This window comes from Schistocerca piceifrons, chromosome 3, assembly GCF_021461385.2.
Source record: "Schistocerca piceifrons isolate TAMUIC-IGC-003096 chromosome 3, iqSchPice1.1, whole genome shotgun sequence".
Lineage (NCBI taxonomy): Eukaryota > Metazoa > Arthropoda > Insecta > Orthoptera > Acrididae > Schistocerca > Schistocerca piceifrons.
This window is the reverse complement of record NC_060140.1, coordinates 726,501,077-726,789,434: the sequence shown is the minus strand read 5'-3', so window position 1 is coordinate 726,789,434 and position 288,358 is coordinate 726,501,077. Positions and strand designations below refer to the sequence as shown.

At 42.3% G+C, this 288,358-nt stretch overlaps 2 protein-coding genes across 2 annotated transcripts; both read right to left on the bottom strand.

Moving 5' to 3' along the window:
* Positions 1–87,599: 87,599 nt before the first annotated feature.
* On the bottom strand, positions 87,600–150,915 carry LOC124790006 (protein yellow-like). The gene is made up of 6 exons (XM_047257550.1): positions 150,831–150,915; positions 136,212–136,582; positions 128,083–128,282; positions 114,939–115,118; positions 110,082–110,399; positions 87,600–87,961 (listed from the first exon to the last, which is right to left on the bottom strand). Exons 2-6 carry the CDS (start codon positions 136,552–136,554, stop codon positions 87,641–87,643), a joined length of 1,362 nt encoding a protein of 453 aa, XP_047113506.1. The 5' UTR covers positions 136,555–136,582; positions 150,831–150,915; the 3' UTR covers positions 87,600–87,640.
* Positions 150,916–153,259: 2,344 nt separating this feature from the next.
* On the bottom strand, positions 153,260–226,127 carry LOC124789005 (protein yellow-like). Its single transcript, XM_047256291.1, has 7 exons — positions 225,812–226,127; positions 216,527–216,726; positions 211,994–212,173; positions 206,625–206,939; positions 189,223–189,534; positions 153,692–153,928; positions 153,260–153,301 (listed from the first exon to the last, which is right to left on the bottom strand). The coding sequence occupies exons 1-7, from the start codon at positions 226,125–226,127 to the stop codon at positions 153,260–153,262; spliced, it is 1,602 nt and encodes a 533-aa protein (XP_047112247.1).
* Between the last annotated feature and the right edge of the window lie 62,231 nt (positions 226,128–288,358).

Here is a 288,358-nt window from a genome sequence, read left to right as displayed (position 1 = left end):
CTGATAACAGTGTTTCACACGAGTACGTGCAACCTCCGTATCTTTCACAGTAATCACTCAACATCTGTTGCTCTTCACGCCCCTGATATAACCTAGCGGGGCCAGTAACAACACCAAACATGAATAAATTAATGCATTTTGGTGGCACCTCTACTTGTTACGGAGAACTGCAAGTCTAATCATTTACATACAAGCCGACGTGTATGTGTATGAAGCTACAGTGGCATCCAAAAATGTTTTCAGGCTGTTTCACATTTTTGCCGGGTAGTGTACGTTTCATTCCCAACTCCAAAATGTAGAGTAGGCTTTTCAAGTTCTAACCCACTGTGCAGTCAGCGCATCTTATTATTCTAATACCAAGCGAGCTGGTAGTGGTGAACAGGGATTCCCAATTTGCAATAGTTGGTAAGGAATTTCCATTTCCGGCATTTTTCTTACAGCCTCTCGAAAACCGCAGTGAGAATCGAGGAATGGCACCTATGTGTCATTTATATCTGAATCAGCATAGCCATCAATGACATATGAAAGAAATTTATAATATGCTTATTTGAACCATCAGCTGTTTTTATTTTAAACCTAGATCTCAATCAATTTCGGTCTTGGACCATCATCACGGACGAAGGGTTAAAATGGTTTAAGCCAACATATTGTATTAGTCATTACTTAACATGTGTTGGGCACGTCATGAGCGTAAATATATGACACAGGACTTTAAAAGCAAACGAACGGAACACTGGATGTATACAGAACAGTTCCCTGTTGTATAAAATATTTTACAGCACACTGTGATGATCTCAGTTATAATGACACAGTGTTGTCATGCTGTTACATGCCCACATATAATTATGATAATTAATGAGAAGCTTAATCAGTGATTAACAGAACTTATGTAGACAAAAGTGGTTTGCATATACGCAACTGCATTTCATTTTGTATTTCTTCGATCGTTTTCTGACTTTCTTTCTCTTCAGGAAAAAGCTGGGGGAATGTGGGGCACATGTAACACCGAAAATGCCGATAAAATACCTTCTGCACCATTCAAAATTTATCGGCGTTTAATATCCGTTGATAACGTGTACTGCAATTCTGATTCAGAATCTGTAAGGTTTATTACAGAAAGTATATATAATACGCAATCGATGTAATAGTGTATTTATTTCTGGCTGTATATAATTGATTGTAAAAATAATGAAAATATTGCAAATTGCTAGGTAATAGACAAGGAATCTTTGTTTAATGGTACAGATAGTAACGAAGGAATGGCAGTAGCTGTGCAATTGTTTATTTTCGCATGTGGAGAGTGTCTGACGCGTTGCAAGCAGAGTGGAGGCAGAGCAACTTGAGTCATCGAAGAGTGCGGAAGTGTTTGTTCGGCGCTCGCGCAGACGCGGGGTGCAGCTATGGTCGCCTCAGTGTAAGCGCGCCTAATTCGTTAACCCGCGCGTATTGAGAGCACGGTAGGAGTGGACAGGCGGAAGAATTCTAACTTCTGCCAGTCCCATAATTATCCGTGGCTCTGGAGACGACTGGGGGCTGTCATCCAGGAACAGCACCGCCAGAGGCAGCTCAGCGTTGTCGTCGGCTACATTTCCGTCTTATGAACATCTAAAACACTGGAGACTGATAAGGGTAAAATTAGAAACTCACGTAGGTATTACCCAGTGACATTTCTTTCACGAAGTATGACGTGCTTCAATAATAACCTGCTATAGTTAAAACTTGTAAGGCATCTGTATTGTCATTGTCCTCAGACGTCATTACCGGGCAGGAACCCTTTCCTTTCCATGCAATCACCGAGTGCCGTAAGAATATGAAAACTGATTGACTATTTACTACCTGTTTTGTGTGTTTGCCAATGACCAGTTTCAGTGTAAATTTTTAGCTTTAGTAACTGTTCACTCTTGTGTTGTATAACAGAGGCTCAACAAATTTGCAATTTTGAGTGTAAACTTCATTCACTTAAAGTAACGTAAAATTTCACTGGAAAAACTAATAACTAAATATACAACACAAATTAAGAGTACACATTTCATTCATTCTGTATTTAGCATAGCGAGTGACTGCTGGCTTGATATGTATCTTATTGCTGTTATATTAAAAGTAAAATCAGTTGCTTATTGGCTTAAAGTAAACTTAATTCAATCTTTCAATAGTCAAAAGTAAATTGCTTGCCTTTTTCTAAATTTTGGATTACTTTACACTCAGGTTACTGAAGGTATTTTTTTTTTTTTTACATAAACAAAGCTTTAGTTACATTTTCGTAACTAGAAACTCCATTTAATTTTACTTTCAAAATTTAGTGTGTCAGAACATGTAGCTGCTAATTCAGTGCTTTCTGATTCACTTATTTTCTCGGGAACTGTTGTGCTGTGGAAAAGTGTGGCAACCTTCTGTTGCCACACCAATGATTATTTGCTTAAATTTATTTGCCGTTACCTTTCTTAAGATTCTAGAGATTCACTGCCCTAGCGGGCTGACGACCGTTTAATTATTCCCATTTTAGCTAATCAGGGTTTTCTATGTACTATCAGTAATTTTTGCAGTAAATTGTACGTGGTACCCTTTTCTTCCCTGTGTGGTCCGTGAGCGAATACAGTGTATTCCACACGTTTCAAAATTATCATCAGTATTTGGATTACGTTTTTAACAGAGTTTTTCCTCAGAAGGATCTGTTGTACACTTTCCTCCAACTAACCGGTGTTATTTTCCATCGGCCACGATAGACATATTCACTGTAAAATTTTATGAAGCATATACGATCACGGTCAGTTATATGGAAATCCAGTAGGCCTATTAGGAAGGGGGAGGTTACAATTCATTAGACTTTTTGCGCCCATCATGAGGTAACATAGTTAGTAGCCTGCATGTCACTTTACACAAGAGATCACAAAATTCTCAGTTCACTGGAGCGTCAACAGCACTGGCCTTAATGTGGAGCAATTATAGGTGGCTGATGGCCTACTGACATTCAGATTATTTTGGTACGGAATGCCACGGGATCCTATTGGTCCCATCGCACTTGTGGACTAGTAATCCCACATGCACATTATTGACAGGAATACAGATACTTCTTTGAATGCAACGTCGCTAAACACACTGGCGTCAAAGGTAGAGCAGAATCTATACACTCCATACATTAACAGTTTCCTACGTCAAGAGAAAGTGAGAGTATCTCACGCAGCAGCAGATGTGTTTGCTTGTAGAAACAATAGTAACACTAAGGTTCCGCAACTTATAACTACTACCATCTCTTGTTATTGAGTAGAAGATAGCCAGTCCATCGAATGTTAACCAGTAATGCACGCACCCATCTATACCATCGCACAGATGAGGCGATATTCAAGACCACGGGTTCAATGACGGGGTGAAGGTTAGATTTAATTGTCGGCCATATGGACCATAAACTTGTAATGAACAAATAAGGTGAGGGTAATTTGTTGAAGTAACTTAGGAAAGCTAAATCACTATGATCATCTATGAACCTATATCCTGTTCTCGCCAAAATACAAGTCCAGTAACATCTCTTCGCGGTGTTAGGTTGTTAGAGTACTGTTAGTCTATACATCTCTGTTCATGTTAATCGATGACTTTGCGTTAAAAATGTAGAAACCAAATGCTTTCGTAGAACTGAAGGAATACATGGTTCCTAAAATCGAGTTTTCACCGAAATTAATTGAGACTGGAAATTAATAGTTGCTGATAGTGACTGCCTAACAGGAAAAGGTTTGGAGCAACAAATCTTAAAGCAATATTTTGTAACGCCAGTCCTATGATGATCAAATTAAAGCTTGTAAGCAGGAGGCGTAATTAGATATCTGCAAGATAGTGCAAACGTCGTGGAAATCCTGCTAAAATTGTGCTGCATGTACAATGGATATTTAAAATGCTACAATCGGAAATGATGTTCCTCATAAAAAATAACAGCTTCTAATCGCCACATAAACAATTGTGTTTCGAAGAGAATCGAGAGAACAGCTGGTGATCCCTTGCTACTTTCTAATGCACAGCTATTCTATTTAAATATTTGTAAACATCTGTATACTTGCGCTATCTGAGTGTAGTGTAGGCAGAAATTTTCATAGGCACAAGAACACCATGAGCGTATTTTAGAGTAATAATGGATGGTCATTTGGACTGATGGAATGAGACCACATGTTATATCTTTTTTATAGTCAAGAGATGCGGTTACGACCAGTTATTCTCTTTTCGTGAATTCTAGCACTGAATTGAAAGAGGTGCCTTGTAGTGCTAATATCGTCTCTGAAAACAATTGAATGCATTTGTTGTCCTGGAGTAACCCAAAAGTAAATGAATTATTCATAAAAAAGCACATTAACCCATCACCAAATGAATAGCTCACAGACGTCAGGTCACCTGATTTTTATACAGCACTATTATAACGCTATCGACAATCATGTGAGGGTTTAGGTCGGTGATTGGTGAGTTTCTAGAGTGTCGCTGAATTGTCGAAAATAAAGATGGCTTCCTGTAATAACGTCTCATTTGCTTATGAGGGAGAACAGAAATGATATCTGCTACGATAGATATTTCTCCGTCTCATCTACTCAAATATGTATGAGAGAGTTTTGTAGTAGTTGTGTCTAGCAGCAGATTGATTTACTGTATTTCAAATATGTTCTAACAAGTACGGTAGTTCTTATAGTATGTTTAAATGAAAATGTACATAATACTGACGCCACCGAAATTAATCGGTGCCATCTATCCAAAATATGCTTCAGCTCTTTCATCTCAAATTTCAAAATACTTCCGTTCGCCTTCGCTCAACAGTGTTACAAAAATGTCGAACTTCCTTCAGAAGTTCGCCAGGAGTGATCTGCGATAGCTAGATTTCCAAGACAATCTTTTGAACACACATATGAGATGATTACACAATGATTCGACACAACACAATAGATGATAAAAATACAAAACGTATTCAATTACTGTAAAATTAAGACCTGGTTATCGACCTGTACGTTACAGTCTGTACGAATGAAGTTATTTGTGCAGAGGGAGCAGAGGGTAATGAAAGAGAATATGGTAAAATTACAGATCATTTGAAGCAGCGCGAGCATGTTACCTGTTGGCTAGAAGTGCCAGCACTTCTTCGAAAACATATTTACACGTAGTCGACTGTTATCAGCATGACTGGGCACACAGCCTTCGCTAACTTGTGTTAGCCCCTACTCTTTAGAGTAAGCTACAATTGCTTATCAGGAAAACATGGTAAAATAAACGCCGCTTTTGTGCTGCTTTTGAGGCGCAAGTAACTCAGGTGATAGTGTGTGCTGCTCAGCTCTTGTGAGAGCCAGTGGCACTTCTGTGCGAAGGACGGTGATTTTCTGGTAATAACATTTATTTGTCACACGTATGAGCACACACCTAAAATCTAGAAAATTTTAGCACTGTGAGGGACCAGTATTGTCTGATAACTTTTATTTTCATTTGTATATTTATTTATATAATTTTTGTTGTTTACTTGCCCACAAGACAAAGTCTCGATACGTGAATATTCTCTCCTATCTTTAATGAACTGTGTGATTCGAGCAGGCTAAATGAACACCATGTAATCTGATGGCGATTTTTAATGGGGCTGTGATAGTAAGTTTGGAGACCCAAGTGCAATCTTTGGCCATCATATGACATTATGTTATAAGTAGCGATAACCAGAGATATACACTACTGACCATTAAAATTGCTACACCACGAATATGACATGCTACAGACGCGAAATTTAACCGACAGGAAGAAGACGCTGTGATATGCAAATGATTAGCTTTTCAGAGCATTCACACAAGGGTGGCACTGGTAGCGAAACCTACAACGTGCTGACATGAGGGAAGTTTCCAACCGATTTCTCATACACAAAACAGCAATTGACCGGCGTTGCCTGGTGAAACGTTGTTGTGATGCCTCGTGTAAGGAGGAGAAATGGATACCATCACGTTTCCGACTTTGATAAGGGTCGAATTGTTGCCTATCGTGATTGCGGTTTATCGTATCGTGACATTGCTGCTCGAGTTGGTCGAGATCCAATGACTGTTAGCAGAATATGGAATCGGTGGGTTCAGGAGGGTAATACGGAACGCCGTGCTGGATCCCAACGACCTCGCATCATTAGCAATCGAGATGACAGGCATCTTATCCACATGGCTGTAACGGATAGTGCAGCCACGTCTCGATCCTTGCGTAAACAGATGGGGACGTTTGCAGCAGCATGGAGTATCAGCTCGGAGACCATGGCTGCGGTTACCCGTGACGCTGAATCACAGACAGGAGGGCCTGCGATGGTGTACTCAACGACGAACCTGGGTGCACGAATGGCAAAACGTCATTTTTTCGGATGAATCCGGGTTCTGTTTACAGCATCATAATGGTCGCATCCGTGTTTGGCGACATCGCGGTGAACGCACATTGGAAGCGTGTATTCGTCATCGCCATACTGTCGTACCACCTGGCGTGATGGTATGGGGTGCGATTGGTTACACGTCTCGGTCACCTGTTGTTCGCATTGACGGCTCTTTGAACAGTGGACGTTACATTACAGATGTGTCACGATCCGTAGCTCTACCCTTCATTCGATCCCTGCGAAACCCTACATTTCAGCAGGATAATGCACGACTGAATGTTGCAGGTCCTGTACGGACCTTTCTGATTACAGAAAATGTTCAACTGTTGCCCTGGCCAGCGCATTCTCCAGATCTCTCACCAACTGAAAACGTCTGGTCAATGGTGGCCGAGCAACTGGTTCGTCACAATACGCCAGTCACTACTCTTGATGAACTGTGGTATCGTGTTGAAGCTGCATGGGCAGCTGTACCTGTACACGCCATCGAAGCTCTGATTCAATGCCCACGCGTATCAAGGCCGTTATTACGACCAGAGGTGGTTGTTCTGGCTACTGATTTCTCAGGATCTATGCACCCAAATTGCGTGAAAATGTAATTACATGACAGTTCTAGTATAATATATTTCACCAATGAATACCCGTTTATCATCTGCATTTCTTCTTAGAGTGTAGCAATTTTAATGGCCAGTAGTGTAAATAACAAGACGTGAAAAGAATATCTACATCTACATCTACATCTATACTCCGCGAGCCACCTTACGGTGTGTGGCGGAGGGTACTTATTGTACCACTATCTGATCCCCCCTTCCCTGTTCCATTCACGAATTGTGCGTGGGAAGAACGACTGCTTGTAAGTCTCCGTATTTGCTCTAATTTCTCGGATCTTTTCGTTGTGATCATTACGCGAGATATATGTGGGCGGTAGTAATATGTTGCCCATCTCTTCCCGGAATGTGCTCTCTCGTAATTTCGATAATAAACCTCTCCGTATTGCGTAACGCCTTTCTTGAAGTGTCTGCCACTGGAGCTTGTTCAGCATCTCCGTAACGCTCTCGCGCTGACTAAATGTCCCCATGACGAATCGCGCTGCTTTTCGCTGGATCATGTCTATCTCTTCTATTAATCCAACCTGGTAAGGGTCCCATACTGATGAGCAATACTCAAGAATCGGACGAACAAGCGTTTTGTAAGCTACTTCTTTCGTCGATGAGTCACATTTTCTTAGAATTCTTCCTATGAATCTCAACCTGGCGCCTGCTTTTCCCACTATTTGTTTTATGTGATCATTCCACTTCAGATCGCTCCGGATAGTAACTCCTAAGTATTTTACGGTCGTTACCGCTTCCAATGATTTACCACCTATGGCATAATCGTACTGGAATGGATTTTTGCCCCTATGTATGCGCATTATATTACATTTATCTACGTTTAGGGAAAGCTGCCAGCTGTCGCACCATGCATTAATCCTCTGCAGGTCCTCCTGGAGTACGTACGAGTCTTCTGATGTTGCTACTTTCTTGTAGACAACCGTGTCATCTGCAAATAGCCTCACGGAGCTACCGATGTTGTCAACTAAGTCATTTATGTATATTGTAAACAATAAAGGTCCTATCACGCTTCCCTGCGGTACTCTCGAAATTACCTCTACATCTGCAGATTTTGAACCGTTAAGAATGACATGTTGTGTTCTTTCTTCTAGGAAATCCTGAATCCAATCACAAACCTGGTCCGATATTCCGTAAGCTCGTATTTTTTTCACTAAACGTAAGTGCGGAACCGTATCAAATGCCTCCCTGAAGTCCAGGAATACGGCATCAATCTGCTCGCCAGTGTCTACGGCACTGTGAATTTCTTGGGCAAATAGGGCGAGCTGAGTTTCACATGATCTCTGTTTGCGGAATCCATGTTGGTTATGATGAAGGAGATTTGTTTTATCTAAGAACGTCATAATACGAGAACACAAAACATGTTCCATTATTCTACAACAGATTGACGTAAGCGAAATAGGCCTATAATTATTCGCATCTGATTTATGACCCTTCTTGAAAATGGGAACGACCTGCGCTTTCTTCCAGTCGCTAGGTAATTTACGTCTTTCCAGCGATCTACGATAAATTGCTGATAGAAAGGGGGCAAGTTCTTTAGCATAATCACTGTAGAATCTTAAGGGTATCTCGTCTGGTCCGGATGCTTTTCCGCTACTAAGTGATAGCAGTTGTTTTTCAATTCCGATATCGTTTATTTCAATATTTTCCATTTTGGCGTCCGTGCGACGGCTGAAGTCAGGGACCGTGTTACGATTTTCCGCAGTGAAACAGTTTCGGAACACTGAATTCAGTATTTCTGCCTTTCTTCGGTCGTCCTCTGTTTCGGTGCCATCGTGGTCAACGATACAAAGAATAATGGTTTAGAGGATGTGGATAAAAGATATTTTTGTAAAATATCGGAGATACAGCTTTTGAGCGACTGTTAACGTAAAAGAAGAAACTGTTTAGAGTAACTGATTAGAGTTTTACGAACAGATCGACGGGGTGGCGATGGGAAGCCCTCTCAGCCCAGCTGTTGCCAATTTATTTACGGAGATCTTCGAACAGCGAGCGGTGCAGACTGCCAGTAAAAAGCCTGCTAAATGATACCGCTATGTTGATGACACATTTGTAGTGTGGACTCATGGTGAAGAAGAGTTGGATGTCTTGTTGGTGCATCTGAACGGCATTATCCCGAAGAAACAGTTTACGATGGAGGAAGGGGGCAACGGTCAACTCAATTTCCTGGATGTGTGAGTAATTAAACGGATGGATGGGACGCTGGGCCACAAGGTATATAGAAAGAACACTCACACTGATCGATACCTCCACAAGGAATCTAACCATCATCCTAGAGAAAAGAGAGGTGTCAGGAAAACCTTGGTGGACAGAGCCAATAAAATCTGCAAGCCGGCTCACTTACAAGATGAACTGGATCACCTACGGACAGCCTTTATGAGAGACGGATGTACCAGCAAGGAAATTGATCGAGCCCTCCATCAAAGAAGATATCAAGCCAGAAGTCCAGAGCAACAACAGTGACCTACTGGAAAATTTTTCCTACCGTTCGTTATTAAGGTCACGGACCGTATCGGGCAAGTTCTGTCCAAGTATGGGACCAAAACAATCTTCAGACCCATCAAGAAGATTAAGGAATATTTAAGAACTGCAAAAGACGCCCGACATCCCCTAGCAACACCTGGGATATACAAAATCCCATGCAGTTGTGGACAAGTATATGTTGGAACAACGAAACGAAGTGTAAACACCCGCTTAGCCGAACATAAAAGGAAGTGTCGTTTAGGACACATCGAAAAATATGCCGTAGCTGAGCGTGTTTTTCGAGATGGGAATCACGAAATTAAATTTTATGGGACAAGCGTTCTAGCACGAACATCCCATTATCATGCGCTCATGTGCAGAGAAGCAATAGAAATTCACAAACACCACAACACTTTTAATAGAAAAGAGGAAATTTTAAAGTTGGACAAAATATGGATGTCGACGTTGCGCCAGCAGAATGACAATCGATTACTCTTAATCGAGAATGATGACACCTTCCAAAGAAATGCATACCGTCGGCATCACGTGACGAATGGTGGTGCACTCTATGCGCTCTATAAATGCGAGAGTACCTGGAGCTTCAGTGGCAGTAGCCGGATGACCTCAGAGGATGTTTGCCTCAGATGGAAATGAAACGTCAGGTAGAAATTTTATACATCGACCAAGGCCTCTCAGCTCGGAAGTTTCAACTGAAGACAACACCAGCCGTGGAAGCCTACATTGTATGACTACTGAGAAAACTTAGAGACCCGGTATCTGCAACTGACTGCAGAACGATCCTACTCCAGGCAATATACATTCCGCGTAGGGACCATGAAAATAAGATACGAGAAACAGGGCTCATACGGAGGCATACAGACATCAGTTTCTTCCTCGCTCTATCTGAGAGCGGAACAGGAAAGGATACGACATGCCTCTCCATACCGTAACCCCAAGACGCCGTTGGCAGGGTGGTGGGAGGTGAGGGCGGGCACGGATGAAGAACTTCATACTAACTTGACGTTCTGTCCTGGAGCCGAGTAACAAATATGAAAATGCAGACGACGGAAATAGCTGTTACTCTCTCCATTCCACGGATTGTAGTTACAACTGGGCCGTTTAGATTCAAAGTATATCTTTGCGTATGATTTTTGCAACGTTATTATTAAACACACACACAAAAGTGAATAATTTAGAAATCTTTACCGGAGTATTCGTTTGCATCATTTACAAAAATTGCAACACTAAGAAGCTTGCTAGTGTCTGATACGAACTACATACAGGTTGTTACAAAAAGGTACTGCCAAACTTTCAGGAAACATTCCTCACACACAAAGAAAGAAAGTATGTTATGTGGACATGTGTCCGGAAACGCTTACTTTCCATGTTAGAGCTCCTTTTATTACTTCTCTTCAAATCACATTAATCATGCAATAGAAACACACAGTAACAGAACGTACCAGCGTGACTTCAAACACTTTGTTACAGGAAATGTTCAAAATGTCCTCCGTTAGCGAGGATACATGCATCCTTCCTCCGTCACATGGAATCCCTGATGCGCTGATGCAGCTCTGGAGAATGGCGTATTGCATCACAGCCGTCCACAATACGAGCACGAAGAGTCTCTACATTTGGTACCGGGGTTGCGTAGATAAGTGCTTTCAAATGCCCCCATAAATGAAAGTCAAGAGGGTTGTGGTCAGGAGAGCGTGGAGGCCATGGAACTGGTCCGCCTCTACCAATCCATCGGTCACCGAATCTGTTGTTGAGAAGCGTACGAACACTTCGACTGAAATGTGCAGGAGCTCCATCGTGCATGAACCACATGTTGTGTAGTACTTGTAAAGGTACATGTTCTAGCATCGTGCATGAACCACATGTTGTGTCGTACTTGTAAAGACACATGTTCTAGCAGCACAGATAGAGTATCCCGTATGAAATCATGATAACGTGCTCCATTGAGCGTAGGTGGAAGAACATGGGGCCCAATCAAGACATCACCAACAATGCCTGCCCAAACGTTCACAGAAAATCTGTGTTGATGACGTGATTGCACAATTGCGTGCGGATTATCGTCAGCCCACTCATGTTGATTGTGAAAATTAACAATTTGATCACGTTGGATTGATGCCTCATCCGTAAAGAGAAAATTTGCACTGAAATGAGGATTGACACTTTGTTGGATGAACCATTCGCAGAAGTGTACCCGTGAAGGCCAATCACCTGCCGATACTGCCTCCACACGCTGTACATGGTACGGAAACAACTGGTTCTTCCGTAGCACTCTCCATACAGTGACGTGGTCAACGTTATCTTGTACAGCAGCAACTTCTCTGACGCTGACATTAGGGTTATCGTCAACTGCACGAAGAATTGCCTCGTCCATTGCAGTTGTCCGCATCGTTCTAGGTCTTCCGCAGTCGCGAGTCATAGGCTGGAATGTTCCATGCTCCCTAAGATGCCGATCAATTGCTTCGAATGTCTTCCTGTCTGGACACCTTCGTTCTGGAAATCTGTCTCGATACAAATGTACCGCGCCACGGCTATTGTCCCGTGCTAATCCATACATCAAATGGGCATTTGCCAACTCCGCATTTGTAAACATTGCACTGACTGCAAAACCACGTTCGTGATGAACACTAACCTGTTGATGCTACGTACTGATGTGCTTGACGCGAGTACTGTAGAGCAATGAGTCGCATGTTAACACAAGCACCGAAATCAACATTACCTTGCTTCAATTGGGCCAACTGGCGGTGAATCGAGGAAGTACAGTACATACTGACGAAACTAAAATGAGCTCTAACATGGAAATTAAGCGTTTCCGGACACATGTCCACATAACATCTTTTCTTTATTTGTGTGTGAGGAATGTTTCCTGAAAGTTTGGCCGTACCTTTTTGTAACGCCCTGTATATGACAAATTATAGATAGGTGTGCAGTGTGAGTTGGTTGGCTAAATCGCTGTAGCTATGTTCTGGGGTCTATGTCATTTCTTCTCTCAAGAGTTGTAATTAATCCCATAGTGGAAACGGGGAATTACTTCGGAGATGTATCAACTGTAATTGTATCCGAGCAGCTCACTTACTGATTTTCTGCCCTACGTGTCGGACTTCGTTGCTTATAGCAGGTGCTTCGTCGCTTAGTAAACAATTTATGAAAGAGGCAGCAGCTGAGCTACAGACCAATGAAACTCATTGTGGTCTGGCATTGAATCTATTCAGAAAAGAACGCATAAATGAGAGGTTGCTCTGTAGCAACTTTCCTAACGTTTCAATCACAGTAAATAAGACGCTAGACGACCGATGGACTTGCTGTGCGACAAGTAAAAAGGAAAAAAAAGGGTCACACAAACGATAATGTCTTCTGCATAAAGAACAGTCCCCAGAGGAAGCATAGAACGAATTAATATGAATCACCATAGAAAAGGAGTTAATCTTGACCGAGAATGTGGACACAGCAACAGGGGTCGGACGACAGAACTACGAGTCTGTTTGCAGCACCGGTATCTTGCGGTCCAAACGTAACGACAGCAGAATAACAACCATCGTAGTCGTAGCGTGCTTCCTGATTCTAAACATCACGAGCAAGTAGCGGATGGTTAAGACAGGGCTCCTGCCAACGTAATGGAAGGTAACACTTGCCACAAGATGTTGGCAACTGCGGTACGATGAATTTCGCAATGTCGACACAATTAGTAACAGCAACGGAATCGGCTGGAGAGCTGCTTTCCGGACTGTTTCAGGACTAAGTCGACCAACTGCTGTGCACCTCCGCGGTGTACGAAAAGGACTTTGCAGCCAACTTAACAGAAGTCCAAGACGTAACCGTTCCCGTTGCTCCGGTCCACCGGCACGGCCGAGTTCTTGCCTTTAAATAGGATGGCTCGAAGTGGCGCGGATTCTGAGAACGCGGGGCCTTTTTATGTCTGCGCCACCGCGTTGCTTCAACGACGTTTCGAAATAACGGCCAGGAAACGAAAGTAAATTTCATGATTTTGAGCGTTTTCTGTCTTAAATAAACGGGGAATGCCAAAATTATCCAGATGCCACCAACCGACGGTCCTCTATGTAGACTATATACCTTGATAGTGTCTACAGATCTGGGAGGATTAGTTTAGTGGTATTGACTGAATAATTAAGATTAACAAAATGTTAATTAATTATCCGCCCCATGTGAGCTTCGTATCAATTTACCTGGAATTGTATTGGGCGTCCGAATCTGTGATCGCGATTAATTGGCTAATTTTTATAATTGTCTTTTCCTTTGCGGTGTGGACTTGTCTGGACAGACGCTGTGGCCTCGCCTCGTGCGTTAAGTGCTTGTTACAGGTATACGAATGGCAATGGGTACACAACTTTGTACGATACCTGTCGTTAAGGTTGCCGCGTGGCTTTAAGTCCATACTTTGTGTAGAACCCTTTCAAAGCGCTGACGGAGGAACTAGAGAGAGGCAGAAAGCCAGAATGTGTTTCTGACGAGTTTACTACGCCACGAAGAGTGAACAGCTTGGTCGACCAGCAGTACCCAAGACATGTTAAGTGGCACTTGTGTTACGAAAATTTGCAAACCAAGAAAAAAAGAAAAGGCACACGCTGAAATTCGAAGTCGTATTGCACAGTCTTCGGCTCAATTTGACTGTGCGTTACTCTGCTGAAATATGGAGTTGCACGGAGAAATACTCGTGTCTAAACGCTGCTTAACTGCACTAATATTAGTGTTCATATTAGGCTTAATACGCATTATCCTGTTGCTTGTAGGATCCAGTGGCACGCCAACCATAATACCTGCTACGTCACTCAGAAACAATTACTGCCACGATGCAGTAATCACACTAGCGTCTAAATTTATACGAACATCAAGGTAGGCCAGCCTAAAGCGGTACTCGCCATGTAGCATGCCAATGAGGCGTCCGTAGGCTCATTGGTTTAAATGGCGTTGAGCACTATGGGACTTAGCTTCAGAGGTCATCAGTCCCCTAGAACTTATAGCTACTTAAACCTAACTAACCTAAGGACATCACACATATCCATGCTCAAGGCAGGATTCGAACCTGCGACCGTAGCGGTCACGCGGTTCCAGGCTGTAGCGCCTAGAACCGCTCGGCCACTCCGGCCGGCGGGCTCATTACACAATGATACGTTTTAGGCTTCTGAACGCTGCAGACAGACGCAATGGCATACACGCCACCAGCGAAACTCTCAGCATCTGTGCGTCTGCGTAAAGAGGGCCGCACGCATTACTGCACCGATGAGGTTTCTGTGGGATCTGATGCTGCCACGCGCACAATCGCGCTAATTCTGTGATGTGGTCAGAATGCGGTTTCAAGTGCTCACTGTCGCTCCCTACAATCGCTCCCTACAACAGCTTTCTGTCTGCTAGATCCATATGGCTATCAGTGTTTGCAACAACGGCCAAGCTAATTTTCAGAGACGCATCACTGTGCACTGATAACGCTTACCAACAAACTCATGCAACACGTCTTTACGTCAACCACGGATTTGCTTTCATGTTTGCATATCGTTTGATGACTGTCCTCTGACACTTCATGTCACAAAAGACAGAACTCCTCAAAGTATACGCGTGTAGCTTCCTTCTGCAACCTTAAATCAGTTATTGGTAGAAGACTGCTCCACACATCATCCTAGTTCTGATTGATACATTTGATTCGTTCTGGGCTGTAAACAGTAAAAGCAATTCAAAATAAAATAAAAGAACGAATCAGTAAAATACCAATAGACTCCATATACTCTTTGAAATACAGCATCGTCGCCTGTGGCTGCTAAAATTGAATGTACATACGGAATTAAATCGTATCATTTACATAGCTCTAAGCATATAGCAGATGTATTACAAAACGAAGCATTAGTGACACCCTCGGCTTCAGCGCGCAAACGTGAGTAATGTGTCGTACTGAGCTAATTTCAAGATATAGGATGCTGGTGAATTGGCAGGATGAGCTGAAATGTAACATGTAATTTTACTTAGTTTAAGGCATAAAATAAAATAGTTGTAGGCAAAGTAATTAATGGTATTGGACAGGTACGAAATGAATCTGTTAGTCTGTATAAACAGCCGCTGCGTCGCTGGCTCTGTCTTCAAGCTCCTGACATATTACATGGGTTCTTCGTCTTGAGGGATCATCCGGAAGTTTTTGCCATGGTGCGACTTGCTAGTGTTGCAACAGTATATGGCCTTCTCGTCTTCGGTTGGAAAGAACAGCAGCTGGCGTGTGGGGTCCATCGCCAGTGGACAGCTAGGTTCCTGAAGTTCTCCTGCTAGTGCCACCTGAAACAGGCAAACTGTTGTGCAGTCCATAACAAACATTTTATGGTATTGGGGTATCGGAAAATATGCTACGAACAGACAATTGACGAAGTTCTCTATCAGTTGTTGCAATACTCACAGAAAAATCGGCCACTTCCACATCGTTTACTGCTGGAATCGTTCACCAGATACAGCTACAGATTTAGCTACATATTACCCCGAGCAAAGAAGGAGCATTATGATGAATAGGAGTATTATGACCACAAGGTCGCCGCAGATACCGGTATTAGCGAGACTGAATACCGTAACACCAAAACCCACCAAAATAAACGTAAATATATATATACAGGCACATAAAAACTGACTTCTCGCCTTCGTAAGACACAGACGCTATTCCTTCCAAAGTAATTATGAAAGTGTATGCGAACTGTGGCTTAAAGTCAAAGGAATAATATGGACTACCATGGAAAGATCATGGGGCAAATGACACGGAGGAATATGGTTCTGGTGGCGGCGCTAGAAGCCATCGGGACCTGCAATCAAATACATGAAAGAACCAGTGCGGTCTAGGATCACGCCTCTTTCCCAGCGCCCACGTTCGCCACAAATCCCAAAAAGAATAAGATCGTGCGGCGCAAAGCTATACTTGCTGACCATTGGCGGCGCCGGATGCTGCAGTGGGTGTAACAAGGGTAGCAGCGACCGATGGAGGCGGCCATTCAGAAGTTCCGCGGGTGATGGACCGCCTCGTTAGTGGGAGCGATTGTCTTCGATTATTCTGAACTAGAATCACATCCTGCTGAACTAAAATGTTATGCAGACGTTCAAAATATCGGCGCTTAACTGAGTTCTGAATGCTGTTCAGTGAGCAAGACCAAGACGTGCGAATTTAGTGTAAGAAAATCTTGAGATATGGGTCTGCTTTCGTGCCCTATGCAATTTTTCCGTAATCCAAGGGAGAAGATTCGAGCAATGCAGAGTTCTACGCATCGATTTGGAGACGAGATGCGGCAGATGCACCAAAGGCAGAGTCTGGACCAATACGAAGGCGAGATAGGGCATTTGCATTGCCATGCTTTGCGTAGGTCTGTACACAATTTCATACTGATACTGCGAGAGCAACAATGTCAATCGTTGCAATTTTTCAGCAGTGCGTGTAGGAACCGGCTTTGACGGAAGAAACAGGGACAGCAAAGGCTTGTGATCTGTCACTAAAAAGAACTTGCGACCATACTGATAGTGATGGAAGTTTGTCACTCAATACACAACAGCGAGAGCTTCCTTTTCTATTTGAGAATAATTGCACTGAGTTTGAGTGAGCAACTTTGAAGCCAAAGCAATCGGTCTGTCTTTTGCACCAATTCTGTGGGAAAGCTCAGCCCCGATTCCGTAGGAAGAAGCGTCAACTTGCAAACCTACTAGCTTGGCAGGGTCAAAATGCACTATACATCTGTCTCCAAGCAAAGCATTTTGGAGTTTCTGAAATGCATCTTGACACTCTTCACTCCACACAAAATGTACATTTTTGCAACGCAAGTGATGCAACGCAGCCGCGATCTGAGCGGCATTCGGTATGGCTGGCTCTGAGCACTACGGGACTTAACATCTGTGGTCATCAGTCCCCTAGAACTTAGAACTACTTAAACCTAACTAACCTAAGGACATCACACACATCCATGCCCGAGGCAGGATTCGAACCTGCGACCGCAGCAGTCGCGCGGTTCCGGACTGAGCGCCTAGAACCGCTCGGCCACCGTGGCCGGCCATTCGGTATGAGCCGAATGTAATATGTCATCTTGCCTAGTACTGACTGCAGTTCAGACATATTCCGAGGAACAGGCAAGTCACGGAATGCAAGTAAATGAGACTGAAGTGGGTGCACGCCTTGACTTTTTAACATGTGACCTAAGTACAGTAGTTCAGTTTGAAAAAAGTCATACGTCTCGAGACGACATTCCAGTCCTTCTTCTGACAATACACTTAAAAGAGTACGCAAATCGGCAATGTGTTCCTCTGGTGTACTATCTGAGACGAGAAGATCGTCAAGGTAGTTTGAACAAAATGGCACTTTCGCAGTCAGCCGTTCAAAGTAACGTTGAAAAATGGCGGGTGCGGAACCACTGCCGAAGGGCACACGCAAATACTTCAACAGTCGTATGAGCGTATTTATAACAAACACTTCTTGTGATTCTTCATCCAATGGAATTTGCAAGTAGGCATCACACAAATCTCGCTTAGTAAAGTAACGTCCCGTACCAAGCCTGTCGATGACTCACTCAGGGCGAGGTAAGAGATAAGTGGTAACTACAGTCTGTGGATCGACTGTAGTCTTGAAGTCAACACAAATGCCAATGTGACCAGTGTGATATTTGTAAGTGGCAGGCAAACTACACTGTCCACTTTTCTTTCTTTCTTTCTTTTTTTTGGTAAGCCTTACCTATATAAAGATGGTATCTGTTCTTTCGGACATATCCGAAAGAACAGATACTCTTGGTGATCTTGCAACTCTCAAGGAATCGAATTACAATGGAATGCAGAACATTAGCTGCCTACAGGCACTGATAAATTTCAACGGGGACAGTTGAAAGTGTGTGCCCCTGCCGGGACTGGGACCAAGGATCTCCTGAAAAATGATTATTGCGTTTCTTCTACCTCTACGAAACAGCAAATTAAAAACAAATGGATCGCCTAGGAATCGAACCTAAGCAGCCTATCCAGGTTAATTTTTTTTTTCTTTGAGGAGCACAGTCAACGGCAGGCTGGAGGAGGCAAGGCGGGCAGTGGTTGAAGTCGGAGGCCTGACCGCGACGTCTCCCCCCTCCCACCACCGAAGCTCACGATCACATTTTTTTCTGCTATATAGTAAGCAACAAAAACAAGGGAGTCATACGCCAAAAATTATGACGTCAGTGTGAGCTAAAAAGGGCCATGTCGCCCTCTGTGATCACCTTGAAGCGGGCGGCCAGTAAGAGGCGGTCGTCATTGCAATGGACATCACCAGTCAATCGTCGGAGCGTCCGGGGCTGCTACACACTGTCAGAGACCGTTTGTGTTCCCGTAGGGGAATCATAGAAACATGAAGTCTGCAAGTCAACTTCTTCTCACCCCCGGCACACCCCAGCTGGGTGGTGGGTCCATAAATGAGGATCCCGAATAATTAGCAAAAAATCTCTGGTATTGCGTTCTGTTCGATAAGACCAGGAACTCATCGATCGTGTAGTTAGGGAGCTACTGCGAAAGCAAAGAGAGCTTCACTACAAGTTTAAAATGGTTCAAATGGCTCTGAGCACTATGGGACTTAACTTCTGAGTTCATCAGTCCCCTAGAACTTAGAACTATTTAAACCTAACTAACCTAAGGACATCACACACATCCATGCCCGAGGCAGGATTCGAACCTGCGACCGTAGCAGTCGCGCACTACAAGTTTAAACTCAGCCAAAACCTCTCAGACAAAAGGAAGCTAAACGATGTCAAAGTTAGCGTAACGAGGGCTATGCGTGAAGCGTTCAGTGAATTCGAAAGTAAAATTATATGTACCGACTTGACATAAAATCCTAGGAAGTTCCGGTCTTGCGCTAAATCAGTAAGTGGCTCGAAACAGCGTATCCAGACACTCTGGGATGATGATGGCATTGAAATATGATGACAGGCGTAAAGCTGAAATACTTAACACCTTTTTACAAAGTTGTTTCAGAGAGGAAGACCGCACTCCAGTTCCTTCTCTAAATCCTCGCACAAACGAAAATATGCCTGACATCGAAATAAGTATCCAAGGAACAGAAAAGCAATTGAAATCACTCAACAGAGGAAAGTCCACTGGACCTGACGGGATACCAATTCGATTCTACACAGAGTACGCCAAAGAACTAGCCCTCCTTCTACCAGCCGTGTACCGCAAGTCTCTAGAGGAACGGAAGGTTCCAAATGATTAGAAAAGAGCGCAGGTAGTCCCAGTCTTCAAGAAGGGTCGTCGAGCAGATGCGCCAAACTATAGACCTATATCTCTGACGTCGATCTGTTGTAGAATTTAGAACATGTTTTTTGCTCGTGTATCATGTCGTTTCTGGAAACCCAGAATCTATTCTGTAGGAATCAACATGGATTTCGGAAACAGCGATCGTGTGAGACCTCGAAAATAATAGATACGGGCTCCCAGGTATATGCGATTTTCCTTGACTTCCGGAAGGCGTTCGATACAGTTCCGCACTGTCGCCTAATAAACAAAGAAGAGCCTACGGAATATAAGACCAGCTGTGTGGCTGGATCGAAGAGTTTTTAGCAAACAGAATACAGCATGTTGTTCTCAATGGAGAGACGTCTACAGACAAAGTAACCTCTGGCGTGCCACAGGGGTGTTATGGGACCATTGCTTTTCACAATATATACAAGGTGTTACAAAAAGGTACGGTCAAACTTTCAGGAAACATTCCTCACACACAAATAAAGAAAAGGTGTTATGTGGACATGTGTCCGGAAACGCTTAGTTTCCATGTTAGAGCTCATTTTGTTTTCGTCAGTATGTACTGTACTTCCTCGATTCACCGCCATGATTTCATACGGGATGATCTACCTGTGCTGCTAGAACATGTGCCTTTACAAGTACGACACAGCATGTCGTTCCTGCACGATGGAGCTCGTGCATATTTCAGTCGAAGTGTTCGTACGCTTCTCAACAACAGATTCGGTGACCGATGGATTGGTAGAGACGGACCAATTCCATGGCCTCCACGCTTTCCTGACCTCAACCATCTTGACTTTCATTTATGGGGGCATTTGAAAAGCTCCTGTCTACGCAACCCCGGTACCAAATGTAGAGACTCTTCGTGCTCCTATTGTGGACGGCTGTGATACAATGCGCCATTCTCCAGGGCTGCATCAGCGCATCAGGGATTCCAGGGATTCCATGCGACGGAGGTTGGATGCATGTATCCTCGCTAACGGAGGACATTTTGAACATTTCCTGTAACAAAGTGTTTGAAGTCACGCTGGTACGTTCTGTTGCTGTGTGTTTCCATTCCATGATTAATGTGATTTGAAGAGAAGTAATAAAAAGAGCTCTAACATGGCAAGTAAGCGTTTCTAGACACATGTCCACATAACATATTTTCTTTCTTTGTATGTGAGGAATGTTTCCTGAAAGTTTGGCCGTACCTTTTTGTAACACCCTGTATAAATGACCTAGTAGATAGTGTTGGAAGTTTTTCGCGGACGATGCTGTAGTATACAGAGAAGCTACAGCATTAGAAAATTGCTGCGAAATGCAGGAAGATCTGCAGCGGATAGGCACTTGTTGCAGGGAGTGGCAACTGATCCTTAACATAGACAACTGTAATGTATTGCGAATACATAGAAAGAAGGATCCTTTATTGTATGATTATATGATGACGGAACAAACACTGGTAGCAGTTACTTCGGTAAAATAACTGGGAGTATGCGTGCGGAACGATTTGAAGTGGAATGATCATATAAAATTTAGTGTAGTCCGTCAACAAAGGAGGTGGCTCACAAAACACTCGTTCGACATATACTTGAGTATTGCTCATCAGTGTGGGATCCGTACCAAGTCGGGTTGACGGAGGAGACAGATAAGATCCAAAGAAGAGCGGCGCGTTTGGTCACAGGGTTATTTAGTAAGCGTGATAGTGTTACGGAGATGTTTAGCAAACTCAAGTGGCAGACTCTGCAAGAGAGGCGTTCTGCATCGCGGAGTAGGTTTCGAGAGAGTGCGTTTGAGGATGAGATATCGAATATATTGCTTCCCCCACTTATACCTCCCGAGGAGATCACGAATGTAAAATTAGAGAGATTCGAGCATAGGAGAAAAGCCAGTACCTGGCCGATCAGTTTCCAGCTCTCGCGTGCGGCGCCACAGTTCAGTCTGTGTTCGTCCGTATCTACCGTCACGCAAAGGGAGCACCTGCGGTCGTCAGTTAGGTGAATGGCATTTAGCCTTCGTAGAATCGGAAATTCCTCGTTAGTGAGCACTTACCACGTCGACAGCACTAAAGTGGACAGAAAGGGCGAGTCGATGTGGGGTGGCGTCGTACCACGTCGTTAGCTGGATTCCAGCGCTGGAGAACACAATAAAAAATCTTTGCTGTCGGATTCCATGTCTCCGGAACAACTTCCAACATATGGCTGTGCTCCACGAAAAATTTCCTAATATGTGATAGCGAGGGCGATAAATGTCCAACAGGTATCGGTGGGCACAGCGTGTGTGGGGCCACCTCTGCTATCAGGATGCCAGGAAGATTGTCTATTGGTGAAAGCCAGCGTCGGAGCATTAAGCGAAGGTACAGCGCCAACACTCTGTGCTTCACTTCAGTGAGTCCAACACGTCCTCCGTGGAAGGGTAAAGTAAGAATGACAAAACAGATCTTGGAAACAGCACCAGCGTTCTCCACGTGTTCAAACACTGCATGTATCCTAGGAGCCATCGTGCCTATCATCGGTAATACATGGGAATAATGGTCACGTTGAGAAGCCATGTACACATTTACGTACTGGGCGTGTTGTAAAATGTTCGAAGATCTAAATCTGTTGAGGCTAGCCACTTTGCGGAGTCATCGTAAGACCTTACGATACGTAAAGGTCGCAGTACGTTGTAATTGTCGATGGAGCTGTATCCCTAAACATTTGAGCATCGGGACCTTTATCAGGGGTAAATCCAGTTCTGCAGGTGTGCCTCGTCCCACCTCCATGTAGAGTGATTTCCGTAGGTTGGTCACACTGCCTTCCACCGCCCCGTACTGTTGGAGCCAGGAAGCGCCGTTCGTATTTCGTCACCAGTCACGCGCGTGATACCGAAGTGTTCCTTAACTGCACGCAGAAAACCATGTTCGACGCGATCGAAAGCGTGGTCAAAATCCAGCGCAACAAGAGCGCCGTGGAGACGGCGTGTTTGCATCAGCGCCACCACGTCTCTATAGGTGCTCAGAGTCGTGAACACATTAGTGTTGCATCCGAGGCAGGTTTGATCAGTGTGAATGGCCGCCATTACCGTGGATTTGAGCCTCTCACAGAGGATGAGTACCAACAGTTTGTAGTCGGTGTTTAGCATTGTCAATGGTCGGAAATCAAGTGGGTGACAGCCTACTCCGAGTTTGGGCACCGGAACCAAAAGGCCCTCAGTGAATTCACATGGTACTTGATAATCGGGGTTCAGCAGTTCTTTGTACATCCTGACCGACACTGGACCCATAAGATCAAATAACCTTTTGTAAAATTTTAGAGGGAGTCAGTCAGTGCCTGGCGATTTGTTGGGAGCACCGCCCAACATAGACTCTCGTGGTTCTTCCAAAGTCACATCCGACAAGAGCGTAGCATCTTGTGGGTTCCGAAAGACGGGTCGGTCGGATAGGACTTCCATGACTGCTACATTCATGTTGGACTTTCGCTCGTAGAGAAGTGTACATGACTGTGTGAACGCTCAGACAATGCCCATTTGCGTTTCAGCTCGTCGCCCGTCCGCCATCTCGACCTCCCTCTTGCATCTTCTCCTGTCTTGAATGATATGGTGGAGGGAAGATCGTTCACTACTAACACCATATGCCTTCGCCCGCACCCACACACCCGCGAGACGTTCGACGGAGATACGTAGCAATTGTGCTTTGACGTGGTGTTCAGCCGATTGTCGTTCCAGCGACGGCGGTTCCAAATCCAGTTCGCGGAGCGCAGTGTAGTAGAAATCAATGGTCGCGGTATACCAGCGCGCTCTGTCTCGTCCATAGCTGGCTACTGTTCGGCACAAGGCGGGTCTGACACGGCATAAGCACCACTGAACTATTGAACCGTAGGCGGGTAATTTCCGGTGGCATCTGCTCCATGTGGACTCGGCGTCTGCAATTGACCTCATCGGGAAGGGCCACATTGAGGCCCCACAGACCTCTACTTGGTCGGACGCGTTGGCGGGGGAGGATGAGAGTACACATATGCTAGGTGGTTCGTAAACGCTGCCGGCCACATCACAGCGCAAACAACTCCTGAACGCAGGCCGCGTGTGACGTAAACTCGATCCAAATGGCTCGCGGAATGACTAGTAAAGTAGGTATACGCCTTTCGGTCGTCGTGTTGTGCGACCCCTGTGTCCGGCAAAACTAAGTCCTTTACAAGCGCCTGAAGCGCTGGGCAGGTTGTATAGTGCGGCATCTGGTCAGATGGCCTGAGCACACAATTGAAATCTCCGCCTACTACTAAGTTGTCGGCATTGCCCTGGAAGAGCAGTGCTATGTCTTCGGAAAGAAAGGTGCGGCGTTATCTACTTCTGTCGGTGCCGGAAGGAGCATACAGGTTCACCAGACGAACTGTACCAACAGTGAGCGCGACCCCCTGGCTGCCGTTAAATAAGATACAAGCGTAGCGTAGGAGTCATATTCGTAGGTATCGATACAGAGTCCTGATCAGAATTCCTGAAGGAAACCAACATCCATATCCGCAGCTCGTAATGTGGTATGCCTGTTCCATCAAGACGCTGGGGCTGTCCTTGGTATCGCATGTGGGCAGTAGTTGCGGTGTGGAGCGTCTTTAGGGTGAAGAGATAGTCAGCGACGCGTGTGGGTTATGCCGGCCTAGGCGTCTGTCGCCGTCAACGTAGACGCTGCCAATGACATCGGTGCATCGTTAGGGTCCTGAAACGTATCCTGCAACTCAATCTCCTGCGCCCAGTCTCCCAGGGAGGTCAATACCACTCGATATCGAGAGGCAGACGTGGTCGTGGGTGCAACCCCAGGGGCGGGGCTACGGGCATCTCCCACATCCCCGCAGTGCGCAGACTCACTGGTGGCGAGAGAAGTCATGTAACCGTGTGGTGCTTAGTTTCGGCCGTGTCGGATCGGTTTATCGGCTGACGCATTTCATCATCCATCGTCTCCTCCTCAGGCTGGTCCACTGCCTCGGTCGTTATGCGCCGTTTCTTATAGCGCTTCGGCAATTTCTGTTTACGTTGTCGCACTTCTGTGTCCGGTCATGCTGTTCTTCAACTTCCGTCACACCCTCAGCTTGTCGTTGTAGCAGTCGGCCTGGGCTTAACGAGACGGCAACATCGGCGCCGAAAGACGCTGGGGGCTCCTCAGGAACTATTTCAGTGGCCTCCAGGGCTTGCACCAATATAGAAGGGTCGTGATGGACAGCTGGCGTCTCCCGTCTCGCCGCCGCAACAATCATAATCGGCACAGAGGTCGCTATCGAAGTTCGAATCTGATCGGATGAGGGCGTCTGCATAAGACGGCGTTGCTGGAATTAGGTGGGCAAGTGTCCTAACTGTCCACATCCGGTGCAGCTGTGAACGTCGTAAATAATTATAGCCCGGCAACCGGCGATAGTGCGATACGACCGCGTATGGCGGTGCAAGTCAATACGGACTTGTCGCACTCCGTTAAGGACAGGGTAAGTTCCGAAGTTCTTCCATTTTTCGGCTGTGTGGCTGAGGACTGTGCCACAGGGTCAAAGAGCAAGGCTGACCAAATCCGCTGGAACTTCAAATGGTAGTTCAAACACGCGCACACTTCGTACTCCCAGTCCAGAGCGTTCAAGCGTTACCACACCGACGTTTCTCTCAGAGTGGCAGAATCTATAACCTTCCGTCGAGCGTCTGAGAAGTTTGTTACAGATCTCATCGTCAATGAACTTAAGATATACAACGCAGGAGACAACAGATAAGCGGATACCTAGCAGCTCTTTCGGGTCAACATTTATGACGTCAAGTAAAAAGTCTGTCTACTTCGTGGGCCTTGAGTCTGGAATACGTAGCATCAAACTGCAGCTTTACCTTGGCTTTCCTATACGAAAGAGCTAGTGGATGTCAGGAATGAAACTACAAAACTCAACACTAGCGCGGCGGAGCGGTAAACAACACATCCGGAAACGCGACACGGAGCGGCCGGGACGCACCGCACTTCCCACCAGCTGAAGGCCGACTGCCCACTCAGCTATCGAGGCGGGCTCGATATCAACTGACATTGCAGGATATTGTGATTTGTTTTCAGCTGTTTTAATCAATCGGGTTACCATTCTCGTGATGATCTGTTGGTTGTATAGAATCATCACCAGATGGTGATAAAGTTAATATACAGAAAGAGTTGAGACTACGTTATAGGTCGGACCTGTTTTCTGACTTTAACCACAGGGAAACAATGAGTTGAGAAGCGAAATATACCACCGCTCATTAATTTGAATGAGCCTAATTACTGATATCTGTTTCCTTGTACATACCATACATTACCATGACTACGGTTGAGTAAGTAAAGGCACAATACAACATAACTAAACATGTCAGGTTTCTGTGTTTCTTTTCATCCACATGCAATATTATCCAGAAGAGTTTTGTTCACATACGAAATAGTTATCTTACCTGGTATGTCTGTTAAATTGTGTCATGTATGGATTTACATTCCATATTTCGAATGAAATGATCCGCGCTAGTTGTAAAATACTTCTAATGAAAGTCGCGACTGGTATCGCGTCAATTCAAGAGGCATTTTCAGCTGATAGAACTTCCTTTTAGCAAGTCACAGTGGAAAGCTGACTGTCATAGGGCCACTCCCCATCATTCACGCCAGGTTACGAAAGCATAGCGCTCTAAAAGTGGCAGTCTATAGTTAAAATGAAAGGGCTAGCAGAACTGGTAGTGATTATTAATAGAAGTCTTGTACAGCCAATGCGAATCATTTTGTTCAAAATGTGGAAACTTGGCTGCGATTTCTCACAGTTAAAAATACCATTCAGTACCGTCCTGTTGTTCCCTGTAGCCTTGTGATGTCCGCAGTGTACTTCTAGCAGTGGTACGATACACATCACATGATTAATGGACTTAACTTCCTTAAGGAAATTCGACAGTGTGCACATAATTAATATGGCTCCAGGAGTGGAGATATCCGTAGACAAACGTGCTGCAATTGTAGCAAGTTTATCTATGTCCCAGACTGCTAAACAATGTGGCGCTTATATAGTGGAGTGCAATACAACCCTCATCGTCACAAGAAAACAGGTTGTGGTAGGGATCTACCACGATCAGGATGATATCGTAAAGCAACTAAAAAGTGTGACAAATTTATCGGAATTAGTATTAAGAGAAATAGTTTCAAAACAGCAGCACAAATTCGCGCAAAACTGACAGAAACGAACAAGAAAAATGTATCTTTGGTGCGGTAAAAAGGAGGTACTTGATTCCGTGTTGAAAGGACGTGTGGCAGCGAGAAAACCCCTTACGAAACCCTTAACTAAAAAGAAGAGACTCGAATAGGCTAGCCGGCCGGAGTGGCCGTGCGGTTCTAAGCGCTACAGTCTGGAACCGGGCGATCGCTACGGTCGCTGGTTCGAATCCGGCCCCGGGCATGGATGTGTGTCATGTTCTTAGGTTAGTTAGGTTTAATTAGTTCTAAGTTCTAGGCGACTGATGACCTCAGAAGTTAAGTCGCATAGTGCTCAGAGCCATTCGAATAGGCTAGAAAATATAAGGAGTTTGCACATGAAGAGTTAAAGAAAGTATTATTCACAGATTAATCGAAATAACAGAATTTTGGTACCATGATAATATTCGTTCGTCGATCTGGGGAGAGGGCGGTCCAGTAATGCTTTTCCCCCCACAGCTAAACACGGTGGGGGTTCTATTACAGTTTGGGGATGTTTTGCAGGAGATAGAATTGGCCACATTGTTAAAATAGAAGTGTGTCTGGACCAGAAGTATTATCACCGCATACTTCCGTATCACACGATACCATGTCGATTGCGCTCGACAGGGAAAGTGCCCACACTGCAACACGATAAGGACTCAAAACATCGATCGGCGTTCTTAAGTCCTGATTGTAATCCTGTTGAAATCGTCTGTGATGAAGTGGACAGACGTATCCAGAAAGTTCACCTAACATGCAAGGAACATTTCTGGAATGTAGTTAAGGACGTGTGGAATCACAGAGTTTCGCAATACCTATAAAAACTTACTGACCACATGCCCCCTGTTTTTGAGGCAGCCATTAAATCAAAGTAAGGATACAGTGGTGAAACTAAAGTATAATTATTCTGTAATTATTCTATGTATATTATATGTGTTTAAGAGTATACAACTATATTTTTGGAGAAATAGAAGTTTTGTTCTTGTTCATATTTGATTTATCATACAAAAGTCACGATTTATTGAAGTTATTGGGTGGTACTGTGTTTTTCACTGATAACCTTTACGTCTGTGAACTACACCTAGGGCTCCGCCGCCGACAGTTTACTGGAGGCATCAAATGTTTCTCCATATTATGTTAAGCATTTAACGATATCGATTGCATACTACGTCACCTGTGTAGTGGTATCCAATACGTCGCCACCACTCGCGTCTGGGAGGACGGCCTTGTCGAGGCCGCCTTGGATGTTTGTGGCCTGAGGTTGCCGGTAAAGCTTTCCATCGCAGCTGCTGTCGGCCGATATGGCACATAAACCAAACGCTAGATAGTAATCAGGACCGCCCGCCTTAGTGAAGAGGTAGCCAGGCTTGGGGTGGAAGTACTGGCTCTGCATGTGTTTGGAAGCTCCATTGGAGAGGCTGGTAATCGCCAGACGGAAGCCAAACGCGTCAACACTGTAGGCGACCTGGTTATCTGCCGGGCACACTTCCACCTGTCATCCACAGACGTAGAATTAATTGAATGTTTGCCATTATAAAGTATGATAACTTTGACGCAGTTCATATTAGTATAATTCCACCTTAAATCCCCAACATATCACACATTACATGCAATGTAACATCTTGACAGAATTTGTAATTTGAATCATTCTTCGATTGGAAGAATTTGCTTTAAGTTTCATATAGTGAAAACTACGCATATTTGTGAATTTTATTAAAATTGTGTTTCTTGTTCCGGTAAACCTCCATTTCTTGCAAGGCACTCCGTAAACGGTTCTTCGGTGAAATGTGTTTGCCGTGTCTTTAACCGCATGTCTCATTACCGCAACTGATAGAACTTTGTAGTCACATAAACTATAAAAAAATTCTTGAGGTCAAAGAGTCATGCAGATTCTACAAATTTAAATAGTGGACCTCTGTAGCTTTCATTCTGACACTGTCATACTTCATCTTGCAACAAAATATCAATTAGGCGCACATATGTATTTACACATAACTCTTACTTTACTGTAAATTAAGCTTTATATTAATTCGGTGTGATTAGAGTTGAGCATAAAAAGGGCGTGAGGACATGAAATGTTAAGGTTACACGCACACCAATGCATTTGGTAGGGTAATGGGAAATCGCTACTTCTCTTCGACACAATGTGCTCAAAAACATAACATTTGACTGTGTTGTAATACTGTATTGGGATACTGCTCGTGTAAGATCCTTGTATCATTAACATAAGAGCAGTCATAGAACATGCAAGAAGTAGAGCAATGTGAGTGCCACATGCGCGTTAGAACCACGAAATACGATACTGAAATATCGCGACATCTGGGCAAACATGCGATATCCTCCTAGAAGAGTAGACGTATCACTATATAGTGCAGAAACTACAGATATTTTTTGTAGATCCCGTGTTGCTAACATTAGGCAACGCTGTGCTGAAGCCGAGGACTGGACAAAACACTACTTAGCTTTCTTTGGCAGCACTCTGTTGTAAGTGGTGCGTCTTCGTCGGACCTTGATCTCTCTTACCTTAGTAGATATAGGGTAGCCTAAATTTGAACGTGGATCTGATCAACGGTGCAATTCGGCATTGTTTCACAAACAGAGTCTACAAATCTTTGCCAGAGTTGTAAGAAGCGATATGTGGCGGATGAAACTCTAGAACTTACCGAGGATCGATGTTCAGACAGTTGGATTTACAGTCTGCCACCTATCCAATTTGACATTGAGTCATACGTTACTAAATTAGGAACCCTGAAGCAGATTTATACAAACAACGTCTGGAATAGAGTGCCACAGACAATCTCGTTTCATAAGCTCCATCCTCTGCTGCACAATTTGCTGCAGTTTCCATAGATGTGGTAGTCCGTATGTCGGTGACATAGGTAGATCCGTGTATCCACTAATGAACGGCCGTCTTTTATCTGAATGACGTGGTCGGTTTGGGAGAGGATACGGTAAGAAAATATTTGTCACTACGCTAGCTGTCACCTGAAATGTTTAAAAAATCTAATTCTAGATTACAGGCCGGAGGTCATACTCCTCTTGAATGTGAACCTGGTTTCCCGTCCCACCGCTGGTTCAGAACTGTTCAGGATTTAGTGCCCACTTCCTGTACTGCTTGTTGAATTTTGTTTGGGGATCTGCAGCCGATGTTCTTTTAACGATTTTTCAGATGCTTCGAGAGTGTATTGTCAAAGGTTCACCCTCCAATCCTTGTAGCGGTTTGGAGTCGATCCCGCAGCCCGATAATGTATCTGTTGAGCAGCGTCTGAAAGCTTTTTCGACGTCATTACCGATGTGGTTCTCCCCTGATTACATGTAATGGTCTTTCGCTGCAGGGCGGGAATACAGGATCCCTTTAACTCGAGGATTTCTTGTTTCTTGTTAAAACTAGTGTCATGTTGGTGAATCTCTATGGCTTCTCTGAACAGGCGGGAATGGTCAATCTTCTTCACAGTGAAAACCTGCGTGTCGATGAAATTCAGTAGTCTGTGCGGTTGGTCCCATACAGCATGTTCTCCACTATGGTTGATTTCTCCACTAGTCGCAACCTTATGTTCAATGAGCCTATTGTTGATGGATTCTTCGGTCATTCCAATACAAATATTTACACTTGCAGACAGTATGAGGAATATATTCGAGACATTGCGAGTGGATCCATTTGTCCTCTGACAATCTGAGACACTCTTTGATATTCTTGGTTGGTTTTTAAATTGTCTGTTTGGCATGTTTGTGCGATATTTGGGCGATTCTCTCTGTCATCTTGGGGCTGTGTGGCAGAAAGGCTGAACCAGACATTTCTTTCATTACGACGAGCCGCTGCGCCAGATGTTAGGTTTCGTGACACTTTTCATGTAATTATTGCAGTGCCCATTGTTCCTCACAACGCATTGCAGGTGTTGCATTTCGTGTTCAAGATGCTCCGCTCGTATGTTTGTCTTGCGCGCTGTACGATCGTACTAACCATTCCTGTTTTATGACGTGGTTGATGATTTGAAAGATTTTTGCAAGTATCGGTCAATGTGAGTCAGTTTTCGATGCACACTGTGGTTCAGCTTCTCACCATTCCACGTAACCAGCTAATCTAGAATGGGTAGCTGTTGATCGTTTCCACAGGTCTGTTCCTCACGATGGATGCACACAGGGAAGGTGTTGTCGACGTAGCTGCGCCACATCCTGTTTACAAGGTGTTTACAGGACACCATCGGACAAAGTGAACTAGCCAAGTTGAAGCCTTCCTGTCAGTAGAAATAGCTGTTTTGCATAACGTAGCTAGTAGTAACACATGCATGTAACGGGTTGGTGCTATACTGAGGGAAAATGGAACCGATGTGCTCGAAAAATTCGCTGGATGGCACTTAGGAAAACCAAACAACATCAGAGCTGACCAGAACGTCAGTATATTCCAAGTATTAGTTTCTTCACCTTCTCTCTGGAACGTTCCGAAGCTTTTACGTATTTGTCGGAGTTCCTCACATACGGCTGCAGCAGAGAGAAGAAGTATTTTGCCATTTTAGATGTCGGTGTGCCTGGCGCAGAAATCGGCTGTGACGGAGCACCTGCTGCGTGAGACAGACCACGAAATAAAATTCGCCACAGGCAGCTTTTTCGTTGCGGAGCAGAGCTACAGCGCTCGTTTGTCAGGGAAACCTAAGAAATTCATAAATATGACAACAGTTTTGATATGAAAGGAGAAACAGAACTAAGACAAAAACATAGCGTTTACTGTATAAGCCACAATGATGCAAATGAAGAACTTTTAGAAGTGGAATTGGACCAACCACTTACAAAGAACGGAAAATGACTTTCCGAAGCGCCACTTAATTTCATCTGCAGGAGACGAGGAGAACGAGGGCGAACTAGGAAACACTGGAGACAGCTGCGAAGCCGGAACGGGCAAGAATGTCTAAACCAAGAAGTGAAGAAGAAGAAGGAGGAGGAGAAGAAGAGGAAGAGGATAACGGAGAGGGAACACGGTAAGTGATTCTTGGATTCATGTGCGCAGCGAACGACCATTCCAGATAATAAGGGGAGAACCAAACTGGTAATTAGCACAGTATATACACTGTTCGGTGAAAAGTAACTCAGCGCCTATTAGTACACAATATCTCTATATTGACCAGCTTTCGATATTACGGCGCCTGGAATTCTGCGGGAGACGGTCTCAAAACAGTCTCTGTGTACCTGTGGAGGAATGGCAGCCCGTTCATCCTCAAGAGCTGAAACCAGAGAAGTTAGTGATGCTGGGCACTGGGGTTTGCAGCGAAATAGGCTTTTTACCCAATCCAAATGCGTTACATTGGGTTCAGGCCAAGACTCCTGGTAGGTCTGTCCATTTCAGGAATTTTACTGTCCACGAAGCTTACACCCACAGTCATTGTGTTAACTGGACTGCTGTCAGCACTTCAGATGGCAAGAGTTATTACTTCCCTCCGCAATAATCGCCGGACTCTGTATGTCAGTACTTGAGAGCTGCCTGGTCTTTGATTAGCTGTGATTGCTCCACCGCATTTCCACTTCGGTATCACATCACCAGCAACTGACTTCACCAAAAATTTTGAAATGACCCTACGGATTTCTTACTCAGGTGACACCCAGTGACTCGTCCACGTAAGAAGTACTGAGCTCCTCAGACCGATTCATTCTCCTGTAACTATTTCTGTGCCAACAGCAATGCGGGGTGAACCTTTCACAATGTTGAAGCTTCCTGGCAGATTAAAAGTGTGTGCCGGACCGAGACTCGAACTCGGGACCTTTGCCTTTTGCGTGCAAGTTCTCTACCAACTGAGCTACCCAAGCACGACTCTCGCCCCGTCCTCACATCTTACTTCCGCCACTACCTCGTCTCCCACCCTCCAAACTTCATAGAAGCTCTCCTGCGAACCTTGCAGAACTAGCACCCCTGGAAGAAAGGATATTGCGGAGACATGGCTTAGCCACTGCATGGGGGGATGTTTCCAGAATTCTGTTTCACAATATTAGCCAGCAGACTCTCGGGCTAAAGTGACAAAAAAGGGATATAAACAGAGAGGGAAGGAGGGACCGAGAGAAAAAAGAGACAAAGAGAGAGAGAGAGAGCGAAGGAGAGGGGGCAGAGGGGTGGAGATTGCCTTATGAGTAGCATGACGGATACAAGTTACGTTGGGGTTCAAGATTATCCCTTAGACAGGCGATGTAAGAGTGCCATTCAATAAGTAATGCAACACATTCTTTTCTCAGCCAATTTCGGTTTAAAAAAATGCGTAATTTGTTGTGAGACATAGTGGAGTATTCCCGTTACAGCACCTATAATTTCTTGGACTTCCGACACATGGCGGCACAATACGTCTGTAACAGAGGTGCGTTCAAGCAAAGAGCTGCGTCATTGAGTGTCTTTTGGTGGAAAACAAGAGCAGCGCAGATAGTCATAGGTACTTGCAGAATGTCTACATAGACTTGGCAGTAAACGAAAGCTCCATGAGTCATTGGTCGAGGCGTTCGCAGTCATCACAACACGGTGGCGAAAATCGTTCTCTCTCTCCCGCGTACCGGCCGGCCGCACACAGCTGTGACATCTGTAATGTTGGAACGTGTGGACACTCTCATTCGAGATGATCGACACATCACAATAAAACAGCTCGCTGCTTAAATGGAAGTCTCTGTTCGTACTGCTGACACAATCGTCCACCATTTGGGGTACTTAAAGACGTGTACCCGCTGGGATACTCGCTGTCTGTCAGAAAACCATAAAGAGCAACGAAGGGTCATCTGCTCAGAACTTTCTGCTCATTGTGTGGCCGATAGTAATAATTTTCGTCGGACATCGTCGCAGGCGATGAAACATGGGTCATCACTTCGAACCGGAAACAAAACGGCAGTGCATGGAGTGGAACCACACCTACTCTCCTCCTCTGCCGATAAACTCATGGCGACGTTCTTCTGGGTCTCTGAAGGGATTTTCTGATTGATTTCATCCCTTGGTTGAAACGATCAACTCTCAGATGTATTGTTCTCCCCCTCAGCAAATTGAGGAAACAGCTGTAGCATGCTCGTTAGCCAAAACTGCAAACGAACTTCTTCTCCATGACAATGCAAGGCGTAACACAAGTCTGTGCATCCGGGAGGATTCACAAAGCTTCATTGCACTGTTGTTCCTCATCCACCTCACAGCGAAAATCCCGCACCTTCGGACTTCCATTTGTTTGGCCCAATGAAAGACGGGATTTTCGGAAAACAGTACGTGGATGATGGGGAGCTTGTTGATACAGCAGGACGTTAGCTCTGACGTCGACCAGTCGAGTGGTACCATGCGCAGACACAAGCCTTCCCAGTAAGGCGACGTTAGCTCTGACGTCGACCAGCAGAGTGGTACCATGTGCAGACACAAGCCTTCCCAGTAAGGCGACGTTAGCTCTGACGTCGACCAGTAGAGTGGTACCATGCGCAGACACAAGCCTTCCCAGTAAGGCGACGTTAGCTCTGACGTCGACCAGTAGAGTGGTACCATGTGCAGACACATGCCTTCCCAGTAAGGCGACGTTAGCTCCGACGTCGTCCAGTAGAGTGGTACCATGCGCTGACACAAGCCTTCCCAGTAAGGCGACTTAGCTCCGACGTCGATCAGCAGAGTGGTACCATGTGCAGACACAAGCCTTCCCAGTAAGGCGACGTTAGCTCTGACGTCGACCAGTAGAGTGGTACCATGCACTGACACAAGCCTTCCCAGTAAGTCGACGTTAGCTCTGACGTCGACCAGTAGAGTGGTACCATGCGCAGACACAAGCCTTCCCAGTAAGGCGACGTTAGCTCTGACGTCGACCAGTAGAGTGGTACCATGCACAGACACAAGCCTTCCCAGTAAGGCGACGTTAGCTCTGACGTCGACCAGCAGAGTGGTACCACGTGCAGACACAAGCCTTCCCAGTAAGGCGACGTTAGCTCTGACGTCGACCAGTAGAGTGGTACCATGCGCAGACACAAGCCTTCCCAGCAAGGCGACGTTAGCTCTGACGTCGACCAGTAGAGTGGTACCATGCGCAGACACATGCCTTCCCAGTAAGGCGACGTTAGCTCCGACGTCGTCCAGTAGAGTGGTACCATGCGCAGACACAAGCCTTCCCAGTAAGGCGACGTTAGCTCCGACGTCGACCAGTAGAGTGGTACTATGCGCTGACACAAGCCTTCCCAGTAAGGCGACGTTAGCTCCGACGTCGACCAGTAGAGTGGTACCATGCGCTGACACAAGCCTTCCCAGTAAGTCGACGTTAGCTCTGACGTCGACCAGTAGAGTGGTACCATGCACAGACACAAGCCTTCCCAGTAAGGCGACGTTAGCTCTGACGTCGACCAGTAGAGTGGTACCATGCACAGACACAAGCCTTCCCAGTAAGGCGACGTTAGCTCTGACGTCGACCAGTAGAGTGGTACCATGCGCAGACACAAGCCTTCCCAGTAAGGCGACGTTAACTCCGTCGTCGACCAGTAGGGTGGTACCATGTGCAGACACAAGCCTTCCCAGTAAGGCGACGTTAACTCCGACGTCGACCAGTAGAGTGGTACCATGCGCAGACACAAGCCTTCCCAGTAAGGCGACTTTAGCTCTGACGTCGACCAGTAGAGTGGCACCATGCGCAGACACTAGCCTTCCCAGTAAGGCGACGTTAGCTCCGACGTCGACCAGTAGAGTGGTACCATGCACAGACATAAGCCTTCCCAGTAAGGCGACGTTAGCTCTGACGTCGACCAGTAGAGTAGTATCATGCGCAGACACAAGCCTTCCCAGTAAGGCGACATAAGGCAGTCTCGTTAAAAGGAGATTACGTTGAAAGATAGAAGTTTTTAGCGAAAAGAGTGGGAAATAATAAGGTGTATTGTAATTTTGAATAAAACCAACCAGCATTCAGAAGAAAAAGCATTGCATTATTTACTGAACGCCCCTCCCACTGTCTACAGCTTGACATATTAATGGTATTTGGAATGATTGCTTCCAATGAAAAAGGGCTGTAAACCTGGTAGTGACCAACAATAAAAGAATTTTATAGCTGAAGCGGTTTTATTTCTCAGCCTGCTATTTCGCCAGTATCTTTTGCAGGAAAATGACAGGAGAAGCCTCCAGAAGGAGACTGCACCGTTTGCTATGGCAGTAGTAAACAGCTCAGACCCGTACGATCAGCAAAGCAATGGATTATCTATTCATACCGACAACATTGAGCTTCGATAAACAGAACAGGAAATTCCTTGTTCAGATCTCAGTTGAGGATACATGGATACCGCTGGTAGTATATGTGCATCGTAGACGGTGTAAGACACTTCTATTTCTCCATCGCCTCGTATTGTGAAATTAATAACGCTAAGAGTAGTCGTGGTTATGAAAGTGGAATGTGTGGTTCACATTTATCAACAGATACTATAAATAATGTGATTTCAGTTAGATACTCACAACAATTCCAGTGTACCGTGAGTTACATGCAGCGTTGGTAATTTCTGTCGAGTTTATGATTTCATCGGTGTGGAGGTAAAAGATGATAATTTTCGGTGGACACACATGTCTCCGATTCGTCGTGATTTCCAGAACGCCGCTGTCAATAGCGGATAGTATGTCATCATTCGTCCACGTTTTCTGAAACAAATAACTTCATCATAGCATCCATGGGCGTGGCCTCTATCAAGTCTAAGAAGCCTTGACAGCTGCATGCATCAGTATTTAAAACTGTGACCACATCGAAATGTAACTAGGTCTCACAAAAGGAATCTTACCTGACATGTTTCAGCAACTTACGGGGCTAGAATGCTGAGGGTTTGACATCCGTGTCCAGTGCTGCACCATGTGTGCGATTTGAGTTAATATTTATAAGTGGAGCTGGATCGTCACCGATTAGCTTTACTATGAGAACTGTCAAAACAAGTGTGTGGTTCATGTCTCAATCTGACTCTTAGCTGTAACCTGTTCCGAAGAGTGGAGTTACGATTATTTGGTAATTTTTGAAGTGTAAAATTAGGTGTCACATTACTTTGCAATTCCTCTATTCCCTCTGACTTTCTCTTTCATCCTTCCGTGCACTTCTTTTCGTGTTTAATTATTAATTTTACCAGATCCATCTAAATTCAAGAGTCTCTGATAGTTAATTAAATTCACTGTATTCTACATGATGTATTTCCTAATCTTAAATTTTATCGTTTTTTTCAAATTTTCTGTTACTTTACTTATGTCGTTGGTATTATTTTACTATCCGTGTTTCGCTTCTCAAATGAATTTACGGTCACAGTTATGTTGGTTTCTTACTGTCCAAACACATCCCATCATTTTAATTTTAGATTGCATCCGTTAGTTTCTGTTCGCGTCCAATCACCAGTATCGATTATTGATAAATGAATTAGATATTCCACTACTTTCACTACTGCTAAGACTACTACTGGTGTACTACAACTAAAAATTAGGATAATACAATTAATAGAGATGTGACTAGATAGTATAGGAGTAACAAATACCACTAATATTTATTCCAAACTTCCGTTACCAAAATTATTATTTATGGTTGCAGTAGTTAGAGAAAATAATGAAAATCATATTTACATGTCCGAATGTAATTTCCCGACTTTTTTTATCTTTATGACATGTGTGGATTACAAAAACAAGTACTCTCAGTGAAGCTTTGCGTGTGTGAGATATCATGTGTACTAGAGGACGTAGAATACTTTATAATCTCCAAAATTCTACTACAGTAAAAACTGCTACATCGCGAGACAGGCAGAAAATCACGGATTTGTTTCTAATTTTATTTCCATAAAATCTTTCATATAATTTTTAGACAGTACTTTTATTTCTAAAATCCCATACTCCGCAGAAATCTAAAATTACATAATCGATTTCTATAGCCAACTTTACTTCATCAGTGACCCAAGTTCCAATAAAATTTCTTTCTTCATCATTGTTGTTATATTTATATATTTTGTCTTCTGCATTTGGCTCACAAAAACAAAGTTTCTCATTTATTTTTACAGCCAAAACAGGATTAAACAATTCTCTAGGAGCCAATACTTTACATTTCATAAATGTATACTAAATTTTAGAGTACCTGGATAGGTTCCATAAAATTTTGGGTAGGCAGCCGCAAAAATTCAGCTTCTTCTTCTAATATGTCGGGTGAATGCCATCCAGCCATCTTCAGAGTGAGCTGAGGTCACTAACACTCCACCACTTCTTGGTTCAGTCCGTGGGTATAAAAGGACAGAACAAGTGCTGGACTATTAGTCACCTCAGCTCACTCTGAAGATGGCTGGACAGTATTCAGCCGAAATATTAGAAGAAGCTGAATTTATGCGGCTCCACACCTGAAATTTTATAGAACCATCGAAGATATTGTTCTAAATATCTTGTGGAACAGTCTTTACGTCACAAAAACATGAAGATGAATATCATGGTCAATACATCTTCGTTTCATGTCATTTTGGATAATAATCATTATGCTGTACAGTTGGATAAATACTCCACACATAATCAGATCTCTTTTTTGGGCTAACACCATCTGCTTCAGCTCTTAATTTTATTGCATTTCTATGGTTGTCATAAAAAGCGACACTTCGATAGAATGGTTCAACAATTTCAGGTAACTGTTTGAATTTCTTAAGGTTATTATAATCCAATGAGTTAAGCCAAGCACATTCACATGTTTCCACTAAATTATATTCAGCATTTCGTATTTCCAAACTACTTGTTACAGTTTTTAGATAAAGATCTTCATATTGAATACAGAATTTTCTTTAACTTTTCAGCTATGACACTTGAGAAATACTTCTCTACCTTTTGGTTTCATAGTGCCAACACAATAATATTGAGTATGTGAAATTGGTTCTACATAATTTTCGTTTCGCTGTGTATTGAAAAAATGTGAAAAACATCAATTCTTCAGTTCCTTCAAATTAAACTGTTTTGGAAAACCACTAAGAGAACCTTATACAGAATGACTGCTATCTATGTTTTTTAGACCTCACTGTTTGATCTGCAATAATATTTATTTAGTTCCTCTATACAAAGTACTTCAAAATGAATTGTAAATCATACCCTTTACTACAGTGAGCTATAAGTGGCAATACTTGCTTTCTTCAGATATCTTCCAATTACAGAATTCTTCATTTGTGTTAAATTATTAACAGTATCCTCTTTACAATTGTTAACCATCATGAGATTCGGAATATGTCTACCTGTTTCTTGTTGAGCTTCATAATCAAATCACATGTATGTTTCTGTAACGGTAATCCATCTTGACAACACTCAAACTGTTTACCAGCAACTATTTTCTTACATTCCCAGAACTGGTAAACATAAAACCCTTCGAATTCTCCATTAATATAATAGCCACCTTCATTAGAATTAGGACAACCTTGGACTATAAAATTCTTACCAAATTTTCTTTCACAAATACCACTCTTTTGCAATGTGTATTGCATGTAACATTTATAATTTCCTATTTTCACTACTTGATTAAAATTTCTGCAAAGTTCAAAGCCACATTTATGTTCCTTAGATCTCAAGCAAATCTGTCTAGATCCTTGAAATTTATAGTCAGTATCACTAACTACTTGGTGATTTTTTTCATAATTTTTTATAATTGGATCTATTGCAGTTTTTCAGTGTGTCTTGTCTTCCACAGTTTTGTTTTCTGAGGTATTGCATGGCATACAGATTTTTGTTTCTATTTTGCGTTTTTGTTTACATGATTTTTTAAATTTATCACAGAAATGCACTTGTCCTAAGAAGCACGCTATGCTGCTAATGACATCAAAATGGTCACGATTTTCGTACAGATATATCTTTACTGCTTTCTACAGAACATGACAGATAACTGAATTAGAAGTCTCAGCATGTACAACATTTATTTGGATACCCAACAGTTTTTCAACATTTTAATGTTTATCTATAGTAAATCCTTCTCCCTTGTATTCTTCTAGTTGGTTGCACAATATTTAGGTTAATTGTTTCTGTAATTTGTCTTATCTCCTTCTCTAATTTTGTTAATTTTGACTGTAGTTAGTTCTCTACCTAAAATAACGTTTGTATGATATATTAAAGCTACTCTTATTGCACTAGGTCAATGGAGATCAACATTTTTATTTCTTGTGATACATCTCTTAGTTATTTTCTCTTCAGTTAAATCAATTATTTTTCTGTGTCTACTATCTCTAGGAGTTGTTATCATTTGAATATTAAATAACGTATTTCCTATGTCAATAGTATCATCAGATATTAATATATCTCTGATTTTATTGTACAAAACTTGAACAGATTCTCGTGTATTATCTAATATTTTATGAATTTTTTCATATGTTCAACTTATCTCCTTATCTAAAATTAATTATTTGTATTGGTACTTCAAACATAGAATTGAGGGTTGTTATTATATAATCCGCTTCCTCTCTAACAATATCCAGTTTAGCAACATTAATATCAATAAAAATAATTTTATAGTGAAGAGACCATGCTTGAAATTTTTCATTACATTTAGATCTTATTTCTTTAATCTTGAATAAATCCTGTTTCAATGGTATGGCATATTTCTCTTGCTCAGATACTTTGCTACTAAATTGATAACTTTGCTCTGGTCTTTATTTTCTTCCCTAAGTGGTCGAGTTTCTTAATAACATCATCATCAAATCTGTAAGAATATTTTACATTAGGTACATGTGGTGGTATTGACCGATTCTTTTGAAATAATTTTTTGATGAAATTAATCTCGTGTAACCCAATTATATTAGATATGGAATTTACTGTATCGTCTGTTACCAAGTTTCTTACCTCTAGCTTTGAGTTACCTTACTTTCAAAATATCAAGTCCTCCTGAAGGAGGAAGTAAACTGTTTGAAACGAATAAATTACTTAAATCATGCTTTCTAAATCTGCTATATACTCTTAAATTATGCCTCCTGAAATAATTACAAAGTTGAACGACTGTTAACTTTCTTAATAATGCTTCCTTTTTATAGTTGTTATTGACAGAGATAAAAAGCATTAGATTTGCAAACATTAAGTTTCGATTGCAGCTAATTTTTCATTATTGTTTGACAATAAATGTCTTTTGAGACGAATTTGAGTTATTTCTTTTCAACATTTACACACCACACTTCTTTTTAGCTTATTATCTAATTGGCTAATCTTATATTTACTTGAGAGCTTGTCCCTAGATAAATGGTTAAAATAAAAACAACTAAAATCTCTGATTTCTTGGCAGCCTGTTTTTTACAGTCTGTTGGTTGCTATTCACTCGAAATACTATAAACTTAATGTCATTGTATATTATAATTCCAAAGACAAGTATTACATCTACTAGATAGTTTGCTTTTAGCTGTAGGATTCGAGTAAAAACAATCAAAATTTTTAAATTCATACATTTTATACATTTCTTGGTTGAATTATCACATATATAATTTTTCATAGATAACAGTAGTTCAGAGTGTTCATCTGTGGAAACGCTTTTTTAAGTGCTTCTTGTAATAGTTGGATGAAATATATTTTCCATGCACGCAAACAATATGTTTACAAGCAAATTTATTTCCATAATGATTTTTGTAACATTCATTGAAAATGGGAGTACGCTTTCCTGTTGTTTATTTATGTGAGTAAAAATTGTCTATCGACAAATCCACTTGACAATTCTTACACTTCATAACTTCCATTCATAAAGACAATTTTCCATTAGATTAATTAAAGTTATTCCTTAATAAATGAATCATGTTTCATTTTTCTATGACCTAAATAGTTTTATAGACAGATTATTTATGATGAAATTTTGAATGTACCCACAATAGAATTTTAATTTACATAATATATTTTTGTTGTTGTTGTTGTGGTCCTCGGTCCAGAGACTGGTTTGATGCAGCACTCAGTGCTACCCTATCCTATGCAAGCTTCTTCATCTCCAAAAATCTACTGCAAACTACATCCTTCAGAAATTGCTTAGTGTGCCCACTCTTGGTCTCTCTGTACGATTTTTGTCATCCAGTACTAAATTGTGTCCCTTGACACCCCAGAATATATCCTACCAACTTATCCCTCCTTCTACTCAAGTTGTGCAACAAATTCCTCTTCTTCCCAATTCTATTCAGTACCTCCTCATTAGTTATATAATTTACCCATCTAATCTTCAGCATTCTTCTGTAGCACCACATTTCGAAACCATCTATTCCCCTCTGGTATACACTTTTTATTGCCCATGTTCCACTTGCACACAGGGCAACAAATACTTTCAGGGAAGAATAGCGAAACTCATCTGCTATTTTAAGTGTATCGTTTCCTAATCTAATTTACTCAGCATCACTTGATTTAATTCGATTACATTCCATTACCCTCGTTAAGCTTTTGTTGATGTTCATCTTCAACCCACATTCCAAGACACTGTCCATTCAATTCAACTGCTCCTCCAGGCCCTTCGCTGTCTCTGATAGAATTGCAATGTTGTTGGCAAACCAAAAAGCTGTTATTTCTACATCATGGGTCTTAAATCTTACTCCAATTTTTTTTTGTTTCCTTTACTGCTTGCTCAATTTACAGATTGAATAACATTGGGGATAGGTTAAAACACTGTCTCACTCCCTTCCCACACACTGCTTCCCTTTCATGCCCCTCAACTCTTATAACTGCCATCTGGTTTTTGTACAAATTGTAAATAGCCCTTCACTCGCTGTATTTTATCCCTGACACCTTCATAATTCGAAAGAGAGTATTCCAGTCAACATTGTCAAAAGCTTTATCTAAGTTTACAAATGCTAGAAAGGTAGATTTGCGTTCTCTTAATTTCTCTTCTAAGATAAGTCATAGAGTCAGTATTGCCTGAGGCCTTACATCATTTCTTTTTTTTTTTGGTCATCTGTCTGCTGACTGGTTTGATGCAGCCCGCCACGAATTCCTTTCCTGTGCTAACCTTTCTCAGAGTAGCACTTGCAACCTACGTCCTCAATTATTTGATTGACGTATTCCAATCTCTGTCTTCCTCTACAGTTTTTGCCCTCTACAGCTCCCTCTAGTACCATGGAAGTCATTCCCTCATGTCTTAGCAGATGTCCTATCATCTTGTCCCTTCTCCTTGTTTTCCACATATTCCTTTCCTCTCTGAGTCTGCGTAGAACCTCCTCATTCCTTACCTTATCAGTCCACCTAATTTTCAATATTCGTCTATAGCACCACATCTCAAATGCTTCGATTCTCTTCTGTTCCGGTTTTCCCACAGTCCATGTTTCACTACCATACAATGCTGTACTCCAGACGGACATCCTCAGAAATTTCTTCCTCAAATTACGGCCGGTATTTGATATTAGTAGACTTCTCTTGGCCAGAAATGCCATTTTTGCCATAGCGAGTCTGCTTTTGATGTCGTCCCTGCTCCGTCCGTCATTGGTTATTTTACTGCCTAGGTAGCAGAATTCCTTGACTTCATTGACTTCGTGACCATCAATCCTGATGCAAACTGATGTTCCCTGAGGTTGGTGTCTACCACTTTCAACATTTGTCTATATGAATTCGCATTAGAATTTTGCAACCATGACTTATTAAACAGATATTCTGAAATTTTCACCACTGACAATACCTTTTTCCTTTGGGATTGGAATTATTAATCCTTGTTGAAGTCTGAGGGTATTTCACATGATTCATACATCTTCCTCACAAGATAGTAGAGTTTTATTATGACTGGGTCTCCCAAGGCTGTCACTAAATCTAATGGAATGATGTCTACTCCCAGGGTCCCGTTTCGACTTAGGTCTTTCAATGCTCTGTCAACCTCTTCACTGAGTATCATTACCCACATTTTTTTCTTGTTCTATGCACCCTTCCATTTCCATACTATTGCTGTCAACTACATCGCCCTTGTACAGACCCTCTAAATACTCCTTCAACATTTCTTCTTTCCTTTCTTTGCTTAAAACTGGTTTTCGATCAGAGCTCTTGATATTCATACAAGTAGTTCTATTTTCTCTAAAGGCCTCTTTAATTTGCCTGTAGACAGTATCTATCTTACCTTTAGTGACATAAACCTCTACAGCCTAACATTTGTCCTCTAGTCATCCCAGCTTAGCCATTTTGCACATACCTGACTGTCTCATTTTTGACATGTTTTTATTCCTTTTTCTCTGATGCATATATTGTATTTTTATATTTTCTCCTTTCATCAATTAAATTCAATATCTCTTCTGCTACTGAACGATTTCTATTAGCCCTCATCTTTTGTCTACTGGTCCTCTGCTGCCTTAACTATTTGATCTCCAAAGCTACCCATTCTTCTTCTACTGTATTTATTTCCCCTGTTCTTGTCAATCGTTCCATAATGCTTTCACTGGAACTTTCTACAAGCACTGGTTTTTTCAGCATATCCAGGCCCCATCTCCTTAAGTTCCCATGTTTTTGCATTTTCTTCAGTTCTAATCTACAGTTCATAACCAATAGATTGTGGGCACAGTCCGCATATCCCCCTGGAAATGTCTTACAGTTTAGAAAATGGTTCCTAAACCTCTGTCTTAACATTATACAATTTATCTGAAACCTTCCAGTGTCTCCAGACCTCTTCCATTTATATAACTTTCTGTCATGATTATTGAACCAAGTGTTAGCTGTGCTTAAGTTGTGCTCTGTGCAAAATTCTACCATGTGGCTTCCTCTTTCATTCCTTACCCCACATCCATATTCACCTACTACTTACCCCTCTCTTCCTTCTTCTACTATCGAATTCCAGTCCCCCATGACTATTAAATTTTAGTCTCCCTTCATTACCTTAATAATTTCTTTTTTCTCGTCATACATTTCTTCCATCTCTTTGTCATCTATGGAGCTGCTTGGGATAGAACTTGTACGACTGTGGTAGGTGTGGGCTTCATGTCTATTTTGCCTACAATAATGCATTCACTATGCTGTTCATAGCAGCTTACCCATGCTCCTACTTTTTCACTCATTAATAAACCTACTCTTGCATTACCCCTATTTGATTTTGTATTTATAGACCTGTATTCACCTGACCATTAGTCTTGTTCCTCCTACCACTGAACTTCACTAATTCCCACTATGTGTAACTTAAACATATCCATTTCCCCTATTAAATTTTCTAACTTACTTGCCTGATTAAGGTATCTGACATTCCATGCTCCGATTTGTAGAACGCTAGTTTTGTTGCTCCTAATAACGATGTCCTCCTGAATAGTCCCCACCCAGAAATCCGAATGGTGGGCTATTTTACCTGTGGAATTTTTACTCAAGAGGACGCCATCATCATTTAACCATACAGTAAAACTGCATGCCTTTTGGAATAATTACAGCTGCCCTTGCTATGAATCATTTGCAGTACCAGCACATCAAGGCCATTTTGGTTCATGTTACAAGGCCAGATCAGTCAATGACCCAGACTGTTGCCCTTGTAACTGTTGAATAGTCTGCTTCCCCTCTTCACTAACCACACATTTATCTTGTCTGTCAACAGATGCCCACCCATTTGCTTGCACATACAGTATGGCTGTGTGTATCACTGAGGCACACCAGCCTCCCCACAAATGACAAGGTCCATTGTTCATGGGGAGAGATAAATAAATGGTATATAAATGGCGTGTAAATGGAGTAGACCATCAACTTTGCTAATAACAAGCTACTATACAATAGTAAGCAAGCATTTGTGATAATTGATGAAAATAATAATCCTTGATCTAAGGCTAAAGAACTCACTTAAATATTAAAATATGAAGACACTGAATATGTGACTAGACAACATATTAATAAAGAACATAAAATTATATCTGAAAATTAAAAAATCTTGCAGACACCTTGGTATTAGGAGGTATTGAAAAATCATCAATATCTATCAATGAACCTGGTATGTATTTTTAAATTTTTAAATTGCAAAAGCAAGAAGTAAAAGCATTCTGAAAATCGGTTGCACAGAAATCTTACCCACAATTTGCAAACATGTTAAATATGTAGTACAGTCAACAATTGGAAATTTACAAGAACAAACAGAATATTCAGAAACTGATAAAGAAGTAACTATACATGTTCTGATGAAAAGAAGACACTCAAAACTTAAGAGAACAAATTAACAAGAAAGATGAAGTAATTAGAGAAATTCAACTACATGTAGGTACATTAACTCAAAGAACTAATTTGAGACATATGTTTGTTCGTTCAAATTTATTAGATGTTGAATGTGATGATACCTACTATGTCATTAGAATATAAAGAAGAAATTTGCAAAAACAGTTATATGAAATTATGGATAGACATCCAAACTGTGTAGAAATGTTGAGGCTTGAATACGATCCTAACTCAATGAAGAGATACCAAAAAATGAAAGAGAATTTGAGGATTCTCTTCCATCTGAACTGTTTTAATATTATGGATCAGTATACACAGGAAGAATTGATTAATGATACAATACATCTTCCCTTGTTTTAAACCTGTCTGCTCATCTCCCTTACCAAAGATCAACTTTTTATATGAATATAAGGTACTCAGTTCCCATCAGGTTCATAAAAATTCAACTTTTTAATGAAAATAAGAGGACACCTGCGTTTCATCCACGTCACAAAAATGCAACTTTTAATAAAAATTTAGGATTGTCTGTAGTAATCAGAAAAACCGACAGCTAAAAAGGTTAACAAAATTAGATTGACCAAACTGAGGCTAAACTAAGGTCAAAGGTCCAACAGAATTTATGATTATTTTATTTAAAAAACTTGACCACCTTGAGAAAAAATAGTGAGACAAGAACAAATTTATCCAATTAGTTGCAAACTATTTGTGTGACAAAGGGAGGCCAAACCATTGAGAAAGAATTTATTGAAGATTAGAGAAATTGTCTTTAATGTTGTTAATATTGCTAAACTCGATACTGATAGCGAGAAAACAGATTTCATAACAGAAGCCCTCAATTATATGTATGAAGCGCAGAAAAAAGAAGTAATCTTGAAAAAGGAGATAATTTGAATACTTCAAAAAATCCTAAATTTAAACAATTTCAACAGGATATAAAACATCAGATAATACTTGAGAATCTGTCCACGTTTTATGCAACAAAATCAGAGCAATATTAACATCTGATGAGACTAAGGAACATAAATGTGGCCTTGAACGTTGCAGAAATTGTAATCACATAGTGAATATGGGAAATCATAAGTCTTAAATACAATAGAGATTGCAGAAAGGTGGTATTTGTGAAAGAAAATTTGGAGAGGATTTTATGATCCAAGGTTCCCCAAACTGTACTAAATATGTCAGTTACATTAATGGGGATGAGTTTTATATTTACCAATGCTGGGAATGTGGAAAATAGTTGCTGGTAAACAGTGTGAGTGTTGTGAAGAGGGATTCCCTTAACAGAAACATACTTGTGATTTGATTATGAAGCTCAACAAGAAACAGGTATGCATGTTCCGAATCTCAAGATAGTTCACATTTATAAATGATATACTGTTTATAAGTTTAAGACAAATGATGAATTCTGTAGTTGGATGATATCTGAAGAAAGCAGGTATTGTACATTTAGAGCTCATGATGCTAAAGGATGTGGTTTACAATTCATTTTGAAGTACTTTTTTGAGAATACAATTAAACCACTTTCTATCTACACATGAACTAAATTAATGTTATTGGAGATCAAACAGAATTATAGATATCACTCATTATGCTGTTCGGCCCCCAGTGGGCTCCCCCGGGAAAGTCTCAGTCCAGACGAGTGTAGCCCCAATGTTTGCATGGTAGAGTAATGATGGTGCATGCTTATGTGGAGACACTGTTTGTGCAGCAATCGCCGACATAGTGTAACTGAGGCGGAATAAGGGGAACCAGCCCGCATTCGTCGAGACAGATGGAAAACCGCCTTAAAAACCATTTGCAGGCTGGCCGGCACACTGGACCTCGACACTAATCCACCGGACGGATTCATGCCGGAGGTTAGTGAAAGCAAGTAAGGAGAAACCAAGGGTCCATTTCTCTAGAAAAGCATCAAGGTACCCGCAAATTACTAACCAGTAAAAAATTTGCCTGCAATCACTTCTTTAGGCACTAGAGAGAGGTTTCACATTTAACCTATGACAGTGACTGAAGGTCTAGCGATGACAAACAACTCCCCCTGACTGCCAGATAGTCAATATTTATCCCAATACTACAAAGGAATAGTTGCTTAGAATTGAACAAAACTTAATGAGAATGTGTTAGTAACTTTGCACACGATGTCTAATATTGTCTCAGTATAATACTTTATTTTACGATTGTCTTTTCGATAAGAGTAAGTCAAATGGTTGTAGAACCAACTCTCTGGAAATAAAAAACGAAACAATTGGTTGTGTATGAGCAAGAAGTTCCTACTAGAAGTAAAAGCAAAGAATCCTAAAAAGATTTTTCACCACTACTTTTCCACCGAATCCACGTCTTAGACAGGGGGGTTCCATGGGGCCTCTGAAGCAGATATCTGAGCACATTAAGCTATTACACGTCTAATGAATATATCTTCATATGTCCACATAGGGGCGTTTCACAATAGATTCCATAAACAATTTATTGAGTGCGTGAAGAATTCAATTTAAGACACGTAAGAGATGTTTCCATTTATAGAGACACTGTACATTTACAATGGAATTCTGACTATGGTCTTTTGATACAGGGAGACTTATACAGTTAGGAAATAATGCGTTATCAACATTATGCAAGTTGACAAAAAACAATAAAACAAGTGGACATGAGTTTGTATCAAGCGAAGCTGGATGTAACAACTATGTGGACAGAAAATGAAATAGAAATGACATATAAAGTAGTACACATATAGTTTTCAAAACTTAAGTTCTGATGTGTCTGAAGCGAAAGCTTACGATCTACTTGTATTATCAATTTTGAAATGTGACTGTGCCTTAGAGAAGAAAGTATTGTTTCCAAGAATTAGCCTAATTACAGTGAAAGTCTGAATTTCTTTTCTTTTCGAGATGTGACGCTCTTACAATGAAACAAACAAATCTTGAAATTTCGTGAAAGATTAAAAGTGTGTGCCGAACCAAGACTCTAACAAAAGACCCATGCTTTTTGCGGGAAAATGATCTACTGACTGAGTCACTTTCTTTTCTTTCCCATATCGAAACCATTTATTTACATTATAGCTACCACACCACAAACATTCATATCAACATAGAATTTGTCACGTTTAATAGGAAAAGTGGACCAGTAATTCACATATTCACTCATGTTCACTCTTCTTTTTATAATTAAATCACTTTTTTAAATTTTACAATAGACATACAGCTAGTAATACATACAACGTTTAGATACATAAGCATACCCTACAGTGACAGCTAAGTGCGTACGTATAGGCCTCTGATGGAAACAGGACCACAAAAATGTAGCATGCGTCTCTGATCAATCATTTGGACATCTCGCAGCATATCTGTTTGGCTACTAATAAAATAAATATTACTAAGGCAAATCGTTAATGGCGTCACTTATTCCTTAAAGTACGTTCGTGCCATTATCTGGAAGCACATTTAAACAATGAAGCAACCTCAGATTGTACTCTACAACAAACGGAATAGGGACAAGAGAATGCTTAATTCATTTTAGAACAAAAAGAAAAATTCTGGCCACTGTAATTGTTAAGTCCTCTTTTAGCATAATACAGAACGTTAAGAGCTGAAATGAAAATCAGGTTTAACACAACAAAGTTTGTTTCCACTTAGTCCAAAGGGGCCCCTTAAATTCAGTATGATGTTTTTGAAACAGTCCATTACCCATCCTCACAATCAGCATTGTTCACGTTCATTAGAAGAGGTGTGCCCACGTTTCACATAGCCACCTGAATTCCATTTCTCTCGTTGCACACCACGAGACCTTTCAATATGATCCATTTCAGTCTGCATGCCAAGGTTTGCGTATGTAATTTGTGCTAGAACCATATCATTACGCTTAAATTTTGCGCTACCATTGGTGGTCCTGACTATTCGTTCATGGACATAGTCATTTTTATACATTTTCACATACAATATTCAAACAGAGTCTCATTAATTTTTATTCTGCGGTTGAAGTTAGGCTTCATCCGCTGTGTCCGGTGGTTGGTCTGCCCAGAATACATTATTTTGCTCGCCAGTCTTTTCCTGCAGCTCATGAAATTGCTTCTCCTGTTACACACATACTGGCGCGATATCGGTGCCCTTCTTTTCCCTTTAATGTTTCTTGATAGTAAATACTGGAGTCTTGTAAAGATTGTCGCTGTGTAGAAGAGGTTTTTGTAGTGTGTTCGTTTTCCACGGACTTTTCCAAAGTCGTTCCTTCATTGGACATAGATTCATCATTTCATCTGTTATCAATGTAATCACAATACTTAATTTCAGTGTTTTTAGAGTCACCAACGCCAGGTGGCTTCTCCTCATTCCCGTCTACTTCCAGAGGCGCACTTTCGTGTTTCTATCGCAGCATGTTGGCACTGACAATTATAACAGTTTCGCCTATTAATTTACTTCGGTAGTTTGCTATATCGTTCTCCATTGCGTTCCCTTACTTTGCGGCGGTAGTCTGATTAACGCTTGCTGCCATCTGCGCATTCTCTTGCCCTTCCATGGGCGCATTCCTGTGTTCCTCATTGGTTCAGTTACTTGTGTTACCACATTAACTGATCTCTGTTTGGTTCTCTTGCTGGTCGAAGAAGGAGTCTGTATCTACATTCACAACTATTCCACCGCCAGCACCTGAAGTATGTAACGATACAGGTGTCATCACAACACCAAACAATAACTTTATAAACAGAACTTCTGAATTACAATCAGGTAAATTGTTCGCCCTTATATATCACACTTTTTAAAAGTAACAGTTGGCACCACCGAAGTTGTGGTCCGCTAGAAAGAGGCGGGGCATGAGACATGCCTACTATAGACGCTCGTGCCATCTAGCTGTTGCAATGACGCAATCTCATTGTGAAAATGGGTCCATTACGAATCACAGCAACGTGCTCCCATCTATTGGCAGAAATGGCAAACATCCAAACTTACACTAATATTGTACCATATTAAGAAAAATTGTTCCATTTCTTTTGTTGAAAACCTTAATATTTTAAAACGACTGTAAAATTATGTGCTGTGTATTATAAACAACCGTGGCTTTAGATCTAAGTAATAATTGTTAAGAGAACTGCCGCATATTAATCTGAGCGGCGGAAACCCGCCATTTTTGAGAAGAGATAGCTCTTGAACAAAGATTGTATCAGTAGCCAGTAGGACTGTGAGCAAAGTACACATATATGGTGTTTGCTTGGCGAAAATGGAGCACTGGTGGAGTTAGCATCGGGTGACTCGTGAATGATGTAACTATTTTATAAAAACAAAAAAAGTACAACCAAACCGTATGTTACGGAAGAGGAGGTTTGTTCTGACATTCTGCTGAGTAGAAAGCCAGTTTAATTGTGGATCATGGGGCTCTGCAAGCTGCAAGAGACATACTGATGGCTATATGTACAACAGAAAAGCCTACAGCATGCAGAGCACAGACAGTAAGCTGTCACTTCACATTTCAGTAGCATATGTTAAAGAGATTTGGCAACTGCTCGTCACCACGTGAAATACAAGAGTCTTATTTGGTCTGTGCTACAACATGTAAAAGTATTATTTTGTATGTGCTACAACGTAAAGTGGACTTCGAGTAGGGAAGGCATAATAGCAAAACGTGTAAAAGCCATTACAAGTTGAGTAATAATACAGTAGTTATTTATTAAGCAAATGCTTATCTCGTGTGTTTATTTGTGTATAACATCCCTATAGTTTCATTGTTTTAAGCCAACGATTTTTAAAGTGACAAAAGCCGATATTTATTTGCATACAAAATCGATCGCTGGCTTACACTGAGATTTCACATAAGAGTATAAACTAGCCAAATTTTGTAATGGCTGTCGTGTGTCACTGTTTTTGTTGCGAAGAAAGCACCACAAATTAAAGTGAAACTTCTACTTCTTTTCTTCAGAAAACTTTGGCATGTGACGAATCTGAACTTGTGTTTATTAAAGTCAGTTACAGACAGCAGTTGAGACCAATTACTAAATTTCTGAATATCCGTAGATGTTACTGAGTTGCACATTTTCATATCTTCATTGAAATATTTTCATATTACTGTATTAACGTCAAACATTTTACCGCCACAGTAGATAAGTATCTTCAATGCTCATGAGGTTACTCATTAAATTTTCTTACGTTAATTTTGATAAAATTTGCTGTGATATTGAAAGTAATTACATTTTTGTGACTACAGGCGCGTCAATCCTAGGCATCCCTGCAAATTTAAGTGCTCCATGCTGAATTAACAGCCTGTATGTGCGTCACCTCAAGGGCAGTTAATATAAAAATTACTAGGTTTCCTCTATGATTATTTGCTGTTAACGTCTGTTTACTGCCATCTCAACTAATTCGTGTGGTAGACTCCAAACTCTCACAAAAAAAAGAAAGTGATCAGCCATCACCTATCTTAGTATCTGCTGCACGCGACTGTCTCCCGTAATTTACGAGTTCGATTTCTACACAGGCTTAATGAAGCAGTTATTACATCCTAATTAGGATAAAATTAATTGAACCTGACGGGGACATCGCAAATACCAATAGAGTGGTCTTTCCGCCTTCTCAGAACAGTTGCTTATTCCATCGCTCCAGGTGGACTTCTCTCAATATGCAGTTGTACAGGACCCCTACAATCGCAATTTCCACTCACGTTGCAGTAGAGTTACATACGGAGCATGTGCGTGGCTTGTTTTCGAACACAACATACACCAAATGACCGCATACAGTAACATAAGAGGGCATGTGCTTCTGTAATTCTGCTTTAGCTATTCTGTTGGTATTAAGCTTGCGATGCCAGAGATTTTCTGACCACATTTCTTCGGTGGTGCCGTAAAATGTCCCTTATAAACTAAGCACTTCTCTGATCTTTTCCAGGGGCACATCAAACGGTAAATTACAACATTATACAGGTTGCAAGTCAAAAACTGCGTACGTTATTGATACTGTTCTGTTAGATTTGAATTTTATGCTACAATTGGAGGTCCTGACTATTCGTTCACAAGCGTCGCTATTTACACACTTTTTATAGCACTGGCAATTTGAACACCTAACACCTCCACATCAAGCGACTTTACATAATTAATCATTCACCTGCAATAAAGAGAGTAGTAAGCCTTCCAGTGTTCCATTCAAAACTAAATTTTAATGTATATGTTCTCGAGGAAGATATGTCACTCTCAGTTCAGTTAAACTTACCTAATGCACAAAAGACACTGGTGGGAAATGCGTGACGTACGCGTAGATATCTGGTACCTCATAATTCAGCAAGTCTGTCAAGGCTTTGTCAAATTCATGCCAAAGAGAATCGCTACTGTGCTGCGTTCAATAGGTGGACCAATACGCTGTTAAGTAGATGGTTATAATGTTCTCGGTCATCAGTAAATAAAGTCACTGAAATGTACAAAAAAAAAAACAGTATATTATAATACAGTTAACAGTAAAAGAAAGAAATGTAGTGATTGTCACGAATGTTAAATTGATTAGATAACTTCCAGGACATCTAAATACACTCATGCTCATAAATTAAGGATAATTGCAGAATATGGTGCCACACAACGTGGCACTACACAAAACTGGCGCTAATGTCGTAGGCACATAGGGAACACACGCGACACAGATTTGTAAGTCCACGGTATTGGTGATAAGTTGAGAAAACCGTCCAGAAATACATGTGCTACAAAACGCCACAGTTTCCTGCGCATGTATCCCGACATCAATATGGGATATGAGCACCATGCACACGTACACAGGCCGCACAACGGGTTGGCATATTCTGGGTCAGGTGGTCGAGCAGCTGCTGGGGTATAGCCTCCAATTCTTGCACCAGTCCCGTCGGAGCTCCTGAAGTGCCCTAGGGGTTTGAAGACGTGCAGCGATACGTCGACCGACAGCGTCCCAGACGTGCGCGATGGGGTTTAGGTCTGGAGAACAGTCAGGCCACTCCATTCGCATGATATCTTCTGTTTCAAGGTACTCCTCCACGATGGCAGCTCGATTAGTCCGTGCGTTATTATCCATCAGGAGGAAGGTGGGACCCACCGCACCCCTGAAAAAGCGGACATGCTGGAGCAAAATGATGTCCCGATACACCTGACCTGTTACAGTTCCTCTGTCAAAGACGTGCAAGGGTGTACGTGCAACAATCATAATCTCACCCCACACTATCAAACCACGACCTCCATACAGGTCACATTCTAAGACATTAAGGGGATGGTATCTGGTTCCTGGTTCACACCAGATGAAAACCCGGCGAGAACCACTGTTGAGACTATGCCTGGAATCGTCCGTGAACATAACCTGGGACCACTGTTCCAATGACCACGTACTGTGTTCTTGACACCAGACTTTATGGGCTGTTCTGTGACCAGGGTTCAGTGGAATGCACCTTGCACGTCCCCAGGTGAATAAAGCATGTCTGTTCAGTCGTCTGTAGACTGTGTCTGGAGACAACTGTTCCAGTGCCTGCGGTAAAGCCCCGAGCAAGGCTACCTGCAGTACTCCGTGGCCGTCTGCGGGCACTGATGGTGAGATATCAGTCTTCTTGTGGTGTTGTTAACCGTGGACGTTCCGTACTGTAGCGCCTTGACACGTTTCCTGTCTGTTGGAATCATTGCCATAATCTTGAGGTCACACTTTGTGGCACGCGGATGGCCCGTGCTACGACCTGCTGTGTTTCACTGGCCTGCAGTCGCCCTAGTATTCTACCCCTCATAACGTTATCAATATGTGTTCTTTGAGCCATTTTCAGCACTCAGTCACCATTAGCTCGTCTGAAAACGACTGCACACTTACTCGCTGCACCGTACTCTGACGTGCACCAACACACCTCTGTGTATGTGGACCGCTGCCAGCGCGACCGTGCGACGACCGCAGGTCAGAAGCACTGCATGGTCATACCCCGAAGTGATTTAAACCCGCAAACCACCCACCAGAGCTTTGTTTCGCCATGTATCAGCATTATCCTTAATTTATGAGCATGATTGTAGGTTGTATGCGAAGAACAGGAATGCTTCTGAATTATTTCCGTTATAAATCCACTGTTTAAGACATATACCCTTCCTCGTAATGAACATCACTTGAATTAATATAGTTAATAACGCTATCAATTATAAACTATAAATTAAGAAAGTAAATGGGATGTCCTAACTTTACTTTATTACTGCCAGCTGACAGTCTTAACCATTGCTTCGTGAAAAACCGATGTTGAGGTAATAGCTGCAGAATTTCGCTTCCTTGTCGTCTTGCTCAAGGCCTTCATACCTAAAGTCAGTTGGGGAATATACGACGGTGTGGCGGCTGTTTAGTGTACGCACGTCGACTGTAGTTATCACGGGCTTGTTCTGACATATATCTGTAACTGGTTAATGACCCTTGGTTGAAAGCCGAAATCATTCAGCATCAGAGTTTTGCGTCAATCTTATCAGCAACAGCTTTTGCGAGGATCCAAAACACAAGAAAAGATGAAGAAAAAGCACTTAGATGCTACTGTACGATGACTCGATCATTATTCGGGAGAGTTTTATAATTCTTCAACACAGCTACTCACTGTGTTCAAAACTGAACATATGTAAAACAGTGAGGACGATAAATTAGTATCTTGAACGAGTTACAAAGTGTAATTCGTACAGTTGATATAGGGAAAAGTTGGGAATATTAGCGATCCAATCCATAATGTCCCCCCCATGAACCATGGACCTTGCCGTTGGTGGGGAGGCTTGCGTGCCTCACCGATACAGATGGCCGTACCGTAGGTGCAACCACAACGGAGGGGTATCTGTTGAGAGGCCAGACAAACATGTGGTTCCTGAAGAGGGGCAGCAGCCTTTTCAGTAGTTGCAGGGGCAACAGTCTGGATGATTGACTGATCTGGCCTTGTAACATTAACCAAAACGGCCTTGCTGTGCTGGTACTGCGAACGGTTGAAAGCAAGGAGAAACTACAGCCGTAATTTTTCCCGAGGACATGCAGCTTTACTGTATGATTAAATGATGATGGCGTCCTCTTGGGTAAAATATTCCGGAGGTAAAATAGTCCCCCATTCGGATCTCCGGGCGGGGATTACTCAAGAGGACGTCGTTATCAGGAGAAAGAAAACTGGCATTCTACGGATCGGAGCGTGGAATGTCAGATCCCTTAATCGGGCAGGTAGGTTAGAAAATTTAAAAAGGGAAATGGATAGGTTAAAGTTAGATATAGTGGGACTTAGTGAAGTTCGGTGGCAGGAGGAACAAGACTTTTGGTCAGGTGATTACAGGGTTATAAATACAAAATCAAAAAGGGGTAATGCAGGAGTAAGTTTAATAATGAATAAAAAAATAGGAGTGCGGGTTAGCTACTACAAACAGCATAGTGAACGCATTATTGTGGCCAAGATAGACACAAAGCCCATGCCTACTACAGTAGTACAAGTTTATATGCCAACTAGCTCTGCAGATGATGAAGAAATTGATGAAATGTATGACGAGATAAAAGAAATTATTCAGATAGTGAGGGGAGGCGAAAATTTAATAGTCACGGGTGACTGGAATTCGTCAGTAGCAAAAGGGAGAGAAGGAAACGTAGTAGGTGAATATGGATTGGGGGGAAGAAATGAAAGAGGAAGCCGCCTTGTTGAATTTTGCACAGAGCATAACTTAATCATAGCTAACACTTGGTTCAAGAATCATGAAAGAAGGTTGTATACCTGGAAGAATCCTGGAGATACTAGAAGGTATCAGATAGATTATATAATGGTAAGACAGAGATTTAGGAACCAGGTTTTAAATTGTAAGACATTTCCAGGGGCAGATGTGGATTCTGACCACAATCTATTGGTTATGAACTGCAGATTGAAACTGAAGAAACTGCAAAAAGGTGGGAATTTAAGGAGATGGGACCTGGATAAACTGAAAGAACCAGAGGTTGTAGAGAGTTTAAGGGTAAGACATTTCCAGGGGCAGATGTGGATTCTGACCACAATCTATTGGTTATGAACTGCAGATTGAAACTGAAGAAACTGCAAAAAGGTGGGAATTTAAGGACATGGGACCTGGATAAACTGAAAGAACCAGAGGTTGTAGAGAGTTTCAGGGAGAGCATAAGGGAACAATTGACAGAAATGGGGGAAAGAAATACAGTAGAACAAGAATGGGTAGCTCTGAGGGAGGAAGTAGTGAAGGCAGCAGAGGATCAAGTAGGTAAAAAGACGAGGGATAATAGAAATCCTTGGGTAACAGAAGAAATATTGAATTTAATTGATGAAAGGAGAAAATATAAAAATGCAGTAAATGAACCAGGCAAAAAGGAATACAAACGTCTCACAAATGAGATCGACAGGAAGTGTAAAATGGCTAAGCAGTGATGGCTAGAGGACAAATGTAAGGTTGTAGAGGCTTGTCTCACTAGGGGTAAGATAGATACTGCCTACAGGAAAATTAAAGAGACCTTTGGAGGGAAGAGAACCACTTGTATGAATATCAAGAGCTCTGATGGAAACCCAGTTCTAAGCAAAGAAGGGAAGGCAGAAATGTGGAAGGAGTATATAGAGGGTTTATACAAGGGCGATGTACTTGAGGACAATATTATGGAAATGGAAGAGGATGTAGATGAAGATGAAATGGGAGATAAGATACTGCATGAAGAGTTTGACAGAGCACTGAAAGACCTGAGTCGAAACAAGGCCCCGGGAGTAGACAACATTCCATTAGAACTACTGATGGCCTTGGGAGAGCCAGTCATGACAAAACTCTACCATCTGGTGAGCAAGATGTATGAGACAGGCGAAATACCCACAGACTTCAAGAAGAATATAATAATTCCAATCCCAAAGAAAGCAGGTGTTGACATATGTGAAAATTACCGAACTCTCAGTTTAATAAGTCACAGCTGCAAAATACTAACGCGAATTCTTTACAGACGAATGGAAAAACTGGTAGAAGCGGACCTCGGGGAAGATCAGTTTGGATTCCGTAGAAATGTTGGAACACGTGAAGCAATACTAACCTTACGACTTATCTTAGAAGAAAGATTAAGAAAAGGCAAACCTACGTTTATAGCATTTGTAGACGTAGAGAAAGCTTTTGACAACGTTAACTGGAATACTCTCTTTCAAATTCTGAAGGTGGCAGGGGTAAAATACAGGGAGCGAAAGGCTATTTACAATTTGTACAGAAACCAGATGGCAGTTATAAGAGTCGAGGGGCATGAAAGGGAAGCAGTGGTTGGGAAAGGAGTGAGACAGGGTTGTAGCCTCTCCCCGATGTTATTCAATCTGTATATTGAGCAAGCAGTAGAGGAAACAAAAGAAAAATTCGGAGTAGGTATTAAAATTCATGGAGAAGAAGTAAAAACTTTGAGGTTCGCCGATGACATTGTAATTCTATCACAGACAGCAAAGGACTTGGAAGAGCAGTTGAACGGAATGGACAGTGTCTTGAAAGGAGGATATAAGGTGAACATCAACAAAAGCAAAACGAGGATAATGGAATGTAGTCAAATTAAATCGGGTGATGCTGAGGGGATCAGATTAGGAAATGAGACACTTAAAGTAGTAAAGGAGTTTGCTATTTAGGGAGTAAAATAACTGATGATGGTCGAAGTAGAGAGGATATAAAATGTAGACTGGCAATGGCAAGGAAATCGTTTCTGAAGAAGAGAAATTTGTTAACATGGAGTATAGATTTAAGTGTCAGGAAATTGTTTCTGAAAGTATTTGTATGGAGTGTAATAATCTATAGTGATTGATAAATAAAAGTAATTAATTTTTCCATACAGCGATGGTTTGCACTTACAAGCAGGAAGTACACTGGTAATTATTAAAGCTATGTGACATAGGGAGTGTAACACAGGCAGTGAAGGCCAGCATGGCTTTCGCTTTGGAAATAGTGGCAACCGCCTATCAAGCTGCAAAGAATTTACTGAAGAAACTACTGAAATAATTCTGCATGTTACCGACAAACAGAAATTATTTAGAGGGTTTTAGTCTGTTTTTACCACAAATCTAGAAAAGAAAATTAACGACCATCTTCTATTACTGGAGAAAGATTTTCCAACTTGACGGTTATGGTTCCGCGATGTGCAGTGTTTGAACCGACCGAGACAAGTAATCTTCCTCACAGTTTTAATAGGGAAACCAGAATGGCTGGAGTGCTGGATTCCTGAAAAGATTTCCGTCATTGAGAATGAGGTCAAGTGCCTGCGATGTGGAACACTGCGCTACTAGTGGTGAGGACAAAAATGACTGTGCGAAAACTGTGCACAAAATGTTTCGAATGACTTTAAATTACAGTTTCTCGGTAGGAATAATGAATTTTTTCTTAAAAATACGGTAGTTTTATTATGTACACGCAGGTACAGGAAAAACAGAGCACCTTTAACGACTGGAAATAGAACGTTCACATTCACAGGACATGTACATTGCTATGTTCTGCAGAAATGATTAGCATTTTACCCATGTCGGTCTGCGGATTCAAGCTCAACGTTGAAGTCACGACGTAACACCACCTACCTGTTTCATGTGTGTGCAGCTCTCGTGGATGAGTGTCGCTTGAGCGGACGTGGAGGATGCCTCGCAGACGTATGCGCCAACAGGATCGACGAATCAGTGAGTTGGAAAGAGGGCGCGTTATTGGCATGACAGAATGTGACGCATACATCCGAAAAATTGCTGCTCGTGTAGGAAGACGTGTTTCGGCAGTGCTACGGGTGTGTGCAGTATGGTTCAAGCAAGGCCTTAGAACACGACGACAGGTCAGGTCGCACCAAGCAGACCACTCCACGAGAAACTCGATACCTAATCTGAATGACATTGCGAGACAGATCTGCGTCCTCCTCCGCTCTGACGGAACAGAACAGTGTAACACATCGTGCATTATCGTGGGTGACAGTCTGCCGTCATTTATTACAGCATGGGTTACGTGCGCGTCGTCCACTTTTCCCCATACCCTTGACGGGTGTGCAGAAACATGCTAGACGGCAATGGTGTATGGAACGACGTCACTAGGAACAATAATGGCATCAGATAGTGTTTTCGGACGAATTCAGGTTCTGTCTCATAATGATGGCCTCATTTTGGTTCTCAGCAGACAGTGGGAGCGGCATCACAGTGACTGCATTCGCAAAAGCGCCAAATCAAGGTCTTATTGTGTGGGGTGCTATTGGGTGCAACCATAAACCACAGTTGGTGTGTATCCAGGGGACTGTGACCAACGTGACCGACGTGAATGGCAGACTGCGGCCCGCAGTCATACCCTCTCTGCACAACACCCCAGACGTCATTTTTCAGCAAGACAATGCACTACCATATCTTGTTGCACGAACACGTGCCTCTTGGTGTCACAGGATGTCAACCGTTTGCTCTGGCCCGCCAGGTCACCAGACTTGTCACCAATCGAAAATGTGTGGGATGTGGTGAAACGATGGGTGCAGCACTATAATCCAGTGCCAACCGCCATGAGGAGCTTTGGAACCAGGCGAATGCAGGATGGATGGCTATACCACAAGTCCGTATTCCCACCTTATGGGTCGATGACATCACGTATGGAGCAAGTCAACAGGGCCCATGGTGGACCCTGTGCCTACTAGACAAAAGGACACATGCTAAACAGAGGTCACCGAAATGCTTATCATTTATGAAAAACATCCTAACGTACATGTTCTGTGAATATGAAAGTCGTATCCCTAGTCTTTCGAGGTGTTCAATTTTTTGTGAATGCTAGTGTAATTAATTTTTCTCTCAACACGTAATTTATACGTTAAGTATGTCGCGTTTCTCTCAATATACTTTCTCAAAGTTAAAACAGCCTCAGTTTGTTTAATCGTTTTTAGCTATGCGGCCATTATGTTATATCCCCTTAGAGCCGACGACCACTTGCGCATTTTTCAGGTCGCTGATTATTTAGGAAACTTCCTTTCATCCAACGAAAATAAAGAAAAATCATGCAGTTAGGAGGATAGGCTTACTGTACACACTATGACTTTGTACGTTTAAACTCATTCCAACTTAGTAAAAAAAGACGCCAAACCGTATGATGGCAGGTATGTCTACCCTTCCCCTAGAGCACCAAGTATGACGCTATTTTAAGTGGTGTATCTTTGCTTTCCTCTGACATAATGATGATCATAACGGGTTGAAAGGTTATCTGGAATTGAAACGGAGTCAGGACTACGATGCAGTTTTAGTTTTCCATGTACATAAAGCTGAGAGTCGCACTAACTGCCACTGATAGTATGCGTATCAAGCTGAATCGAACAAGACCTAGTCTAGTGTGTTGCTACTACAGAAAATGGAGCCGGAAGTAGGAGAGATTACCTTTATTCCATACGCCATGTCTTGAAGGATTGGTAGTGCGCATTCTGCAATCCTGAAAAAATTAAATCTCTCTTAGTCAACGCCAAGTCGATTATAGGTCCCAATATAAGCTTATATAAGAAGACTCTGCCGGAAGGCTATCCCACTGGTTTTCTGTGTTGAGGTACTATGGCTAAGCTGTAGTGTTCAATCTGTAGCTTTCTTGTATTTTTCAAGAAAAAGTTTCTTCTACTATTTTACTCCTTGAGCGTTTGAATTTCCAAAGAACGCCAAACACTTTTTTTGTTTCCTTTTTGTGTGTTCTTTTTTTCTGATTACGACACCGAACACCAATTTTCGTAGTTCTAGCTTCGACATTGCCCTAATATTGGCATATTTTCAAAAAGCCTTTCACCCTCTTATAAATGGAATTTCGAACAATACCTTCGTAAAAGATACCTACAATATAAGTTCCACACCCTCTTGATATTTCAAGTTTCTATCCTTACCTGTCTGGGCCGGCCGATGACGAGTCATTGAATCAGTCTGACCCTATTTTACCTTTCAACGGTTGAATTTCCAACAACGGCGAAACAATATTTTTCCGTTTCTAGCCAAGAAGCCAAATACCAGTTTTCAACGATTTTGTTTTAAAAATGCTGTCACAATAAATATTTTCATAAAACATTTCGTACCCTATTTCACGCTGTAAGGGATGAGTTCCCAAAAGCAGAGAATCGCCTACTTTTTTATTTCTGACAGTAAATCCAAATACAAATTTTCATAGATTTAGCTTCCGAAATGCTTCCATATTGAAATATTACCATAAATATTTTCATGCAATATTTAACTTTCAGGGTTCAATTTCCAGTAACACTGAGACATGTATTTTTTTTATTTCCAGCCAGGAAGTAAAATATAAATTTTCATAGATATAGCCCTAAGAGTACTATAGCTGTTATGTGAGGATGATTTTTTTCAAAAAATCTTTCACCCACTATTGGACCTCCAAACACATTAAATTTCCAGCAATACTGTACCCATATTTCTTTATTTCTGACCGAGAAATCACGTACCAACAGTAGTAGGGCAACAGGGGCACCACCCCACTCTGCATTGTTGCCATATTTATTCAAGATGGTGGACGCAAGATGGCGGTAATAGACGTGGCAATGTCGCAATGATGTCATGGCGGTAAGTTCAAATTTGAATATGTGGCTGCAGGTGAATGGATGCATTCGAGTACATTGCTATACTATGCCTGCTGTGCCACCCGACCAGAAATGTCGTGCATTTGCGTTAGGTGTTAGCAGCTGTACTACGTTTATATGCAATTTTTTAGCGTGGAATGAGAAGTGATGTCGTGATTGTATGGCTAGAAGCGACACAAAATCGATACAATTACGGGAAATACGTATACAATGAGGGAAAATACACCGAAATTCAATGAAATTGAAGGAGTACTTGTGTGTCTTCTGGTTGACGCGGAACAATCCTTGAACATGGGAACGAGTATGCGATTGCAAGAGGAAAACGAGAAAACATTGACATGGTAACATAGGGAACCGGGAAAACAGTCATTTTTTAGTTCACGAAACATTTTACTCTAAGTATGTTGAGGTAATAATGATACACACGAGTGGACTGCTGTATTTGACACTTTCCTGGGAAAACAGGGAACCATCTACATATAAACTTACTTGCACCTGCATTAAAGGATGACAGAGAGCGGATGGAATGATCGATTGAGATGGAGTTGTAACGAGGTACCATTTAATGGTAGACTGGTGAGGCATTCTAGAGAGAGAGAGGGAAATGTTGCTGCATGTTATTTGACCATTTTTCCGTTGTTCTGTCAATATTCATGAGTTGTGTGACATAGCCTGCGTTCAACTCGTGTACAACCATGTGTTCTGTGTGTGACACAGATCACTGTCTACTTGCGATCGTTAACAGCAAACCTCTCGGTCGTCAGAAGACTTCCATTATTTAAAAAAAAGAGATAAAAATTCACTTGACGCCTTCCTGAGATACAATCTCCACTCATTCCAAATTAATAATATAAGTATAGACCAGATGTAGCTTATATTCACAGAATTACTATCGGCAGAAATTAAGAGATTTATACCAAATAAATTAACAAACGACGGAGCTGATCCTCATTAGTACACAAAACGAGTTTGAACACTGTTATAGAAACAACGAAACAAACATGCCAAATTCAAACAGACGCAAAATCCCCAAGATTGGCGATCTTTTACAGAAGTTCGAAATTAAGCGCGGACTTCAATGCGAGATGCATATAACAGATTCCACAACGAAACTTTGTCTCGAAACCTGCCAGAAAATCCAAAGAGATTCTGGTGGTATGTGAAGTATGTTAGCGGCAAGAAACAATCAATGCCTTCTCTGCGCGATAACAATGGGGATACCATCGAAGACACTGCTGCCAAAGCAGATTTACTAAACACAGCCTTCCGAAATGCCTTCACAAAAGAAGACGAAGTAAATATTCCAGAATGCGATTCGAGAACAGCTGCCACCTTGACTAACGTAGAAGTAAATATCGTCGCAGTAGTGAATCAACTTCAGTCACTTAATAAAAGCAAGTTTTCTGGTCCAAACTGTATACCAATTAGGTACCTTTCGAAGTATGCTGATGCTTTAGCTCCATTCTTAATAATAATATACAACCGTTCGCTCGACGAAAGATCCGTACCCAAAGACTGGAAAGTTGCACAGGACACACCAATATTTAAGAAAGGTAGTAGGAGTGATCCACTAAATAACAGGCCCATATCGTTAACGTCGATATGCTGCAAGGTTTTGGAACATATATTGTGTTCGAACATTATGGATTACCTCAAATAAAACGGTCTATTGACACACAGTGAACATGGGTTTAGAAAACATCGTTCCTGTGAAACACAACTATCTCTTTATTCACATGAAGCGTTGTGTGCTATTGACAAAAGATTTCAGATCGAATCCGTATTTCTGAATTTCCGGAAGGCTTTTAACACTGTGCCACACAAACGGCTCGTAGTGGACTTGCGTGCTTACGGAATAACGTCTCAGTTATGTGATTGGATTTGTGATTTCCTGTCAGAGAGGTCACAGTTCCTAGTAACTGACGGAAAGTCATCGAGTAAAACAGAAGTGATTTGTGGCGTTCCCCAAGGTAGTGTTAGAGGCCCTTTGCTGTTCCTTATCTATATAAACGATTTAGGAGATACTATGAGCAGCCATCTTCGGTTGTTCGCAGATGACGCTGTCATTTATCGATTAATAAAGTCATCAGAAGATCAAAATAGACTGCAGAACGATTTAGAAAAGATATCTCAATAGTGCGAAAAGTGGTAGCTGACCCTAAATAACGAAAAGTGTGAGGTCGTCCACATGAGTGCTAAAAGGAACTCGTTCCACGGTTACACGATAAATCAGTGTAATCTAAAAGCCGTAAATTCAACTAAATCCCTAGGTATTACAATTACGAGCAACTTAAATTGGAAGGAACATATAGAAAATGTTGTGGGGAAGGCTAACCCAAGACTGCGTTTTATTTGCAGGACACTTAGAAAGTGTAACAGACCTACTAAGGATACTGCCGACACTACGCTTTTCCGTCCTCTTTTAGAATACTGCTGCGTGGTGTGGGATCGTTACCAGATAGGACTGACGGAGTACATCGAAAAAGTTCAAAGAAAGGCAGCACGTTTTGCATTATCGCGAAATATGGGATAGAGTGTCACCGACATAATACAGAATTTGGGTTGGACATCATTAAAAGAAAAGCGTTTTTCGTTGCGACGGAATCTTCTCACGAAATTTCAATCACCAACTTTCTCCTGCGAATGCGAAAATATTTTGTTGACACCGACCTACATAGGGAGGAACGATCATCACGATAAAATAAGGGAAATCAGAGCTCGTACGGAAAGGTACAGGTGTTCATTCTTTCCGCGCGCTATACGATATTAGAATAACAGAGAATTGTGTAGGTGGGTCGATGAGCCCTCTGCCAGGTATTTGTATGTGATTTGCAGAGTATCCATGTCGATGTAGATGTAGATCTCATGTGTCTCAGTTTCGACATATTTCTCTAAACTAACGGAGATTTATGCGACGTACTCCATTCCCCTGTCGTATCTTGGGGATAAAATCGAGGCTTCAGTTTCATAAATAAGGAGATTCTAAGTTAGCGACTGGTGTCAGTTGTTTCTGAGGTACTGCAATTCCCGTGTACACAATTTCTTGATACATATCCTGGTCATATAACTAGTGTTGAGATAACATGCATTTTCACATGTCAAACGCCGCTGCTATGCGTTTATCCGCCTCCATGTAAAAGTTACTTTTCGTTACTAACGATCATTTTATGTTAGTGAAGCGAGCATAGTTGTTGTTGTTGTTGTGGTCTTCAGTCCAGAGACTGGTTTGATGCAGCTCTCCATGCTACTCTATCCTGTGCAAGCCTCTTCATCTCCCAGTACCTACTGCAACCTACATCCTTCTGAATCTGCTTAGTGTATTCATCTCTTGGTCTACCTCTACGATTTTTACCCTCCAAGCTGCCCTCCAATGCTAAATTTGTGATCCCTTGATGCCTCAAAACATGTCCTACCAACCGATCCCTTCTTCTAGTTAAGTTGTGCCATAAACTTCTCTACTCCCCAATCCTATTCAATACCTCCTCATTAGTTACGTGATCTACCCACCTTATCTTCAGCATTCTTCTGTAGCACCACATTTCGAAAGCTTCTATTCTCTTCTTGTCCAAACTGGTTATCGTCCATGTTTCACTTCCATACATGGCTACACTCCATATAAATACTTTCAGAAACGACTTCCTGACAATTAAATCTATACTCGATGTTAACAAATTTCTCTTCTTCAGAAATGATTTCCTTGCCATTGCCAGTCTACATTTTATATCCTCGCTACTTCGACCATCATCAGTTATTTTACTCCCTAAATAGCAAAACTCCTTTACTACTTTAAGTGTCTCATTACCTAATCTATTCCCCTCAGCATCACCCGATTTAATTTGACTACATTCCATTATCCTCGTTTTGCTTTTGTTGATGTTCATCTTATATCCTCCTTTCAAGACACTGTCCATTCCGTTCAACTGCTCTTCCAAGTCCTTTGCTGTCTCTGACAGAATTACAATGTCATCGGCGAACCTCAAAGTTTTTATTTCTTCTCCATGAATTATAATACCTACTCCGAATTTTTCTTTTGTTTCCTTTACTGCTTGCTCAATATACAGATTGAATAACATCGGGGAGAGGCTACAACCCTGTCTCACTCCTTTCCCAACCACTGCTTCCCTTTCATGCCCCTCGAATCTTATAACTGCCATCTGGTTTCTGTACAAATTGTAAATAGCCTTTCGCTCCCTGTATTTACCCCTGCCACCTTCAGAATTTGAAAGAGAGTATTCCAGTTAACGTTGTCAAAAGCTTTCTCTAAGTCTACAAATGCTAGAAACGTAGGTTTGCCTTTTCTTAATCTTTCTTCTAAGATAAGTCGTAAGGTTAGTATTGCCTCACGTGTTCCAACATTTCTACGGAATCCAAACTGATCTTCCCCGAGGTCCGCTTCTACTAGTTTTTCCATTCGTCTGTAAAGAATTCGCGTTAGTATTTTGCAGCTGTGACTTATTAAACTGATACACTCCTGGAAATGGAAAAAAGAACACATTGACACCGGTGTGTCAGACCCACCATACTTGCTCCGGACACTGCGAGAGGGCTGTACAAGCAATGATCACACGCACGGCACAGCGGACACACGAAGAACCGCGGTGTTGGCCGTCGAATGGCGCTAGCTGCGCAGCATTTGTGCACCGCCGCCGTCAGTGTCAGCCAGTTTGCCGTGGCATACGGAGCTCCATCGCAGTCTTTAACACTGGTAGCATGCCGCGACAGCGTGGACGTGAACCGTATGTGCAGTTGACGGACTTTGAGCGAGGGCGTGTAGTGGGCATGCGGGAGGCCGGGTGGACGTACCGCCGAATTGCTCAACACGTGGGGCGTGAGGTCTCCACAGTACATCGATGTTGTCGCCAGTGGTCGGCGGAAGGTGCACGTGCCCGTCGACCTGGGACCGGACCGCAGCGACGCACGGATGCACGCCAAGACCGTAGGATCCTACGCAGTGCCGTAGGGGACCGCACCGCCACTTCCCAGCAAATTAGGGACACTGTTGCTCCTGGGGAATCGGCGAGGACCATTCGCAACCGTCTCCATGAAGCTGGGCTACGGTCCCGCACACCGTTAGGCCGTCTTCCGCTCACTCCCCAACATCGTGCAGCCCGCCTCCAGTGGTGTTGCGACAGGCGTGAATGGAGGGACGAATGGAGGCGTGTCGTCTTCAGCGATGAGAGTCGCTTCTGCCTTGGTGCCAATGATGGTCGTATGCGTGTTTGGCGCCGTGCAGGTGAGCGCCACAATCAGGAATGCATACGACCGAGGCACACAGGGCCAACACCCGGCATCATGGTGTGGGGAGCGATCTCCTACACTGGCCGTACACCACTGGTGATCGTCGAGGGGACACTGAATAGTGCACGGTACATCCAAACCGTCATCGAACCCATCGTTCTACCATTCCTAGACCGGCAAGGGAACTTGCTGTTCCAACAGGACAATGCACGTCCGCATGTATCCCGTGCCACCCAACGTGCTCTAGAAGGTGTAAGTCAACTACCCTGGCCAGCAAGATCTCCGGATCTGTCCCCCATTGAGCATGTTTGGGACTGGATGAAGCGTCGTCTCACGCGGTCTGCACGTCCAGCACGAACGCTGGTCCAACTGAGGCGCCAGGTGGAAATGGCATGGCAAGCCGTTCCACAGGACTACATCCAGCATCTCTACGATCGTCTCCATGGGAGAATAGCAGCCTGCATTGCTGCGAAAGGTGGATATACACTGTACTAGTGCCGACATTGTGCATGCTCTGTTGCCTGTGTCTATGTGCCTGTGGTTCTGTCAGTGTGATCATGTGATGTATCTGACCCCAGGAATGTGTCAATAAAGTTTCCCCTTCCTGGGACAATGAATTCACGGTGTTCTTATTTCAATTTCCAGGAGTGTAGTTCGGTAATTTTCACATATGTCAACACCTGCTTTCTTTGGGATTGGAATTATTATATTCTTCTTGAAGTCTGTGGGTATTTCGCCTGTCTCATACATCTTGCTCACCAGATGGTAGAGTTTTGTCATGACTGGCTCTCCCAAGGCCATCAGTAGTTCTAATGGAATGTTGTCTACTCCCGGGGCCTTGTTCCGACTCAGGTCTTTCAGTGCTCTGTCAAACTCTTCACGCAGCATCTTATCTCCTCCTTCCACCTTTCTGCCTTCCCTTCTTTGCTTAGAACTGGGTTGCCATCTGAGCTCTTGATATTCATACAAGTGGTTCTCTTCTCTCCAAAGGTCTCTTTAATTTTCCTGTAGGCAGTATCTATCTTACTTCTAGTGAGATAAGCCTCTACATCCTTACATTTGTCCTCTAGCCATCCCTGCTTAGCCATTTTAGTATAATTTCTGAACTTTGGATGTTAACAGTGGTCGCTATACACCTCCGGAAAGCTGTATTTGCATGTATCATACAGAATCGATGTTTTGAGTATGTAGTTTTTCCATTCTACAGTTTGTCACCTCAGTTTGTCGTAGAGAAATCTTGAAGAAGATGGTATGTCACGAGCTGGAAATATGTTAATGACATTAGAATATTAACAGAAGTGCATTCCACTCGACTAAGAGGTCGTCAACTGGGACAATGTAACATTATACTGCAGAACTGTGTAGCCTTAGTCATGCTTGTGTTTATATTCTCTCTTACTAATACATTCTTGGTACTGATCGCAGACACTAAAAAAATACCTTAGAATTAATAGTGTAGTTGATTTATATAATATGCTTCGAAGTCCATCTGGCTGAAGCTCCATTATGCATGAAAACCATGTAGTTCTGGTTCTGTTTAACTGTCTGCTATTACATCACACCACTTTCATACCCACTACTATACATGGTAAGGGGTGCTAACCTCCTCGGCATGCCCTCAACTGGAGCAATCTCGTGCTGCAGTATGGGTGCAAGACAGTAGTTACGGACTTGGCATGCACCAGTCCTTCACGAGATGCGGAGAGTAGCAGTCTACTTCTGGTCAGTTGTATACATTCTATATGAAATCGGGGACACTGCTACAGGGCGGGCTGGTCAAAGACAATGCAAGTAGGTCTTTCAATATCTGGCCTTATCCTAACAATGCGAGAATGTCATAGAAAAAGATCGTAAACTACGCACTATGCTCGAAGTGCTAGAAACATGTAGATCGCTATCTGGTAAACTTTGATGTATATACTCGAGAATTGACAATGAATCGACCTACTGCACAGTCATATATCTTCATTCGCAACGGTACTCGGAAAGTACAGGAGGGGTGGTTTAGCGGTGATACATAATTGGGAAGCATGCTGTCATGTTATTAGTTGGTGATGAAATTACTGTAAAATTGCTAAAATTGTTCGCCCTAGCAGCTGCGATGCTTACTGTTATGGTATATCGACGGTGTCTTTTCCTTCCCATCCATCCACTGGTATGCTGTTGATTATCACATAATGACTGAATTCTTTGATATGGAGAAAGAGTCTTGGTGGAGGAGTAACAACTTCTGGGGATGGGTAGCACTGAAACAGTGATCATGTACATGACTGCAATATTAGGAATCAATTGAAGTGGAACACACAGCCATCAGCTATCCTGTCACTGTGAGAGATCAAATTTAGAGGCTGCCAATTACCTTCAGAAATCAGTTTGGAAACGCTCCAAAAAGCCACAAAATTCTTCCAGTGACCTTATGCTATGACTGTTCAAAAATGGCTCTGAGCACTATGGGACTTAACAGCTATGGTCATCAGTCCCCTAGAACTTATAACTACTTAAACCTAACTAACCTAAAGACGGCACACAACACCCAGCCATCACGAGGCAGAGAAAATCCCTGACCCCGCCGGGAATCGAACCCGGGAACCCGGGCGTGGGAAGCGAGAACGCTACCGCACGACCACGAGATGCGGCCATGCTATGACTGTCTTTTATTTCAGTTAACCAGTATGTGTGTGTGTGTGTGTGTGTGTGTGTGTGTGTGTGTGTGTGTGTGTGTGTGCGTGCGTGCGTGTGTGTATTTGTGTGTGCGTGTTGTGGGAGCAGCAACAGCAACATGATTTACACTGTGCAATGTCTAGATTTCTGCAATGGAATGAAACGTGTTAATGTCGGTTCAGAACCTGACACAGGCCTCAAAGTTGTGGTGGAAAAAATGTGTGGCAGTGTACAAAGCGTGTTACAGCAGAAGAAAAAGTAATGGTTGTAACAATGACACACGATCACTGGGAGCCTCTCTTGCGACTGATGGAGAGGGATATGGCTCTCCTCCACCTACAGTGTGGGCGTTGACACTTTACACTGGTCTGCACAATGGATCAATGCTTGTATATTTAATAGGATCGGGGCGCATGCTCGATGCTGGCACGCATATTGTTGTGGCGTAAAGTCAAGTGGAAGCACGACAATCGGAAACGACAGGGAAGAGAATACTGTTAGAAGAAGTCAGCCAATTGCACGCAGACCAGCCTTCCTTCCAGGAAGAAACGCGACAGCAGCAGCCTCTAGGTGAAGGCAACATAAGATACACCCCGAATTGGTGGGAGCTCAGTTCAATGGCACCTTCAAGATTAGCTACTTCGATAGAAATTCAGGAAATGCTTTTGTTAGCTAGACATCAGCAATCACTGCAAAGACTGACTATTTCGTGTCTCACTCTTTGCTTGCGATACATCTGTGTGATTGCCAAAGTTAAGTTTTATATTTGATTAATTGTAATAAAACTCATTAATACGAGTTGTTTTATTGTTGTCAAGTGAACCAAGTATGCAGACTTCCTAGGCACTGTACATACAGTACTTGCACTGTACATACATCGGAAGAGAAAGATGCGGTAAAAATCTTATCAAGTTCTCTGCTGAATGAAGATAGCCTTATAGTTCGTAATTTTTCTCTGTTGGATGGCACAGAATAACGATAATAGAACATTGGGGTAATGTGAGTGGACCCTGAGGGATGGTGATCTGCTTCGGACTGCAGTACCTGTATGGTTCTGAATCTTCCTAATTTTCCTGACAAGGCAAACCACTGTAGTCGTTTGTACTGTCTTTTATTCTGCCTCGTATTGCAGGAGCAGGCTTCATTTGGCGTTGACCTTACACATTTTACCTTGTGTGAGCTACAACATGTTCCCATTTCCATCAAACGGTCAAAACATCGTCCTGTCGCACTAACTCAACTTAGACTGTTTCCACAGGGGTTACAGCATGTGGTAGATAGAGTTCTCTCCGGCTTATCATCAGAACCGACTTAAATCGGAACGAACAGATGCGTGAAGCGCCGGGGATGGCAGGGGAGAGGCTGAGGAGCAGTTACAAGATGCATGTGCACTATTTAAAACCATGTTGGAATTTTACTGTAACAGAGAGGTTCGAAAAAGGTGACTCGTTTTGAGGTAAGAGAGTGTCACGAATATGATTCACTAGTGGCTATAATCATTTAAAGACTTCTTAATGGATCCAACGCAGGTTTTTGGTTGAGTGGAAATACTTGATTCCAAATCTCAAACAGGATTTCTACCAGAAAGCGTAGCACTACATATTTGAAAAGCCTGTCTACATTTCTTACTACCTAAATGAGCACACCATCTACTGTATGTAATCAGTCTCAAACAATCATCGCTTATAACCCAGTGGATATATCGCAGAACCTCTGACGTGGCATCAAGACAAAAAGCGTTATAAATACTGGAGAAACATATAACGGCGACGTGAGGGAGTTGCAAATACTGGCATCATACCACATTTCTTCGCTGAATGAGTTTCAAAAATCGGTGATTTTATTACGAGCTCACACCATCGGCAACGTGTAACCGCACTGTTGGTCTTTTAATCTACACTCAGGCGATATCCATCTATATTCATTGTCGTGGGCTACACCTCAATTTATAAGGCATTTATCGTTTTGAACATCAATATCCTTAGCGATGCTTCTGAGAACCTGTAGAACCAAGACCAATTGTGACAGTAACATAGTCATTGCGATCGTGTTTCTGACATTTGGCGGCTTGTAAGACGATTACATTTCCTTTCTAAGACACTCGTAAGAACAACTAATCAGACATGTCCATCCGTCGCTAATTTTCGCTCAGTATTGTTTTGTATCGCCAGCATTGAGTTATTGGCGAAGTATTAGTATTAGGGGATGCTTGATAGATTTACCTTGAGCATCAGGATATTAAGTGTATGTGTGTGTGTGTGTGTGTGTGTGTGTGTGTGTGTGTGTGTGTGTGTGTGTGTATGTGTGTTACGATATGCGCAAAGAAAATGGGTTTGATATGGAAAACTGCGATACCAACAAAGGGAATGAAAGATTTTTTTTTTGTTACATGCTTTAGGAAGGGGTATTTCCAATACTTTGCTCATTGTCGCATGTTGTCCGAATGAGATTGCAATTGTAATATTCAATTGTAATTACAGCGATCCTGTGGGGGGGGGGGGGAACGCGTGGCGCACGGGGCGGTGGCCTATGGCGAGAACGATTCACGTTTCTGGGTTATGGAAGGAGCTGCCCGAATGGAAATGGCGTTTGGGGTACAGGAATATAGCTGACCTAATCGTGTCGTCCTCGAGATGGCTGAATAGCGAACTAATACTCTCCATATGTAGGACACCTTTCGTGATCACGTGTATTCTCTGTGTAAATTTGAGATGATTCAATATGGACATGTGTTTGCGCTGGAGTATTATTCCCTCCCATGCAAATTGTCTAGTTGACTGCTTCTGCACATTTCCCGTCTTTATTTGGTTGAGAGAACATCGATTGTGTTGTGTGTGGTGTGCATCTAGCAGGTGCGACAGGTGGAAGACACGTTTTCTGGTTCTCTAGACATGAGAAACTCATTAGCTGACTTTCTAAATTATAAGGATGACTTGGAATCTGTTACATGACCGACATCGGTACTCGCGAGTGGAATTTTGAGTTTTCTTTTTTTATTCTTTTTTTTTAGTTTGATTTAAAGGTCTTCACAGACGTGATAAGTTTCTCCTTCTCCTTGGTTTACAGCACGTTCCGCCTCGCTGCACCTCGTTCAAGTTTCGGGTTTCTAGAGAAATAATTTCAGTCTGTAGCTTCGGAATTATACTGTGCAACCGTTACTGCTATGAAAGCGATATTGCCATGAGCTTGATATCCAGAATTATGTCGTAAATGGTATGATAGTCAGATAAAGCACGTGAAATTACATATGTTCTTGTAATCCTAGACTTGGGTGTAGACAGCAAGCAAGCAAGTAGGTCGGGGTCAGAAACAGTAACCCCTTTGTGCCGAGGGGAACCGACGCAGCTTTTGTACAACTGTTTGGAGTGTGCCCTCGGTCCGCTGAGGGTGCTCCGGTCACGCTATGGGTCAGTGTGTGTGCAGGGACATACGTCTTGTGAAGGTCGGCAGCAGTAGATGACCACCCAGCTTTGTGGGAAATACCTAGTGCAGCGAGGATTATATGGTGCATGTGCTTATGCTGCCTCTCTTCATGGTATATGTACGAGTCTCTGGTGGTCGATAACTATATGCGTTGGTGATTTTGTATGGGGCAGGTTAAAAATTGTGTGTTTACTGAATGGATATGGTATATGGTGATAAGCCAGGTTGGAGATCGGTTTCACGCTGAAATATTCAAGCGTTCGACAGTAGCAGAGCAGTGTAATTGAGGTAGTGTCTTTCCATATTTCATGATCTGTAAATTACGTTTACAAGATTTAACTGTCAGTGCAATACGCCAGTCTGTGCAAAATAGTTTTGCAGCTGAAAGTCTTGTATGCAGAAAATGGCGGACAGTGCTCCAACATCAGCAGCAGTCGTTTGGCGGCTTTCACATCAAAAAATTAAAGCTTTACTATGCGATAGCAGAGCACTGTAATTGAGAAAGTGTCTTTCTATATTTGAAGATCTGTAGACCACTTTTGCAGATTTTAACTGCCATTGCAATATGGTGATCTGCACAAAATAGTTTTACCACTGAAAGTCTTGTTTGCAGAAAAAAATGGCGAACAGTACTCCCGCACCAGCAGCAGCAGCAGCAGTTTGATAGGTAAATTCAATAAGAGCCCATCAGAATTTTCCATTTATTCACAAGACGTCCTTTGTGCTGGGGCATAGGAGCCTCTACACACCGATTCGAACATGATGGGGCAACGCATCTACAGAAAGTTCTGAGAATAACGTGATGTCTTCTTTGTTCAAGTGTTCAAAGACAAGTTAAAGCAGACCAACCACCTTTGGTGGGATACTGTCCCTCATCGGTCATTGTGGCATTAGGACATTTCCAGTAGCAGTTTTAGAACACTGCAAATTCCAGCCATTTTTCTCTGCTGTAGGACAGTGCTTTGAATTTTGTTTGTGTAATTGTTCGATGTTCCTGTCTGTGCTAAGACAGTGCTCTCTTTCCAAACAACAAAAATGCTTATATGATTAATGGTGTTTTCGCAAGAATGCACAGACATGATGAAGGTTTTTACTGGTGAGAACATGAGTGAACGTTTACTGTTTCTTGGACAAATGTTGAAAGCAGGATGTTATGATTTCTGGAAAGGGTAGCACGTGATGGACTGGGTGTTTCATTAGGACCATCAAGAAGAATGCATTCGGTGTTATTCCGGGATATTTTCGTAAACAGGGCCTGTTAGGACAAGAATTTCAATGCAGACAAGGTGAAACATCACGAAATTTCCTACAACAACATTAACTGTTAACTATTTCTTTGGCACTTTACGATTTCCGGAAGGGTTGATATATAATGGATGGGCTGTCCCATTTCTATAGCGCATGCAGAGGGACACTTGGCTGCTATTTAAATGGACATGAGGCATCACTATAGCACTTATAACCATTTGGCTATGCCTGTGAGTGTGAGTTACTAGGCAAACATCTCGCTCGGCAATTAGGCCGGCGCTGGACCTGCAGGTACGAAGGCAGTGCGTCAATTCACCAGTCACACTGGACGGGTAAACACTTGCATTTGTCTAGACGCATCTCTCATATGTGAGAGACTGGATCAGCGTGCGCGCCCGACACATCCGGTGATCATTCAGCCTTGGACCTCTGTAGGGAACTGTTCGCAGATACATCGTGGTCGAATTTCTTAACGATGGTTTGAAACCGTTTTTACGTGCAACGAGTGTTTGTGCTGTTTAAGCGTTGTGAGCGTGTTTTCAGAGCGTTATACATGCATTATTTTACGAATTTTACGCGTAGTGCACGTGCCTGTACCTCAGTGTACTGCATTATTTTCTGAACATATCTGTGGGCTGTGAAGTGCGTTATTTAGACAGTTTACAATTAGTGAGCGTGTGTTGCAGAGCGTTTAACACGCATTATTTTGTCAGTTTACGAGTTGTTTGCCTGTCTGTACATCAATGTACTGCAGAATTTCTGTAATTTACGAGTAGTTACCAGTCTGTAGGCCAATTGTTGTGATCCCAAGCACGTCAGGACGAGTGGTTTGTATCAGTGTAATTAATAAATTACGTGACATCCATTCTTAAATGAACTTTTCCAACTTCCCACTGAAAATAAGTAAAGTACACTCCTTCCTCTCCAGCAGTTGGACACAGACTGAATCCTTTTCCCACCATTTTTCCCCAGACCGCCATCTTGGATTACATCTCGGTAGGGACAACAGTGCCATCTGGTTGTGGTACTGCGTACTAGGTCAGTTGGACTCCGGACCTCAAGGTGAATATACCGGATGGAGCTACTGACAATGAAAACTTAAACTGTTGCAAACGAAATAAAGACATACATACATCCTATCCAGCAACCCAGCACAGATTCAGTCCTTTTCCCACCAAGGAAAAGGTGGTGCTTGGATGACTTAGGTTAGTGGAGGTAGCCCAATTGACCTATTTTCCCGCAAAAATTTGAATTTCCCGTCATGATGTCATTACAACTTCACCACATGTATGGCCGCCATCTTGAATAAATCTGTAAATTGTGCGAAGTGGGGTGATGTCCCTGTTGCCCTACTACTACCAATTTTCATAGATCTAGCTTTAAAATTGCCGTAACAGCGTCATATTTTTCATAAAGCCTTTCATCCCCTATTTCATCCTCTTAGGGCTGGCATAGTGAAAATAGCTTCTTAAACGGCGCTTACAGTATAAGATCAACCGCCTCTGTAAATCTGAAGTCTCTGCCCTTAGTGGTTTGGGCTGGGCGATGATGAATCTGTGAATGAATCAATCAGTCAGGGTATTGCCTTTTATGTATAGCGATTAATAAAAACGAGCATTCTTAAACAGATGCGGTACACCAAGAGTCTGGCCCCACACTATGAAACGTTTCAGTTAGCCACCTTCTGCTAATGACACCAGTCCTTTGTGGCAGCATGTCATGCGTATATTTGTGAAGAGTGGATAGGGAGGGTTTCAACATGTCTTAGGTCTGCAATTTTGTGCATCCAAAAGGAACTCTAGTGTTACAGGCCTAAATAAATGTGTCTATGTTGTTGGCCTTTGATTGAGGAATGAAACTGGCTCCCCGTATATCCTGCCAGATTGCATTTATAAAATGTGATACCACAGGTCATTATCCTCTCCACTGACGAAATGTAGTTGGGTTCAGAACTTTTCCAAAATATTCATAAGGAATATAAATTTTTCCATCGTAGATCACTGCAAAATCTATTTATGCGGACAACCAAATGCGGCGTAAATACGGTGTGCGGAGAGTTAGAAACAAATTACCTAAGTTTACAGAAAATTCAACGAGTTTACTGGGTAGAAATTCCTGCCATCATCAACACCAAAGGATATCCGTCTCTATCCCTCGCCATCTTCACGATCTGTAGCATATGGTTGCAGTTGCAGCGTTACATTCCACTGATAACACTTTGCAATATGGATGTTGTAGGTCTAAGTCTTGAGTTTTTTGTCTGGCCATTTCCTTCTAAGAAGTTTGTTTTGAATCTACTACGTCGATATAGGTGCCAATTAATTTAGCTTTCTGTTCCCTGTACAATGTTAATCAGTGTCCTTCTCCCTTCCCTGTCTTCAGTATTTGCTAATTAGATTTTCTTTCAGTCGAGGATGCTTATGTATCTGTTCTCCACATCCATATCTCTATTGCTTCTAATTTTTCCTTTCCTTGTTTCCCCAGACTCCACCCTCCACAACCATAGATTAGAGTATTCTAAGTATATGTCTTGCTGAATTTTTTTCTTGTTTCTGTACTGAGGTGATCGTTTGTTAATAAATTACCCTTGGATCTTTAAATTCGTAAAACACTGAAATTCTTCGTTCAGTGGTCGCTGTACACTAATCTGCCAGAACGTTATGACCACCTACCTAATAGCTGGTATGTCCACCTATGGCACGGATAACAGCGGCGCTGCGGCGTGGTATTGAGGCTAGAGCCCTTCGTAGGTCGCTAGAGTGAGTGGGCACCACATCCGCCCACACGTCACCTAATGCCCGTAGATTCCGGAAAGGGCACGAAGAGCTCTGACGCCACGTTCAATCACATCCCAGCTTGCCAGTGACAGTGTGGCAGCTTTGTATAGGGAATGCCGCATTAAGTCTACGTTCTAATCTCACTAGAAGCCTAAATATTTTATTTGATAATAATTATTTTTCTTATCGAGCTATAAGCTTCCACATAGAAAACCGTAAAAGAACTCTTAACTTCACTATCTGAATCTCATCGCTGTTTTGAATTTTTTTGTGAATACTTAATTAGTTGATCATGCGTAGCATTGAATAGTTTGTTGACTGGATTTTGTTTCGAGTCTGGTGTCACAGCGAGGTTCATATATTTTCATGGTAATTCCTAAATGTATCTTGGATAGGACAAGGGACTTCAGGAGACACAGATTACGTCGAGCTCAAAAGTATATAATATTTTGTTAATGTATAATCTCTCGGGCACGCTCGTATTACAGACAGACTTGTTTTACTGACTTTGGGCGTAAGGGTATCCTGATAAATTGTAATTCATTTGTATTGGAACAGAGCATATATTTACAGGGTTTCTCGTAAGTTTATTAAATGTAACTGACAAACTTACAGAGAGAAATTAATTACCAGCAATACCTCCTTCCCCCTCCCCATTATCTGACACAAAGTTTATCTGATACAAAGTTTTTGGATTCCACGCTTTAGAGATACAGAAGTCAATGAAAGTTTAAAGTATATTTTCGTACACTACAAAATTTTGTTTATGTTTGCTCGCTAAGGAGCGAGAAAGAGCGCTGGAAAGGAAGAAGGAAGGCTATAGGGACCGCTTTCCAACCAAGCTCCTGGGGAGGTTCTATTGTGAAATCATTGGAGCGTAGAGAGACGTCCTCGTACAATAGCAATACTAGCTGCATTGTCCTTGGTCGTGTTTCGTATGTTGCGACGGCAAAGCGCCTCAGATGCTGAAAGAGATGCCAACTAGAACTGCGATGAAGACACTGCTGGGATGCCCTTCTTGTCATTGGATGCAAATCGCTACTTTCTGTTTATTCAGTTAATACCGTGGTTCAAAACCCCGCCTAACAATCCTGATTAAGGTTTTTCTTTGTTTTCTGAAGTAAAATATCTGATAATTGTTGGTCTTCTGTTTATCCGTTTGTCAGCATCTTTTTTTCTAAGTAACGGGTGGAGGTGTCGAGTTCAAATGTATGTCGGATACTAGTGCCTTTGGTCCCCTGAGAGCGTAAAAATACTTAGGGTTGTGAGTAAATGCAGTCAAAATATACGGCTGTCTTTCGACACACCTTTGTATAAAAAACGGGAAGAGGTATGAAGTTGAAGTTCATGTCAAATACGAAAGTCTGGGGTCTCTAGGACGTGTAAATAATCTAAGACTGTAAGTCCATGCAGACAAAAGGTACGTCTATGTATGATATACGTTTTGATACTCACAGACTCACTAATCAGATCCTATACATGAAGAATCAATGTAAGTGAAGGTCCTTCCGGTCCAGCGTTAAGCTTCGTCTTCGCTCAGAGTGCGGTCAGCCATCTGTAATATGAAAATTGAGTGACGTAGTCAACCGTGAACTTGAAAGGATGTCATGTGACGTCGGCCGAGACCAAATGCCAAGAAAGATGACGAACAAACTGAAGGAAAGAAAGAAAGAAAAGCGGCAAAGTGTATCGATGAAAAACAAGAGTTCGCCAGATCGTATTTGACACGAACTTCAACTTCATACCTCTACCCGTTCTTGATAAAAAGGGTTCACAGATTTCTGAGTCATCCTTTTAAACCTAGCCTCTCAAAGATGTGAGTAGTCGGCAGAAAAACACATGGTTCGGATTCCACGTTAAACTATAGATCCCCCTTTTCCGAATTGGTAACTGGAGTAGGTGTGGGAGAGACAAGTCACTGGGCATCCAGTAGAAGCTAGGACAGTGCACCACATGAAATTATTATATTATTATTATTATTATCTGCAAACGTAATTATGTCTGATAAAACTCTCAGAGCGCGAGTTATACATTTGTCGCGCTTCCTTAAGTACACTTTGCCCAGGTGGATTACCTACATCAGTACCCTTTACATAGTTTGCTGGGTGAGAAAGGATTGCTACGCCCTAATCAACGTAGTCATATGAGACGAAATGCAGTTTAAAAATGTGAAGATGAGAGAGCTCCCAATATCTGGCCACTGCGTTCAAACTGTTCTATGAGTTGACCATAAATACATGTATCAGCATAGAATCACAAATGGAAACCAACACTTCCAGCAGAATTTTTGCGTATCCTACTGTGTTGACAGTTCGTGCACCTTACTCTTATGTGATTTTGTTTCTGTGATTACAAATCAAATCAAAAGCACTCATTGGGTAGACAAGAGAGCTAGTGCCAAACAAGTAAATGAACATATCTAAACTCATGTTTAAATATTCAAGTAATAATTCCAGTAGCGGAAAAAAATGCTCCTTGAAGCACTAAAAAAAACCACGTTTAAAAGTCTCTGAGTGTACCTTCCTTAGCAGATTTAAAATTTTTCCCAAACTTTTTGGCATGCGAACATATTCATCTCACCTCGCACTCCCACAAGCTCCGCCAACTGCAGTTCACTTGCACGCTCCAGTGCCAGTACTCATCAAATTTTTATGCCTGGGGGTCAATACTGACGTCCTAGGAAGGCACCTCGAGCCACTTAGCTACCGATCTTATTATTAACTGCTAATCTACATAAATTACTTAGCAGCTATAGTAACGGTGAAATAATCGGGCGGCATTCCATCAAGTACTGATCGTTAAAAGGGGGCATCATTCATATCACATCATATCGACTTTTCTATGTTTCAGATTGCTGCCACCCTCAAGGACTCCAAATCTGTTATACTATAACTGAATGACGAAATATTCTGCTGCTCTCTGTTTGAGCGAACGAGTGATTGACTAACAATACCTGTCCTATGTACCATCAAAGAGTACTGCCGAAGGGTCGCTAAAGCACTAGCTATCCCAGTTAATTGTCCAAAATAGGCTGCAGAACATTTTCGACATATCTGTCATTGTTAACAGTTTTTTTGGAAAAATCAGGGTGTATTGTTCTTTCGCCAGCTAACAGGCAACCACTCTCCTGTTTCTTTATGATGCCGGTGTGCCTCGTGTATTGAGTTGGACTTTTCAGAACTCCAACAAAGATTAGTTTGTGAATTACTATATCCACTTAGACGTAACCACGATTTTTCAGAAGACAAATCATGAAACCTGTACAAAATCTATTCATAAAACCGCAATCTTTTCGCAGGGTCACACCGTTCAGGTTCTTACATTGCAGTTATTTTACAGGGCCGTAACTTCAGTAACTTTGTAGCCGTTTGAACAAATCCGTAGGAAATCCCCATTTGCTGAGAAAGATGACGCATTTAATTTCCTGGAGACCTTTCAGAGCATACCCAAGATTATAAAGAGTTTCTTCTGTATGTACTGTACATGGTTCTCTTTGCTTCTGGTCAAGAACACTTCCTGTTTTGCGAAATTTATTTATCAGTTATTCTCTGATTAGGAACTCGAACATAAAGAAATTCGTCTTTAAATAATTTCTGTATGTTCGAGCTGATACTGTACGTACATATGAATCATCTATGAACACTTTTTGGGGAATGGAATGCCGGTGTTTCGCCATTTTACTTGAAACATTTTCACACAAAACACTTTGTACTGTGTACCCTAACAAACACATTATACTTGTGCAAACAAAATCTTCAGAGAAAGGGTAAATGCACTCCCCGCCAGCGTCGCTGCTGGTCGGCCGGCAAACAAAATCTGCACCAGGTGGTTGCATTATGCATTGATCATTGTGTATTTAAATGCATTATGTAGCATGACACACTATTACGAATGTTCATTAAGTGTTTTGAATGTCATTTTTCTTCTTATTGCTTGCTGCAAATATGCACCACATTTTGAAGATATACGTCTCTATAAACCGCATATTTGTTACTTTCATTTTAAATTTATACCATCCAAATTATTACAAGTTCCACAGATCCTTTAATCGATTCTTTTATTGAAATGATACGGAATGAGGCACTTCATATGGTATATGTACATGATTAATTTCACAATAAATGAGCACACTATCTTTTGTAGTCCTACTCGTGTAACTACTCGTATCTGAGCAGAAATATGTCAGTTGAGTAGAAGGGGTTGTCCAGGAGAAATGATTTTAAATTTCTTAGAACAAATTTTTCGCTACTTGTCAGACATTTCATGTTAGTGACATAAAAGGTACTTTCTCCCTCTATTGTAGGTATGCACATCGCTCTTCTTCCCAGATTGTGAGTGGTTATTTATGACGAATTTCATTAACGAATATATGTATTTTGATGGCGCAGTTAAAATGCCTAGTTCCTTGAAGAGGTACCTACGTGACATCCACGGGTGAACACTACATCTAATTCATACTGCACTCTTATGTGCAATAAATACAGTATTATTAGGTGATGAGTTATCCTCAGAAATTTATAGACATCATTGAGAGGATACATGCAAAATATATCAGGAAAGTGATACTTTTGTTTCCAAGATCAGCAATTATACGAAGAGCAAAAGTACCTGAACTTAATTGCGTGAGTAGATAAGTACTATCCTTCTTCCATTTCAAGTTTTCATCAGTATGTACACCCCAAAAATTTGGAGCTTTGTACCGTATTTACTGACTCCTGCTCATGTGCTACATCAATTGCAGGTATCACTCTGTTATACAGAATTCAATGTAGGGAGAGACCATTTTCAGAAAACCAGTAAGTAATTTTCTGGAAAGTATCGTTTACCATCTTTTCTCTTGCTTTCTCTCTAAAGGGATTTATTATAACACTAGTATCATTTCGCAAAAGTACCAGTTCTGTTGTTAAACGTTAAGTGAAAGACCATTCAGATATACCGGGTGATCAAAAAGTTAGTATAAATTTTAAAACTGAATAAATCACGGAATAATGTAGATAGAGAGGTACAAATTGACACACATGCTTGGAAGTACAAGGGGTTTTATTAGAACCAGAAATATACAAAACTTCAAAAAATGTCCGACAGATGGCGCTTCATCTGATCAGAATAGCAATAATTAGCATAACAAAGTAAGACAAAGCAAAGATGATGTTCTTTACAGGAAATGCTCAATATGTCCACCATCATTCCTCAACAATAGCTGTAGTCGACGAATAATGTTGTGAACAGCATTGTAAAGCATGTCCGAAGTTATGGTGAGGCATTGGCGTCGGATATTGTCTTTCAGCATCCCTAGAGATGTCGGTCGATCACGATACACTTGCGACTTCAGGAAACCCCAAAGCCAATAATCGTACGGACTGAGGTCTAGGGACCTAGGAGGCCAAGCATGGTGAAAGTGGCGGCTGAGCACACGATCATCACCAAACGAAGCGCACAAGAGATCTTTCAAGCGTCTAGCATTATTGGGTGGAGCGCCATCCTGCATAAACATCGTACGTTCCAGCAGGTGTTTATCAGCCAGGCTGCGGATGATGCGATTCTGTAACATATCGGGGTACCTCTCACCCGTCATGGTAGCAGTTACGAAACCAGAATCACGCATTTACAGGAAGAAAAAAGGCCCGATAACGGTAGATGTGGTAAATCCAACACATACCACCACTTTCTCGTCGTTTAAAGGAGTTTCCACGACAGTTCTAGGATTTTCGGTAGCCCAAATTCTGCAGTTGTGGGCGTTGACAGACCCTCAACCAATCGTCATCTTCCGCCGTCTTTTAACCGTCCACACCGTCATTGCCCTCCGCTTCACTAAATCGCCAGGTAACAGTTCATGGTGCCGATGGATTTTGTACGGATAGCATCGGAGGGTACGCCTAAGTGCCAACCAAACAGTAGTGTATGAAATGCCGGTGCGACGTGCGACTGCACGAGCGCTGACTTCCCCGTGCATAGACGAACCCGCTACAGTCTCCATTTCTTCCTGAACTGTCTCAGCAGCATTACGCCTTGTGGTCGGTCGGCCACTACGGAGTCTATCGTCTAAACAACCCGTGGCATTCTCGCCACTGCTGCATTTGTCAACGGATCTTTACCCGTTCGAATTCCCTTCCTATGACGATTTTTTTTTTGGTTCTAATAAAACCCCATGTCATTCCAAACATGTGTGTCAATTTTTACTTCCCTGTCTACATTTTTCAGTGGGTATTAAGTTTACAAATTTATACTGACTTTTTGATCACCCGGTATAAGGAATAGGATTGGACCCACAACTGAACACTAAGGAGACTCCCTGTGTGATTTTTTTGTTCTGCATCACTAAAATTTTCTACTTTTCCGACTTTCTCTGCGTTATTCAGCACAACCTTTCGCCTTCTGTTTGTTAAGTATAATTCAAGCCAGCTGTGCAAAAGGCATGAATCCCACAGAACTTGAGGTTTTCTAAGAGAGTAACACGATTTACATAATCAAGTGGTTTGGAATCATCGAAAAAATACCAGCTGGCGATATACTATTTTTTAAGTCTTGTACTATTCCTTAAGTGATTATAAAATAACATTCTCATTTGAGCAACCCTTCTGGAATCCAAAGTGTGATATGCGAAGTTAACTTTTTCCACTTAACTATGCGATTACTCTTGAATACATTACTTTTTCGGCTACTATGGAAAAGGATATCAATAAGAAATTAACGATAGTTGTTTAAGTTTGTCTTATAGCTTTGTTATGAAGTGGTTCAACAATTTCATATTTTAACATGTCAGAAAAAATTGCATGTGCCAGTGATGCATTGCATGTTCCACTTTGGATATTACTTATTAAGTTGGAGCAACCTTCCATAATTATGTCTGAATTTCCATCAACCCGACAAGAGCTTTTGGGTTTTAGATTTCTTTGTAATTGTATTAATTTCAGCTTAGGGTGTTGGTGCTACTTCTAATTGCTTAAAGTTTTGAGGAATAACAATTTCAGTACATCCTCTTGGTTAAACTGAACTACTTAGTGCTATATTTGCTGCTATGTTTGGAAAGTACTTGCAACATTGTCATTTACTTTAATTCTTATGGAAGCTTGTAAACTAACTGGCTATCATGTCTCCCATTTCACAATGTCCCACACAGTCTTCAGCTTGTTTTTTACATTACTTATTTCCGTCAGGATATGCATTCTTCTGGACGTTTCAGTGACTTACCTTAAAATGCCACGGTATTTCTTTCCATAGTAAGTAGTTAACGTTACATATTGAATTACTCTGGCCTTTACATATATTTCCCTATTTTGTCTTACATCAGATTTTAATTCGCCCACTCACCCATAGCATATTTGTTGCTTTTTAATGGATCTCTTGGATATTCTTTTAGAAAACCAGCTTTCAAATATTGGTACAACTTTATTATAAAGTAAATTGCATTTGACATTCACATTTCTTTCCACACAAACCTCATCCAATACCATCCCTGTTAACTTACTCTTAAAACATTCTATCCCATTCGCATTAATAAGCCTCATTCCTCTGGACGAATCTGCCTCAGGGTTGTAAGGTGCCATATTTTTTATTTCTATTAATTGTGCATCATGGTGAGATACCTGATAAGACGTTAGGTACACATTAATTGTTTCAGCTTGAGTGTTGTCTATAAAAATGTTATTAATCAGTGTCCCACAGTTTTTCTGCTCATGAGGTGAATAACTGACTACTGAAATTAGATTAAACACCAAAATAATAATTTCAGTTCATTTTTACTGTCCGTATCTTTCAATAAATCTACACTGAAATCTCCACAAAGTCGTAACTGTTTCTTCTTGTCTGACAGGTAGCTCAGTAGGATCTGTAGATTGTTACAATTGTCAGAGAAGTATTCTGCAGTAACAACTCACAAGCACATGCTTCTAGGTTCCGATAAATACGATACCTATTTTTGTAGTATTTTTTAGTTGATGGTGGCACTTTCTCCTGATTCGGCGTTAAGTCTACAACCAAATGAAGCACGTCTATAGTCCCTGATATTTAAATTGTCATCACTGTGGTTACATGTTATTCAGAGAGGCACAGAACATCTATCAGTTAATTCTCCACATATTCTACGCATGCAATAAGCTCACATGTTTTGGTTCTCAGCCCCCTAATGTTCTGATGAAACAAATTAATTTTATTTTTCTGAAACTGCAATACAAATAATTATCTTATACTGCTCAATTTCTTTCAGTGCCCTCTTTCTGTAACCTGACTCTAACCTAAAATATGTGCTCCTTTACTTCCAGTGATCAAGATACTATGGAAAAGGATATCAATAAGAAATTAACGATAGTTGTTTAAGTTTGTCTTATAGCTTTGTTATGAAGTGGTTCAACAATTTCATATTTTAACTTTCAGCGATGTGCTCAGCTAATCTCTCCTACCTTCTCTTATTCAGGTGATTTGTCGGAGGCACATATGCCTTTGGGTTGTCAGCTCTGGGAGACGAACAATAAAACATCCCCCCCCCCCCCCCTATGATGCCTCCCCATCCCACAGTGGCGGCGCTACTTATTGCTCTGCCCCTGATGTTAGTAGCCATCGTTACAATATTCACGCACCCAATTCACAAACGCCAATTGAAACCAAGGAAATCTTAAAATATTACGATCTTTGTAAGTATTTTTGTCAGCTAATGGCAAAAAACCCGCACTCTTAAGTATGTCATAACTTTAGCTGACGTTTTTGGATACGGCTGTCAGTTATTAGATGCATATTGTTATAAAATATGTAAGGGAAACGGGGGGCACGAGTATTTAATTCGGGTCACATGCGGTTCGCGGGAGGCGGTTTGACGACCGTGGCATTAGTCCATCGCTATAAGTCGCTCATACCCATTCTCTCCCACTTGTCCATTCTCACTCACTCACTCACTCACTCACCCACTCATTCAACTCAACTCATCGACATTATCTCTGTTACTCTTCAATTGTCACTGTCTCCCGTCTCACAGCCACAGTCTCCTACGTTCTATCTTACTACGTGTGTCTCTTCTAACTGTCACTATCTCCCTCTTGCTTTTTGTTACTGCTCCTGTATCATTCATCCTTTCCACTTCTGCTGTTTCTTATCACTGTCATTATATCTCTCTTCCTCGCTGCCGTTGTAATAGACTCTCTTTGTCGTTATCACTGGCTCTCACCCCCTTCCACTTTGTTCCTATCCCTGCCTCACTGGTGATGTCCCCCTCACTCTTATCCTAGCACTGATCTCTCACTGTCAAATATATTTTCCTCTACCACTGTGTCCCTCTCTGTCTCTCACAATGCAATTGTCTCCTTGGCTGTTTCTATACAACAACCATTGTCTAGTATATTCCAGTATTTACTAATTTTCCTCGACTTTCCCGCTACCACTGTCTACTCCTCTCTCAGGATAAAAGGTGCGAAATTTTCGCAAGCCAACATTTTTGGAAAAAGTTTAAAGGTGCTGAGGAAGGTAGAATGAGGCAGCTGGTACCCCACTATTCAGTCAGCATTTTTAAACAGTAACATAGCCGCCTTTTTGTGCTCCTATAAGTGCACTTAGCCGCTGGTTTCTTTATTTTCCCTGCCACAGCATATCATGCCAGCATGGGGCAGTAAAACGTTGGTAAATAAGTTACATGAAACAGAAATAACACAAAACTTACCTTACACCCCACACCGGATTTTACTTGCACAAAAATTTTGCATGTGTTTCAGCTTACAACATGGATGATAATGGAAACACGTTAAAGCATATTTCTCCATTCTACTTCACTTTATAAACTACGTTTTCGCCGCACACCGAACTTTACGTGCGTATTTTACGTTTAGAAGCAGTGTAAATGTAAACTTCTGTACCTCGGAAACGGATAAAGATATGAAGAAAAGTTTCAAGCTTTTTCAAAATCTTTATCTTAGAAATATATGGTAAAAATTGAAAGCATTTACTTTCGTAGCGTGTAGAATATTGTCGATGTGCAAATTTCCATTGTTTTCTGTTATCCGTTTTGCAGTAACCATATTTAGCACTGAACTCCAGTTATGTTGATGTACAAAACATAGTAGTTGTCCTCAGAATAGTCGGTGACGTTCCACACGTACGAAGTGAATTTGTTGGTCAGGATATACAGCAGCTGACTGGTGGGATCTATTTTCATGTTGCCGACAAACTGCAAGCGTTTGCTATCTTGGGCGATTAGACGGAAGTTCTGTGGACGATGCGGCTTGCTGGTGTTCCAGCAGTAGATGGCTAGCTCGTCTTGGATGGGAAAGAACAGCAGCTCGCCCTTGGCATCCACCGCCAGTGGACCACTGATACCAGACAGCTTTCCTGGGAGCGCCACCTGCAACATGATACCCTCCCTGCTCAGCTACTGTCACAGCTGGTGAACAGTAACAAACATCCAGATCGTGAAATCATGATCTACACAGACGCATAGCGTTTGTTTCTATATCTGTATCTATACTCAGCAAGAGAGTTTTAGGGTGTGTGGCTGGAGGTAGTTCTATACCAATGTCACTTTTCCTTTTTCCCTGTTCCAGTCGCGAATGGTGCACGGAAAGAATGACTGTTGGTTAAGCCTTCGTATCTGATCGAACCTTTAATTTTACGTTTATGGTCTTTGCGAAAAATATAGGAGGAAGCTATAAATTAATTGACTCTTCCGGGAACGTGCGATCTCGGAATTTTAACAATAAACCACAACGTGCGGGATACATCTCTTCGTTAGTGCCTTGACGCCTTGGTGCTAACTAAATCGACGTGTTTCAAAATCCTCTGCTCTTATACAATCATTCTCTGTTTCCTCTCTCAGTTGCACCAATTTAGAGTTCCAGGATGGCGAGCAAGTTTCGGTCGAACGAGGGTTTCGGGGGTTACCTCCAGTCATGAGTGGACTGCACTTCCTGAGGATTCTTTCAATCACATTCATTCCTGCATCTGCCTTCCCTACGATTGGTTTTACGCGGTCGTTCCGCTTCAGATCGCTCCGTAGACAAACTTCGTGATGTTTAAGGGATGTGACTCCTTCCAGTGACTACTCGATGATCGAGCAATGATACAATAGAGGGTCACTACGTCTATTTATGCACAGTGCGTGATATTTGTCTAAATTAAAAACAACTGATAATTCCTCCAAGAGGCGTCGATCTTCCACAGATCGACCTTCATTTTGCTCAAATTCTTCCGTCCTGACTTCTCTACTGTGCATTCGGAAATTCCCGTTACAAACTTCTAGGACTTGTAGAGGGGCGTAGGTACATGATATTTTGAAAATAATCTCCAGAAAGATACAGTTTTCATTTTACAATGGTTTCAGTTCAGATGTTTCACTCATCCACTTCTGTTTGAAGACCTGCATTAGACGTGACGCAGCACAGTTATTAGGTAACAATTCGAAAAGGGACATAACTAAACATTGAATGTAACTTAAGCACATTTGTTTGTATTAAAGCTTAAACAATACGTGTTTAAATGATTTCAAAACACCTAAGAACCCAGAATACTGTGCGTAGAGAACAGTACTAAAGCATTACAACAGCGGCTCGAAGCGGCGACCACCAGCTTTATTAGACATTTTCCCTACGAACCATGTTCTAGTATACACTCTCAATCCTACCCGGTTCTCTTCAGTTTCCAGTGCAGCAGCCAGAACTCGCGCCAGCAGTTCTTCCTCTGTCCCTTCAGAAGTCTCGTACATTAAACTTTGCATACGACCCTACGGTAAGTGGCCGACAGGAGTTAAATCAGGCGACCACGGCGGCCACGAGGTTGGACCACCTCGGCCTATCTATCCCCATGGTGAAGGTACCTGTTTCTCTGAGCCACTGCGTAACTTTTGCAAAAGTTTGTGTGATGGCGTGGTACACCGCGGAAAACGCCCGTGATACAGCCGACTAGCAGCTCTTCCGTTACCTCGAGCTTCCCCACATACACGAAGCATATATGTGTATTCCGAGAACGTGAACCGAACCATGTTTATGGTATCGGAGATGCACAGGCATTGAACATGTCTTGCAGCAAGGCAGACGTTCAGTGACATCAGGTGACCATCTGACATCTGATGTAATACACGTCATGCTGTCTACCCTATCGCATACCAGGACAAGCAACTCTGAAACGGGGCGTGAGTCGTGCTTGGGTAGCTCAGATGGTAGAACACTTGCCCGCGAAAGGCCAAGGTCCCGAGTTCGAGTCTCGGTCCAGCACACAGTTTTAATCTGCCAGGAAGTTTCAACTCTGAAACCTTTATATTTGCCACAGGAGACGCAGATGTGTTACACACCTGAACTAAAACCGTCATAGAACGGAAACGGTACGTTTACAGACGTGGGTTCCTATCCAAAATATTATGTAGTCGCTCCCCTCTACGAGTCCTAGAAGTCTGTTGGGGGTTTCTGAACATCCTGTATACACAACAGTATGCCAGAAGCTACTTTTACGTCTTAATATCTCTCTCTGCTAAGAAGGAAATGTTATGTTCAGTTTTATAGGAACTCTTCAATTCAGTCATGTGATTCACTAGGTGACAACGCGTAAACATACCTATTTCCATCGGGAAGTTAGGGAAAACGGCAGCAACCTGGACATGCGTATCTGCCGCCTTCTAGATCTCGTGCACAAACAGAACTAGCTGGTTTTCACACCACCATTATTTGCGAAATGCATGTTGATTCCTTTTCGGTCTGCAGAAAGATCGTAAAAATATGTTTCAAATTTTGAGAATGCCTGGCTTCCGCGTTACAGGCCGACAACTGTGTGGGTCTGTCCAGAGATCCTTCTTGAAATCGGGAACGACGTGCTCTCTTTGCAGTCACTATGAATGCTTCGTTTCCCCAGCGACCGTGGTAGACTGTTGATAGAAGAGGAGCAAGTTCTTTTGTGTAGTGTGAAATCATATTGACATCCTATAAGGTATAGGTATCTTTAGTCTGTTGAGCGATTTTACTTGATTAAGTATTCCACTATCACTTATTTTGATATGTCATTCTGGCATTCATGTTACGATTTCAAAGAGCTGTCACAGCGCAATTGTCCTTAGTTAAACAATAAAGTAGAAAGGTATTTGCTATTTCGATCTTCTCTCTGTGATCCGGCGTTTCGTTGGTATTATATCCACTTGTGTCTGAAAGCATGGCTTTGATTCGTCTACTGGTCAGACGTAGGACCAAAACTTCTTGACATTTGCTCTCAGAACGGTAGATAGAACTTTACTGTCGAATTTGTGGAACGTTTCCAGTATTACTCTCATTGCGCTGATTTTGGTTTCGTTTCTTTTTTTGCTTACCTACGACTAATTGGCTACGTTTAAATCTGGGTCGATGCTCTTTGCATTCCCAGCAGCTTTTTGAGACGGTTGTCGAGTTACGGCGGATCTTTCACAATCCTCATAACTTCTATTGGAAGACTATTTTCACAAATCACTGTGATGACACAAGCGTCCATACCGGGAATGTCTAATATGGCCTCATCGTCTTCATGGTCGGTGTACACACTCCGCAGCTTCCTCCCTCATCGGTCTACCAAAATCTTCCAATACATGCATCGTTAACCCTTCCGCTTAGAAGCGGTGGTTATTCTATACAGGGTGATTCTTGTCAACGTTTAAAAAGCCACGAAGCGAGATACTTGACGCTGAGACAACCACTTTAGACTCGTGGGTTCACCGATGTCGGGAAATACTATAAAAGTGGGTGACAAATGTGGAATATGTGACGTCACCAGATGACGTTCGTCGCCGCACGTGCAGCGGTGGATTCCATCGGCCTGTCGCACCTGATCATCCTAACCAAATTCAAGTATTCACATCGGTACTGCTCTAGGCCTACGTGCGCGACTTTAGCGCGTGGGAGCCGGCCGCGGTGGCCGTGCGGTTCTAGGCGCTCCAGTCCGGAGCCGCGCTGTTGCTACGGTCGCAGGTTCGAATCCTGCCTCGGGCATGGGTGTATGTGATGTCCTTAGGTTAGTTAGGTTTAAGTAGTTCTAAGTTCTAGGGGACTGATGACCACAGCAGTTGAGTCCCATAGTGCTCAGAGCCATTTGAACAATTTTAGCGCGTGGGGCAAATTTGGCGTCTTGCGTCTGGCGAGCAGTCTTATTTAGCATTGCGTTGCACAGTTATGTGTGTAAATTGAGGTAAGATATGTGACTTTATTTACCGGTCTTGTGGTCTTCGCTGGTTATCTGTATAGTACAGTACAACAAAATCCTGCTGTATTGCGTCACAAGTAAGTAGGTTTAAGCTTCCGAATTGCGCCGCTTCCAGTAACTGACATTAGTGTCCTTTATTAAATGAAGTAGATAAACAAAATAGAAAAACAAGGGAGAAAAGGACGGAAACATAATATAATGGTAGCTTTTGATTGCTGGCAGCGAGGACAATAGTTTCGTAACTTCTAAGATTACAACAGATCACATTTAGAAAAGGTCTTCGAAAACAGAGTAGCGTAGTGGAGAAACGTACAGCTTTTACCCTACCGACGAAGGTAGGATCGACAAGTCCAATCGCTCCATCGACGTTCAATACTTGTGATCCACTCTTCGGATGTTTCCCGACGTCTGTGGCCCCATGTGTTTTATATTAAATTACTTATCTCTGCGTGATATATGTCACTTCGGGAGTTTCTAAACTTCGGTAAGAAACACCCTGTATATGTTCCAACATAACTGCCAGTAACGTACCAAATTATTACGGTATTATAATGAAGTATGACTTAAGATACACCTTAAACGTTCATGATATATGTCGACCTAGAGAAAGCATTCTAAAGTGTAAAATTGTGCAGGGTGTGCCAAATTCTGAAAAAATAGTTTTCACCATTAGGGAAAGGCGTAAAACACAATAAGAAGAAGATGATAGGTAATAAGACAGAATTACATGGAAGCACGCCACTGAGATCTTCATCACCGTTAATGAACTCTAGGGAGCTGAATGTAGTTAACAGTATAATAATAGGCAACGAATGCTGTACAATATCAATAAAATCATGAGATGTTCAATTGACTCTTTTATTACAACATGTTACGTGTTTCGGGATTACACCCATCTTCAGACATCACAAGCAGTCTGGAAGCAGAGTATACGATCTGCGCCAAGGCTGCTTGTGTCGCAGTTGTAGTCATATGTTGTTGTACACTTTCTTTCAGATGTCAAGGCTGTACGCCTGGTTGATTACGAAGGAGTTAAAGTTTATGGTGTCTGAAGATGGGTGTAATCCCGAAACGCGTAACATGTTCTAATAAAAGAGTCAGTTGAATATCTCATGACATTATTGCGATTGTACAGCATTGATTGCCAATTATTAACATAAAAATGATCGCAGGCCTCAGACGGGACTCTATGTCCTGTATAACGTAGTTAAAGTGAGTGAAACTATTAAAACGTGTGAAATAAAACGATAAAATATTTCTTAAGACTTCTCTCGTGAAACAGACACGCGTAAGCAATTATATTACAAAACCTTGTCATATGTCAGTTGTAGAAGATTCCTTAAAGAGAAGATAGAGCTCAAGAAAAAGGTGTTAAAACACTACAGCAGAATTCAATAGGTGGCTGATCATTAAACAAGAAAGATGCGACAGCCGTTCGGCAATACACTAAAATCTCCAACCTAACAGTGGAGGTTACAGTACTGACAATCCACGAAATTTTAACATTTTTATTGTTCGCTTCGTCGTCGGCTACAACAGGTTTGAGGTCTCCAGACGAGTTTACTGCTGCCTTCTTGACTCTGTGACCAGGAGGAGGAAGAGGACCGGCAGAGCACGACAGTTGGTTTCACAGACCACAGCTTATTTTCCGATACAACCAGCCACCCTGCCTAACAATGGCTTATCACTTTCTCACACAACAGCGAGGACGTGGCTCGTGAGAACAGCACGTATTACTACACTGCTTCCGGGACAAGGTTCCATGGCAGTACCAATGTGCTCATTCCCCGCACTTCCTGCCCTGGTGCCCAACAGAACCATTCTTTCTTTCCGCGGTCACTGAGATTAATTTATTAATCCTGAATCAGCTGGAGCATTTTGCTCAGCCAGGTACACGTGCAGCTCGCCTATATGGCACCAAGGGAATGGGAGAAAACTGGAAAATTCTTCCCTCTCATACACCTCACAAGCTACAGTATCTTCAGTGTCGCATACAGCGTTGCAGTGTGGACCAAAAATTCGTCTGGTCGGCGAATCCTGAGAACACGGCCAAGAAAAACTATCGAACAGTTTAGTGAATCCCCCAGCTTTGACTAACCAGCGTAGACAGGGACAGAATTGAGGGGCATGTCTAAAATTTACAGAAAAGGATTTAAAAACTTAAAAGACAAACATTAATTTATGGCACTTCGGTCTTGAAGAAGTGGCTGTTTGTACGAATCCAAAAGTGCCTCGTACTCTAATACGATTATCTAGAAGTTGAAACTTCCTGGCAGATTAAAACTGTGTGCCCGACCGAGACTCGAACACGGGACCTTTGCCTTTCGCGGACAAGTGCTCTACCATCTGAGCTACCGAAGCACGACTCACGCCCGGTCCTCACAGCTTTACTTCTGCCAGTATCTCGTCTCCTACCTTCCAACTAGAAGTTGTTGTATGAGCGGGCAGACAATGGTATTGTGTACAGGCGATTGCGATACTGAACAGGTCTGAAACGCTTTCCGCGCCATGGGTAATTGCAGCGTGGTATTAAGTGGTGGCTCCCAAACATTGGCGCAAAAGCTGACAAGGCTGGTCCTTGATACACCCGTGGCCAGCTTCATTCTTTCATGCTGAATCGCGTCATGGATCGTAAGTATTAGCAGACTTATACACAGTATAACCGTAATCGAAGTCGAGTCATATAAAAGCTCTATAAAGTTTTGGGCAACATGTTCTGACCGCTCCCCATGTCACATGGCTTATACGTTTTCGAATACTGAGAGAGAGAGAGAGAGAGAGAGAGAGAATGCGAGAGCAAGAGACAAACAGACTAACAGAAAGAAAGAGACCGAGAGACGGTGCTTTCACCTCTAAAGTGTGCCAGCAGATTAGTTTGTCATTAAACATGAGGCTCAGAAACCTCACCAAATCATTAAAAGATTAAATAGTGTCCCTCATATTAGTTTGTGGAAGATTAAAAACACGTCTGGAATGAGTAAAGGAACACACATAACTCTATAGTAGAAAAATTAAAGCCGGTATTGTCGGCCCACTTCTCCGGCCTTTTGACGGTCAGTTACACTTTTCAAGTTGTTTCTGGGAGGCTGGAAGAAGAGAAGAAAATTGAAAAATCATCTGTCAATGAGTGGCCGCGCCGTTTGAGGCGTCACGTCACGGATTGCGCGGCCCCGCCTGAAGAAGGTTCGAGTCCTCCCTCGGGCATGGGTGTGTGTGTTGTTCTTAGCGTAAGTTAGTGTAAGTGGTGTGTAAGTCTAGGGACCGATGACATCAGCATGTTTCCTCCCTTAGGAATCACACGCATAACATGACATAACAAAGGACTCCTTATCATGGACAGAATACGGTTAATAGCTGTTACTAGAAGTTTGAACTTAACACGTTAACTTGGTGGATATCATCAAACGATTTGGTAGGACGTTACTCGTCTCTATATTTAAAATAACATGGAGACAGGAGAAGCCAGGGCAAAATATGGACGACGCCCCCGAGAGCCTCATATGTGAAGTTGTTCAAGGGTATTAAGGCTCCAAGCAGTATATAACGCCTTGTCATTGTCGAAAAAGGTATATATTACGTGGTGTCTACGCAAGAAGGGCTGCTGTGTAGTCGCCTCCATCAGAGTCGCTTTATCAGTGGTGGAGCGATACCTTCTGAAATCGCAGTGATGCGGCTAAAGAGCTGCTTGGATTCTAACATCCGGAAAAGACGGCGGTTGATCATCCGTTCCAAGGTCTTTGCCTCGCAGCTGATTAGGGCACCGCTACGGCAGGTACTTGGGCTTACACAAACCTCCCCATATTTAACGAGGGGAATTAAAGCAGCTTTCTTCCACATGTCAAGGAACTATCCAGCTTAAAAATATATTGATAAGGAATCATTTGGTGTTTTCAATCGGGTGCTGCGTCGTGCTTTAATGTATAGTTGGAGGTTGATGTTGAGAACGAATGATATATATCTACAAAGATGGCGAATCCCTCTCTAGCTCTCTCTCCGCTTTTGGCGTCGTTAATGTGGTGTGCATATCAACGTAGCACACTAGTTTCAGATAACAAATTCAAAAGGCTTCTCTGACCCAGAAGTTTCTTCCGTGTCTGTCTTGAAAACTTTTATGTTTCACTTTAAATGGGAGCCATCTTAAATTGAGAGGTTGATTACTTTTCTTGTCCGCCAGTTGACGTGGGGATGTTACGACTCAAGGAGGTTTGTTGAATGGGCTAGTTTGTTCCCTCAGTCAGATTTTAATGACCATATTGTCTACAGTTTTCTCTGCATCAGATTTACTTTACATGTGTGGTGTTGTCTGACGGGTTTGAAGAACTTTTCCTCGATCTAGACTTGTTCAGCGTGCATTTCTCCATATATGGAGGAGGTGATGATCTTGTCATCGTGTACGCATTGCTGAAATTTGGTTTATGTACCTGAGAACCGGGTTAGAGGAAAAGTGTGGCGGGGGGGGGGGGGGAGTGGGAGAGGATGGACTACAGCCTTTAAGGCAACCCATTATTGCAAGAGTTCATGCTAGTGCAAGTACTTGTGGTAGCTTCCGCTGGCAAAGCCGGCGTTGAGGAGTCCCGTTTCTCAAATGTCTTTTCCACCATTGTAACAAATGAAGTTGTATAAATAAGTGATTTATGAGCTACATACAGCTTTTTTTTCTTCCACATATAATAATCCTCATGTCTTTTCCCCTAAATTTGCATATCATCTAGGAATACTTGGCAATCGCGGCTCCAAGCAGCACACCTTCCTCTGTAGTTAACACGTGGCAGGGGAGCTGTACAAGGATTCCCTTCTTTGTGTGTAACTTCACGACATTCCCCACAGGCTGCCCATATACATCTACATCTACATGGTTATTCTGCAATTCACACTTAACTATCTGGCATCCATTGGATGCCTCTATGGTGTGTCGTTAGTGCTGACACTTGAATCAGTAAATTGGTTGAGGACATGAGCTCTCACTTTCATGTGGATGACTCCTGGTGTAATATGCCTGGAGAATTAAAGATCAGAATAAATGTAGGTGTCTTTTTTAGTTCTTCATTCATACGCTTCACCTGATTTTTGACCTCCATCAAGCTGGCATATCTCCACTCTTTCTTCAATTCGTCTGCGTCGATATCCAGTAAGTTTCTGCGTGTTAATACATCCTTACTAGGCGTCTTATATGATTGATTAAGAAAATGGAGTTCCCCAAGACTTTGGCTTGCTGTGGTGATTCAGCTTGACGTAATGTGGCATTTTCCACGTGCCGTTCCTCAAACTCTTGAAGATATTAATTTGTTTTCTAGCTATTGTAATCGTTCGTTTACATGAAATGCGACACCTTTTCGAAGCTTTCCTCCCATATTTTCCGCATCAGACAAATATTTGGAACCCAATATGGTAGGTTACTAATAAGCATTCTTTTGTAAGCTCTAGCTCTCTGTTGGCTACCGAAAACTCGATTAGATTTGGCGTTACTGCTCCCAGATGCTACACCCATCCTTTCAGGAGTGCGATTTTTCTTCTGTTGGATTCGTCACGGAGTTTCTACGAGTACTAGGAATACACAAATCCACCCACATAAAGTTCCGTTTGCCTTGGTATGCATTAAAAAACGGAGATGCGGTCGGTTCCCCTGGTTTGCTTGTGTGTGTGTGTGTGTGTGTGTGTGTGTGTGTGTGTGTGTGTGTGTGTGTGTATGTGCGCGAGTGTGTAAGGATAACTAATATTTCTTACATTCTCTGCGCGTATGTTGCATTACTGCGGCACCAGGGTACAATAGTAGATGATCTGGAGTGTATACATTGCCTTGTTTATGTTATAACATTTTTGTCTCGTGTAGGAGGGATGTTTTCTTTGGCCTATAAGTTTATTAATTTAAACAACATTTGGTGCTAATGTTCGTGCTCCCAATTCTCTGTGTCAATGTTTCTTCTCTGTCATTGCCTTTTGGAACTGGATATTCTCTTGTAGGGTCAGAAAATGTTCCTTCTTACTGAATATGACAATTTTCGCTTCTGTTTCTACTGTGGTTGGGTGGTGTTTTTCTTGTCGGAGGAGTCGTGCATACGATGAATAGCTGATGCCTTATTTACATGCTTTTTTATGCTACATATAGCTTATTTCAGATGTTTTGCTGATCTGTCCTAAGTACAGAGTATCACAACTATTACAGTGGAGTTGGGAAATGCCACATTTTTTGTATATATCAGTATTATCCTCCTTTAGACATTTCTGAATTGAGTTATTCCTTTGGTATGTTATTTTTATTCCTTGTTTCTTGAGGATGCTGCCAGTTGTGTGTGTGTGTTTTTGTGTGTGAGTGTGTACCAGCTTGTCTGTTGAGCGACTGTGTTGTGTAGCGGTGGTGTTGTAGGTGTGTGCGTTTGCGGCGGGTGTTGTAGATATCTGTTTTTTCTTCTTTATTCAGTTTTGTAATTAGAGCTTCTTGTCATCCGTTATTTTTGATATCCCTGTTATTATGTCCAGCTTCTTGTTGTAACTGTGTTTGTCGAGTGGTACTGTGTTTAGTCTGCGTAGTATATATTTTTAGAGCTGCCTGTTCTTGGGACTGGGAATGGTTAGATGACTAGGGCAGTATTGCGTCTATTGTGGTGCTTTTCCTGTAGGTTCTTGATTATGGCTGTTTATTTATCTTTGTGATGGATATGCAATTTGATTAGAATTAAACTTTTGCTACTAGTGAGGACTCCCGTGAAACACGAGTAACCGCACGACAGCGCTTTGCGGAAACATTTGTAAGGACATGTGAAGATAAATATTCAAGAGAGGAAATAGGAGTAACCCATTGAATTACAGACCCAGATCACTGACCTCAATTTGCAGTAGGATTTTGGAGCATATACTGTACTCGAACAATATGAATCATCTTCAAGAAAATGACTTACTGATACATAACCAACAAGGATTCAGGAAATATCTTTCTTGTGCTTTATTATTCCCATGAAGTAATGAGTGCTGTCGACAAGGGATCTCAGATCGATTCCATATTCCTAGATTTCCAGAAGGCTTTTGATACCGTTCCTCACAAGCGACTATTAATCAAATTGCGTGCATACGGAGTATCGTCTCAGTTGTATGACTGGATTCGTGATTTCCTTTCATAGATGTCACAGTTCGTAGTGATAGACGGTAAATCATCGAGTAGAACAAAAGTGATATCTGGCGTTCCGCAAGCTAGTGTCATAGGCCTTCTGCTGTTCCTGACTTACATAAATGATCTGCGTGATAATCTGAGCAGCCCCCTTAGATTGTTTGAGATGACGCTCTAATTTACCGTTTAGTAAAATCATCAGACGATCAATTCCAATTACAAAATGATCTACAGAGAATTTCTGTATGATGCGAAAAGCGGCAATTGGCACTAAACAAAGAAAAGTGTGAGGTCATCCACATGGGTACTAAAAGAAATCCGATACATTTTGGGTATACGATAAATCGCACAACTCTAAGGGCTTTCATTTTGACTAAATACCTAGGAATTACAATTACGAGCAACATAAATTGGAAAGACCACAAAGATAATGTTGTGGGGAATGCGAAAGGAAGACTGAACTTTGTTGGCAGAACACTGAGAAGATGCGACAAACCCATAAAAGACAGCTTACATTAGACTTGTCCGTCGTCTGCTGGAATACTACTGCACGGTGTTGGATCCTTACCAGGTAGTATTGAAGGAGGACATCGAAAAGGTACAAAGAAGGGCAGCTCGTTTCGTGTTATTGCGCAACAGGGGTGAGAGTGTCACTGATATGATAATGCGAGTTGGGGTGACAGTCACTGAAACAAAGGCGGTTTTCTTTGCGGCGAGATGTATTTACGAAATTTCAATCACCAACTTCCTCTTCCGAATGGGAAAATAGTTTGTTGACACCCACCTACGAAGGGAGAAATGATCATCATAATAAAATAAGAGAATCAGAGTTCGAACGGAAAGATTTAGGTATTCACTTTTCCCACGCGCCATTCGAGAGCGGAATGGTAGAGAAGTAATATGAAAATGGTTCGATAAACCCTCTGCCAGGCAATTAAGTGTGAATTGCAGAGTAACCATATAGATATAGAAGTAGAGTAAATAGCGAATAAACCATTGCCGGCCGAAGTGGCCGTGCGGTTAAAGGCGCTGCAGTCTGGAACCGCAAGACCGCTACGGTCGCAGGTTCGAATCCTGCCTCGGGCATGGATGTTTGTGATGTCCTTAGGTTAGTTAGGTTTAACTAGTTCTAAGTTCTAGGGGACTAATGACCTCAGCAGTTGAGTCCCATAGTGCTCAGAGCCATTTGAACCATTTTTTTTTTAAACCATTGATACAATCAATATATGATTTACACATCACGGGGAAACATTTGTTAATAGCGTACCGTGTTTACGCTCCAGGTTGCAAACGTCGCTCATTGCGACAACCATCTGCATCAACGACAGCCGGGACCGCACTTAAGATTGTTCTGTCGGGCGGACCATGGAATTTTCAACTTTCGTGAGACAGCTCGTGCACTATCTGAAGATAGTACATTGCATCTAGCATTCTCGGCCATGACAACAGTAACTTAAGCAACAATTTAATCTGTGTCGCTATTGGCCATATGCTTCTTCCAGGAGCAGTCCCCGAATTGCTAGTTAGAACTAACTTGGGAATCATCTTCTTCAATCACGGTGCGGAGGAATGATCTCTCCACATTTATTTAACGCTTCGATACTAGCGAAAAGCAGCAGCTGTTCCGCTATTATCTTAATAAAATAGCTTTCCAAGTAAAACACTGCTCACATCGTTTAGACCCATATTAACTGTCTGCAACTGCAGTGCACACTCACGCTTGTGCTTCAGCTCTCCGCCACCAGTACTTGTGCCTAGTGACAAAACGTAACACCAACACTATTAACAGAACAAATTCTGCAGCGCGCAGTCTTAAAATCATGCCTCTAAAGTTGGGTAAGATACGGTAAATATTTTTCCATCTACATTGGCTCAAGTCGTGAAAGTTTAATTGTAACCACGCTGTATCTAGGATGTTTATTTGGCCTGTTTGTTCTTTCTCTAAAGTAAACTTCATGTTTTTGCGTAGTGTTTTTACCTGTGTATGCAGTTGTTCTATCTTATTTTGTGGTTCGTCTACCAAGTACAAAATATCTTCCCTGTATCTTCACCAGTATGGTATATTGTATTTCCCTGGCACTATTTTATGGAATATTGTTTCCTCTATTTTGTTCATCAAAATATTTCCCAACTTTCCTGAGAATGAGACACCTCTTTGGCAATCCTTCTTCTAAGAAGATTCTATACTGAAGTCAAAGTAGTTTCGTTCGGTAAACACACGCAGAAGTGTGCTTATTCCTCTTAAGTGTTCCTCTGCTAACTGATTGTATCTAGGTCTTGTTGTATTCTAGCTATTTTCATTGTCTGCTTTCGTATGACATCGTATCTTGGGGTAAGTCATCGTCAAGAGAAAAGTATTCATTCCAAAAAACATGTAATCAGAATAATACCTTGAGCCCACCCAAGATCACGTTGCAGACATTTATTGAAGGAACTCGAGGTATTCCCAGCACTTTCGCAATACCTATATTCACTTATGAAATTTGTTGTTAATAACCCATCCCAATTCAAAAATAAAAGCGAGATGCATAGCTACAACACTAGAAGAAATGATCATCTTCACTATTCTGTGTTAAATACGACTTTGGCACAGAAAGAGGTGAATTATGCCGCCACAAAAATCTTTTGTCATTTGTCAAACAGCATTGAAGGTCTGATAGATACCCAACGAATGTTCAAAAACAAATTACAAGAATTTCTGAATGGAAACTCCTTTTACTTAATAGAAGAAGTTTTAGGTATGAAGTACTAACTGTTAAAAAAAGGAAAAGTTAACAATGTTGTATAAAGAAAACTTGATTTGAAGTGGTCCGTTCCACATCATTACGAAATGTCGTATGTATGATATAAGGGACAAGTATTAACGAAATGTAATGTTATCTTTATTGTTACTTTGATTCTGCTTGTAGAGTACGTTTACTACATCAAATGAGACCAACATAGCTGTATCGGGAATATACAGTGTGTCCATAGTAAAAGTTCCAGTTTCAAAACGCTGTAGAGAGAACCACTGATCACAACAACGTCATATTTGAACTGAATATTATTGACGCAAGGAGAAGTGTCATGGAACAAAAATTTTACGAAAATTTGACCAATAAATCGCACTGTAAGCGTCATAAAATGCACAACAACAGACGTGCGGCACGCGGCTGCTCCTCAATCTGCGTCCGAGATGTCCAACATAGCTCTAACCATGAAGGATCGCATGCTGCTGGTGAAGCTCTGTCACAAGAACGGTGACTGTGCGCCAGTAGCAGTGCAGAAGACTCAAGGGTTTGATAAAGGCTTTGGTCCGATGTCTGCTAAGGATTCTGGAGAAAGTGATTACCAAATGAGAAAAGGAAGGTTCTTTTGAAGTGCAGTGTGGCAGAGGGAGGAAATCAGTTGATCCGACGTGTGCGCAACTTGTGCAGTCATGTACACTGAACAGTGCGGATGATGTAGTGTGCAACTCAAAACATAGCCGTCCTACTCCGATTCATTTACCGTTTGTTGATGAACGTGAAGAATTATGTCAAAAATAAATAAATAAATAAAAGTGATGAACGATGATAATTTAATGATATTTGTTGTGGTAAGTGGAAGCACGAGAACTGTTCATGCGCCTAGGAAACAAAACTTTAATAAAGGGAATATTGTTACATTGAGCACTAATGGTGCTATAAAATAAAGAGAAATGCGTTTCATGTTAATAAGACTTTATTGCAGTCATAAAAGTCGACATAAAACTACTTAACTTGTAATCTATTGCGAAAAAGTAAGCATCTCAAACTGGTGATTGGAAACGGAAGAACAACTATGATTGTAGTTACGACAGAAAGGATGTAAGAAAAAGACTCAGCACGACTGTATCGTCTTAGACAAGAACCAGTGAACGTAAAGGTAGCGAATATTGCTCATAGAGAACTGTGATTCTGGGAGACTTCACGTTGAGCCTGCAAGTAGATTTTACGTTGAAATTTTGTTCTTCTTTTAATGTTCATCCTTGAATTTCCTAGCAGAACTTGTTTCCTGGGTGCCCAATGTATATCATACGGCTGTAAAATCTCAGTAACAATGTTTCCATACACTTAGCCACAAATATTCTTTTGCCAGATAGAATTTATACATTTTACAGAAAAATCACCGCATTTCGAAGTGTACAATATCTCGTCGCTTATGATGTTGGGCATAATTAATGCAAGTCTGTTTAGTGTTAACGGTGTTCTAGGAACTCTGTTGTTCCAGTGAACAGCATCGTTCTGTGTCCGAAGAATGGTGGACAGTATAGCCTACGTAAAATTCAGGAGATCGTATTCTTCAGTTGCTGTATATTGGCCATTCAACGAGAACGTCGAAATGAAGACGAAACTCGATGTCGTTAGTGGAAGAAATTTATTCAAAATTATAGCGTAAATTACACTTTTACTCTTTTTCACACACACAAACCACTGTCGATCAGCACAAGTTATTTTGTCTTTGCGTGTTGTGCTTCGTGAGTCATTTGGTGATTTAATTTGTAACCGTTATACCAAATAGTTCTTGGTTTATCTTACTTGTTTTCCTACACTCCACACTTTACTTGCTGGTTATGTGGTGCTTCTTGTGCGCAGTCCTAGAAACTTTCTTAAGTTCAAGTTTCATGGTGTGACACATATAGACTCTTCATGCTAGTTGATAACTTCCACATTGGCCGTAGCACGCAATGTAAGTCTTTCTGTCTGAAGCTCAATTTCACTAATGTATCTCTGTTGATTAATTACCATACTATGAGTGTATGTTCAGCAAGCTAAGTATTGTGATAGAAGCTGGAAATTGCTCTACATTGTAACTTGCATGGGAGATAACGGATAGGACTTATGCAATTACTTTACTTGCAAGAATTAAATTCTGTAGAGTGATAATGACAGAATAACATCAACCTAATTAGAGTCTTCGTTTTTTCATTTCAGGTAAGGAAATAATCTCCCACAAACTGGGAATGACGAATTGAGCCGAAAGAAGTTGTCATGTGTCTGGCTGACTTTGAATGCCACCACAAGAGACAAGCAGTTCAGAAAGGTAATAATAGTATATACAATCAGTTCTATAGAGGTTCAAGCTTCAGAATTCAGAAAATGAGTGCTAGAAACAGTGTGCGAATCCTATAGTCTACCTGGGACAAGTGCAGACACGGCTGGTTTACTGATGCATGCCGCCGACGTGTTATCAGCTGTAAATCTGCAGTTTGCTGACGAATTTGATAAGCATTTATGCAATGCAATGTGGTGTTGCAGTTGTTGCGGGAAAGGGATGGGTAGAGGATAGACCTCAGAGCTGGTACCTAGCAGATTACGTACGAAGATAGGCTCTGTGCTGATTAAGGATTTTTCCTGCCGCACATGAAATGAAATTTACTTTGAAAATGTTCGAAAGTTAGGGAGAAAACATACCTCGCCAGTACGATTTACCAGCACAATTATAACGACAGATTTATTTGTACCTGTGTTCAGTGAAGATATGCGGCCAATCTAAGACCATATTTAACCTCTTAATATCACACAATGTGTCGACAAAGAAGAAAGCAAAACATACGTTAGTTCATGGGACTACCATCAAAAAAAGCCACTGACTGGCAACGGAGATTATGTTTGGTATCAGGCAGTTATTATCAGTACCATTGTTTTTTCTATGCCACTATATTTTTAATACCACCTTAGAATTTTAAGGAATCTGTATTCTGTGTTCTCTTATGCTGTTTATGGAAATTTTATTTTCCTTTTACCCTATTTACACAACGCTAGTAACTGCTGTCACTATAATTCCATATAATATCTGAGAAGTTATCTCTTTTCCCCCACATTGATTTGTTTTCCATTGTTTCACCAAGTAATCTATGGCCTCCATCTGCACTCACACTTGGAATTACCTTCATATTTGAAACTTTCTCTCCCCATTGCCTATCTACTAGAATATAATCAAAAAAGAATGTAACTGATTATATTCTAGTAGATAGGGAATGGGGAGAGAAAATAAAAAAAATGTGAAGGTGATTCCAAGTGTGAGTGCAGATGGAGACCATTGATTACTAGTGGGACAATGGAAAATGAATCAATGTGTGAAAAATAGAAAACAGAAGAAAGTGATAAGGATACGGGAAGGAGAGGGAAAGTGCTGAGAAGTATAGAGAATTAATCAGACAAAAATTTCCAAAAGAAGTTTTCTGCGATGTAGAAAGAGAATAAAGTTTATTCAAAGACACCTTAGTCGAAGCAGCACAGAAAGTATGTGGCAGAACATCTGGAAAGGAAAACGTAAGACAGACAAGTTGGTGGGCTGACACCACAATCCAAGCAGTTAGAAGAAAAAATGGAGCATGGGGAAAGTGATGGAGAACTAAAAATGACGAAGACCATAAATGATATATAGAGGAGAAGAAGAAGTTCAAAGAATTAGTGGAAACAGGAAAGAAAAAGGCATGGGAAGAACTTACAAAAAAAACCTTGAAGAAGATGTGAAGAGCAATAAGAAAATGTTCAATAAAATTATGAAAAATAAAAGGAAGGCTTCTGAAGTACCAGTATAGATGGAAACAAAGGACGGTACCGTTATTGAATATCCAGAGAATATAAAAGATCTTTGGAAAGAATATTTTAAGAAACTGTTAAGCGCTGAGGATCAGGTACACGAGGAAACAACAAATAATGGAGAAATAGAGAGACGTTGGGAAGCAGAATTAGACAAATTACACTGGAAGAAATGGAAATAGCTGTGAAGAAGATGAATTGGGGGGGGGGGGGAAGCCCCAGGACCTGATGAAGCAGTGGACATGATAAGAGCAGCAGGTCCAGTGGGAATGCAGTGTCTGTACAGAGTAATATCAAGTGTGTGGAGAAATAGTACAATACCTGACGACTGGAGAACAGGAGACATTGTTCCCATCTTCAAAACCGGCAATAAAAGACTTTGTAAAAACTACAGAGGAACAACCCTCACGAGTCATACAGCCAAGATTTTTTAAAGAATTCTACTAAATCGAATAAGTGAAAGATAGAAAAGGAGCTGAGTGGAGAACAGCATGGGTTTAGGAAAGGAAGAAGCACGATCGATCTGTTATTTTCTATCTGTCAACTGATGGAAAAAGTTGGGAGTATAACAAAAGGGTGATAATGGTTTTTATAGACATAGAAAAGGCATATGACTCAGTTAACAGGGAAATACTCTGGGAAGAAATGAGGAAGATAGATATAGAAGATGGATACATTAATGTAATAAAGACAATGTACAGAGGACATAATTGTATAATTAGAACACCATTGGGAAACTCTGAATACTTCGAAATAAGACTAGGCCTAACACAAGGAAGTATTCTATCTCACGCACTTTTTAATGTTGTGATGGAGGGAATAAATAGGGCAGTTAATGATATAGTAAAATAAAAAGACAAAAAGATGATTTTTGCAGAGGATATGGTAATATGGGGTAATAAAGAGGTAGATATACAGTTTCAACTTGATGCATAGAGGAAAATAATGAAAAGGTATGGATTAAAAATAAATAAGGATAAGAGTGAAGTAACGATATTTGGAAGAGAGAAAGGGACTAACAGAAATATTACCTTGAATGGAGAACCCCTCAAAGTGGTAGAAAGTTTCGCTTATCTAGGGAGTGAAATATCTAGGGATGGAAGAATAACCAACGAAATTAATAGGCGGTTACAGAAGGGAGGCAATTTCTACCAAACAATAAAACACCTGCTTTGGACTAAGGAAGTTTTAGAAAAAGCAAAACTCCTTATGTATAAGAATTATTACTTCCCAGTTGTCACCTGTGTTGGAGGAACATGGACAATGACAGAAATTGACTGGAGCAGACTGCAAGCTGGGGAAATGAAATTTCTCAGAGCAGTTAAGGAAAAACAAGAACGGACAGAGTAATGTAGAGATTATAAAGGACCTTAAACAAGAAAGTATGAGAGAAGGAACTGAAAAAAGAGATTAAGATGGTATGGGCATGTTAAGAGGATGCATGGGCAGAGACTCCCCAAAATTATGGAAGAACTAAAGATGGATGGAAAAAGACATAGAGGGCGCCCAAGAACACGGTGTAAAATGGGAGTGAGAATATCTGTCGAAAGGAGAGGTGTGACCTGGCAGCAAGTGGAGGAAGAAAAGTGGTGGGAGGACCGAGCCAAATGGAGAGAACTCGTCAGCACCCAGACCCGGCAGTAGCTGGAGCGGGATCCGGATATATATAGATATAGATCTGAGATATCAAAACTGACACAAAAAAGTACACCTCCTAATAGTGTTGACTCATCTGAGAAAAGAAAATTCTGTTTCAGAGGAAAAGCAGCTGCTGCACTCGATTAATATTTCTACTTCAGAACATAACCCTATTTCTGAAATATACGTATCCTGTCTTCAACAAAGATGACTCAATGAACATCCCACTTTTCCTTAGATGTTCTTGGATTTTACGTGTCACTTAAATGAGCGTATAAAAGACCTCTATGTTCTCTGGTCCAACTGAAAACTTTTTATCACTGAATTCGTAGTTTTGAAATCTATCATAGGACACAGTGAATTTACTGATATGACACAGTGAATTAACTAATAAAATGTTTGCCTTATTATAAATGCCGGTCTTGGATCGCAATGTTTATTTGTGATATGGAAAGGGCACCATTAAAACGCACATACTGCACATTAAGACAGACAGCTAAGTTGAGAATAACTGTCTCTCACTTACCTCATTACAAATAAACAGAGATCCAAGACTATTTTCGTGGGTCCCTGAAAACTTTCTCATGACTATATCACAGCTTCTGTTGATAAAATGCCTCTTTTATGTGTCTTAGTTCCACACTAAATATTGCCCGCTGCGAAACTTGTCTACCCGTCAATCATAAAATAGAAGAACTGATATTAAAATTAAGTGTTTCTTATCGCTGCCTGGAATTTTATTATTATTGTACTCTGAAATAGCTTTGAGAACATTGGGCAATCGTGACCGCATGTTAACTAAGAATTGAAAATATTTTTATAATTAACGTACAAAATCTGTAGAATTGTCAGACTAGTAAAGCAAGACAGGAACGCAATACTGAAGTGAAGTGGTACAGCAGTTGAGATACGTGATTTGGGTTCTGGGAAACATGGAGAAAAATGCAGAAAATGGGGGTCCAAGACCTTTTTCAATTTCTTCCTTCAGATTTAATGCAATGATCAACACTGAGTAAGACAGGACTTCCCAGCGCTTTAGAATATGTGAGCTTATTGGGGAAAGTGTGATTGAAGATCTGATACACGCAGCTTGTTGTAGCGGTCGCTGGTGGTAAACGTGGATTGACTACATTAAACTAAATACAGCATTAACACGAAATATCCTGACACTGACTTCCAGAAAACATCATAGAAATAAAAACGACACTTATCTTCGTAATTTCTGTCTGCACCCAAGGTTACGTAATAACGACCACACCAGGGGGACGCTAAACTCTGACCTATTTTTCGTCACGCCCTTGGCTTACCTAATAGCTATTTCTTCCCCAGTACTGTAATTTAGGCAGTTTGTCCCGCCAATTCCTACCACTTATTTCTAGTACGACGTGGATTACCGAAACGTTATAGTAATCAAATATAAATCTTACTTCTATAATTGCCTCATCGTAATCTTCGTATCTCATTCGAAAATGAAACCACACAAATATGGGCAAAAACTAAAAAGTATTTTTTTGTGGCTCATAACGAACTGAAGACAAATGTGTGAGGATGGGACTATACGAACTGCGTGTAACGTTTCTTTCCATCTGCAGTTCTGGTTTCGATAAACTGTATGAACTTCTCGTGTTACAGTGGCTGTGCACTTCTCGTGTTACTGTGCCTGTGATTCCTGATTTTAAGTTCGTGAAATTGAGTTACATTAATATTTCAACAGATAAAATCTGTGTGCAGATTAACTCGTTTGAATACCTTTCTGGCTAGCCTAACACTGTTTGTTCTTGGATTTTGTTCAGTTAATGGACTGATGATTTTGAAATGAACAGGCCTGATCTCTGGTACTGGTTATTGATGGGACGTGTAACTAAACAGTGTAGCAATAGAAGTTAGGATGGAGGGTGGCCTATGAAAGTGTATGTGCGATATTTCCGGATTAAATATCATCTGTTTTATTTCAGTTTTTGATCTTTAATTCTGAAAACAACACATTGCCTACACCACAGTCTGTTAGAAAATGTTACATTTTTGTATAGCGAAGACTTCGATGGCATCGACTTTATTTGTCACGAAGTGTGTATGAGGTAAGATCCGGCAGGTCAGTCGAGCTTTACCTTATACGTGAATATCAGTCTGATTCTTTGAAAGACTGACCTTATCAAATTTCAGACGATGCATTGGTACTTCTCACGACGCAAATGCCAGCAGTTCTTTACTAGATACTGAGCCTGATGGTGGAGCGTTAAGGCACTGGGTTCGCACTGACGAGGAACAGAGTTAAAATTCTGTCCCGTCCAGTGCGAATCACCGCCCATTCCGAATTAGGTTTTAGAGAATCATCCTCGAAAACGCCGCTATGGTTTCTTCGATAACGATACAGTAGATTCCTGACCTCATCTGTCCTAACTCTTACTCCGCATCTACTCACCAATCTGTCAATGAAGTGTTAGGCCCCAAACATCTTTTAACGACGTTACATGAAGTTCTTTGAAAGCTGAGTTACCTCTTGTTGTACTCTTATGGCTCTTCTCTTCAATGCAGTTACTAAGCAGTCCAATGGTGCATTTACATCTGTGCGCCGAGCGACTGCTCTTGTCCCACACGCAGGCAGAAAAATGGTTCAAATGGCTCTGAGCACTATGGGACTCAACTGCTGAGGTCATTAGTCCCCTAGAACTTAGAACTAGTTAAACCTAACTAACCTAAGAACATCACAAACATCCATGCCCGAGGCAGGATTCGAACCTGCGACCGTAGCGGTCTCGCGGTTCCAGACTGCAGCGCCTTTAACCGCACGGCCACTTCGGCCGGCACACGCAGACAGAGGCACGCATATGTGTTGCATGCCACTTCCTCAACATGTGCGTATAAGTAATTCCATAATTCCATTCATACCTGTGTTCAGATTCGGCGCCTCCGCTTGAGTACAGAGCAAGCTACAGCAGCACAGCGACTATCCGCAAGGGTCACAAGTGTAAACTCACATTTAGAGAGCCATGTCTGAATTAACAGTAGTGTAAAAATTGCGTTACCTGTGTCACGGCATCTAGAATGTCACCGTCGCTTGCGTCCCGTATGATCTTTTTGTCCAAGGCAGCTTGGATGTTACTGCAGAAGGCCTGTAGATAGAGTTTGCCATCACAACGTTTGTCACCCGACAAACCGTACGAGCCATCTCCCATGTAGTACGGGGGCCCGCCCGCCGCAACGTGTAACAGCTGCGGCACTGGGTGTATGTACGGACTGGTGAGGTGTCTGGAGACTCCCGTGGTGAGGTCAGTCACTGTCAATGTGGAGTCCAGCGAGTCGGAACTGTAGGCCAACAGACGGCCAGCTGGACATGCCTCCACCTGTGTAGAGAGACAACTTACCTTGCCTAAATTCTGCTGGTCTGTTACGTGGCCTATGCAAGATATGTAGCACAAGAAAAATAGTGGAATTACTTCACGGTAAACAACGCTTTCATCTCTTGAAATGGATGCTAGGAAAACAGAGCAGGCTGCCCACTGGAGACAGCGATGAAGTGGCTCTCATAAAGACAGAGCCTAAAGTTAGATGCATTCTTCCTCCAAGGTCACGCGCATTGACTTGTCGTGGTAATGAAGATTCGCCGAAACGTGATTCTACAGATTGTGTCACAGAGGCCTAAGGAGGGGACACTACAGTGTGTCCGGGCTATAGGTGTACTCAAAGAAATCTTTATCATGAAAGGACTCGACATTTTAGGTTGCTCGGTCTGTGGGAGAGAGCACATATTTCCACATCTTGGAGAACTATTCAGTTCCACAAAGACCTCCAGACGTCATTTTCCAGCAGAATGGTGCCCCATCCCGCGACCATGGGGATGTTACAACATTTCTCTGTGAGGTGTTTCCTGAGCGTTGAATCGGAAGAGGGAGAGAGGGGGCGAAGGGGTTCAAATTATCTGGCCACCTCGGACTCCCGATGTGATTCCTCTGGTTTTCAATACATGGGGGTTTCATCAGGGACATTGTTTACCGAACAAGTGTTCGAGACCTCGTAGGCTTGAGACAACAGATCTACGCCACAATACAGGCCATAACAGCCGTCATGCTTATGAATAAGTGCCCAGAAGTGGAATACCTTTCGACATCTGTAGAGATTCAAACGGTGACCGCACTGAACTGTGCCAACAAGAATAAAAAGTTTGAGCTGCTGTGTAAAACGTTGGACAAATAAGTTATAAAACTTAACGGGTACTGAAATATAAACAAATGTTTTTGTATACCTGTAGCCCAGACACCCCATATACTGGAGAGACATGTGACTGAGGAGAGGAGGTGTGGATGTTTTCTTGGAAGTACACATTCTCACCAGATCACCTACCAGTAAATATATAATACAATGACTGGAAGGGTCAAAACGGGTCACACAGATCAGAAGTAGATCTGCACACTTTTTCATGCCCCTCATGTATAAGACGCACGTCTCCAGAAACCGCTAATTTGTTACATCTATACTGGAGGGAGAGATTAGTGTTTAACGTCCCGTCGACAACGAGGTCATTAGCGACGGAGCACAAGCTCGAATTATCTTATGATGCAGAATGAAAGCGGCCGTGGTCTTTGAAGGAACTATCCCGTCATTTTATGAACACTAGGAAAATAATGAAACGGTTATCATACAGACATAAACATAGGCCACCTGTAATAGACTAACATAGGTAATAATTTTCATTGTAATTTCAATAAAGTAATATTTTTATAAGCTCCTAGCCACAAGAAAAATTTGTCGTTTCGTCTGTTTATGAACCAGTGTTGCTACCCATTACAAGTTTTAGCAATAGTTTAAATAAAAATGTTCACCCTAACGTTGTCGGGCCAGATTATAATTCGTGTACACTAGTAACCAAAGCATACCAAAGTTTCAAACCTAACCCTGTTATATGTCAAATTCTGAGTTCTCGATTAGTTAAATGTCGATGATATTACAAACCACCTGTTGTGAAAAGATTTATGATAGTGCTGAAGGTGACTAAATTAAACTGTTAGCAGCCCTGAACTGAAAACATGCACGGGATACGATGGGAAGAGAACTATAGTGGAGTATAGCTAGGGGTAATAAACGAGGAGGCAACTTGGTTGATGATGAGCGGTCTTAATATGAGGGGGTTGATGGGAAAAAGAACCTGGGTTGTAGGGCAGATGATTAAAAAACGAAGGCTTGTCTGTTTTCATCAAGAGGAAAATGTGGCAGGGGACAGGGTTCCTAATGAGATGGTATTTCGTTGGAGCTGTTTAAAACAGATACGTTACAAAAATAAGGAGTTACATTCGATTGTCTAGAAATAGAAGTATGTTGAAGTTACGTTGGAGAACTTATGGGTTTACATATATACAACAGCCTATTAGCACTGCATATTAAGCCGATCGTGATGTTTAAAATTGCAGCATGTGTGGGCGTATGTTGGGGTTCAGTGTGGATTAGAAGACGGAAAATCTTACCACCTGATAAGAGATTCAATTAGGACAGTAAGCACAACTGGAAAGCTATTTGGATGCACGTTGTTCATGAGTTTGATGGAAGTGACAATTCTGGCGAACTGGAGTTTGGGCGTTATTTAAATAGGAGAAAGCAGCTTGAATGAACGATTTGCAGCTGTGAAGTTTTCAGTACGCTCGTTAGTGGCTCAGTAGAAAGTTCGAACTGTGAACCTAATGTTGATCGTAAATAGGAGCGTGTTTCATATTAATTAGCAGCTGACAGTAAGCATGAGACTTCTAATGTGATGATTAATTAATCAAAAGTGTAGAAAATAGTTAGGTACAAGACGTGGAAGCAGGAGCTGCAGGCAGCGCGGAGTGGCCGCGTGGTTTAAGGCGCCATGTAAAGGATTCAGCGGCCCCTCTCGCTGGAGGTTCGAGTCCTCCCGCGGGCATGGGTGTGTGTGTTGTTCTTAGCATAAGTTAGTTTCAGTTAGTTAAAGTCTTGGGACCGATGACCTCAGCAGTCTGGCCCTCTAAAAATTGACATACATCTGAATATTTTGAACAGAAGCTGCAGATTATAACTCGTGTAATTACTGCTCACGTTACGATACGTTTTACCTTAAAGAGCCTTAGCTATTCTGATGACAAAGTTTTTTCATAACTGCTTATTTTACCCTTTACAAACCCTCTTGTTTAATAGTGTGGTAGGTGGACAGGAGGGGAATGATTTAGGTGCGTCGCAGTGTAAAGCAAATATAAGATCGTACAAACCACAGAGACGAGGGATGCGCTTGAAGTAATATCGAAGGTGGTGTAATTTGTGTTGTTCATGGTGACCAATGAGAGACAAGTGCGTAGCTTTACATTTGAAACGACAGGCAGTGGTAAGTTTTCTTTTTTTATTATGTTTTTTCTTAATGTCGTATTATTTGATACACACCTAACTCAGTCTCTTTTATGGTGTCTACTGCTTATTAGTTGCAGTATAAATGAGACGTCAGTGAACGATGAGGATAAGGGAGTAGTTAAAGTTGGTGAGAAGTAGAATGTCAAGTGAAAAGCCTTCAGCTGGTTGACAGGTACGAGGTGGTGGTGTTGTGGAGAAATGAGTAAAAGGTGGCCTTCTAGCAAGTCCGTAGAATCCTCTTCACTACTTCAAGCAGTTAAGCCTGGGAAGAATTCTACACCAATCCTGATGTTTTATTGTGTGTAATAAGTTTGTCATAGATTCGTAGCTTATGGCGATCAAGAATGTTGGTATGGACGGGCTTGATAACAATAAGAATGCATCCAGTGTCCTAGAAACTCTGGAAAGCGGCGCCACGAAGGACATTATCAAGGTGTTGGGATGTCAGTGAGTGGCTTCTGTTGTGAATATCTACAGATTTACAGATTGGATACAATATAAGGTAGTGAGAATTAACTTTACATGATCAGTTAGATCGAGGACTTCTGAAATAACGTGGCTCAGTAAGTTGGAAGCTGCTAGTACCATATGAAGTACAGACTTACTTTCGTGGCCGGTTTGCAGAAAAGTTCCGCAGAAGGGAATAAGTATTAGAGCAGCGGTTTATTAACATAACTCGGTGCGATTCTTGAACAGGGGTTGTTACTGGTAGCAAAAACCTTATCTGCTTTAGGCGCACGTTCCTAGGATAAGACGGTAGCATACGTTCGTGATTAAGTGCGTTAATAACATACTTAGTTTTCACACACACAAAGCTCATACTTATCAAAAATTTGTCCTCGAAAATTACCGATCGAGGTGGCGCAGTGGTTAGCACACTGGACTCGCATTCGGGAGGACGACGGTTCAATCCCGTCTCCGGCCATCCTGATTTAGGTTTTCCGTGATTTCCCTACATCGCTTCAGGCAAATGCCGGGATGGTTCCTCTGAAAGGGCACGGCCGATTTCCTTCCCCATCATTCCCTCGCCGGAGCTTGCGCTCCGTCTCTAATGACCTCGTTGTCGACGGGACGTTAAACACTAATCTCCTCCTCCTCTTCCTCCTCCTCCTCGAAAATTCTATGTAATGAAATAATTTTCTCGATGTCTGTCCCATAGTCTTACAGAAGATATTCTGTACGATCGTAAAACTGTGTGGTCCCTAGACCAACACGGACTTCGTGCAGTACTTTTCAGCTGCGGATCAACAACAACGTATGGTCTCTTTCACAACTAAAAGTTGCATCTATGGAGGTGCCTGGGGCGTTATTACGTGGCGAGAGTCATTCTTTTTCGTCTTAATAGCTTAACCATGCGCAGACATATTACAAGCTTATATTGAGGTACCCTCAGAACATGTCAAGAGAGTTCGTATACAGATGTTTATTAAATTTGCTGTGATATTAATTGTGAGTAGATCTTAGTGCCTCTAGATTTTTCCATTGGAAAACTAATATCCGTTAAAATTATACATATAAGTCTGGATACTTACCCAAATTATAGCATACTGCGATTCGAAAAATGCGTTCTCTATTATTGTGATATTCACAATCTCGTCAGTGCGCAAGTCGAAGGTAATAATTTTCGGTGGACACACATTTTTAGGATTCGTCGTTATTTCTACGACGCCACAGTCGAGGGCATACAGCGTGTCATCGTCGGACCACGTTTTCTGAAACAAACAGCTAGAACAATACTGTGCTACAGCACCAAAGAAGAAAAACGACAGTGTGCAAAAACAGGCTACACTCTGGTTATTTATTCCTTGAGCTAAGACGGGTCAGACACTAACATAACTCAAATTTAATATCTGTTTCTTTTAAACTCTCTAGAAAGTCAGACATTTAAACGTAACTTCACAAATAACTACAGAAACAATGCACTTACGTTTCACTTTCACTAACACGGGTTGGACAACTCTAGATCGTATTGAGGAAAGAAAAGTGAAGCTCTCCCAACTCTACAGAGCCTCGCTACTAATCAACAGAAAACTAGAATCTCAACGTGTACGCAAATTAGGGACATGATAGTTTCTCGTGAGCCACTGTAGCGTATCGAGTGGCTGAAGTAGGAAAGTTCTGTCATAAACAGGTAAACCTCTTGTATCATAATTCCGGTCCACCATCCAGCTTCATTCTTCCCTCTAGGTATCATGTCGTTTCAACTCGTTGAGAAGATATCTGGAGATGAATTGGGTTGATGACAATCATCACCCAGAGCATTATGGCGTCACTGTTGCACCGCATGGGTTTGACTGGCAAAACACCTGTATTTTGTTGTACCACGAACTCATTAAGCTCTTGACATGTGACTGGTGATATATAACAATACTTACAGCGACATAAATGTATAGTACAGGCCGTCCCCATAAATGAAATTAATTTTTAACATAAATCAAGTGCCAAACGGTTCTCTTTAACGTGTCTTCAAATGTTTGAAACTAAATGACAAATGACAACAGAAATTCTTGGTTTCGAACTGTTTATTAGTAATAAAGACTAATCCGAAATTTTCGCAAGCTTAAAAGTAATCTGCTCCTTAATTGTCGACAGCTAAAAAAGAGGCGGCTGCTTTCGAAAGAGGCCTTTTCTCTCTTGAAGGACGTTCTAAACTGTAAAAGTAAGTGATAGTATCAAGAAATTGCGTAGTACGTTATTGAACCGTCGACTACTATAGACGAACAGCTTAGAAGACGGCATGTACACAGCAGGACAGAACGAAGATTCAGGTTTAATATCCTGTCCGCCAAATGTTCGTTACAGAGGGGACAAGGTGGGACTTGGAAGTCAGCCGTATTTTTTGGGGGGAAATATTTTGAGATTTACCCCCTCAGATGATTTGGGGGAACCATGGAGAACCCACATCTGAATGGTACTGTTGTTTTCTGTTTTCTAAACAGGGACTCATGTCAAGTTTTTTCTCATCCTACTTGCCCGAATGAATCACCAGTTGTGTCATGTTTTGCAATCAGTGAAAGAATTTATTTTTCATCGCGGAATGACTCCGAAACTACTCAAGAATACTAGTCCAGTGCGTTATCACTGTGCCACATCACTCGGCACATCACGAGAAAGCTTGCGGCACCTAATAGTAGGTGTGGAATCAACTGTGGGCAACTTTTGTGGCACGTGAGTCCACTTTTGTTGATTTCCGAAAATAATAAAATGTGATAGTGAAAATATCAGCGATCATGGGACGGTTTTATAAGAAATGACTTATTAATACTGTATACACCAATAAATACTACATTATCAGACTTTATAACATGTGCAATGACATAAATACGCTTGTACATAAAAGTGTGTGTCCTAACTTATATACTTCCTTAGCGACGGAAATAAGTTTTATTTCTGCATCAACAAAATCTGGAATATGAAAGTGTGATGGTATTGAGTTTGCTTTTGCGCTTTGTATGCTGGACAAGACAAATTCGGCGAAAATGTAAATAACGACATCCCTGAGATTAACTGTACAGCACATTTAATGTTGAACAATAAAATAATAAATATTTGTGGGTAGGGAAATATTTCTATACATAAACTCGTTGGCACACCCGACAAACAGACATCATGATATATCAAAGGAATCTATAATTAAAAATTAATGTTCATGTAACTGTAAACCACCTGATAATGGCAGCATGCTACCAAAACGCATCGTGCCAATGTACAGGGTAGTTATAATTAAACTTTCGCAACTTGAAAGGGCTTCTATGATAAACGAGTGATCATAGGCCAGTTAAAAATTTTGGAAACATTTCTCACGGCATACAGGACAGAAATAACGAGTAACTCGCTGAAAGAAACACATTTTAATTTATCACGTGAGAGGGTAACATTTGTTGCGTATTATTTTGCGTTTCAGGTTACAAAAGTTGCTCTTTGTGAAGACCGTCTGTACCCACGACGGCCTGGAACCGCAGTACAGTTTTATCTATCGCTACCCGAAACAACGATGGGCTGTGGAATGTTCAGCTGTCGTGGCACAACTCGTGGACCGCTTGAAGATCGCACATCACGTCCAGAATTCTCAGATATGGCAACAGAAACTTCTTCAGCGATTTTTGACGCAATTGTCCATCAGCCTCTCCCAGGAGCAATTCCTAAACCGCCAGTTAATCCAAACTTCCGAATCTTGTTCAACATCGGTGCGGAGAGAGGATCTCTCCATATTCCTTTAATGCCTACAGGCTCGCAGAGAAAAGCGATGATAAAACAACGTTAAGAGTAAAACCCTTCTCATCTTGTCCCGACCGATGAGTCTGCGACTGTAATGTACACTGGTACACGTGTTTCAGCCCTACGTAGCCGGACCAGTACCAGCGTCTAATGGCAAATTACGACTGTAACACTGCTAACAACGCGAATCATGCAGCGTACAATCTGAACATTATTCCTATAAAGATGGGTATTCATTTTGTTAATAGACATTCGTCTACATAGCTACGTACTGACAGTTTCATTGTAACCATCCTGACTAATGGTAAATAAAAAGAAACGAAAAAATATATTTTATATATTTTGTAACACGATCACAGGCTTCGACAAATGTCACACAACATGGGCACATTTAACGAAAGAAATTGGTAGGAAAGATTTTGTTAAACTAAGCACTTGACAGCCATTAACAACAGTCGTACTGTTTCAAAAAAAGCGAAGTTTCAATTTCCTTCCGGCCTTGGTGGCCGAGCGGTTCTAGGCCCTACAGTCTCGAGCCGCGCGACCGCTACGGTCCCAGGTTCGAATCCTACCTCGGGCATGAATGTGTGGGATGTCCTTAGGTTGGTTAGGTTTAAGTAGTTCTAAGTTCTATGGGACTGATGACCAAAGATGTTAAGTCCCATTGTGCTCAGAGCCATTTGAACCATTTTTTTCAATCTGCTGGAACTGTAACGGCCAGCGTCTTCAGCATGAAAAATAATTTTCTGGAGGTAAAACAAGAACTGATTAATCATTCAAGCCGATAGTCCGCGAAAATACGGCAGAGGGGGGCATGGGCTAGAGTGGAAAGAAAGAAAGTGCAGTGAACATCATCACCCGTCGCTAAATTTCATTGTCTACGGGGAAGCTGTTGGTTCACCCACTCATTTCGCCAGATTTGGCACCTTCTTACCATCACACCTTTTAACACCTGAAGGAATTTGTGACTGGCTGACGTTTCTGAGATCAATGAGAAGGTGACTGTAACAACAAATGGGTACTCTTTCTGAGATGGGAGACACATACATTACAAATGGAATCTGCTTAGTGGGTTAACAATGTGCAAGCTACACTGATCTGCAAGGAGACTGCGTGTGAGCGATAAGTGCAAGTCACTTGAAAAATCAGTGTCACTGGACGGCCGTATACTGATCTTGACCTCCTGTTGATTTTTGGTGAATTTCGCGACCAGGTGTATTCATCATCACAAACTCTTTCACTCATTCTAACAGGATTCTAAACTAGTATCAAATGGCTCTGACCACTATGGGACTTAATTTCTGAGGTCATCAGTCCCCTAGAACTTAGAACTACTTAAACCCAACTAACCTAAGAACATCACACGCATCCATGCCCGAGACAGGATTCGAACCTGCGGCCGTAGTGGTCGCGTTGTTCGACTGAAGCGCCTAGAACCGCTCGGCCACAGACTAGTACCATACATTAGTTTTACACTGGAATGCGAATGTGCAGGTAAGCCATCAAACAAAAGAATTAATGCTGTTTTAATGTATAGTTTTCGTGGTGCATTGTTTCCCAGATTGAATGTTGTACAAAGAGTTCAGTGGTGCCTGTCTACATGCAGTAATGCATGTGCTGAGACAGCATACTCATAAATTACCACCTTTGTCTACAATAGTCGTCGATGCGATGCAAGCAGAAGCTTCAGCTGACCATTCAGATTATTTCCACTGAATCATCGTCAGGGCAAGACCAAGACCACTGCTGCTGTACCAGATTACATCTTTGCAACAACAGTGAAGTAAGCACTGATTATTGGCTGAGGTACTTCATTTACAACAACGTTAAGGAGCACTGTTCTCTAAGAAATTTCTGCTACGTTTAGCACAATAATCCAATGTCCATCACTGATGGCGGCCTCGTATGCCTCACCAAAGCGTCAAGTTCTCAGGTCCATGTCTCTGAATGTTTTAGGGACAACTAACGCTTTGCCGTCGCATGACGATTTCACCGTCTTTCAAATCTGAATATCTGAAGATCTGACGAGACTCGTCTTTGACGACAGACTAGTTTCATAGCTAGAGCGTCATCATTGTACGCATTTGCTCAAGTATCTTCGATCCGAAACCTTACCTAGCCTTTGTTCGTGTTGCGGTTTCTCTCTGTTCATGTCTGCCGTCCAGTCGGTTTCACATAGTCAAAAGTACGCCATTCAACGATCATTTCCCTCCCTCTTGTGAGACGGTATAAGGATTATTTCAATAAACTGTGATTTCATATTTTAAAACTATATTTGCCTGACCAATTACAGTACACAGGGCGTTTCAGATAAAGTGTATAGCTCTGTACTCAGAAAATAATAGGTGACAGGGTTATTTATAGAGATATTTACATGTAAGAAATGCTACACTTTCTGCGGGGTCATAAATCTAGTTTATTGAGTTATTTTCCAGAGAGTTATAGCAATGAGATACTATTTTTTATATAGAGCACTAGCTTTTTCTGCTATTTGGCTAGTGTATGTAAACTAGCTGTGTACAAATCAATTTAAATCAAATTTCTATCATGTCTAATTTGGGTGCTAGAAACATTTACCATGTTAGGGGTGGATGTAACAGTCGGCTGTGTGCGAAAGGATGTTCTGATTCCGGAATGTTTGTCTGAGTAAGATGTTCAAATGTGTGCCCATGTTCCTAAATGCTCAACGCTGTGCTCCTTCTAAAGGACCTGTGGACGAGATGTGACGTCGCCGGTGTCATGGCGCGACAAGCTTCCTCTATGCACTGCTAGATGTCATGTTCGGATAGACAGCCGACTGTCACATACCATCGTACACACGGCAGCTCGGACTGCACAAACAAACGGGGTTCAATGTGTCGTGTATACTGACGTCGAATAAACATGGCATACACATCTAACAAGTACATTGACATATTGCTGATGCTCGGCGAATGTCGACACGATGCCAGTGAAACAGCCATAGCGTATACAATGAGTTTTCGGGGTTGAAGAGGCTCGGCAGCCATTATGTACCTATGCGTTCAACAACAACTTCAAGGAAGAAAGTTTTATGAGAAGGCGTGGGAGTAAAAGATGAATACCAGTAAGAAGTGAGGGGAAGGAGGTGTTTATTTTAGCTGCAATACACCACGATCCTCGGTCGATGGTCAACTGAGGTGATCCATTAATGTGTGGAATGGAATCCTTGGAGATGAAACCATCAGTCCAAACTACTTCGCAGGTACAAGTGAGATATATCGAGTTTTTATAGTCGACAGTTTGGGTAATTTCCACGAAAATGTCCATCTAGACGTTAGAGATGTGGCTGCAGCACATTCTCCCTGTGATGTAGTGTGTTTAGGCGAAATAACAAGCGCCAGCATGTCGGCTTGAACGATACGGTAGAGAAGGCTGTGAGATGACGTCAGGCAATAGAACGCCCACTAGGACGACACTACGACAGGAGCGGTACCTATATGAAGAGAATATAAGTGCCGCTCCAGCTAGCCTCGGGCGCACTAGAAGACGACCTCTGATATTAGCTCTATAGATGTGACTTATGAGCTTGGGTATATGCTTCCGTGGAAATTGTATACATCGAAAGACATTCATTATTTGAATGTCGACAATTGCGTATGATACCTTATTGTAAATAGGCAAAGTTATGTATTGTCAATTCAGTTTACTGTAATAAACTCCATTAATAAGAACTGCTTGTATGTTGTCTAGCTACCCGAGAAAACAGCTTCCTAGGCACCCTATGTTAGACGAGTTGGCAGGACACCACATGTGCAATAACTGAACAACAGATTCCCTGGAAGACGGATGGGGTGCCGTTGTCCGAAGGAATGGCCCGCATATTCACCCTACATAACATCAGTATATTTATGGCTAAGGAATAGTGTTTATGTCACTGAAGCCATAACCACAGATGACTTCGAACGCCGCATCGAGTAAACTTTTGTTTCCATGACACCAGCGTCGTTACATTTCGTCTGCTGGTCGTTTAGAAGGATCACTGTGTTGTGCCTTCTGGAATATGGGCACACATTTAAACACCTCACTTGAATCAACATTCCTTCACCAGATCATTCATCTGCACACAACCCTGACACTGACAGTTTCTAGCTCCTAAACTAAACCTGAGAGACTTATGGTTTAAAATGAATTGAATTTAGCTGGTTTAATGCCTCAGTTATGTGATAAAAAACTAATGTTCTATTTAAGAAATTGTATCTGGTTGGGGTAGCTCTCTGGAAATAATTTAATAAACCATATTCTTAACCCTAAAAAAGTGTAACGTTCCTTATGTGGACCTATCTCAAGAAATATTCCTGCTGCCCATTATTTTTAGATTTCAGAGGTATACACTTTATATGAATCACTTTGTATAATGTGCAGGATAATCGGATCTTTAGATAATTTAGTTTACAGCCCTCATTTTCATAAAAACACAGTAGTCTAGATGTTCTTTTGAAAAACGTTCACAATATTCTTTTTTCGTTTATCGTTGTGAAGTTGTCCCAACAAGAAGCGACGGAAAAATCAGTTACCATGTCATTTTCCTTTGCATTGTGTTTTCATCTGCTTTATGGTTTCCTTGGTCATACATCCTGCGAATAAGAAGGAAATAGAGAATTAAAGCCAAAGACTCTGAAAATACCGGTTTGCCTGTCACTCATACAGTACACCGATCTGTTTAGGGATTTTCCAGCTTCCATCGTATTTATGCTCACTTGTTTTTCCCCAGAGGCAACGTTTTTCAGTTCCTAGAGGTGACATTCATCACAAGAATTTAGTTGGATAGTGAAAGACGAAGTCAAGGCAAGTAGTTCTGGATGACCAGTTATGTCACAAGGTTCCTCGGCTCAAATGTCGAATTTTCCTAAATATTTTACGGAATAAAATCATGATACAATAGAATAAGATCCGTCTATCTTGGGAGTACCTTCAGGGAAGAATATTTAATGTCCACTATGCTGAAAAAGATTAGGATAAGAAATACTACATCCCTCTATAGCCTATACCATTATCATTGTGCTTTGTCATGACAAATATTTATACGCATATCTCGTAAGCGATTGCCGATGCAAAATAGGACAGAGATGTGTGCTATGTATAGTATCTGTGAAAGCGTGTAGTGTGCAAAAGACGACGTTTCTCTTTGTCATCAAATAATTAGATTTTTCTTTAGTGTGCAAACGGTAAGCACAAGAGAAAACATTAGAATTGTTCTTAAGGTATTGTGCTTACCAGCAGTGATCATCGGAAGATTTCTGTACGCAAATCTTCGTAAAACATGGTTCAGGGACCTCAGCTATTGAGTATAAAATGTAATATTAAAAACACCTTCAAGCCGTTTGCATTTTGAATGTAATTTATTTATATAACCAGTTTCGGTTGGTTACTACGCCATCTTCAGGAGCATATGTAAAGATAACTACACTAGTGTAACTGCATAATCAAAGCGGTGGTGCAAAATTTAAGAAATAAATTAATACAGTGGTAATATGTAATAAACATTTAACGGTAAACAAACTGTACATCGTGTGGCATCAAAAAATAATTTGATAAATTAAAGAATAAGTTGAGAGTACAGTGTATGAGTACAAACTATGGAACAATGTACAGGGGCCGCGCGGAGTGGCCGCGTAGACTTACGCACCTTGCCACGGTTTGCGCGGATCTCTCCCGTCGGAGGTTCGAGCCCTCCCTCGGGCATGGGTGTGCGTTGTCCTTAGCGTAAGTTAGTTTAAGTAAGATTAAGGCGTGTGTAAGCGTAGGGACCGATGATCTCAGCAGTTTGATCCCATAGGAACTTAACACAAATTTCCAAAATATACAGGCCAGAGAAAAATTGTGTCACGAAACTTTAACCCTGGATAGCTGATGCCAGTAGGAACCAAAATTACTAACGTTGTGTAGGTCGACAACGCACCATTTTTAAACTACGGGAACTTGGCGCCACGCTCTCCGAGTGGCCATGAGATTGCCCTATTGCTGGATGCTCTGGACAACGCATCACAACGAATGTTTTACCTGTCAGAGACCGCAATGTATTCAAAGCGGCCCGCCCGCTCAGTGGTAGCGCGCCAGACTTCCACTCTAGGGACCTGTGGGCGAATCCGCCTAGTTCACGACACATCCATTGTAGTTTCATGATAAGACGTACTGGGAAGAAAGCCATCAATAGCTGTTAGTCCGCTTACAGAAAGTCTTTTACAGATTTTTATGTAGCTAGGGCATTGTTCACTTAGAGCAGGTGCTCGAGGTGCTCGAACACAATTTTTATATACAGGGTGAGTCACCTAACGTTACCGCTGGATATATTTCGTAAACCACATCACATACTGACGAGCCGATTCCACAGACCGAACGTGAGGAGAGGGGCTAGTGTAGTTGTTTAATACAAACCATACAAAAATGCACGGAAGTATGTTTTTTAACACAAACCTACGTTTTTTTAATGGAACCCCGTTAGTTTTGTTAGCACATCTGAACATATAAACAAATACGTAATCAGTGCCGTTTGTTGCATTGTAAAATGTTAATTACATCCGGAGATATTGTAACCTAAAGTTGACGCTTGAGTACCACTCCTCCGCTGTTCGATCGTGTGTATCGGAGAGCACTGCAACATACATCGCGTTTCTACAGAATGATCTGCCAACGTTGCTCGAAAATGTCCCACTGGAAATGCGTCGACGTATGTGGTATCAGCACGATGGTGCAACTGCACATTCCGCAATTAACACTAGGCTGACCCTTGACAGGATGTTCGACGAGCGTTTCATAGGACACGGAGGACGCGTAAATTGGCCAGCCCGTTCTCCTGATCTTACGCCTCTGGACTTCTTTCTGTGGGGTACGTTAAAGGAGAACGTGTACCGTGATGTGCCTACAACCCCAGAGGATATGAAACAACGTATTGTGGCAGCCTGCGGCGACATTACACCAGATGTACTGCGGCATGTACGACATTCATTACGCCAGAGATTGCAATTGTGTGCAGCAAATGATGGCCACCACATTGAACATCTATTGGCCTAACATGTCGGGACACACTCTATTCCACTCCGTAATTGAAAACGGAAACCACGTGTGTACGTGTACCTCACCCCTCGTGGTAATGTACATGTGCGTCAGTGAAAAAGACCAATAAAAAGGTGTTAACATGTGGACGCAATGTGCTGTTCCAGTCTCTTCTGTACCTAAGGTCCATCACCGTCCCCCTTTGGATCCCTATGTAATTCGGTGCTCTCCGATACACACGATCGAACAGCGGAGGAGTGGTACTCAAGCGTCAACTTTAGGTTACAATATCTCCGGATGTAATTAACATTTTACAATGCAAGAAACGGCACTGATTACGTATTTGTTCAGATGTGCTAACAAAACTAACGGGGTTCCATTTAAAAAAACGTAGGTTTGTGTTAAAAAACATACTTCCGTGCATTTTTGTATGGTTTGTATTAAACAATTACACTAGCCCCTCTCCTCACGTTCGGTCTGTGGAATCGGTTCGTCAGTATTTGATGTGGTTTACAAAATATATCCAGCGGTAACGTTAGGTGACTCACCCTGTATATTTGCGCCATATCATTGTAAAGTGAACCTAATGATTGGAGGTCTGAATTACATATCATTCGTAGATAGCTATGACAGACAACATTCTCGGGAGGCAAAAACATCTCAGAGACCTTATGAATAATAAAAACAAAACTAAACACTCAAAACACTTTCAAATTGTCATAAAACTTTAACAATTAAAAAGTAGAGCTGATGAGGTGTTTCCAAAATCGGCAAAGCCGCAAGAAGGTGCTTTATTCCCAACTACCGGTTTGTAATAGCTACATTTCCATACTGTAGATCAACAATTTCGAAATTCCAGCTTTCGGAAAGTAGTCCACGTTACAAGCCAAACCACAGCCTGCACGGGCTTCTTACACTACATCGGCCTGTTAGCAATAGATGCAGAAGTGAGCACGATAGACGGCATTTTAAGTTTTATTGATACGGTTTATACAGAATGTGTCTACCGGATATTATAATACATTATATGAGGTATTATCCGGCCTGCCGCATTCTACAGCAATACTTTGTACATTTTCACAAACAATTTTTGGTGTGCTCAGTTTTATTATTACGGTCTACCAATGTGGTTTGACCCTTATCGAAAGCTTGGACTCCGCAGTTGTCCATGCACAGTATGGAAATGTAACTGATATAAGCCTGACGATGCACCTATACTGACGTGAAACCGGTAGTTGCAAATAAAGTACTTTTGTACAGCTTCGTGATTTTCTGAAAGGCTTCACCATTCCTGACTTTTTAATTGTTACAACGTTTATGTAATTTCCAGTGGTTATTAAGTGCTGAGTGTTGTTCTCATACGACAAAAAAAATAGTATGTCATGTTAATGTCAAAGGCCGTGAATAAATTGAAGGAAAACAAAGACAGTTGTACATTGATGAGTACAGCATTTATATGTTGTCATATAATAGTAAAATTTAATATAATTTATCGGAGGTCAGCCCCACGTTAATTGCCTGTATCATCACGCACCATTTACACTATTGTTTGTGAATGGTGAAACATTCAGAAGCATTGGTCTCAATACGCCACGATAAGAGGATGTATAGAACAGTGAAACCATTATAAGCAATTTAAATGGCGGAGAAATGCCATAACGTACGCCCAAAAGCGCCCTTTTTGTGCGACCGGACAGAGATATGTTACGCAACGCTCGGTCGGTGAGCAGCCGTCACACGAAGTGTAACGAAATGCCACCATGCCTCTCAGACAGCACAGGGTGGAATATCGGCATGTGAGGATGTGAAACGGGGCAGAATGTTTCGCCTGCGGGAAGTGGGTCTGTCGTTCCGTGAAACATAGGGCACGCTGCTTAAGCAGTGAGACGTGAATGGAACCAGTGGAGAGAAGAGGGCCGTACACAGCGCGGACAGGGTACTAGATAACAAACTGCGATCAAATCGCGCGATGAACGCCACCGTGTACTCTTGGCCGTAACAGACAGAACACCCGCGGCGTTGGAGAACTGCAACGGGTGTGGACGGGTGTCGACGGTTCGACACACTCTTCTGTGGGCTGGACTGGTGGCACGCAAGCCACTGTGTCAGCTTCCCATTTGTTCTACAGTGATGGCTGCATAGGCCTTCGACGGCGCCGTCGTGAACGCAATCGGACGGTCTGTATTTCTGAGCGGTATAGCGGACAAACGCCGGGTATGATGGTTTGGGGTATCATTGACTGTATTACTCGATCTCGCCTCTTGCATCTTGAGGGCAATCTGAACAGCTATCGGTACAGTAGGAAGGCCTTACAGCCCGAGGCACTGCACCTCCTGCAAGCCGTTCCACATGCCATATTTCAGCAGGACAACGTCAGCCCGTATGTGACGAAGAATGAGCAAGACTTCTTCGAATAACGATAGGTATCACTGTTTCCAGTAACGTTGCTCGTCGAACATGTCTGGAATATGGACAGTTGACAGTTTTTTCGTTCAGGACCTCCTGCAGCCACAGTCGATGGTTTGTGGATGCACCTACAGACCGCGTGTCACACTGTTCCCAAGCAGCATATTCAGGCGCTCTTAGATTCTAGCAGCACTGATGGCTGTACATGGTGCAGGTTCGAATGGTTCAAATGGCTCTGAGAACTATGGGACTTAACATCGGAGGTCATCAGTCCCCTAGAACTTAGAACTACTTAAACCTAACTAACATAAGGACATCACACACATCCATGCCCGAGGCAGGATTCGAACCTGCCAGCGTAGAGGTCGCGCGGTTCCATACTGAAGCGCCTAGAACTACTCGGCCACACCGACCATAGTGCCGGTACTCCGTACTTAATTTCCACAGTCCTAGCGCATTTATGAGTCTGTAATGCTAATTACATCTGTAGTGTCATGACCCTAATCGATGGAATAAATTTAATCGTGATCACATCTCTCGGCCTTGGTGTTTCACTTTTTCCAAACAGTAGTGTGCTAATAAAAACGCAAATTTAATTTTACGCCAAAACGAAATATCGATCACAGATTCATAAGTTGACACTTTCTTAATAAACACATTTTAATGTAACAAACTGTGGAGATAATGTAATAAACCATAAACGTAATTCGTTAGTGTACGCTGTCATTATTATTGTTGTCTTTACATAGATGTCTGGGGATGGCGAAGAGAAACGCCGAAACAGGTCGCATAAATAAAGAACATTGAAAATACAGTCGGGTCAAGGTTTTTTTCAATTTTACATTTTAACAGAAGATTTGTCCGCATTTATGAATTATTCTACAGAAATTGCTCCTATATCACATCCAATTAATATTGAAGATTTCTGTAATAGAGTTCTAGGTTTCGCAACACCAAATGCATGAATATTGGTACACCACGAAGCCTCATAACGTTCTGAGGACATGCCTGTAAAACCGTATGACATTGAGAACCCACCGCGGTAGCCGTGATGGACACCAGCTGTGTGCTGCAGTCGGTGATGGAGTCCTCCGTGGTGCGGTGCAGCTCCAGGCTGGGGTAGGGTGTCAGGGGGGCGTCGGTGGCGCCGCCAGAGGGCACTGTGCTCAGCGAAGCGGGTATGCCGAGCCTGGCGGAGGGCGTGGACACGAACAGCCGGCCGCGGCTCAGGGCGTCCGCTGCGGAAGAACAGGAAGCTGTTCGTCCTGCCGGCTCACAGCACACGCTGGCATTGTATTACTTGGAGACGAAGCAAGGACGTAACCAGGATTTAGCTTGAGGTGAGTCCGATTTGTTGAAAAGGACCCTAAAAAGACCCACGTCTTTATTTATTCTGAAATCCAATTTACTAATTTTTTGAATTTTATGTTCATAATTCGCTTGAAAGAGAGAGAGAGAGAGAGAGAGAGAGAGAGAGAGAGAGAGAGCATAATTCGCTTTTGGGAGACAGAAAGACATTGGTGAGTACATCAAGACAGACAGAGAGAGAGAGAGAGAGAGAGAGAGAGAGAGAGAGAGAGAAAATCACCTAAAACTTGCACCGCAAAAATTACGAAGATTTAATGTCCTACTAGTGTCCACTTTTCACAAAATGGATAGAAAGTCTATTTTTTTTAGCAAATGTACACTTTTTTAAATGTAACAATGTCTATTGACATTAAAAAAATAAAAGTAAGATAAATCAGAATGTCAGTTGCGTTCGTTGCAGAATACTAGTGCGAGTCGTTTGTTAGATATCGTATTTTGAAAAGTTTCGACACTGACACTTGTTTGTGGCATTAAACCCGCATAGTTGCTAGGTATGTTATGTGTGTTCCTTGAGTGAATTGCGAGTTGCTATTCAGTGCGTGACTGTCCAAGCAGTAGCTCGTCAGTGTACGATGCAATTCACCATTGCAGAAGAAGTAGACATGCTCGTGGTGTACGGGGAATGTAGGAAAAATCCAGTTCGTTCTTGCACAGTGTATGCTGCAAAATATCCCAATAAGGTCAACGATCTCGGCAGTTATTATCACCTCTTCAGCCAGTTACGTGGAAGTGGTAGTGTGACACCTATAAAACGTAACAGAGGGAAACAAGTGAGGAAAGAAGACGGGGAAATTAATTTTCTAGCTGCTGTAGCAGTTGAACCTTACGTTAGCTCCAGGCCAATCGCTCGAGGAAGTGGCATGAGTCAGGGAAGTATTCTACGTATTCTCCAACGACGTAAGTTCCATCCCTATCATATCTCTTCCTGTCAAGATCTGCATGGAAACAATTATAAGAATGGTGTTAACTCCAGTACAAAGGCATTAGGACAGAATACTCCAGATAGCAATCACTCGAAGAAAGGGCATGAGTTTGAGAAGTAACCTGCGCATTCTCCATCGACATAGGTTCTATCCATGTCACACCTGACTCCATGAAGAGCTACAAGGAAATGATTGTGAGGCATTATAACAGGATACGCGGGATATACCACGTGTCTTGTTTAGTGATGAACCAACATTTACCAATCAAGACCAGGTAAACCGCCGAAACATGGACTGTTAGTCTGTTGACTATCCCTGTTGCCTTCGTCTGGTGGCGCATAACCATCCATGCAATGTAAATGTGTTGAGTGAGATAATTAACCATCAGCTCATAGACCCGTTTTTCATTGACGGAACAATGAAGGCACGAAAGTATCGTTGCTTCTTAACAGGTCATTTTCCACGGATGATAGAACACGTTCCTATGCAGATTAGAAAGGGTCTGCGATACCAACATGACAGCTGTCCAGTCCACAGCACAGAAAGTGCTACATAATGTCTTCACGAATTGTTTCCATATCGTTGGACTAGACGAATAGGACCTGTACCTTGGCCGGCCTCGGATATTAAGCCTGTAACTTTTTTCTGTGGGGAACGGACATACTCACTACACCTGATGATGTGCAACGACGTGTTACTGCAGCCTGCTCTGACATCTCCGCTGAAATTCTAGCACGTGTGCAGCAGCCGTCCCATAAAAGACTGTAAGGGGGTTTTGCCGCTGCCGGTGGTAATTTAGAACACTACCTGTGATGGTCAGTTCTCTCCTTACTCGTCAGAATCCATATAACTGTTGTATGCACCTGTATTGTTCTTTATGTGTGCTACCACGAGTATTGTACAATTGTCGGCGTGGGAACTTTTCAAAATACGACATGTCGCAAACGACTTGCACTACAATCCTGCAACAAACACCACTGACACTAATTTGCCCTACTTTTAGTTAGTTAATGTCGTTAGGCATTGTTCCTTTCCAACAGCGTATGTTTGCACAAAAAATATACTTTGTAAATATCATTACAATCTGTTTATTGGGTCATTTGGGCCCCTAGTTACCAATCCATTCTATGAAAACCGGACACCAATAACACTTTCCATTTCTCAATATCTGCAGTGCCAGTGACTCACCCCGTACGTGTGAAATAAACATTTCTTCTTTTGCAATTGATAACTTCACTCTGTTGCCAACAGCTCAGTGTTCTAACATAAGGTTCACTAACTCAGGGCAGAAGAAATTAACGTTGGGTTGAATAACTTATGTTAAAGGGTTCAAACCTCCTTTCAGAATCTTGCATTTAAACTTCCATCTCAGCTGAAATCAAGTCCGAATTCCTTCAGCACATCAAATCATCTAAGTTCCTCATCTGAATCTCAAATTTTATTAAAGTGACTTTCATGTCATTAAAATTCTTCATTAGATTAAAATGATCAAGACCCTTTTTTAAATTATTGTTTCAGCAGTAAGCTTCGTATTGTAGCAATGAAATTTATTTATAAAACAAGATGAAATACACAAATACTATGAGAACAGTTTTGGGTTCTTAACATTGATTCACACATTGATTTAAAGTAGACTTGCAACGTATGTGACCTCGCATATGTGTCTGCGTTCATTCAAGATAACATGGTTGTACGGTCTTTGATACTAATAAACGCCTCTGTGGTTTATAGCATACGTTGTCGCTTATATGACTTTTATGACATTTTATTTGCTAATACGTTAGAGTTGTGACAGTTGGACTCACAGTTCCAAAGATATTATTAGTAACACGTTTCACTAAAACGTTTCACCGTAGAACTTGGAGAACTGACATATCGCCGTTTCACAAGCGAGCCACCTGTATGTACAGGTAAACTCAAACCAACATTAAAATTGAATACTGTATTCCCGATAAATAAATAAGTCTTTCCCGAATCAAGGTAAGTACTGTTACAAAAGCAACGAAAAAATTATGTGTTATCAAAATGTTTCTACAACTTAAAACATTGCAGTTTGAAGAAAATCGTAGAACACCTGAAAACGCTTCAGTTATTACAGTATTACAAGAGCGTAAGCAGTAATTCACGAAAGGGGAGGGGTAGAGACGGAGGGGATGCAGACAGAATTTGGCTCAGATGAGTTCAAGCAACTCGCTGAAAAAAATCTTTTACGAACGAACGAACTATAGGGTGCGCTGTCATCACATGCCCCTCCCGCTCTCCACAAATCCCGTCCCGTTGCTCCGTATCTAAACTGGTTTTCATAACTGCGAACTGCCCGGGTGACCAGATTGGGCGATATTCTGGCATTTGGGCTACTAGTGATAGAATTCCGAGCAGATTTCTTAAAGAAATGCGCCCTTTGGCCGATAATTTTGATGATCAACGCAATTTTTGGGTGACACAGGCAAACTCAAGTGTATTATTATGCACTGATTTTTGTTTAATGTTATTTGTAATTATGTTTGCGCTCCGCTGCTTTGTAAAATACTGAAATTTTGCAATCCCAATGCTCTGCCAGTCTCCAAACAATGGCTACAGTGCTAACATTAAACTGTTATAATTAGGTAATGAGGCTGTTATAGTAGTGCTTACATATTTTTAACTTACTGTATCACTAGTGGGAGAATCGAAACTGGTTTTCCTCTGCTAGGCGAATGACTGGAACTGATGGCTGTCGGACCCCCTCCATATAATAGGAGCTGCTCATGCGTGTCTTTGCATCTTTGAGCGCGCTTAGTGACACCTCTGAACAGTGTCAACGTCTATTTTCGGGAGTTCTGGGGATTAGGTGATGCAAAACCTTTTTTGATGTGCGTATATATATATTATACAGAGTGAAAGCAAATATTTTTCTGTAAGTTGTATTTTCCTGTGATGATTTCCTAAGCTGGTAGAGTGAGCTTTCTTTGGGTGGAATTTAACTAAGCTAACAAGCTTTGGGAGGTTGCATGGGATCTGAAAGCCCTTATTCTAAAGTGTTTTCCTGTGGTGACATAAAGTAACGCAAACAAATTTTAATTCCTTATTACCAATAAATAAGAATGTTCATGCAACGTAATTGCATCAGCTTCAGCAGAGGTTCCAAAACACCTCCATTGATTTGTGAACAGAGGTTACACAGATGGTTCATGTTCCGTCCAACACAGTAAAAATAAAATGGTTCAAGTGGTTCTAAGCACTATGGGACTTAATATCTGAGCTCGTCAGTCCCCTAGACTTAGAACTACTTAAACCTAACTAACCTTAGGACATCACATACATCCATGCCCGAGGCAGGATTCGAACCTGCGACCGTAGCAGCAGTGCGGATCCAGACTGAAGTGCCTAGAACCGCTCGGCCACAGCGGCTGGCTAATACCGTCGAAGGCTGCAGGTAAGTCCTTAATTCCTATTGCTGCTGCTGCTATCAGGCCCGCAAGATTCTCTTGTGATTGAACAGGCGTTTTGTAAACAAGGGTGCACATGTCTCGCCACAGAAAATGGCCCATAGGGGTCAAATCACGGGATCGAGTACAGAAAAACCACTGCCATTCCGCTTTTCTAGAAACTGTCAGTTCAAGAGGCCCAGGACGACTGAGATGTGCTGGCCTCCGTCATGCTGGAACCAGATGCGCTGTCGTGTAGCGAGTAGCACAACATCCCGCAACTCTGGCAATTCTCTGACGAAGCAACTGTAATAATTCCAGCCGTTTAATGGCTTAAATAGGAGTTACGTCCCAATTCAATACTCACCAACAGTATCTGCACACATTTTCATGTAGAACCGATACAGAGAGGAACGCGAGTAAACGTGGAATGTGAGTTAACCTCACTCAAAATATGGGAACTGTGGACGTTGATCAGAACATTGCTTCATCTGTAAATAGCACAGAGAACGGAAGTGTTAATCATCCGGTTCCAGGTTGTGCAGATGCCAAATGGATTAACAGTTGCTCAAGATGGAACTGAGTGCTGAGAGCAATTAGGCCGTACACCGGATGAAAAATGCTCACAGGTAATTATGAAAATAGAGAAAAAGTTTGGTTTAGTGTTCCGTGCAACCTCCCAGCGTTTGCTAGTTTAAATCATTTTCACACTGTACGTATTGTAAATTATAGATCATAGATCATGCAGAACAGATCGGAACAGGAATTCAGGAAGCCTTTACACAAAAGTCCCTACACTATCAACTCAGCAGCAACTAAGTGTTTATTAAGAAAAAGAGTGAAACCCCCTTTCACTGTGGCAAATGAAAACTGTTGATAATGGAACAACTGGAGTAGAATATTTGCCAGTGATGTTTCTTGACACATGAAAGCAGTGCTTGTCTGATGCCTGATGATCATAGAAGAAGAGTGGGGAAGGGGTCAGATACCAATGCTTCTCTCAGACACGAAAAAAGTCATACGATTCAGTACAGTCGCGCATCGCTGCACTATCGTGTGCAGATGTCTGACGGTTCTCATCACTATTAAAGGTAACTGGGTGGCTCTTCAGTACTGGAACAGGATCATCCGGATTACTGTCCAGCCCGGAGGGCAACATCTCACTGCTGGTTACATCATTCAAGAAAATAATGAACCTGCACATGGCGTCCAACTTGGGCACACCTTCCTCCAGGGGGTAAGATTCCACGGAATGGCAGTACCACCGTTATGTCAGAAGCTCGGGACCAATTGGAACCTACCGTGCATGGCCTCATGTGACCATCGGCGCACTCGACCACTTTCATCGTTTAAATAGGGGCAAATAGCGCTTCGTCAGACCATATCACCTGTCTCCAGTTACCTGCTGGCCATTTTTTTGTGTTGTTCGGACCGTCGAGAACTTGCAGCCTTACGTGCTGCGTGAGCAATGGCTTTTTCGAGGTACACGACTCCATGCGTTCACTTCGAGCTGCTCCCTTCGCTGTGTGTCCTCGGAAACTGCATTCACTTACGGCAGCAATTCCTGTTGCCTTTAAAACAAAATGTCGTTGACAAGGAATTTGCGAACTGACATATTCGCTCCACTTCTCAGCCATGACCTACATCAGCAATGGAGGTCGCATGGTCGCCTGGTACTAGTTTTCGTCATCTATAGCACTTTAAGACGACCAATATGCTATTAGCTGATGGAGACCAATATTTTGTATAGTTGAATTAAGTTTGACATTACTGACGCAGTTACAGAGAAGATTGGTCTTCCTTGAGATTATCATCTTTAGAGGCAACAGACGGCGCTCGAACTATGAGTGGAGCAATCAATGGCTTGGTAGGGCGTGTTACACACTGAATACGGACTGTTTATGTGTTTGAAACTCACATACATTGATTAACTCGAAAGCAAAATCTGCGTTCATTAACCATATGATGTAATGAGTTTAGTTGTGAAAATTACTAATGCTATACAATGAAGAGGTTTCAGTCATCATCAATTCAAGGCGAATGTGGGCCATTTTATTAAGATTTAAAACGCAAATGCTGTCATTTATTTGCAACACTGCTTTACCTTATAGAATTTTAGCCAAATGGTGCGCCGCATGGCGCACTGGACGAGACAACTGAAAAGGGTACCGTGGGCACATGAGATGGAATTCACCTTACGTATCAGTTTACATCTGATGCAATTTTTACCTTCCAAGGTTACCCCTCCAATTCCCTCTTAACCCTTCCCGCCCTCAATACTCTCTTCCCCTCTCCCCCTCAACCACTTAGCATTTAGCCAACAGCGTTACGTGTAAATGCCAACGCTGTCATGCGTCAACGCCATCATGCGCCGTTGGTCTTGGCTAATAGCTGCGGGGCCTGACTGCTCAGTTTTACCGTCTATTTCATCGTTTCTTGCAAATTTTATAGGCTGTCCTATCAATTTTCTGCCAATTTTGTGGCTTATCCTTGGAACCGACCAGTTTTATGGCCTATTCTGCCAATTTCACAGCCTATCCTACCAATGTCCTGCCAATATTACGTCTTATACTACCAGTTTCCCGTAAATTTGGCTTTCCTACCAATTTCCTGCTAATTTTATGGCCCACCCTGCCAATTTGAAATTTTATGGCCTAGCCTACCAACTACTGGTTTTGGCGCCATACAATTGGCTAAATTAATTATGGTCCTCTCACTACAGGGAAGAGACCTTGAATCATTACAGCTAGTCGAGAGCAAACTGCACGATAGCTGCGGGACACTGGGGCTATGGGCAAAGAGCAACTGCACTTAATAACACTCACGTGCCATTGGTCGAGAATAACTGCGTATGATTACATTTACACTTAACGTTATTGACCAAAAGGATAGCATGGTATTGGGAGTGGCAGTGGGAGGAAATGGAGGGGAGGAGGATGGATTGCCTTGAAGAGGCGATCGGTGTTTAACGACCCATCGACTAAGAGGTCATTAGAGGTGGAGCATAAATTCGGATTAGGGTAATACAGGGAAGGTTATCGGTTGTGCCCCTTCAAAGGAACCATCCCAGCATTTGCCTGAAGCGATCTATGAAAATGACGGAAAATCTAAATCAGGATAGCCGGACGCTGATTTGAATCGTCGTCCTCCCGAATGCAAGTCCAGTGTGCTAAGCACTGCGCCACTTCAGTCGGTGGCCTGAAGATAAAATCACAACTGCATCAACTGTAACCTGGTACTCTAGGCCAAGTTCATCTCGTAAGCCCACTGCTACCCTGCCGACCTGTGAATGTATGACGGATGCGTGTTCTGGTGGTGGTGAGCGTTGACACTCACAGTGTGCGGACTGTTCGGGGCAGGAGCACATTCTGACTGCTCTGCAGAGCGCTGGAAAGGGTGGTACTGGTCCAGCAGCGTCTTTGAGTTACGCGAATAGTACTTGATGACAAGGGAGCTGCTGGAGACTGACCTGTTACGTCAAACGGAATGGCGGACCTGGGAACGTAGCGACCACGGGCTAGCAGGTTCTGCTCCGTCGACTGGTCGCCTCCAAATTGGAACCTGACGAGATTGGCCGCCTTGGAGGTCATCAGGGCTGGAGTGTGGTGACTGCCACTCTGTGCCACGCATCGAGCTGCCCCCGCCGGTCCTATGTGGACGTGGCCAGCCTGTTTCAGCATCCTGCTGCTCGTCATCGGCACCCTATGCGGAGTGCCCCATCTCGGACCACGTGGTCGAAACCGATGGGCGTCGCAAGCCGACACCAGCAACACCACCAACACGAGCACCACGGTACAAGTGTGGCGAGTCATTGTGTGCTGATGATGGATGTTCGCGTCCCTGTGGGTGACACAGACAGCAACTTGCAGTCACTAATATAAGGCTTACTGTGAGTCGAAAACTGATACTGCATTTTCTTGGAGTTGATTACTGATATCCAATATATTATTAGGTTAGTTCACTGGTTCGTAGCGTTTATCGATAACTGTAATAAACACACTTTTAATAAACACTTAACTCACACTTTGGTCGTCAATAATGCATTCTCCTGTACTATTTGCAACAGCCTGCGAATACTGGGATAAACTTCCAGTTCCACGACTGTAGGAATAAAGTGGTTTTGAGGGGAAGAGCTCGTCGACCAATTTTCTGAGAGCTTTTTTTACGGGGAAAGGAAGTTCATTACCGGTTGTTGGACAGAGAATTGAAAAGGCGAAAATCTGAGGGCATCACTTCAAGCAGTCTTCTTTGTCGTTCTCCTTGGATTGCGTCTGCAAAACGTCTAGGTTGTCGACAATAAATGTCAGCAGTGATGCTTACACCTCCGGGAAGCAATTCGTGGTACACCACACCGTCACTGTTCTACCAGATGCAAAACATTATCTTTTGTGGATGCGCACAGGTCTTTGTACTGGGGGTTGCTGTTTTGTTTGGCCTCAGCCACTTCTTTCTTTTAGTTGTGTGTCACCAGTAACGATACAGGATAAGAATGATCGCTGTTGTTCACGAGCCAATTGATGACGAACAAGCAGAGATGCGTATATGGCCAGCAACTGATTTTTGTCATTTTGGATGAGAGAATCCCGTACCTATGCACCAGACTTTTGACGCTTCCCCACTGTATGCAAAAGTCCGTCCCCGGTAGCTGAATGGTCAGCGTGACGGATTGTCAGTTCTCTGGGCCCGTGCACGATTCCCAGCTGGGTCGGGGAATTTTCTCCGCCCAGGGACTGGTTGTTGTGCTGTCATCTTCATCCTATCATCTTCATCGACTGCAGGTCGCCGAAGTGACGTCAAATTGAAAGACCGGCACGCGGCGAACGGCCTGCCCGCCGGGGGCCTTAGCCATACGGTTAAATAAATTGTATGCAAATGTTGCAAGATGGTGGAATGATCGCGGATCATAACATTTGCCAGTTATCGAATACAATGAAGTGCATCATTTTAGATTAATGCGTTTTAACGATCATCAAACCCAGATCGTCTTCCTGAACACGGAGAGTCACTAAGATGGAAAACATTCTCCTTAAAACAAGAATACCATTTTCTTGCTGTGCTCTGTTCCATGGCATTATCCCCATACACGGTGACAATGTTTCTGGCTACCTCCGCTGCTGTCACCTGTCTATTGAAAAAGAGAGGAACACGACGGAAATGTTCCTATATTTTGACTAAAGTTCAGTCTTGATCACACCATTTATGTTTCAATGACATAGGTAACCGGTTTCGGTAATTTTTACATAACCATCATCAGACCTGTGGATTAATTTTAGGAAATACTAGAAACCAATCTTTAAATAAAATGAAAGTGTCTAATGACGTCAAAATTTAACAAGATAAAATAAAATTAATTATACCCATGGCTCCCTTAGGATGGTAGGCAGAGCTCTCCTCAGCTGCTACGAAGTCAACTGATGGTTATGAGTGATGAGCACGAGCTTAAATATGCAGAGGCTCCGCCTACTTCCTGTCACACTACTTCACAACTGCCAATCAGCTTTCATAATATGACGCAATCGTCAAAGTATAAAAGTAGGAAATACACTAATCACATAAAATTGATTCATTTAAAATGCTTGATTAACAGATAGTTGGTATGTGTACAGCTTATTTATATTTTAGGTAAGAATAGTAAACTATGATGTGTAATAGTTGTGCCCTCTATGGGCAATCTTAATACTACTACAGTGTCAGTTACATCAAAGATGTGAAAGACACTATATATATATTCTAATGCAGGGCTTGCAGGTGCAAGGTCGTTGAGTAGGGAGGGAGGGGAGGGAGGGGAAATGCGCGCGCACGTTTGAATAGGGCCGCAGCGTGCCTATTGAATTCGCGCCGACTGTGTAACGTTTAAAGTACTACTAACAGCTCTAACAGTCACTTCGCTGGTTAAGAATCATGTCAAGTCGCCGTTGTGTAACCCCAACCATGCTTTCGCAGCTCAGCCCCCATTGGGAGGAATTGTACCTGTTTACAGAAAAAGATGGTGTTGCAAAATGTTTAGTATGCCACGAAAGGCTGAATTCTTTTAGTAAATTTAATTTGCAGCTACATTATATGTCGTACCACGCGAAAGACTAAGGAAGTGGAAAATGTGATGAACCAGATCGTGCACAGGAATTTATTATACTTAAAAGAAAGCTATCCGAAGAAGATCTGGACGACGAAGAAAAATCAACTGAGGCAGCTCTCAGAGTGAGTTACAAAATAGTTTAGCTTTTAGCGAAATCCCTGCGTCCCTTCACTATGTCGATTTAATAAAAGTATGTTAGGTAGTTGCAGCGGAACATTTGAGTCCATCTCAAGTTGAACAGTTTCAGATTGTGCAATTATCTAACATGACCATTATGCGTCGCATACAGGACATGGCAGACGACTTCCAGAGCCAGCTTGCAAATATCTGTAAAGATTTAATGGCGTATTCTCTAGCTCTGGACGAAAGGGTTGTTATCACTGGAACGGCGCAGCTTGCCATATTTATTAGAGGTGTTAATAAGAGATTTTCAGGTGAAGGAGGAGCTTCTCGATGTAGTAGCCCTGAAGAACACTACAACCGGAGGTGATATTTTAAGTAGTGTTGAAGAAAGTGTTGAAAATATAGGATTGTCGTGCAATTCTTTAGTTTCAGTGTCTACAGACGGTGCACCAGCGATGACAGGGAAAAAGTCAGGTTTCGTTGCGCTGTTGAAGGAGAAAATGCAAAAACTGGCCGTGTCGAATGAAATAAGGGGCGTCCACTTTGTGATGGACCAGGAAAACTTATGCGCAAAGAGTATCAGTCTAAAAATGTGATGAGTGTTGTTCGTACAACCAATTATATAAGGAAGCATGGGCTACAACACAGACAATTTAAAAGCTTTCTTGAGCATGAAAGCCAGTATGCTAGTCTGGCTTATTACAGCGAGGTCCGCTGGCTTAGTCGTGGCGAATTATTAAATCGATTTTTGCCTGTTAGATGGGATAAATATGTTCATGGAAATAAATAACATGTGTGTTCCTGACTTCAAAGAGCCTTCATGGAAATGTGATCTCGCGTTCTTAGCAGATTTAACTAGCCATCTGAATGCTTTGAACATTTCACTACAAGGTAAAGATCTGCTACTTACTCATTTCATAGATCGAACACGAGCTTTTAAAATGAAATTGGGTGAGTCAACTGGAAACAGGAAATCTAGCTCATTTTCCTAAATTCTCATCCCTGCAAGATGTTCACAAAGACTGTGAACGTTATTCACATAGTTTAGTTGCCTTAAGGAAGAATTTGATCAACGCTTTCAAGATCTGACAGCACTAGACAGTGATTTTGATCTGTTCTCCTCTCCATATTCAGCGAATATGGAAGAGATTCGTCCTGAGCTGCAACTAGAAATCATTGACCTCCAGTGTGACAGAGAATACAGAGACAAATTTCAGAACAAGAAAAACATTTTGGAATTCTACAGACTCTTTCCCCAGGATAGATTTCCTCGTTTGCACAAATTGGAGGCTACAATAATATCAATGTTCGGTTCCACGTATGTTTGTGAACAACCGTTCTCTGCAATGAAATGTAACAAGACGCGCCTGAGAAACGCATTGTCTGATCGAAAATTAAACTGCACGCTGCGCCTACAATGCACAACAACAATTACTCCGAACATAGACGCAATTGTAAAGAGCAAAAAGTACAAGATAACCGAGAATCCCACACTTCAGTGACATCTATTGTGTAACAGACCACAAATTAATACGAATGTAGAGGCATACGCTAAGCTAATAAAATTATGTGGCACATGTACACTCTCCTTTATATATTTCATTTGTCGCAGTTATAATTTGTGAGTGATATCCCTGCAGGTGGCCGCAGATTCACATTGACTGGCGGCAGCTGTTGTGTGCCCCGCGTGACTCTCTCCACTCTCCGCTCTGGTCTGGTAGTGGGGGTAGCGTGCTCGCGCTGCTCCGTGCTCCCGCCTTGCTGCTCACAGCTTGCTCCGCGAGCACGTATGTTGTGAAGCCCTGTTCTAATGGGTACTGAGGCGTAGCGCCTCATATCGTGCCTAGGACAGAAAGTGGGGACCATAAAGCTTCAAACATAAGTCATAGCTCCAACGTAACAGATGTGCGATCCCATCCAATAGCTAGCTGCAAGTAGATACGGCTGAGGCCGAAAGATGGCAGCATCTTACGGACACTTAAATCATAAGTAATTAAACCAGTATGTTTTGGATAGAAAATTGTATTATATGTGACTAATACTACTTTCTATGAATTTTTGATGGTTTAATAAGTTCTGTTAGTGTGAATGATACTGTGAATGTAAAGAAATATAACAGATAGATACTGATACATCTGTTAACTGAATATACGATAGTGGTTGTGAGAGCGAACTTTACTATAAGAGAAATATAGTAATGTGCAACTAGGGGCAGTTTATAGGACTGGAAAACAAGAAACCTCTCATGATAATTCTGTTTTTAAGGAAGTCAGTTTGATAACTGTATTTTTTAAATTTGTTTATTCAATAAACTGTTCAGAAAAGCTATTAAGTTGGGCAAATGAAAGACACGGGACAGCGCGGTTTTAACATTGATATCGGATAGGCTATGACTTATAACAGTCATAGGACGGGACGTTCGAGTGTATTTTGTGGGCTAAGGGATTTGCTTTCAAAAGTCTAAGGAAATCCGAAGCTCAGCTATCATCATGTAAGGACACTTGTATAAGGAGCTCTGAGTAGGTGTAACAATTTTACGTAATAATGAGACAAACTTGATCTTGGAGAGCAGCAAAGTGAAAGTGAAACATGTGAGAAAGACGAACACTTGTAATTTCGGATTTTGTTCGTAAACTGTGACTTTAGAGGTAAGTAAAGTCCATGTAGTGTGTTGTGCAAGTCGGAACCGACAGCTGAACGTACAAAGCAATCGGCTTGTATAATGGCAGATCGAGCATTCTGTCACAGACTATCCGTTTTGGTAACTGGTTTGTTTAAAAACCATAAGTTGGCTACGATGAGTTACTGTGATTGCTTGTAAGTGCTGAAACTGTAGCTCAAGATTAGGACGGACTTTGCAGCGTCAGAATAGGGCGGATGGAGATGGAAAAGTACTGCAACATCCTAAATGTTACCCTAACACACTCTTGTCAAAAATTCCCCTGTCACCTTTATTTTCACAGGATCCAACATTACTGAACATGAACTTGTAGTTAGCATCGACTACAGCAAGCAGCACAGTGGAGAAAGAAATGATTGTAACCAGAGAACAGGGAGCCACTGTGGGCAGGAGAAAAAACCGCACATTTCGATCGATAGCTCAAACACATATTTGGGAAACTTTATTTACGTTCAAAGATCTCATATTTCATCTTAAAATATTTTGATGAGGGTGGCTGCAAGAAAACACAAACCCTAATTTCTTTCTAAGAAGTGACAGCGTGCTGTGTTCTATTATGATCATATAGCTGTGCTGTATTCTGAAAGCAAACGTTAATGATGTAAACGGCTATCATGTTGCCATGAACCTAATTAATTATGACACATTGCAGGTGGTAATTAGAAGAGAAAATGTTGGAATACCAAAGATACGTATAAAAAAGGACAGAAGAAGAGAACAATTAACTGGGTCTTCAACTTCAAATCAATGTAAGAAATGGCGACTGGTCGATATGTTTACAATTGTTGGATGGGTAGAGCATAAGAGAGAGCGTCATGGTACACCGCTGTCTGTGCCATTAACTTTCACTCTTAATCATGAAATAATACTTCACTTTTTTAGGACATAAGCTTTCAATTTCGTTTTACTTCTCACAAGTACACTACTGGTCATTAGAATTGCTACAACACGAATATTACGTGCTACAGACGCGAAATTTAAAAGACAGGAAGAAGATGCTATGACATGAAAATGATTAGCTTTTCAGAGCATTCACACAAGATTGACACCGGTGGCGACACCTATAACGTGCTGACATGAGGAAAGTTTATAACAGATTTCTCATACACAAACAGCAGTTGACCGGCGTTGCCTGGTGAAACGTTGTTGTGATGCCTCGTGTAAGGAGGAGGAATGCGTAGCATCGCGTTTCCAACTTTGATAAAGGACGGATTGTAGCCTATCGCGACTGCGGTTAATCGTATCGCGACATTGCTGCTGGCGTTGGTCGAGATCCAATGACTGTTAGCAGAATATGGAATCGGTGGGTTCAGAAGGGTAATATGGAACGCCGTGCTGCATCCCAAAGGCATCTTATCCGCATGGCTGTAACGAATCGTGCAGCCACGTCTCGATCCCTGAGTCAACAGATGGGGACGTTTGCAAGACAACAACCATCTGCACGAACAGTTCGACGACGTTTGCAGCAGCATGGACTACCAGCTCGGAGACCGTGGCTGCGGTTACCATTGACGTTGCATCACAGACAGGAGCGCCTGCGATGGTGTACTCAACGACGAACCTGGGTGCACGAATGGCAAAACGTCATTTTTTCGGATAAAAACCAGGTTGTGTTTACAGCATCATGACGGTCGCATCTGTGTTTGGCGACATCCCGGTGAACGCATATTGGAAGCGTGTATTCGTCATCGCCATACTGGCGTATCACCTGGCGTGATGGTATGGGGTGCCATTGGTTACACGTGTCGGTCACCTCTTGTTCGCGTTGACGGCACTTTGAACAGTGGACGTTACATTTCAGATGAGTTACGACCCGTGGCTCTACCCTTCAATCGATTCCTGCGAAACCCTACACTTCAGCAGGATAATGCACTAACGCATGTTGCAGGTCCTGCACGGGCCTTTCTGGATACAGAAAATGTTCGACTGCTGCCCTGGCCAGCACATTCTCCAGATCTCTCACCAACTGAATGCGTCTGGTCAATGGTGGCCGAGCAACTGTCTCGTCACAATACTCCAGTCACTACTCTTGATGAATATCGTGTTGAAGCTGCATGGGCAGCTGTAACTGTACACACCATTCAAGCCGTTATTACGGCCAGAGGTGGTTGTTCCGAGTACTGATTTCTCAGGATCTATGCACCCAAATTGCGTGAAAATGTAATCACATGTCAGTACTAGTATAATATATTTGTGCAATGAATACCCGTCTATCATCTGCATTTTTTCTTGATGTAGCAATTTTAATGGCCAGTAGAGTATATTAAACATTCAACATTCTTACGTCAGTGCCAAGGAAGATGAAGATGATACAATGACTGCAGTGTAGAATATCGATACAAATATCGATTCAGTTTCATCTCGTAAAAGGCAGGAATTTATGGAAAACTTCAGAATTTTATTATGCTACGTGAATCGAATGACAGAAGATTATGAAAACTTTGGATAACTGATGACGATGGTGATTCATTTTTCAGATATACAGCTAGATCCGTGAAAATACTGAGAACAGACTTTATGAAAGAGGCCAAATTGATGTCACTGAGGATGAACTTTTTGTCTAGAAAATTCTATCGAACAAACAGCATGTTCAACATCCCCAGAAATTAATAATGAAACATCTTTATCACCAGAAAATCTTGCTTCAACTAGCAATTATGGCAATCTAGCCTGGTCCTAAAGATTGAATGTGATTCAGCTTTTCCATTATTAAATGCTGCACTAGAATATCTTCTTCTTCATCACTTTCTTGCAGCAGTATGTACAACAAGAAATCGCGTTAACAGGAAATCGCGTCCACTCATTTTGAGACATGTGCATCTACACCCACCAACTTCTCACGACTGAGCTGCTGACTGCTTGCACACGGCGTGTTCATGCAGGGCGCTCGGCGCCAGGACATTCAGATTAAGTTATTCAACTCCTATTTTCTCCATACTGTAGTGCGATACGGCTTTCGTTACAGCGTCAAGGAAATTCGATATTTTATCTATATTTCGTAAACAGCGGTGTATCACATAAAATTAACCAAAAGTAAAGTAGCCAGCGACCACATTGCAAACAGCACAAAATTTATGCGATAGGGTAACTGGAAATCAAAACTATAACTATAAACTAATCGATAAAATAGACACTTCATCATCATGGTATAATGTGAAACTATTAGATACTAAACAGTGTATTTTACATGTCTGTTAATTATTTCAGAATCGAATGAGAAGTATTATGTAGTGAAGAAAACGCGGAAATCTGAAAGAAGTGGTTTTTAAGTTGTTAAAGGAAAAGCAGGACGTCTATCAGGAAACTCAAGAGCTGATGTAGCTTTGCTTCATTTATATACAAACCCTTTTACTGCACGAATATCGGAAAACTCTTTTTTTCTCACGTACTGCTATCAGCCGCAAGCAGTAGATGATTCGTGAGAACCACTCGTTGGGTGTCTGACGCGAAAGTCAGATGCAATGCGACCGCAGTAGCGGCCAGCCGCGTGATAGCAGCCGCACCTTTACGCCGTTTTGGAACGCACCGCTCTATTGCGCTCTCGCTGCCCAATGCACTAATAAACCCCTTTTTGTCTTACACTATAAACTACTTGTTTTACAACATAAATTCCTTCCGTAGGGAAAGAAGAGTACATCTCATTCCTCATGTTTTATAGTCGGCATGGAAGTAGGTACAGAACATGAATCTCTCCAACAAACAGGTAAAGCCGCGCCGGATTAGCCAAGCGGTCTAGGGCGCTGCAGTCATGGACTGTGCAGCTGGTCCAGGCGTAGGTTCGACTCCTCCCTCTGGCTTGGGTGTGTGTGTTTGTCCTTAGGATAATTTAGGTTGTGTGTAAGCTTAGGGACTGATGACCTTAGCAGTTAAGTCCCATAAGATTTCACACACACAAAAAGGTAAAGCAGTTCAGATTGTTATCTAAGACCATTTCATCCAGACAGTAAGACAAACTAAAAATTGTCAATCTCGTCGCATTTGAATTACATTCTAAAGGAAAGCAACACCTCGTAAAACTCACCACCTATTCCTTCACAGCAATACCACGACTTCGTCTTCTTCTCCTCTGCTTGGGAGCCCTGTAGACCACGCACTGCATCAACTAACAGCTTCCACCGCCTTCCGTCTCTCGCAGTCTCTCTCCACCATGCGGAAATTGCTAATGCTGCGATGTCCTTCTCTACGTCTCCTTTCAACGTTGTACGAGGCCGGTCCAATGGTACTGTTGCCTGGAGAGTTCCTTCAAATGCTTTTTTGGTGATTCTGTTGTTTTCTAGTCTAGACACATGTCTAGCCCATTGCAGTCTCCTACTTTTTAATTTCTGAATGACAGTGGGTTGCTTCATTACCTAATAAATGTAATTGTTCTTTCGAATTCTCCAAACGCCATTCTCCAACACAAGTCCACATTTTTCGATGACAGCTGGCAGATATGTCATCACACCTCACTGTAAGGTATACTTTCAGGCCCCCTCCTTTGATACAGGGAAAATCGAGGAATGTGGAAATAACGCCAAAAATGTTATGGACACCGGATTTTATTGTTTCATACAACAGGAACACATTTTAGGTACTCTAGCCCAGCTAAAAAAATTTAAACTCCCATTTAAGGTATTGAGTTTTTCTGTGAAACTATTTCCTCAAAAAAGTCTGTCTCTGAGAGATGTATGAACATTGGCTTAATGGTGTTCGTAACATTCGCTAGAAATGAATGTTTTCTCTGAGACATATGTTCCACAAGCATTAATTTCTGATACCAGAATCTTTTATGAGCCGAGCTATAGCTGAGGATGTGTTTCATCTGTATTGCCATTGATCACAACTGTCATAAAAACTATGATGAGGGCATTGGTGAAATGAATGTGTCTCGTACGTTGAATGTTAGCGAACGTTCAGTTGAGATACTGGGCGTCGTTATGCTGGCGGCCTATCAGACGGTAACAGCAAAGCATAATGATAGAGCTGTTACAGGAAATCTATATCGTTGAGTTCCATCAAATGCATATATAAAAAATGTGCTGAAAAGAATGCGTTTAAGACTGAGAACATTAATGAATGAAAGAACTAAATAGGAACTTTGAGATAGGAGAGTGCTGGACGGCAAGAGTCGCCTCACCAAATCACACATAGACTTGATGCAGAATTATAATGGCAGCATGGGCCACTATTTTCACAAACTATTAACAAATTAAAATCCTCAGCTATATCTCGGCTCATAAAAGGTTCTGGTATCAGAAATTAATGCTTGTGGAACATATGTCTCAGCGAAAACATTCATTTCTAGCGAATGTTACGAACACCACTAAGCCAATGTTCATACATCTCTCAGAGACAGACTTTTTTGAGATAATAGTTTGACAGAAAAACTCAAAACCTTAAATGGGAGTTTAAAATATTTTAGCTGGGCTAGAGTACCTAAAATGTGTTGCTATTGTATGAAACAATAAAATCCGGTGTCCATAACGCAGTTTTGTTTGTGTGATGGAGTATTAACAAGGACTAAAGTTTTTAACAGCGTTAATTAGTATATTATGTATGAATTAAGTCTCAGTGACAGAGAAGAGCTATAACATCACAAATAGCGTAAAGTTGCCAGGCAATTAAAAGGAAGAGAGAAGATGCGGACGATGACCAGGATACTGCTTATGGCTTAGGAATGTATTAATGTAATATAAGTATTGCTTTTATGGACTTATATACTTTAAATCCGTTTCTCTCAGAGCGTTTTTTACTGCCTTCAGGTATCATTATCTTCCGAACTCGAAGACCTGGTAGGTTGAAACTACAAATATTATCGTAACATTGTTTAATACTTACGAAAAGATGTATAATCATGAAAGCGATAGACAGTATCTGTTGCACGATTAATGTAGGAAAATGTCTAATTTTTTCTACCAAAGTCTCTTCCAAAACTCATATTCCGCTCCTAGTGAACACAAAAGACTCTTCACGTTAATGTCTCTGTATGGCTATAGCCTAAGTACCGAAAATAATGTGTGCCTGCCTCTACTGTTTCCTTTGGAAGTATGCCTGTCTATCTGTCTATGAACAAGTTAAACACACCGGTATAGGGCTTGTCGTCTCGCCTAAAGAACCTCCTGAGTATGGAAGTAAGACAGTCGCTACTGGAGACAGCTCACTTACTACCGGATGGTTATAATTAAAGTGTAGCCACTCATGAAGGTCCAGTGTAGGCTGTAATTATCGTATAGCAGCGAAATAATGGTAGATATGCTAATGCGCCAATGCAAAATCGATTTACACACCAAAAGGGTTAGTCCCAATTTTGGCCACCAGATGCAAAAATGGTGCTGCATACATGTACGAGGCCTGTTCAGAAAGTAAGCTCCGATTGATTGCCAAATTGAAACCACAGTGAACATCAGAAATGTTTTACTTGTAACAATTAGCTACACCTTTCAGCTACTTCTCTACGTAGTCGCCGTTCTGACTTAGACTTTTGTCATAGCGTTGTACCAACTTTTCAATAGCCTCATCATAGAAGGCAGCCGCCAGTGCTTTCCGCCAATTCTCCACGCTGGCCTACACTTCGTTGTCTGTGTCAAAATGTTGTCTTCAAAGACAGCGGTTCATGTGACCAGAGATGAAACTCAGGGGGAGACAATTGCGGACTGTATTGTGGGTAATCTCACATTTCCATTTGAAAACGATGCAGGAGCATCTTCATTGCCCCTGCAGAATGCGGTTGAAAATTGTCTTGAAGAAGAAACAGCACGACAATTATGTAATGTTAGCTGCATAGCTTCAGGCGAAATTTCTCACCAGGCCCTCGTACTTGGCGGCAGACACTATTTTCTAGACATCTTTACGCACTCACTGCGAGCTCAGAAATGAGAAGAGCGACGTGATGCTAACTGGGGTTATACTAGAGACACTACCCAACACATCCGTGCAAAGCTTTATCGTATTTTCATAGTCGTTTCCATTTCGCGACCGATCGGAAGTTACTTTCTGAACGCCCCTCGTAATTGCACTACTTCATACCTGAAAATTTATGTGCTAAACGTGATCCTCCGACTGTGCGCTCATGCATTACGAAGACTGTCCTCTGTAGGTCCACTGCCTTCTATCCCCTATCAGTGAATGCACCGTACCTTCAGACTAACCGCAGATCATTAGTCTTGAAAGTAAGGCGGTACTATTATTGAAGAGTACCTTTTCGTATTCATCGGTGGTTCTGATCTTACAATAAATGTGCACGTCTTCTTACGTGGTGTACAGATGAATCGCCTTAAACATTGAATACACAGTTTTTCCAAAAAAATAATTTCTTTTGGAGCTTGAAGTACATTTTGGCTCATAGTAGTGTTGAGTTTCTCTCCCACGGAACTACGATTAATATATCCCTTTAATATATCAATAGCTGTAGTTTGTTGTTAAAAAAAAAGACCTAAAGCTGCGAAGGAAAGTATTATCTCCTTTGAACGTCCTTACCTGCCGGAAACCTCATTTTGATAATTATAACTCATTGCGAAACGCTAAGAATATCGATCATGTTATTATCACGTAATGTTTAAGGACGAAGTTATTATGAAATCTAAAGTAAAAATATCACAAGTGTATAAAAAACGAACCTGAAAAAAATCATAGATAAATATCCCTTAAATAATGTGTTCCTTGGGTAGTGGGTCATATCCTAAACTTACCTCGCAATCGACTTTTAATAAATGATGCATTCCTCTTGTGAAGAAATGTTTTCTATATTCTGACAATTTGATTCTTTTCATACTTTACCACAAAATTAATAAATCCCTCTTCTTGTGAGTACGGAATAAACACTTAACACCAATACCTCTGGATAACACAGGTAAGTGGACAGGGATATATGTCACGAGTTGTACCAACGGTAGTGGTTCAACAAGCAACCTCATGCACAACAGCGGCGCTAATATTCGCTTTCTGTAGGATAAAACAGCGTATCTGAGTGCAGGACGACAATGGAAGGTTGTATGCGCAGTGATGGAGAGCTTCTAGCAGGCTGAAGTCCTGTCATATTTCATCATAAATACCCACGTGACCAAATGTTGATTTTTGAATAACGTGGCACATTTCCGTTTTATCAGCGACGAACAATAAACTATTCGTACAAAAGAAATCATTTGGTCATATTCTACATGGATCTACCTCATCTAGTCGAATGGGTTCAGAAGTCTTCCGATTCAGCTCTCAGTAATTTACATTCTGTGTCGTGCGCATCCAGGAATCGATCTAAAGAGGAAAACATACTTTGATCTACTGGGGATATATTCCGAACCCTTTTCAGAAGAAGAAATTTGTTTTGCAGCATTTATTTCACGAGCTTATCAAGTTCGGTTAACGGAGGAGATAGTAAAGATTCATAGAAAAGTCACCCACCTCGTCGTGGTTTGGAGAGACCCATTTAATACGTGGGCTCAGAATGAGGGGAGGGGAGGGGGAGTGGGGTAGTGGTCCAGCAGAATCTCTCCAAAGCTCATTTAAGGGCTACAGTGGGTGGGTAACGAAAATATCACCCCAACATTTTAATTTAGATAATGTCCATTATTATAACGGATAACACCGTGTTTTACATAATGAATTCCGAGAATCCTAATAGGTATTTTCAGTGGTATGAAGTAAAAATGTGAACATAATAAGTAAATGGAATTTTTTTTAAATATTGGATAATAATCACCAGAGGGGGATGATTCGTCAAATTCTTAAAAATGGACGTCGACTTCGTTTGCTCAGCTCAGTGTCACAGAGATAATTTAAAGACTGCCGTGGCTGACGAATCGAGAACGGCTTTGTATTTCGCTTTGCCCCTAAATACCACGATCGACAGCGAGTCAAGAAACATATTTGCAGAGTAAGTTAGTCAGTCAACAATTTCGCGACGCCGTTCCTCTATGCTACACACTTCTATCAGAAAAATATACGGTGACTGGATGACGATCTAAATGGCACAGAGCGGACAAGAACACTACGCAGAACATATCTCCTTACCCTATACTAAATTCAAAAATCTACGCTTAAAAACATTTAAAACAATAAAATTCCTATCCTTAGCGTCGTGGTCAATGAGAATCTTGTGAGACGACTTTTAACCAAAGCGTATTTTTATAAGACATAAAATCTTATTTGCTTCACTACGATTTATATAGACAAAATATATCTACTACTTAAACTTACAGTGTAAATTCACAATAAAAAGTTACTTTTCTTAGTACCTCTTGTCAGAATTTGCCAGCCGACGATAGCAGACCCGTCTTACTCAACACTTTCTTGGCTTCTAGAGCTGCTGAAGTGCTGCTCACGCCGTACTCCTACAACAACTATTTCTGGACTTATCCGCCAGCCCATTTGTCACATGAAGATAGCATATCGGCTGCTCATTTGTAACTGTAAGTAGTACCCATTTACGTCACGTTGCACGGATTCTACTACCAGATGGAGAACAATTGTGGCCTACCTAACGCAGTCAGGGTGTTGATGGCTTAGTATTTATCATGAAGTGAGGCCTGTCAGTTAACATTGAACGGAATAATGGGAAGATAGTGCTCTGGCTTGCTTAGCCCAGGTGTCTATCGAACGAAATTACTTCACAAAAGACGACGAAGTAAGTATTCCAGAATTAGAATCAAGAACAACTGCCAGTAGGAGGAACTTAGTAGCAGACATCCTCGACACAGGGAAGTAATTTAAAACATGTAAGAATGGGAAGGCCTCCAGTCCTGATTGTATGTCAGTCAGGTTCCTTTCAGAGTTAGCTGATGAAATAGCTCTGTGTTTAAAAATCATATACAACTGCTCACTCATAGAAAGATCAGTATCCAAAGACTAGAAGGTTGCTGAAGTCACACCAATACCTACGGAGAGAAATAGGAGTAATCCGTAGAATTACAGACGCATATCATTAACGTCGATTTGCAGTAGGATTTTCGAAAATATAATGTCCTCGAACATTATGAATCATTCCGAGGAAAACTATTCATTGACAAATAGCCAATACGGATTCAGAAAATATCGTTCTTGTGAAACATAGACAGTTCTTAATTCTCACCAAGTAATGAGTGCTATCGACAGGGGTCGTTTAGAAGTTCGATATATTTAGATTTTCAGAGTATAATCCCAGTAGGCTTTTGACACCGTTCCTCACAAGCGTCTTCTGATTAAGTTGCGTGCCTACGGAATATCTTCTCAGTTGTGTGACTGGATTCGTGATTTACTGTCATAGAGATCACAGATCCTAAAAAATTACGGAAAGTCATCCAGTGAAATCAGAACTACTATCTGGGGTTCCTCACGGAAATGTTAAAGGCGCTCTGAGCAACGCTCTTAGATTGTAAACGATGCTGTGATTTACCAGCTTATAAAGTTATCAGATGATCAAAGAGAATTGTGAAATGATTTAGACATTATATCTGTAGGATTCAAGAAGTGGCAGTTGACTTTTAGTAATAAAAAGTGTCATCCACATGAGTACTAAAGGGATTCCGATAAATTCCTATTACACGATATATTACACAAATCTGAAGGCTGGAAACTCAACTAAATACTTAAAACTACAGTAACAAACTCGAACGATCACGTACATAATGTAGTGCGAAATTAAACCAAAGAATGCGGTTTGTTGGCAGACCTCTCAGGGAATGTAACATGTCTGCTAAAGAGACTGCTCATAATAAATTATTCCGCCCTCTTATGGAGTACTGCTTTGCAGTGTGGTATCCGCACCAGACAGGATTGACGGAGGACATAGGAAAAACTTCAAAGGACAGCCCGTTTCGCATTATCTCGAAGTAATGGAGAGAGCGCCACAGGTATGATAAACGAATTGGGTGGCAGTCATTAAAATAAAGGCGTTTCTCGCTGGTCAGCAACTTTTTCCTCGGAGTGTGACAATTGAAACGTCATGATATGGGAAAACTTAGCCAAAACGTAAGGTAAGCAGAGCTCAAATGCTGCAGGGAGTGAAAGCGTAGACTCAAATCAGGTTACAGTTTCAAACACAATTTAATTTTATTAAACATTAAAAAAACACTTGCTCACTGGCATATATATAAAACAATTTTATTGTGTAATGTGATTTATATATATATATATATATATATATATATATATATATATATATATATAAATCACAATACACAATAAAATTGTTTTAGACTCCAGGCCTGAAGGGCCGCTGAACATTCACAACATAAGGAGAAAATCACGGTCTGAGGGACCCAACACTTTTGATTAATTATTGACCAATACAATAAGTTACTGAAAGGAATGACTTGAATTGTTCGGCCAGAAGGGCCAATCACATAACCACAAATACTGTTTTGATAATGCTAAAAGAATGCTAAGCAAACAGTTGATTTACTTCGTCCAAAGGAGCAGTAAAAACCAAAAGACAAATTCATATACCAAAGGTTTTTTTATGAAACAAGCTAAAAATATAAAATTAATAACCAAAAGGGGTAGTGACGTCGCCACTCGGCCTGAAGGGCCTGAATATCAGCAGTAATAAATATTTGAGAATGGTTGAAGTTAGTGAGTTAGCACTTTAAACTAGCCCGTGCTCCTCACCACTAGGAAAAATTTACAATCGGCTATGCTAGGACTGCCTGCTTTAGCAATATGGCACAGACCAGCAGAACTGGAAACTTCAACGTGGCGAATCGTCCACATAGGGCATGACATCAACTCTCTATAACACAAAATAAAAATTACTAAACACTGAAACACATGGTTAAAAATATAAAACCTATTTAGGGAGGAACTGTCAATGACGCCCACTGGCCTTCGTAAATCTTCGACTTAGTAAATGTGACGGCCAGTACTACATAATAATACCACTCAGTAAAATACAAGATCGTTATTGCACTCAGTATAAAGTTTCAACCACAGATAATATTTTAGGTTCCGTTATTACGGCACAGCGAGTTAACAATCTTTTCTAGTGATAGTTACACTTGATTTCGGGCACGCCTGAGCCTACTAAAATTGCGAAACACCATGGCACACGACCTTAGAGCAAAACACACCCGAAGACACTGGCAGAAATTGAGTGAGACACATCAAGTCAAGAAATTCTCACCGCTAGTCCAGAAGGTATACAAGTATTCGGCGACGGGTTGCAACCAGCACCAACTCGAGTTGTGTCAATCGCCCCAGTTCCGCCATAGCAACGCTGACACGACGCGTCAACAGTTGCCACGCCGAGCTTCCTTATCACATAGCCCGTCCAGAACGACTGCCGCCGACCCGAGTACACACGCTCGTAGCAGTCACGTGCGTTCACAGGAAGTTCCACCACCTTTCCCGCAACATTGCGCTGCCACACAACCGGAAACTAAACTCCCCGTCTCACTCCGGCAGCAGCACTCGATACTCTCGTCGTCAGCAGGTATCTCCACAGAACGCAGCGCCCTCCGAAATTTAAAACCAAACGGACCAATCGTGGTAGAGCAAAGCCAAGGCTCCGGAAGACGACACACCACACCTAGGCAAAGATGAAGATGATACGGTTCAACAATATTTTGCTAGCGCCCACCTACATAGGGATAAATTACCATCATAATAAATAAAATAAGAAAAATCCGAGTGCATGCGGAAAGATTCAATGGTCGTTTTCACCGTCAACTGTTCGAGAGTTGAAAGGTAGACAAGTGGCTTAAAGGTGGTTCGTTGAACCCTCTACCAGGAACTTAGTTGCGAATTCCAGAGTAATTATGCAGGTGTACATAGTGATTCGTAGGAAGTGAATAGGGTTGCAATCACTTATGTATTCAGTTTAAAAACGATTTATTTTCCCAATAGTTTAACCTCATTCGAGAGGTGTTTTACAGTGCTGCATATCTTACCGAATCAGTGAGTAAACAATACACTCTGAAGTGTGGCCCTTTCAAGCAACTTCAGGTTTTTGCGTCGCACCTTTCGCAATTAGAGACGAGTTCCCTGGCAATACACAATCTGATTATTTGCTCACAACTGGAGACAAGTGCAAGACAGCGCCTGCTCCTCACTACATTCTGTCACATAGAAAATGTTAACTGTTTATCGTTGCGACTGGACACAAGAATTACAGTGCTTGTTCTCTAACAGGCAGGAGTTGGTGGAGTCGGAAACTCTACTGCCCTTCATTGACTGTATAGATGCATCTCGGAGCCTTACTACTGCTCCATCAATGTGTCACTTCATAGTGACCTCGAGGCTCCGTTGTTGTACTGATTCTCATGACTCGGCGTTGGGTACTACGTACTCGACTGGAAATGCCACGACTGACAACACTAGCCGCTTATGCAATGAGCTGACAAACATCTAGGAATAGCTCCGAATATCATGTGGAAACTCCAATTTCCCGGCGTAGTGCAGCAACTCAGCGAGGCACGGACTCAACAAGCCGTTGGAAGCTTACTTCAGAAATGCTGAGCCATGCTGTCTGTACAGGGGGTTTCAGAACTAATGGTTAATATTCGAGGGTATTACAGGATTGATCATTCGAATCAAAAAAGTGAAGGAAACCTTGGCTTTAAAAATGTGCTGAGGTCATCGGTCCCTAGCCGGCCAGAGTGGCCGTGCGGTTCTAGGCGCTACAGTCTGGCGCCGAGCGACCGCTACGGTCGCCGGTTCGAATCCTGCCTCGGGAATGTATGTGTGTGATGTCCTTAAGTTAGTTAGGTTTAGTTAGTTCTCAGTTCTAGGCGACTGATAACCTCGGAAGTTAAGTCGCATAGTGCTCAGAGCCATTTTTCATCGGTCCCTAGACTTACACACTACTTAAACTAACTTATGCTAAGAACAACACGGACACCCATGCCCGAGGGAGGACTCGAACCTCCGGCGGGAGGGGCCGCGCAATCCGTGAAATGGCGCCTCAAACCGCGCAGCTCTTGATCTTCGATAGTGTGAAACAAATCTCCTCGACTGTAAGCTCTTTGCTTTCCATATTTTGGGAAGGGGTAGTGTGGATCAAAACAAGAAAAAAATGTCTAGTAAACATGTGCTCTACAATGCATAACTTAAGAGCTATGAGCACTTGATCATCTTCGCTACTTTTAAGCACAACTCATCTAATGAACAAGAGCTCGTAACTTCCCAAAAAATGGAAAGCAAAGATGTTGCAATAAAAGAGATTTGTTTCACATACCTAAAATCAAGAATTGCTGATAGCTCTGAAGGTATGCATTTTAGAGATCTGGTTTATTTGACTTTTTTGTTTCGAGTGATCATTCGTGTCATATGCCTGAATATTGACCATCACTTCTGAAACACCCTGTACAGCCATCCGTAGTTACGAAAATGTGGCCGGTCTAGGATTTCGTGCACAAACTGACCTCTCGCTTGTTACCCACAAATGTTCGATGGGATTCATGTCGGGTGATATGGGTGGCCCAAATCATTCGCTCGAATTGTCCGGAATATACCTCAGACCAGTTGTGAATAGATGTGGCGTGGTAACATGGCGCATTTTCATCCATAAAAATTCCATTGTTGTTTGGGAACATGAAGTCCATGATTAGCTGGAAGTGGTCTCCAAGTAGCCGAACATAACCTTTTCCAGTCAATGATCAGCTCAGATCAACCAGAGGATCCGGTCCAATCCACGTAAATACAGCTCACATAAAAGAAGCTTCCACAAACTTTCACAGTACCTTGTTGTCAACTTGGGCCCATATCTTCGTGTGTCCTGCGTCACACTGGAACCCTACCATCAGTCTTACAACTGAAATCGGGACTCATCTGACCAGACCACGGTTTTCCAGTCGTCCGTAATTCAACCAATATGGTTTTCAGCCCAGGGGAGGCGTTGCAGGCGATGTCATGCTGTTAGTAAAGGCACTCGCTTATTACGTCAGCTCCCATAGCTCATTAACGCCACATTTCGCCGCATTGCGCTAACGGATACGTTCGTCGAACGACGCACATTGAATTCTGTGGCTATTTCACGCAGTGTTGGTTGTCTTCAGCACTGACAACTCTACGCAAACACCGATGCTCTCGGTCGTTAAGTGAAATCCTTCGGCCACTGCCTTGTCCATGATGACAGGTAATGCCTTGAATCTGGTATTATCAGTGCACTCTTGACACTGTGACTCTCGGAACACTGAGTTCCCTAACGACTTCTGAAATGGAATGTTCTATGCGTCTAGCTCCAAAAACCTATTCGCCATAAAAGCTTGTTAATTCCCATCGTGTGGCCATAATCAGGTCGGAAACCTTTCCATATTAATCAGCTGAGTAGCAATGACACCTCTGCCAACGCACAGCTCTTTAATACCCTGTGTACGTGACAGACAGCCATCTGTATATTTGCATATCGCTATCCCATGACTTTCGAAACCTCAGTGTACACACTCATTTTTCAAGTTCTATTGGGGTTTCAACTTATTATTGCGAACAACCTTCGAAGAACTGAAAAGTTTCCAAAATTGTTACCCTTGATTTTAAAGTATTTTATATTTCTGGTTTTAGTCACGGAAATTATTCAAATTGTTAAGGGAGCCGAAAATTTAATAGTCATGGGGGAAAAGGAAGAGAAGGAGAAGTAGTAGGTGAATATGGACTGGGGGAAAGGAATGAAGGAGGGAGCCGCCAGATGGAATTTTGCACAGAGCATAACTGAATCATGTCTAACACTTCGTTTGAGAATCATGTAAGAATGTTGTATACGTGGAAGAGATCTGGAAACACCGAAAGGTTTCAGATTCATTATGTAATGGTTACACAGAGATTTATGAATCAGATTTTAAATTGTGAGACGTTTCCAAGAGAATATGTGGACTCTGACCACAATTTATTGGTTGTGAACTGCAGATAAACCTGAATAAACTGCTGAAAGACTGCAATTTAAGGAATTGGAACCTGCATAAACTGAGAGAACCAGAGTTTTGAGAGAGTCGCATAGGGAGCATTAGGGAACGATTGACGAGAACAGGGAGAAGAACTACAGTAGGAGCAGAATGGATAGCTTTGACAGATGAATTAGTGAAGGCAGCAGAAGATGAAGTAGGTAAAAGGACGAGGGCTTGTAGACATCCTTGGGTAACATTAGAGATACAGAATTTAATCGACGAAAGGAGAAAATATAAATATGCAATAAATGAAGCAGAGGAAAGGGAATACAAACGTCTAAAAAAGTAGATCGACAGGGAGCTCTAAATGGATAAGCACGAATGGTTAGAGGACAAATGCAAGGATGTAGAAGCATGTATGTTTGATACTGCCAACAGGAAAATTAAAGAGATCGTTGCAGAAAAGAGAGTCACGTGTGTGAATAACAAGAGCTCAGAAGCAAAACCAGTCTTAAGGAAAGAAGGCAAAGCAGAAAGGTGGAAAGAGTATATAGTGAGTCCTACAAGAGAGATATACTTGAGGGCAATATTATGGAAAGGGAAGAGGGCGTAGAGGGAGATGAGAAGTGAAATGTGATACTGCGTGAAGAATTTGACAGAGTCGAAACAAGGCCCCAAAAGTATACAGCATCCCATTAGAGCTACTGGTAGCGTTGGGAGAGCCAACTATGATAAAACTCTTCCATCTGTTGAGCAAGATATATGAGAGAGGCAAAATACCCTCAGATTCGAAGAACAATATAATAATCCCAATTCCAAAGAAAGCAAGTGCTCACAGGTGTGAAATATGCCGAACTACCAGTTTAATAAGTGACGGCTGCAAAATACTTACACAAATCCGTTACAAAAGAATGGTGGAACTGGTAGGGGTCGACCTAGGGGAGAATCAGTTTGGATTCCGGAGAAATGTAGGAACACGCTAGTCAATACTAACCCTACGACTTATCTTAGAAGATAGGTTACGGAAAGACAAACCTACGTTTATAGCATTTGTAGACTCAGAGAAAGCTTTTGACAACGTTAACTGGAATACTGTCATTCAATTTCTGAAGCTGGTAGGTATAAAATTCAGAGAGCGAAAAGCTACCGACAATTTGTACAGAAACCAGATGGCAGTTATAAGAGTCGAAGGCCACGGTAGGAAAACAGCGGTTGAGAAGGGAATGAGACAGGGCTGTAGCCTATCCCCGATATGATTCAATCTGTAAAGTAGTAAATCAGTTTTGCTTTTTGTGAAGCAAAATAATTGATGATAGTCGAAGTAGCGAGGATATAAAATGTAGACTGGCTATTGACAAGAAAAGCATTTCTGATGAAGATAAATTTATTAACATCGGTTATAGATCTAAGTGTCGGGAAATCCTTCCTGTAAGTATTTGTAAGAAGTGTAGCTATGTATGGAAGTAAAACAGGGACGATAAACAGTTAAGACAGCAAGAGGATAGAAGCTTTTGAAATGTGGTGCTACAGAAGAACGCTGAAGATTAGACGGGTGGATTACGTAACTAATGAGGAGGTACTGGATAAAACTGTGAAGAAGTTTGGTGCAACCTGATTAAAAGAAGGGATCGGTTTGGAGTTTGTGGCACAACTTGACTAGAAGAAGAGATCAGTTGGTAGGACATGTTCTGAGGCATCAAGGGATCACCAATTTACTACGGGAGGGAAGTGTGGGGGTAAGAACCGTAGAGAGAGACCGAGAGATGAATACAGCAAGCAGAATCAGAGGATATGGGTTGCAGTAGTTACTCGGAGGTAAAGAGGCTTGCACAGGATAGAGTAGCATGGAGAGATGCATCAAACCAGTCTTTGGACAGAAGACTGCAACAATAACATGTTCACTCAGTGGCACCAGCAAGTGAACCTTCAGCATTATTGTTGCACTTCACCTCAGCGGTTACGATAGGGGCTCATTCTCGGCTCCTATTCAGTATATCTTGTATTACACAGACCAAAAACTCGTTTCTGCGAACCCTCCCGACTCTTCGCTTGCGCTTTGTCAAACTGTACTATTTAATAAATTATTTTTTAACTACCGTGAGAGACTGTTGAACAAATTGCGAACGAGGAGTAGTACTAATCTTATCGCGTATGTTCTTTATATTTTTGACACCAGAGACCATGAATATGAATCAATTTTTGAGGGTTATGGCTGCGGATATTTCGATACTCCACTGATAATGCAATCGTTTTTACAGATCGAGAAGACTTTGACTTACATTTTGACATCAAACCTAGGTCACATCTCCGCACTGGTTTGCTAGACACAGGTTTAGTGTTTTACTGCTATAGTGGGTCAACGATAACTTACCTAAGTTCAAATCTTATAGGAATCACGTGTATAGTGGGTACATCATGCCGATTATACATCCCACGTCTAAAGATACCATTTCTTCAGTGTGTCACAGGTAATATGCTCCTGTCAGTATAAGTATAGTAGAAATCTGTTTTTTTCATTTTAACTCTTAGAAATATTAGCTGATAAGCAAGACAGTAAACATTCACTATAGCTTTCCTCCGTCCTCGTTCTTAGTGTATCGTTACCAAAAATGGTTCAAATGGCTCTGAGCACTATGGGACTTACCTTCTGAGGTCATCAGTCCCCTAGAACTTAGAACTACTTGAACCTAACTAACCTAACGACATCACACACACGCATGCCCGAGGCATGATTCGAACCTGCGACCGAAGCGGTCGCGCGGTTCCAGACTGTAGCGCCTAGAACCGCTCGGCCACTCCGGCCGGCTATCGTTACCCTCTCATGAGATACGAGCAGGAGACGTTTCTCTCTCTCGTAATGAAATTCAGAAATACAATTTTCCAGTATCCTACCAATGAAGTGAGTCCACTACCTGCTTTACCAACAATGAGCCTTTGTGATCATTCTATTCATACGTTCACGAATTGTTTCATGCAAGTGTTTGTATGGGTTACCTACTTCCAGGTATGACCTATTGATACAGTATAAAGACAGTTTTCCTAAGAAAGAACTAGTACAACATCTGGAGCGCACATGCATGGAATTTATTATGAACGTAGTAGATATATGTAACACATAAACAATCATGACGGAAGTATGTTATAACAGAAGTAGCATAATGAGGCGTTTGCATTTCCTAGACGGAAACTGGCACGAATGCAGATATTGTCCTGTTGTGTTGCTGCCTTATTAGCACTTTGTGTAATCTCCCTCATTCCTACTTACCTCAAAATTTCTGTTGACTGATTTTGTTAGGGTTCATAGTCGCCCACTCTCCTCGTATCGTTCCTTGCAGCACACACATATTGTCTCGAATTGTCTTCCGCTGTGTTAAACACGTCGCGAAAGTATTCTCAAAGGGTTTCCTACGGGGCTGAAACACGGGCTACGTGCAGGCCAGCCCGGCTTCAGATCGTATTTTGATCGTATCAGAAATGTGGACAGATGCATTATCTTGTTGGAACATTAGACCTACATCCCTTATGATCTCATACATTCTACAGGTCTCTAGCATATTAGTTAACATGTTAGAAATCATTTTAGTGTTCAGCTGAGCACTTCGTGATTTACCTTCAGCGCAGGATGACTGCTCAAATGACAACACTTCCGCTTCAAAAATATCTGCTCTTTCTTACCTGCTGCTCTGTTCTCACATCACGCCAATCATATTGAAAACACACCAGACCACCTACATTATGCTTCTCATGACTGAAGATCGCTTTATCCCATTCTGAAGACTATTATATTCGTTTTTTAACAAACTGTAATCCGGCCTGTTTACGTTTGGGCGTTAGAGCAGGTTTCTGCACTCGTTTCTTGAATACAAGGTGTTTGTCGTTTGATAAAATTTGTCGTACACGTCTGGCAGTGATTGGCAACTGTAAGTCAGCAACAAGCTGAGAAGAATCACTATTTTTGGCCCTTGCTTCGCGCAAAAATAGCTGCTTCAATACCTCAGATAATTTTCTACTTTTCCCATATTTACCTCTCTCTCCGAATCGTGTGCCCATTCTAACTAAATTGTCAATCACTGCATTTGAACGGTTGCATGGGGGCTTAATTATTTATTAATGAAAATACTTTTTAAGTTTTTAGTTTAGCTGTAAGTCCGATTACGCTGTTTCTCGTAAACGGTTGGCCCTGACTAGTATTATTACGCTATCTGACTGCATAGAACAACAACAAAGAATGAAATGAAAATTTTCGTTAACACAATTATTTAATTAAGTCCCCAGCAACTATAAAACCTACTAAACCAAAGCACAAGTGTAATTGTTCTGTGTGTGGGAGTGTGACTCAACGTACACATCTGGCACGGTTCTTCTTCAACAAGACAAGAAATTTTAAATACCATTTATACTGAAGTAACTAAAAATAGAAATACTATAATTGCGTAAGGAAAGCAGAATTACACTCTAATACAAGAACACAAGCCAGATGCTTTGTTGACTGAACCTGTAATGACGCATTATTTATGACACTGAAATAATGAGAAAAAAAAGAAAAGTAGTTTGTTACCTTAATTTATATTGATGAAAAGCACTCTAATCATTACAATATCTCCACACCGACTCGCTACTACCACATCTCAACCAGAACTCTCCAATATCACATCTCAGCAAGCACCGCCTACTAGCACATCTCAACAAACACTCTTCACTACGACATCTCAGCACCGACTACTACGAGCTCTCGACAGGCACTGTGGAGGCGGCTGAATAATACTCTTTGGCGCAATCTCTGGCGCCGTGGCTCAGTGTAGCCACCTTTCATATGCCCCTCCTCCACGGGCCAGAATTTTATGGTATTTTTGCCAGCATTGGTGGTGAGAGTACCACCAAATTCGTCCACAAAAATACAGACAAAAATAAAAGATAATATTAATACCTAAATATCACATAATTAGATAAAATTTTTGGCTTTGCACTGACCTTTCAATAACCTACTATATAAAATACAGTAAGCAATACAAATTCTTTTCATACATGTGACTTTACATAATAGTTTACACAATACACAAAAACTCAGTTTATACAAATGTTCACATAAAATGCTTTCAATGATTAGTTCCAGCAGTAGCACCCAGCAATGGTCAACAGGTGCAGACACCAACAGCTGACATCTTTTCAGTAGAAGCAGTCCATCAGTGGCACCCAGCATTGTTGAACAGGTGCAGACACCAACAAATGACATTATTTCAGTAGAAGCAATCCATCAGTGGCACCCAGCAATGTTGAGTAGGTGCAGACAGCAAGAAGTAACATCATTTCAGTAGAAACAGTTCTAACAGTGGCACCCAGTAGTGTTGAACAAGTGCAGACACCAACAAGTGACATTATTTCAGTAGAAGCAATCCATCAGTGGCACCCAGCAATGTTGAGTAGGTGCAGACAGCAAGAAGTAACATCATTTCAGTAGAAACAGTTCTAACAGTGGCACCCAGTAGTGTTGAACAAGTGCAGACACCAACAAGTGACATTATGTCAGTAGAAACAGTTCCATCAGTGGCACCCAGCAATGTTGAGCAGGTGCAGACAGCAACAAGTGGCAACATTTCAGTAGAAGCAGTCCATCAGTGGCACCCAGCAATGTTGAGCAGGTGCAGACAGCAACAAGTGGCAACATTTCAGTAGAAGCAGTCCATCAGTGGCACCCAGCAATGTTGAGCAGGTGCAGACACCAACAAGTGACATCATTTCAGTAGAAGCAGTTCCATCTGTGGCACCCAGCAATGTTGAACAGGTACACACAGCAACAAGTCACATTTCTCAGCAGAAGCGGTTCCATTAGTGACATCCAGCATTGTTGAACAGGTGCAGACATCAACAAGTGACATCATTTCAGTAGAAGCAGTTCATCAGTGGCACCCAGCAATGTTGAGCAGGTGCAGACAGCAACAAGTGACATCATTCAGCAGAAGCAGTTCCATTAGTGGCACCCAGCATTGTTGAACAGGTGCAGACACCAACAAGTGACATCATTTCAGTACAAGCAGTCCATCAGTGGCACCCAGCAAAGTTGAGAAGTACACACAGCAACAAGTGACATTATCTCAGTAGAAGCAGTTCATCAGTGGCACCCAGTAATGTTGACAGGTGCAGACACCTACAAGTGACATTATTTCAGTAGAAGCAGTCCATCAGTGGCACCCAGCAATGTTGAACAGGTACACACAGCAACAAGTGACATTATGTCAGTATAAGCAGTTCAATTAGTGACATTATGTCAGTAGAAACAGCTCCATCTGTGGCACCTGGCAATGTTGAACAGGTCCAGACAGCAGTCCATAATATTCACTATCACTAATCACACTGTTCATCAGCAGAAATTAAACATGTCCTAGTGGCACCAATCATGTAGAAAAAGTACAAGTAACAGTCCATAATATTCACTATCCTAATCACACAGTTCATCAGCAGAAATTAATCATTTCTAAGTGGCACTCATTATGTTGAAAAAGTGCAGGTAACAGTCCATAATATTCACCATCACTAATCAGACAGTTCAGGCATGAACAATAGTTTGAATCCACATACAAATGCTTTTACACTAAACATACAAATCATAACAAACACACAAATGATGTCAGATAATTGTCATATTAACTATTACAAATACACAAATATCAGTAAACCTATAATATTTATGGGTGTCAGTGCAAGCCACAACATACAAATAAAATAATATTTAGGAGATAGGTTGGGACTAATTATTTGGGATTAGGAAAGGAAAACACACAAAACACACTCACTCATCTTTCATCCACATTAAGTACTACTGTGTAATTGAATAGTGTTAACTGTGTAAATGCAATTCTGTCAAAATTTGTTCATCTTGTGTATCAAGTAGTAGTGGCAGCAATGTATAACAGTCAATAATAGTTAAGTCAACGTCATAGTCATCATGTCAAGACCAATGTTTGCCAAGCCAGATCAAAATGTACTGTTGCTGAACAACTGTCAGTGTGCCAAGATATGCAAATACTTCCTCTCTCCAAAAAAAATATGTGCTGCTTATTGATTTAACAAGTGTGCGTAGACAATCTTCCTTCTACTTTAGTGTTCTAGTCTGCTATCTTCATCCTCCTTGTTCCATATAGACCAACAAAAAAAAAAATATGCTCCTCACTTACTTTACCTCTTATACACCAAAACTCCAATAATCATCAGCATCACATAATCTCAATACTTCAATAATACCTCTTATGTCGATACATATAAACTTATCATTAATATCATTTACCTTACCTCTTGTCCACAAAAACTCCAATAATCATCAACTTCACACAATCTCAATAATACCTCAATAATACCTCTTCAATGCGTCGATACATATAAACCTTATTACCAATATCATTTCACTTCCATAACAACTCTTTCCTCTAGTCAGTGTCCTCGAACAAGTACAGATAAAATCCTAGTGCAAACTTCAGTTCATCATCCCATACAATCTGAAGACACATTGTCAACACACAACCTCTGTGTAATCCGTCTGACCCAAATCTTCTATTCATTATGAATTATAAACAAAAGAAATGCATACATGACCTCTAACAGACTTAGTTCGAATAACTCTCAGTAATTAAGTACGATTACGGAGTGTGAATGATCATAATATTTCACAGTGTGTACATCACTTCAAGAATTATGGCAAACAGAAGCAAACATGTGGAGTATTTCTTGGTCAAGTGTCACTTCCTATTTCAATTGCTCACGAAGAATGCAGTGTAATAATTGTTAATGGTCTAAACCTAGTAATGGTATGTCATGTCGCTAGCTTCCTTCCTATTAGCATAAATTTATACAGCTTCCATAAAACCTCAGCTCATGTGACTTCTATGAAGTTTCTTGTACTAATGTCGTTCGTCGAATTATAGCAGTTCGTTTCCTATCTTAAAAATATAAGGCACTGAGCGTAAGCAAAACATGCAATAGCGAGTAAATCTACCAGTAGAGAACAGAATGTTAACAAGTGGAGGCAGCACAATTCTTACAACGAGGCTCTGCCAAGCGAACAATCTATAATTAATACAATAGTGTGACCTAAACTCTATGTTCGTACACTGTACATCAGCATTGCTATACACCAAATTAAAGAGTAGTTGTGACGACAAACAGAAATGTATAAATATGTAATCCATAGGCATAGCAGCAAACAGGTCATTAGCATCATATCAGCATAAGCAAATAAATGTTCATATGTAATCTTAATAAGTAAACATGAAGGCGCAAGCAGATAAATCACAAAGTATAACTTACATACCTAACCACATCAGCACAATAAATCAGGTGACAATTATAATTTAAATAAATAAGCACAGCAGGCACATAATTAAAAAATATGACATCAGTGAAAAAGCAGTGCAGCCAAGCGATGCATAATATACACAAGTTACAACCCAGTTCATTAATAATCATTGTCAAAATCAGTTAACGTACGGAAACACGTCGCTTCACAAGTAATTTCATAGAACATGAAATTAGCACAAAGTATGAATCACGTAATCGTGAGTAGCAAATTACGTCTAAAGTACGTACCTCGATAGCAAGTCCTCTTAACGTCAGAGACACACAGAATTTACCTGAAGTTCTTAAATATTTTATAGAACCGTATCCTGAAAAATACTGAATGTTAATAATTCATCAAGTCAGTATAGCTTTATACTGAATTTAATCGGAGAAATTAAACTGTGTATTTGTTTACGGCTGTCAGTGCATTGGCACTGAGCGCTCGATCAGCTGTAGGCGTGTGACGTAGGAAGCAATTGTCTGCGGTCAACGACTGCCTTGTGCGGCGCGCAGACTTAACTGTTGCTTTGAGTATGTGCCGCCGCCAAAACACAGCGCGGTATCCTTGTATTCTCTGCGTGTTTACATGTAGCTGTTAGTTTCTCACAAGTATGTCATTCCACAAAAATTTTTCAAAAGTATATCATTCCACAAAAATTTTAACGTTAGATATATGATGTATTCCCTTAGAGTGTCGTGATTTAAGAGTTTCTACTTCAACAGTGTTATCATGAATAATTTTGCGAATTCTATATGGACCGTTATAAAGCAGAAAAAATTTGCGACACAAGCCTTTTCCATTGTGAGACAAACGATGAGACTTAATTAACACCTTTTGACCAACTGACAAGATTTTTAAACGACCAGGACGCTTAGCTGATTTCTCTCTTCTAACAGCCGCAGATGCAATATTTCGTAGAGCCATGTTCACAACTTCAGAATGCCGCAGTTTCCGTGAAGGCGGAAAAGGAACGATTTCAGATATGCGATTTGTCGGTGCTTTGTTTTTTAATATCAGTATAGGTGGTAAAGAAGTTGAGTCATTAGGAAGTTCATTCAGAATGTTTTGAAAATTATGAAGATACTGATCCCACGTTCTGTGATTCTGATGACAATAAAGACGACACAATTTATTGATTTCCTTCATCCATCTCTCTGAAGCATTAGATTGAGGGTGAAAAAGTGAAATGAAGATTGGTTTAATCTTACGATGCCGTAGAGTGCGAAGCCAAATTTTAGAACGAAACTGTGATCCATTATCTGATATAACCTTATCAACATGACCCACTTCTTTAAGAAAATGTTTGATGAAAGCATTAGATACTGAACGAGCTGTTGCTTTGCGTAACGGTGTAAAACACACATATTTTGACGTCAGTTCCACTGCTACGAAAATGTACGCAAAACCATTAGTAGAACGAACCACTGGACCGAACAAATCAACTGCAGCCATCTCCTTTAATTTCGCTGGAATGATAGGAAACAACGGTGCTCTGTGAGAAATTGTTGGCGGCTTAGCCTTTTGACATAATTTACATTTGGCCAGAACAGATCGAATACGTTTTCCCATATTACTCAAGTAGCAATTTTCCCGTAATTTATGAAAGCATTTTCTGGGACCAAAGTGTGCATAACTGAAATGCGTATACCAAATCAGCTTATTAACCCACTCATCAGGAATACAAACTAACCAAACAGAGTTGTCGACCGATTTTCGTTTAAAAAGAACTTTCCAGATAGATCGCAAAAACGGGTGTGGCCAAATCGTCCATTTAACAAAGCGTCTAAGAAAATTACAGACACCAAGGAAACTACGAACACCACGTTTTGTGGTAGGTACAGCATAATTACGAATAGCGTCTAATTTCTCTGGATCAGGGAGAATACCTTCTGTAGAAATAATGTGACCGAGAAATTTCACCTGAGGACGACCAAATTCAGATTTTTCTAAGTTCGTTGTAATGCCAACTCTTGCAAAAATACATAATAATGAAGCCAAAATTTTGTTGTGCTCACTCCAAGAATGTTTAGCAATAAGAATATCGTCAACATATGAAGTAATATTGTCACGAAGATAAACAGGTAAAATTTCATTTAAACTACGAATGAATGCTGGTGAAGGTACAGTAAGTCCAAACGGTAATTTCCGAAGTCACTTTTGGGTAAATTAGTCATATCAGGTTATTGTTTACTTACTCACTAGATAGATTGATAGTCGAAGAGTTGGTTTGACAGATGCAAAGAATAGTAAAAGAGTAGGCAGCGGTGCAGAAAACTAAAAGGGAAATAGCACCACTACAGCTCGGGGCCCTATGCTCGCTACGGCACATATTCACTTAGAGTAGTGAATCCCCTGAGGACATTAATAGCTGCACATAATTTCAAGTTTGTGACTTAGTGGCAAATTTGGCGGAAGTGCGTACATAAATTGATCTAGCCATGAACATGGATGTATGTCATTCTTAGAATTGCGGAAGATCTTAAATTTCCGAACAGTCAAAAAGTGTTTATAGTCAAAGTTTTCGCCTCGTGGCGACAAAGACCTACCGCGTCTGTCCCAGTCACAATGACGATTATTGTTAAATTCACGCGCCTGGCGCTCTCTTGTTGCATCCTGTACGTGAAACAAATTACTTTCTTCAAACCCCTCTGCTATCTGTGATTCCATATTTCTTTTGCTGTCTTTTCCTACGATTTCGCCTCCAATTTGTTTGACTTGCTTTCATAATGCCTCAAATTCCCTTTTCACGCGTTCATTAAATTTTCCCTGATTTTCAACATGCTTATTTATGTTCTGATACTCTTCGGTTTCTGGAAATGGTAATGGAGCTGTATCATCCGAATCTCTGTCCCCATGTAAACTAAGATTTGTCAATTTATCTGAAATCTCCTCAACTCTTTCCGATAAGTCACCTATTTGTTCTTTCTGTTTATTTACGTCTTCCGTAAGTGTCGTGACTCGGGTTTCAGTATTGACATACTTGGTAGTTAGCTGTTCATATTGTTGTGTTAGATTATTTAATCTGTCATTTGGTACAGATTCCTCGATTCTCTCAAATATTTCTTCCTTATCTTTTGCACGTTGTAAATTTAACTCTGAAAATTTCTGTACTATCACGCGATCTCTTTCTTCCTGTTCTCTATCCTGTTCCCTTTGTCTAATCTCTACTGCAATTAATCTATTATTGTGAGCATTCAAAATCGGTTGTACTTCTTCTCTGATTTCTTTCTTTAATTCATCTTTCATATTTTTGAAACATGTCCCTATTCGTGAATCTAACCGTGTTTCCAAAGTTCCCATCTCTGTTTAAATTGTTCCTATCTCTGTTTTTAATTCAGATCCTAACTGTGATCCAAGTGAGTCTAACCGTGTTTCCATTGTTCCCATCTCAGTTCTGATTGTTCCTATTTGTGAGTCTAACCGTGTTTCCATTGTTCCCATACCAGTTTTTAATTCAGATCGTAAAGTTCCCATCTCTGTTTTAAATTCAGATCGAAAATTTAATATTGCACTCATTAACTGCTCCATATTAACTTGTTCTAAATTCTTTTCACCCCTAACATTTCCCACAAAACCAGCTTCCTTCGTCATAGCTGTAAGTCCATCTGTGTTCGATACTGTTACAGAATCTTCTGTCGTTAGTCTCGGTATTCTGTAAATTTTCTGATTGAGAAAAATTTTGAAATGGTTCCAGACTATTTTCCCGACTTATTAAATTGTTTTCCACTTCATTATTCAACACACTGTTCTCCTGTGTTGGCGAGTTCGCCATGTTAACAATTTCGTCATTCTCACTATTCATCATTTTTGCCTTCTACATTGATCGCGTAATCATTTACAAAATATACAAAACTCGTCACTATATGAAAATTGCACACAATGACACTTTATCTCCAACAATACCATTCACACGAAATGTTTCCTTCAAACACGATTAACGAACAATTGAAATAATTGCACTACATTGTCAAACGCGTATACAAGAAAACAAATCAAATTCTGAGAAAAAATACCATTAGAAGAATGACAATTACCAAATCTACACATGCAAAATAGACGATTACTAAACTACAAATTACTACAATAATACTACTGTCTACTATTTTTACAATCAGAAGAATTCCAAGGGACGATCCGAAGCAGCGGTCGCCATGTGCATGGGGGCTTAATTAAATAAAATGCAAATATTTTTGGTAGCTGTTTGTCCGATTACGCTGTCTCGTAAACGGTTGGCCCTGACTAGTATTATTACGCTATCTGAATGCATAGAACAACAACAAAGAATAAAATGAAAATTTTCTGTTAACACAATTAATTAATTAAGTCCCCAGCAACTATAAAACCTACGAAACCAAAGCACAAGTGTAATTGTTCTGTGAGTGGGAGTGTGACTCAACGTACACATCTGGCACGGTTCTTCTTCAACAAGATAAGAAATTTTAAATACCATTTATACTGACGTGATAAAAAAATTAGAAATACTATAATTGCGTAAGGAAAGCAGATTTACACTCTAATACAAGAACACAAGCCAGATGCTTTGTTGACTGAACCTGTAATGACGCATTATTCAGGACATTGAAATAATGAGAAAAAAAAGAAAAGTAGTTTGTTACCTTAATTTATATTGATGAAAAGCACTCTAATCATTACAATATCTCCACACCGACTCGCTACTACCACATCTCAACCAGAACTCTCCAATATCACATCTCAGTAAGCACTCTCTGCTACGGGTTCTCGACCAGCACTCTTCACTAGCACATCTCAACAAGCACTGACTACTACGAGTTCTCCCAAAGCACTGTGGAGGCGGCTGAATGATACTCTTTGGCGCAATCTCTGGCGCAGTGGCTCAGTGTAGCCACCTTTCACGGTTCAGTGCCTTGGTGATTTGCCGAGAAGAGAGTCCCATTTCCTTCTGTGCATCGAGCGTTGCTTTTTCAACACAAGGTAACGGTTTTCCACGTGGAATCGTCACAGTCGGGCTTTATGTATACAACACGCACTGTCACTACGGTTTTGTTTCCTTTCTGCAAATAAAGTACATACGCGCGCACGTTAACACCCTACTGAGCCGACTGTCTTCATACCGAGTTCCACTCTCTACCACGTGAATCGTTCATGTCTTGTTACATACTGCACTACTCATAACACTAAGAGCTACTACTATACTAGCAATACATCGATAATGTTACTCCTGTGAAAGGATACTTATTTGATCGTGATCGTACGTAATGAAAAGGTATCGCACTATTTTTGGTTCTCTAAAGATTTCTGTAGAAAGGGAGAAGTAGCAGAACAAACGGGAATCGAACGAAGGTTCTATTAGTAACCAAATAAACTGTAGTTATGTAAACTAAAACTTTCGCCGGTGTAATTAGGCAAAGTTGTACCAAGCACTAGCATGGTTCGTAACGAAAGTTATTTACTGAGATTTACGTTAGTTGATCCTGTCTGTAATGCTGTTTTGCTGATGAAATACAAGACAGTAACAAGCAAAATAACAGTGATTTGACATGAACACAGGAGGAATATTAATTCGTTTGGGCAACAATTGGCTGTTAATTCCGACCTAGCCCGAACATTTAAGTACAACACACTGTTAATTAAATGACACATGGCATAATAAACACTATTATCTTATTAAGAAACATCTTTAAACTGAATACTTTAAATATTCTCTTAGTAATTGTACTCTGATGAAGATTTAACTATTCCTTTATGAAAATTACTTGGAGTGTTTCAAAACTTAACCTCATTAAATAATTATGTACTTCACGGCTCCACTCCACAAAGTTTACCAACTTTTGTTAAGGAAGACCACGGTTTTTCAGTTCAGTAAAATAAGATATTCAAAATTGTCGTAGGACTTGGAATATGACCCTGTGCCGCGCGGGGTAGCCGTGCGGTCTGGGGCGTCTTGTCACGGTTCGAGCGGCTGCTCCCGTCGGAGGTTCGAGGCCTCTCTCGGGCATGGGTGAATGTGTTGTCCTTAACGAAAGTTAGCTTAAGTTAGATTAAGTGCGTAAGCGTGCGTAAGCGTAGGGACCGATGATCTCAGCAGTTTTGCCCCATAGTCCATACCACAAATTTCCAAATATGACCCTGTCTAGGTAAACGACAAAGGATAAAATAGCGTGACTCCACACAAAGTTTACATAACGGAAACGTGCTATTGAAAAGAGAACCATATAACTGGTCCACGCAATTACACTACTCAGATGATAATATTTGATTTAGCTGGCGGCAGTATCAATCTCATGTGCTATTCAAAAAAGACAGCAAACCTATTCATGGCCCTTGCTGTGTAACAAGCTCTCAAAATTCTCTGGTTAGCGGCAGATTTTCGTAGAACAAAGCCATTAAATGTATGCCAGTAATGATAACCCAAATTAGTTCCACATCCGAGGCTATGTTATATGATTTTGCAAGTCTTATAGACTCTTTCAGTTCAAAAGATGTCAGTACTTTCACTACTAGCCACCAGCTGACACATGTCATAAAGGAATCGTGCATTTCAACCATCAGTTCCACCTCTTCTATTCCCGACTAGTTAGTTTCCTTGCAGAGGGTCTTCCCTCATGTTTACCTGCTTTCCCTATAAAAATGGTTTAAATGGCTCTGAGCACTATGGGACTTAACTATTGAGGTCATCAGTCCCCTAGAACTGAGAACTACTTAAACCTAACTAATCTAAGGACATCACACACATCCATGCCCGAGGCAGGATTCGAACCTGCGACCGTAGCAGTCACGCAGTTCCGGACTGAAGCGCCTAGAACCGCTCGGCCACGGTGGCCGGCCTTTCCCTATACATGGACCAGTATAACAAGCAAAGTTTTAACGTTTTCATCATTTTGCAGAACATATATTTTTTAAATTACATCCCTAGATTCATTATAATTACGTAATTTGTCATAAATAATGAACGAAACATTTAGATGAATATTACATCAAAGAGCTTAGTGTTGCAAAAGTCATACTGAGTAAAAGCAAAGAAATTCGATGACACGATATAGGTAATATCGATGATGGTGTTACATACTGACATCAAAAGTGATACCATTTGACTACATACATCGGTATGCTGGATATCATACTATTGCATATACACTTTGCATGACTATCCAAACCAACAAAATTTTCCTACTAATATCAATCCCTTTATACTGATTTGCACTATGGTATTTTAAAAATGCAATACCAATTTTCTGTGGACCGCACAATTTAAAATTTTATGAACATTCGGGGCAAGTTACTAACATTAGTATTACTTTGAAATGACATCAACGTCAAAAACTACCTACCCGACCGAGTCTCGAATTCGGGACCTTCGTCTTTAACGGGGAAGTGCTCCACCAACTTTTTTTTGTTTTTTTTTAAAGAGGTGATAAAAATTTTTGCCAGATGTCAGATGTCGTAGTAGCTAATCATGCGTTTTACCTTTTTTTACCACTTTTTTTTAATTATTGTAGGTCAGGGGGCAGAGTGAGCAGGGGTCGTACTTGGAGGCCTGGCCACGGTGTCCCCGTCTCCTGACAGGATAAGGGAGAGGCAACAGGAAGGAAACATTGTACATTTATGTAATTTTTTTATTAGTAACAATAATATTTTATTTATTCATTTAATTTTAATGCACCTAAAGAAAAATCATATATGAAAAAGAAGGGAAAGAAATATAGGGACGAAGTGACATCCTCGACACTTCACTGGGAGTAAATCCTATCCCTCGAAACAACTTAAACCTGGGACTCCCCACCGCTTCGGGGGGTTATGAAACATGCTGCCTACAAAGTTCGCAAAATGCGTTTTATATTTAGAGTGGCGTCGGATGATTTCGTGTTGTTCTAGTAGATAATGCCAATAGTCCATGCCCGATATCAAGGTCCGCGAGAGCACGTAGTGCGATGCTTGTCCTCCAATCCATCGGATTGCCGATGTTTCTTGTGAGGGGAAAAAGACAGCGTCAGGGAAAAATAAAGCGTCCGTCGTGACCGTGGATCCGTCGGTGCGTCGGAGGAGGGCCATGATGCGTTGCGTCAGCCGCCAAACATCCTTTGCCTCACCGCACTGCAGAGAATGTTCGTCGGTGTCCTGCATGCCACATATAAGGCAGAGTGGGGAATCTACCATGCGAATGTCGTACAATCGTTGGCGGCTGACTGTCTTGCGGTTGATGAACGTATACCATGACTATCGCGCTGCCGTGGTGAGGAGAGGCGTATGGACAGCTCGCCAAATCTAACGCCAGTCTCGCGTTGGGTATTTAAGTTCGACAACATTGCTGCCATGATGACGCCGCAAGTATCGATATATCTCACGGGTAGTGGGGATTCTTGTAGAAGGTATCTGTAACTGAACATAACTAAAATCAACAAAGAATCGCGCGACGTGAGCAAAAGAGGCCGAAATTGTGCCTACCGCCACCGGCGGTTCAAACGACGTGGGAAGAAGCACATCCAGGATGGCCGATGTGATGGCGTGTTGCCGTTGGTTCCAAGTTCGTAGCGTCTCTCGAAGGTATAGAGCTAGAGCCTTTTTCCGCACATCCGTAAGGTTAAATCCTCCAGAATGGTGTGGGAGAGTTAAAGTCTCGTATTTGATTTTAAACAACATTCCTTGGCTGACATAGTATCCAAAGGCCGCCATTTATCTGTCAGCAATACCATGTGGCATTGGCAGTACCTGTGCCAGGTGCGGCAGTCGCAAGGCCAGGTGAACATTAGTGTAGTCCACCCTTTGGAGCAGGTCGTGCGTCCGGAGTGAATTGTTGCGTACGTGCAGTCGGACGTGCTGGAGGAGACGTCGATAGTTCGCCGCTGCTGATTTCTGTAGCGATCGGGTGAACAATACACCTGAGCATCACAAGATGTCCACCGTCGTAAACGGACTGTGCAGAGAGTCCAGTCCTCAATCGATGTGCATGATCTTGGTTTTATTCATGTTGACCTTGCTTCCCGCAGCTACTCCATACGTAGTAAGAAGGGTAACCACCTCACTTACTTCGTTCTCCGACCGGACGAGTATCATCAAGTCGTCGGCATATGCACGACACGTGAAAGAGCTCGCACGGAGTCGGACGCCTGTTAGAGTCCGTCTAAGAGTCTGCATCAATGGTTCGAGCGCTATTGTAAACAGTATCATCGACAAGGGACATCCTTGCCTAACTGAGCTGCAAATAGGAATCGTTCCTACCTCCCTGCATTGACTCTCACCGTGGAACAAGCGCCGCGAAAGAGACGCATGAGGACGGTAATAAAATCCTGTGGTATCGCCATGCGTCGCATGGTCGAGTCAAGGAAATCGTGGTTGATCCTGTCAAAGGCACGATCAAAATCCACCGATACGAACGCCGCTCGCATGCGACAAGCTTCCGTCAGGGAAATTACGTCACGGTATTCGCCTAGGATACAATGTATGTTGCTCCGAACCCCTAGACAAGCCTGGTCTGGTGGTATTGTCTTGAAAATTACAGTCTTGAGCCTTGCCGCCAACATTCGGACAAAGATCTTATAGTCAGTATTGAGCATCGTGAGCGGTCTAAATTAATGGGCGCTGATACTCGCTGTCGATTTCGGTATTGGTATAAGCAGTCCCGCTGTGAACTACGACGGAACGTCCATGTCAGGGCTCAATAACTCATTATACGTCAATACCAGCTGGGGCATCATCAAATCCGCAAATGCGCGATAAAACTCGAGTGCCAACCCATCTGGCCCAGGGGATTTATGCTCCGCACCCTTCGTGAGTGCAGCCGGCCGCGATGGCCGTGCGGTTCTAAGCGGTCCAGTCCGGAGCCGAGCTGCTGCTACGGTCGCAGGTTCGAATCCTGCCTCGGGCATGGGTGTGTGTGATGTCCTTAGGTTAGTTAGGTTTAAGTAGTTCTAAGTTCTAGGGGACTGATGACCACAGCAGTTGAGTCCCATAGTGCTCAGAGCCATTTGAACCATTTTGAACCTTCGTGAGTGCGCCCCGGATGTCATCTTCCGTTAGGGGTTCCAATAGCCCCTCTGCATCCGGACCATCCACCTCCGTTTCTATCTGTCGCAAAATTTCTTCTCCTGGCCGCTTGTCCGTCGGCGTCCCAGTGAAAAGGAGGCGGTAATGCTCCAGAAACTCAGCAGCAATGCCTTGTTGTGACGTCAAGGGCCGACCATCGTCATCATGGAGCACTGTGATCAGGGATAGGCGATTACGCTCATGTCCCTTGGACACATGATGCATGCTAATACGTTCGCCATCGACGTTGTCCAAGCACCGAGCACGGATCGAAAGTCCCTCCAGTTGACGTCTCGTGATCGATAAAATGCAGGCCTGAATGCGATGGACTTCCGCTTGACGCTCGGGCGATGGGGCCTTGGAGGACAGGTCGCGGAGCACCATGTAGTAATAATCAAGTGTATCTCTGAGCCATTTCGCTCTTTCCTTGCCATACGTTATGAGAGCTCTTCGTATCGCCGGTTTTGCACATTGTAGCCACCATGAAAGAACCGCACGGTGCAGCGGCAGACGGCGAGTGCATGTCTGCCATGTTTCTTCGATCCGCTGGCGACATTCGAGATCCACCAATAAGGATGAATTAAGTTTCCAGGAACTACGACTCCGCCAGACCCACTGCCGTGGGAGGGTTAACGTGCATAAATATGCAAGGTGATCCGTAAAAGCTGTGGGCCAACGTTCAGCAGCCAACACGTGATCCCGTAATCTTTCAGAAACATAAATCCGATCCAGCCTGCTCGCCGAGTGGCTAGTAAAATATGTGTAGCCCTCTCGCTGCCCATGGATCTTGTCCCACGTGTCCATTAGGGCCATGTCCCGGCAGATCGTGTTCAAAGCGTGGCACGAGCTGAAATTAGGAGTTTGATCCTTCGGTGCGAGTACACAGTTAAAATCTCCCCCTACCAAGATGTGCTCATACCACCCATGGAAACGGAGGGCAATCTCCTCCGAGTAGAATCGTGCACGCGCCTGTCGATTGTCAGATCCGGAGGGTGCAGAGATGTTGACAATACGAATGCCGTTCACGGTCATAGCCAAACCCCGATCCGAAGGAAGGTAATCGAGGTCACACATCGGAATCCCTTCCCGGACTAGTATCGCTGTGCCACGTCCTCCATCTGGAGTCGGCACTAGATAAGTGTTGTATCCATGCACGTCGGGAAAAGCAGCATTGCAGGTTTCCTGCATCAGCAGATTATCAACGTCTGTGGCGTAAATCATGTCCCGGAGAAGTTCTATCTTTGCAAGCGAACGTGCTGTGTTAATGTTCACTGTGCCCCCTTATATGTTTGGTCCGTTGTCGTTGTCATGCTCGTGACATGTCACTGAGAACTCCAAGGGCTTTAGTCCACTATTCGTGCTCAGAGGGGTGCCCGCCAACGGGTTGCCCTCCGTTGTTGTCGTTCCGTGGTGTGCATCCTGTAAGTGAGTTGTCATCATTTGGGGGTGGCAATTCCTGTATGCCTTCGACTGGTTCCGCCCCGTCGCAGTGATCATCAATCTGAGAAACGTCCTCTGATGTATTTCGATGTGGCTGCCGGGACATTGGCGTCCCTGACTCCTTCGTCGGCAGCGCTGGGTCAGTCGGTGTCAATGAAGAGGTACCGTCTGAAAGCCAGGACATCCGGTCACCATCTGACGGAATCCTGTCAGCGTCCTCTAGAGGCACGTGTTCCGTGTCAGACAGTTCTTGGGCTAGGATAACTTCCGTGTCCCCTAGGCTAGGGGGGGACGTGTCATCCGAACTATGGTGACGCTTTTTGCGACTCTTCGGCGACCGCTGTTTGCGTACCCTGCCCTCTGTTGCCTCACTGTGTTCGTCGATCGTTCGTTGGTCCGTTGCCGGCGCCACTGTCTCGACCTCTACTTCCACGCCGCGTGCTACATGTGAGTTTTTGGAAGGTTCCTCCCTCAACTGATGTTACGTGGGTGTAGGGACATTCTCCGAGTCACCTCCATGCTCCCGTAACTCGGTCTGCTCTTGCAGAAACACGTCCTTGTCACGCTCCGAACTGGGCAACACCTCACGGCGGGCCACCGACACGTACGTCATCGGCAGTTGCGTGGGAACTTCTCGCTGTGACGCTTCTCCGTGTGGCAGTTGCACGACGCGGCTTTGTATGCGCTCCACCACAGCCAGAAGAGGTGCGGGGCTGGCCATCGTAAATCACAATAGCTCGACATCCTCCAATGTATAAATAAGAAGGGATATGCTTAGTAAGGACGATCCGCACCTGTCGGACGCCGTTTAGCACAGGATAGGTGCTAAAGCTTGCCCAGCGCTCAGGCGTATGACTAAGTACCGTTCCATACGGTCGCAACGATTCAGTAACCATCGATTCTGTCACCTCAAACGGCAATTCAAAGATCCGAATGACCCTCACACCAATTCCTGAAGGAGCTACTGTTACACCGCTGATATGGCCATCGGAGTGTAGAAATTTAAATCCTCTTTGAGCAGCGGAGAGAGTTCTTTCACACGCAGCTTCATCGGTCATCTTTACGTACATTGTACTGCTGACAATGGACAGGTGTATTCCAGTTATGTCCGCAGCAGGTAAACGAACTTCTTCCCTCAAAAAACGCTCTATTTCGAAAGCTTTGGGTCTGGCATATTCGTTGTCGATCGTAAACTGGATCGTAGTCTTTCGAAAATTGTGTGCCATGGCGATCGAGTCAGACCACAACCCGCGCGAGCACCGGCGGTGTAAACACTTCCTCGTCCACGCGCGCCCGCGGCCGGGCAACAGGTCCGTGTCGCGCCACCGCCGGAAGCAGACTGTCACCAACTGGACAACTCAAGTACGCCTAACGACCTGTCTTCACAGCTGTCTTTCCACCATTACCTACTCAGATACCTGTCGAAGTTCGTAGAAGTTCTCCTGCGTCACTTGCAGGGGTGGCACTTCTGAAATAAACATTAATTAAACTGGTAGAACACTTGCTCGCGAAAGACAAAAGTCCCTAGTTTGAGTCTAGGACTGTCACACAGCTTTAATCTACAAAGAAGTTTGATATCAGCCCATACTCAGCTGCAGAGTGAAAAATTCCTTCTATTGTCAATATCTGTTAATTTATGCAGCTTTTTTCAGTGTTTATTTCATTACGAATAGCTACGTCATATGCAAAATGTCTGGTGTTACTATTCAAATTATCTACGAGCCCATTAACGTAACTGCTTCAAAAATAAGCTAAATATTGTTGTGACAGGCCAAGTGCACTGCACTTGATATTGACACAGATGCATGACACATTCCTCAACGTAGTCACCAAGTGTCTGTGAACAACAGTCGGAGCATTCCGCCAATCATTCAGTTTTACGATGATAGAAATCCGTCCCTTTATCACGGGGAGATTCGAGAACCGCTGTGTGAACGTCCTCATAGTCGTAAAATCTGTGACTGCTGCGAATCAGTTCCTCCACTATCTGGTCATTGTTGTCTGTGGCCAATGTGCATGGCCTTCCTTCACGATCTACTTCACCCGCGTCTCTGCGGCCTTGGTTCAGTAGTTTGCAGAATTTCTCTACGGCTATTCATAACAGCGCATCTGGTCTGTACACCACCAGAATTTCACGCTGAAACTGTGTGCAGTTTAGAGGTTTCGGCCACAACAATTGTACCGGCCCCCGTTTTACAACTCTGGAATACGTTTACAGTTGCCGCGCCATCTCACTCCCACACTGAGATGCACCTGTTATCCGTACCGCAGCAAGGCTTTTTCTGCAGGAAACCCATAGCAGATACTCTGTTGTGACACTACGTCACTCGTCCGCAGTGGTTTCAGAGTGAGATGACCTGTGAGACTTACTCTTCTCCTACAACATGGACAGGAAGGGTCCCAATACATTTTCTTGACGCACATCTTTAAATTACATGTAAGCTAACATCCAGCGTCCTCCCTACAAAAAATTTCATTTGATACCGGGTATGTTCATCTATTCGATAGTAGTATGTCACATGGGTAGAGTGCTAGTTTTGTTTTCTTATGACCGATGTTTCTGGAACGCATGCTAGTTGGTGACGTCATTATGTTCAAGATACATCGTTACGGTTGGGCTCAGAACAACGTTAAATATCCCACGTGAATTTTATTTATAAGGACTATACCTTTGCCTTCTGTAATAGAAAACTTTTGGGAAGCTCAGACTATTGAATTTGCCCACTAATCTCGATCCATGAGGATACCAAGCTCGCAGAACGAGAATTGAGCATCATATGATTGACATTTGCGAAATTTATGCTGGTTACCAGGAGAAGATAATTTTAAAACTAGGGCAGCCACAACTGATGTATTTATATATAGTTGCCTGACCATTGTTAAAGTATAACATAGCTGTTTACATAGAGATTAAAACTTTTAAAATATGAAGTCATGTAGTCCGCAGTAGCTGTATTTCTTGAAGTCGATTACAGAATCGAAAACAGGTTTCGGAACGTTTAAGTTGCAGTTATGGTGTATATCTGTACAGACATTTTTGCAAATTAATAGTGTAATAACGCGGAAATGAATTAATCTGAGATATTTTAAAGTACTGAGTCAATAACTTTAAACGAGGAAGAAAATATTATCTGTCCGTTTAGGAAACTAGATTTGAATCACTTAGGCCCGACAAAAAACGGGCCTGTTCGTCTACAATGAATAGGATTTGTAATTTAATAGCAAAAGATGATTACTAACCATGGTATGTCCTATGGTATACGAAGCTATTACAAAATGCCGCAGAGTAACAGTGGGCGTCGAGAGGCAAAGTTCTGTCTTCTTCAATCGTAAAACCATCATCATTGATGAATCTCCAGGCTATAAGAGCGAAGGAATGGAATAAATAATCAGAATGCGATCACTGAGTAAAAAGCAATGGAGCAGTAATTAAAATCAGTATGAGGTAGAAAAAACAGACAAAAATGGAACTTGTGTGAATATCACGATGAATTGGCATCACCTGACCGATTAAAAAGTGTTCCTGTGGGTCTCTGTCAAGCAATGGGTAATTCCTCTTGTTAATGCTACCCCTGAAATTATCGGATACTGTAATGACTGAAGATTACAAATAAATAAAGTTAATGATGAAACTAATAACATTAATCTATGCAAGTACACCGTATAAAATTAAACATATTTTGAGGACCACCAGTGAGCAAAAGGGAACAGATTATGAAGAAGGTCGACCTTACCGGAAGCCGACCCAATTTAATGTGTTTGTCAGCAACAAAATAGTAATCGAAGTGGCCGGGGTGTGCACTATAGCTCCCATCCTGCTGCTGAGACGGATAAGGAAATCGAACCAACTCGAGCAACACATAAGATACGAGAAACGCGTTGCTAGTGCTATGCTGAGGAAGTGCGGTCGACACTCAAACTATTAGACTCAGTTATCCGTATTACATATGACTAGAACGTGGGTGATACGAAAGTAAGGTGCTTTTTTTTAAATCTTGCTATTAATTTCCGCAACATTAAAACAATGTACACAATAAATGAATCAAAATGACCCATACGTCGACCAGCAATAAGAGTAACTTGGATATAATTATAAAATGAAAAAAACCTGCAGTGTGCTGTCCAACTAGTTAGATGTTGAGACCCCAGACATCAAAAATTCAAATACTCAGCACTGCCTAGTAAAGCTCGCTGTCTTAATTCCGTTTACTTGTTCTGAGTATCATCAGGGAACTCTCTGAAGGAATTTACGGTATATGTCTCCTCAAGCACATTTAAAACACCACCCTTGACATCTTTATGTAGTATCTCTAATTTATTATGAAGATCTGAAACAGTGTTGCTTATCGTATAAGTGAGATGTTAGTGTGGATTTCGAACTGTTCAAATTGAGATGTTATTTAAAGGGAATGTCGACACCTCTGCCACTTTTTTTTATGTGGTTCTGAGAGCAGTCATCACAAGAAATCGAGTAAATCCCTTTGTTGTTACATGGTTCGCTATGTGACTGTGTCTATATTTCGCACCTTCAATTTTCGCTGTAAGAAACGCGGGATTTATGTTACCCTATTAAACATTTTTACCGATTCCTCCTGGAAAGTGGTAGCAGTAAGGAATGGTGTGTTATTTCTTATTATTATCCTTGCTAACGACTGATGAAGTGGAAGAAAATGTGGAGTGGTTAGTGTACGAAATTGTTTTCCTCAATGATTCTTTATTAATATTGTCAACAAAATTTACATAGTAATCTTTAGCAAGTGCAATACTTTGTATACCTGATATCCACGGTCGAAACGAGTTGTGGAAACTTAATGGATGCGGTGAAGAAACGAACGGAGGGCAGCCTGTTGGAAAGAACAAACTATCGCGTCTTACATGGTCCCCGCTAGGTAGCAACAGTGTGCGTCCACTTCAGCTCTAGCAAAAATTGTGTCGGGAGAACAGAAAGCTTTTTGTGGTCTACGTTTTCCTCAGTGCTCTTCAGTGATAACTGTTCAGCGTGACTTACACGCTAGGTATGGTGTGGATCTTCCTACAGCACAGAGCATTAGACGATGGCATGAACAATTCCGAGACACAGATGGTTTGTCTAAAGGCAAATCGCCGTGGAGTCCCTGGGTGTCTGACACAGACGTCGAACGCATGCGCCATAGTTTCACAAGGAGTGTACAGGAATCCGTTCGCCGTGCAGCTGGACAGCTCAACATACACTAGATATCCGTCTGATGTGTGTTGCGTCGACGTTTACACGTGAAACCATACAATATTTAGCTTCTGCAAGCATTTAGTGAAGGTGACAAAGAACAACGTGTGGAGTTCTGTAATTTCGTTCTTGGGAAGATGCAGGATGACAATTTTCTTAGACTGCTTGGTGACGAGGCAACATTCCATTTAAACGGAAAAGTGAATCGTCATAATGTGAGAAATTGTGGCACGGAACAACGACATGAAGACGTACAACATGAGATGGACTCTCCAAAATTTAATGTGTTTTCTGCAGTTTCACGGCAAAAGGTGTATGGTCCATTTTTCTTTCCTTAGAACATTGTTACAGGAAGCACATATCTCGATAAGCATGAGAATTTTCTTTTTCCACAGTGGAAGACTGATTCGAACGACTTCATTTACCAACAGGATGGTGCACCGGCACACTGGCATCTGGAAGTGCGGGAATTTTTAAATCAAGGGATTACTGAACGCTGAATAGGTCGCACTGGACCAAATGATTCAGCCTTACATTACTGACCTCCAATGTCACTGGACCTGACTGTATGTGATTATTTATTGTGCGGGTTTATCAATGACTCGGTTTATGAGCCTCCGACACCAACAAAAATGAATGAACTGAGAGATCGCGTAACAGCAGCTGTGGAAGCTGTAACTCAAGTAATGCTCTCTGCAGTGTCGTAACAATTTGAATACCGCATTGACGTATGCCGTGCATCGCAAAGGGGGCACATTGAACACCTACGAAAAGGTGCGAAAAGAAACTTTTTGTGTTTCCCGTTCACCAAGAAACAAAATTGACTGTATATGTCGAACAGAATTCGTTGTATATGTTTATTGGTTTCAGAAATATAGGCGTGCGAAATCGGATGATTCTTTTTGATTCACCCTGTGTTCTGAGTTTGAAATGTAAGCGCATTGGTAAATATATTTTTATCTCTAAAGATGCTATGACGGCGTCAGTGAGAATGTTCAGGTCATTTAGATTGGAAATGAGATGTGTGCGATTGCATAAAAAAAGAAGTTTTAGCATCTCTATGTAAACATTTATGTTATACTGTATGAATGGTCGATTAGTTATGTATCAGGAGAAAACAAGCGTAAAACCTCGTGTCTGGCGATACAATATAGTGCAGTTCTTTACCTGCATAGATGTGGTTGCTACAGGACGGTTGTATATGAAGGTAGTTTCTTACAAACAGTAGCAGTGAAACTTTCTCATAAATTTTATAGAATTTCCTTTTATGAATCTAGAATTTACCGAATATAATACTGAGTGGGGTAGAGCATGTCTGTTCCTCCCCAGTGTGTCTAAGCACCCGATTCTGTGACCACCTACCAGCCATAAAGAGTATAGGAGCCTCAGTCACTACCATACTGTACTATATGCTTACTTGTGTGACAACATTAGTAACCCAATAAATTGAATGACATATTTAACAGTGAATAATATATTTCTTGATGGTGTCCATTACCCTCATAAGAAACTAAATATTTGCTAATTCCGTGCTCCTCTCAGCTGTGCAAATATGCGTTGTTGGAGTCAGGTTGAGAGATAGGCTTCTCAACTCGAAGCACTAAATGGTTAGCTGTCTTTGAAATATCCACCAAGAAACCAAACCCTCTTTAGTAGTATGAAATCAAACACCTTCCTCACTAGCATGTAACTTCAGATATTCTGTCTATAACGACTTGCACAGAAAATTGATGACGGTTGGTCCCTCACGTGCATACCACTTTCACAGGCCTTCTGTACACACTATTTGTGTTGCACAACACTCATTATGTGTCGGGTGACTGCAGCAGTACCAGTCAGTAGTTAACATAGTATCGGGGATGTATTTTTCCATCTACATAACAGAGCGCTATGGCTTTACCATAATGACGTTACTGCTCTAAGATACTCTGTCCGACGTCATAGTGGACTGATTATAATAATCGCTATTCATGATACTGCGGCTTCTTAAATATCTAAAACTTATACTAAACTTTTTTATGCTCACTTGGTATAGTGCACTTAGAACCTAGAACACAAGATGTTATGTGGTCAGTGATACGGTCCAGTGACCAATTTTAGAATCACACAAAGAAGCGGCCTTGGAAACCGCAGTATGCAGTTTCCGACATTGTCTACTTCTTACCCTTCCCTTTCCTTTTCTTTTCTTTTTGCCATAGATGAGGTTGTGGCTTGTGCATTGGCTGTAAATATTACGGTTTCTATGGATTTAAATGCAGTACATTTTGCTGGTTACAATTAAAGTGCACCTTCTGATGTAACTACCAGTACAATGGTGATGGGTCTCTCGTCCCAATTTTGATATTACATTGATATGTAAATTAATTAAATTGATCAATTAATTATTCCCGCACCTCCACCCCACCCCGCGGTGCCGTCATGTGTTTTCCTCAGCTGACAAGTCTGTTCGTGCCCCCTCCCCGGCCTTCCCATTCCCCATGCCCACCTACCCTACTGGCTGGAACTTCGAATTTTGGCAAAAATATTTATCTGTCGAAGGGCTGTGCTGGCATCCCACCATCAGGGAATTGGTAGGAAACTAAAAGTGGCGGCACCCTTTCTGGGACTCGAAAGGTGATCCTTCCGGACAGAATGCACAAGTGCACCCCTACCTCATCTAAACTGTTCAGATGCAGGAAAGGAAGGTTATATGAGTGTACTTTATTTATTTTGGTTGGATAACTGAAGTAAAGATCAGCCCTGATTACATAGTTTAACATAAAGATCGGTTCTAATTATACAACCATGTGCATAGCACACACAAGGAGTGCCTAAAATCGCAACACAGCTCAAAAATTGACAATTCCATACAACTGGTGTTCTCCTCCTGGTGAAAAAAAAATTACAATAGCCCTCGAAACTGGTGGCAGACTTGCTAAAACTCTACCCTTCACCTACAAGCTGGCAGGAAAAAGGATTCAGTGGCAGGTACTATCTTTATATATTTGGTGGGAAATTGTTTAACTAACGAGAAGTTGGTGTTGGACAGAGGGGAGCTTAATAATTGTATGACCTGTAAGCATGCAGCTGATGACTGTATCTATCGCTTCTAACGTCAGAGTTCGCTGCTAACGCCTCCCCCTACATTACTTGACAATCGCCCTGCATCCCAGATAACTGAAGCCAATATACGCTAACACAATTGATGAGAAATACTTCAGTGTTCTAATTACACATCAGTCACATAAAGATAAAAGACAAGAACAGGACACTTCATGCAATCTTTTAAACATATTTTTTGGAAAGACTGGAACCCGCGGAACATAATAAACATTCCAGAGAACTCAACAGATAGCTTTTTTAAACTTCTGCTCATCAGAAAAAGGCAGCTGCTGTCGCGCGTTACGCAGTTTCTCTACGACATACCGCCCTTCCGTGGGCGGACGAGCGGGGACGATGCGTGCGGCACCCGGCCGTCCATGAGGTGACGGTTCAGGCATCGGCCCTTAACATATGCAAAAGCAAGTAATGCCATCTAAACTATGTGCGATTAATGAGGCCCACCCCAAGTTCACCTTGTCTGTTCAGCTAAAATGCAGCTGCAACACACAATCCCCACACTGTCCTCTGAACAGTACGCAGCTGTGTCGGCAAACAGACAGAATAAGCACACCCTCAGTTCCTCCAATAGGACCACCGTTCAGCGAGGAAGACATTTCACTGTAACAAATGTATTTAACGTTAACACATCCCTTATAATCGAGCATCTATTAAAAAGGAAACGCAATCGAAACGATAATAAATGTCCTCTTAGGGCGAAAGTAGGTGGAGTCCATATTCTTTTAGTTTTATAGTCAAATTCGACATAGATCTTACGGTCGACTGCAGGATTCAATTCAAACCCCATTGTTTTGCCGCGTCCAGTGAAGTGGAAAAGAAAACTACAACACCGTCGCCTATTACAGATGATCAGATTGCAGAGGATGGGCTATACAGCCCCTATACGTGTTTACCCTGCATGAAATCGGAGAAAGAAGTTTACATAATTTTAGTGCAAAAACTACCAAGATGACAGCTGAATGTCCTCGTTATTTCGAAACCACAATCGGAGTAAAGGAAAAGAGAAAATTTAAACTCCAAAGAAAAAAAATGTATCCTAGCCAATTTTTTTCAGCTTCATGGACACATTACACGACCTGAAAGCATCCCTCACGTACAAATCAGTGTCTGTAAATAAACTGTCATGCACGTGTGTATTACAAACACTTCAGAAAAGCGAAATAAAATTACAAAATACATCCTTTCATACCATTTGCTTACGTGTCGAAATAAAGATAATCATTTTCCGTGTGACAATAACGAGCTGTAATTCAAGAGGATGTTGCTGTTTCGTACACTATGGCAGGTCACGTTTTACCATTGCTATGCTATATCACACTGGCATATACGAAACAAATCATTAGAACTTGTCTTGTAATAGAACCTCCTATAAGGTTTCACCACATCTCTCTCTCTCTCTCTTCCAATACATCGAAAACAAATACTGTATTCGTGCTTGTATTTGACACTTTTGCTCCAAAACTCTCCTCTGCCGACCTGCCTGTAAAGTTTCTATCAACCAGGAGACAATCATTCGAAGTAGTAGGAGATACATGCGTTCTACTTCCGTAAGCAATTTGATCATCACACCCTGTTTCACATGTAATGAAAAACACTACTATTTCTATTTGTCACAAGAAGCTGCTGTTCAAGTGTTAATTACTTTATAATTACAGGTTGTGAAGTACGAAATAATACAGGACTTGCGGTAACACGTATTTCTAAACAGGCAGTCATGATGATAAAAACTGTCATGATTCCATTAAAATAGACACCACCGAATTCTATTCGTTTTAAGAGCAAAATCGGTGTACTTTTGAGAGAACTATCTGCATTCAGATTTTAATGGATTATACCACTCCTTGTAATAGAACTTACTATAAAGTATTACCATGTCTCTCTCTTTTGATATATTGGAAAACAAATACTGTCTCCTTGTTGCCATCGAGCATATTACAAATACATATATCACTCCATTGAAGCAGGTGCTCAGTGGTCAAAGTCACTTTCACAGACTTCGATAAAGTTCCGTCAATTGTATTACAGGAAGACCATGTCGAACAGTCTGTCAATCACAAGAGAGTATTCCTGTATCGTTCCATCATAAGCAGTTTAAGACATTCCAGAATGAGATTTTCACTCTGCAGCGGAGTGTGCGCTGATGTGAAACTTCCTGGCATATTAAAACTGTATGCCGGACTGAGACTCGAACTGGGGACCTTTGCTTTTCGCGGGCAAGTGCTCTACCAACTGAGCTACCCAAGCACGACTCACACTGCGTCCTCATAGCTTTACCTCTGCCAGTACCTCGTCTCCTACCTTCTAAACTCTACAGAAGCTCTCCTGCGAACCTTGCAGAACTAGCACTTCTGAAAGAAAGAATATTGCGGAGACATGGCTTAGCCACAGCGTGTGGGATGTTTCCAGGATGAGATTTTTGACTCTGCAGTATAAATACAGCATACACAGGAAACACATATATACAGACATAATACTGGAGAACTCATCACGCCATCCCACCACATAGAAACATGCTGCATTTAGATCCATGCTACACAGAGTACACTCTCTTGATTTACAAGAAAACACCCTCAAGAATGAGATAGATACAATAAAGAGGATTGCAATAAGTAATGGCTACACAGCCAAAACACTTGAGAATTCAGACAGACAAATACACAAAAGTAAGACAACGAATTGCCACACTGTGAAAGAATAGAAACATTTGTCCACATCCCGTATCTGGGCCCCATATCACAAAACCCTAACCACTTCAAAAAAAAAAAAAAATATAACAGTTGCATCCTCAATTAATAGTAAGTTAGGAAAGTTACTCGTCCATAACATAGAACGAAATACACAAACATACAACAACAGTGGAATGTGCAAAGTATCTTGTCCCAGCTGTCCTGCATTTCATATGTAGAGAAAACAGGCAGACACTTCAAATTCCGTTTTCAAGAACACGTAAGTGCTTTCAGCCTCAACCACTTAGAAAAATCAGTTATTGCACAACATATGTTGGGGACGAAACATGTCATCCAAAATTTAGCAAACAGGTTAGTAGTACTACATAATGAAGTCCTAAATCTGTTAGAAAAACTGGATATATACCTCCACAAAATCAAAAAACAAAAATCCAGAATCTATGCTAAATGAACAAACAGATTTCGCAAGCCACAGTTCTTTCAGTAATTTTAAAGTCCTGTCTAAAGTTATTACCTGAATATGTCAATTGTTTAATAATAAGATATTTATCACTACGAATGAATTCATCTTTCATCACACCAAGCCCAAAAACATCTGTGTAGGGTTTATTAACAAGTGTAAGCAAATGTACCTCTTGAGTGAAGTGACATGTACGAACAGGATGAAGAAAAGAATGTATGATGCCACTAAAACTTAAAAAACTCTTTTCTTGGATTATGTTGTAAATTTAGACTGTTCATCTTTTCCGCTATTTAGCATGTTATAACCTAACATCAAACCTTTTTATGACAGCAATATGCATGTCACCTCATTCAAGAGAAAAAAAGGAAGCCTTTATTAAAACAAATTACACCTGATGGACCCATAGGACTCGGACTGCATCATGTACTTCACAAAACACGAAAAGTTGTCACTGAAGGCTTTTTTTATTTATACTTGCAAAATGAAACAGTATAAAACTGCTTCATGGAATAATTTTTATATTGTGTACAATTACGTATTTCATAAACTATCGTCACATCAAGACTGACTAACCAGGGATCTGAGCTGTGTAGTGCGGAAACCTAACATACTATTCCTTTTATGCTAATGTACATAATATAGTAAATAACATCTGAATAGTCGACGGTATTTGTTGCAAACGAAGGAAAACGGTTGGTCAGCACCCATAGTCGCCCACTCGTAGGGTCTATCTGTATGCTGGAGACATACTTCATGCGGTGTTTATCTTTAATGAGCAAACGGAAATTCTGAGGGTCGTGTGGCTTGCTGGTGTTCCAGCAGTAGATGGCATAGTCGTCTTGTATGGGGAAGAACAGCAGCTCGCCCGTGGGATCCACCATCAGCGGGCCGCTCATTCCCGACAGCTCTCCAGGTAGTGCCATCTGAAACAGATCAGTCGGCTTAATTTGTATGTCATAATGACCCAAACTTTCAGTAAAGCAGAGGAATCCGATATGGAAGATACAAAATCCCCAGGAGTAGATATGTACTCATTTTACCTGGTCGTTCCACAACCCAAATGATAGGGAATAACATGAAAGATAAAGAATGCAACACTACATCTCCGTTTTCGAAATAACAAAGGTCATTACTAACAATGAAATGACATAATTAAAATTTAGCCTAAGGACGACAGCATCAATGAAAACAGTTAACATTATTGAGGCAAACATTTTTGTGTGCCTAGAAAAACGAGTTCACTCAAATGGCAGGTAAAAAGAAGCTGTCAGAAAATAAACATAAACGTTCATATAACAAAAGATGTTTCGATCAATAAGGAATTACCTTGTAAAAATGCAACAAATAAGAGTAACAGGACAGAAACTTGGTCCAGTTACAATAATGAATCCAAAATTATTCATTCATGAACCTTAAAAGAAAAGGAGAATATTTGGACAAGAGAAATATGGCGAGGAGGCTTTAGGCACCAGAAGTAGAAATATTGGACTATACAAATACGTAGAAAAATATTAGGTAAATAGGGTAGCTAGATTACCAGTTGTTCGGCGTTCAAGTGTCCACACTTCGACACCTATTGTACTGCCTAGGGAAAGTAAATATTACTAGCTTCCCGTTGCCACATAAACTTTGAGGTACTAACCAACATAAAATCAGCACCAGTTGTAATGGCTATGGTTATTAGTCTGCAAATGACGTAAATACTTACAGAATTCGGAACACCGTCCTTGGTCACTAATAGAAATATCGGTGATTTTACCTGTTACACCCTGTACATACCCCAGCTCCACGAAATCTGAAGCTCATTTCACCTTCAGTTGTCTGCCCCCACCCACCCCCGCCTCCTTCTCTCTCTTCTCTATCGGCCTCTCTCTATCTCTCCACCTATTATTATTCACAAAAATTACATTACGCTAAGTATCCGAAACATACAGTTAATACATCTAGGCAAAACATTTTAAGAATACATCCTGCCAATTCAACAGAAACATTTTTTATGTGTTTGTGGTGATTCACTGCCTCCAGATGCTCAATAAACGTAAACATAGTCTGTAGTAGGCGGTAATGAGATTTTTTCTAGTCGTGCGATTAGTTGCTTTCGAGTAAGCATCATTGCCAATCATATTTGTAGCATAAAATACACATGTTACAAATGTGACAATGACCCTTAGTTGAAATTATCTAATCACACCACTAAATAAACATCGCAGTACGGCCTACTGTGGACTATGTTTACGTTTATCAACAGAGTACGTACATTGTTTTGAAAACTCAAAGGTAAATGTAAACGATTGAGTCCACCACGATCTTTAGGAAACTGATGTATTTAAGATATAAACTCAAAACGTAAGAAAACTTAATAACAAGTTTTAAATAACAGAAGGTTGCCAAACTTAAACTGAAACCAATGACTCAAAATAACTATGCTGCAACTCGAAATAGATCAGAATGTTTTTAGTTTGGTTCAACTTTATAAAAACCGGTACTTACATATTGACACGACGTGCCCTAATAATGTCGAACGTGATAGCTTACTATCCGTTAAACAATTTTCATTTTTATAGAGACTTATCTGTCCATGTTATAGTGAACAACAAATATTGTAGTGGGTATAATTTAGCAATAGTATCAGATATGGCATTACCTGTTTGAATTTCATACTTTTGACGTAAAATTCATCTATGGAACCCTAGAAAGCAATGAGAAGTATTTTCGCTTCGCTTCTAAAGTTAATTTTGCAGTGTTTCAGGCATCTGAAATGATTATATAAGTAGTTAAAAATTTTTTTCTGCTTGATAACTCTTAGATTTTTCAACTTTTATGAACATCTTTATCATAGCTGACATTAACAGGCATTATTAGCATTAATGCGAAAAACTAATATCAATATTCGTCAAAATGATTTATCGCTCAGTGTTGTTAATGAGGTATTTGAAATTGTAAATTCTTTAAGAATCCTCACAACATGTATCTTCTGCACTTAAATTGTCGTTTGTATAGATACAATTTTCTGAATCAGCTGACATATTTAATATTGTTCATTACTTCATTAGTTAGTGTTTTTCTTTTTCACATATGAATGTAAGCTGTCTTTTGGAGATTCAGCCACATATAAGCTTAGCTGAAATTATTGCGAGGAACCTAATTGTGTTCCGAAAGGATTAGCTAAACACGGTTGGCGGTGTCGTGTTTGTTGCTGTTAGAAGTAGTTTACCTTGTCACTAAATCGAAGTAGATAGTTCCTGTGAGTTATTATGGGCAGTGGTCATTGTTGGCAACCGGAATAAAATAATAATTGGACCCTTTTACCGACCTCCCAATGCAGATGATACAGTTGCTATTCAAAAAAGCAGATAAAAATTCACTTGACGCCTTCCTCAGAGACAATCTCCACACCTTCCAAATCAATATTATAAATGTACAGCAGACGTGACTTGAATTCAAAGAAATAGAGTCGGTAGCAATTGAGAGATTTATACCAAATAAATTAACAAACGACGGAGCCGCTCCTCCTTGGTGCACAAAACGGGTCAGAACACTGTTCTGAACACGGTTTTGGCGTTCCCCAAGCTGGGTGTTCTAGGCCCTTTGCTGTTCCTTGTCTATATAAACGATTTGGCAGACAATCTGAGCAGCCTTCTTAGGTTGTTTGCAGATGACGCTGTCATTTATCGACTAATAAAGTCATCAGAAGATCAAAACAAATTTCAAAAAGATTTACAAATGATATCTGAATGGTGTGATAATTGGTGGTTGATCCTAAATAACGAAAAGTGTGAGATAAACCACTTGAATGCTGAAAGCAATTCGTTAAACTTCGGTTACGCGACAAATCAGTCAAACCTAGATGCCGTAAATTAAACAAAATACCTGGGAATTATGATGACGAACAACTTAAATTGTAAGCAACACATAGAAAATGCTTTGGGAAGGTTAACCAAAGACTGCGTTTTATTGGCAAGTCACTCAGAAAATGTAAAAGGTCTAATAAGGAGACTGCCTACACTACGCTTGTCCGTCCTCTTTTACAATACTGCTGTGCGATGTTGGATCCTTAACATATAAGATTGAAGGAGTACGTCGAAAAAGTGGACAGAAGGGCAGCACATTTTGTATTATAGCGAAATATGGGAGAGAGCGTCACAAAAATGATAGAGAATGTGGGCTGGACATCATTAAAAGAAAGGCGTTTTTCGTTGCGACGGAATCTTCTCACGAAATTCCAATCACCGACTTTCTCCTCCCAATGCGAAAATATTTTGTTGACGCCGACCTACATACGGATAAAGGATCACCACGATAAAATAATGGAAATCAGAGCTCGTACGGAAAGACAGATGGTTTCGTTCTTTCCACACGCTATACGAGATTGGAATAATAGAGAACTGTGAAGGTGGCACTTAAACGTGATTTGTAGAGTGTCCATGTAGATGTAGTGACAGAGTATTTGCCTCATAAAGATATCATAATTCTTTCAAAAAGACGCTTTGAAGTAGCCTTCGTTGTTTCGCATATACTATCACTGATTGCTTTTGTCTCTTTCAAAAATGTCCAAGGGCTATATTATTAGTGAAAAATCGTAGATATATAAAGATCATTATTCAGACCTCAGGGCAACGCATTAAAAGTTTCTTTCCATTGCTGTCCTCTGTGAACGTTCCACTTAACGAGGAATTATTTATCACTGAAAAGAATGGAATTAATGAACAACAATCATCTGCATAGTGATGAATCGTTGTGGTGTACACTTGAAAGACTATCGTTGAACAAACTGTCTGTTAAGTCATCTTTCTGTGATGTTAATTTACATCAAACTATCTGGGCTTGCAGAATAATATCATATATACACTAACTATGTGGCTTGCAGTATTCCGTAATTCAAAGGATAGTAATGCATTTGTTTGTATATAGAATTATGTAACTCTGAAATCAACATACAAACAAATAGCAGATGGGAATAAGTCAAACACATTTAGTAATGATCTATATTTTTGTCGTCCTTGCATAATGGAACCCAGTTTCACTTTCTGTGACTATGAAAAAGACATTAATTTCCAAAATTTGCGAACACTCGACAGTAAGGCGACAGAAAGCGTCCTTTACGATCTCTGTTGGTGCAAATTACTGGGTTCCTCATTGGCCAGTGTTATCAGATGTATTCTATCAACCGAGCCGCCTTGAAAACTACCTTGTCAATACATTACGTCCAAATTATTAACAAAATCTCAAAAAAAGTCCCCCTAATCCTTAGCCTACCACTGCACTAACGGTTTTACCCAGCCGCTGTTCATGTGGGCAATGTATAACCCAGACTATTAGCTTGGCTCACTTCCGTGTCCAAAGTGTCTGTTGTACGCCAATGCGCTAAAGTCACGCATTTATTAAAGAACTGACCCTTGGATCACTATACTGTAGTAGACGAGTTAGTGAAGAACATTATATATAAATAAAACGCATGGATAAATCATACGGGCTTACTAATATTGTCGAAGAAGCGTAATTGTCATGATGAAACTGAAATTCTTACGTAGTTACACAAGTGAACATTTGTGAAGGACCGAGACTCGAACCCGAATTTCCCCCCTTCACACGTGCGGTTGCCTTAACCGCTTCGGCTATCCGAGGACAATATCTGACCAACGCAAATCTTTGGAAACTACATACATGTTGTCCAATGATCATTTCATTATTATGCTCGCAGCCAAAGGCTGGTTCCCTCAAGAAGAAGAGCGAAGGGTGCATGTGCAGTGAATTATCATTAATTGCCATCAAGGAGCATATACACAGAAGCGCCAAAGAAACTGGTATATGCATGCGTATTCAAATACAGAGATATGTAAACAGGCAGAATAAGGCGCTACGGTCGGCAACACCAATAAAAGACAAAAAGTGTCAGGCGCTGTTGTCAGATCGGTTACTGCTGCAACAATGGCAGGTTATCAAGATTTAAGTGAGTTTTAACGTGGTGTTACAGACGGCGCAGGAGCGATGGGACACAGTATCTCTGAGGTAGCGATGAAGTGGAGATTTTCCCACACGACGGTGAATATCAGGAATCCGATAAAACATTAAATCTCCGACATCGCTGCTGGTGTAAAAAGATCCTGCGAGAAAGGGACCAACGATGACTGAAGAGGCCGTTCAATGTAACAGAAGTGCAACCTTCCGCAAATTGATGCCGATTTCAATGATGGGCCATCTGCTAGTGTCAGCGTGCAAACTGTTCAACGAAAGATCATCGATATGAGCTTTCGGAGCTGAAGGCCCACTCGTGTACACTTGATGACTGCACTATACAAGAATTTACGCCTCGCCTGGCCTCATGAACACCGACATTGGACTGTTGATGTCCGGAAACATGTTGCCTGGTAAGACGAGTCTTGTTTCAAATTATATCTAGCAGGTGGACGTGTAAGGGTATGGAGACAACCTCTTGAATCCATGGACCCTGCATGTCAGCAGGATACTGTTCAAGGTGTTGTAGGCTCCGTAATGGTGTTGGGTGTATGCGGTTGAATTGATATGCGTCCCGTGAAACGTCTAGATACGACTCTGACGGGTGACACGTACATAAGCTTGTTGTTTGATCAATTGCATCCATTCAAGTCCATTGTGCATTCCGACAACTTGAGCAATCGCAGCAGGACAGTGATACAGCCCACACGTCCAGAATTTCTACAGAGTGGATCCAGGAACATTGTTCTGAGTTTAAACAATTCCACTGGTCACCTAACTCCCCATAGATGAATATTATTGTACATGTCTGGAATTCCTTACAACCCCTCCGATTTACGGATTTATGGACAGCCCTACAGGGTTCATGGTGTCAGTTTCTTCCAGCACTACTTAAAACATTATTCGAGTCCATGCCACGTAGAGCTGTGGCACTTCTGAGTGCTCACTGGGGCCCTACACGGTATTAGGCAGGTGTACCAGATTCAAATGGCTCTGAGCACTATGGGACTTAACATCTGAGGTCATCAGTCCCCTAGAACTTAGAACTACTTAAATCTAACTAACCCAAAGACATCACACACATCCATGCCCGAGGCAGGATTCGAACCTGCGACCGTAGCCGTCGCTTAGTTCCAAACTGAAGCGCCTAGAACCGCTCGGCCACACTGGCCGGCCATGTACCAGTTACTATGGCTCTTCAGTGTATTTGTATGTATGGTGTCCGTCCTTCAAAACACTTCCAAGAGAACACACCGTTCTTGATCCCGCAACCATACATACTGAAACTGAAATTGTGTCATTAGCTGCAATTTGATATAGAAGGAAATTAAATAGCGACATGTGAAAATATGTGGTAGATGGTAACTCGAACTTGAATTTCCTGCCTTACGTCGTTGGTTGCCTTAAACGATTCAACGGGCGCTGAAATCACTCAACGAGTGACACCGTCAAATATTGTCATGTTCATCAGAATTATTTTGAGGCCAAAGACAGCACTCACGAAAATTGTTCTGTTTCAGTCGCCGGCATCCAAAGAAAGTTAACCACTTTAGTTAGCGTGGCAGTGTCCCTGTCCTGACTATCTCTCCTGCAACAAGGCACACCCGCCGAAACAGTGCCACTCTCAAGAAACAAAAGCAGCTCTAGACTAGAGACTGACACCCAAGGAGTCAAAGGCCGAAGATCAACTGCGCGCTGCTGCTTTCCATTGCGTCACAAAATGCTCACTCATGTTAAATATTGAAGCAGTGCCCATCAGTCAAAACTAACGTTATTTGTACATACAAATGCTGAATCAGAACTTCACCGACAAACTTTCAGAGGTGACAGTGTTGACCAAAACATGAAAAAATATGGCTCAAGCTCCGTTGATATTACGTGTAGCCTGTAGAGGTTCTGCCAACGGCCTTGGCGCAATGGTAACATCGCTTCCTGTCAGATTACCGAAGTTAACCGTTGTCGGGCTTGGCTAGCTCTTAGATGAGTGACCGCTCGGGTCTGGCGAGCACTGTTGGCAAGCAGTCTAAACTCAGCCCTTGTGAGGCCAGCTGAGGGCTACTTGAGTTAGAAGTAACGGCCCGTGTCACGAAAACTGACAGGCGCCAGGGGAGCCGTGTACTGACCACATGACCCTCCATATTTGCATCCAGCGACGCCTATTGGCGTGGAAGGTCGGTACCGTTAGGCCTTCCGAGGCCTGTTCGGATGGAGTTTAGATTTAGTTTTTGTGGAGTTTTATTTCTGTGGCGCATTTGGATACCTATACGAGGTGCATTCAAGTTCTAAGGCCTCCGATTTTTTTTCTAATTAACTACTCACCCGAAATCGATGAAACTGGCGTTACTTCTCGACGTAATCGCCCTGCAGACGTACACATTTTTCACAACGCTGACGCCATGATTCCATGGCAGCGGCGAAGGCTTCTTTAGGAGTCTGTTTTGGCCACTGGAAAATCGCTGAGGCAATAGCAGCATGGCTGGTGAATGTGCGGCCACGGAGAGTGTCTTTCATTGTTGGAAAATGCCAAAAGTCACTAGGAGCCAGGTCAGGTGAGTAGGGAGCATGAGGAATCACTTCAAAGTTGTTATCACGAAGAAACTGTTGCGTAACGTTAGCTCGATGTGCGGGTGCGTTGTCTTGGTGAAACAGCACACGCGCAGCCCTTCCCGGACGTTTTTGTTGCAGTGGAGGAAGGAATTTGTTTTTCGAAACATTTTCGTAGGATGCACCTGTTACCGTAGTGCCCTTTGGAATGCAATGGGTAAGGATTACGCTCTCGCTGTCCCAGAACATGGACACCATCATTTTTTCAGCACTGGCGGTTACCCGAAATTTTTTGGTGGCGGTGAATCTGTGTGCTTCCATTGAGCTGACTGGCGCTTTGCTTCTGGATTGAAAAATGGCATTCACGTCTCACCCATTGTCACAGCCGACGAAAAGAAAGTCCCATTCGTGCTGTCGTTGCGCGTCAACATTGCTTGGCAACATGCCACACGGGCAGCCATGTGGTCGTCCGTCAGCATTCGTGACACCCACCTGGATGACACTTTTCGCATTTTCAGGTCGTCATGCAGGATTGTGTGCACAGAACCCACAGAAATGCCAACTCTGGAGGCGATCTGTTCAACAGTCATTCGGCGATCCCCCAAAACAATTCTCTCCACTTTCTCGATCATGTCGTCATACCGGCTTGTGCGAGCCCGAGGTTGTTTCGGTTTGTTGTCACACGATGTTCTGCCTTCATTAAACTGTCGCACCCACGAACGCACTTTCGACACATCCATAACTCCATCACCACATGTCTCCTTCAACTGTAGATGAATTTCAATTGGTTTCACACCACGCAAATTCAAAAAACGAATGATTGCACGCTGTTCAAGTAAGGAAAACGTCGCCATTTAAAGTATATAAAACTGTTCTGATTCTCGCCGCTGGCGGTAAAATTCCATCTGCCATACGGTGCTGCCATCTCTGGGACGTATTGACAATGAACGCGGCCTCATTATAAAACAATGCGCATGTTTCTATCTCTTTCCAGTCCGGAGAAAAAAATCGGAGGCCTTAGAACTTGAATGCACCTCGTATTTGATATACGACGGTGTGCTGAAAAACACTTTATCTGAATTTTGTGTGTCAAATCTCTTAACGTTATTAAATAAAACTAACGTTATTAGCGTTCTATATGTTTTTTCGTCTGTCTACATGTTTGCATCCCTCCGTTGCTGGACGGCTCCGAATTATGGGATGTAACATGATGGTGAGTAAAGTAGCTATGTCGGTGAGTGAGAAGCAGCGTGCTGTAATAGTATTTCGAATTATAAGAGTTTGTCCACGACGTGGAACACCTTCTCGTTCACCATGACAATGTCAGACCACACACGAGCGCTTCAACGTCAGCAACAATCTGACGCCTTCGATTCACTGTCATCGATCGTCTTCCACACTGTCCTGACTTAGTCTCTTCTGATTTTCAACTTTTTCCAAAACTTAAAGAGCTTCGCGGGCTTCAATGCTGTGCAGGCGTAGATGAGGTTGTGGCTCCGTCAAGGAATGGTTTCCCCATTCACGTGTGTCCCCATCACGAACTCTGCAGACTTGCTGCCCCAGCTCTTTGACGATACCTTCGTGGATTTATTTAAAGACACCGTATTCCAACCAGACGGCGGCGTCGTGATAGAGAGCCCATTAGTTCCATTTGTAGCCCACCTGATTATGAAGAATTCTGACTACAGTGCCTTGGGCACGGCTCCTGCAACGCGTAATTGCTTTTGTCGCTACATCGACGATACCTTCGCCACACACCGTCAGGTGGCTTGCGGAGTATGGGTGTGGATGTAGATACCTCCGTCATATGTCCTCACGGACATGAAGGTCTGTTCTGATGACCTTGGTACATCAAACTGGACCGTTTTGTGGCTCTAGAGGAGGGGAGATTAGCTGGCTCCTAAAGAAACATAAAATCGGCACAGTCTTCAGGCCCACAGCAAAGATCCGGCAACTAACGTAGGCCTCAGAACACCTGAAATATACTAAATACCGTGTGGGTGTGGGCAGCTTTGTGTCGGTCAGATTGTCCACACTATTGAATAGCGTCGCACAGAACACGACAGGTATTTCCTCCTACGCTATCCCAGAAAATCATCTGTAGCGATGCATGCACTGGAAAACGGAAAACGAATTGCATTCGACGATTAAACGATTAAACGCACCAAAGGCTTCTGCGATAACATAACAAATCAGTCGATAGAGATCAAAATTTGGGGCTACACCCACAATACAGACGGTGCATTGTAGCCTAGTACGGCCTGGGACACTGCGGTTTGGGAGTTTGAGCGGGCGCGGAAGTCGCGCCACCAAACATTGCCGTATTTAGTGCGGGACTCGGCATCAGTGACGTCACTGGCGGCGGCCCTGCTACATAAGCACGGCAGCGTCATTCACAGTCAGCCACTTGCTAAGGGCAGAGGAGATCTCGCAGAAAACTCGTGGGCAGTTAGCCACTTGACACGGCTTGAAGAATGAGAATATTTTGTTAAGTGACTATTGTTGTTCATTTGTTAATTATTTCTATTGTCCTCCTTCAGATTTTCATAGCTGAAACATTTGTAACTATCTAAATCATTACTGCAAAGTAACACTAAGGATGGCAATGAGCTCGCTGCAGCATTGCGTTTTTGAGGTCTATTTGATTTCACAAAGTCATATGTTATGAGATCTGTGAAGTAGTTACTGTGACGTTTCAGTTCCATCATGTCCACGAGCAGATTTTAAAACAAATCCAACGGCTCCAGCATTGCCAGTGCCCGTTGCCTGGATAGTGTAACTGCTTAAACAGCCCACAGTAGCCTCTCCGGTGGTGTGCTTTAGGAGGCAGTCTCGATTTCTGTGGAGCGGTCAACAAGCTAACCTGCGCTGGATGGAAACTGTTGCTATATGCACCAATACGGTGACAAGTGGCAACCACAAAATGATCCTCCAGCCACCATATGATTTCGAACCATCGTCCAATCTCTCTCGCTTGAAGTACGAGGTAAGTCAAACAGTAAAGCCTCCTATTTTTTCTCCTTAAATGAAATATTTTAAGTGAAAAATTTCAATTTGACGCTATTCCTCAAAGCTTCTTCTCCAATCGTCTTGAGTAGTAACTTTCCGTGTCGACAGACGCCAGTACTGCAGTCGCATGTAAAATGGCCGACATCGATGTTCATACTAGAAAGTTTTCTGTGATAGAATTCTTGAATGCAGACTGTGATACGCACTTTCAGACTCGCGAAAAAGAATGTGTGCAGTGACGCAAGAGTGGATATCAGCACTGTTAGACGATGGGTTCGTCGCTGTAATAAGGCTGAAGGGAAAACATCATTGGCTGACGAAACGCGGAGCGGCAGGCCGGTGACTGCAGTGACTCCATACAACATCCAGTGACTCGATGATATCATTCGTGGTGAGCTCCGAGTGACTGCAGGCGATTTGTGATCCATTAACTCTCTCAGTAAATGCAGTGTCACGACGAATAATCAGCAACTGCGATACTCAAATATTTGTACATCTCTGGTAGCAAGAGTAAAGCGACAAGAAAAAACAGTTGTCTCAGTTTCCGCAAAAAATTGTGACCGGATGCAAAGCACGGGATAATGTTTTTGAACCAGAATCAAAGAGGCAATCAGTGTAGCATCACAGAAATTCACCGAAGAGGAAAAAGTTCAAAACTGTTCGATCGGCTGAGAAAACTATGGCTACAGTGTTCTGGGATGTGGAGGGTGTGATTATGGTTGATTTTTTGAAGCAGGGATTCACAATCTTCAAGACATCGTAATACATGTCTTCAGCGAGTTCTCCCACCAAACTATGGCGGATGTTCTTCTTCTGGATGACAATGGAAGACAACACATTAGTCGTCACACCAATGAAGAGATTGTGAAAACTGAATGGGAAGTCTTACGTCACCCTCCATACAACCCTGGTCTGACACCATCAGACACCCAAGCCGACTACTCGTGATATCACAGGCCAACTACTAGACCAGACATTCGATATTACAGCATGACACGAATTACGCGCCCGAGGAAAAGAAAACTATATCAACCAACCAGGGTTAAAGAAATACGTCCTTGCAAAAAGCTTTCGAAAAAGAACCAAAAGAATGATATTTCTGGCACGCTTGATCATCTACAGCTATGCTTTTAGGAAGAGGTGAGAACTTCCTCATGTATATTGACAACTGATAAACCGCACAGCCAATTAATGTATTTTACAGGCGTCGTACAGGATGTCCAGCGAAGGAGTCCCTCATTTCAAAATTAAATATCTGGAAATCTGAGGTCGATAGACTAGTGGGACAAACGTATGTTCATCGTCTTTTTGAAATGTCCATCACTCACACTACATAGAGGGCGCAAACGAAGAATGAAATCTGCCTTCACATCCTGTAGCGCTGTAGCGTGTGGTCAGAAATGGATTCATATGCCACACAGATCGTTAAGCTTGTCCAGCGTAATGGAATGGTTCCGGTAGACGGTGTCGTTCAACGTTCCTCACAAAAAGTGGTCACAAGGAGAAAAATTGGACGAATATGGAGGCTAATCCATCCGTGCGGCAGTAAATTTACAACAATCAAACGTAGTGACTCTATTCCCGAAGTATTCATCAAAACAGCGAAACACCTTTTCGATGCGATCTTCCATGAACGACTCATTTCTTGGGCGATCGTCTATCTCGAGTTGTGGGTGACATATTGTTCTAAAATTGCAACGTAACGTTTACTAGTGATCGTTTCTGGCATGAAAACAAGACCACAGATACCTCTGCGCAACCCAATCAGTAGTCTTGAAAGAATGCAGTGCTCATGCTTCGCACAAACGGGAATTTTCGGAACCGCAAAATCGCCGGTGTAGTTTATTCACGAGTCCATGTCGATATAAGTGTACTTCATCCTTGTACCAAATGCACCCAACATCAAATCCTTCGTTATCAGTCTTTGTGAGAACGCGTTTCGCAAGTCAGTCCTCTACCGCACAGTTCGTACAGGTATGGACTGGTGGCTTTGGATTTTGAATTTCTGCGTGCCGGAACGTTTCAGATTAGTCTTTGCTACAGTTCTTCGGACGCATTTCCTTGGATTTTGCTGAATAATTCCAGAAATCATGGCTACATTTTCAGGACTAACTACAGTTTTCCTGGGACCAACATACGGCGCTAGATCATCAGCCACCTTGCCTGTCTGTTGTAATTTGGAGAAGAGCTTGCGAACAGTTTTCACATAAGATACTTTTGCAACATTAAATTGTCTTTGAAAATTGTACCTTATTGCCTTGGGTCTGTGTTCTGATCTGTGGTATTCCATTACAACAGAAATACGTTGCCCAATGGAATACATGACTTTAACACGTTCCTTCGGTACGCTGACACCTTTTCATGTTTTATCGGCGGAACCGATAGCTCTGTGCTGCGGTGCACTACGTATTGCGACTGCAGAGATCATCTGTTAGCAGCTTTTCGAACTATTTCTTGTGTATAGCTACTGTATAAAATTCGCAATAAGCAAACACATTTTTTCATTCTTTTATCGATCTTACTTTTCGACACATTTAATTATGAAATCAGGGTCTCCTTTGCTGGACTCCCTGTAACGTAAGCGACAACATCAATATATTATGTTGGTTCTTAGTGGTGCGTTTACATAGCTGCACAATGAATGAATGGTAGCAAAGAAGGGAGTTTAGTGTTTATGGTCCCAGGAACGAAATGTTCCTTAGCGATGAAGCAGAAGCTTGGGTTGGGGCAGTTCTGGGAAGAAAGTATGCTGCGTGCCATCGCACCATTCACCTTAAGCAGTTTAGGGAAACCAAGGAAACCCCACATTCGGATGGCCACAAAGGCCTTACTCCCGAAAGCGAATCCATTGTCTAAGGACTGCCATACCTTTCTCACTCATAATCTCTGGCTTTGTTTGAAGATGGGAGTCCTTCTCGGTGGACAAGGTGTGGCGATTCTTGACGTGGGAGATAGTCGGTTCGAATTCTGATGTTAGAAAAAATTTAATCGTCAGTACTCCGTTGGCGTGGGAAAATGACATAATGGAATGATTCCAGGGCAGGCTTCTTTAAAAGTACTATATTAAACTCTGACCTTCTCAGCAAAATCTCGTGGTCTGATGTGTTACTCTGTTGGCATTGATCTTCCGTCGAATAGCGGCATTAATCAACCCCTCCAATTACAATATTTTATAGTATGCTATGATTTGACGGTTTATTCTTCTCCCTCTCTCCAATTTCATCATCATCCCCGTCGTGTATTAACACTCAGCTAGACATTAGGTCCAAACTTGTTCAGCAATGTTGTTTTGTGTTTTTAATGTCCTCTACGCACCTGCCGCACGGTCGTTGTCTCGGTCATTCTTATTCACTATTCTGTAATGAACCTACTTGATGTAAGTGCCTCCCAGTCGCCTTGCTACATACAATTTCCAGCTCCATTTCAATGCTGTCACAATTAGGTTTTTTACACTATATTCGGCCGCTGTTAACTTCTTTTGCTGTGATTCTCGTCAGGGTAGCGCATACCTTCTGCTGTCAGTGGTTAAGATGAGTCGGAAGATAGCAGGAGAGCTCAGAGTTCTAGTTGACAGAACGAGTACAAAGCTGTTGGTCTGTACATTACTGAATTGGAAGTTGATTTGTGGCCAGGACGCGGAGTAGTTCAGGCGAGGATGACGTCACGCACTGAAGCTTTCTAAGTGACCACTTCCATCCAAGGAGGATGTGATTCAAGTTTAACGTAATCGAAGAAAGCTAAGAAAAATATGATTACCGAAATTGTCGGTATCTTCGACGCTTCGGTGCTGTTTTTACAACAGAAACTTCCAGAGTTTCAGTTTTCTGGTCATCCTCTTACGATGTTAATTAAACAGCTTACTGTACACAAACTTGTATACTTAAAGTTAAATAGTAAATGAAACGGATATTATGTGGCTGTAAGAGGTTAATACCATTTCTCTGTGATTCATATAGTTTCGATATGATAACCGCTACAGATACCACTTGATACATTACGTGATCGAAAGTATCCGGACACCTGGCTGAAAATGGCTTACAGATTCGTGGCACCCTCCGCCGGTAATCCTGTAATTCAGTATTGTGTTGGCTCACCCTTAGCCTTGATCACAGCTTCCACTCTCACAGGCATACGTTCAATCATGTGCTGGAATGTTTCTCCGGGAATGGCAGCCCATTCTTCACGGACTGCTGCACCGAGGAGAGGTATCGACGTCGATCTGTTAGGGCTGGCACGAAGTAGCAGTTGCAAAACATCTCCAGGGTGCTCTGTAGGATTCAGGTCAGGACTCTGCGCAGGCCAATCCATTACAGGGATGTTATTGTCGTGTAACTAATTACTTCGCCCCGGTCGTGCATTATGAACAGGTACGCGATCGTGTTGAAACATGCAATCGCCATCCCCGAACTGCTTTTCGATGGTGGGAAGTAAGAACGCGCTTAAAACGTCATTGTAGGCTGTGCTGTGATAGTGCCATGCAAAACAAGGAGTGCAAGCCCCCTCCATGAAAAGCACGACCGCACGATAAAACCACCGCCTCCGAATTTTACTGTTGGCACTGCACACGCTGGGAGATGACGTTCACAGGGCATTCGCCATACCCACTTCCTGCCATCGCATCGCCACATTGTGTACCGTGATTCGTAACTCCACACCACGGTTCAGTCTTCCAACGTTAACGCTTCTTACACCAAGCGAGGCGTCATTTGGCATTTACCGGCGTGATGTGTAGCTTATGAGCAGCCGCTCGAACGTGAAATTCGAGTTTCCTCACCTCCCGCCTATCTGTCATAGTACTTGCAGTGGATCCTGGTGCAGTTTGGAATTCCTGTCTGATCGGTGTATAGTTGTCTGCATACTACACATTAGGATCCTCTTCAACTGTCGGCTGTCTCTGTCAGACACGTTTCCTCCTCACTGTCACTTCGGAAACAGTAGATTGGTTCAAATGGCTCTGAGCACTATGGGACTTAACATCTGAGATCATCAGTCCCCTAGAACTTAGAACTACTTAAACCTAACTAACCTAAGGACATCACGCACATCCAGGCCAGAGGCAGGATTCGTACCTGCGACCGTATCGGTCGCACGGTTCCAAACTGAAGCGTCTAGAACCGCTTGGGGAAACAGTGGACCTAGGGATGTTTGGGCGTATGGAAATCTCGCGGACAGATGTATGACACAACTGACACCCAATCACCTGATCATGTTCGAAGTTCGTGAGTTCCGCCGAGCGCACCATTCTGCTCTCTCACGGGGCCTAATGACTACTGAGGTCGCTGATATGGGGTACCTGGCAGTAGGTTGGAGCAAAATGCATCTAATACGAAAAATCTATATTTTTGGGGGTGTCCGGATAATTTTGATCACATAGTGTATACTTACCCCAGATCTCAACAACAGAGATATAAGGTCTTGGCCTTTAGAATCATTGGATGACTAGGACACATGAATGTAAGTGTTAATCTGACCAAAGCGTTCTTGTTGTTTAATATGCTAAATATTTTTTTTTTTAGTGACGAAACTCCTGAACCTACGGTAGTTTCTGAGGTCGCACAGCGACTCATAAAACAGCTTCTTTTCATTTGTCGTTTGTAACTTTGAATGATGTGTTATTTGCTCATTTTGAGCTAAAATCGCTTGAGAGTGGAGAGAATGGGGCTGCCGTGGATGGTGTTCCAGGGTCAGCTCGTACTCTTTCCCTTGAGGTTCATTCGCCCGTGGTGTTTTACTCGTCGGTTTTTGCTCCGAAGCTGGAGCACTGACTCGTCTTCTCCTGTAAACCGCACTTCCAGCGCTAGTATTGCCGTTACGCTAACATTTCGTGAGTTTCTACTTTGAAACAGCAGAGCGGCGCAGTATTAGCTGAGAGCATGTTTTGTAATATACTTTCGAAATTACCGTGCGTCGCTGATTCGGTATTACATACCTTCATGTTGATGACTGACACGTGGGAACCTGCTCGCACTGATAAGATTAGGTTGACTGGAGCGTTTAGCAGAATTTAGTTGGAACTGACGGTTTACGATCTCAGAGGCGCTAATTAATTTGTGTATTGCAAGGCCATCTATCATCACCATCGGACTTACGGAGTTGAATAAGTGTTGTCATTCATTCTTATAAATAGATATTGTCGGCTTTAGTTATTTACGAGCTTACATAGTTGTGTTTAAAAGATTTGTTAGAAAACATTCTAGAATCTTCACTCTTCACTGTTAGCTGTACGTTGACAGCAGTTTTAATGATGGAGAACCTACATGTAAGGACCTGTCTACGACAGAACTTTGATAATGATGATTCACTTTTTTTATCTACTAAATACACAAGAAAATAATTTCACTTGAATGTTAAAAGGTGTAGTATTTAGGCACGAGCAGACCGACGGATTGTTTTAATATTAGCTCAATCTCTTGTATGAATTCTTTCACCTGCTTTGAATCTACCAGCGCGGTATATTTGAAGTCTGTGCATGGGCTGTGTAGCTTAGCATTAAAGAGTACGTTACCTGAATGTTTTCGTCCATAACTTGACCGTCTTTGGCATCGCGTATGGCCTTCCTGTCGAGTACATCTTGGATGTTGCTGGCGAAGGACTGCATGTACATCTTGCCATCGCAGCTGTTGTCCGCCGCAATACCGGCAAGACCAAACGGCGGGTAGGCGCAGGATCCACCGGCCCTAGTGAGGGAGCGCCGCCTGCTGGAGTAGTGCTCACTCTGCAGGTGCTTGGAAGCCCCACTAGCGAGGTCTGTCACCGTCAGCCGGAAGTTAAACGAGTCCGTGCTGTAGGCTACCGCCCCTCCAGTTGGGCAAGGGTCCACCTGCGTACAGAGCCGTCGGTCAATGCAGTCACTAAATAACTGGTTTTTTGAACCATGTGAACAAACTTGTCGACACAGAAAATTGGGTACAATTGTATCACTGTTAAACAACACTGTTTAGCAAATGATTCACCGTATGTTTCATCAATCCATATTAATGTGCTAGACCAACTTCAATGAAATAAATCTACTTACAATGATCTCTGTATTTCTTATTTATTATACGTGGAGTCTAGAATTCATCTATCCATAAACCGAAGCACTTCGACACAAATCTCTATAACTCTCGAGATAGTCGCCTTTGAAGTTTTCCGATCATCTTTAATTAGCCTATTAAAGGTAGATTTTACAATAACAAGTATGTCTCCGTGCTACAGTGGTCGCTTGCATCTGGGAAAGGGGAGGTAGTTTTGATTCCTTCCGGAATCAAATTTTTAAACAAAGGTGTACGTTCTACCAGCTAAAATGCAAATCTGTGAATACAGAAAAAAAAAGATAGTGGTCGGTACTGGTAACCATGTTATCGATTATCGTTTCGGTCATCACCCTTTAGTTTTATTTTCACTCAGTTGGTACACCTACGTCGTTTAAATATATGTTAATTAACGCATCTAATTGTAATTTTCATAAGAAATGCACATCTACCTATTCCTCTAAAGGACAGTCAAATGAAGTCAAAATAGACGGAAAGAAGTAGGTAAAGTGTCTATTATTATAAAAGTAATCAGCTTAGCAGTGAATACATATACGATCGCATCCCACTTCGAGACATGCTGGTCAATGCTTTAAAGAAAAATGTCCGCTGCTGCCTACAGAATCATGATTTAACCCGGGCGTCCACCTCTATGTCCAAAGCAAATCGACGGCCATAAATGTTCTTCTTCACTGTCTTCCCGTAGTCTACTGTAAACATTTTTCCAGGAACGCAATGACAAGCTTTGCTGACAGTAGCATGAAAATATTCACAGTTATGGTGATTGCTTTTGAAATAATTTACAATTTGCTTACTTCTTTTCCATCCGCCTCGTTTCCATTTAACTGCCACTTGTAACTGCATAACGCACACAAAAATGCCGTTTCAGCTCAAACGTAAATACTTAAATACCGATCTCTCATGAAAGATAGGTAATCAAAAGTGTTTAACTTTAAAAACAATTAGCAATTTAATTTTTCCACCTATATATGTTTCATGCTTCACAGAACTGCTTGCAGAATATACCGGGTGATCAAAAAGTCAGTATAAATTTGAAAACTGAATAAGTCACGGAATAATGTAGATAGAGAGGTAGAAATTAACACACATGCTTGGAATGAACAAAAAAAAAATACAAAAGTTCAAAAAATGTCCGACAGATGGCGCTTCATCTGATCAGAATAGCAATAATTAGCACAACAAAGTAAGACAAAGCAAAGATTTTGTTCTTTACAGGAAATGCTCAATATGCCCACCATCATTCCTCAACAATAGCTGTAGTTGAGGAATAATGTTGTGAACAGCACTGTAAGGAATGTCCGGAGTTATGGTGAGGCATTGGCTCGGATGTTGTCTTTCAGCATGCCTAGAGATGTCGGTCGATCACGATACACTTGCGACTTCAGGTAACCCCAAAGACAATAATCGCACTGACTGAGGTCTGGGGACCTGAGAGGCCAAGCATGACGAAAGTGGCGGCTGAGCACACGATCACCACCAAACGACGCGAGCAAGAGATCTTTCACGCGTCTATCAATATGGGGTGGAGCGCCATCCTGCATAAACATCGTCCGTTCCAGCAGGTGTTTATCAGCCAGGCTGGGGATGATGCGATTCTGTAACATTACAGCTCCTTTTATACACGATTGTCATGCGCAGTCACTGACTTTTGCTGTCCAGCGCCATCTGTCGGACATTTTGTGAACTTTGTGTTTTTTTTCTGTTCTAGTAAAACTCCATGTGATTCCAAGCATGTGTGTCAATTTTTACCTCTCTGTCTACATTATTCCGTGGTTTATTAAGTTTTCAAATTTATACTGACTTTTTGATCACCCGGTATGCACCTTTGTTTATCTGTTTGATTCAACTAATATAGAACCAATGCCCTCCCTCATCGCCTTTCTCGCCCAACGTTAATCGTGATCTTTGGTCGGTCCTGCGATATTTCTGCACATCGGTATTTCATGACATTTCTTGCAGAAGCATATTTTCAAAGTTGAAATGATTAATAACAGTAAAAATATATTGAGTGGAATTCATAAATATACTGAAGGAAAGAAATAGCAGTACCAAATAGTAATTAATGTACAGTAATGAAATATCGGGAATAAATTTGTCTAGGTAACATACTTAAGTGATTAGCATTACAAGAACACAGGTTAATGTAAGCGCGAGGTAAGCTATTGCAAATATGGAATACTGGTACATTACTAACCAGTGTTGAACACAAACATGTGAACGTGCATACATTGTGTTCTACAGGTGCCGAATATCAGTTTGTGGGATGGATTTCCATGCTTGCTGCACTGGAACGTTTAATGCTGGTTGTGGATAAGGCTGGAGCTATCGACCGATAATGTCATATATGTGCCCTACTGCAGACAGATCTGCAACATGTCAACACTCTGTAGAACATGTTGGTTTACAAGAGCTGTATGAGGGCGAGCATTATCCTGTGGAAAAGCCTCCCTGGAATGATGGTCAATAATGGCAGCACAACAGGTAGAATCACCAGACTGACGTACAGATTTGCAGTGAACATGCGTAGGACAAAGACGAGGGAGCTCGTGCTGTCGGAAGAAATCGTATCCCAGACCATAAATCCAGGGGCAGGCCCAGTGTGTCGTGCACACAGGCAGGTCGGTGCAGGCCCTCAACTGTACTGCTTCCAAACACCACACGGCCATCACTGGCACCGAGGCAGAACCAGCTTTCATCAGGAAACACAACAGACCTCCACCCCGCCCTCCAATGAGCTCTCGCTTGACACCACTAAATCGCAATGGCGGTGAATTGGGGCCAGTGGAATGCACGCAGCAGAACGTCCGGCTCGGAGCCGTCCTCGAAGTAACCGATTTGCAACAGTTCGTTGTGTCACTGTGGAACTAACTGCTGCTCAAACTGCTGCTGCTGATTCAGTACGATGCACTAGAGCCTTATGCCCAACACGACGGTCTTCTCTCTCGGTAGCGCCATGTGACCGCACATTGCCCGCTCTTTTGTGACCGTACACTCTCGTAGCCACTGTGTCATGTACACTGGCTACATCGCTGCCAAGGCTTTCTGTAGTATCGCAGAAGGGACATCCACCTTGTCACAGCACTATTACAGAATCTCGTTCAAGCTCAATGAGGTGCCGATTACGTCGTCTTTGTCACCTTAAACGCATTCTTGATTATAATCAGCTCACCAGGTCCAACCTCAAGGGTAGCTAACGCTCACCACTGTTACAGCGTATATTCAAAACAACCGCATTTGCATCATCGTAGTGACGCTAATATGCGCCTGGCGCGAAATTTGAATAGACATCATCTTTCGGATGTAGAAACACGTGCGCCAACTTTCGTTTACGTCGCACAACTTGCTACTTTTTTCCGTCAGTGTATAGCCATGCTTTGACAGTCTACCCGGGGAGGTAAGATGCGCAGGAGCTATCAGAAATTTGTATGAGACCGTATTAAAATCAAGTCACTTATCTAAGGATTCATTTATAAATAGAAAGTAATGTATCAAATATTTATAAATCGCTGGTGGGTGCAGCATGCAGCTATACATAAATGCCGGTCCAATGTAACAACTACTGCGTTCTGTAATACCATGCAGGATGAATAAATACATCTGATCTAATAACAGTAAAATTGAAATTTATGGTTTAGCATAAAAACTGCAGACTCTATAAAGCAGAAGTTAGCCTCGATTTTTTTTCCAGTCAAATGTGCTGGATGAGGAATGAGTTCATTGTTGAAATCATATTTATTTGGCCTCTCTTCAGATGGTGCAATATATGCTCTTACTTAAACTATGTCAGTATTTTGACAGTCCTAATAGATTTCTAGATAGTGAAATACTCGAATTAATCTTATTTTATGAAAGTCTACTAGTAACAATATAATTGTTAAAAGATCAGGTGAAATCTAACACCATCCAGAAATATCAATAAAATGAAAGCTACACCGATAAATACTACCGGATTCAAACCAGCTCGTCCTAATTTTAGATGAATATTTTTGCCGTATTGATGTAATTCGTTTTTCTGCACATTACCCTCGGTCTGTTATTTGATTCCTTGATGATACTGTACAGATATGAAACACTAAGAAATAAATCTCATATAAAGATAAAAACTGATGTAGTCTGGCGCACGGAATCGATTTCATTAACCTCTACCAGCGGTCGTTAATGGCTTTATTGCTTTTAATCATTTTTCCCTATGCTTTGTAATTGTTCTAAAATATTAAAAACTGTCTCTGTTTCAGCACGCACTACAATGCACTCAAAAAAACGGGTCTTAGCGTTTACAAACACAGCTCCCATGACACCATTTATTTTCTTGTGAAACCTAGAATAGTTCCATAACACAATTTTTTTTAGCACGAATGTTATGTATTGACTAAGTGTACGTGACTTGAGTACGGTGCAACAACTACCAGCAACACAGTTGACCAGAAGAGAATAACCGTTTCATCATTATGTGCCCTCCTTTATGAGACTCATGTTTCCATAATCCTGTCTGATAGTTTTCGTTTGTTCAGCAGTGTCTCCATTTTCTACCTCCATCAGTTGGCACGAATATCATGCATTTGTTACAGTTTTCCCACCACTATTTCCTCGTTCACGTATCCTATCTTTAGTTTTTGTCTCATAACTCTTCTTCTTTCGGAGCTACCTTCTGAAACTTCGACCTTAACTTCTTTTCTATAATGCTTGAGTCTTTCAACATTTTATTAGTTAAATTATCGGTAGGTCTACACTTTCACTGCACATAGCAAAAAGTCATTAGAGCTACACGGTTTTATACAGGATTCTACCCTGTAAGTATTATAGAGATATATAAATATGACGGCTACGGCCAAGAACTCACCCACAACGTGACGTACAATGAGATGCAGGCCGTAGTGTCAATTACTGTAATGTTTGCGATCTCATCAGTGCGCAGGTCGAAGGTGATGATCTTCGGCGGGCACACTTGTTTCGGGCTGGTCGTTATGTCGAGCACACCGGTGTCGAGAGCGTAAAGTGTGTCATCGTCCTTCCAGGATTTCTGAAAGAAAGAGGAGGAGAGGATAATCTTCGTTTTGATATGAAATGCGAGAAAGCTTAGAATCGGCAAGGTACAACAGCTCAAAACACTTTACGAGTCCTCTTGATATACAGGCATTGTGGGTAAATGGCAGAACTGAGGTGACGTATTCACAGTTGCAGGAACATCACTAAACACCTCGAATGATTCAAAAATGGGAGAAATCAAAACGTAACTATTTTCTCTAAGTGTAAGTTCTATCCTTCATTCGTATCAGCAATAATAATGGTCCTCCCGCATGATGTTTTAACCCACAGAACACATAAGAGATCCCAAGACTTCCTGTGGTACCCTTGAAGTTGCTTATGCATCTCTAGATGAATTTTCATCCAATGTCCTCCCTACCAAGAAATCCCAATACAGCCACAAATTTCTTTTTATACTCGATATGGCAGCACTTTTGTTTACAGTTGTTGGTGTGCTGCAGGAGCAATTATTTTTCGGTTGTCAAGAAATACTGGATTTTCCCGAGGGCTTTCATCTGTGGCATTTAAGATGTAACATGGGGACATGGGGAAAGCGCGTGTTTGGTTTTGATGAATGGTGTTTTTATATTATAATTAAACTTCGAAAATGATTTTTTTTTTTTTTTTTTTTTTTTGCAATCTACGTCCGTCCACAATCCGCTCAATTTCAGTATTAGATGGCCGTATTCCAATCTCTCCCTCTACAGTTTTTGCCGTCTACAGCACCATCTAGTACCAAGGAGATCATTCACTGATATTTTAACAGACGTCCTATCATACTGTCCGTTCTCATTGTCAGTGTCTTCTATATAATCCTGTACTCTCCAATTCTGCGCAGAGGCTCCTCATTCCTTAACTTATCAGTTCACCTAATTTTTAACATCCGTCTGCAGCACCACAGCTCCAATGCTTCGATTCTGTCATGTCCCGGTTTTCCCCCAGTCCATATTTCACTACCATACCATGCTGTGCTTCAAACGTACAGTCTCAGGAATTTATTTCTCAAATTAAGGCCCATGTTTGATACTGGTAGACTTGCCCTGACAAGGAATGCCCTTTCTGCCAGTGCTACTCTGCTTTTGATGTCCTCCTTGCTCCATTCATCATTGCTTATTTTGTTGCTTAGGTTGTGAATTACGTAACTTAATCTACTTCATGACCATCAATCCTGCTAAGTTTCTCCCTCTTATCATTTCTGCTACTTCTCATTACCCTTCTCTTTCTACGATCCATCCTCAATTCATACTCTGTACTCATCAGGCTCTTCATTCCGTTCGGAGATCACGTAATTATTCTTCACTTTCACGCAGGAGATCAATGTCATCAGCGATTCGTATCATTTATATTCGTTCACTCTGAGATGTAATTCAATTCCTGAACCTTTCTTTTATTTCCATTATGGGTTCTTCGATGTAGATTGCACACTAGGGGAGAAAGACTACATGCCTGTCTTACACCCTTTTTAATCCTAGTACTTCGTTATTGGCCGTCAACTCTTATTATTCCCTCATGTATATTGTACATATTGTAACCCCTATTTATCTCAGAATTTCGAAATTCCTGCACTATTTTACATTGTCGAACGCTTTTCCCAGGTCGACAAGTCCTATGAACCCGTCATGATTTTTCTTTAGTCTTGCTATCCTTATCGAGCGCAGCTTCAGAACTACCTCTCTGTGCCTTTATCTTTCCTAAAGCCAATTTGATCATCATCTAACATGTCCTCAGTTATCGTTTCGATTCTTCTGTCCATTATTCTTGAAAGTAACTTGCATAAGCTGTTAAGGTGATTGTGTGATAATTCTCGCAATTTTCAGCTCATGCAGTCTTCGGAATTGTGTGGATGATATTTTTCCGAAAATCAGAGGGTATGTTGCCAGACACATACATTCTACACGCCAACTGGAATAGTCGTTTTGTTGCTACTTACCCCAGTGATCCAAAAATTCTGAAGAATGTTAGCTGTCCCTTCTGCCTCATTTGCTGTTAAGTCTCCAATGCTGTCTTAAATTCAGATTCTAATATTGGATCCTCTATCTCTTCTAAATCGACTCCTGTTTTCTCCTCTCTCACATCTGACAAATCTTCCCTCTCATAGAGGCCTTCAATATACTCTTTCCACCCATCCGCTCTTTCTCCTCTGCGTTAACAGTGCAATCCCCGTTACGCTCTTAAATTTACCACCCTTGCTTTTAATGTCACCAAAGGTTGTTTTGACTTTCCTATATGCTGAGTCAGTATTTCAGACAATCATTTCTTTTTCGATGTCTTCACACCTTTCATGCAGCCATTTCGTCTTAGCTTCCCTGCACTTTCAATTTATGTCATTTTTCAGTGACTTATATTTCGGTATTTCTGACTGTCCTCCCAACTTTTTTGTACTTCCTTCTTTCATCGATCAGCTGAAGTATTTCTTCTGTTACCCATAGTTTTTTTCGCAGTTACCTTCTTTCCAACTTCAGTGATTGCCGTTTTAAAAGATGGCCATTCCTCTTCAACTGTACTGCTGTAAGTAGGCTGTTTATGTTTTCTTATTGGCAACGTTACGTAGCGCTTTGTATGAAAATCACTGGCTGTGCTGTGTGCAGTCTGTGGCTAGTTTGCACTGTTGTCTGCCATTGTAGTGTTGGGCAGCTGGATGTCAACAGCGCGTAGCGTTGCGCAGTTGGAGGTGAGCCGCCAGCAATGGTGGATGTGGGGAGAGAAATGGCGGAGTTTTGAAATTTGTAAGACTGGATGTCATGAACTGCTATGTATATTATGATTTTTCAACACTATTAAGGTAAATACATTGTTTGTTCTCTATTAAAATCTTCCATTTTCTAACTATGCTTATCAGTAGTTAGTGCCTTCCGTAGTTTGAATCTTTTATTTAGCTGGCAGTAGTGGCGCTCACTGTATTGCAGTAGCTCAAGTAACCAAGATTTTTGTGAGGTAAGTGATTTGTGAAACGTATAGGTTAACGTTAGTACGGGCCATTCTTTTGTAGGGATTTTTGAAAGTCAGATTGCGTTGCGGTAAAAATATTGTGTGTCAGGTTAAGCACAGTCTTACATAATTTTTCTAAGGGGACGTTTCACTGCCTACTGAGCTATTCCTTACTGCTGTATCTATATCCTTAGAGCGTTTAAAGCGTATCTCGTCTTTACTCAGTACTCTCGTATCCAACTTCTTTGCGTATTGATTCTTCCTGACTAGCCTCTTAAGCTTCAGCGTACTCTTCATCACTACTACATTGTGATCTGAGGCTATATCTGCTCCTGGGTAAACCTAACAATCTAGTATGTGATTTAGGAATCAAGATGTAACCCAACTGGTATCTTTCCAAATCACCCGACGTTTCCAAGTATGCCTCCTCCTCTTTTGATTCTTGTCCTAAGCCCATACTCTCCTATAATTGCATTCCAGTCCCCTATGACTATTAGATTTTCATTTTCCTTTACTTACTGCATTACCCTTTCAGTATCGTCATCTACTTCCTCTACCTCTTCGTCTTCAGCTTGCGACGTCGTCATGTATACCTGAACCATCGTTGTCGGTGTTGGTTTGCTGTCGAATCAGATAAGAAGAACCCTACCAATGAACTGTTCGCAGTAACACAATCTCTGCCCTACTTTCCTATTCATAACGAATCTTACTCCCATTAAACCATTTTCTGCTGCTGTTAATGATATCCTGTAGTTATCTGACCAGAAATCCTTGTCTTCTTTCCATTTCACTTTACTGACCTCTACTATATGTAGATAGAGCCTTTGCATTTCCCTTTTCAGATCTTATAGCATCCCTACCACGTTCAAGCCTCCGAAATTCCACGCCCCAACTCATAACGAGCTGGTTATTAAATTTGATTTCATGGTCACCTCCCCCATGGCAGTCCCCTCCCAAATATCAGAATGAGGAGTATTCTGGAATTTTTGCCAATCGAGAGATCATCGCGCCAGTTTTTCAGTTACAGGTCACATGTCCTGTGGATACACGTTACGTGTCTTTTTTAATGCCTTCCGCATCATCATACCGTTGTTCATTTCCGATTCTTCCCTTTAGGGGCACTTTCCATCCCCAAGGACGAGGGAGTATCCCGTACCTCTGTCCGCTACTCCGTTCTCATTGACAAGGCCGTCGGCAGAATGACTTCTTATGCCGGAAGTCTTCGGTGGCCAAAGCTGATTATTAATCAAAACATAAGCCGTGAGAGGTTTTAAACCTGGGACTGAGGACTTTTTGATTACTAATCAAAGACTCTACGACTAGACCACGGGTGCAAGTTATACTTAAATAATTACGTCAATTTGCAGGTAAGTTGCGTATGTTCTGATAACCCCACAGTGAGTTAAGTTCTTGTACGCACCGTGATTGGAGCGATGGACACGAGCTGTTCCGTGCAGTCTGTGATAGTATCCTCTGTAGTGCGGTGCCTGTCCAGGCTTGGGTAAGGCTTGAGAGACAAGCCAGAGGGCCCGTCGAACTGAATTGTGCTAAGGGAAGCAGGTATACCACTCCTCAGCATTGGTGTTGTCACGAACAGGCGATTGCGGCTGCTAACGTCCTCTGAAATACGAGATAAGGTATTGTTTTTGTTTTGTTAAAGACTCAGTGCATCATATTATTAAGGGCGTAAAGAGACATGTGGTAATGCAATTTTCTGAAATGTATTTTGTTTGTAAGAGCTGTGTTGTGAATCGCACGACATAGACAATTCTGTTTTTACTTTCATCTTGTTTGCTCTTCAACGAAGTATCTAATTAGTGCATAATTTAGGCCTCACAATACTTACGATTTAAGCCTACTGACTTCTCTATGTCTCCATCATCTACGTCTGTGCTCCGCAAGTCGCATTACTGTGTGTGCCAGTTTGTACGTCTGGTATCACTATATTTGGCACCGTTTCCGGTTCCACTCGTGAACAGCGCCCAAAAAGAATGAGAGTTAATACAACGCCGTGTTACATATTATTTCTGAGATTTGAAGCATAGGCAAGACCAGTACCGTATACTGAGCAAGATTAAGTAGGATATTTTGAGTGGGAAGGCTCCTCCCGGATATACCTTAAGAAGAGGCATATTGTGTTGTCAGGGGATGCGTGATAGTCAAGCCAAGCCCCGAGACTTGATGCGGGCTTCTTTTCATAGTTTCACGATAGTGTTGTTGGGGGCACATTGGGATCGGGCGTATCCTAAGGAAGGTTAGAGAATTTCTCACTTGGCCCCACTTTATACAAGATTGTTAAACGTTTGGTGGGGGAGTACCATGAACGTAAAGCGGCTGAGCCCAATATCAACATCTGAAGTGGACTTTCGCAATCATATACGAACGATTTCCAGATGGCTACGTTTTTTATTGACTATGACGATCCCTTGCCACCCAGTTGTGACGGGTACTGATACATCTTGGTTGCCGTTGATGCATTCTCCTAGTTCGTTAGGTTGATGCCCTGTGGCGATATCACTGCAGGGTTAACCATTCGCCACCTGTCCGATATTTCTGCTGTATATGGACCTTCCCAGGCCCAAATACAGTGAAAACGCACCTTCCTTTCTCTCTCGGTAATTGGAGAAATTCTGTTTTGGTAATGCAATATCCTACTCCACCATAATACTATACTATCCCCAGCCGCCGTTCGCCGAAAGTTGTAACCGAAACTTCAAGGCTTCACTTCTTCCCGACCACGCCACCGGTGGGACTGTAGACCCTTAAGACCATCCCTGTTGCCTTTACGTTCGGTCACCGTCTTAACCCACCTTTAGCCAACCTGTTGTCTGTTAATGGCTTGCTTCCTGAAAATGTGACACCTGACCCGATTCAGGAAAACTGGAAGAGGGCACACCAAAACAGTGGTGTTGCTCAGCAGAGGCAGATGCGGTTTTGAAGTAAGGACAATTGGAGTTTAAATCTAACCTCGTGGGGTAGTGTTCGTCTGTAATTTTACGCTCGACGATCTAGCCAAGGCTCCCATTGCCGAAAAATTAGCTCCTCGTTTTGATGGGCCATGAGACGTAAATGAGATCATTAACCCAGATAGTCTTTTGGTGCGCAATATCGATACTGCGAGGGTGTCCAGGGTACATCTTTGCCAAGTGAAGCCCAGTTGCAGATGTGTTACGTTTTTCGTAGAGGAGGCTGAACCACGGCGCTCAATGCGAGAGAACGCTTTGCTTTTATTCGTCAAGAAGACCTTTGCGAGAGTTTCGAGAGGTCGAGTAGAGAAACTGGCTGCGGGAGGTCGGGGTTGAGGCGCTAACGGAGAGACGCGTGCGGACGGCTGCCGCGGGAAGGGCTTTGGAGTGCGATGGGTCAAGACAGGGCGTGGAGACCGGCCCATAGTCAGTCGGCTGCTGCTGCTGCCTTGGGTGGCTAGGATTGTCTTTCGCTGAGGAGGTCCGTGAATCTGTGAAGTGGTGGCCTCGTGTCTGTTGATACCACTGTGTACGCTGCCTGATGGGACCAATTCCAGCGACTGAAAACGGTGAGCCTTGCTACGCTTCGGACAAATCTGAGTGTAACGAATGTTCGTGAATTGGCGAGCTGGATCACAAGCTGGTTGTGAATGTTTCCCTGGAACCGAGCTTAACGCTTGGAACTGTGTCCGGTGGTTAAAGGTGTCGCGAGTGTAGTAGCTTCCAGCAGACGCTTGCGTGTGCCTTTGTGGTATAGCGTGGTCAGCTGAATTACATGGGTTAATCTTTTAAGATTCACAACTGTAAACGCTCCCTTGCCGTGTCGTGTTTGCTGTAACTACGGTTCTCGTCAGATCGCTGTAGTTAGGTGCTGTCGGGCTTGGCTAGCACTTGGCCGGGCGCGGTGGCCGAGCTGTTCTAGGCGCTTCAGTCCGGAACTGCTGCTACGGTCGCAGGTTCGAATCCTGCCTCGGGCATGGATGTATGTGATGTTCTTATGTTAGTTAGGTTTAAGTAGTTCTAAGTTCTAGGGGACTGATGACCTCACATGTTGAGTCCCATAGTGCTCAAGGCCATTTGAACCATTTTTGGCTAGCATTTGTGTGGGTGACCGTTCGGCTCTGCTGAGCGCTATTGATAAGCGGGGCGCAGTCAACCCTTGTGGAGCCAATTGAGGAGTTACTCTTGTTACGAAAACTGACAACGACCGGAGTTGGTGTGTTGACCACATGTCCTTCCATATTCGAATCCAGTGACGCCTATCGGCTGAGGATTCCATGGCTGTCAGTCGATGCCGCTGGACCTTCCGATGCCTGTTCGGACGGAGTTATATACAGTTAAAGCGGATTTTTTTTTTTTTTTTTTTTTTTTTTTTTGCAGCAATGGGTGGTAGATTTTGTTTTAAACTACTAGGCTAAATAAATCATAGGCTATGAATAAACCGTTTAGCTTCCCCTTTATGTTAATCACGCCTTTTTTTGGTATGATGTACGATGATAAATGATCACATTCCTTCTTCTTCTCCATTACGTCGTCATTGGACCACTTCTGTCATATTCTGTTTTTTTTTTTTTTTTTTTTTTAGTTTCTCATTGGCTGAAACCTTATTTTTATGTTTTCCACTTTCTTTAAATTCTCAGTTTTGTTATACACGTCTTCCCTGACTTCTTTTATGCACCCAACTTGTTTGTAAGTGGTAACATTTTTAAAAAGTAATGTAAAGAGTAACTACGGTGCTTTATTACTGTGGTCGCGGGCAACACCACATTGGGGTATGTGTTTCGAAAAATTCGCTCTGTGGTTCCAGAGTTAATATTAATTGTAAACAATATTGGCCTTGTAAGACTCCCTTTGGGTACTCCCGAAATTGCCTTTACTTTTGCAGATTTGTTCCCTGAAGAAAACGACGTGTTGTATGCTGCCTGCAAGAAATTGCAGAATCCAATAACTTATCCTATCCGATACTGAGGAAACTCATACTTTGCCCATTAAACGACGGTCAGTAACTGTATCCAGTGCCACTGAACACGGCATCAATTTGAGCGCCTTTGGCTACAACGCTTTGGATCTGATGAGGGACCAGAGAGAAGTGAGTTTCGCAAGCTCACTGTTTGCGAAATCCACGTTTACTTTTGTTGACGAGATTTTCGTTTTCCAAAACGTCATACTTAGTGACTTTAAGACACGTTCAATAACTGAACAACAAATTGAAATGAGGGGCTCAGGCTTATAATTATGCGCATTTTTCCGACGACCGTCCTTGAAAAGGGTAAATACATGCTCTTTTTTCCAATCGCTCCAGCAAATTATGGCAAATTGCTGCTAGGAGGGAGAAATTCTTCCGCGTAATCTCTGTAAGCCTCACAGGTATCTCATTGGATCCTGTTGCCTTTTCACCGTTGGCCAATTTTAATTGATTTTCAATTCCATGTTCGGTTTTCTCAGTGTAGGCATTCGTACGATGACTAACAGGAGGAACCGTATTACAGTCTTCCGCAGAAAGACAATATCAGAAAACGGAATTTATTTTCTACTTCGTTGCGAAGAAGGCCCCTTAGCGACTGAATAGATGATATCTATTCGCTTACTGACCTTACATAAGACCTCACTTTCTTACCATGTTTTACCCAGATTGCTTGGTAAAATTTTGTTTGGACTTTGTTTATTGCTTCTCGATTCGCTATCCACACGCTAATTTCCGATTCAGACAGGTTGTAGTTGTTTACAAGACTTTCGCTGAGCGACTTTCCTCAGCTTTCTCTGCAGAGTTCAAACACAGTTAGTGAACCAAGCTGGATCCTTTCCATCCCTCACCATCTTGCAAATCATATACTTCTCTAAGGCATATTCGCTAACCAAAACTATTTTCCTGTCATATTCTAACTTTCTTCGTTATACCCTTGGCCTTTGACGCCACCACAGCCTTATGATACCTGATTCACTCTTCGACGTTAACCGATTTGAATAGTTCTCGTCTGTTACTTACAAGGTCGGGCTGCAAGTTACCAGCTGATTTAAGACATTACCCTCGCTTGCCAATTCGTTAACTATCTGCTAGAAATAATTTGCAAACAAGACATTCAGAACAGTCTTACACGAATCATTTCCTCAGATACCAGTTGTAATTGCATGATCCTCCCATTTTATAGGTGGCAAAATGAAGTCTCCCTTTATTACTACAGTGTGATCAGGAAACTTATTCGTGATAGTCTCCAAGTTCTCTCTGAAACGCTCTGTCACTGCAGCTCCTGACAGAGGCGGTCTATAAAAACATCCTAATGCCATATCTAAATCACCTTTGACGCTTACCTTTACTCGGACTGTTTGGCAATCTGAGTCTGTAGCAACTTCAGAAAAGAGTATATACAGTTCTTCCGACAATATATACACTGCCGCCTCTATCACTGGAGTGCTGACACTTAAGTTTTCAGGTATTCTGCATAACCGGTTATGTCGGCCACTGATGCGGTATATATAGGGATGGTGTCAACCTTTGCAGCATCAGCTACAGCCTGGAGATGGTGCATCGTAACGCCGATACTGGTAGCTGCAAAATAAATAATGTCATAAAGATGGCTTATGCGTTTCATTTTCTCACAATAGTAAACAGCCGTCGTCCCCAAGACCTCGTGTCAAAAGGATGGACGAACAAAATATTTATTCGATTTTGGCGGACTTGTCGTCGTTGATGCTCAGAGAGGCGCCGATGTACTCTGCTGCTCGAGTACACAGCCCCTTTGGAAAATGCATTCCTCACCTACGAAGAGACTATGTCGAAGATTTCACGGGGATTTGTTTTCACATTCCCTTAGTTCCACACCTGTTGTGAGTTAACTAGAATACGACAACTTCTAAAGCTCCCACTTTCTATCGAACTGACCTCACTCTTCCTGTAATTTAAGTCAGATTTCAGACATGACATATACTTCCCATTTATTAACTCACTTGGGACTGTTCTGTTTCATTTTTCACACGTTCCCGTCGTTGTATATATATGACCTTTCACTCATGCGCATTTAAATTTTAGTAGCACCTCTGTTTACGTCCGCCTCGGTGGCTGAGCGATCAGTATAGATCGCCACCGTCATGACTACCCGGGTTCGATTTCCGGTACTGTAAGCGATTTCAGCTTCGTGATGCCAATTTAGAGCCTATTTGACCGAGTAATATCGGCATCAACCCGACAATAGACGTGAGAACAGTGCTCTGAACAGACGACCTTCCGTACACCGCTTCCATTTGACGCCATTGGCTGCAGGATGATTCGACGGTCTGTTGGGTGCGATTAGCAAACCTGTAGTCAGATTTGTGACGCTTTTCTTTTCTTCTCTAGCTCTATTTACCCCATAAAATATAGTATGGAGTTATTAAGAACAGACACGTACAGACAAGAAACGTATTTAGTATGCTTTCTTATGCTTTGCCGAAAAATTTTGCTTATGATATCTGTGAGAGAAGAGTGAAATAAGTTTCGAAATTTAGCATTGTTACCAAATACCTTATATTACTCATAGCGGCCTTGAGAGAAGAGTGAAATAAGTTTCGAAATTTAGCATTGTTACCAAATACCTTATATTACTCATAGCGGCCTTAAAATAGCGCTCGTTTGAGTCCATACAGTTATTCATACTTCCGTTACTCGAAACTTCCCTGCTTGCAGTTTTTTGTCATGCTTCGCCTATGGACGGCGCTCAGGAACATCTTTGTTGTAAACTGCTTATCCACTGCCACATATTGATCGGTTTTGATAAAATGTGTCACCGTGTATGAACTACTGTAAGGTCGAAAAATATATACTATGAAAACGCTGCGACATGTAGATTTTCGGTAATGAGGGAAAATTCTTTTTTTTTTTTTTTCCTCTTTTGTGTGACACTCGGAAGAGTTACCTTTCTTCCAGTTTATCACTCCATATAATTTTCCATTGCCTTTTCCTTATTCTTCCACTTCTTCACTCAGCTAATATGGGAACTAGGGGATACGACTTAAATTTCACTATCACTGAACCGCGGCCTCAGACTTTATTAAACAAATCATATTCCGGGTTACGAGTGAAGCGTGGATGTTTCCAACCTTTTTCTCTCAACTACGGGGAGAGAGCGTACTAGAATTACTGTAACGACTAATTCAGATACCGAATGATTCGGCCATAAACCAAATCCCGTACCCCTACAGTCACTAATAAGAATATTTAAGCACTTACATTAAACCGATTGCAAGAAACGCATTGTCTGACGAAAAATTGCAATGTCAGGAAAATGTGTGTTCATTGTGAGTATAATTTGTTTACCCTGAAGGACAGCAGCGTTTTCAGTTAACGCAAACCTTGATCACGGAAATCAGGTCGCATGAAAAAGCCGTACAACTGTTTACTTTTTGTCTGCGCTCCACACAATCACTATGAAATCCTTAGAGGTGGATGCTAGTGTCAATAGTACATTGTATGTACACTGAAGATGGAGGGGGAAGAAAGGAAAGAAAAGGGAATAAGCTAATCATATCAGCTGCATTGCAATCAGTGGCGATGACTGAATATGTGTGCGAGACCGAGATTCGAACGCAGGATCTCCTGCTTACTAAGCAGTTTCATGAACCACTGCGCGACTCAGACTGTGTCTGTCGCAAATGAGCGGACTATCTCGACACGCCGATTCAGAATCCAACCAAGCACCACCTGTCAGCAGTCTCCGTCCAAGTCCGCCATGTTCGATGATTTTACATGCCAGCTGGAGGTCGAACGTCAATTTGCATCCGCTCTGAAGCTTTTTATTCATTGCACATCGATTATGTAACTGTGTGGTGTCTGTTCTTTCGCATAATTGCTTCTATTGGATAATTACGGTCATTGGTAGTCAATCACATTATGGGTCCGCAGGGAGCTACACTGGTGTAACATTTACAAAATTTTGGTTTACTATGTGGGTCTGCAGCTGAATAAACATGAACATGCAGAATATTCTTTTCATCAGCTACATTTTCCAGTCCTGACTTACTTAGAGTATGATCTGATTAATAATGTACAATTTTATGTTGAAATCCATGCCATTTTCATATCAAAAAATTTCAGTCATAATGTGTTTGTGTGTTCATCATTATGACCGTCGATAAACGTATGATAGTGTGCCTCTGGAAAAGAAACTATGCACTTTCGAATTACGGAAAAGGGTAAGTAAAACACCTATGTTAAAGAATCATCTATTCTCCACCAGCCACCTTACACTGTTTGGTTTATCTATCGCTAGACTGACGTCATGTTGCTCTCGTTGGTTACAGTACTCCCATAGCGTACCTTTACTTTCATTGATCACATTTTGGAGCCGGCCCTGTGGCCGAGCGGTTCTAGGTGCTTCACTCCGGGACTGCGCTGCTGCTACGGTCGCAGTTTCGAATCCTGCCTCGGCCATGGATGTGTGTGATGTTCTTAGGTTAGTTAGGTTTAAGTAGTTCTAAGTCTAGGGGACTGATGACCTCGGATGTTAAGTCCCATACTGCTTCGAGCCATTTTGAACCACATTTTGGATGGTGGAATAGTACAGCATGTACTCAAGATACCCGAAGGCAGGTAGCCTCTGAGTGTTAACGCGTATGGCTAGAAGTTGTCTGCAGACAAAAGCTACACTATCGCAGGCGCCTGCGCCTGGCCGAATTTCCTCGTGTTTCAAGGAAAAGGTCGTGAACGTTTCCTCCGTTATCTAATACATTTTGGGTACAATGGGTGGGACGATGTTGCCTTGACTAACGAGAGTTGTTTTTGCCTGGATGCATGCTGTAACGATAAATTGGTTGTTCTTCTAAGTGTCTTAGCTGAGAGAAAGTACACAAGTGAACAATCCCAGGATGCCCGGTGTGGGTCCATCAGCTGCACTCTTGCTCGTTGCTGGGAGGGAAGCGAGCAAGAGGAAAACGATCGCCCATATATTTCACGTTTTTGGATCGTACTACTGTCATTCCTCCGACGAGAAGGCAGTGTGTACCATGCCAGATTAAGTACACAACTGAAGTAAAATAATGTCTTCGATATTGTGCACGCCAGCTGCCTTAGATTGTTGGATCCTTTCCGTGAAATAATTATGCAACTGAAAACTGAACTCCTTCCGAACAGGCCTTGGAAGGCCCAACGCTACCGACCGGGCGCCGTGTCATCCTCAGCCCAAAGGCTTCGGGGGATGCGGAGGGGCATGTGGTCAGCACAACGCTCTCCCGACCGTATGTCAGTTTACGAGACCGGAGCCGCTACTTCTCAATCAAGTAGCTCCTCAGTATGCTCAGTATGCCCCGCTTGCCAACAGGGTTCAGCAGAACGGATCCTCACCCATCCAAGTGCTAGCCCAGCCCGACAGCGCTTAACGTAGGTATTACCAATGCGGCAATTCCGTTGCCAAATACGTTACTTTTTTGAGGAGCAAATTTCGTGGTCTGCTTGGATTGTCACGGTACGCTAAATGGTGAATCGTATTAGGTTGTGCTTAGTGTTTGAGACATTTTACCCCACGATACCATCAGCCACCTCTGTTATCGTCTGCAGACCAGAATACTACCTTCCATTTCCGGCTGAAAGGGATTCCGTGTTTAATTATGTAACAAGTGAGACACACCAAACTGTAAGACATGTGCCTAAAATAGTCTGTTTTTGTTACATAATTCTATCACATGATTTAGTTTAATTTCAATTAACTTTAAAAAGACTTCGTGGGTGCATAGTTTTTATTTTTTGCAGTGTATATCTGTATAAAACTGACCTATTACTTGGAACGGCTCAGCAGATTTGGGGATGTAGCCACCGTTGTTCAGTAGTTGTTGTTTCAGCTCATCATCATCGAAGTCGAATGTGACCGCGTTCGTCGATTTGACGGTCACAAGTTCTGGATCGCTAAGTCTGGCCTGTTTTGCCGCCCTGCTGTTCACCAGCTTTGGTGTCTGTAGGCCGCCAGGTTTGGTTTTCAACGCGGGCTTGTGGTGATGTCCCCGGCTCGCGGCTTTCGAAGGGCTCCGGTGACCTCCAGAGGCTGCCAGCAGCACCAGCAGCAGTCCAGCGAGCAACACACGACGTGCCATCCTCTCCCCGTTCACAGCTCTGCGTCCACGTTGCGGTTCCTTCCAATGGCAAGAAGAACAGCGTCAGTACATTAGCATCACATTATGTGGTGAACTCTTTGCTGAAATCGACATAACTTTTACATTGCTGTACAATGTTCTCTTCGGAAAACAAGTATTTTATTTGAGTTTATTGGATCGTAACAACATACCATTTTAACTAACACATAACGTTACAGTCGCTTTTACAGTGGTCCACATTCACAGCCCTAACAAAATTCCTTTTCAAATTTTCTGGTTAGTTTTCAATCGTTCTATAAAACTAATCTGGCGTATTTAAATGCTATTGTGACTACAAATATCACTTAATTCAAGCTGTGTGTCATGTGCTGAATTCTGTCATGTGCAGGTGCACGATTTCTAGCATTTCACTCCAGCGGTGTAGGTTTTTTCTTTTCTTCTACACTCCTGGAAATGGAAAAAAGAACACATTGACACCGGTGTGTCAGACCCACCATACTTGCTCCGGACACTGCGAGAGGGCTGTACAAGCAATGATCACACGCACGGCACAGCGGACACACCAGGAACCGCGGTGTTGGCCGTCGAATGGCGCTAGCTGCGCAGCATTTGTGCACCGCCGCCGTCAGTGTCAGCCAGTTTGCCGTGGCATACGGAGCTCCATCGCAGTCTTTAACACTGGTAGCATGCCGCGACAGCGTGGACGTGAACCGTATGTGCAGTTGACGGACTTTGAGCGAGGGCGTATAGTGGACATGCGGGAGGCCGGGTGGACGTACCGCCGAATTGCTCAACACGTGGGGCGTGAGGTCCCCACAGTACATCGATGTTGTCGCCAGTGGTCGGCGGAAGGTGCACGTGCCCGTCGACCTGGGACCGGACCGCAGCGACGTACGGATGCACGCCAAGACCGTAGGATCCTACGCAGTGCCGTAGGGGACCGCACCGCCACTTCCCAGCAAATTAGGGACACTGTTGCTCCTGGGGTATCGGCGAGGACCATTCGCAACCGTCTCCATGAAGCTGGGCTACGGTCCCGCACGCCGTTAGGCCGTCTTCCGCTCACGCCCCAACATCGTGCAGCCCGCCTCCAGTGGTGTCGCGACAGGCGTGAATGGAGGGACGAATGGAGACGTGTCGTCTTCAGCGATGAGAGTCGCTTCTGCCTTGGTGCCAATGATGGTCGTATGCGTGTTTGGCGCCGTGCAGGTGAGCGCCACAATCAGGACTGCATACGACCGAGGCACACAGGGCCAACACCCGGCATCATGGTGTGGGGAGCGATCTCCTGCACTGGCCGTACACCACTGGTGATCGTCGAGGGGACACTGAATAGTGCACGGTACATCCAAACCGTCATCGAACCTATCGTTCTACCATTCCTAGACCGGCAAGGGAACTTGCTGTTCCAACAGGACAATGCACGTCCGCATGTATCCCGTGCCACCCAACGTGCTCTAGAAGGTGTAAGTCAACTACCCTGGCCAGCAAGATCTCCGGATCTGTCCCCCATTGAGCATGTTTGGGACTGGATGAAGCGTCGTCTCACGCGGTCTGCACGTCCAGCACGAACGCTGGTCCAACTGAGGCGCCAGGTGGAAATGGCATGGCAAGCCGTTCCACAGGACTACATCCAGCATCTCTACGATCGTCTCCATGGGAGAATAGCAGCCTGCATTGCTGCGAAAGGTGGATATACACTGTACTAGTGCCGACATTGTGCATGCTCTGTTGCCTGTGTCTATGTGCCTGTGGTTCTGTCAGTGTGATCATGTGATGTATCTGACCCCAGGAATGTGTCAATAAAGTTTCCCCTTCCTGGGACAATGAATTCACGGTGTTCTTATTTCAATTTCCAGGAGTGTACTTTACTTCTTTTTTTTGTGACAGGCGTCCGCATTACAATCAGGGAGTGTTCTATAGAAAAAGTGAGCCAGTTACATGCCGCCAAGATACTTCGTGTTAAACACTCACTCTTAACGTTGGTCCAGGCAGTTTTCAAGTATATAATCTCATGTACTGACTTATGAAATGCTAACCTAGTTTGGCTGATAGCTGAATGTTCTAGTGACAGAGAATAAATCTAAATTAAAATTAAACGATTAGATTTGCAGTCTCAGCTGCAAAAAACTTTCCCAGCTATAGCCGGTGTGATTGTTTCAGCCATCTTCCAGTTGCGTCCAATGGTTTCCAACTGGAAAAGTTATATGCGATGTAAATGAAAAGTATGGTTTATGACAACGATCACTTTTGTTTCACTACAATCTCTCTCATTTATGCAAATGCAAAAATCTGTAGCTCAATATTCAGTCTAACCATGACAATAATAATAATTGTAACTCTAATGATAGAAGAACAAACTCGAAGCCGTTGGGGCACAAACTATGACTGTATTAGTTCTTAATAAGAGCACTACAGTAACTCCGAAATTAAGTAGTTCTGTCGGAAAAAAAGTAAATAACCTCCAGTTGCAAAGTGTAGACGGCCATCGGAAATACAAACGTTTATCTTATATATGCAATAGTAGACAGAACGGCAGCTATACTTTTAGTATCCACAGGATCAAAATCCACACAATTTCTACCGTTATATCTTCATCGGAAATAATTTAACACCCAATTTGAAGCCAAAAGTGAGAAGGAAGATGTTTGGTAAATACGGACATGAAGTTGTATTCTTGCCAGTAGGGAGACACTGTTAACCAGTTAGTTAAACGATATGGCAAACAGCTGTGAACATACAACTGATGGGCTGTATATAATCACGCGCAAATAATGATAGGGGTGAATGAACAATAAAGCCTACCATGTACTCGTATAAAAATTGTCATACATCATTTTCAGCGATTATGGAAATCTTTCGCTTTGTTTCAGTCATCAACAGCCAATCGTTAACGTATCCGTCAAGATAAATAAATCGATTTAACCGTCACAGCGTTGCCCAGAAGCCACAAATACAAGACGGAATGTGCTTGGTGTGGCCCACAAACCAACGGCATTTGTCTGTGGAATGCGGAAAGAAAGTTTTAGAACGTCGTCGAGAATTGTGGTAAACGATCTTGCACTCATTGATTAACTGGGTAATTGATCACTGCGTTATAACCAGAGGTTAAGTGAGTGAATTGTGATGATCATGAAACACAAGGGTTGCACAAGAAAAAGAACTATTAAAAACAAAAAATATATGGTAATGCCTCATGTGGTGTAGGAAAACCATTGGCATTCAGAGAGCTTACAGTAGTCTCTAAATGGATAAAGACAGGTTATATTCGGTTCTATACCACCTTTCCTGTAAAAGAGTGGCAGTTTCATGTAACGATGATGGAGGTGCACAGCAATCGTAAGTCCTTATCTCCCAAAATAGAACTAAAATTCTTAATAAAATTCACATCTAGTGACTGCGATGGTCAAGGGAGATGCGACAATTCATCCTCGTGCTTACAAAGCTAGATCTGCACGATGCTGTCTATATAGGGTGGTCCATTGATAGTGACCGGGCCAAATATCTCACGAAATTATCATCAAACGAAAAAACTACAAAGAACCAAACTCGTCTAGCTTGAAGGGGAAAACCAGATGGTGCTATGTCTGGCCCGCTAGATGGCGCTGCAATAGGTCAAACGGATATCAACTGCGTTTTTTAAAACAGCAACCCCAATTTTTATTACATATTCGTGTAGTACGTAAAGAAATATGAATGTGTTAGTTGGACCACTTTCTTCGCTTTGTGATAGATGGCGCTTTAATAGTCACAAACGTGGTATCACCAAACATTCCGCCAGTGCGGACGCAATTTGCTTCGTGATACATTACCCGTGTTAAAATGCACCGTTTAGCAATTGCAGAAAAGGTCGATATCGTATTGATGTATGGCTGTTGTGATCAAAATGCCCAACTTCGTGTACAGTTCTGCCACTGAACACATTTTTTGCACGCGTTCTATTTAGCGACGAAGCATCATCCACCAATAGCGGTAACGTAAACCGGCATAATATGCACTATTGGGCAACGGAAAATCCACGATGGCTGCGACAAGTTAAACATCAGCGACCTTGGTGGGTTAATGTATGGTGCTGTATTACGGGAGGAAGGATAATTAGCCCTCATTTTATCGATGACAATCTAAATGGTGCAATGTATGCTGATTTCCTACGTAATGTTGTGCCGATGTTACTACAAGACATTTCACTCCATGACAGAATGGCGATGTACTTCCAACATGATGTATGTCCGTCACATAGCTCGCGTATGGTTGAAGCGGTATTGAATAGCATATTTCATGACAGGTGGATTGGTCGTCGAAGCACCATACCATGGGCCGCACGTTCACCGGATCTGACGTCCCCGGATTTCTTACTGTCGGGAAAATTGAAGGATATTTGCTATCGTGATCCACCAACAACGCCTGACAACATGCGTCAGCGCATTGTCAATGCATGTGCGAACATTACGGAAGGCGAACTACTCGCTGTTGAGAGGAATGTCGTTACACGTATTGCCAAATGCATTGAGTTTGATGCACATCATTTTGAGCACTTATTGCATTGGTGTGGTATTTACAGGTAATCACGCTGTATCAACACGCGTTCTCAGAAATGATAAGTTCACAAAGGTACATGTATCACATTGGAACAACCGAAATAAAATGTTCAAACGTACCTACGTTCTGTATTTTAATTTAAAAAAACCTGCCTGTTACCAACTGTTTGTCTAAAATTGTGAGGCATATGTTTCTGACTATTACAGCGCCACCTATCACAAAGTGAAAAAAGTGGTCTAACTATAACATTCATATTTCTGTACGTACTACACGAATATGTAATAAAATGGGGGTTCCTACTTAAAAAAACGCAGTTGATATCCGTTCAACCTATGGAAGCGGCATCTAGCGGGCGAACCATAGTGCCATCTGGGTTTCCCCTTCAATCTAGACGAGTTTGGTTTTTTGTATTTTTTTCGTTTGATGCTTATTTCATGAGATATTTGGCCCAGTCACTGGACTACCCTGTATAAAACAGGAACCCTGTCATTTTGGAACACGGCATCGTCATTGCGAAACAAATATTTGCCACTGTATGGATACTATCAACCTAAATGATCACATTATCCTTGCTAGTGATGCGACCTTGCAGAGTAACCATGGGGTTCTTGGAATCCTTAGAAATTGGCTGCCCAAAACATCACCGAACTGCAGCCGTGTCTCAGTCTTGGGACATAAACTAGGCCAGAAGTTAGAATAAAACAAGACTCACCAAATGACTTTCTGCCATTGGTCCACAACGCAGGTTTTGCGGCTTCCGCACCACGTTTCCCTGTAGCCGCGAGTCGCCTTGCCACAGTTCGCGTGGGTCCCCCCGTCGGACGTTCGAGTCCTCCCTGGGGCATGGGTGTGTGTGTGTGTGTTGTCCTTAGCGTAAGTTAGTTACGATGGACTAAGTAGTGTGTAAGCCTAGGGACCGATGACCTCAGCAGTTGGGTCCCGTAGGAAGTTACCACAAATTTCCAGAATTTCCTGTTAGAGGCATTTTCGAAACTGATAAGTGGTTTTGGAATGCCAGCTCACCTGCTTATGGGACTAGCTTCGTGTAATTTTGGTAGTGACAGGATTTGGGAGTGCCACATTCAGTTCTGCAATGACTTTTGCAGTTGTCGCCTCTTACTTTTTGTCACATCTTTTTCAATAACCGTCCGTAACCGTCACTCAATTCACTCTTTCGTCTGGCTAGTGACTTAGAGGATGACATTCCTCCGCGTTTCTTCTGTGTTGTGTGCAACTTTGATACGGTACCTCTGGAAACACCAAAGACTTCGGATACCTTAGTTACAGAAACACCCATCAAACGAGCACCTACAATTTTTCTATGTTTGAATTTACTTAGATCGGCCATAATACATTCACAACTACACTGAATAGTCAAAGAAACGGGTACATCTGCGTAATATCGTGTAGGACCCTCGCGAGCACGCGGAAGGGCCGCAACACTACTTTGCATGGAGTCGATTAACGTCTGAAGTAGTGCTGGAGGGAATTGACAACATAAATCGTGCAGGGCTGTGCATAAATCCGTAAGAATACAACAGGGTGGAGATCTCTCTTGAACAGCACGTTGCAAGGCATCCCGGATATGCTCAATAATGTTCATGTCTGGTGAGTTTGGTGGGCAGCGAAAGTGTTTAAACTCAGAAGAGTGTTTCTGGAGCCACTCTGTGGCAATTCTGAACGTGTGGGTCGTCGCATTGTCATGCTGGAATTGCCCAAGTACGTCGGAATGCACAATGGACATTAATGGACTTAGGTGACCAGACAGAATGCTTACGTTAGTGCCACCTGTCATAGTCATGCCTAGACGTATCAGGGGTCCCATATCACTCATACTGGACGTGTCCCACACTATTACAGAGCCTCCACCAGCTTGAAGAGTCCCCTCCTTGCTGACAGGCAGGATTCATGGATACATTATGTTGTCTCCAGATCCGTACACGTCCATCAGCTCGATACAATCTAAAAAGAGACTCGTCCGACCAGTCAACATATTTCCAGTCATCAATAATCCAGTGTCGGTGTTTAAGGACCCAGGCGAGGCGCAAAGCTTTGTGTCGTGTAGTCATCAAGGCTACACGAGTGGGCCTTCGGCTCCGAAAGCCCATATCGATGATATATTGTTGAATACTCCGCAAGCTGACACTTGTCGATGGCCCAACATTGAAATCTGCAGCAATTTGCCGAAGGGCTTCACTTCTGTCACGTTGAGCGATTATGTTCAGTCGTCGTTGGTCCCGTTCTTGCAGGATCTTTTTCGGGCCACAGCGATGTCGGAGATTTGATGTGTTACCGGATTCCCCGATTCGCGGTACACTCGTGAAATGGTCGTACGGGAAAATCCCCACTTATCGATACCTCGGAGACGCTGTGTCACATCGCTTGTGCGCCGACTATAACACCACATTCAAACTCACGTAAATCTTGATAATCTGCCATTGTAACAGCAGTAACCGATCTAACAACTGCGCCAGACACTTGTCTGCCGTTGTTGACCGCAGTACAGTATTTTGCCTGTTTGCATATGCGTATATAAATACGCAAGCCTAAACCAGTTTCTTTGGCGCTCCAGTGTATATGAACACTTTTCTCGCCGGTTACTTCCAATGTGGTGAGGACATCGCACAGACGTCGTTCGTGGTCAGATAGAAAAAAAACCACCAGCACGTTTGGACAGCATCTTCATTTATGTCGACGCATGAATTTTTCGCAGCGTTTGCTTATTTTTGTCCAACTCCTGTACATTGGAGGCGCGTAATGCAACATGTTCGTTGTTCTTGGCTTGTGATCAAACCATTAATTTCTGTTGATAATAAATGGAAAGTAGGAGCCTACTTTTTTCTTTTTATCTTTACTTTCTTATTTTTTATTTACATTTCAAGTTCCGTAGGACTAAAATGAGCACCAAATCTCCAAGGTCGTGCAATGTGTTAGTACAAAAAACTACAACATAAAAGTAATAACAGATAAAAATAAAATAATTATGTACCCGACAAAAGTCAATCCACAAATTTAAGTGAACTTATTCAACATTACAACAAGAATCAACTTACTTTTTCAAGGAACTCATCGGCAGAATAGAAGGAGTTACCCATGAGGAAACTCTTCAGTTTCGATTTGAAAGCGCTTGGAATACTGATAAGTTTTTTAAATAGAGGGGTAGCTTATTGAAAATGGATGCAGCAGTACACTGCACACCTTTCTGCACAAGAGTTAAGGAAGTCCGATCCAAAAGCAGGTTTGATTTCTGCCGAATATTAACCGAGTGAAAGCTGCTTATTCTTCGGAATAAGCTAATATTGTTAACAAGAAATGACAGTAAGGAATACATATATTGAGAGGCCAATGTCAAAATACCCAAACTCGTGAACAGGAGTCGACAAGAGGTTCGTGAATGTACACCACTTATTGCCCTAACCGCCCGTTTCTGAGCCAAGAATATCCTTTTAGAATGAAAAGACTTAACCCAGAATGTAATACCATACGACATACACGAATGGAAATACGCAAGGTAGACTAATTTTCGTGTCGAACGATCACTCAATGCAGATACCGTTCAAATAGAGAAAATGGCAGCATTAAGTCTTTGAACAAGATCCTGAACGTGGGCTTTCCACAACAGTTTACTATCTATCTGAACACCTAGAAATTTGAACTGTTCGGTTTCACTAAACATATTCCCATTCTGTGAAATTAAAACGTCTGGTTTTGTTGAATTGTGTGTTAGAAACTGTAAAAAATGAGTCTTACTGTGATTTAGTTTTAGTTTATTTTCTACATGCTATGAACTTAGGTCTATTTGAAAGCGAGACAATGTTGCACACAACATCCTTTACTACCAAGCTAGTGTCATCAGCAAACAGAAATATTTTAGAGTTACTCGTAATACCAGAGAACATATCATTTATATAAATAAGGAAAAGGAGTGGCCCCAATACAAGTCCCTGGGGCACCCTCCCCCCCCCCCCCCCCCCCACTTAACTGTACCCCACTCACACTCCACATCACAGCCATTCTCAACATTGTGAATAATGACCTTTTGCTGTCTGTTGCTAAAGTAAGAGGTGAACTAATTGTGAGCTATTCCCCGTATCGGCGAGTACTGCGGCTACCTGGCGAAAGATCCCACTCTTCCAGTGTTTTGGAGAGCCACACTATGTCATGGTTGGGGATGATATCATGTGTGATTTCAAATCACGACTGGTAATGATTGAGAGAACTCTGACTGCTCAACAGTGTGACGCGGACTTCCTGCGTCGTCGAGTTTCAACAGGACAATTCTCGTCTCCGCACGGCACGTGTCTGCGTGATGTTGAGGTACCGCAGTGGCCAGCAACGCCCCTAGATCCCTAGCCAATAGAACTCCGTCCCAGTATCAGTGTCCTGGCATCAAAGGCCAGCTACGACAGTTGTGGGCCAGCTTTTCTCAGGAACGAAGGTTTGTGCCACCGTTACTAAGAGAGCGTGCAGTGTCATACTCATATTGCCAAGTTATTTGTAAATTTGATTTGATTTTGCAAGCACTGAAGTAACTTCACATACCACCTCAATCCGCGAAGTGTCAGCCACTTGACAGCTGTAACATGGTAAGCAGCCAAAGATGGCAGCTGATACTGCTTGTATAACCTTATTGCTTCCACCCAGATTATCGATGATCCCCTAGGCTTCGCAGTTTGTTGCATTTGAGCTAGGAATAAAAAGGAAAGTTTATCTTATACATTTTTTTCCCAGGTGTCTCATCTTGTTCAGTAAACGTGTGCTATATCCAGTATCATTACGGCAGCAATTATAGAGACGATTTATAGCCGCCACGAGCAGACTGGACTTCAACTGCACCCTACAGCATCTGGTTTCCTGAGTCATTTTAGAAGATGTTTTAAGGGATCAAGGGATATTGGAGACATTTGAAACTGTACTCGTATCTCCCTCCAAACTGTCGTGGGTCCAAATGATTTCGGAAAACTAAGATCCGCAGAAGATGATTAACTAACTACGTTGTTGACCGATGTTCTGGTAAGTATTTACTCCTAACTTGCTAAAACCAGCTTTCGCATAGCAAGACAGGCATCGCAACATGAAGGAAGTTCAAATATTGGCATACACTTATGTTTATGAGACCACTTCGGAATGGAACCTATTTGCGATTTATTTGGAGTTGTCTATATAGCAAAGTGTGTTGCTGCTTTTTGCGCAGAATACTTAATTGATGTATTTTATTGGCCTGATCTAAGCTATGACTAGAATACCCTCTGACGCAACAACCGTTGACCACGGTTCGAAAAGAATAGAAACTAGTTGAAAGCCCTCTCATATAGTGAATAAGGAACGAGGATTTGCCACCCAGTATCTGGGTTATGTCTGGGGCTTGTGGCAGAAGCAGGTTTATGAATGTTTATGACCACAGTGTGTAGCTACTGAGTCGACGAGGTGGTCCCCTTGAATAGCTGTCAGTGTTAAGAGTTTGGCGTACGTGTGGCTCTGAAGTCAGCCATCATTCTGACTGTGCTAGAGAAAGACGTAGGATACGTAAATCGGTTCATTGTACTAGAAACAATATGTTACCAAATATAGCATCCGTAATCTGCCACACTATCACAGAAATCCATTTGGTACTTTCTTGTGGTAGGGTACTGAAACTCGCACGGAGACCGCCATTCAACGCTAAGCATGAACACGTACATTGTTGCGATGGCAGCACATTTTGCTTACTGTGGAAGCTTATGAGTGCGTCCAAACGCAAATGAGTTGAACGATTCGATGAGTTGAACGATTCGAAACGTCTGCCTTTCTCTGGCAGTGAACCGTTGAGTTCACAGCGATGCTGAAGCTTTTTTTGTATGGATAACGTTTGTATCACATGACAAACGGTACGGGTGCCAGCTGTTAATGACATGCATTTATTTTATTACCTTCGGTACTTCGATGGATATTCATACTGGAAGTGGAATCTCACTGAAATCGATTAAATTTAAGTAAAACAGACCTAACTCGCTTGCAAGACCTCAAATACACTCCTGGAAATGGAAAAAAGAACACATTGACACCGGTGTGTCAGACCCACCATACTTGCTCCGGACACTGCGAGAGGGCTGTACAAGCAATGATCACACGCACGGCACAGCGGACACACCAGGAACCGCGGTGTTGGCCGTCGAATGGCGCTAGCTGCGCAGCATTTGTGCACCGCCGCCGTCAGTGTCAGCCAGTTTGCCGTGGCATACGGAGCTCCATCGCAGTCTTTAACACTGGTAGCATGCCGCGACAGCGTGGACGTGAACCGTATGTGCAGTTGACGGACTTTGAGCGAGGGCGTATAGTGGGCATGCGGGAGGCCGGGTGGACGTACCGCCGAATTGCTCAACACGTGGGGCGTGAGGTCTCCACAGTACATCGATGTTGTCGCCAGTGGTCGGCGGAAGGTGCACGTGCCCGTCGACCTGGGACCGGACCGCAGCGACGCACGGATGCACGCCAAGACCGTAGGATCCTACGCAGTGCCGTAGGGGACCACACCGCCACTTCCCAGCAAATTAGGGACACTGTTGCTCCTGGGGTATCGGCGAGGACCATTCGCAACCGTCTCCATGAAGCTGGGCTACGGTCCCGCACACCGTTAGGCCGTCTTCCGCTCACGCCCCAACATCGTGCAGCCCGCCTCCAGTGGTGTCGCGACAGGCGTGAATGGAGGGACGAATGGAGACGTGTCGTCTTCAGCGATGAGAGTCGCTTCTGCCTTGGTGCCAATGATGGTCGTATGCGTGTTTGGCGCCGTGCAGGTGAGCGCCACAATGAGGACTGCATACAACCGAGGCACACAGGGCCAACACCCGGCATCATGGTGTGGGGAGCGATCTCCTACACTGGCCGTACACCACTGGTGATCGTCGAGGGGACACTGAAGAGTGCACGGTACATCCAAACCGTCATCGAACCCATCGTTCTACCATTCCTAGACCGGCAAGGGAACTTGCTGTTCCAACAGGACAATGCACGTCCGCATGTATCCCGTGCCACCCAACGTGCTCTAGAAGGTGTAAGTCAACTACCCTGGCCAGCAAGATCTCCGGATCTGTCCCCCATTGAGCATGTTTGGGACTGGATGAAGCGTCGTCTCACGCGGTCTGCACGTCCAGAACGAACGCTGGTCCAACTGAGGCGCCAGGTGGAAATGGCATGGCAAGCCGTTCCACAGGACTACATCCAGCATCTCTACGATCGTCTCCATGGGAGAATAGCAGCCTGCATTGCTGCGAAAGGTGGATATACACTGTACTAGTGCCGACATTGTGCATGCTCTGTTGCCTGTGTCTGTGTGCCTGTGGTTCTGTCAGTGTGATCATGTGATGTATCTGACCCCAGGAATGTGTCACTAAAGTTTCCCCTTCCTGGGACAATGAATTCACGGTGTTCTTATTTCAATTTCCAGGAGTGTATTATAATGTACGGGAAAAAACGCCAGCGGTATGTCACTTTTAAATCCGAAAGCACAATATCTCTTTTAAAACACCTTAGACTGTAGGAAGAAACTAAGTTCATATAACGTAAATAATTGTCAAACTTGTAACAGTTTAAGAATTAGTTGTGACAAACTCATCAAGCACTTACTGATGCTTCTGAATCGGTGAGCCAATGTGAGGTTCTACGGCTTTCCGTAATATGCGACAAAAATGAGCATCCTGAAATGTTTCATAAAATACAAATAAATCAAACGGTTCCTCTACATTGCTTCACACGCACTATATCGATGAAAATGACATTGCTTGATGTTAGCATCTCTGCATGAGCCTTTATTCTAAGTGCCTGCCGGCCGCGGTGGTCTAGCGGTTCTAGGCGCTCAGTCCGGAACCGCGCGACTGCTACGGTCGCAGGTTCGAATCCTGCCTCGGGCATGGATGTGTGTGATGTTCTTAGGTTAGTTGGGTTTAAGTAGTTCTAAGATCTAGGGGACTGATGACCACAGATGTTAAGTCCCATAGTGCTCAGAGCCATTTGAACCAATCTAAGTGCCGAGCCGCGCGGAGTAGCCGCGTGGTCTAGAGGCGCCTTGTCACGGTCAGCGCGGCTGCCCCCTTCGGAGGTTCGAGTCCTCCCTCGGACATGGGTGTGCGTGTTGTCCTTAGCGTAAGTTAGTTTAAGTTAGATTAAGTAGTGGTTAAGCTTAGGGACCCATAAGATCTTACCACAAATTTTCAATTTTCCGAGTGCCAAAGAAGAGATGCTGTTATTTGATCTTCATCATAGTTTCTGTTCGCAAAATTAGAAAAAAATTTTGTAAATTGGTTTGGAGGATCGATGCAACTCAGCTGAAGGTGGCAAATTTATTACATCGTTTGCTTAGGCTCTTCTTGCTGACACCGGTAAATCATGATGTTCCCAATGATCTGTGAAATGCACTTTGGTCCTGATTCAGTCCTTAATAAACGTTACATGTTTACCTGAATATTTCTGCCTCAATGATGTCTGTGCAGCTATTCTGCCTTTGTCTACTGGAGTTTACATCAACGAGTAAAGACGTGTGCGCTGCGTCTTTGAGGTTGACGACTGACTCAAGCTTAACGTTAGCTGCTTTATAAGAATGACAGTAATCTTATCTGGGAATGTCCGCTGTTAACGAATAACAACATAGGATGTAGACAGCGATTGTGTAACAACCTAAAATTACCTAGTATAAGCGGACCTGACGTCATTGTGCTACATGACACGTGGAAGAACTTGTACTTATTATCAAGTCTATAAGGAAAGTAAAAACATACTAAATGCAGATTTCATGTGAACTTTAGCAGTTAATAATACTAAAATGATGTAAGCAAAAATCAAATACAACTCATAACATGTAATTTGAAGTCAATTGAAAGGTTCAGAAAATTTAAGCCATCACAGAAGTCAACACATGAAGGATAGAGGACAAGGTTCCTTTTTATTGTTGTTGACAGGGTTAGTAAAGACGGAATCCAAGCTTCACCCAAACTGAAGCTGAAGCTGTCCGCTGTACTGAATATAGGTGTTAAATTGATGGCATAATTCTTACGAAATCTGGAATGGAATTTCGTATCATTGATTGTGTACAGTTAAATGCCGATAAGTTAGACGATTCAACAAGACCGTAGGCCATTGCTAGAGCTGTTACCAAGTGGCTAAAATGCTAAATGACTTACCTGTATTATAATATCGAACGTCGCTAAGGTTCATAAAAGGGCACAATCTTCACTGGCCACCATAATGAGTGTACTGTGTACGGCGACACCACAAATCTAGGTACTGCACAATTCGACCACTCATCCGAATGGAGACATATAATGAGACCCCATTCAAACTCTGTCGGGTAATCCCCCCAGGGGGCTCGCCACTCTTTGGCGGGTTCGTGCTTGACTACCATGGGGCCCCAACCTTAGCAGCATCTTTCCCCTTCCGTGCTGCATGTCCATCCTCTTAGTATTCTTTTTCCCCTCCGTAGGGGAACATGCCTGGGGTGTTACTGGGAATATTCTGCGTAGTCCATCACTGACATAATAACAGTCTCACCATTGTTTTTCGTTCCCTTTTCCTTTCCTTGTTTCCCTTCTCCTCTCGTTCCTCCGTTTCCCTGTTTGAAGTTCCTCTATTTCTTCTTCCTCCCTGTGCGCTCCTGTCGGCTGACCCAAGCGTCTGACACGTTGCAGGTGACTGGGTAAAGCGTAATTCCCAGCCTCAGGTCAACAGGTAAGGTTCGCACATATCCCTTGGTACAGTCCTAGCCCAGGGAAGGGTGGTTGCCTCAGCTGCTACCTTCCCACATTGCCAATTGGTCCCTCTGTCAGGTGTTCATATGCGTGATCTGAGGTGTGAACAATCACTTAAGGCGAGTATGCCCTCTTTGTGAAGGTGATCTAGACTTGGAAGGAGTGTGCCATTTGAGATGCTGGCAATCATGGTGGATTTTCACAGAATGAGTCCATCATCTGCACAATCAACGTCTACGAAACGTAAACGGAATAAGGCTAACGATTCAAAGACCCTTCCAGCTGCACCATAGTTCCTTGTGATGTCACGTACTGAAGACGGTCAGTCCTTTGCAACGGTAAATCCGTTTATTATGCAGAAAGGTGCTGATGCAGTTGGCGGCACTGTGAAATCCTGCTCGCGTTTACAGAAAGGCACTTTGCTTTTGGTGACTACTTCTGATTCACAAGCACAACTACTGCTTGCCACCTCGCTTCTCCATGGCTATCCTGTTCATGTAGAGGCCCATATAACTCTGAACAGTTCCTGGGGTGTTATTTAGACTAGGCTGCTCGATGGTCTGACCGAGACTGAAATTCAATTACACCTCACTGATCTGGGTGTCATTGCCGTCCATCAGGTAATGAAAAATGTAGAATCCTCCTTAGCGCCCACCTACACTCTTTTTCTCACCTTTGATAGAGTGATGCTTTCGTCCAAGATCAATGCAGGCTGTAAAATTATCACAGTCTGATCGTACATTCCAAACCCGATGCCTTGCTACCAGTGTCATCGTTTCAATCACACTAGAACATCCCGTGGTAGTGATGCTCACGGGGCGATTGTCCCGCTGTATCAACTGCAATGGCGACCATGCCGCCTCCTCTCGGGATTTTCCTGTGTATCTTGATGTGCGGGCTGTCCAGGAGATCTGGGTAAAGGAAAAAGTGCCTTACCCAGTCGATCACAAGTTATTGGCTAGTCGCAATCGCTGTTTCTCCCCTCTGGCATTTATAGTTCTCTTGTTGCTTCCTCTCGCTCCATGAAGGACATGGCCACTCAGACATGCGATCTCAATTTCAGTTCTGAGGTTGTGAAATCACCCAGTGTCAAGGTAGCATCGCCATCCACTCTTCCAGCTGTGCAGAAAGCCATCACATTCTCGCCTCAAGGGGTGTAGCCACCAGCTACGCAATCGGTAGGCCGGAAAGGACAGAAGGAGTACTCCTGTGAAGACTTATTACGTCCCTCCAGCCAGCCAACATATGCGTCTTCCTCTGCTAACCGGAAAGACTCGCAGAAGTACAACAAAGGCAAACAATCTTCTCCTTCACATACTTGAAATTCCTCTTCGATGGTGTTGCCACATGATAGCCTGGCCGGCCTTTGTGTCGCCAATGCTTTTAGCATCGCAGTGACCCCTTGTACCCTGTCTCCAAGAAACAAATCTGCGTCCTCACAATCACTTTGAGCTTTCACATTTCTTCCTGGCTCATTTTGATCTCCCCTTGACTTCGGCATTCCAACTCATGGGGGCGTCTTGTTGCTTATACGGGATGACGTTCATAGTCAACTCATCTCCCTGACTGCCAGTCTTCAAGATGTTGCAGTTTGCCTTTTCCTTCCTCACCTGACTTTTTCACTCTGTACCATGTATGTCCCTCTGTCATTCGAAGTTAGCAGGGCAGACTTCCTTCAGCTGAATAGGCAGCTACCTTTCCCATTTCTGCTACTCGGTGACTTTAATCCACATAATGCACTTTGAGGTTCTCTCAGAACCATTGAGAGAGGTGCCCTCTTGGCTGATTGTTTTAATCAACTGAACCTCTTCTGCCTTAACACTGGAGCACCCACATTCCTTTCCAACTTCTCGCACATCTACTCCCATTTTGACCTATCCTTGTGCACTGCCCAGCTTGTGTTGAGTGGTCTGTTCTTTCTGATACCTACTAGAGCGACCATATGCCATGTGCTCCGACGTTTCCTGACTAATACCCCACCCATGTGCACACCCAAATGGCAGCTCACTAAGGATGACTGGTGGCTTTACTCCTCGCTGGCGACGTTCAGAGGATTAGTTTTCCCCAATTGTGATGACCAGGTGGTATATCTCAAAAACGTTATCCTTACTGCTGCAGAAAGTTCCGTTCCTCGCACTTCCCCTTTACCACCCCGTGTCCCAGTACCTTGGTGGACTGAGGCATGCCAAGACCCAATTCGCGCACGGAAACGTGCTCTCCGAATTTTTAACCGTCATCCTACGATGGCAAACTGCATTAATTACAATCACATGGTTACAAAGTGTCATCATCTTCTTCTAGATAGCAAAAAAGCTGGTTGGATTTCATTCACTAGGTTAATTAACAGTTCCACCCCTTGCTCTGTAGTATGGGCCAACCTCCGACGGCTCTCTGGAACCAAGATCCATTCGCCAATTTCCGGCCTCGCAGTAGCAGACGATGTCATCGTGTAGCATACTTGCATTGCTACTCCAACAACTAGGGCCACCATTTTGCAAAATTTCGAGCTCTTCCCATTATCATCCTGCCTTTCTCCATCGGATACGAACGGAGGAGGCTCACGTGATATCCTTCTCTTCTCAGACTCGTGAGTGCTACAATGCCGCCTTTACTATGAGGGACCTAGATCATCCTCCGCGCCAGGGCCAGACGCTGTCCACATCCAGATGTTGCAGAACTTTTATCTTGCGGGCAAACACTTTCTGATTAATACGTACAACCGCAGCTGCGCAGAGGTCACATTTCCCTGAAGTTGGCGTGAAGCCACCGTCGTAGCCATATATGAGCTGGTAAAGACACAAACCTAGCTACCACCCAATCTGTCTCACCAACTGTGTTTGCAAGGTGACGGAACGTATGATTCATGCCCGGCTGGTTTGGTGGCTAGAGTCTCGCTATTTACTAACGACTACATAGTGTGGATTTCGAGCGCACGATTGTGCAGTTGACCATCTCCTTACTTTATCCACCCGTGTCATGACTGTTTTCTTGCGGAAATCCCAGACTGTGGCCGTGTTTTTCGATTTAGAGAAGGCCTACAGGACCTGCTGGAGAACTGGTATCCTTCGTAATCTTTACACGTGGGGTTTCCGTGGCCGTCTGCCCCGTTTCCTTCAGGAATTTTTAAAAGACCGAGTATTCAAGGTGCGTGTGGGTTCTATCTTGTTGGACACTTTTATCCAGTAACCGGTGGGCCTCAGGGTTCCGTCGTGAGCTTCGTTCTGTTTGCCATCGCCACTAACTCTATAATGGCCTGTCTACACCACTGGGCATTTCCGGGACTCTTTTTGTTGATGATTTTGCCATCTACTGCGCTTCTCCACGAACGTGCCTCACTAGCGGCATATTCAGCGACGTCTTGATCGTCTTTACTCCTTGAGCATCGAATATGGCTTTCGTTTTCCAATTGACAAAACCGTCAGCATAAATTTCTGACAGCGCAATTGGGAGAACACTAATTTAAGCAGAACACATGTCTTCAAATCTGGCCAGTGTGGGCACTACTGGAATCGCTGCATCTAGGTTAAGATCCTTGTTGGGGGAAAGAAGGGCGGACACTGCCCATGCAAATTTTTAGTGAACTGCTGAGTCATCTCGTCCCTACTGAATACCTGTGTTAACTGAGTGTAACATCGGATAGACATTTTCATAGGCACAAGAAGGCCATTAGTGTATTTTGTAGCTGTAATGAGTAGTCCTTCCCCATGAACCATGAACCTTGCCGTTGGTGGGGAGGCTTGCGTGCCTCAGCGATACAGATACGGTACCGTAGGTGCAACCACAACGGAGGGGTATCTGCTGAGAGGCCAGACAAACGTGTGGTTCCCCGAAGGGGGGCAGCAGCCTTTTCAGTAGTTGCAGGTGTGACAGTCTGGATGATTGACTGATGTGGCCTTGTAACACTAACCAAAATGACCTTGCTGTGCTGGTACTGCAAACGGCTGAACGAAGGGGAAACTACAGCTCTAATTTATCCCGAGGGCATGTAGCTTTACTGTATAGTTAAAAGATGATGGCGTCACCGTGGGTAAAATATTCCGGAGGTAAAATAGTCCCCCATTCGGATATCCGGGCGGGGACTACTCAAGAGGACGTCGTTATCAGGAGAGAGAAAACTGACGTTCTACGCATCGGAGCGTGGGATGTCAGATCACATAATCGGGCAGGTCGGTTAGAAAATTTAAAAAGTGAAATGGGTAGGTTAAAGCTAATTATAGTGGGAATTAGTGAAGTTCAGTGGAAGGAGGAACAAGACTTCTGGTCAGGTGAATGCAAGGTTATAAACACAAAATCAAATAGGGGTAATGCGGGAGTAGATTTAATATTGAATAGGAAAATAGGAATGCGGGTAAGCTACTACAAACAGCATAGTGAACGCATTATTGTGGCCAAGATAGATACGAATTCCACGCCTACCACAGTAGTACAAGTTTATATGCCAACTACCTCCGCAGATGACGAAGAGATTGATGAAATGTATGATGAGATAAAAGAAATTATTCAGATAGTGAAGGAGACGAAAATTTAATTGTCATGCATGACTGGAACTCGATAGAAGGAAAAGGAAGATAAGGAAACGTAGTAGGTGAATATGGACGGGGTTAAAGGAATGAAAGAGGAAGCCGCCTGGTAGAATTTTGCACAGCTAACACTTGGTTCAAGAATCATAAAGGAAGGTTGTATACATGGAAAACGCTGGAGATACTGGAAGGTCTCAGATAGATTATATAATGGTAAAACAGAGATTCAGGAACCAGGTTTTAAATTGTAAGACATTTCCATCGGCAGATGTGGACTCTGACCACAATCTAAAACTGAAAAAACTGAAAAAAGGTGGGAATTGAGGCGATGAGACCTGGATAGACTGAAAGAACCAGAGGTTGTAGAGAGCTTCAGAGAGAGCATTAGGGAACGATTGACAAGAATGAGGGAAGGAAATACAGTAGAAGAATGGGTAGCTTTGTGAGATGAAATAGTGAAGGTAGCACAGGATCAAGTAGGTAAAAAAAGGAGGGCTAGTAGGAATCCTTGGGTAACAGAAGAGTTATTGAATTTGATTGATAAAAGGAGAAAATATATAAATACAGTAAATGAAACAGGCAAGAAGGAATACAAACGTCTCAAAAATGAGATCGACAGGAAGTGCAAAATGGCTAAGCAGGGATGGCTAGAGGACAAATGTAAGGATGTAGAGGCACATATCACTAGGGTAAGATAGACACTGCCTACAGGAAAATTAAAGAGACCTTTGGAGAAAGGAGAACCACTTGCATGAATATCAAGAGCTCAGATGGAAACCCAGTTCTAAGCAAAGAAGGAAAAGCAAAAAGGTGGAAGGAGTATATAGAGGGTCTATACGAGGGCGATGTTCTTGAGGACAATATTATAAAAATGGAAGAGGCTGTAGATGAAGATGAAATAGGAGATATGATACTGAGTGAAGAGTTTGATAGAGCACTGAAAGACCTAAGTCGAAACAAGGCCCCGGGAGTAGACAACATTCCATTACAACTAATGACAGCCTTGGGAGAGCCAGGCCTAAGAAAACTCTACCATCTAGTGAGCAAGATGTACGAGACAGGCGAAATTCCCTCAGACTTCAAGAAAAATACAATAACTACAATCCCAAAGAAAGCAGGTGTTGACTGATGTGAAAATTACCGAACTGTCAGTTTAATAAGCCACGGCTGCAAAATACTAACACGAATTCTTTACAGACGAATGGAAAAACTGGTAGAAGCCGACCTCGGGGAAGATCAGTTTGGATTCTTCAGAATTGTTGGAACACGTGAGGCAATACTAACCCTACGACTTATCTTAGAAAATAGATTAAGCAAAGGCCAACCTACGTTTATAGCATTTGTACACTTAGAGAAAGCTTTTGAGAATGGTGACTGGAATACTCTCTTTCAAATTCTAAAGGTGGCAGGGGTAAAATACAGGGAGCAAAAGGCTATTTACAATTTGTACTGAAACCAGATGGTAGTTATAAGAGTCCAGGGATGTGAAAGGGAAGCAGTTGTTGGGAAAGGAGTGAGACAGGGTTGTAGCCTCTCCCCGATTTTATTCAATCTCTATATTAAGCAAGCAGTAAAGGGACCCAAAGTAAAATTCGGTGTAGGAGTTAAAATCCATGGAGAGGAAATAAAACTTTGAGGTTCGCCGATGACATTGCAATTCTGTCAGAGACAGCAAAGGACCTGGAAGAGCAGTTGAACGGAATGGACAGTCTCTTGAAAGGAGGTTATAAGATGAACATCAACAGAAGCAAAACGTGGATAATGGAATGTAGTCGAATTAAATCGGGTGATGCTGCGGAAATTAGATTAGGAAACGAGAGGCTTAAAGTAGTAAATGAATTTTGCTATTTGGGGAGCAAAATAACTGAAGATGGTCGAAGTACAGAGGATTAACATCGAGTATAGATTTAAGAGTCAGGAAGTCATTTATGAAAGATTTTTATGGAGTGTAGCCATGTATGGAAGTGAAACGTGGACGATAAATAGTTTAGACAAGAAGAAAATTGAAGCTTTCTAAATGTGGTGCTACAGAAGAATAATGAAAATTAGATGGGTAGATCACATAACTAATGAGGATGTATTGAATAGAATTGGAGAGAAGAGAAATCTGTGGCACAACTTGACTAGAAGAAGGGATCGGTTGGTGGGGCATGTTCTGAGGCATTAAGGGATCACCAATTTAGTAATGGAAGGCACCGTGGAGGGTAAAAATCGTAGAGGGAGACCAAGAGACGAATACACTAAACAGATTCAGAAGGATGTATGTTGCAGTAGATACTGGGAGATGAATTAACTTTCACAGGATAGAGTAGCATGGAGAGTTTCATCAAACCAGTCTCAGGACTGAAGCCCACAACCAGACAATGAGTAGTCATCTGGAATGATGGAATGAGACTACTCGTTATATCTTTTTATAGTCAAAACATGTAGTTCTGTCGAATTATCCCTCTTCGTGATTCTTGGCATCGAATTATTATAGGTGCTTGCTGGTGCTGCTATCGCCGCAGAAAAAAACAATTGAATCCCATTGGTGTCGTTTAGCATCCCAAAAGTAAGTAATACTTTCAGAAGACAGCATATTAACCCATCATTAAATAAACAGTTCACAGACGTCAGACCACCTGATTTCTACAGAGCACAACAATTACACATTCGAGAATCATGTGAGGCCTTCAGTCACTGATTTTTGAGTTCTCGAGTGCCGCTGAATAGTTGAGAATTAACATGTCTTGTTATAATAATGTCTCATCCGCTTATGAGTGCTACGACGGACATTTGTCGGACTTGTATACACATATGTGTAAGAGCGTCTGTTGTAATAACGGTCTTTAGTAACCGACCGCTGATTAACTGTGTTGTAACTATTTTCCAACAATATGGTAAGTTTTATGGGATGATTAAGTGAAGATACACAAAATATTAACGCTGTGAAAATTAGGTCAGCCCAAAGATCAACGAAATTAATTGGACTCATCTACCCAAAATATGCATGGACCCTATCACCTGAAATTCCCTAATACTTCCGTTCCCCATCGTATAAAAAATCGAATTTGTGTACTGAAGTTTACCAGGAGCGCTCTTCGATAGCTGGTTTTCCATGACAGTCTTTTGACCATACGTATGTGGTGAATACTCAATAATTTTGTCACAATACATTAGGTGATAAAAATATTAAACTCATCGCATTTAGTTACTGTCAAAATTAAGGTCTGCTTTCCGACCCTTAGATAGCAGTCTATACGACTGAAGTTATATGTGCAGAGGGAACAGAGTATAATAAAGGAGAATATGATAAAATTACAAATCATTTCTAGGAAGGCGGACATGTTACCGAGAGGCTAGAAGTGCCAACACCTTGTCAGAAGCCACTTACACGTGGTCGACTTTTATCTGCCTGACTGAGCGAGCGGCCTTCGCTAACCTATGTTAGCTCTTTAGAGATAAACTAAAACATGCTACAATTAACGCCTCTTTTGTGTCGCTTTAGAGGCGCAGTGATAGTGAGTACTGCGGAACACTTGTGTTAGAGCCGGTGGCACTTTTCTGCGAAGAAAGGTGATTCTCTGCTGATGACGTTTCCGAAATTAGATTGTCACACGTCCACAATCTTGACGCTTTTAGGTTTCTCAATGACCAGTATTGTCTGCTCACTTTTATTATGATTTGTATAATTATTTATGTAATTTTTGTTGTTTCCCCGATTAGAAGACAAGGTTTTGATAAATGGGTATTCTCAGCTCTTTTTCGTGAACTACTTGATTCGCACAGGCTAAACGAATACGAAATATTCAACTGGTGCCTTGAATTGTAAAAAAATTGTGGCTTCGGTAGGAAGCTTGGAGTACCAAGCGCACTCGTTCGCCGTCAGATGGCATTATACGACATTTAATGTAAATAATAAGGGGTGAAAAGAATATCAGCCAATACAAAAAATGTTTTAGAGGAATTGAATCAAAGGCTTTTTTTATAAAATAACGGAGATATAGCTCCTCTGGAACTTTTAACATTCTCTGGTATGATATTGGAGGTTACTGTAATGAAAGCTGAGTAGAAAGTACGTTTCTGGAACCCATTTCCTATATGACCTTATTCTTCTTCTCTTGAGCATTTGTCCCAAATGTTTCATACTTGCGATGTTTATCATAGGATTTGGCATTGTTAATTTAAGGGTTTCCCGACTGCCCTTTCGTCGACACCCCGTAACCCACCTGGGAATACGCGTACCCCAACTGTCTGTATATAGTGTTATTCATATGAGAAATTGCGAACGTTTTCGAAATGTATACGTATCATATTGCACAGGCGGAACTTGTGTATCAGTCCGGTATTCACTTAGTCGAATGTGGAAAACTGGTTAAAAACCACCCCCAGGCTGGCTGATACACCTGCCCTCGTATCTCACCGTCGGGTGGCGGAGTGGGGGTAAGCTACACGACTTACGAAAGTGGCGTGCTAATACGCGCAGGTATTTCCTTTTAGTGTCATGGATGAATATGATGAATATACCTGATATCTTAAAAGGAAAAACAGTTAAGTACCATTACATATTACATGCAATGTACGTTGCTGAATAAGTTACAAGAAAAAAATCTTATCAATCGTTATGATAATTTTATATGTTGAGTTGAAAGGAAACTATAAAAACGGATGGCGTAATTAAAGATGTTAGTTGAAAGAGCCGTGGGCAATAATTTCGGTTTACTATGAAGTAATGGAATTAGTTGTAGTTTCTCTGCGCCGTTGCAAAAACGTCACATTATTTTATATGTATTATAGTAGTAATGGAAATCTTTTGAGATTTATCAAACTATATCCTTAGTGACATCCACAGATGACAACCTGTGTCATGCACTCTGCTCATCTGACAGTGAGTCGTGGTGTGGATAGCAGAGCGCTTTTATTCAAATAAGACATACAACTACAGCGATTCGTTGCATTAGCTATAACGACAGTTGTAAAACCTGTATGCAGGGATCTTAGTGAGACAAATTATCAAAGAAGTGTTCACACGATAGGACTCCAAATCCAAATGACATTTTTAACAACTTTATGTGGGGGTGGATACTAAAAATGGTTCTGGTTAAACCAAATACTTTGAAAGGAGGTGTGGTAGATGCTTTGCTATGATTCAGTGTCTAGGTATAAGAATATGAGATTGATGGTAGTGCCTCGTTGACTAAATATGCCACAAGTTCTGCTTGTTATTGAACATAGGAGACTCTTAGAAGCGTAGAAACAAGAGCTGGAAGCAATCAAAGAAATACAAATAAGAGAAAGAGTTCAAAAAAGGGAAGGGAGGTATAATAGCATCAGAAACAAAATCAGTGTGGACGTGGTATGTACTCTGGTCTGACGAAAGTGATGGATACCTCCTAATGTCGTGTCGTACCTGCTCTTGAACAGCATAGTGCAGCAGCGCAACGTGGCATGGAGCCAAGTCGTTGGAAGTACCTGCAGAAAAAAATGAGCCATGGTACCTATATGGCCGTCCATAATTGCGAAAGTGTTGCCGATGCAAGATTTTGTGCTCGAAATGCCCTTTCGATTATGTCCCATAAACGTTCGATGCGACTCATTTCGGGAGATCTGGGTGGCCTTATTATTCGCTGGAACTGTCCAGACGTTTCCTCAAACCAGTCGTGAACAACTGTGGCCCGGTGACAGGGAGCATTTCATCCATAAATAATCCCACCATTGTTTGCGAACATGAAGTTCATGAACGGATGGAAGTGGTCTTCAAGTAACTGAACACGACCATTTCCACTCGATGACGGTAACGAGCCCAGGAGAGGCGCTGCAGGCTGTTAGCAAAGGCAGTCGCTTCGGTCGTCTCCTGCCATAACCCATAAACGCAATTTTCGCCACACTGCCCTTACAATTACATTCGTCTTGCGTTCCACATTGAATTCTGCGGGTATTTCATTCTGTGTTCCTTGTCTGTTAGCACTGAATACTCTATGCAAACGCCGCTGGTCTCGGTTGTTAAGTGAAGGCCGTTGGCCACTGCGTTGTACATTATGGGAGGTGATGACTACTGAATTCCCTAACGATTTCCGAAACGCAATGTCTCCTGTGTCTAGTTGCCACTACCATTCCTCGTTGAATGTCTGTTAATTCCCAATCTGTTGCCACAATCAAATAGGAAACCCTTTCATTTGAATCACCTGAATAGAAACGACAGCTCCGCCAATGCCCTATCCTTTTATTCCTTGTTTGCTCGATACTACCGCCATCTGTTTATGTGCATATCGCTATCCCACAACTTTTTTTCGCCTTAGTGAATTAGTGTTATGCGGGTTAGACACAGAAAAATATTTCAAATTTATACTGAATTTTCCAAAAGCTACATTTTTCATTCTCTGCTACAGATGGGTTAAAAACTATTAAAGACAGAGAGCTGAAATTTTGGATGTTTTAAGTTCCTCGCAGAATGTACGAGGATCACGAAATTGTTCACTGCCAACCCCATTATACGCAGTGTGATCTATCGAAGAGTGTCGAGACAGTTCCTCACCCCATAGTGTTCACCACAAGGGTGATGTCCACATAAATGTTTATCCGAAAAAGAGTCAGCGGAACTGAAATCCAGTTCTGGCTTACAGAGAAAGCGAAACGGGAAATGTCATGTTAACCACGGTGATGCCTCTCTGAGCCGTCACTATGACATGTAAGTGCACAGTTTCGACCAATAGAGATGTTTTTCGACTTCCCTGGTTGTAACGAGTCCGAGTGCGGTGAGTCTCCCATAGAACGAAGCTGAAATCTTGCATACTGTGACTTAATGATTCTCAGAAATAATGTGACTGGTTGCTGTTCTCGGCACCTAATTGTTTCCAAGCCTGAATGTAATATGTGGCTAAAAAGGCTATGTTAGTTTCAGATATGCTGTCTGCGAATGTACAATCTCAGTGCGTGCTTTATTAATATTGATAAACGGAAATGTGTTTGCAGGTTGTGCACCTAGGCATAAGTCATACTTACGTCATCTTTTAGACCTGACCTACTTATTGACTTCATTTTAAGAACCTGTTTATTCAAGGACCATTTACATAAAGCTCCACTCTAATTTTAACTCTACGCGTGTATGTTGTAACTTCATTAACAGTAACATTACAGTATTTATTTTTTAAAAAAATGTTACTTCATGTTTAATAACGTAGTGCCTAAACGTGTCCATTTGTCAAAATTACGTGTGTGCTCTTGGCTGTTGATTCTTCCCCATAATTAAACTCACAGTCAAATGTCTCAATAAAATGTGTTTTCCATCTGCACATCTCTGATTACGGAGACAAAATCATACGCACTTTTCACGTCACTATAACGAATGTAGTATTCGATAATTCTCTTCTGAAACATAAGAAGGTTGTAAATACAGAGTATCGTTGTGTCTGTAGTTGCCATTCTTGCAGCACCCCATCATATCTTCACTTGGTAGATTCACTGCGATTTTAGATAGTTTTGCCGGCTTTTATTTCTTTGAAAGCGTGAAACTACCAACTCCACTATCGTTATTTACATATGTACCTTTACACTAAAGTTGCTCAGTGGTAAAAGTACGCTAGTTGCGTGAAGTAAGTTCCATTTCGTGCAAAAGATTATAATTCACTGCGAGGAAAATAAACCACTTCCTCTGCACTTGAAAGTTGCTGCAACAACAAGAAACAACGGTAGCAGGAACATACCTATACCGGTAACAGAATACATTTCGTCCGCGTATGTACCTTAATCGAAAGGCTCCTAAAATAACGATCTTAAAAATTTAGTTTTAAACTTTGTAGACTGCTGAGACTAAGTTACCTTTTAATTCCTTTTCAGATGTTCCAGTCTTTTCTATGCTTTTAATTCTGAGTGATACTTACTCTTCTGTACCAGATGATTAAATTGCTTTAAATATTCAATGGTGTTTGCATGTCGTGCTTAATTTGTAAATTATTGACAATGGTAACTCACTCATGGGAGAGAGTGCTATTACAGTTACATCGAATATCAAAGAACATACTTTTGTTAAATTAATAAGGAGGATCCCAGGATCCTTTAGAAAAGCATAACAAACTAAACTCCGTCCGAATAGATCCCGGAAGACCAAACTGTACTGACCGACCGCCGTGTCGTCCTCAGCCTATTGGCGCCTCCGGGTGCGGAAGTGAGGGGCGTGAAGTCAGTACACCGCTCTCCCGGCCGTTGTCAGTTTTCGTGACTAAAGCCGCTACTTGTCGCTCACGTAAGTCCTCAGTTGGTCTCATAAGGGCTGAGTGCAAATCTCGCATGCCAGGAGCGCTCGGTAGATAGGAATGCTATCCATCCAAGTGTTAGCCAACCCCGGAAGAGCAGAAGGTAATTGGTGTTACTACTGCGGCAAGGCTGGTTGCCTAGAAAAGCGAAAGTACAACAGGAAATGTTGTAAGCAGCAGGATGCGAACCAACCCACCAGCTGTGTCCCACTTCGCAATTCCACAACTCTGTCCAGCACGCTGACGAGAGCACACAAAATTTGCGACTGTGTATTTTAACTTATACCTTCTGAAGACTTTAACCGTTGATCTGTCATTAACTTACGTTTAATATTAACAAACTGTACCAATACCTATTCGAGAAGTCTTCAATATTTGAAACTACGTACATTCGTAGGACGTAAGTTATAAATCCCATCAAATACGAGCTACAGCTAAAACGATGGAATGAAAGATTTCACGACCGGATGACATATCTGCTGGTAAACCTTTCGAGATGTGAGGTCATGGACCACGACTTCACATCTCGAAAGTTTTGCCAGCAGCTAAACCGATGAAGTTCAATATGGCGTCTACTGAGAATTCGATACGACCGCGAAAGAGGATAGGCATCCCAAACAGTCGGAACTGGCCACGTACACGTCTTAGTGACGTCATGGAAAGGTACTACCACGGAGTGCCAACCGTCTCGAAAGCGCGAGCAGGCAGCGCAGCGCAGTTGAGCTCAGCTATCGAGAAGATCCCATGCTACACACAGCGACAATGTGGTGAGCAAGGATGTGTTTCATCTCATTACGTCGACAAATTACTGTGTGACTGTATGCAGCAAACACGTTGACTGCCTTTATTATTTACTATAAAGAAAGAAGTAAAGTTCGGTTTTCTGTGTCGACACTGTCTTCTACTATTTCAACGTAGACCTCCGCTTTTGTTGTATTTCAAAATATTAATTTGTGTCAGATACTTCGAAGAGCTAAGTTTAAGACATTTAAAACAGTTAAATCAGTTTTTTAGTCAGTTTCATGAAGACGGTGAACTTCATTTGCTGTATTAGTTTGCTTTTCTTTTAAACCTGCGTGTAATTTATGCGTATTATGATGATTACTATTGTTATTAAAATGATCCATTACATAGAGTAACACTAGATGTGTTTGTTTAGGTAAATATCGTGTTCAACTATGTAGTTCAATCTTGCTACTTGGCTAATTTCCGCCTTTCTTTATTAAACTAGTTGTCCAAGTTGATAAACGCCAGTAACACGTGGCCCATAGTTTCGGTACCTGTTGTGCATACACATACAACGTAGTTAGTTACTCTAAATCGATGCCCGTAAACTCTTGTTATCTGTGTCCCGTTAACATTGCTTTGAAACCACGAGAGGTCGGTAATCTGTGGTGATTGGTGCACCTTCGGGGAATATTTTTTTTTGTAACAGCTCCTTTTGGATCACTAATGTGATATACTTTAAAAATGAGGTGTGTACTTGTAGTATCAACGATAGATACCACACTTGTTAGGGGTTGAAGTTATCGACCGCGGTCCGTATTGATATTGTGGGACCCACGAGTCGCGACCAGCGCCGCTCCGCGGCTTGTATCGAGTTTCTAGCGAGCTCTCGTCCACTCTTACTCGGGAAGTCAAGTAGTCAAGTAGCATAGCCTTCAGCTGATAGGAAGCAACCTCTAACAAGGCGCTTAGTAACGTGTGGCCTAAGTGAGGCCTCACTAGTTATGTGTTTATAATTACATGTAAGCAGCCAAGAAGAATCCTGCACAACCAGTTAAGTACAATTTATATTATTTTTTACCAAGGACTTCTAATTATTTTAGTCGTTGCAGATCCAGACCATGCAGCCAGCACCTTATCGACGTTACTGACAAACCTGCCGTGATTTGTGTGTTTCTATTTAGTACTGGCTACCAGTCAACACTGGTGACGACTTGTTCGTCGTCATCATAACGGTAGTAACTGTGTATGTTGCTAAAAACAGAATTCAGTCCAACGACATTTATGAGCGTTCCAAAGAAATAGCAATCCAAATTGCTTTAATCCGAATACAAAATACAGCAATATTTGCTATTAGAATGACGTCAGTAACGTTTTGACGATTTACGACACTGTCCAGACTGCCAACCTGTTGTATATCGAGTGAGTGTGCAGTGTTAAGTGGAAACTACCTCCTTGCCACGACCAGATTTTGTAATCGCACTCACTGGCAGTTTTATTGACCATAGAAGAATATACAAAACCTCAGGAATAATCTGTATTAACACAAGGTGAATACAGGTTACGTGAACTAACCTGACAGTTAGCTAACCTGACAGCAACTATGTTAATAATTTCGAAATGTTTTGTAGTTAACAATAGCCACAAATTGTCAGAGGTGATTTTTTGGAGTTGTTTCGACAATTGCGCCGTACTGCTTTAGGAAATGGATGTTCAAATTATGCAATTAAGAAGAAAATAGAAGAGAGCAGAGCAGTCGATAAGTCGCTTTAGTAAAGCCAAGAGTGAGTACACCTACATCTACATTTATGCTCCGCAAGCCACCCAACGGTGTGTGGCGGAGGGCACTTTACGTGCCACTGTCATTAACTCCCTTTCCTGTTCCAGTCGCGTATGGTTCGCGGGAAGAACGACTGTCTGAAAGCCTCCGTGCGCGCTGTAATCTCTCTAATTTTACATTCGTGATCTCCTCGGGAAGTATAAGTAGGGGGAAGCAATATATTCGATACCTCATCCAGAAACGCACCCTCTCGAAACCTGGCTAGCAAGCTACACCGCGATGCAGAGCGCCTCTCTTGCAGAGTCTGCCACTTGAGTTTGTTAAACATCTCCGTAACGCTATCACGGTTACCAAATAACCCTGTGACGAAACGCGCCGCTCTTCTTTGGATCTTCTCTATCTCCTCCGTCAACCCGATCTGGTACGGATCCCACACTGATGAGCAATACTCAAGTATAGGTCGAACGAGTGTTTTGTAAGCCACCTCCTTTGTTTATGGACTACATTTTCTGAGGACTCTCCCAATGAATCTCAACCTGGTACCCGCCTTACCAACAATTAATTTTATATGATCATTCCACTTCAAATCGTTCCGCACGCATACTCCCAGATATTTTACAGAAGTAACTGCTACCAGTGTTTGTTCCGCTATCATATAATCATACAATAAAGGATCCTTCTTTCTATGTATTCGCAATACATTACATTTGTCTATGTTAAGAGTCAGTTGCCACTCCCTGCACCAAGTGCCTATCCGCTGCAGATCTTCCTGCATTTCGCTACAATTTTCTAATGCTGCAACTTCTCTGTATACTACAGCATCATCCGCGAAAAGCCGCATGGAACTTCCGATACTATCTACTAGGTCATTTATATATATTGTGAAAAGCAATGGTCCCATAACACTCCCCTGTGGCACGCCAGAAATTACTTTAACGTCTGTAGACGTCTCTCCATTGATAACAACATGCTGTGTTCTGTTTGCTAAAAACTCTTCAATCCAGCCACACAGCTGGTCTGATATTCCGTAGGTTCTTACTTTGTTTATCAGGCGACAGTGCGGAACTGTATCGAACGCATATACATTCACGCGTCTGTTAGAGGTATAAATTTGGCGGAGCATTATGCTGTTTACATAAAGCTCTAGGAATGCACTGAACAAAGAATATTACTTGGATCCACACAAAATCCATGATGTTAAACATTATCCGCCATGTTTTAACATTTAAAAGTATGTCTAACCAACTGCCTTAATGTTTGCTTGAATTAAATGCTAGGTATGCGAAGTGTTCAGATACGGACCCCATGATACAGTTAACACGAATAGCTACACAGTCAACCTGGAGGAGGGCGAAATAAGACTCAACTGCTTGCGCACACACTATCCCTGCTATAGAAACCTGTAAGCATTTGACCCTTATTACTGCCTCTGCATTTTTAATATCTTTAAAAATAGCACTTGCTCGCTACACACAGTGCAAACTCGTCGCAGTGAAGTACACATTCTAAAAATGCTTCTGCTTGTTGTTGTTGTTGTTGTTGTGGTCTTCAGTCCTGAGACTGGTTTGATGCAGCTATCCATGGTACTGTACCCTGTGCAAGCTGCTTCATTTCCCAGTGCGTACTGCAGCCTACATCCTTCTGAATCTGCTTAGTGTATTCATTTCTTGGTCTCCCTCTACGATTTTTACCCTCCACGCTGCCCTCCAATACTAAATTGGTGATCCCTTGATGCCTCAGAACATGTCCTACCAACCGATCTCTTCTTCTAGTCAAGTTGTGCCACAAACTCCACTTCCCCCCAATTCTATTCAACACCTCCTCATTAGTTATGTGTTCTACCCATCTAATCTTCAGCAATCTTCTGTAGCACCACAATTCGAAAGCTTCTATTCTCTTCTTGTCCAAACTATTTATCGTCCATGTTTCACTTCCATACATACGTATACTCGATATTACAAATTTCTCTTCTTCAGAAACGCTTTCCTTGCCATTGCCAGTCTACATTTTATATCCTCTCTACTTCGACCATCATCAGTTATTTTGATTCCCAAATAGCGAAACTCCTTCACTAGTTGAAATGTCTCATTTCCTAATGTAATTCCCTCAGCATCACCCGAGTTAACTCGACTACATTCCATGATCCTCGTTTTGCTTTTGTTGATGTTCATCTTATATCCTCCTTTCAAGACACTGTCCATTCCGTTCAACTGTTCTTCCAAGTCCTTTGCTATCTCTGACAGAATTACAATGTCATCGGCGAACGTTAAAGTTTTTATTTCTTCTCCACGGATTTTAATACCTACTCCGAATTTTTCTTTGGTTGCCTTTACTGCTTGCTCAATATACAGATCGAATAACATCGGGGATAGGCTACAACCCTGTCTCACTAACTTCCCAACCACTGCTTCCCTTTCATTTCCCTCAACTCTTACAACTGCCATCTGGTTTCTGTACAAATTGTGAATAGTCTTTCGCTCCCTCCATTTTACCCCAGCCACCTTCAGAATTTGAAAGAGAGTATTCCAGTCGACATTGTCAAAATCTTTCTCTAAGTCCACAAATGCTAGAAATGTAGGTTTGCCTTTCCTTAACCTTTTTTCTATGATAAGTCGTAGGACAGTATCGCCTCATGTGTTGCAAAATTTCTCCGGAATCCAAACTGATTTTCCCCGAGGTCGGCTTCTACCAGTTTTTCCATTCGTCTGTAAAGAATTTGTGTTAGTATTATGCAGCTGTGACTTATTAAACTGATAGTTCGGTAATTTTCACATCTGTCAACACCTGCTATTTTGGGATTGGAATTACTACATTCTTCTTGAAGTCAGAGGATATTTCACCTGCATCATACATATTTCTCACCAGATGTTAGTGTTTTGTCAGAGCTGGCTCTCCCAAGGCTATCAGTAGTTCTTATGGAATGTTGTCTACTCCAGGGGCCCTGTTTCGGCGTAGGTCTTTCAGTGCTCTGTCAAACACTTCACGCAGTATCATAACTCCCATTTCATCTTCATCTACATCCTCTTCCATTTCCATAAGATTGTCCTCAAGTACATCGCCCTTGTATAGAACCTCTATATACTCCTTCCACCTTTCTGCTTTCCCTTCTTTGCTTAGAACTGGGTTTCAATCTGAGCTCTTGATATTCATACAAGTGGATCTCTTTTCTCCTAGGGTCTCCTTATTTTCCCTAGTTAGATAAACCTCTAGATCGTGACATTTGTCCTCTAGCCATCCCTGTTTAGCCAATTTGCACTTCCTGTCGATCTCATTTCAGAGACGTTTGTATTCCTTGCTGCCTGCTTCATATACTGCATTTTTATATTTTCTCCTTTAATCAATTAAATTCGATATTTCTTCTGTTACCCAAGGATTTCTAATAGCCCTCTTCTTTTTACATACTTGATCCTCTGCTGCTTTCACTACTTCATCCCTCAAATCTACCCATTCTTTTTCTATATTTCTTTTCCCCATTCTTGTCAACTGTTCCCTTATGCTCTCCCTGATGCTCTGTACAACCTCTGGTTTAGTCAGTTTATCCAGGCCCCATCTCCTTAAATTCACACCTTCCTGCGTTTCTTCAGTTTTAATCTACAGTTGATAACCAATAGATTGTGGTCAGATTCCACATCTGCCCCTGGAAACATCGTACAATTTAAAACCTGGTTCCTGAATCTCTCCCTTACCATTATACAGGGTGTTACAAAAAGGTACGGCCAAACTTTCAGGAAACATTCCTCACACACAAAGAAAGAAAGTAAGTTATGTGGACATGTGTCCGGAAACGCTTACTTTTCATGTTAGTGCTCATTTTATTACTTCTCTTCAAATCACATTAATCATGGAATGGAAACACACAGCAACAGAAAGTACCAGCGTGACTTCAAACACTTGTTTACAGGAAATGTTCAAAATGTCCTCCGTCAGCGAGAATACATGCATCCACCCTCCGTCGCATGGAATCCCTGATGCGCTGATGCAGACCTGGAGAATGGCGTATTGTATCACAGCCGTCCACAATACGAGCACGAAGAGTCTCTACATTTGGTACCGCGGTTGCGTAGACAAGAGCTTTCAAATACCCCCATAAATGAAAGTCAAGAGGTTTGAGGTCAGGAGAGCGTGGAAGCCATGGAATTGGTCCGCCTCTACCAATCCATCGGTCACCGAATCTGTTGTTGAGAAGCGTACGAATACTTCGACTGAAATGTGCACAAGCTCCATCGTGCATGAACCACATGTTGTGTCGTACTTCTAAAGGCACATGTTCTAGCAGCACAGGTGGAGTATCCCGTATGAAATCACGATAACGTGGCGGTGAATCGAGGAAGTACAGTACATACTGACGAAACTAAAATGAGCTCTAACATGGAAATTAAGCGTTTCCGGACACATGTCCACATAACATCTTTTCTTTATTTGTGTGTGAGGAACGTTTCCTGAAAGTCTGGCCTTACCTTTTTGTAACACCCTGTATAATCTATCTGTACCTGTCAGTATCTCCAGGCCTCTTCCATGTATACAACCTTATTTTATGATTCTTGAAGCAAGTGTTAGCTATGATTAAGTTATGCTCTGTGAAAAATTCTACCAGGCGGCTTCCTCTTCCATTTCTTACCCCCAGTCCATATTCACCTGTTACGTTTCCTTCTCTTCGTTTTCCTATTATCGAATTCCAGCCATCCATGACTATTATATTTTCGTCTCCCTTCACAATCTGAATAATTTCTTTTATCTCATCATACATTTCTTCAATTTCTTCGTCATCTGCAGAGGTAGTTGGCATATAAACTTGTACTACTGTAGTAGGCGTGGGCATCGTGTCTATCGTGGCCACAATAAGGCGTTCGCTATGTTGTTTATAGTAGCTTACCCGCACTCCTATTTTTTATTCATTATTAAACCTACTCCTGCATTGCCCCTATTTGATTTTGTATTTATAGTCCTGTATTCACCTGACAAAAAGTCTTGTTCCTCCTGCCACCGAACTTCGCTAATTCCTACTATAGCTAACTTTAACTTATCCATTTCCCTTTCTAAATTTTCTAAACTACCTGCCCCATCCGTAGAGTGCCAGTTTTCTTTCTCCTGATAACTACATCCTCTTGAGTAGTCCCCGCCCGGAGATCCGAATGGGGCACTATTGTACCTCCGGAATATTTTACCCAGGAGGACGCCATGATCATTAACCATACAGTAAAGCTGCATGCCCTTGGGAAAAATTACGGCTGTAGTTTCCCCTTGTTTTCAGCCGTTCGCACTACCAGCACAGCAAGGGCGTTTTCGTTAGTGTTACAAGGCCAGATCAGTCAATCTTCCAGACTGTTGCCCCTGCAACTACTGAAAAGGCTGCTAACCCTCTTCAGGAACCACACGTTTGTCTGGCATCTCAACAGATACCCCTCCGTTGTGGTTGCACCTACGGTACGGCTATTTGTATCGCTGAGGCACGCATACCTCTCCACCAACGGCAAGGTCTATGGTTCATGGGGGGGATGCTTCTGCTTATGTTTATTATTATCATACTGAAATTTTAGCATGTGAGATATCTAAAAATATTATTCAGATTGAGAATAAAGAAACTTTAAGCCCTATAAGTAAACAACTGACAATAAACAGTACGCAGCAGTGTTCTGAAGATCGTTGCAAACTAAAATAAAGTGTGTGTAAGGTCTATAAGATCGACGCTCAGTAGGTCAACTTGCATATCTGGGAAGCTCGAAAAAGCAAATGAGACAAACATTCGACATAGGTAATGAGTGGAACATATGAGATGCATAACCAAATGAGTTAAATACGACCTGCTCTGATGATAGTTTGCTCTACTGCCTGAGAGAAACTTACTTTCCTCAAGTACAGCACGAGAGGACTTCGGTTAGAACCCAACGAGAGCTGGGAAGCGAATCCACACTCTTCACGAAAGTTCTCTCCTCACCCGTCACAATTCCGAAACTCCAATTGGAGGGGAGGAAGCAACTTGCTCTCAATATGACGAACGAATGGCCCCCTTCTCCTTGATAAAAACAAGATAAGCAACACAAAATTCGCAATCAAACATTGCAAAAAGCGTCATAACTATTTTTGAGGTTGGTACCAACTTCGGATAGTCTCTCTCCATTCGGAAGCATCAACCACGCTGCGTCTGGTGGCAGGGGAGTCACTTTGGCTTAGTCTTTAATTTCTGGAAGGATACAACGAAGTCTCTGACGTCACGGATACACTGGGAGCAGTTTCCGTTTCGATGAGCAGATATGAATGGCCATTTCACGCACAAGCACCCTCAGGGGAAAAATTTATTATGGGCGTTGTAAAGGATCCGATGAGATAGGTTATTAAGCGATAGGGGAAAACGGTAGTTACGCTAATTTCCCTGAAGGGTCGTAAGATATAATTTACATGACTAAGTCAGGACGTCACACTGTTGCGGAATTATAGAACACATTCTATGCCACGAATTATGATCTTTTTATGGGAGGACGAAATGCACCTCTGTAAAATCGCCATGACTTTTCAAAGTCAAATGAATTGATGGTACGGCACTATTGGTCGGGGTTGTTTGGCTGCCTACTGCAGGTCTCTCTATTTGACGCCACTTCGGCGACTTGCACGTTGTTGAATATTATGTGGAGTTATTAACACAACACAAATAACCAGTTCGCGAGTCTAGAAAGTATCCAGGCGACCAGAAATCGAATCGATACCTCCTAATCTAGAGACAGCGACACTAACCACTAGACCGCAAGCGGCAGACTATTGAAAGAGAGATCCTGTGGAACTCAGCTCGCTCTGTTCATACAGAATTCCCTGAAGAAGTGTTGTAGGGACGTTAGTGTTCACCACACGTGTAAATGACCCATTGTGTAACATCTGTAGCTCCTTAAGGCTGTTAGTGGACGCTGCTGCTTTCTGTAGGAAGGCTGCAACACCAGACGACTGAAGCGAAATGTAGGGGTGTCAGCAGGTCGGTGCAAGGACAGTCAGTTCACACTACACATATATCGTAAGGTATTGAGTACAGAGAGGCGAAGAGATTCATTATTAGTCCTTTATACAATTCGCAATAAATTGCTGGAAACAGCAGAAATCTTAAAATGGCTGATTGTAGAAAAGACAGCTTTCAGGACGAGATCCACCGAGATCTTCTTAAGGTAATGGATTTCTTCCAAGAATCAAATGATTTACGAAAAGCTCAACAGTCTTCTGTATTGATTATCTGTCAGGAACTTTTGACAGCCTCGATTAATAGAAGAGATATAGAAGTTCCATCAAAGAGTGGCGTGTTTCGTTTCGGAATCGTAGCATCAGTGAGAGAATGTCACGGAAATGCCGAAAACGCTGTAGTGTCCGACTCTGGAAGAAATCTTTACTGTTAAATATCCGAGGGGTTTCTTTCTAATGTCATGTTGGCAACGTATCGCTTTCTGCATCAAACGCTCCTCGAGGGAGCTTAGTGACAGTCATTCTTCCCGAGTCTTATTCGTAGTCTGATCAGATATGGAAATGGTAATGCTAGCAGAAGTATCCTCCACCATAGTATAGGTATAAATGTAGATCGAGATTATATACGGCACGTAAATGTTAGTTATTGATTAATTTTTATTTGAAAAAGCCGTTATGTGACCAGAAGATTATGTACCAGTTGCTCTTAATTTCAATTAATATATTCGTATTATTTCTCATCCTTTTTTCCTTAATAACCTAAAATTATAATCGATGTCAGCTGACACTACAAGATATTGCCATTTGTTTTCAGCTATTTTAATGAATTAGTTTACCACTCATGTGACAAGGTGCCGTTTGTACAGCATCATCATCAAATGGTGATAAAGATAATAATAAACACAAAGAGTTGAGTTTACGTTATAGGTCGGGTCTGTTTGCTGATTTCAGTCACAGGGAAGTAATGCGTTGAGGAGCGAAATATATTACCACTCATCAATTTCAACACTCTAATTATTGACATTTATTTCCATATACGTACCATTTCTTTTCATCTATATGCAGTATTATCCAGATGATGTTGTTCACATACAAAATAATTATCGGAACTGATATGATTGTTTAATTGCATAATGAATAAATGCCCATTCCATAGTTGGAATGAAATGGTCCGCACTTGCTGTAAAATACTTCTAATAAAAGTCACTATTGGTTTCACGTCAATTGACGAATATTCAGCTCATAGAGCTTCTTGTTAAGAAGTCATAGCGGAAAGCTGACTGCCTTAGAGCCGCTCCCTATCATTCACGTCAAGTTACAAACACATAGCGTGCTAAAACCGGTAGTTCGTAGTTAAAATGAAAGGGATTTCAGAAGCGATCATGACTTTTAATAAAATTATTGTACAGCCAGTAAGAGTCATTTTGTTCGAAACGTGGAAATTTAGCTGCGGTTGCCTGCAGTTTAAAATGCCATTCCATACCGCCCTGCTGTTCCCTGTCGTCTCGTGATGTCCGCAGTGGTACGATACATACCATACGATGACTGGATTTCACTTCCTTAGTGACAGTTGACAGTGTCCACATTGTTATTATGAGTCCGAGAGTGACATAGACAAACGTGCTGCTATTGCAGGAGTCAGACAAGCATGTGCCAAACTGCGAAAAAATGTGGTGTGTCTATAGGGGGAGTGCAGTGCAACCTTCCCCGCCACAAGAAAACCAGTACCAATAAGGACTTACCACGATCAGGATGACCTCGAAAGGCAACTGAAATTGATGACAATTTCATTGTAATTACCATTAAGAGAAATAGGTTCAGAATAGCAGCAAAAATTCAGGCGGAATTGGTAGAAGTGAAGGAGAAAACGTATATCTTGCTCGTTAAAAAATTTGTGATTGATGCCATCTTGAAAGGACGTGTGACAGTGAGAAAAACCCCTTCCGAAGCCCTTAATTAAAAATAAGACTGGAATAGGCTACAAAATACATGAAGTCTACACTTGAAGAGTGTAAGAAAGTGTTATTTACAGACGAATCGAAATTAGAGCATTTTGATACAAGAAGGATGTTTGTTCGTTGATATGAAGGAGTGAGAGTAGTCCAGCAGCACGTTCTACCCACAGTTAAACACGGTGCGGATTCTATTGCGGTTTGAGGGTCTTTTTGAGGAGACATTGTTGGCCACATTGTGAAAATAGAAAGGTGTGTTGACTAGAAGCATTATCACCGCATACTTCGGCATCATACGATACCATATCGATGGCGTTCGTCAGGGAAAATGTTCGTATTGCATAAGGATAAGGACCCGAAACATCGATTGGCCTTTTGTAAGAAGTACATTGCATCAAAGAAAAATCAGAAGGCACTGAGAGACATGCTGTGACCGTCCCAGAGTCCTGAATGTAATCATATTGAAATCATCTGTGATGTAGTGTTCAGACGTATCAGGAAACTTCACATAACAAGCAAGGAGCCGGCCGCGGTGGCCGTGCGGTTCTAGGCGCTCCAGTTCGGAGCCGCGCTGCTGCTGCGGTCGCAGGTTCGAATCCTGCCTCGGGCATGGGTGTGTCTGATGTCCTTAGGTTAGTTAGGTTTAAGTAGTTCTAAGTTCTAGGGGACTGATGACCACAGCAGTTGAGTCCCATAGTGCTCAGAGCCATTTGAACAATTTTGAAGAAGCAAGGAACATCTCTGGAATGTCGTTAAGGACGTGTGGAATCATAGAGATTCGCAGTACCTACAAAAACGTATTGACTGCTTGCCTCTGTGTTTGTGATTCAGTCATTAAATCGAAGGAAGAATACAGTGATGAAACCAATATACAATTTTTCTATTTACATTATATATTTTTAAGTGTATATAATTATATTTTTCTAGAAGTAAAAGTTTTGTTCTTGTTCGTATTTGGCTTATCAGATAAAAGTCATGATCTTTTGACAGTATTGGCTGGTACTGCGTTTTTCACTGGTTCCCTTCACGTCTGTAGACTACACCTAGGACTCCGTCCTAGGGATCGAATGTTTCATCAGATTGTGTCAAGCATTTAACGTTGTCGATTGCACACTATGCTATCTGTGTAGTGGTATCCAATACGTCACCGTCACTCGCGTCTTGGAGGACACGCTTGTCGAGGACGCCCTGGATGTTTGTGGCATGAGATGGCAGGTAAATTTTTCCATCGCAGCTGTTATCCACCGATAAGGCACATAAAATAGGCCGGCCGCTGTGGTCGAGCGGTTCTAAGCACTTCAGTCCGGAACCACGCGACTGCTACAGTCGCAGGTTCGAATGCTGTTTCGGGCTTGGATGTATGTGATGTCCTTAGGTTAGTTCGGTTTAAGTAGTTCTAAGTCTAGGGGACTGATGACCTGAGATGTTAAGTCCCATAGTGCTTACAGTCATTTGAACCATTTTTGAACCAAACGGTAGATAGTAAGCAGGACAGCCCGCCTTAGTGAAGAAGTAGCCAGGCTTGAGGTGGAAGTACTGGATCTGCACGTGTTTCAAAGCTCCAGTGGAGAAAGTGGTAACCGTCAGACGGAAACCAAACGCGTCGGCACTGTAGGCGACCAGATTATCCGCTGGGCACGCTTCCACCTGTGTACAGTTGAAACGTGCTTATATATATATATATATATATATATATATATATATATATATATATATATATATCAGTTCATGGCATCCAGTTTTACAAATTTACTGTCTCTGTCCAAAACTCCGCCATCTCACTCCCTACATCCACCACTGCTAGCGGCTCACCTCCAACTGCGCAACGCTACGCGCTGTTAACAGCCAACAGCCCAACACTACAATAGCCAACAACAATGCAAACCAGCCACAGACTGCACACAGCACCGCCAGTGATTTTCATACAGAGCGCTACGTGTCGTTACCAATATAAAAACCTAAACAGCCTACTTACACAGTCATCTACAGACGTAGAATTAATTTAATGTGTGCCCTTGTAAAGTATGAAAAGGTTGACCCTGTTCATGTTAATAAAATGACACTTTAAATCCCAGACATTCCACAGATTCCATGAAATGTAATATCTTGATATAGTTTGTAATATACAGCAGTTTTTGATTGAGAGAATTGTTTTACGTTTCATGTAATGAAAACTACTCATTTTTATGAATACTTTAACTATATTATTAAAATGGTGTTTCTTGTTCCTGTAAATCTCCAATTCTTGCAAAATATCCCGTAAACGGTTTTTCGGTGAAATGTGTTTGCCATGTCTTTAACCACATGTTTCATTACCGAAACTGATCGAACTCTGTCATCAAATAAAATATATAAATATTCTTGGGCTCAAAGAGTGATACAGAATCTACGAATTTAAATATTGGATTTCTGTAACTTTTATTCTGACAATGTCATACTTCCTCAGGCAACAAAACGCCAATCAGGTGCATATATTTAAGCATAACTCTTACTTCACTAAAAGTTTAAGCTGTATTTGACGCAATTAACTGGACGTAGTTAGAGTTCGGCATAAAAATGTCGTGAGGACATGAAATGGAACGATCACACGCACGCTTATGCATTTGTTAGGGTTCTGGGAAACCGCCACTTCTATCCGACACAATGTGCTCAAAAACCAAACCTTGGCCTGTACTAGAATACTGTTCGTGTACGATCCGTCTATCATCAACATAATAGCAGACATAGAGCGTGTACAAAGCAGATCAATGTGAAGTATTACAAGCGTGTTAGTATCACGGAAATACGATACAGAAGTACCGCAACGTCTTTGCAAACGAACCTACTAGGAATAACATACGGTATCCTGCTACAAATGTAGCAGGAGATACAGGCATTTTTTGGAGGCCCACATGTTGCTAACATTAGTTAAAACTGTACTGAAGCAGACGACTGGTCAAAACACCGCATTGCTTTCTTTGACAGCGTTCTGTTAGAGGAGGTGCGGCTTCGTCTGCTCTGTGAGCTCTCTTACGTAACTGGTTATAGTACAGATTGAATTTGACCATGGATCCGAACAACGATGCAGTCTGGCTTTGTTTCACATACAAGGCCTACACATCGTTGCCAGAGTTGTAAGAAACGATATGTGGCAGATGAAACCCTAGTACCAAACGAGGATCGAAGTTCAGACTATTGGGTTTACAGTCTGCCAACTATCGAATTTGACATCGAGTCATACATTGCTAAATTAGGAACCCTGAAGCAGAGTTATGCAAACAACATCTGGAACAGAGTGCTACAAACAACCTCTTTTGCTACACTCCATCCTCTGCTACACAATTTGCTGTTGTTTCTATAGACGTAGTCCGTATGTAGACTGTCTGAGGCGTCTTGTCACGGTCCGCGCGGCTTCCCTCGATGGAGGTTCGAGTCCTCCCTCGGGCATGGGTATGTGTGTCGTCCTTAGCGTAAGTAAGTTGGATTAAGTAGTGTGTAAGTGTCTTAACCAAGAAATGAAGAAGAAGAAGAAGAAGAAGAAGAAGAAGATGAGGTGTGGTGTAACGGCAGCCCGTTGATCCTCAAGAGCTGAAACCATAGAATTTAGTGATGCTGGACACTGGGGTCTTGAGCGAAATCGGCTTTCTAACCCATTCCAGATGTATTACATTGGGCTCAGGCCGGGACTCTGAGTAGGTCGGTCCATTTCAGGAATTTTACTGTCCACAAAGTTTACACCCACAGTAATTGTGTTAGCTAGGCTGCCGGCAGCACTTCGGAACTCATGAGTTATTACCTCCCTCCTCCGGACTCTGTCAACTTGAGGGCTGCCTGGTCTTTGATCAGCTGTGATTGCTCCTTCTCACTTCGACTTCAGTTTCACATCAAAAACAACCGATTTGACCACAATGTTGAAACAATCCTACGGATTTCTTATTCTGGTGATCTCCAATGTCTAGTCAGCATTCTAAGTACTGACCTAACTTGTCCGATTCATTCTCACATAACTGTTCCTCAGCCACCAGCAATGGAGTCTGAACATAGCCAGCAGACATAAAGCTAAAGTGGCAAAAAACGGAGATGGAGAGAGAGAGAGAGAGAGCGAGGCAAGGAGAGAGGAAAGAAAAGGGGGCAGAGGGGCGAAGAGAGGGAGAATGCTTTATGAGTAGCATAGCGGATACAGGTTGTGATGAGATTTAAGAATATCCCTTAGGTAGGCGATGTATGAGGGCCGTTAAATAAGTAACGCAACACATACATTCCTCGGCCAATTTGGGTTGAAAAAATCGAATTTTCTTTTGAGACATCGTGGAATATTCCCGTTACAGCGCCTATAATTTCCTTTACTTCCGACAGATGGCGGCGCTAAATACCTGTAACGGAGGTATGTTCCATCTACATCTACATCTACATGGATACTCTGGAAATCATATATAAATGCCTGGCAGAGGGTTCATCGAACCATCTTCACAATTCTCTATTATCCCAATCTCGTATAGCGCGTGGAAAGAATGAACACCTGTATCTTTCCGTACGAGCTCTGATTTCCCTTATTTTATAGTGGTGATCGTTCCTTCCTATGTAGGTCGGTGTCAACAAAATATTTTCGCATTCAGAGGAGGAAGTTGGTGATTGGAATTTCGTAAGAAGATCCCGTCGCGACGAAAAACGCCTTTCTTATAATTATTTCCAGCCCAAATCCTGTATCATTTCTGTGAAAGTCTCTTCCATATTTCGCGATAGTACAAAACGTGCTGCCTTTCTTTGAACTTTTTCGATGTACTCCGTCAGTCCTATCTGGTAAGTATCCCACACCGCGCAGCAGTATTCTAAAAGAGGACGGACAAGCGTAGTGTAGGCAGTCTCCTTAGTAGGTCTGTTACATTTTCTAAGTGCCCTGCCAACAAAACGCAGCCTTTGGTTAGCCTTCCCCACAACATTTTCTATGTGTTCTTTCCAATTTAAATTGTTCGTAATTGTAATACTTAGGCATTTACTTGAATTTACGTCTTTTAGATTAGACTGATTTATCGTGTAACAAAGTTTAACGAGTTCCCTGTAGCACTCATGTGGATGACCTCACACTTCTCGTTATTTAGGGTCAACTGCCACTTTTCGCACCATTCAGATATTTTTTCTAAATCATTTTGCCGTTTCTTTTGATCTTCTGATGACTTTATTAGTCGATAAACGTTAGCGTCATCGGCAAATAACCAAAGACGGCTGCTCAGATTGTCTCCCAAATCGTTTATATAGATAAAAAATAGCAAAGGGCCTGTAACACTTCCTTGGGGAACGCATGAAATCACTTCTGTTTTACTCTGTGACTTTCCGTCAGTTACAACGAACTGTCTTCGATAGTATCTCCTTTGTTATCACTCAGAGAACGCATTGATTGTTTCTTGCCGCTAACATACTTCACATACGACCAGAATCTCTTTGGATTTTTTGCCAGGTTTCGAGACAAAGTTTCGTTGTGGAAACTGTTATAGGCGTATCGCATTGAACTCCGCGTTAAATTTCGAGCTTCTGTAAAGGATCGCCAATCTTGGGGATTTTGTGTCTGTTTAAATTTGGCATGTTTGTTTCGTTATTTCTGCAACAGTGTTCTAACCCGTTTTGTGTACCAAGGAGGATCAGCTCCGTCTTTTGTTAGTTTATTTGGTATAAATCTCTAAATTGCTGCCGATACTATTTCTTTGAATTTAAGCCACATCTGGTCTACACTTGTATTATTAATTTGGAGTGAGTGGAGATTGTCTCTCAGGAAGGCGTCAAGTGAATTTTTATCTGCTTTTTTGAATAGGTATATTTTTCGCTTATTTTTCGAGGATTTGGGGATTACAATATTCAATCTCGCTACGACAAACCTGTCTTCACTAATCCCTATATCGGTTTTGATGCTCGTTATTAACTCAGGATTATTTGCTGCTAAGCAGTCAAGTGTGTTTTCACAACCGTTTACTATTCGCGTGGGCTCTTGAACTAACTGCTCGAAATAATTTTCAGATAATGCGTTTAGCACAATTTCGGATTATATTTTATGCATACCTCCGGAATTAAACGTATTTTCGCCAACATATCGAGGGTAAATTGAAGTCACCACCAGCTATTATCGTATGAGTCGGGTACTCAAGTTTTCTTGGAACCTTTCAGCAACTGTATCATCTGAATTGAGAGGTCGGTAAAAGGATCCAATTATTATTTTATACCGGCTGCCAAAAATGACCCCTTCGCATACTAACTCACAGTAAGTATCTACTTCGCTGGGCGGAGTGGCCGAGTGGTTCTAGGCGCTACAATCTGGAACCGCGCGACCGCTACCGTCGCAGGTTCGAATCCTGCCTCGGGCATGGATATATGTGATGTCCTTAGGTTAGTTAGGTTTAAGCAGTTCTAAGTTCTAGGGGACTGATGACCTCAGCAGTTAAGTCCCACAGTGCTCAGAGCCACTTTTTAAGTATCTACTTCAATTTCGCGACAAGTTAAACTACTTCTGACAGCATCAAACACTCGACCGCCAACCGTGTTCAGCCTATATTTTCGGGACACAGCAGACAGCTGTCATTGAATTTCTTTTGGCGGAAAATACGAGCATCGCATATATGCATATGTGCTTGCAAAATGTCTGGGTAGACTTGGCAGTAAACGTAAGCACCATAAATCTTTGGTCGAGGCGTCTGTGATCATTACGAAAGGGTCGCGAAAATCGTTCTGCTCTCCCGCTTACCGGCCGGCCGGACACAGCTATAACTTCTGTAACGTTGGAAGGTAAGGACGTTACTAATGCTGTATCCGTTCGTAATTGGTTTGTTTTTCCTACTCGTCGGCGTGAACTTATATTTTTCCACTTGAAGAGCCAGCTGCCATTCATCATACCAATTAGAAATTTTGTATATGTCACCTTGTATCAAGCGACAGTCATTTATCTTAGACACACACCACAGATCATCAGCGAACAACTGATGCTTGCTGCCCACCCTGTCTGCCAGATCATTTATGTACTTAGGAAATTGCAATCGTACTATTTCCCTGGCGCATTCCTAATGTTAGCTCTGTCTCCGATGAATACTAGTCGTAGGACAATGTACTGACTTCTATTACTTAAGAAGTCTTCGATCTAGTCACATACCTGTGACTCTATTCTGTATGCACATAACTTCGAAGGGTGCAGTGGGTATCGTGTCGAATGATTTTCTGAAATATAGAATTATGCAATCTGTCTGTTGATCTGCATCCATAGTTCGCAGTATATTATGTGAGAAAAGAGCAAGCTGGGTTTCGCACGATCGATGCTTTCTAAAGCCGTGCTGATTCGTGGACATGAGCTTTCCTGTCTCTAAGAAATTTATTATACTCTAACTCAGAATATGCTCCAGAATTCTGCAGCAAACCGATGTTAACGATATTGCTCTGTAATTTTGCGGATCTGTTCTTTTACTCTTCTCCTATACAACAGCCACCTGCGAATTTTTCCAGTCTCTTGGCAGTTTGCCGGCCGAGGAGGCCGAGCGGTTAAAGGCGCTACAGTCTGGAACCGCGCGTCCGCTACGGTCGCAGGTTCGAATCCTGCCTCGGGCATGGATGTGTGTGATGTCCTTAGGTTAGTTAGGTTTAAGTAGTTCTAAGTTCTAGGGGACTGATGACCTTAGAAGTTAAGTCCCCTAGTGCTCAGAGCCATTTGAACCATCTCTTGGCAGTTTGCTCAGGTTGAGACATTCGCTTTAAATGCAAACTAAGTAAGGGGCCAATGGCTTAGAGTACTCTTTGCACAACCGAAGTAGGTGTAAATACCCGCTACTGTCTGAGTAAACCGTTACCGATCTGTGTAAGATCTCATCGCCACTGCGACGGGGAAGATTTTATGAGACACTGAAACACCGCAGACGATCTTGTTCGTTGTCACTTCTCAACGCATTAACATATTCAATGTTTCTGATCGTCTTACAAAGAGCAATTCAAAACGAATACAACGATTACAAACGGCTATAACTTTCGCATGCATAGCGATGCATCTATAAGAATTACAGAGTGAACGGTGACGAAATGTCACGGTTGGTTCTCTGCGTTTCCTCCTTGTCTGTAGCGCGTTCCTTTTGAAATTCCCGCCTCGCGCTCTGCTGTTTTCTTATCCTAGCCAGAGGGCGGTGTGGCGTTGCTGCGGCCGGCTGCCTGCCGTGTTTGCGGGAGAGCGTCGGTCGGGAGGAGGGACTCTTGATTGCGGACGTCTGGGAGCGTACAGGAGGCCACGCCGTTTTGTTGATGGTTTGGGGTGCTCATGTCAGGTGTGAGGCACCGTTAAAGCCGTGATAGCAGCCAGTCTTACTGTCTTGGTCGCAGGTGGATCCAAGGGGATGAGGCCTGGTTGTCCACTGAAACTTCTATCAGACGTATATCATTGGACTTAAAGTAAGACTTTTGACTATTATTTGAGTCATTTGCAAGCAACTGGGGATTCTGGCGTCTGCAGTAATTCGGCGAAGATTATTTGTTTCTTCGGTGTGTAAATGATTGAGCAAGGAGCTGTTTATTTAATGCTCACCTTATGCTCGTGTCCTGTGTGTGCTCCTTGCGAGTGTAAACTTGACTCTCACCTTTGTCTGTTGATTTTGAGCGCATCGTCAAATACTGAAACAAAATAGTGGCTTTCAATTAATTACCTGGATTCCTTCTTTCCTCGTCACGACGCGTGTTAAATGGCAAAGTAGAATTGTAGACCTTAACATGCTACCTCATTTGCGTGGTATCACGCAAAGCATTTGATTGTGTGAACCATGACGTTGTTACAGAAATTAAAACCCTATGGCTTAAGTAATATCTACAAAACTTGAAGCTAAATGTTTCTGTATAGGATTTAAGTGATTTAAGGAATTTTGCCACTTCGACTAACTGAGGTGATATTACATTAGGTGTTCCACAGGGTTCGATCATGGGTCCTTCTGTTCTTGATATAGGCGAATGACCAACCTTCTTATCTGAAACAAGAAGCTAAGCTGACATTGTTTGTTGATGATACAAGCACCATTATTAATCCAGTAGAAACTCCAATAGACGATGATACAAATAATATCTTTGGGAAAGCTATAAACTGGTTTTCTGTGAGTGGGCGTGCTCTGAACTTTTGAAAAACACAGTACAATTCCTTCAATAAACATAACACACAACAGAAATCTGTAGCCATGGTAGAGTATATTAAGTTTTTGGGTATACATACAGATGATAATCTTAATTGGAAAATGCACATTTTGTATCTCCTAAAGTGGCTAGGTTCAGCAATTTTTGCAATCACAATAACTGCCAATTTTGAGGATACGGAAGTTTGTAAGCTAACATACTTTGCATACTTTCACTGTCTGATCTCACATGGAAAATATTTTGGGGTAACTCAACACTTAGCCAAACAGAATTCACTGTCCAAAAGAAAGTAATTAGAATAATCTTTTGGGGCTCACAGTGGCGCATCTTGTAGGCATCTGTTTAAAAGGTTAGAAATTCTTACAACAGCCTCATATTACATTTACTCAGTACTGAAATTTGTTCTCAACAACATAGACCAGTTTTAAACTAAAGTGAAATGAATGATTATAATCCCAGAGGAAAGAAAGGCCTACATTGCCCTCCACTTAAGCTATCTTTGGCACAGCAAAGGGTAAGATATGCTGTTGTAAAACTTTCCGATAAATTACCATATGAATCAAAATGTCTGACAGACATCAGTAATAGTTTCAATAATAAATTAAAATCATATCTCTTTGACAACTGCTACTATACAGTATATGAATGCTTGGACAGTAATAAATAAATCAGTAGGTATAATATATGCATTCTGTGTCATTTGAGGGGATGGGGTAGGTAGTAAGAACTTTAAGCTTTAAAAAAACTCTTGGTTCATGCGCGCATTTCTTATACACTTGACACGCTCCACATCATAACGGTTACCGTGAAATTTATCAATTGAACGCTTAACAACCTAATTTTAGACCTTCTGATAACTTTTCTAGACGATAAACGTCAACGTAATCTACAAACAACCCAAGATGGCTGGTCAGATCGTTTCCTAAACCATTTATATAGATAAATAAAGACAGAGGCCCTATAATATTATCTTGGGGAATCTCAGAAATCGCTTCTGTTTTACTCCATGACTTTCCTTCAATTAGTACGAACTGTGACCACTCTGACAGGGAGTACGAGAAATTCATCAGGGATCTGTGTGACACGTTGCGTTGTTCTGCTGATACATGTCATAGCACTGAGGAAAAACTGTATGTAGGTGTAGACACAGTCCCCAAAGAAAGATGGTGTTTTCTTTGATCCATTGTGTCTTCCAGAATGACGAGATCACCCACTGAATGCCACGAAAACATTCTGGACTGGACCCTTCCGGTGGTTGTTGCAGGGTGTTTGGTTTTAGAAGTTCACGCCGTACACGCCAATGGCCATCTGTCCGATGGAGTAGAAAAAGTAATTCATCTGAAATGGCCACCTGTCGCCACTCACTGGGCATCCCGTTGTGGTATTCACATGCAAATTCCAGCCTTCGTCACCAATGAACAGCAGTCAGCATGGGTGCATGGACCAGGTACCTGCTGCGGAGGCCCATACGCAGCAAGGTCCACTGAATACCCATAAACATCTCCGCAGACGTCATCCATCCCTGTCATCAATGGCCTGTGGTGCACCACAGTTGCCTTGGCGCCGGTTTTGTGTAGCGCCATTTTTCGTTGCATGGTATACTTTAACCATGGTGGTACGTGAACATATTACACTATTTGTTGTGTCGGGTATGTTTCCACCCTAGGCCCGAAAACCAATGATCATTCCCGTTTGGACATCGGATAAATCACTCCGTTACCACATTAAGACAACGACTGCAGTGTTTTCCGCATTCCCCGGATTCTCTTTCTGTACCGTCCACTGCTAATGTTGTCACCGGCCGTCTGTGAGTGGTTACTTCACGTTGACGTCGAATATAGTTGGTCACATGAATGCGACTGGAGCGTGTTCAAGAAAAACTTCCTAGTAAAGATGGGTCCACAAATGAGCCGTTGTTAAATCTTGTTATGAGCCAAGGCTGACTTCGGTATAAAACGGAAATTTTTGTTGAACATTTCTGTCAGATTCTCATCTAACTGGGCTCAGATTTCACCCCCGTCCAAACATGACAAGATACACAACACCCATATCAGGATGATACGTTTACAATGTTTTGTACACTTTCACCAGTTAAAGAAAGTGTTCAATCTGTCAGCCTCACATATGAATCGAATACTGACCTCGTCTCTGCAGCGACTTAAGAGTTATTTCAGACACCTCCTCCCAACCCCTCCCCATCAGATCATTTCGTAAATCTTTACACGACTTAAAATACGCTGTGCCAGTTCATCGATGGGAATACTACACAGTTCGCATTTGACGTTCCAAACACATGTACTCTAGAATTTATTCCGCATATTAAGCCGAGATTTAACACCAATAGATTTCGTTTGGCCACCAATTCCCTCTGTGCTAGACCATTTATTATGTCTTCCTTGAGCCGGCCGATGTGGCCGTACGGTTCTAGGCGCTTCAGTCTGGAACCGCGCGACTGCTACGGTCGCAGGTTCGAATCCTGTCTCGGGCATGGATGTGTGTGATGTCCTTAGGTTAGTTAGGTTTAAGTGGTTCTAAGTTCTAGGGGACTGATGACCACACATGTTAAGTCCCATAGTGCTCAGACCCATTTTTTTTTTGTCTTCCTTGATTTATCATCAAGTGTTGTCCTGACGCAAAAGTAGAGGCATTCGTTCACTTTTTGTACTTCGTGGTCTGCAAATTTACTGTTAACTGTTATATCCTAGCCAGTAATGCCACCCGAGCCCGCTGCCAAAAGGTTGGCAGCATCAAAGTCCGGACGCCGTCCGCATAAGCAGCGCCAGCGAGAGAGGAAATCGCCGCAAGTCTGCGCGCGCCACCGCTGGCTTCTGGCTTCTTAAGCGCTGGAGTCGCGAGCGCTAGGACAGTTCTGTATTCGCCGCTCAGTTGTATACTCGCCACCGAATTGTGTACTTGCTAGTCAGTTGTGTGTTCATCGCAGCAGAGTTGTTGTTTGTCGTCAGCCGACGCTGACCTAGCCGCTCCGACTCGAACTAGACAGATCTCTGTAGACACGGAGTTCACTATTGTGTTTCTGTATCTTCGTCAATAAAGATAAGTACCGACTTTTATTTAATCAGAGTGTTTGGGTTTTCATCTTTCTGTTCACTGTTCCAGCGGACCGGTCGGCCCGCTATTAAAAGTGTGGCGGTGACTTCGTAAGCCGTTTCTACAGCGAATTGTTTGTCGCTACGAACGCCGCCACAAAATTAACTTTATCGCTAATTTCATTTCTTCCGCTAAGGATTACTTTGTTGTTGCTTTGTTGTTACTTCAGCTTACTCTCGGTACATAGTGTGTTCGAATTAGCCTGTTCAATTCATTCAACAGCTCCTGCAATTCCTCCTCACTCCTCTCTTCCCTATAGCGTATATCTGCATATGTATATATTCTACAAACTAACTCGAATGTCGTTTGGTAGCCATTTCATCCAATGGTTTTAGAAATTCAAGAGGTATGTTTGCTATGTTTTCTGTCTTATTTCATCACAAATCATCCAAAGTTCGTTTAAATTCTAATTGTAACGAATCCCCAGTACCTTCCGTATCAGTACCCATTTCTTCTTCCTCCAAATCGTATAGTATTTCAACCTACTCTCTCCTTCTATCTGCTCTCTCTTGTGTGTTTAGTAGTCGAATTGCTCCTACAATCTTAATATTGAATCCATTTTTGTTAATTTAATCGTATACAGTTTTCACTTTCCTGTGTGCTGTATAAGTCGTTCGACAGTCATTTAATTTTACAGTCTTTTCCAATTTCGTGCTGCCATTTTGTCTTGGATCCCTGGGCTTTCTATTTATTGCATTCCTAAGAAAACTGCTGGATTCCTGTATTTTCCTGTCCATTTGTTTACTTAATCCTACGGATTCCTTTTATGGCTGCCCCAATTTAGCGATTTCCATTCTTCTTCAGCTGAACTGCCTCTTGTGGTATTCGTTATCGAAGTATCTACATCCTCTTAGAACTTCATACCTCAGTACTTTAGTATTCCACTATTTCCACATTGATCGTTCTGAAAGATTCTCTTAACACAGTTTACTCCTCATGGGTACTAACATGTGATCTGCGTCTATGTCCTCTCCTGAGTACTTCTTACAATTCAGTACCTAATCTGAGCATCTCTGCCTGACCATGACCATATCAATTTACATACTGAATTCCATGTTCAGCATCCTCACATATTATCTCCATATTCTTCTACTTACGACACCGCTTGTGTAACTAAACGATTGTTGTTGTTGGCGCTGATTTTCTGTTGATTCAGGTGGTTGTGTTCGTGACGAATCCTGCTCTCCTTACACCGTTTTCTGCTGCTTTTCATGTTAGCCTAAATTCATTTAATTAGAGATCTTTACTTGTTTTCTACTCACTTCAGTTATCCCTGTTGTATGTAGGTAGAGGATTCTCTTTTCAGATTTTCTAGTTTCCGTACCACATTCAGACTTCTGACATTTGACTGTCCAACTCGAACAACGTTAGTTTGCGTTGATCCATATTGGCGTGTTGAGATGTGTTCTTGTATCAGTGCTCCACTATGCATGTATCGCATTCACCAGCCATTTGTCTTTGGCGAAATATGAGACCAGCCATAATAGCTTCTTAAGCAAGGAGCTTACATTTCATATTAATTTTTACTAACCGAAACAGTACTTTAGAGAGATTTAAATGGCAGCCTCTAACTATATATTCGAAATTATATCGGAAACAATATACACTTTCTGTCCGTGCCAAAGCTTCTAAAATTGCAGTTCTTAAAATCTCAGGCTGCAGCGAATTTTAAACTTCGTGAGCTTCGTCTTAAACACAGAGACCAATTGCACGACATAGGACGTAGGATATCAGAAATCTGATTATAATGAAGAAACCCGTGGCCCAAAAATTTCGAGGAGAGGGCGATAGGTATCTTGCGTATTCCTATTCCGATATAGAATTTGAAAAAAAAATTATCTCTAGAGTCTGCCGCAAGGAAATAAGTTGTGACAGGTGACTAGGCGCTCAGTCCGGAACCGCGGGACTGCTACAGTCGCAGGTTCGAATCCTGCCTCGGGCATGGATGTGTGTGATGTCCTTAGGTTAGTTAGGTTTAAGTAGTTCTAAGTTCTAGGGGACTGATGACCACAGATGTTAAGTCCCATAGTGCTCAGAGCCATTTGAACCATTTGTGACAGGTGAAGGTTTTCAGTAATGAACTGTGCCGGCCGGAGTGGCCGAGCGGTTCTAGGCGCTTCAGTCTGGAACCGCGCCACCGCTACGGTCGCAGGTTCGAATCCTGCCTCGGGCTGGATGTGTGTGATGTCCTTAGGTTAGTTAGGTATAAGTAGTTCTAAGTTCTAGGGGACTGATGACCTCAGATGTTAAGTCCCATAGTGCTCAGAGCCATTTGAACCAGTAATGAACTGTAGTATGAAATAATACAAGAAATAATGACGAAGAAAACGTACTTGGGAAAATTTATGGAACATGGATATTATTTTCTGGGTAAATCATCGCTATGTTGCGGGGTTGTCGGGATGGTCGAACACAGAACTCCAGATGGCAGAGCTGAAGTCGGGACCCATGCCGTCTTTCGTCAGGAGGCCGAGCAAGTTCAAGAGCGTCAAGGGGCAGTGCAGAGTGATACAGCGGTATTTGGTGGCATTACTTTATTCTCACAATTTACAGTGCTTCGGAGAGTGCAGCGGAGGGTCAGTGTGTCGCCCGCGCGCTGTCCCGCGAGTCCAGCCGGCTCAGCAAATCCTGGTATGCCGACGCTATGCCGACGCCGATGCTGGTGTCAACAAGGCCGCTCACCACTGTAAGTCGGCCGCCGCTCTCCCGGTCGCCACCTGCCGAGGCGAAGCAGCTGGCGCTGCGCCGCTGCCCGCTATTTCGGAGACTGCTACAGTTCCCGGTCCTCGCCGCCCTCCGCCCCGTTTGGCCTGCTCTGTCCCACCATGGGACGAAGGTGGTTTCACTGGTCACCCGTGGCCCTAGATCGCTGCTGCCCCCAGGACAGGACCGGACTCGAACCCGCGCCTTCCTGGATGCTGTGCCGCAACTTTCCGCTGGTGGTGCTTGCCAGTGGGCAACAAAAAAATGGTTCAAATGGCTCTGAGCACTATGGGACTTAACATCTCTGGTCATCAGTCCCCTAGAACTTAGAACTACTTAAACCTAACTAACCTAAGGACATCACACACACCCATGCCCGAGGCAGAATTCGAACCTGTGACCGTAGCAGTCGCGCGGTTCCGGACTGAGCGCCTGAACCGCTAGACCACCGCGGCCGGCGGTGGGCAACACCCACCATCATTTCTGGTGCTGCTCCAGCACTGCTGCGCCTCCTGCAGCAAACTCCTCACCCGGACCCGATTCCGCCAGGTGGGAAGCGAGCGTGGCCCATCCTGGATCCACTGCAGACCGCTGTCACTGCCCTCCTTCAGGCAGACCATGCAGTCTCCAAGTACCCGGCTGCCGACCCGTCCCGTTCCGTCCCATTGTTGCGTCCCCGGAGGCGGAATACAGCCCGAATAAGTACATAGAAATAAAGTTCAGATTTACGTAGAATATTTACAACATCGCTACCAAGCTGGCCCCTATAAGCGTAGACCAGCACACGTCCGTCCCGACGCTCGGCTGACCTGGCACACTCTGTCCCAAGGTAAAAGTAGCTCACTTTTTAAACTGCCTTTCCGCTCGCTTCTGGCATAGTGTCAGAGAGAGAGACTGAAACTATGGCAGGGTTAAATTCCCAATCGTCAGCCATCTACAACTCTTCAATAGGCTCTGGCCTAGTTCCTTGCCTCATATCGTAATAACTTCAAGCAAGGCAACGGTTTGCTGCCTCGTTGTTGCTTCACAAAAAGCAGTACGTGCGCGCAATAGCGCCGTCGCAGCGCTGCGCTCGCGAGTGTCATGTTTGCGTTTCCTGACGTACTAGCTGTCGACTGTTTCAGTGTTGCCGGCCTAACTGGCCGTGCGGTTCTAGGCGCTGCAGTCTGGAACCGCGAAACCGCTTCGCTCACAGGTTTGAATCCTGCCTCGGGCATGGATGTGTGTGATGTCCTTAGGTTAGTTAGTTTTAACTAGTTCTACGTTCTAGGGGACTAATGACCTCAGAAGTTGAGTCCCATAGTCCTCAGAGCCATTTGAACCATTTTTTTTCAACTCTCTGCAAGCGGCCCCAGATTCCATCGTCCAAACGCTCGTTCATTGACTTTGGATAAAATTTCCTCTTTCCTACGACTAAGACTAATACTAGCGCAGCAGCTAAACACCCCGATACAACCTGTAAAGTACGATTGAATCGATTACGGATCTACTCTGATACTAATATTTATAAATATTGCAACCAGCTCAACGGCATACACCAGGTGTAGAAGTATGAAATCGGAATTTCCCTATAGATGGTGCTAACCATCAATGTAGGGCACATGCGGCCGCGTCTGCAGCGCCGTCTGCTCCCTGTAACGGCTGAAGACGAATGTCAACGAACAGTAACCCAAGTTCCAGACATCGGTATCTGTTTCAAACCCGTGAACGTCTCGAGTTTTGTGTCTACGAATTGCTACTTTCGAGAGACCATTGGTTTTCTGCTGTCATTTGAAGAAAACTGCTGCAGAATCGCATCGAATGCTTGTAAAAAACTTTCGGGGAACATGCTCTTGCGAAAACAGTATTTCCAGTGCTTCAAAAAATGCAAAAGTGGTGATTCTGACGTGAGAAACGACGAGCGCGGAAACCACCGAAAAAGTCCGAAGACAATGAACTGCAGGCTATATTGCATAAGATGATACGCAGACTCAACGGAACTCGCGGAACAATTGAATGGGACGCAGAAAGTCGTTTCTCTTCACTATAAAGCTATGGGAAAGGTCCAGAAATTGGCGAAATGGCTTCCGCATGAACTGAATGAAACACAGAAAGTGAATCGAAAGACCACTTGTGAAATGCTGATCGCCAGATACAAAAGAACGCCGTTTCTTCATCGAATAATTGCAGGCAATGAAAAATGGATATAGTTTGAGAATTGTAAATCATTAGTGAATCCAGGCAAACCAGCGACATTCATTGCAAGACCAAATCCCTTTAGAAAGCAGAAAATGCTCCGTGTTTGGTGTTATCAGAAGGGTATCATCTATTACGAGCGGCTAAAACAAGGTGAAACCGTTCACGCTCATCGCTACCGACAGCAAATCATCGATTTATATAAAGCATTACGTGAAAAATGACAGGAATATGGAAAAAAGCAACACGAAGTCATATTACTCCATGATTACACACTGTAAAACGGACCAGTGAAACGATCGACGCCTTCAGTTGGGAAATACTAGTGTATGCGGCTTATTCTCCAGACTTGGCTCCGTCTGATATCATCTGTTTGCATTATTCGGACTCGAGCTCGCTGAACAACGCTTCAGTTCTTACGAAAATGTACGAAAATGGCTCGCTTCAAAAGAAGAGCTGTTTTTTGGCGTGGCATTTATTGCCTGCCGGAGAGACGGGAGATATGTATTAATAGCAATGGAGATTATTTTCAATACAGTATTGTTTATCAGTTTCAAACAATAGATATGTAATTATTGAAACCAAATTCCGGTTTCATACATCTACACCGGGTATATCAACGTCTAGTCGTGAGGATTAACAGATCTAAAATTACCTTGACAAACATTTATGCAAATGCGAAAAATACTGTTTCACAATATTGTCACATACGACGTTGTCTTCATTCCCTAGAGGGGGGGCACTACTAATAGAGGCTCTAGAAAAATTTCAGATAAATCAGATGATGTAGCGATATACTTTCTAACGCATTTTACAGGTATTCCAAAATTGGATTGTAAACAGTTTCGACCAGAAAAACATTTATTGCCATAATAATAGGTTTCGGTTAGTACTTGACCATCCTCAGACAAACGTATAATTGAAGGCTGTGGCGGTGAATGGAGCGGGTGCTGTAACAACACCCGTTCCATTCACTGCCACCGCCTACCATTACCGTATGAGGGTATGAGAATGGTCAAATACTGACCGAAACCGGTTACTATCGACATAAATGTTTTTACGATCGACACTGTTTGCAATCCATTTTTAAAGTACTTTCAGACAGACTGCTGTTTGTGCGTGAGAAATATTCTCAAATGGTTCAAATTGCTCTGAGCACTATGGGACTTAACTTCTGAGGTCATCAGTCCCCTAGAACGTAGAACTAATTCAACCTAACAAACCTAAGGACATCGCACACATCCATGCCTGAGGCAGCATTCGAACCTGCGACCGTAGCGGTCGCGCGGTTCCAGGGTGTAGCCCCTAGAACCGCATGACCAGAGGCCGGCAAATATTCTCAAAAATTATGTTTTTCACAGGATAATATTCTATCATTGGAACTCGCACGACAGATGGTATAGAGGTGGAAACCACCTTCTTCTCTGTCATTGCCAACCAACACTTTAAACATTTTAGCAAGACAGCAGACATAAACTTTTTAAATTTAATTTCCTTGGATTTTCAAAACACTTGACCTCAGTGTGCGCCAGATATTACCAAACTAGAGCTGTCATGAATCTGGCGAATTGAACACAGGTGGGGCAAGAGCGGGCATAATGACCAGTGCAGCCATAACGGCCATTTGAATTTGTGAGGCAGTACCGTGCTGCAGTCGTACGGTGACTGCATAAAAGTGTCACTGTAAGTCCCTTCAGTTACGCATAGTAATTTGAAGGTGCCAATTTATCGCAGTATCACGCAGACATTGTTGATCTCGTTTGAGACTTCTGAAGTTAAGTTCTCAGTTCATGTAAGAATTAGAAATTTGCAGAACAACTTAGGTTTTATTTTTGTCATTATTGTTCCGAAAGAGTGATTACTTAGCGGAAACCTCCCGTGTCGACGATTGCTTGGGAGACCACCGCCAATTATGGCCAATAAAATGTTTACCTCTCATTGTTACTATCTTCTTAGTTTCCTTGTGCCTTTACCGACTTCCGGACAAGGTAGACGTGATTATGAACGGATGTGGCATGGTTAGTTTAATGTTGGATACGCCTAAAAGCCACATCCAGTCCTGCCGGCACACTGTTAGCTGTCGTTAATCGCAGGGCGGATTCTTACCGTGACCGGAGCACCTCCCCGTCCCGGAAGGGTCGGTTTAATGCGCACTGCTCTCTGGGTGGGTACACAAATAGTGAATGTAACTCTTCCAAACCATAAATTACAATAAATAATAATAGTGTTAGTAATTAATACTAACATAACACGTACATTATAATAATAAATAGTGGTTATTAAATAAAAATAATTATTTTTTCCATGCAGCGATGGGGTACATTAATAAGAAGAAAGGACATAAGTAATTATAAGATTTATGACACAGACAGTGTAAAGCAGGCAGTGAAGGACACCATGGATTTGGTCTTTAATGTTGTTGCAACCACTTATCGAGCTTCAAAGATTTTACTGAAGAAAATACTCAAAATAATTCTACGATTTACTGAAAAACAGACGTTATGTGGAGGGCTTAAGTCTGTTTTTTCCTCACATCGAAAAAAGGAAATTAACGACCATCTTCTGTTACTGGAGCAAGATTTTTCAGCTTGACGGTTATGGTTCTGCGATGTTCAGCGTTTGAACCGACCGAGAGGAACGATCTTCCTCTCTGTTTTAATAAGGAAACCAGAATGGCTTGAAAATAGTGGAGTGCTGGACTCCAGAAAAGGTTGGCGTCCGTTGTGGCCGCGCGGTTCTACGCGCTTCAGTCTGGAACCGCGTGACCGCTACGGTCGCAGGTTCGAATCCTGCCTCGGGCATGGATATGTGTGATGTCCTTAGGTTAGTTAGGTTTAAGTAGTTCTAAGTTCTGGGGGACTGTTGACCACAGATATTAAGTCCCATAGTGCTCAGAGCCATTTGAACCATTTTTGAACCAGAAAAGGTTTCCTTTATTGAGGATGATGTCAAGTGCCGGCAATGTGGAACATTGAGCTACTAGTGGTGAGGACTAAAATGATTGTTAGTGCGAAAACTGCGCACTTTAAATTACTTTCTCTCGGTACTAGTAGTGAATTCTTTCTTGAAAATACGATAATTTTATTAAGTACATTCATTTACAGAAAAAAACGGAACACCTTGAATGACTAGAGGTAGGACGCTCACATTCACATGACATGTATGCTACATTAGTATGTTCTGCAGAAATTATTAGCATTTGACCCATGTCGGCCCGTGGGATCAAGGAGAAATCGCGACGCAACACCATCTACCTGTAACAAATGCCTGCGGCTGTCGTAGTAGCTATTAACCGAAGGTAATGGATTAGTGTCGCTTGAGCAGACGTGCAGGATGCCTCAATGACGTATGAGTGAACAGGATCGTCAACGCATTGAGTTGGAAAGAGTGCTCGTTATTGGCTTGAGAGAGTGTGATGCACCCATCCGAAAAATTGCTGCTCGTGTAGGACGACGTGTTTCGGCAGTGCAACGGGTGGGTGGAGAATGGTTCACGCAAGGCCATAGAACACGACGAGATAGGTCAGGTCGAACCACGCAGACCACTCCCAAGAAGATAGACACCTAATGCGAATGTCGTTGCAGGAAAGATCAATGTATGGTCGTATTACAAGACTGTACCAGAAGGCTATTTCACCGGTTTTTCGAGTTGAGGTACTATGGCTAAGCAGTACTCTTAACATATGTTTAAATCTGTAGCTCTTCGTGTTTAACATATAATGGCGTTGTGTCTCCAGCCCTACAGCCCATACATCGTTCGGTTTGTGAGTTTTGTTATGTGCTCTTCAGAAGAAGTGAACAGTGTCTACTTCTTGCGTGTTGTCATAATTTTGTTGTAGGAGTAGTACAGGATCCTTTTAGTACAGGATTAAAACACTGAAGGGGATCGAGCAGTCCGCATGATCCTTTTTTATTATCATGTTATTACTACGTCACTTTCATGTCTATATATACATATGAAGATGGTACCTTCTTTCCGACATGTCCGAAAGAACAGACGCCATCGGTGACCTTGCAGCTCATTAGAAAGAAATTATAATGATATGAATACCCCTAGCTACATACAGGCATTAAAATAAGTCAACGTGCGCCGACAGGGACTCGAACCCGGGATCTCCTGCTCATAGGGTAAACGCTATATCCTTCTGAGCCACCGAGGACACAAAGGATACTTCGAGTGCAGGGACTTATCTCTGTCCCGCCTCCCGTAAGACCGACATTCGCAACTTACTGTCCCGCACTATATTCATAGTGCCCCTGCCCATTATACTCATTACTCGCGGCTTTAATGCCCATTGACTTTTATCAATGCCTGTATGCAGCTAGGGGTATTAATTTCATTGTAATTTCATTTCACGAGCTGCGTGGTCACCGATGGATTTTATATATATATATATATATAATGTGTGTGTGGTTGTGTGTGTGTGTGTGTGTGTGTGTGTAAGGCTCACCGGCCACTTGACCATCTTCTTCTTCTTCTGTGCGGATGTACAAACAGTGCCCGAACTCTTACGGGAATCGGCAGTTAAGCCGCGAGTCATGAGTATGATGGGCAGGGGCACTATGAATATAGTGCGGGACAATAAGTTGCGAATGTTGGTCTCACTGGAGGCGGGTCAGAGATAAGTCCCTGCAGTCGCAGTATCCTCTGTGTCCTCTGCGGCTGAGATGGATAGCCGGCACGGTAGCTCAGCGTGTTCGGTCAGAGGGCTAGCTGCCCTCTGTAATAAAATAAACTGAGTTGATGGATCAACAACGAACTGAAACGGGTGTCTTTCGACGTCCGCCCCGAGCAGATACAACGAATGAAAACGAACAAAAATGGAAAAAAAAGAAGATGGGTAGAGCGTCTGTCCTGTAAGCAGAAGATCCCGGGTTCGAGCCCCACTCGGGGCACACTTTTTCAACTCTCCCCGTTTAATTACATCAACGCCGTATGCAGCTAGGTGTATTCACTTCATTGTACTTTCATGTCTATCTGTATGTCAGTTCGGTAGGAAGTTTGCAGTTAATTTAGAACTAACTTCTCTATGAGTTAGAGGCATGAAACTTCAAACTTAGCCCGGAAGTGGACGACAATGCGATAGTAATTCACTTTATTGTCAGGTGTACGGAAGAGGCTACTTCGTGTACTAGTGCCATTTCTCCCTTTTCCTGTTCCACTCGCGAATGGTTCGCGGGAAGAGCAACTGTTCTAACGGTCATTTGTGAGCTCAAGTCTCTCTGATTATTACCTTCAACATCTTTTCGCAAGATGTACGTAGGAGGAAGCGATATACTGTTTGACTCATATCAAGAGAATCTGAAATAAACGTGAAATTTACCATATGTCTCTGTTACAACTTCTCGAAAAAAATTTATATCGGTTAAAAATTTCACGCATACAGGAATTAAGCCCCCCTCATGAACCATGGACCTTGCCGTTGGTGGGGAGGCTTGCGTGCCTCAGCGATACAGATAGCCGTTCCGTAGGTGCAACCACAACGGATGGGGTATCTGTTGAGAGGCCAGACAAACGTGTGGTTCCTGAAGAGGGGCAGCAGCCTTTTCAGTAGTTGCAAGGGCAACAGTCTGGATGATTGACTGATCTGGCCTTGTAACAATAACCAAAACGGCCTTGCTGTGCTGGTACTGCGAACGGCTGAAAGCAAGGGGAAACTACAGCCGTAATTTTTCCCGAGGGCATGCAGCTTTACTGTATGATTACATGATGATGGCGTCCTCTTTGGTAAAATATTCCGGAGGTAAAATAGTCCCCCATTCGGATCTCCGGGCGGGGACTACTCAAGAGGATGTCGTTATCAGGAGAAAGAAAACTGGCGTTCTACGGATCGGAGCGTGGAATGTCAGATCCCTTAATCGGGCAGGTAGGTTAGAAAATTTAAAAAGGGAAATGGATAGGTTGAAGTTAGATATAGTGGGAATTAGTGAAGTTCGGTGGCAGGAGGAACAAGACTTCTGGTCAGGTGACTACAGGGTTATAAACACAAAATCAAATAGGGGTCATGCAGGAGTAGGTTTAATAATGAATAGGAAAATAGGAATGCGGGTAAGCTACTACAAACAGCATAGTGAACGCATTATTGTGGCCAAGATAGATACGAAGCCCACGCCTACTACAGTAGTACAAGTTTATATGCCAACTAGCTCTCCAGATGACGAAGAAATTGAAGAAATGTATGATGAAATAAAAGAAATTATTCAGATTGTGAAGGGGGACGAAAATTTAATAGTCATGGGTGACTGGAATTCGAGTGTAGGAAAAGGGAGAGAAGGAAACATTGTAGGTGAATATGGATTGGGGGACAGAAATGAAAGAGGAAGCCGCCTGGTCGAATTTTGCACAGAGCACAACATAATCATAACTAACACTTGGTTTAAGAATCATGAAAGAAGGTTGTATACATGGAAGAACCCTGGAGATACTAAAAGGTATCAGACAGAGATTTAGGAACCAGGTTTTAAATTGTAAGACATTTCCAGGGGCAGATGTGGACTCTGACCACAATCTATTGGTTATGACCTGTACATTAAAACTGAAGAAACTGCAAAAAGGTGGGAATTTAAGGAGATGGGACCTGGATAAACTAAAAGAACCAGAGGTTGTACAGAGATTCAGGGAGAGCATAAGGGAGCAATTGACAGGAATGGGGGAAATAAATACAGTAGAAGAAGAATGGGTAGCTTTGAGGGATGAAGTAGTGAAGGCAGCAGAGGATCAAGTAG

Bases quoted from the DNA above. Each gene is read 5' to 3' on its own strand.
- LOC124790006 (XM_047257550.1), bottom strand. From the start codon at position 136,554: ATGACTCGCCACACTTGTACCGTGGTGCTCGTGTTGGTGGTGTTGCTG. The intron at 115,119-128,082 runs GTGGGTTCTCAA...TGTTTGTTTCAG, and splicing joins TGTCCATCACGGCTACCGCG to AAAACGTGGTCCGACGATGA. The intron at 110,400-114,938 runs GTAAGTATCCAG...CTCTCTACACAG, and splicing joins CGCAGTATGCTATAATTTGG to GTGGAGGCATGTCCAGCTGG.
- LOC124789005 (XM_047256291.1), bottom strand. From the start codon at position 226,127: ATGGCACGTCGTGTGTTGCTCGCTGGACTGCTGCTGGTGCTGCTGGCA. The intron at 189,535-206,624 runs GTAACGTACTCT...GATCTGTTTCAG, and splicing joins TTATGGACGAAAACATTCAG to ATGGCACTACCTGGAGAGCT. The intron at 153,302-153,691 runs GTGAGAATTTCT...TTTGTGTTATAG, and splicing joins GTATACCTTCTGGACTAGCG to AGAGTTGATGTCATGCCCTA.